The sequence below is a fragment of the Oryctolagus cuniculus genome, chromosome 17, assembly GCF_964237555.1.
Source record: "Oryctolagus cuniculus chromosome 17, mOryCun1.1, whole genome shotgun sequence".
Lineage (NCBI taxonomy): Eukaryota > Metazoa > Chordata > Mammalia > Lagomorpha > Leporidae > Oryctolagus > Oryctolagus cuniculus.
The window spans coordinates 23,522,740-23,762,632 of record NC_091448.1 but is presented as its reverse complement, the minus strand read 5'-3'; the positions used below and the strand labels follow the sequence as shown (position 1 = coordinate 23,762,632).

Here is a 239,893-nt window from a genome sequence, read left to right as displayed (position 1 = left end):
CCTCCTGGTCTCCCATGTGGGTGCAGGGCCCAAGCACTTGGGCCATCCTCCACTGCCCTCCCGGGCCACAGCAGAGAGCTGGACTGGAAGAGGAGCAACCGGGACAGAATCCGGCACCCCAACCAGGACTAGAACCCAGGCTGCTGGCGCCACAGGCGGAGGATTAGCCTAGTGAGCCGAAGCGCTGGCCTTCTTGGTGTCATTTGTTACCATTACTCGAAGGTCAACAAAACACAGTGGGTAAAGACTTAACTCATTTTTTTTCTTAGAAAGCTTTGTATTTTTATTATTTTTAAAAAAATTTACTTTTTTTATTTGAAAGGCAGAGTGACAGAGAGAAACAGTGGGGCAGAGAGAGAGAAAATTTTCCATCCACTGGTTGATCCCCCAAGTGCCCACAATAGTTGGGGCTGAGCCAGACTGAGGCCTGGAGCCAAGAACCCCATCCAGATTGCCCACACGGATGTGTGGGCCATTTTCCAGGCACATTAGGAAGGAGCTGGATGGGAAGTGGAGCAGCTGGGTCTCCAAAAATCTTTTTATAATAAAAACGCATGTGTGTATAGTGCCTTAGGATTTTCAAGCACCCATACCTATCACTTTCCACTTAGTCCCAATAGCCCTGTGTGTGTGCGCATTCTTCCAGACCCCATTTTACAGATGAAACACAGGTTCAGAGATGTTTAGTTACATGGGCGTGGCTATGTGTCCACAAAGTGGCATGATCATGACTCAAACTAGACCAGCAGAAAAGTCCAGATTAGACACCATCTTTGTCTCAGTCCTCACTGCGTCCCCAAAGCCTGCCCTGCTGCTGACTAAAGGGACCTCAGAACTTCATCTCTAAGTTGTTCTTCATAAGCCTTTTTGACGCAGAGGAAAATATATGTGTAGACATGAAATCAAGTTAACACACAAATCCAAGTCATTCAAACACAAAGACACACTACCTTTGCTTGGAGCTCAACATTCAAAATTTTTTCCAGGACTGGGATACAGATCTGGGCAATGAAGGAAGTGGACGAAGGCAGCATCCCTAGCCCTGTCTTGTATGTGTGTGCCCGTGTACCTCTGAGTGCTTGGGGCAAGTGGGAGACACTGGACTGCCGCCTCGCCGGGCTCGTCTGGGGCCAAGAAAGTAGCTGGACGGCAGAGGGCGCTGCTGAGCCACAGATGGCGCTCAGCAGGGCGAGCCAGGAATCGTTGTGGGCTTGGTAGGCCGGTGAGGGGGAGGCGATTCTAGGATCTCAGAGTTCACCCCTTTACTCCAGAAACCTGAGTAGTCAGGGAAAGGGGGATAGAGAGTAAAACCCTTGGAGTAAGGCACAGCTGACTCTTATTCCACTGCATCTTTTGGAACCAAGTAACCTTAGCCAAATAACCCACAGGGCTTCAGTTTGTTTCTTCCTGTGCGAAGAAGGGAACCAGGTCTGTTGTACACAGTTAGAGAGGAACTCACGCCAGCAGACTCTTACACAGCCTGGCGTGGAACATCCGTTGCACAACTATGCGTGAAGCCAGGTTCGGTCCTCGGCCCTGGGCGGTCCAGGAAGGGACATTCCCGTCTCTCAGAGAGCTTACCGTTTAGTAGGTGGATGGATCTTAATGAAATCATCCCACAGACAGATGGAAATTACCCCTGTGCTTGGGGCTCAGAGGCGGCGAAATGAATCCAATGTGGGGGACGTGCAGGAGTTTACTAAGAGAGGGGAGAGGTTTCCAAGAAAAGGGGATGGCTTGTGCTGCGTCCATATGTGTGGACCTGACACAGTGCTAGGGGGCCGGCACGGGACGGGGACAAGGTGGAGATGGAAAGAGATGAGCCTGGAGAGAGGCGGAGGTCAGATCACTCGGCCCACTGGCCTGTGTGTCAGCCTGGGAATGGTTACTATCACAGCCTGAGACTACAATTTCACTTTGGAAAGACCCCTCTGAGGTCCCTCTGGTGCAGGACTCTCAGAAGGCCCCGACCCCCTTCCTCTCAATGCACTCACTACCTTTTCTTTATTTTCATTTGACTTATTATTTTATTTATTTGAAAGGTGGTGTTGGTAGGGGGGAGATCTTCCATCTGCAATGGTCGGGGAGCTGGATCGGAAGTGGAGGAGCCCTTGTGGGATGTCGGTGTCGCAGGCGGTGGCTTTACTCGCTGCGCCAGCACTGGCCCCTCAACGCACTTTCAAGTCCTGACGTTGCCAAGTTCTGCAGGCTGACCCTGCCTCTGATTCCTTGCATCCTTCGACATCTCCCACGGGGACAACAGCCCTGGGTGCTACCCAGACTCCTTGCCTCCAGTCCCACCTCCTCCACACAACAAGCTTCATTTTACTTGGTCCTGATAGCAGGCAAGTAAGCAAAGCTTCTATCCTTATCTCTGTTTCACAAATGAGAAAAGTAGAGTCTAGCGGTGCTATGCGCTGGCTCATACCAGCTTGGGAAAATCACTCGATAACATTTCTGGAATTCTGCAAGTCAACTGCTAAACACTGACACGAGTAAAATGAAATTATACAGACTTTTAATTAAACTACTTTAAAAACAAAGGTAATGGGGCCGGTGCTGTGGCACAGTGGGTTAAGCCGCCGTCTACAGTGCTGGCATCCTGTAGGGGCACCAGTTTGAGTCCTGGCTGCTCTACTTCCGATCCAGCTCCCTGCAAATGCGCCTGGGAAAGCAGCTGCGGAAGATGGTCCAAGTGCGTGGGCCCCCGCCACCCTCATGGTAGATCCAGAAGAAGCTCCTGACTGCATCCTAGCCTGGCCTGGCCCAGCCTGGGCTGTTTGCTGCCATTTGGGGAGTAAATCAGAGGATGGAAGATCTCTCTCTCTCTAACTCTGCTTTCAAATAAATCAAATCTTTTTTAAAAGGTAATAAATTCCCCAATCTCATGGCTTTTTAATGTTACTAAGCCTTTAAGAGTATTTGTGTCTGTAGTATCTGCATGATTAATCTACTGCCTAATGGTACATTACAGCTCATCTCTTCCTAACTGCATCCAGTAAACCCACATTGATAGATTGAAACTAGCTATGGTGGGGCTGGCCTTGTGGTATAGCTGGTAAGCTGCCACTGCGAAGCTGGCATCCCATATGGACGCCGGTTTGAGTTCCAGCTTCTCTACTTCTAACCCAGCTTCCTGTAATAGTGTGGGAAGAGCAGTGGAAGATGATTTAAATGCTTGGGGCCCTGCAGCCATGCAGGAGACCTGGAAGAAGCAACTGGCTCGTGGCTTCGGCCCAGCCCAGCCCTGCCTGTTGCAGCTATCTGGGAAGTGAACCAGCAGGTGAAAGATTCTCTCTCCCCCCCCCCCCCCCCCGGTCTCTCTGTAACTCTGTCAAATAAATAAATCTTTAAAAAACAAAACAAAACTAGCCGTGGGTGGGGGTATTTACATCATGGAGCTGGGCAAATGCTATGAATCAGGGCGTGATGTGCTGTGGTGTTGGTTACCTAGACTTAAGAAAGTGATGGAGCCGGCGCCGCGGCTCACTAGGCTAATCCTCCGCCTAGCGGCGCCGGCACACCAGGTTCTAGTCCCGGTCGGGGCGCCGGATTCTGTCCCGGTTGCCCCTCTTCCAGGCCAGCTCTCTGCTGTGGCCCGGGAGTGCAGTGGAGGATGGCCCAGGTGCTTGGGCCCTGCACCCCATGGGAGACCAGGAAAAGCACCTGGCTCCTGGCTCCTGCCATCGGATCAGCGCGGTGCGCCGGCCGCAGCGCGCCGGCTGTGGCGGCCATTGGAGGGTGAACCAACGGCAAAGGAAGACCTTTCTCTCTGTCTCTCTCTCTCTCACTGTCCACTCTGCCCGTCAAAAAAAAAAAAAAAAAAAAAAAAAAAAAAAAAACAAAAAGAAAGTGATGGAGAAAATGTTAATTCAATTTTAAATTTAATGTAATGCCTGTAGCCATTACATTATGAATAACACAAAAGTTGGGAAAATATTCTTCCTGTATTGTGAGCCTGTGTCTTTTTTTTTTTTTTTTTTTTGACGGGCAGAGTGGACAGTGAGAGAGAGAGACAGAGAGAAAGGTCTTCCTTTTTGCCGTTAGTTCACCCTCCAATGGTCGCCGCGGCCGGCGCAATGCGGCGCACTGTGCTGATCCGATGGCAGGAGCCAGGTGCTTCTCCTGGTCTCCCATGGGGTGCAGGGCCCAAGCACTTGGGCCGTCCTCCACTGCACTCCCTGGCCACAGCAGAGAGCTGGCCTGGAAGAGGGGCAACTGGGACAGAATCCGGTGCCCCAACCGGGACTAGAACCCGGTGTGCCGGCGCTGCAAGGCGGAGGATTAGCCTAGTGAGCCGCGGCACTGGCCTGAGCCTGTGTTTTCGATTCAGCAAAGGAGTCACTCCCATCACTGACCATCTAGTTAAGTTGTTTGTTTGTTTCCTGACTTTTCTCTTGTGTTAACAGAGGAAAACATCAACTTACATTCTTGTTGCAATTACTCTCCTTGGCCAACTGCAACCAGTCTGGCTACCCACAGAAACAGGCCGGCAAAGATCAGTGGAAGCATTCCGTGAATCAGCTGTATATACGGAATCTGCTATACTATTGTGTGGTGCTCTTTCTTTGTAGCAGCAAAATTTATGACAAATGTATGTGCCTACACTACCAGAAGTGCAGATCTATGTCACCACTACCAGAACACACACACACTCTTTGTTCCCCCAGAGAGCCGGCTGTTCAGCCCGCACCAGCACACCCCTGGGTCTAGAGCAGTGCTCAGGCAGTCAATCGACAATTCCCTGGACGTCAGATGGACGATGAAATGACTCGGCCAAGGTCACACAGGTGGGCCAAGACCCGCAGGGAGTCCCAAAGCCAGCGGCTCTCTGCCAGGACACCAGCATCTATTCCAGCCACAGGCATGGTCTGGGCCTGACCGCCCAGGAAGTGAAAAAGCTGGGGTCTTGAGGGAGACCCACGCCAGAAGAGAACGAGCTCACAGCCAATAGCGGCGCGGGGCGCGCTCAACGTCACACGCGCCGTGGAGACCGAGGCGAGCACGCCCGGGGAAGGGGCGTGGCCAAGCCCCCCGGAAGTGACGCCACTCCAGGGGGGCGGTCTTCGGCGGCGGCGGCGGCGGCGGCGGCGCGCGGCCTGGGCTCGCGCTGGGCTCCGCGCGCCCCCCGCCCCCCTCTATGAGGCAGAGGCCGCGGCGGCCGTTAGCGCTGTCGCTCCGGGGGCCGCGGCGGGCGGGGCTCCGGCGGGGCCCGGCCTAGTCCCCACCCCAGCCCGGCTCCCAGCCGCCCGCCCTCCCTCCCTCTCCCCGATGCAGGGGGCCGAGCTCCGGGATGGCGAGGCGGCGGCGGCGGCCGCTTCCTACCGCGTCCTGAGCCGCCTCCTCGGTTATGGAGAGGCGGCCCCCGAGCCAGGCCCGCCGCCGCCGCCGCCGCCCCCAGGCCATGGCCCTCCGCCGCCACCCTTCCTCACGCGGCCCGGCCCGCGGGGCTCTCGGCCGCCGCAGCTGATGGTGTTCCGCAACGTGGGTCGGCCGCCTGAGGAGCAGGACGCGGAGGCGGCTCCGGAGCCGAGACCCTCGGAACTGCTGTGCCCCCGGCACCGCTGTGCCCTGGACCCCAAGGCCCTGCCGCCGGGACTGGCGCTCGAGCGGACCTGGGGTCCGGTGGCTGGACTCGAGGCGCAGCTGGCGGCTCTGGGGCTCCGGCAGCCGGCGGCGCCGGGGGTCAAGACAGTCGGTGGGGGTTGCTGCCCGTGCCCGTGCCCGTGCCCCCCGCAGGCGCCCCCTCCACAGCCTCAGCCGCCTGCTGCCACCCCGCAGGCCGGGGAGGACCCCACGGAAACGAGCGACGCACTGCTGGTCCTGGAGGCCTTGGAATCGGAGGCCGAGAGCCTGGAGACTAACAGCTGCTCGGAAGAGGAGCTCAGCAGCCCGGGCCGCGGAGGAGGAGGCGGCGGCGGCGGCGGCACCCGGCTCCTGCTGCAGCCCCCGGGCCCCGAATTGCCCCCGGCGCCCTTCCCGCTGCAAGACTTGGTCCCTCCGGGGCGCCTGAGTAGAGGGGAGCAGCAGCAGCACCCTCCTCCGCCCCCGCCGCCGCCTGGGCCCCTCCGGCCGCTGGCGGGCCCTTCTCGGAAGGGCTCCTTCAAAATCCGCCTCAGTCGTCTCTTTCGCACGAAGAGCTGCACCGGTGGCTCGGGCGCTGGTGACGGGGCCGGCAAGAGGCATTCTGGAGAGCTGGCTGCTTCCGCCGCGAGCCTGACGGACATGGGAGGCTCTGCGGGCCGGGAGCTGGACGCGGGGAGGTGAGATCGCCCGGGGGCCGGGGGTGGGGGGGTGCCCCACACTTCCTTCTCGGATGTCATTTCTGCGGCTGCCTGCGATCTGGGCAGTTGTTAAGGTGCAGTTCTCACGAGGGGGCAGAGATTTGGGGCGAAATGGGGTGCCAGCTCTTGCATTAGATCAGAGCTAATTGTGGCAACAGCTTTCAACTCTTTAAGAGTTAGCATCTCTGTTGTTGGGGGATGATTTGAGACCCCCATCCCAGCCAATCCCCGGGACCTTGGGACCTCAGGGGTTTCCAGGGTGCCTGTCTAGCATTACCCCTGGGAGAGAGTTTGCTGGAGATGCTTGGCCTTTGGGGTGAAAACCTGGTGCTGCCCCTTGACCACTTTGCTCATTCTCTCTGGGTACCAGAACCCTGCCTCCTGTCACCTTCATGCATACAAATGATGTGAGGAAGTGGTGCACTTGTAGGCCTGCCATCAGGGTGTCAGCATTCAGAATTTAATGTTTTTCTGGTCATTCCCTTGGTGTCCCAAGCCTGTGTGCTGAGCACTGTGAGAACAGAAAGTAGCTTTGCTTTCTGTAGCGCCCTTGAGAATTCTGAGTGAGGTGTAGAAGGTGGGACAGCTGTCTAGGCCAGCTGATGAAAATGCCACACTCAGACATTGCAGTTTTTGCCTGCCTTTCTGAAAGATGGACTGACCTCTGACATTCAGGGTTGGAGCTGTATTGTCTGTGTAGAAAGTCATCAACTTCGGTGGCCATGAAATGAGATTTCCTTTGTGGTAATTGCCATAGTGGGTTGTACATCTGAAGGGTTCTTAGAAAGATTGAAGTTGGTCTTGGTTCTGCTTGGATGATGGATTCTTGATACCTACTGGCAGCCACAAATGAAGGCTGAGGGACAGGTAGACTTAAATTGATAACTTACCGAGCCCTAGCCTCACTTGGGGAGCTTTTTGAGAAGATCAGTATGTCTGGGGCCCAAGAGTTTGAATTGGAAATAAAAAAGTCCTGGGCTAGGAACCCCTCGTACATGGACTTCTCTCTTCAAGGGAAATTTGGTCAGTACTCCAGGAGGACAGTGAGATCAGCTTGGCTTTGTTGCCCTTTCTGCACTGCTAGGTGCGCCATGGACTCCTCTTGGGGGTCAGGCCAAACCCAGACTCCCTAAAGAAATCAGTGTGTTACCTCTTTTGGTGGGCCCGTGTTTTGGCATCTGCCTCCCAGTGCGCTCATGTGGGAGCTCAGCCTGAGGAGTGTCGGGCTGCTGAAACAGCGTTTCTGTGGTAGGCTCTGCATTCGGTGCTCCACTTAGCCATCCAGATGAAATTCTCATCAGAGGGGAGGGGTGGGATAGAAGCTGTGGTTGGGGACATCCGATGCGTTGCTAATTTTCTTGTGGTTTGTCTTGCCTTTATTTTATACTGACCAGGACTTGGCCCAAGATTCCAGAGACGCCAAATATGAGGTGTGGCGTGAAATTAGCTGCTGTGTCTAATAGATTAGGAAGAGGAAAAGGCATGTAACATTATACTTTTTTGCCTTTGGAAGCAGAATTTAATACTCATTGGCTTCTCTGTCACCAACCCTCTCACTAAGCACAATACAGATTTCTACTGCAGAGCAAACTGGGCCGTAGCTCTGCAAAGAAGCTTAGTTCAGAGCACTGGAGAATTACATTTTTTGGTCCAAGGGCTTTTTCTGATGAATTGGAGAAGAACTAGGTGTGTGTGTAAACGTTGGGCGACTGCTGTTTGGAGGCGGCGTGTGCGTGTTATGCAGTGAATGTGGAAGTCTGCATTCCTGCATGTAGACCTCCAACATCAGCCCTGGGATGGAGGCCACGTCTGTCTGCTGTTCTCATGGGAGAGTGATGACTGGCTTGTTCTTATCCTGATGGGAATAGAGTGAAGACGGGAGAAATCTGGATGGAATATTTTGTGTTTTCTGGAAAAGAAAAAAAATGAACCGATGATTTTTTTCTCTGCTTAGAATTGGGTGCTGCTTGCGAGCTTCTCCGCAGCTCACTGTGTGCCAGTCTTGCTGGCAGCCTTGCAGCTGTGAGAAACTTGGTGAGTCTCGCCAGGGTAGTGGTGATGCCTGTGGATCTGCACCTCCTGAGAAGCCTGTCCTACTGGGAGGAGGACGAGTTTGGGTTTCTTACCTTGTTCTCTTGTTTTGATTAGGGGATCTGGAAGCATTGAGAAATTTCAGTCTTTTGCCTAAGGGTATGTGCCTTTCCCTGCGTTGTTGGTTGGAGTTAATTATGGGCCTCTGCAGTCTTGCTGTGTAATTTGAGGCATTTGCAGTAACCTCTGGGCATGACTGTCTTTGCCCTGTCTCAGCGTTTACCTTTTCACAGCTATTGACTAGAAAGTACTTCCTGTTATCAGCTTATAAATCTAAACAGTTGTCATATTTTAACACCAAGCAAAACTTTGCTTCCTTTCGGATGCATTGGAGTCTGCCATGTGCACTTGACCTGGTTATCCGGAGTTTAAAGTGTAGTACAAATGAGCTCAGAGGACTTTGCTGTAAGTGAAATAAGAGGCCCACCAACTAATCAGGTTTCTGTTCTGGGGGAATGGGTGAGGCCTTAAAAACACATATGTTGAGATTCAGAGAGCTGGGCTTGATGCCTGTGGGCCACGGTTAGTATAGGAAGAACTTGACTATTTCAGGAAAACCAGTGGAGTTCCCTTTTCTGTTTCACATATGTTGACTGATTGTCTTCCTGTGAATTTAGTGCGAAATAGCATTTGAGCTGACCTTTTTGAATCCCCATATGATACATCTCTCGGTTGGAAATGGGTATCTTTGTTCACTTTTCAAGATTTGCTTTTACTGAGTTAAAAGTTGAGGCTATTACTGGCAGTGAGATAGAGAAATGGAGAACAGTTCTCTGTAGCAGTTTTCCTATCTATTTGGGGAAAAAGATACAATTCTGGGAAGAGAGGCAGGCTGCCTTGGCACCAGTTTGGGGCCCTGCTGTTGTGGACAGACCTGGCAGACATGAGAAACCTTTTTCCTTGATTCCTTGGATCTTCAGGTCTGAAGGAGTCCTTTTGAGTCATAGTGTGACTTGCTGAGAGCAAAATGATTTGATGGTGTGGTGAGCAAATTCTGATTTTATGTGTGGGTTTTAGGTCCACACTTACTGATCTTTTTAGTTATTTTTCATGAAATGTTTATGGTTGGCGACTATTCTTTTAGAATGAGCTCTTGGCTTTAGACATCTCTGTCCGTTTGAGTCTTGTACCATTCACTCCTTAACACTCTTCCTGCCAGCATCATTTCTGAGATTTTAGGTCATGGACTATGCCTATTGGCTTTTCCCTGGGAGCTCCCTCCATAGGTTCTGCACTTGGTTTATGGGGGATTTTGGATCTGACCTTGCTGCACAGATGTCTGTGTATTGGAACTAAAAATGAACACATGGTTTTTGTGCCTGTAGCACATGAACAGAGACTGGCTGATGACGTGTTGGAAATGGCACAGGCTGGCTGACTTGGCACTGCATGCGTTAGTAGGGGTAGAGGTACATTAGGGCTGCAAAACCTGATGTTTGGACATCCTAGTTTGGAAGATACTTTAGAAAAAGACATTTGTAAAGTCCTAAGCATCCGTAGAGGGGATATGTAGATAAGAGAGAAAAGGCATTATTTCATTCTATTTTAGAGTTCAAGGAATTTGAAACTGGCCAGTGGTTATATTTACATGTCACCATCCTGTCTAATGCTTTCCAGCTCCTTGTATCTCATAAATCTGCTGTCGTAGAACTGGATGGAGGCATTCCGTCTCTGTTACCTACAATGACATTGAAGACACAAAGGATTGCTAGCCTTAAAGAAGACCTTTGCATAAAGCCTTTTGCCCCTGTCTTGTTCTGTCACCTGAGGCGCAGCCTACCAAATACTGCCCGACTCCACCTTGTCCCTCACATGTCTCTGCTGCTAGGGTGCACTGGCGGAGTTAGAGTGGCAGGACTGTAACCCTGATTCTTGTCTAGGTGATCCAGGGAGGGGTCTGCTGTGGCAATGTGGGGTAGAGGTTGAAATGTTGTCTGGAGCCACATCATTTTTGTTGCTCTCCAAAAAGTAGCATGGCAGTTTATAATGGGCCTTTATCATTCTAATGTTTCATATATCCAAAAGAGGGTAAGGACAGAGTATGTACTTGAGTAATAATGAGACGCATGCCTAGATACCCATCAACAAGCTTAGCAGATATGGAGAATGCTATTGATACCTTTGCTGCTCCCTGATAACATCTTCTGCCCTTCCACCAGGTGACCACTGTCCTCACTTTTATTTTAATCATTCCCTTGCTGCTTGTTCTGCTTTGTCTTCTGTATCTGTCATTTCATGAATGACTCACTGGAATGCTCTCAGGGCCCTTGAGGAGAGGCTGCTTTGGGTTTTTAGTTAGGCGCTGTCTCCTGAAGAGAGAGGAAAGTGTACATGTTGAACGTTGGCTTTTCAGGCGCTTAGACCTTTCACCTGTCTTAGCTCCAAGCCACGAGGCCCCTTTATTGCCAGGAAAAACCATCCTGGCCCTCTAAAATGGCTCTGCCTGGGTTGAGATTCAGATGTGTTTTTCTTTTTCTACATCCTAGAAATTATGATTTTCTTCTTCAGAATGCCGGGGGTGGGGGATAAGATGAGCTGAAGTGAGAAGGCCTCCGCAAGATGTGTGCATGTGGGTACTGCCGTTCTTCAGCGCTTGGCGCTGAGCGGCTCGTCCCCAGCATGGGCAGATGGCAGCGTAATGCAGCTTCCTTTGAAAAGAGGCAAACGGCCAAATGGCTGAGGTGTGAACCTTCTGAAAGGCCAGTGCTTTAGGTTTCTACTTGCTGAGTTTAGTGTTTTACCCACAGATTATCAAATGAAAGTCAGCTTGGAAGCTCATCAACAGTCCTAAGTTCATGTCCAGTTGGATTAACGTTCTGTTCCTGCCCCCTGGGTTACTGGAACCAAGCTGCAGACAGTCATGAGCAACGTCTATAAACAGAGATGCCGTGTGAGTGTGTCTGCTGTTGGGCGGCCCTGGCTCTGGCTCTGTGCTTTGGGTGTGGCATTCAGAGTCTCCGCCTGCAGGTAGTTGCAGAGGGAGTTCGAAAGATGGGTCAGGAGAAGGGAGTGATGGATGCTTCAGCTCTCTGAGTAAAGTGTTCCTGGTGTGGTCCTGGAGTTTTATTTGGAGTGATTCTGAGTTGCTTAGCTGCATTAAGACATAAACATTGGAAGTCAAATAATCTTAAATAGGATTTCATTTTAGATTTTATTTTTGCCTTCCTTTATTGGGTAGTTGGTAGTTAAAAAGAGTTCTAAGTTCTGTTTAGTCCTTTGGATGAGAGTATTTTTGGAAGGTGAGCTAGCTACAATGCCTGGAGTAGGCACTATAATTATAGGTATAATTCCTGGATTCTGTCCATTCTGGGTGGGATTTTTTAAAAGTCTGGTTTATTGAGGTGCAATTTATGTGCCACAAAATTTACCTTTGTTAGGTGTCGTGTCCAATTCTATTAATTTTGACAAACTAATTTACTCAGCATAATCTCCACTACAGCATATAGCATGTTTCCATCACTTCAACAAGTTCTCTCTCTCTCTTTTTATTATTATTATTTTTTTTAACAGGCAGAGTGGACAGTGAGAGAGAGACAGAGAGAAAGGTCTTCCTTTTGCTGTTGGTTCACCCTCCAGTGGCCGCCGTGGCCGGAGGGCTGCGGCTGGCACGCTGCACTGATCCAAAGCCAGGAGCCAGGTGCTTCTCTTGGTCTCCCATGGGGTGCAGGGCCCAAGCACTTGGGCCATCCTCCACTGCACTTCCCTGGGCCACAGCAGAGAGCTGGCCTGGAAGAGGGGCAACTGGGACAGAATCCGGCACCCTGACTGGGACTAGAACCCGGTGTGCCGGCACCACAGGCGGAGGATTAGCCTAGTGAGCCGCAGCGCCGGCCAACAACAAGTTCTCTCTCTTGTAGTCAATTTGGTCATTCTGGAGTGAGTTTTTTGGGTTTAGTGCATTTCTCGCCAGCAAGTCTTTTCTGGAGTCTTTGGGATTTCTTTCAATTCTTGCTGAAAAGCCTGTTAAGATTAGTACAAAATGAAGTTACCTTTGGTGTGTGATCAAAAGGAGATCTGGGTTTTCAGGCTGTGTCTGGAGCAGCATCAAGGGAGAGTCGCAGAGAGAGAGCTGTAAGACTGGTAGCTCAGAGACAGGTGGAAGAGATCCATGATTGGAGGAGGCCATTGGTTAGCTGATGGCTTTGATTGATGCTTTGGGGCAGTTGTTGAGAAATGAGAGGTCTTCCTGGCTGAAGATTGCCTGTGCATCCTGTAGTACTGTTCTCAGGTCCTAATCTCTTCTGTGATGCACTTTGGGACCTTCTGCATGCAGGCCCTGCACTGGCTCCTTTTCAGGTCTGGAGGCTTTTTCTTGGCTCCCCGATGGAAAGCAACTCTGCATCTGACTTCCTTTTAAAATGGTCTTGCTAATTACGAATTACCACTCAAGGTGCTTTACTTTATAATGTGCTAGGTGTGGAGAGATCCAAAGGGATTTCTTATTGCTTTGTAGGCTGATGAATTCTGTAGCCAAATCTATTTAAGGAATTGCCTTAATTATTTTATTCTACCTCCAAATTTTAAGCTTTATTACGGGAGTATTGTTGACAGTGACTAACGAGGATTTGTTTTGTTTCACAGTACATCTGCAATTGAGTGTTGTAGTAATTTAAATGCATGTGTGTTCATTTCTCCCCTTCATTCTCTGTGTGCTTTCTGCCCCCTAGGAAACCCAGGTTGACAAGAACTCAAAGTGCCTTTTCTCCGGTCTCCTTCAGCCCCCTATTTACAGGTAAGGGTGGTATCTTTTACTGTCTTCTGACGTCTGAGAGCCAGAGGACCGGTTGGGCAACACACTTGCAGATTATGTGGCAGAGGCAGCTTGAGGCGTGTCTGTGGTACTTTCCTTTATTCAGCGTCCACTGGGCTTGGGGTGAGGCTGTTTTTATGGTCTGGGATGTGCCTTGACTTTGGATGCATTAGAGTTGGGGGTAAAAGTTGCTTGTTGATAATTGGGTGACGGTAGCAGTTATAGTTCAGGGTCAGCACACATACATTAAAAGTAGGAATTACAAATTTATAGGCTCACAGTGCATAAAAGACTCTCCAGAAGTCATGCAGTTCCTATCCTTGCTTCCAAGGGAGTTTGTGGATTGGCTGATAAAAGTGATCCATGATTATCTGGTCTATTTTTAAAGACTTTGGGCAGAGAGATTACGTGAACTCTTATCTTACCCATTTAGAGGCTAGCAGTGCCTGCAGCTGTTAGAGTTCTTTATTGCATCTCATTTCAGTCTCTGCTCTTGCAGCAGGGAACACAGTTGCTAAAGTAAGAAGGCTGTTGAGTTTACTCAGGGTAGTGGGTAACTGCCTTCTCTCTTTAAGAAGAACCTAATCAGAGGGAGACTTTCTGTTATGTCCGTCAGATGTGGAACTGGGGCTTGAATGAGCTATAGAAAAGAGTCCGTCCCACACTTCCTTAGTCACAGAAACTGAGTACTTCCTGTTGGCTGTGACTGAGAAGCCTTTACAAAAATCTCCAGTCTTGGGGCCGGTGTTGTGACACAGCAGGTTAAGCTGCTGCTTGGAACACTGAAACTCCATCTTGGAGTGCCATTTCAAGTCCTGGCTGCTCCCCTTTCCATCCAGCTTCCTACTAATGCACCTGGGAAGGCAGCAGAAGATAGCCCAACTGCTTAGGTCCCTGCCACCGTGTGGCACACCAGGATGGAGTTCTGGCTTCGGCCTGCTGCCATTTGGAAAGGGAACCAAGGGATGGAGGGTCTGTCTTTCTCTCTCTTCTGTGTGACTCTGTCTTTCAAATAAATAAATCTTCACCAAAAAATTTCAGTGTTAAATTCCTTTGGCTATTGTGACCCTCAAAAAGGTGATTGGAAGAATGATGATTTGGTAACAGGCATTTCCAGGAGGATGTTAAGCAGGCCAGTGGGACCTGCCAGGTGGATAGACTGTTGTGAACTGTCCAAACAAATGATGATACCTGTGTAGACGTCTAGTGGAGAAGGTGTCGGGAGGAGGGTGCAGTGGTGTCTGTTTTTACCCTAGGCCCATACCTGAGTCTTACCCTGTAGGCAGCATGTCTTTTTAATCCTAGTAATCAAGACCTTTGTAAAACAAACTGTGTATTTAGATTCTGAAAACCCAGTTCCTGGACTTTTAGTGATACTGGTCACCTCATTTTCTTAACTGGAAATATATATTTTAAAGATTTTGTTTATTTGATGGGTAGAATTACAGAGAGGGAGAGACAGAGAAAGGTCTTCCATCTGCTGGTTCACTTCCCAAATGGCCACAATGGCCGGAGCTGGGCCAATCTGAAGCCAGGAGCCAGGAGCTACTTCTGGGTATCCCATGTGGGTGCAGGGGCCCAAGCACTTGGGCCATTTTCCACTGCTTTCCCAGGCCATAGAAGGAGTTGGATCTAAAGAAGAGCAGCAGGGACGTGAACCAGTGCCTATATGGGATGCTGGCGCCGAGAGTGGAGGCTTAACCTACTATACCACAATGTTGGCCCCACTGGGAAATATTAAAATACTAGCTGAGGGACTAGTTCAGCCCTGAATAAGGAAAGGGTGTTAGAAATTACACCTTGTGCGTTAAATTAGAGAGATCCTGGGTCCTGACCTTCACCAAGCAAACTTATTTGTGGCTGTCAACCTATGTTAATGAAATACACTTCAGGAGTTGGCATTGTGGCGCAGCTGGTTGGGCTGCTGCCTGCAGTGCCGGCATCCCATATGGGCACAAGTTCAAGTCTTAGGTGCTTAACTTGTGATTCAGCTTGCTGCTAATGTGCCTGTTAAGGAAGCACAGGATGGCCCGAGTGCTCGGGTCCTTTCTGCCCACTTGCGAGACCTGGATGGAGCTCCTGGCTTTGGCCCAACCATTTGAGGAGTGATCCAGTGAACAGAAGATGGTGCTCTGTGTTTCTCCCTCTGTAACTCTGCCTTTCAAATAATTAAAATCTTAAAAAGAAGAAGAAATGCACTCCTTCCTGAAGTGACTGGGGTGGAGAGGGATTGAATGCAAGGAGTAATATATATGCAGAGAAAGGGCTGGATGACATACTGCAAAGTGGGAGAAATCATGTGCTGCCCCTGCCCAGTTCTTACTGGAAAACTAGCTTACCTGGCTTTTGGCTAACTGGGAGTAGTTACTTTTTGGGATTGTAAATAGATCTTCAGCCTTAGTAGTAGCCTTAGGTATTAGGAGCTAACTGATCTCTTACTTAAATAGTAGATTCTCTGATGGGTGAGTACTCTGGAAAATCTAGATGTGGAAAGCCATCTAGGAGGAATTAAGGCTAGCATTGGGGCCTGTATCTGCACTCAGCTTACCGTGCAGTTCTTAAAATTTTGAGGTTCTTGATTTTTCCATGTCTGTTTGGCATAACTTGCCCTACTCCCTAAGGCAGAAATTGATATACAAGTTTTTAAAGTGTTTCATTCTTTACAAATATTTTCATTTGATAAAGAAGATTATGTTCTATGTCAGTGAAGAACTAGCATTAACTAGATGGCTTTTCCACTGTCATGTTATTGTCCTAAAGAACACTTGACCCTTAGCAGGGCAGAGGAATGATAGAATTCTAAACTGACTGGCCTTGAGGGTGATTTCAGCCCTGGGGAGCATTTGGTTTTGCACTTGTTGAGACCTGCGGACCTCTAGCTTCCCTTGCTTGCCCTTTGCTTCCCTTTGCTTCTGGCTCCAGCTTGGGGCAAGGTGCCTCTGTAACCTGCTTGCTCCGTGAATCCCTCAGGTGAAACAGTGTCGCTTGTGGACGTGGACATTTCTCAGCAGGGCCTGACCTCTCCACACCCTCCAACTCCCCCTCCTCCTCCGAGAAGAAGCCTCAGCCTCCTAGGTATAGTCCCGTCCTCTGTGTGCCTTTTTGCCCTAGAGGGAGGGTGAGCTCTAGAGACTTGTTTTTTGCCAAGGGTCAAGCAAGTTTATTGGTTTTAATGATGACCCTATGATTTCCTGTCACTTTCTCAGCACCCCTGTCATCTCCCTAGATAGTTAAACCGGGCTGTTATCTGCACGTTGTAATATTTACTGCCCGTATGTTAGATTGACATTTACCTGCCCTCAATCTGCTGCTATTATTGGCATGCTTTAGGAATATTCTTCCTCTTCTGCTTTCTAAGCAAAGCCAACCAGAGTAAGATGATGGTTGCCCTCTTGCAAAAAGGTGGGATTAAAGGCAGGCCCCAGACACAGCCTTACAGTCCTCCTCCCTCTCCTGCCTCCACCTCGCTCATTCTGTGCTCGTGTTTCTGAACCTCTTGCTTTTTTCTCTCTTCTAGATGATATCAGTGGGACGCTGCCTACATCTGTCCTTGTGGCTCCGATGGGGTCTTCCTTGCAGTCTTTCCCCCTTCCTCCGCCTCCTCCACCCCATGCCCCAGGTTAGCTTAGTTCAGCGGCAAGACTTGTGAGAGTTGAAGGATGGGAGAAATTTGTTTATGGAAAGAACAACTTAGGAGAAAGCTTAAATGTTTCCCCTTGGCTGGACCAGAACTTCTTGGAAATAGGCTGAGAACTGGAGTTTCTGAGTCCCCTTGCCCCTCTTTTTTTTTTTTAATGGATGTGAATCTGAGTTTTATTGGGGACAAAATACTTGAATTTTTCATTTCTTTGCTGCTGAAACTTTGCACTCCTTGGGTAGATGCCACTTAAGAAATAATCTTAATTTCAGGATAGTGAAGATTTAATATGTTGCTGATTTTCAAAGTTCTGTGGTTTTTTTAAGCTCTGGTATTTACTGCAGCCTTGTAAATAAGTACCAAGCATTTAGTAGCCCACACCTGCTTTGCCAGCCTGCTGTACCCAAGGAATGAAATGAATGAAATCGACATTCTTTTCTACTTGCCTGGCAAAATCGTTACTCTTCCTGGGCAAGTAAGAGAGTCACTATTTCCAAGGCTGCTTTGTCGGCACTTCACTTCGAGGTGGGAGAAGTTGGAATCGCTCTAGGCTGGTGAAGCCTCTGAAGTAGTCACCTTAGTCAGGTTAGTGAGCAGCTCCCCACCCCTTTCCTGGGGTTCAGTGCCCCCACCCATCCTTCACAGCTTACACAAGCCCACACAGCTTTTTGTTCCAGCCCATCCAGCTCTTCCCCACTGCTTTGGCTTCCACCCTTTCCAGCTTAGCTTCTAATGCTTTGTCCCTCTTCAGTTAGCATTTTTTTGGGGGGGTGGGAGGGTCTGTTGTGGTTGGGTGTCGCACAGGTAAACAGTGACCACCACTCTGTTGCTCTGCAGATGCATTTCCCCGGGTTGCTCCCATTCGAGCAGCTGAATCCCTGCACAGCCAGCCCCCCCAGCACCTCCAGTGTCCCCTCTACCGGCCTGACTCGAGCAGCTTTGCAGCCAGTCTTCGAGAGCTAGAGAAGGTAGGTGGTGCTGAAGACTGACAGCACACTCCCTCCCACATCCCCACTGCCCTACCCAGGCTCTCAAGAGGAAGAGGAGTTTTCTTGCCACCCTGTTGATAGTGACAAAAATAATATACTGTTACTACATAAAAGAAGTAACAAAATTGAATTGGGGGAAAGATTCGAACATGAAAAAGGGAGAATGTGGAGAAGTGTTTACATAGCCTAACCTGGTTTTGATAGATTAACTGACCCAGTTCCCTCTCCTCTCCTTTGTTGGGTCCTTGGTAGTAGAATTGTAAATTACTCTCCTGGTACTTTGGGGGACTAGAAGCTTGATGAGCCTGATGTTCACTCTTAATGGTTTACACATGAATAGCGGCTTTCACCTATTGAAATACTTTGGAGAATGGGGGTGAGAGCTACTTCCTTGATAAGATAGATTGCTGACAACTATGTCATTTTTCTGTTAACTACTTGACTGCTTCTTGCCTTTGATAGTGTGGTTGGTATTGGGGGCCAATGAACTGGGAAGATGCCGAGATGAAGCTGAAAGGAAAGCCAGATGGTTCTTTCTTGGTACGAGACAGTTCTGACCCTCGCTACATCCTGAGCCTCAGTTTCCGATCACAGGGTATCACCCACCACACTAGGATGGAGCACTACAGAGGTAAGAGTGTGGGTTTTTTTTTTTTTAAATATTTATTTATTTATTTATTGGAAAGTTAGAGTTACACAGAGAGAAGAGACAGAGAGATCTTCCATCCATTGGTTCACTCCCCAAGAGGCCGCAATGAGCAGGAGTGGGCCTGGCCAAAGCCAGGAGCCAAGAGCTTCTTCCAGGTCTCCCACGTGGGTGCAAGGACCCAAGCACTTGGGCCATCCTCCGTTGCTTTCCCAGGCACATTAGCAGGAAACTGGATCAACAGTGGAGAGCCGGGTCTTGAACCAGTGTCCATACGGGTCCCAGAATGCGGGGGCTTTAAGAGAGCCTGCTTCCCTTTTTGTTTTCCCTGCCTTTGCTGTCTGACTCCTTCATGAGGAGTCATGGGGATGAGACTATAAATAGTGAGAAAGCTCTCACAGACTCAATTCAGTGTTGTTCTGGGCCCTGGTTTCCGTCACCAGAAAGAATGTTGGAGGGGATAGGGAAGGGAGAAGATCCATTTAAAAGTTCTTTCAGCAACTTTTTTTTTGTTCCTCCAGATAGGAGGAACAAAACCATTAGATTTCCAAGAACAGAGCCAGTTTCTTTGAACGGTAGAGAGAAACAGGTGGAGGGAGGGAGTGCTGGTTCTTTCCCCAAATATCTGCAACATCCAGGGCTGAGTCAGGCTGAAACCAGGCACCCAGAGCTTAATCCAGGTTTCCAACATGTGGACAGCAGGGACCCAGACATTTGCGTGAACTCTCATCTGTTCATCTGTTACTTCCTAGGATACATATTAGCGGAGTACAGGACTCCAGCCAGGCATTCTTATATTGGATGAGGGCATCCCAAGTGGTGACTTAACCGCTGTACCAAATGCTAGCTCCCAGGGAAACTTTTGGTAAAAGGAAGATATTAGTCTCCTGAGCATTTTTCGTAATTAACCTTATCATTTAGGGACTTTCTGTTAAGTTGCATATACAAGGAGACTCCAGTGTTGATTCTGTGGCTGTTCTGTCCTGATTACCTTGCCTGATAGTCACATCTTTACCTTGTAGTTACTTCCTGTCAGGCGCATGGTGGTGATCGCTTCTTCTTATGGTCAGGTTTGTAGTCTCTTAGGAAATATTTATTGGAACGCTTAGAGGTTTTTTTTTGTTTTGTTTTTTAAGATTTTATTTATTTGAGGTGTAGAATTACAGAGAGAGGGAGAGACAAGAGAAAGGTCTTCCATCGGCTCATTCACTCCCCAGATAGCTGAAATGGCTGGAGCTGGGCCGATCTGAAGCTGGGCCAATCCAAAGCCAGGAGCCAAGAGCTTCTTCTGGGTCTCCCACATGGGTGCAGGGGCCCAAGCATTTGGGCTATCTTCCGCTGCTTTCCAGGCCATAGCAGAGAGCTGGATCGGAAGTGTAGCAGCCAGGACTCGAACCGGTGCCCATATAGGATGCCGATGCCACGGGTGGAGGCCTAGCCCACTACTCCACAGCGCTGGCCCTGAAAGCTAGAATTTGAGAGATCAATGTGCCATAGACTATCTGCCATTCTACCGGTGGCACCTTTTGCTTTGCAGTCAGGTGGTGCTTCATGTTCCAGTCATGTCTAGAAGCTGACTTTTGAAACTTAGCTCTCTTGGGGCCAGTGCTATGGCGTAGTGGGTAAAGCTGCTGCCTCCAGTGCCAGTATCCCATATGGGCACCGGTTCGAATCCCGGCTGCTCCACTTCTGATTCAGCTCTCTGCTTTGGCCTGGGAATGCAGTGGAAGATGGCCTAAGTCCTTGGACCACTGCATCCAAGTGGGAGACCTGGAAGAATCTCCTGGCTCCTGGCTTCAGATAGGTGCAGCTCCGGCTGTTGCAACCAACTGGGGAGTGAACCAATGGATGGAAGACCTCTCTCTCTCTCTCTCTCTCTCTCTCTCTCTCTGCCTTTCCTTCTCTCTCTGTGTAACTCTGACTTTCAAAAATAAATAAATAAATCTTAAAAAAAAGAAAGAAAGAAGAGAAACTCAGCTCTCTGGATTGACTGTATATGGGCATTCTGTGTCTGACTTTGACCAGAAACTTGTGATTGCCATTAGTGGTGAGAGGAAGAGAGAGAGAAACACAAAGATGGACTAAGATAGATAGAGCTTGTGTCTGTTCATTCCTTCAAATACCTGAAATGGCTGGGGCTGGGCCAGAGCCGAAACTGGGACTTCAGTCCTGGTCTCCCAGGTTTGTGGGTAGCAGGAACTCAATCGAGCCATCACCACGGCCTCCCAGGGTCTGCATTAGCAGGAAGCTGGAACCAGAATTCAACCCAAGGCCTCTGATGTGGGATGTGGGTGTTTTAACTGCCAGGCCAAATGCTGGCTCCTGATAATACATTCTTTGTCAAAATATCTGTGTACAGGGCCAGCGCCGTGGCGTAGTAGGTAAAGCTGCTGCCTGCAGTGCTGGCATCCCATATGGTGCCGGTTCGAGTCCTAGCTGCTCTACTTTGATCCAGCTCTCTGTTGTGGCCTGGGAGAGCAGTAGAGATTAGCCCAAGTGCTTGGGCCCCTGCATCTATGTGGGAGACCCAGAAGAAGCTCCTGGCTCCTGATTTTGGATTGGTTTACCTTCGGCCATTGCAGCCATCTGGGGAATAAACCAGCTGATGGAAGACCTCTTTCTGCCTCTGCCTCCTGTAACTCTGCCTTTCAAATAAACAAATAAATCCTTAAAAAAATCTGTGTATGCTACAGGTGAAAAGTATAGACAGTTTGGGGGGAGTTTCAAAGTTCTCCTCCTAATTCTCAGTCTTCCTACATGACCAACCTTAAATGAGCGTCTACTGGACATTCAAGTAAGAGCTTATATCATGCTCCTTTAAGGCACGCTGGTGTCGTCTCCACTCTTACCCTTGTTCTGTTGGATTTATTTGTATCTGTTTCTCTTGTGAGGCAGGAAGTAGTGTTTAGCTCAGCATAGCATGGTTTCCTCTGTCCCCACCTCTACCTTGGATATGCATGAAGAGAAAGAAACTTCAAGGACCTGAAAATGGATTAGGTAACTGTGGGAGAGACTGCTGTCTATTTTCCTGATGTTCCTAAAAAACAGACAAAAACAAAACCCATCATAATTTAAATAAAACATTTCAGAGTACAGCGCTTTGTTAAACCTATTAAAATGAAGCATGACTAGGCCAAGGGGGTGATGAGTAAATGCCTGACCTTTGGGTTCCTGACAAGTGAGATGCCAGGAATGAGAGCTCTTGCAGACTGTTCTCCAATTTCTTTTGGTGCAAAGGAACTTCTCTTCCTTGAATAAATGGAATTCATAACAGAAGCCTTGCGGGTCTTTCAGTTCCCAGTTTGCGATGGAACATTTGTCTTCATCTTTTTAAGTGCAACTGTAAGAGTAACTAGATAGACCCAGATCTGCACTTTTCCTGAGTGTAGATTAGTAGCCCTTTGCTGAGTCCATTTTATGGGTGATTCCTTTGGATCCTAGGACTTTAGTTTTTAGAATTTGTTGTTGTTTTTTAACTCATGGAAGTTCAAGTTCCTTTTTTGCCTTTGGAACATGTTGGATCGTGGGATTTTAGAAGTTAGAGGACAGACTCAGATCTTGATCTTCTCTGGCTAACACAAATACGAATAAATGAGACTCACAAAACTGCTGTTTCTGTCGTTCCTGGACTGTTCCCTTAGATCTTCTTAAGGGAATGTCATTAAACTTGCTATGCTTTTTATAGGAAGTATATACACAGGGGCCAGCGCTATGGCGTAGCAGGTAAAGCTGCCGCCCGTAGTGCTGGCATCCCATATGGGTGCCGGTTTGAGTCTTGGCTGCTCTACTTCCCATCCAGCTCTTTGCTGTGGCCTAGGAGGGTAGTGGAGGATGGCCCAGGTCCTTGGGCCCCTGCACCCAAGTGGGAGACCTGGAAGAAGCTCCTGGCTCCTGCCTTCGGACTGGTGCAGTTTCAGCCATTGTGGCCATCTCAGGAGTGGGCCAGTGGATGGAAGACCTGTCTCTCTCCCTCTCCCTCTCTCTTTCTCTCTTCCTCCCTCTTCCTCTTTTCTTCTTTCTCCCTCTGCCTCTCTGTAACTCTGCCTTTCAAATAAATAAATCTTAAAAAAAAAAAGTACATACACACACATACATGAGAGACCTTCAGTAAGTTCATAGAGGGGCCAGCATGGTGGTGTAGCAGGTTAAACCTCTGCCTGCACATGGATACCTGTTTAAGTCCCTGCTGCTCCACTTCCAAACCAGCTCCCTGCTAATGGCCTGGGAAAGCAGTGGAAGATGGCCCAAGTGCTTGGGTCCCTGCCACCTACGTGAGAGACCCAGATGAAGTGCCTGGCTGCTGGCTTCAGATCTGCTCAGCCCTGCCCATTGCATCCATTTGAGTAGTGAACCAACAGATGGAAGATCTCTTTCTCTGTCTCTCCTCCTCTCTTTCAAATTAAAAAAAAAAAAAAAAAGAAAAAAAGAAAGTGTGAATTATGAGAAAACTATGCATGATTTTCAGAATTGTTGTACCACAATAACCTTATCTTTTAATTCCATTTTTCATGACCTCTTTGAAGTGTGTGTGTGAAAACTGATTTAAGAATTAGTGTTAACACTTAGAAAGTCTTTTTATATCCTTTTTTTCTGATGTGAATTTATTTAACAAAACCTCATAAGACCTAACATATCTTAGAAAAAGGAACATTTTCTCATTAATTGTAGTTTTAAGCAGGAACAGGTGGCTTTAGGGACCGTTGACCTAGCTTGCTCACAGACTAATCCCCTGAAAGAGAGAATCATTGTTAAAATGTTCAAGCCAGTATTAAGGATCTTTCTGAAGTTTTAAACTTTTTGCTTCTCCTTAATTTTCCATGGCAGGAACCTTCAGCCTGTGGTGTCATCCCAAGTTTGAGGATCGCTGTCAGTCCGTGGTAGAGTTCATTAAAAGAGCCATTATGCACTCCAAGAATGGGAAGTTCCTCTATTTCTTGAGATCCAGAGTTCCAGGTAAGGCTGTAGTTGCACTAATTTTTCTTTTGCCTAATTTTTTAAAGAAAGCTTTTATTTAATGAATACAAATTTTATAGATACAGCTTTAGGAATATAGTGGTTCTTCCCCCCCATACCCGCCCTCATACCCCTACTCCCGTCCTACCTCCTATTCCCTGTCCCATCCCATTCTTCATTAAGATTTGTTTTAAATTAACTTTACATACAGAAGACCAACTCTATACTAAGTAAAGTTTTCAACAGGTTGCGCCCGCACATGCAAAGTATAAAGTACTGTTTGAAAACAAGTTCTACAGTTAATTCTCATAGTACAACTCATTAAGGACAGAAGTCCTACATGGGGAGTAAGTGCACAGTGACTCCTGTTGTTGATTTAAAAGTTAACACTCTTTATTTATAATGTCAGTGATCACCCCAGGCTCTTTCTTTTTTATTTTATTTTATTTATTTATTTATTTATTTTTATTTTTATTTTTTTTTGACAGGCAGAGTGGACAGTGAGAGAGAGAGACAGAGAGAGAAAGGTCTTCCTTTGCCGTTGGTTCACCCTCCAATGGCCGCCGCTGCAGCCGGCGCACCGCGCTGATCCGATGGCAGGAGCCAGGATTCAGGTGCTTTTCCTGGTCTCCCATGGGGTGCAGGGCCCAAGCACCTGGGCCATCCTCCACTGTACTCCCTGGCCACAGCAGAGGGCTGGCCTGGAAGAGGGGCAACCGGGACAGAATCCGGCGCCCCGACCGGGACTAGAACCCGGTGTGCCGGCGCCGCAAGGTGGAGGATTAGCCTATTGAGCCACGGCGCCGGCCCTTATTTATTTATTTTTTGACAGGCAGAGTGGACAGTGAGAGAGAGAGACAGAGAGAAAGGTCTTCCTTTGCCGTTGGTTCACCCTCCAATGGCCGCCGTGGCTGGCGCGCTGCGGCCGGCGCACCGCGCTGATCCGATGGCAGGAGCCAGGAGCCAGGTGCTTTTCCTGGTCTCCCATGGGGTGCAGGGCCCAAGCACCTGGGCCATCCTCCACTGCACTCCCTGGCCACAGCAGAGGGCTGGCCTGGAAGAGGGGCAACCGGGACAGAATCCGGCGCCCCAAGCGGGACTAGAACCCGGTGTGCCGGCACCGCAAGACGGAGGATTAGCCTAGTGAGCCGCAGCGCCGGCCCACCCCAGGCTCTTGACATGAGCTACCAAGGCTATGGAAGCCTTTTGAGTCCACAGAATCTGTATTTAGATAGGGCCATAAGCAAAGTGGAAGTCTGCTCCTCCCTTCAGAGAAAAGTACATCCTTCTTTGATGGCCCCGCCCTTCCACTGGGGTCTCACTCACAGAGGTACTTCATGTAAAACATTTTTTGCCACAGTGTCTTGGCTTTCCATGCCTGAAATGCTCTCATGGGCTTTCTAGCCAGATCCCCAGATTCAGATGTCTTAAGGGCTGATTCTGAGGTCAGATGCACTAATTATTTAACTTGTGTGACCCAGTATAATAGCAAAGTCTGCTCCCCCAGAGGCCATGCATGAAGCTTTTATTCCTGGCTGTTAAAGCAATTGTTCTTCCTACAATTTGATGATAGTCCCTTAACATGTTAAGAAGGAATCTTTGCTTCCCAGGTTATGAATGCGAATACTGCTCCCATTTTTGATGGTATGAAGTGAACATTTGACATACAGAGGTATCCCTGAAATGCCTCTGATTCAGACAGAACATTTGTATGTGAAACAGAGAGATGAGAGCTCTCAGAGGTCATTTCCTTGGGAACAGGAAAGATAAGAGAATGTTCACCAGAAAGGCAGTAGTGATTGTCAGGTAGACTGAATTCAATTGCAAGTCTGTTAGGAAGTATCTGCTGTGGGTTTTCCCATGTTGTACTAAACTTCCTGTCAAAGAATACATAGTTTTTTTTTTAATGATTCGTTTTTTAAAGATTTGTTTTTTTGAAAGACAGAGTTACAGACAGACAGAGAGAGGTCTTCCATCCTCTGGTTCACTCCCCAAATGGCCGCAAAAGCCGGAACTGGGCCAATCAGAAGCCAGGAGCTTCATCTGGGTCTCCCATGAGCATGCAAGGGCCCAAGGCCCCTAGGCCATAGCAGAGAGCTGGATTGGAAGAGGAGCAGCCAGGACTAGAACTGGTGCCCATATGGAATGCCAGCGCCACAGGCGGAGGCTTAGCCCACTACACCACAGGGCCAGCCCCAGTAAATAGTTTTTGTTGTATTTTGTCATCCTTACCATTGTTGAGTATAAAGCTCCATTAGGAGCTCTGGACTTTGCTATTCTTGCTGCTGCTGTTACACAGTCTTCCTGACCACTCAGGGAAGGTCTATATAACCTCTGTGGGGCAGGGAGATGAGAAGTTTGAAGGATTCTGCTTTTATACCATTGGGTAAAGGAAAATGACAATTATATCAACATAAGGAATTTGTGGTTTTTTTTTTTTTTTTTTTTTTTTTTTGACAGGCAGAGTGGATAGTGAGAGAGACAGAGAGAAAGGTCTTCCTTTTTGCCGTTGGTTCACCCTCCAATGGCCGCCACAGCTGGCGCGCTGTGGCCGGCACAACGCGCTGATCCGATGGCAGGAGCCAGGTGTTTCTCCTGGTCTCCCCTGGGGTGCAGGGCCCAAGCACTTGGGCCATCCTCCACTGCACTCCCTGGCCACAGCAGTGAGCTGGCCTGGAAGAGGGGCAACCGGGACAGAATCTGGCGCCCTGAACGGGACTAGAACCCGGTGTGCCGGCGCCGCTAGGTGGAGGATTAGCCTATTGAGCCGCGGCGCCGGCCAACATAAGGAATTTGTAAGAAATAAAACAGAACTTAAGGCCAGCGCTGCGGCTCACTTGGTTAATCCTCCGCCTGCGGCGCCAGCACCCTGGGTTCTAGTCCCGGTCGGGGCGCCAGTTCTGTCCCAGTTGCTCCTTTTCCAGTCCAGCTCTCTGCTGTGGCCCGGGAGTGCAGTGGAGGATGGCCCAAGTGCTTGGGCTTTGCACCTGCATGGGAAACCAGGAGGAGGAGCCTGGCTCCTGGCTTCGGATCAGCGCAGCGCCCGTGGCAGCACGCCGGCCATCGTAGCCATTGGAGGGTGAACCAACGGCAAAGGAAGACCTTTCTCTCTGTCTCTCTCTCTCTGTCTAACTCTGCCTGTCAAACACACACACACACACACACACACACACAAAAAAAAACCCAAAAAATCAGAACTTAAAATGAGAACTTCATGCTTTTCTATTGATTCAAAAATTAAGGTTCTTAAGCAGGGTGCCAAGAAATCGCTCTGAGAAGTATCGGTTGCAGAGCAGCCTCCGGCAGAACATCAGGAACAGGATTGAGCCAGGTGACAGGAATGTTTTTTATAATCGTAGTGATTTAAATAAGGCACGACAGGGTGTGAACTGTATTAATTCTCACTTCGTTTAGTGTTTGCCTCAGTGCTGTCAACACGGTCGAGTCTCATGTAGTCAATTTGGTTAAAGGGAAAAGCTAGAATCCTTCCTTATAGGAATCAACTCTGCTAGCAGTTTTTCCACTTTGTGGCTTTTGTTCATTGTCTTTAATTTGAAGGACAGTTAGAAGACAGACAGAGATCTTCCATCTGCTAGTTCATTCCCCAAATGCCTGCAGTAGCCAGGGCTGAGCCAGGCTAAAGTCAGCGCCCCAGAACTCAATCTGTGCTTCTCACATGAGTGACAAGAACCCAACCACTTGAGCCATCACCTGCTGCCTCCCAGGGAGCACATTAGCAGGAAGCTGGAATCAGAAGCAGGGCCATGACTTGAACCCTGACACTCCAATAGGGAATACAAACATCCCAAGTAGTGTCTTAACTGCTGTGCTAAAGGCCCACCCCTGGGGAGTGGGGGAGGGCATTTTTGTTGAACAAATATTTATCTTTTTAACTCAGTGTCAAAAATGAGCTACATCACCAACTCCAAAGAGCATAAAACCTCAAAGAGGGGACAGATTGGAAGATGAAAGCAAGGGTACATACACGGTGAATGCAGTACAAACCACAGCAGTAATCAACAAGGGCAGGGCCTTCAGCTCTGCTTATGGGCAGACTAGGGAATTCTCCAAATTCTCTACTTGTAGAACCATAAGGGGCTGTGCAGGTACAGCTCATTTTGTTCCACAAATATACCCTGTCTGCAAAAATTTTAAGATTCTAAACATTGTATTAAGAACTAGAGCTTGTAATATTTTTTACTGTTTACTAAGTGGTTGTCATGTGCCAGGAACTTGGTTAGTTTTTTTTTTTTTTTTTTTAAGATTTATTTATTTATTTGAAAGAGTGACAAAGAGAAAGAGATCTTCTTTCTGCTGGTTTACTCTTCAAATGTCTGTGACAGTCAGGGCTGGGCCAGACTGAAACCAGGAGTCAGGAACTCCATCTGGGTGATGGGCCGAAGTACTTGAGCCATCTGCTGCCTTCCCAGGTACATTAGCAAGGAGTTGGATCTGAAGCAGAGCACTCTGCACTCTGATTTGAGATGCTGGCATTGAGAGTGGTGGCATAACCCACTGCACCACAATGCCAGCAGATTCTTTTCTCTTTTTCTTTTTTAAATTATTTAATTAGAGAGGCAGAGAGAGAAAAAACTCCTGTTTGTCCACTGGTTCACTCTCCAAATGCCTGCAATGGCCTTGGGTTATAGAGGTGGGGGGTGAGGGGCAAAAACTGGGAGCTGGAACTCAGTCCAGGTCTCCCATGTAGGTGTCAGGAATCCAATTACCTGAGCTTTCACCACTGCCTTCATGGGTCTGCATTAGCAGTAAGCTGGAGTCAGGAATTGGAACTGGGTACTTAACCAGTGGAAGATGATCTAAGTACTTGGGCCCATGACACCTGTGGGAAGACCCAGATGGAGTTCCTGGCTCATGGCTTCAGTATGACCCAGCCCCAGCTGGGTTGTTGGAGCCATTTGTGGAGTGAATCAGTGGATGTAAGATCTCTTTCTTTCTGTTTCTGTCTATCTGCCTTTCAAATAATCTATTAAGGGGCCACAGTGCCCGCCCCTTAATAGATTCTAAAAGGAGTCTGTTTGTTTATTTGAAAGGCAGAGTTACACAGAGAGAGAGGAGGCAGAGAGAGAAGTCTTCCATCCGATGATTGGCCGCAACAGCTGGAGCTGAGCCGATCCCAAGCCAGGAGTCAGGAGCTTCCTCCGGGTCTTCCAAGTGGGTGTAGGGACCCAAGGACTTGGGCCATCTTCTACTGCCTTCCCAGGCCATAGCAGAGAGCTGGATTGGAAGTGGAGCAGCAAGTCTCGAACCAGTGTCCATATGGGATGCCGGTGCTTCAGGCCAGGGCGTTAACCCACCGCTCCACAGCGCAGGCCCCTAAAATAAATCTTAAAAGGCCGTTTTCATTTTATCAGTGGGAGAACTGCAGCTCAAAAGCTGTTACTTAGCCTAAAGGTAACAGCTGATTCATGCTAAAGCCAGGATTTAAACCTGGGTTCAAATAACTCAAATCTTTTGCTTTGTTTGTCACCACTACTTTATGAGAAAAGGAAGCAGTAATCGAATTGACAATTCATTTGCTGGTCTTTGTGGAAACTACATAGAAAAGGTAGACTCACATTTATTAGTGGGAAGTATCTTTCTAAAACTTACGAGGAATGCCACAAGTAGGATATGTGTATTTACACTTAAAATTATAATCAAGTTGAGAAGACAAAGCAGATTTAGTATTTATTAGTGTTTGCCCGGGACTGACGCTGTCGCGTAGTGGGTAAAGCTGCTGTCTGCAGCACCAGCATCTAATGTGGGTGCTGGATCAAGTCCCAGCTGCTCCACTTGATCCAGCTTCCTGCTAATGTGCCTGGGAAAGCAGTGGAGGATGTTTGGGACTCTGCACCCACATGGGAGACCTGGATGAAGCTCCTGGCTCCTGGCTTTGGCCTAGCCCAGTCCTTACTGATGCAGCCATTTGGGGACTGAACCAGTCAGTGGTTGGAAGATTCTCTCTCTCTCTCTCTCTCTGCCTGCCTCTGCCTCTTCTCTGTAACTCTTTCAAATAAATAAATCTTTATTAGTATTTGCCTGTCTTTGAAAGATTGGAACAAAGAAGGCAAAGCCATTGTTCGGTGCCCTCTTTGCTTATCACAAAAGTCTAGGTATTATATGAGCTTGACTTTATTAGGAGAGGATTGGAGTGAGGAAGAGGTAGACATTTGCCCTGTCTGCATCAGGGATTCTAACTTAATTCTTTTTTTTTTTTTTTTTTTTTTTAAGATTTATTTATTTATTTGGAAGCGTTACACAGAGAAAGAGAGGCAGCAGGGGTTGGGGGAGAGGGGGAGGGAGAGAGGTTTTCTATCCATTGGTTCACTCCCTAGTTGGCCACAATGGCCAGAGCTGCACCGATCTGAAGCCAAGAGCCAGGAGCTTCCTCCGGGTCTCCCACGTGTATGCAGGGGCCCAAGGATTTGGGCCATCTTCCACTGCTCTCCCAGGCCATAGCAGAGAGCTGGACTGGAAGTGGAGCAGCCGGAACTTGAACGGCGCCGATATGGGATGCCAGCACTGCAGCTGGTGGCTTTACCCTCTAGGCCACAGTGCCAGCCCCTTAATAGATTTTAAAAGGAGTCTGTTTATTCTGACTTTGGAATGATGATAACTGAATGCCTACAAGTGGCCAGATGTTATTTTATTCTTACAAAACTGTTTGATGGAATAGTACAGTCCCCTCCCCCTTATTAACACATTAAGAAGCAGGTACAGTAAGTTGTAGAGCTGAGATGCAAACTCAGGTGTTCCCTCAACTCCCAGAGCTGGATGCAGAAGGAAGGCATTAAGACTGACGTCAGGAGCCAGCACTGTGGCAGAGCAGGTGGAGCTGCTGCCTGCAGTGCCAGCATCCCATATGGGCGCCGGTTGGAGTCCTGGCTGCCCCACTTCTAATCTAGCTCTCTGCTATGGCCTTGGAAAGCGGTAGAAGATGGGAAACCTGGAAGATACTCCTGGCTCCTGGCTTCAAATAGGCCCAGCTTTGGCCATTGTGACTATTTGGGGAGTGAACCAGTGAATGGAAGGTCTCTCTCTCTCTCTGCCTCTGCCTCTCTACAACTCTGCTTTCCAAATAAATAAATAAATCTTTTTTTTTTTTTTTTTTTTTTTTTTAAAGACTATGTCAAAGGAATGCCAGAATCACAGGAACTGGAAAGCTAAGCCCAATGGGATGATGGCAAATGAGGAGAAGGAAATTAATTAGAATAAACTGAGTAGTAAGGAAGGACCCTTGGTAAAAATGATGGTGCCTAAGCATGGTTCCCCTTTATACCTTCTCATCACGATATTGGTGCACAGTGTCAGCAGATCAGAGGTCATTGATTGCATCTCAGTATGGCCCCTTCATTTCATTTATAAACTAACTCCCAACACCAGCAGTCTCAGAAAAAGAAAAAGTGACTGGGTTAGCACAAAACCCACGATGCTACGAGAGCAGACTCAAAGTGAACATGTCCTTCTCAGCTGGGGGAATCCTCCTCATCTGTCAAGTGCATGAAGGAAAAAAAAATAACCTTTAAAAGATTCACACTTCGACGTGGAAAACTCTTTAAAGAAGTCATGACTTCCTCTTTTATAACTATCATTAAGCTTACAGTTACTTGTTCAGTAACGTGTCTTCACTGTATTCCAACAGTTTCTCAACTCAGCAGTATTGACAATTCTTTGTCGCAAGGCATTGTTGTGTGCATTAGAGGAAGTTTAGCAGCATCCCTAGTTCCTACCCACTAGTTACCCATTGTACTCTTCTCCATACCCCATTAAGGTGTGACAGTCACCTTCTGTCTCCATAAGTCCCCAGGAGCCCCAAGTTATCCCCTTTGGGAAATACTTCTGTTTGCCTTAGAGGTTAAAAGGTGTTAATTCCGAATCCAGAACACTGAATGCACCCTCACCATGCTCATTACTTGCTGTAGAATCTTGGGCGTGTTACTGAACTTTGTCTCAGTTTCCTTTTCAGTAAAATGGAAATGATACTAGTACCTATCTTACAGAATTTTTTTGAGAAGTGTGAGAATTTGTGGGATGGGCATTTGGCCTAGCAGTTAAGACACTCACATCCCATATTGGAATGCCTGGGTTTGATACTCACCTCTGGCTCCTGATTCCAGCTTTCTGGTGGCTCAAGTAGTTGGGTTCCTGCCACCCATGGCTGAGACCTGGATTGGGTTCCTGGCTCCTGATTTCAGCCTTGGCCCAGCCTCGACTGTTATGGTTATTTGAGGAGTGAACCAGTGGATGGGAACTCTCATTCTTTCTGTCTCCCTGCTTATCAAATAAATAAACATTTTTAAAAATATTTTAAATATTTAATTATTTAAATAGATTTTAATATAACTATTTAAAAAGAAATAATTCACATAAAAATCTTAATGCCTGGTACAGAGTAAGCAGTCAGGAGATGTTACTGTCCTCGTGGTCTCCAAGATGTGAGAACATGGCAAGTGTTTAAATGTTGCCACTAGTGGTCTCCTAGCCCTGTAAAGGAGGCAATCAGATGTGTTTCTGCAGCGACACTCGGAGTGGCCCTTTGACAGTATTTTCTCTTCCCTCTCTGATTGCTGGGTTTTTCCTTTGTATTATTCTGCATGTTAAAGCATTCAAATGTTTGTGGTTTTTTATTTTTATTTTGGAAGACTGAGATCTTTCATACACTAATTCACTCCCAAATGCCCACAACAGCTGGGGCTGGCCCAGGAAGGCCAGGAGTCTGAAACTCAATCTTGGTCTTCCTCGTAGGTGGCAGGGACTCAAGTACTCACGCCATCACCTTCTGCCTACGGGAAGCTGGAGTCGGGAGCAGAGCTGGGACTCAAGCTCGGGCACCCAAGTGGTGTCCTTGTTGTTCATAACTGACGCTTTGATGGTGTTGAGAATCAGAGCGTAGACATCTAAGTTTGTACACAGCACACATACTGAACATCTAAGAAGCCATGAATTGTCGTTCTTTTTAAAAGTTGTTCCAGTGACTTTCCAGCTTCAAGTTTGGAAGCAAGTCTTCCTTAAGAGGCTATCAAATACCAATATCTTCAAATGTTGCTGTTACATAAATTCCACCCATTCACAATTGAATATCAGATGCGTGCATACTCAAATTTTCAGTCTTTCATAGCACATTAACAAAATTTTTAGGAAAACTGGACTCCCACAACCAAAGGTGTTACAGAGCACACATGGTTCTGACAGAACAGGGGTGGTTTTCCATAGGAAATGATTCTACTAAACAACATGGGAGAAGTAATGGAAGACATTCAAGACAGATTAAATGAGACTCCATATTGCCATTTAGTATGCCTTGTAGGATATAAAAACCACCCCCACCTATGGAATGTTAAGCTAATCCCAAGACAGTCAAAGCCTCCCATAATTCAGTAGCCCACCATTTTCTAGTGGTACCAAAAAATAAACAACCAGCAAGTGATTTCACCTCTTAAAAAAAAATTACACTTAAAAAAAAAAATGTTTCTAGAGCTACTTAAAAATTACGTTTACAAAATAGCTGATAAAAATATTCCTCTGGATTGTGCAAGAAGGGAGGCAGGGACCACTGACGAGATATGGTGTATGTATTAATCAGACTTGGCTTCTTTGTGTTCTGATTCATCGGAGGCTGGACTCCTTCCTCACTTTTAGTTTCTCCGTTTTCTGCAAGCCAATCTTTGGTCTCTTTTAGCCACTTGGCCTGTTTTCCCTTTGCTCCTCTCTAACCCTTGGCTTCCATTTTTTTCTCTGATGACTTTATCTTTTCCAGCTGCCTTCTTGGGCTTTGTTTCTACCTTTGCAGGAGCAGGTTTAGCCAAACAACTCGCCCATCTCCTCTTGGGCTCTTCCCTTACCTCCGACAGAGCTGACCTTGGCGATGGGGAGGGTGCGGTGTGTGCTGGGTGCCTGCGGGCTGTGGTGTGCTGAGCTGCCTGGCCTGCTCCTCCCACCACCAGAGCTGCTGGGACCATGGCGGGGGCCATGGGAGAACTGGATGGAACCCCCAAATGGCATCTTAACCACTGCACCAAACACCCCTCAAATATTTGCTGATGAGATATTAGACATACTTAGAAGGTACTATTTCTTGGTGTTTGTGAAAAATGCCAGTACACCTGTCTTGGTTATTTGTGTCCAGAGTCTCTGGGGTTCTTCCTAGTAAGTGGTTTGTCTTTGTTATATGGGCACAGAGTTGTGCCATTGATTGGGCTCCCCTCCTCGCTCTGGCCTCATGGCCCCCTCTAACAACTCTGTAATACTCCTTTGTGTGTTTGTAATATAGACAGTACTCCAGGCTTACCTTCTTTTTTATGTTAATTTGTTTAAGATGCAGACTAGTGCAATAATTCCCATGTAGTGCTCAGCCAGCCCCCAATAGCCATCAGCTCATGGCCACTATGACTCTTTCCACATATCTGTCCACTCCTCCTTTGTATTCTTGTATTTTATGGTGAAGTATGCTATATTGAAATGTAAGATACATTAAAACGTACATATCAGTTTTTATGTACAGCCTTTATAACTTTGGAGCAAATCCCAGATAGCATATCTTCTATAAATATTTCAGTATGTTTCTCTGAAAGATAATTACTTTTAAAGAAAGACTTATTTTAGAATATATTTAAGATTTATAGAAAAATTACAGGGATAGTACAGAGAGTCCCCATACACCCCCGTGCTCAGTCTCCCTGTTTTTAACATCTTACATTAGTGTGGTACATTGGTCACAATTAATGAACTGTTCAAAAACAAGTTTCTTTTTCAGTTTAAAAAATTTATTTGAGATACAGACATATAGATCTCCATCTGCTGCTTCATTCCCCAAACGCTTGGAATTCCCAGGGCTAGGCCAAGCCTGGAGTCAGGAACTCAACACAGATCTCCCAGATATGGATGGCAGGGAACCAATTACTTGAGCCATCCCATTGTCTCCCAGGGTCTGCCTTAGTGAAAGCCAGAGGCAGGAGTGAGAGCCAGTTATTGAACCTAGGTACGGTGTTGGGCTCAGGTATTGTAATTGCTAGGCCAAACGCCTAACCTAGTGAACCATTATTAATACATGATGTTTAGAACCATTAATAATACATTCTTAACTGATGTTCAGACTTTATTCAGATTTTCTTTTTACCTATTGTCTATTTTCTGTTTCAGAATACCATCCAGGCCGCCGCATTATTTAGTGATCAAGTCTCCTTAGGCTCCTCTTGGCTATGATAATAGCTTTTTTAAAAAAGTAGATAATAGCTTTTTAAAAAAAGTATATTAATGATATCATTTCTTACCTTAAAAAATTAAAAGTGATTATTTAATATCAAATACCTGGTCAACTTTTTTAAAAAAGATTTTATTTATTTATTTAAAAGGTAGTTACAGAGAGAAGGAGAGACAGAGAGTTAAGTCTTCCATCTACTGATTTACTGCCCAAATGGCTGCAATGGCCAGAAGTAGGCCAGTCCAAAGCCAGGAGCCAGGAGCTTCCTGGGTCTCCCACTTGGATGCAAGGGGCCCAAGCACTTGGGCCATTCTCCACTGCCTTCCCATGCCATAGCAGAGAGCTGAATGTGAAGAGGAACAGCTGGCATGCAAACTGGTACCCATATGGGATGCCAGTGCTGCAGGTAGAGGCTTAGCCCACTAAGCACTGGCGTGCTACCCCCCACCTCGTCAACTTGTTTTTGTTTTTGTTTTTGTTTTTTTTTAAATACTTTTTATTTATTTGGAAGACAGAGTGGCAGGGAGAGACACAGAGAAAGAGAGATATTCTAGTCATTGGTTCACTCCCTAAATGGCCACAGTGGCCAAGGCTGTCCCAGCCTGAAGCCAGGAGCTTGGAACTCCCATCTGTGTCTGGGGCCCAAGTACTTGGGCCATCTTCTGCTTCCCCAGGCGCATTATCAGCGAGCTGGATCTGAAGCAGAGCAACCAGGACTCGAACCAGCACTCCTACCAGGATGCTGGCATTGCAAGCAGCAGCTTAACCCACTGCACCACAACTTTGGCCCCTGGACAAATTTTTTTTTTAAGATGTATTTATTTATTTGAAAGGCAGATTACAAAATTACAGAGGCAGAGAGAGAGAGAGAGAGAGGTCTTCTATCTGCTGGCCCACTCCCCAGAGTGGTTTCCCACTTGGGTGCAGCCCAAGGACCTGGGCCATTCTCCACTGTCCTCCCAGGCCACAGCAGAGGAGAGCTGCATTGAAAGTGGAGCAGCCGTGGCCGGCGCCGCGGCTCAATAGGCTAATCCTCCACCTAGTGGCGCCGGCACACTGGGTTCTAGTCCTGGTCGGGGCGCCGGATTCTGTCCCGGTTGCCCCTCTTCCAGACCAGCTCTCTGCTGTGGCCCGGGAAGGCAGTGGAGGATGGCCCAAGTGCTTGGGCCCTGCATCCCATGGGAGACCAGGAGAAGCACCTGGCTCCTGCCTTCGGATCGGCGCGGTGCGCCGGCCGCAGCGCGCCGGCCGTGGCGGCCATTGGAGGGTGAACCAACGGCAAAAGGAAGACCTTTCTCTCTATCTCTCTCTCTCACTATCCACTCTGCCTGTCAAAAAAAAAAAAAAAAAAGAAAGTGGAGCAGCCGCGACTTGAACCGACACCCATATGGGATGTTGGCACTGCAGGTGGAGGCTTTACCCGCTGTGCCACAGCACCAGCCCCTCTTTGGCTTTTTTCAGTAAGTTCATTACTGGTAATCCATATTTTTGTCAAAATATCTGTGTACAGGGCCGGTGCTGCGGCATAGCAGGTAAAGCCGCCACCTGCAGTGCAGGAGTAATGGGCACTGGTTTGAGATATCTCTGTTTGTCTCTCTGCTTCTGCCTCTCTCTAACTCTGCCTTTCCAATAAATAAATTTTTTAAAAATTTTAAAAAATGTGAATACCTATGAGGGAAAAGACAAATCCAAAGAAGCAAAGAAGCATTGGAACAACCCAAAAGCTTTTTCTTTTTCTTTTTTTTTTTTTTTTTTGACAGAGTGGAGAGAGAGAGACAGAGAGAAAGGTCTTCCTTTGCCGTTGGTTCACCCTCCAATGGCCGCCGCGGCCGGCGCACTGCGGCCGGCGCGCTGCGGCCAGCGCACCGCGCTGATCAGATAGCAGGAGCCAGGAGCCAGGTGCTTTTCCTGGTCTCCCATGGGGTGCAGGGCCCAAGCACCTGGGCCATCCTCCACTGCACTCCCTGGCCACAGCAGAGGGCTGGCCTGGAAGAGGGGCAACCGGGACAGAATCCGGCGCCCCGACCGGGACTAGAACCCGGTGTGCCGGCGCCGCAAGGCAGAGGATTAGCCTAGTGAGCCGCGGCGCCGGCAAAATCATTTTTTAAAACCATTGAGTTCAGGGCCGGCGCCGGCAAAATCATTTTTTAAAACCATTGAGTTCAGGGCCGGCGCCGCGAAATCATTTTTTAAAACCATTGAGTTCAGGGCCGGCGCCGCGGCTCAATAGGCTAATCCTCCGCCTTGCGGCGCCGGCACACCGGGTTCTAGTCCCGGTCAGGGCGCCGGATTCTGTCCCGGTTGCCCCTCTTCCAGGCCAGCCCTCTGCTGTGGCCAGGGAGTGCAGTGGAGGATGGCCCAGGTGCTTGGGCCCTGCACCCCATGGGAGACCAGGAAAAGCACCTGGCTCCTGGCTCCTGCCATCGGATCAGCGCGGTGCGCCGGCCACAGCGTGCCAGCCGCGGCGGCCATTGGAGGGTGAACCAACGGCAAAAAGGAAGACCTTTCTCTCTGTCTCTCTCTCTCTCTCACTGTCCACTCTGCCTGTCAAAAAAAAAAAAAAAAAAAAAAAAAAAAACCATTGAGTTCAGTATATTCAAGAGAGAAATTCATGTGTGAATTTTTTCTTTCTTTTAAATGGAGAGGACCATCCACGTGGGTGGAGTAGGGTTATAGTTCTTCAAAATATGAGCCTTAGGCTTGCAGTGGAGGAAGAGAGAGAGAGAAGGGGGACTGAGAAAGGCTGGTCTTGAATAAGGTGCTATGGCTGTGTGGGCAGCCTCTCTGTCAAAGGGGCAGGCAGTCTGGGGACACTCCTGAGGGTTTCCCTGGCCTGTGGCGGAGCCACAGATAACTCTTCTGTAGCATCTTCTGTAGATACTCAAAGCAGGTGGGCTTTATTGGTTCAGTGCCATGAGCAAGTTCTCCAAGCTCAGTGGGCTTCAGCTTCTTCATATGTGAAATGGGAATGGTGGTATCTATGTCAAAGTATAGTTCTGTGGGGTTTTTTTTTTTAAAGGTGGAGTTAGAGAGGGGAAATAATACACAGAGAGAGAGAATTAGCAAGGTAGCAGGGAGCTCTATCAGAAGTGGAGCAGGCTGCAACTTTACCCCTGCTCTTTAATTTACATTTGAAAGTTAAAGAGATCTTCCATGTGCAGATTTACTCCCCAAGTGCCCCCAACTGCCAGGGATGTGCCTGGCTGAAACCAGGAACTTGGAACTCAGTCTTGGTCTCCCACATGGGTGGCTGAGACTCAGGTACCTGAGCCATCATCTCCTACCTCCTAAGGTGCACATAAACTGGATGGAAGCAGAGCTGGTTCTTGAACCCAGGCATTCCATGTGCATTTTAACAGGTGCCAAACACCCACCCTTCATATATAGTTTTAAGACTAAATGAATTAAATGTTTTAAGAAAAGTTTACTTGTTTAGTAATGGTATAATTTGTAGTTGTTTTTGTTACGATTTTAAGTCACTTGTCAGTGACCATGAAAAGGCTTTGGGAGGCAATCTGTAAGCTTTTTTTCCTCTTCAAACAAAATTTTAAAACTACTTGAAATTAAACCCCAATAATAGGATATATTTTATTTTCCAACCAGTTATATCTACAGAATTTCTTTTAAGATTTATTTTTTATTTATTTGAAAGGCAGAGTTACAGAAAGGAAGAGAGACAGAGGGAGAGAACTCTCATTTGTTTAGTCCCCAGATGGCTGCAATAGCTGGAGAGGGGCTGATCTGAAGTAGGAGCCCAGAGCTTCTTCCAGGTCTTCCACGTGGGTGCAGGGGCCCAAGCCCTTGGGCCATTTTCCACTGCTTCTCCCAGGTGCATTACCAGCACCCAAGTGGGATGCTAGCACCACAAGTGGTAGCTTTACCCACTACGCCTCAATGCCATGCCAGGCCCCCTTTTCAAGATTTTCAAAGCTCAGATTCTTCTCAAAGTAGTTTGTTTACCTTCCATAGCCCTCCCCTGCTTCTTTCCTTTCCTTTCCTTCCCTTTCCCTTTCCCTTTCCCTTTTCTTTCCTTTCCTTTTTTAGATTTATTTATTTATTTGAAAGAGTTGCAGAGAGAGAAGAAATGACAAAGATCTTCCACTGCTGATTCACTCCCCAAATGGCTGCAACCACTAGAGCTGACCCAGGCTGAAGCCAGAAACCAGGAACTTCATCTGGGTCTTCCGCATGAGTGGCAGGAGCCCAAGGGCTTGGGCCATCTTCCACTGCTTTCTCAGGCCATTAGCAGGGGGTCAGATCCAAAGTAGAGCAGCTGGGACATGAACCAGCGCCTGTATGAGATGCCAGCATTGTAGGCAGTGGCTTTGTCTGCTGTGTCACAAGGCCACCCTCCCTCCTCCTTTGTTTTTTGAAGCCAGGATATTCCTAGTTTCCTTGAATGTGGTTCAGTGTCCTTGCTATTCTCCGTGTCTCCATTCTATTACCTTTGCCCTTCAAGGGTGAAGATCTGGAGCACAGAGCCTGCCAATGCACGAGGGTGTGGTGCTTTCACACTGAGTGCACTAATCCCAGTTTGCCCAGGCTATTTTAGCTTTCTTTTAAAAGCATCATCTTTTTCTTTTTTTTTTCCTCCCCTGCTTCTATAACCTGGCCTGAAATTTCAGAAGCAGGAAGATGGGGGAGAGGGGAGGATAAGAGGCTATAAAACCTGTTCTGGCGGGAAATAGTGGCGAGTATAGATAGGCTTCTCATCGTTAATCTCAGGTGTTGCCTTCTACTTAACAGTTGGAATTTCGTGGAGATCCCTTGGAACAGCCTTACTGAGGCCTCACCTTGAGGGTACTGCTAGAAATGCTAGACAAGTATCTCCCATTCCCAACCGATGCTTTTGATTCTTGTCCTCCCCTGAGAGCCTCAGGCCTGGGATTGACCACTTGGCTCCAAGCAAAGTCTCTCGTGTGACATCAGTCATTGAACTGTTCTGAGGGGCGAGCCTCCGTGCTAGAGTGATGCTAGGCAGCCCTCCACAGCACAGAAGAGCTTGCCTTGAGTTTGATACATGGTAGTGATGCCTTTAAAAGAAAAAATTTATTAAATTTATTTGATGGCAGATTGACTTTACTAATATGCTCCCTCCAAAAAAAATTTTTTTTATTTGAAAGACAGAGTGACAGAGAAGGGAAGAGAGAGAGAGTTCCCAGGTTCACTCCCCAAATGGCTACAATGTCCAAGGCTGGGCCAGGCTGAAGCCAGGAGCCAAGAACTCCATTCAGGTTCAGGTCTCCCACGTGGGTGACAGAGGCCCAAGTACTTTCCTAGGCACATTAGCAGGGAGCTGGATTTGAAACAGATCAGCTGAGACACTAACCAGTGCCCATATGGGATGCCATGGTGTTGTAGGCTGCTGCTTAACCCACTGCACCACACCACCAGCTCCAGTAGTGGTGCTTTTCGAATCAACAGCTCTTTGTGGAAGGGCTTTTGCACAGAGTGTGTATATGGGCTATATATATGTACGCGAGCACCTTTTCTTCCCCCTGAATTATCTTCATTAAGGTAGTTGTATTTAGCTGCATTGTTCCCTCTGAATGTTTCCCTTTGTTTTCATTCTTGAAGGACTGCCACCAACTCCAGTCCAGCTGCTCTATCCAGTGTCCCGATTCAGCAACGTCAAATCCCTCCAGCACCTTTGCAGATTCCGGATCCGACAGCTTGTCCGGATAGATCACATCCCGGATCTCCCACTGCCTAAGTACAAAGGGATCGCTGTGGTTGGGGCTGGGAGGGGAGTTAGTTCCAAATGTCAGTGAGACCTGCAAGCTGCTTCCACAGGCAGAGCCTGGCATACAATCTTCACAGGCCTCCTCCTTCCACTTCTCCTGTGTCTTAGCACCTCACTCTGGCGCTGTTACATTGCAGCCAGAAGGGAGGAAGGTGTGTATATTGGCCTCCCTTCTGTAATCTCTACGAAGATTGGAGAGGAAGTGGTAAGAGGGAGGGAGACAGAACTAGAACAAGTGAGAAAATGGGAATTTGGTTAGTTCAGCAGCCTTTGCTACAGTCTCAGCCATATGGGGAAAAAAGGAGGGGTTGAATGAAGAGGTTATTTCCTCTGCTCGGTATAAATAACACTCTGTATTTTCCTTGTTTGTCTTCTGCAGACCTCTGATCTCTTATATCCGGAAGTTCTACTACTATGATCCTCAGGAAGAGGTGTACTTGTCTCTAAAGGAAGCGCAGCTCATTTCCAAACAGAAACAAGAGGTGGAACCCTCCACGTAGCGAGGGGCCCCCTGCTGGTTACCACTGAGGGTATGTGCCCTGCTCACTTTCTCCAACACACACACACCTCTGGATACCCCTAATCCAGGCATCTGCCCATAGAGTTACCAGATCTGATAATGGGGTCCCCCAGGAGCACATGCCCTATCTGTTAGAAAAGCAGACAGACCTGAAAGCTTTAAAGAATATTTGCCAAGCAATTGTGCAAGCTAATCACTGACTGTAAATAAGGAGGAGGACACACACATGTAGCCAAGTGTGCAGCCTTCTCTCGTACTTATTTTGGATGATTTCCCTGGTATTGCACAAATGAAATAGCGAGCAGGAAACCAAAGGTGAAGAAAATCTCATCAAAAGGAATGTAAACCTGCCTCTGAGTGCAGTAGGCACGCACTTCAGTGCCAGCTGCACCATGAGAACTGGGAACTCAAGGATGAGGAAAAACAGCCTTTTTTCTGTTTGGGCCACTGCAAAGTAAATTGTTCAAGAGAAAATTGAGTTAACTAAGGAATTCATTTATTTAAGAATCTGTTCTCCCATTGCTACACTAAGTTCTACTCATTTGTTTTTTCATAAAAACAAATCTTTTCAAAAACAAGCAGAGAATTTGATAGTCTTTTCAGTTGCATTACAGTGACCAGTTGAAAGGTCAAGGCAAGTAGGAAACACAGTTCCAGGAGCTGTGATTTGGGTGGTGCTGGCTACGTATGAGTGAGAGCTGGTATTCTGGGAGCTACAACCCATGTTCAGTGGCCCCCTCTCTCCTGCTAGTATGGAGTCGTTTCTAAGCAATGAATGCTGCTTCTCCTCTAACCCCTCCTCCTCAGTCCTCTCGCCACACAAAACAAGTTAAGAGAAAACTCACAGAAACTGTGGCCTTACAGTGACAAGCATTCTGTAATCCCTTCAGCCTTTCTGCTGCCTTTCCGGTGGGAGAGAGTGACAACTGGTGTTTATGTCCCATGGGTTTTCTTTAGCCGTGGCTAAGGTGAACCTAGCTGAATGTCTCTTCTTGGCTCTGGAAGTCTCTGCTCTGTGCTTTTATGGGAAACTATGTGAGCCAGGCTAGTAAAGATTAACAAAGGGGGAAGGAATGAGGAAGAGAGATTATAAAGTGGTAACTCTGGGAAGCTGCAGAATTTTAGTTTTAACTTGAAGGATTTTGGACTGGGTGTCTGGGCTCTTGTCACATCTTCAACTATATGTAAATCATAGGCCTTAAAGTGACTCCTTAAACATCTAGATTCTGTCCTGTCTAGGAAGCGTTCTCTGTGTAGCAGCTTTGCAGCTGAGATGAGAGCGGGAAGATAGAGGAGAACTAGGGATGTCCATCTTCCTGCTGACTCTTGCGGGGTAATTAGGACCCTTCAGGAACGGCAGTTCTGTGCTCGCTGCGCTTGAGGTGACATCCGCACAAATAGCACATTCTGAGAAAAGCCTCGGGGTGGTGCATAAATGAAGGGACCAGAGGTAGAGTTAACCTGGAGCAGGGAAGTGGTGGGGTGTCGGTTTTTTCTCAGGACAGTGATTAAGCTTACTCTGCATGGTTTCAGGGAGCGGAACAAGGACCAAAACCAAAATGAATGTAAAGCTGCCAGCAGTTAAACTTTCAGTCTAGGGGTGCTAGCACTGTGACATAATGGCACCAGCATCCCACATGGGCACCGGTTCAGTTCCCGGCTGCTCCTCTTCCAACCCAGCTCTCTGCTGTGGCCTGGGAAAGCAGAAGAAGATGGCCCAAGTGCTTGGGCCCCTGCATCCACTTGGGAGACCTGGAAAAAGCTCCAGGCTCCTGGCTTTGGATTGGCCCAGCTCCAACCATTGTGGCCATTTGGGGAGTGAACTAGCGATGGAAGACCTCTCTCTCTCTCCCTCTCTTCTTCTGTTACTGTAACTCTCAAATAAATAAATAAAATCTTTAAAAAATGTTTTCAGTCCAACTCTAGAGGAACCTTTTTTTTTTTTTAAAGATATGTATAGATTCATTTTATTTGAAAGAGACAAAGCAAGAGAAATTTTCCGTCTGCTGGTTCACTCCTCAAATGCTCCCATGTGGGTGGCAGGGACCCAGACTTGACCCATTGTCTTCCAGGATGCACATTCGCAGGAGGCTAGAATTGGAAATGGAGCTGGAACTCAAACCCAGGCACTCTCATAATGGGTTGTGGGTGTTCCAAGTGGGATCCTAACTGCTTCACTATATGCCCACCCCTAGAAGAACCTTTTATTTGTTTATTTTTTATTATTTATTTGAAAGAGTTACAGAAAGGAAGAGACAGAGTGAGAGAGAGGTCTTCCATCTGCTGGTTGACTCCTTAGATGGCTGGAATGACTGCACTAGTGGCAGGGTGCTGCTTAGGGAAGGCCTTGAGGAGGTGACACTTCAGCTGAAATCTGAACATCAAGAAGACAGCCAAAGAAGGATATTGGGGCAGAGCTTTCTGGGAAAGGAGACCTATTCATGTAAGACCCTGCCTGAGACTGGAAGGAGCATGATATGGTCAGATACAGGGTCACCATCTGTCATGATTACTGGGGGCAATCATTTATTGGCAAAGATTTTAACAGAACTTACAAAGTGTCCCTTTTTGCTGTGATATTAAGATTGTTGCCTATGGCAAAGAATAAGCATAATACTATACTTGCTCCAGGTTGAGACCTTGGAGCCCACCCCTCCTTTTATATATATATATATACATAATATATATATATATTTTTTTAAAGATTTATTTTATTTATTTGAAAGAGTTACACAGAGAAGGAGATGCAGGGGCCAGCGCTGTGGTGCAACGGATTAATGCCCTGGCCTGAAGCGCCGGCATCCCATATGGGCGCTGGTTTGAGTCCCAGCTGCTCCACTTCCGATCTAGCTCTCTGTTAAGGCCTGGGAAAGCAATAGAAGATGATCCAAGTGCTTGGGCCCCTGCACCTTCATGGGAGACCCGGAAGAAGCTCCTGGCTCCTGGCTTTGGATTGGCCCTGCTGTAGCCATTGAGGCCATTTGGGGAGTGGATCATTGGATGGAAGACCTCTCTCTCTCTCTGTCTCTCCTCTCTCTGTGTGACTCTGACTTTCAAACAAATAAATAAATCTTAAAAAAAAAAAAAAAAAAAAAAAAAAAAAAAAAGGAGAGGCAGGGAGAGAGAGGTCTTCTGTCTTCTGCAACAGCCAGAGCCGTGCTGATCCAGAGCCAGGAGCTTCTTCTGGGTCTCCCACATGGGTGCAGGGGCCCAAGGATTTGGGCCATCTTCTACTACTTTCCTAGAGAGCTGAATTGGAAGTGGAGCAGCCGGGACTCAAACCGGTGCCCATATGGGATGACAGCACTGCAAGCAGCAGCTTTACCCACTATGCCATAGTGCTGGCCTCTCCACCCCTCTTTAAAAAAAAAAAAATTTTATTTATTTATTTATTTTTTTATTTGGAAGGCAGAGTTACAGAGAGAGGGAGAGACAGAGATCTTCCATCTGCTGCTTTACTCCACAAATGGCTGCAACAGCCAGAGCTGGGCTAGGCCAAGCTGAATCCAGCAGCTTCTTCCAGGTTTCCAGTGTGGGTACAGGGGCCCAAGGACTTGGGCCATCTTCCACTGCTTTCCCAGGTGCATTAGCAGGGAACTGGATCAGAAGTAGAGCAGCTGGGACTCAACCTGGCACCCATATGGGATGCTGGCTTTGCAGGTGGTGGCTTAACCTGTTATGCTGCAGCAGTGGCCCCTCTTGAGCCCCTTAAGAAGAGAGAAATCATACTTCCCAAGGGAAAGGCTCTTACGACTTCTTATTGATCAGGCCGGCGTAATTTGGGAGTTCATGACCTTGTTGGTCTGTGCATGCCATCGCCTGGAGCTTTCCTGCCATAGCGCCTGGGGTCAGGGCAGAGGAGCAGAGCAGTGCCTGTCTCAGGTGAGAGGAGGGCAGCTGCTCTGGTCGTTGTGATTCTGTGTCAGTCCTCCTCAGTGTTCAAAGGAAGCTGCAGACACCTCGGGCTGGGTTCACAGAGGTTACTCCAGGGATCACTTCCCTTTCTAGTCCCTAGAGTAGGTGCGCCTTGTGGGGGTGGGGGGCAGGGGAAGTGGGTGGGAAGTTAAGAGGTCAGGGTAAGGGAAAGTGAATGGAAGACAGTGCCGTAGGATTTATTTATTTCAGGACCTTGGTTTGGCCTCCAAGTCATAGACTGGCCAGACCTCCCTGACAGGGGCTATTGCTCCATCCTAGGCGGCACAGTGGGTGTATTTGGCCATACAGGCTCTAGTTTCCTTCTGAGCCAGGTTTCACCAGCTCTAGCAACTAGCTGTTCTTTTGCTTCATTTTGGTTCTATACTGTTGAACTATGCTAATTCTTTTTTCTTTTTTACCTAGGCATTTGGTTGCCAAGCTCTGATTTTGAAGAACCAGATGAAGTTACCATGAAGAGAATGAGGAAGAGCAAGATGGAATAGGAAGGGCTGGGATTCTCTGCGCAGAGAGCTGGGTTTCCCTCCAGTCCTGGGGCTTGGAGCAAGCACACAGCCGTCACTTGGGAATGGGAGCTCCGCCGTCACATCCACCCCTGTGGTGTCCTGGGACTGAATGAGCTCCTTGCAAAACTGGAAGAAGTCTCAACACTGTTTTTTTTTCCCCCCAGAAGTTTTGTTTTTAATATTTTTATTTCTCAGTATGTGAAACTCACTTTGAAGGCAGTTGGGGGTTTGTGTCCGTTAAATTGGAGGTGGTGCAAAGGGTGAGCAGGTCCAAAGAAGGGGCGGGAGGAGAAGATGCAGCCATTCAGCTGATGCCAGAGGCAGACTTGAGCCTTCACCAGGGACCTCAAAGATGGGGGAGGATCCAGAGGAGTTCAAAGCAGGATGGGAGGTTTCTGAAGGAAGGGACTCTGCTCCTCTGCCATAGGTGGCTTCAGGAGGAGCAGGAGAGAAAGGAGGGTCTTGAAGAAAAGGTTATTAGACAAAACTGACAAATGGCCTTTGCTGGGGGAAGTGGTGACTCCTCGTGTCCTTTCCTTACAAGCTTTAGGAACCTGATTTCAAAGTCCCCTCTTGTGGCCGCTGTATTAGTTGTGTTTACTTCGTTCCTTAAGCTCTGTTAACCCTGTTGTTCCTTCATCTTCAGCCTGTACCTCATGGTAACGTCGGTCCTGTTGCCACTGCTGTGAGGCACTGTTTCTCGTCGCCTGAGTGGTGCAGAGCTCCAGTTGTGGGCTGCCGAGGTTGGTGGTGTGTGCATCCAGATTCCCGATGGCAAAGTGCACCCACAGCTCGAGAGTCAGTGTCACCTCTCTCTCCACCACGAGAGGGAATATGGAGGTAGGGGAGAAGCAAAGCTGTTGTAGTTGAGCTCATCCTAGAGAAGTCTCGGTGGGATCTCAGGCTTCACGAAGGACTTGCGCAGGAAGAGAGTGCTACATCTCGTGTTTTAAGCTAGTCGCTGCTGTCCTCCTCTGGAAGGAGAGGTAGCAGGGGCTTCTTTTGTCCAAGCTAGCAACCCAGCTGCTTCCTGTGTCAATCCTGTTTGTTCTCCATTTATTAGGAAGTTCTCAGATACTGAAGTAAGAGCTGCTGCTCTTTCAGGTGGACATGGGGTGGGGGAGCCCAGTTCCAGGGCTTCCCAGCAATTATTTGTTCCTACAGCTGCCCCTTGCCAGATCATAACAGGGTTAGGAGTTTGCGGTCCTACAGAGCTGCTCTGGGGAGAGCTTTGCTGCTGAGTCGTGATGGTTGAGCAGTTGGGTCTTTGTTACTCTTTGCCAGTAAGTTTTCTATGAGACTGTTTCTCTTGGGTTCCCTCTGTTCACCCCTGCCTTATCTCATGAGATGGATACTATTGTTAGGTTTGCGGTTTCCTGATGGCTCCAGGCTTGGAGGCCCCAGTTTCTTGGTCCTTTATAGAACTGCGTCACCTGAAGGCGTTGGCCTCTGCCTGCTGTCTTTAGCGGAATGGTTGGTCTCCATCCTTCAGCTGAGTGGGGAGGACCCTGTGTCATTACCAGGCTGTAAGAGGTGGCCGCCTGTTTCATGGTATGGTACCTTTTCTCTCCTTGGCTTCTGCGGCAGTTTTACTAGCTAGCTAAGGCTGTGATTCCACAGGTTGGCTTAATCCCACAAGTCCTGCCTCTGGGGGTTACAGAGCAGAGCCTAAAGCCTAAAATCCGTTGAAATCCTCAAGTGGCTGATATGCAACAGCCTGGAATTTCAGTGATCCATAAAGTTAAAATTGTGTTTTAGTGTGTGCATACCTGGCTATGGGCCAGATACTGTGGAAAATGTGAGGCAGAAGACACGTTCCTGGCCTAAGGGAGCTTTTTGGGACTGCCACACATGAAGCAGTTGGAGGACAACTCACTGTGGCGCAGAATCAAGGACCTCTCTTCAAAGATGCTGAGGGTGGGTGAGGTCGGGGTAGACCAGATGGTCCAAGAAAGCTCTCAGTTGATGAGGGCAGGACAATGAGATGAGAGAGACACAAAGTCTGCATGGGATGGATTGCACAGCGCACAGCCCTGTTAGAGCAATAGCACTAAAGAATCCTTTCTCGGGGCAGTGGTCTAGACTGAAACTTCCCAGTTGTCAGGCAGGTCTGCAAGCAAAGGGTATGTGGTAGTGAGGTGGAGCCTGAAGCCCGGCTCCCGCTCATCACCAAAGATGTCACTTTCGTGAGCTCAGCATGTGGGGAGGCGGAGCTCTGCACCTTGAGGTACTGGGTTCCCACTGTGCAACTCATACACCCGGTCAAAACCAAACCAGCTGAGAAGATGTGAGCTGGGCTCAGCACCTGCCTTCTCGCTCCTCTGGGGGCAGAAGTGTTTAGCTGTGTCCATGGCCCAGACTAGCCAGACTGTTCCGTGTGCGCTGCAGAACAGGCCCGTGTGAAAGGAAGCAGGCTGTGTGGGATGTGACGTGGGCAGCCTCGTGTGGAACAAGTCAGACCAGGCTGAAGGAAGGGCAGCTGTCAGGTGCAGTGGGCAGAGGGTCAGCAGAACACAAGGAGGGGGCAGGCACGGGGCCAGTGGCAGCACACGGCCTTCACCCCTCTTCCACAGTGCTGTGAGCGGCAGAGGAGCGCACGCCTTTCTGCTTGCTGACTTTAAAGTCACAGCCTAGAAGAGGCCTTCCCTTCCCGGGGCCTGTGGGTGAGTCCTGAGTTGTGGATGATGGTGTCGGCGCCCTTGGCCTTGGCCTGTGATGTATAACCCTCGTGGTGTGTTCATAACCTTCCTCAGGGCAGGTGTGAACCAGTGTGAGCCAGTGACCCTGCTGCTACAAGATGCTCTTCCTGCAAGTGCTGGGGCTGTGCTGGAGGCACGGGAGGGCGGGGCTTTGGTGAAGGGAACTGGATAAGTGGGCGCAGCTGGCTCTTAGGAATGGGCTGTGACTGTCAGCCTGGTTGCCTGCCTGTGCCTAGATAAAGTGAATGTAACACTCCGAAACGAGAGCTGTGGATGGCTACAGCAGCCTCCTGAGAAGAAAGACTTGGCAGGAAGCCTGACTCCATGGCTCCTACTCCTTCCATCTTTCCTCCTTCCCACTTGGGCACCTTGTTGAGGTTGGGTATGACGTGCAGTTTGCTGTATGTGCCCCTCCAGGGCTCGTCCTGGAAGAACTGGGGACCTAGGGGATGGTGGTCAGAGTTCCCAGAGCCAGATGTGAGAGATTGCATAGGGCTAAGGGTGCCCTGGGGTACCAGCCTTTTCTGCCCTCACCCTGGGCTCCCAGAAGAGCATACCTGACTGCAGTCCTCTTATCCCAGCAGGATGTGGGTCAGGGAGACTCCATAGGGTTAGATCCTTCCCTTCCCTGCTGCCTCTCCCGTAGCTTTTGCACCCTGAAGTTGAGAGGACCAGGCACTGGGGAATAGCTCTGCGGCTGCTGGGCGGAGGTCTGAAAGTGGGTGTGGGTGTCTCTGTGTCTGTAGGTGTGTGTGCGGCTTTGTGTCTTCATTTGCAGAAGTCTTGCCACCAGTTGGAGTGTTGAGAGCACCTCCACTGGGGGGAGACCTGGCATTTGTTTTCTACTTTTTAAGAGAATGCCACGCCCCCTGTGCGTAAGGGTGGAGCTTTTGAGTTAGACATTTTCCCTATGGGAATCCTCTTGGTTTGCTTTGTGGAGGGGGGATGGGTAAGTGATTTTATCTGACCGTCGACAGCTGTTCTCACACTGAATTTGTGCTATTGCATACATGTAGCCATCTTTCCTTTCACTGCAGCAGTGTTTATCAGTAGTTCAGAATGATTTATTTGCTCCTGGGGAGTAAAAACTTTTTTTATTAAAAAACAAAAAGAAAAAAAAAAGTGTGCGCCCCCCCCCCCCCACTATGACAGCTATAGGGTTATTAGACCACAAAGTTCAAGGCTGCAGGTCCCCATGAAATACCCTGTTTTCACTGGAGCTTTCATCACAACACAGAAACAGAGAGCCAAGTCTTGGGAGGAGTGAGACAGGGGCTGGATCATAGAGACAGGCACTGGGGACTCAGGTACTGCAGTTGAAGAATAATGAGTTGTATTTAAAATGTGATTCTCTAATCTGCCAGAGAAAGCCCTTTATGTGCAGATTTCATGTTGTCTTTGTTCTTTTCATTGCTTCTCAGCCCTCCTGGCAGGTGTCGCCCAGTTTCTTCCTGTCCCCCATCCTCTCTACCCTTCTTGTGCCCCTTCCGCCCCTGTCTACCTCCCGGGAAGCCAGTCCTGCATGCTGAGTGTGTCACATGCCTTCGCTCCCATTCCATCTTCAGAAGGTTGAGGAGGGTACCTGGGACCGCTCCCCTCTCCTCCCTGTCCCCCTCCTCCACAGGCCAGGAGGTTAGGGGTGTGCACCACGCAGTTGGCTGGGGCGGGAAGGCACGAGGGTCTGGTTGCAGCTGGACTGCGATCGAAGTTGCTCCTGGAGGTGGAGGAAGACTTGGGGTGCCTTCCACCAGGAGCCACATAGCTCTGCACACAGCTGCATCCTTAGCTCCTGCCGGCTCTGTGGGAGTGGACACCCCACCTCTGGTGTTCCCTTGACAGCATCCTGCCCCTCACCCTTGGGCTCAGAACCTTGTCCTAGGGACCAGCAGGATCCAGGCACCGCTCTGTGGGTAGCCAGTTGCTGGATGCCCGAATTGGTGCTGCCCGTGGCATAGCCACTGCTGTACATTTTTTGGTTGTCTTGAAGAAACTTAAGTGAACAGGAGTGTGCTTATGGGCTCAGGGTGGTTGTGGATTCTTCACCAGTGGGGAGCCACACCCCTGCAGCCACCTCTGTCCTCTTTAGCCGCCCTGCCCTCCAAGCCAAAGCGTGGCCTGGCTCTTGTCTTCCCATTTAGTTTTCCTCCTCCACTCCCTTTTTGTGCTTAATTTATTAAAATAGTTGCTGTATAATTTATTTTCATAAACTATAAAAAATTACTAAATGGTTAAAATAGACTTGCAGGCCAATCTTAAATGGGGTGGGAGGGTCGGAGGGTGGGGTGGGGAAAGGGAAAGATGTTTTGATATAAACAAAACAAATGCACTTTGGGTGTGTTTTGGTATTTTTCTGGGGTCGCGGGGGTGGGTGCTAGGAAGTCCCTGTAGATTAGCTCTAGAACGGGGCACCTGTACATACTGTGTTAATAGGCATGTTTGACCCTCGACGAGGGACGTTAGTAGCTGCTGCAGGTTCTGTTTGGAAGCCTCGTGTACAATTCCCAGGTTTTTTGTAAGTGTCAGTGCGGGAGACATTTGACTCTTGTGTTTGTATCTCCTTTTTATGATTGCTGTACTGACCCATGTCTTTTTGGGGAGGGGTGAAAAGAGATTTGAAATAAAAATGTTTAGAAATTATTTCATGTTACTTGTGTTTGTTAAGCCGGCGCCGCGGCTCACTTGGCTAATCCTCCGCCTTGCGGCGCTGGCACACCCGGTTCTAGTCCCGATCGGGGCACCGGATTCTGTCCCGGTTGCCCCTCTTCCAGGCCAGCTCTCTGCTGTGGCCAGGGAGTGCAGTGGAGGATGGCCCAAGTGCTTGGGCCCTGCACCCCATGGGAGACCGGGATAAGTACCTGGCTCCTGCCATCGGATCAGCGCAGTGCGCTGGCCGCGGCGGCCATTGGAGGGTGAACCAACGGCAAAGGAAGACCTTTCTCTCTGTCTCTCTCTCTCACTGTCCACTCTGACTGTCAAAAAAAAAAAAAGACACCAAAAGCAGTTACTTGTGTTTGTTGATCCCTCTCCCATCTTTTCTGGTTCCTCATTGCCCTCCTGGGGTCAGATGACCACCCCTCGGGTCGGGAGACCCCCGTAGCATCAGCCAGGCCAAGTTGTCCCAACTCAGCACTGAGCTTATCAGAATTAAGAGATGGGACTAGCACTGCTCGAGCTGCCTTCCCCGCAGGAAGTGCAGAGTCCAGAGAGCTCTCAGGGGCCCAGTGCCTGCAGCCCTCCGCCCTGGTGAGCAGTGGTTTGGGGCACTACCTAGTGGCAGTTCCTGTTTTTATCATGGTTGTTCCTAGGGGTGGCCTAGGCTGGCAGGCAGGGTTTTTTCATAAATCTAATCTGCCTCTTCCTGCTGCCTTTTTTAGCCCATTCCCTCTTGAGTTGTTCTCAGGGGAGAAAGGACTGGGCACGTTCCTCTATTTGATAACAGTGTGTCCTTGAAGCCACTCAAAGCCCCCGCTTAGAGGGCCCCTGTACCACCTTGACTCACGTTGAGCAATTGTCTTCACCGTCCTGGGCCCAGAAGGCAGCGTGAGTCTCAGGAGCCGCATTGTCCTAAGAGTGACCGGAAGGAAGAGTCTGGCCATGCTGCCAACCCCAGTCAGTTCATTCACCAGTCATCTGTGATTCGTCTGTGCCCAGACGAATTCTGATGGCCTGGCTAAAGCATCCCTCCCTCCTGGAAGACAAGGTGCTCCAGGAAAGGAAATGGGAGGATCAGGACAGTGCCTACCTCAGAATCGGCTCTAGAAATGGCCATCATGTGGCCAGTGTGTCCATCAGAAGGGGGCTTTGCTATTAGCACCTGGGCCTAGCAGATACTGGCAGTCGAGGGTGTGTGTGGTTGGTTTTTTGGTTTGTTTGTTTTTAGATTTCTTTATTTGAAAGATGGAGAGACAGATCTTCATCTGCTGATTCCCCAAATGGCCACAATGGCCCAATGGCCAGAGCTGGGCCAGGCTGATGCCAGGAGCCTGGGACTCCACCTCCCAATGGGCCCAAGCACTGTCTTCCCGGGTGCGATAGTGGGGAGTTGGATCAGAAGTGGAACGACTAGGACTTGAACCTGTACTATGACGTGGGATGCTGGCATCATACATGGCAGCTTAGCTCACTGTGCTACAACACCAGCCCCAGCGTGCACTGGTTTTAAAAGAGGCCCTAGTTATCATTTCACATTGACATTCTAATTGGTGAGGATGTGCCGGGCTTCCCGGGAGAACGAGGTGCCAGCCGCCTTGACTTGGGTGATTCAGCACCTGGCTTGTTCCTAGCAGGGAAGCACACTTTTGGAAACAGAGGTCCCAAAATAAAATTACCCGCTCTCACCCTCTCTGCCCCCAAAACCTGCAGCTACTTCATTTCTTGCGTTCTCTGCCTCCGTTTTCATTTTTCTCTGAAGGCTGCTTCCCCTCACCTCTGCAGTCTCAACAGGCCCGTGCTCACTTGAATTCAGTTAAAGAGACATGGGAAATAATGGTACGGGAGATTGCTGCCCCATGCCGGGGTGTGTGCGCACATGCAAGGAGTTTTCCGTCTTGTCGGTTCCCTCCAGCCTCCTGGTGGGAGCAGCTTGTGCACAATGATCCTGACACGTACCTGTGCCCCGTGGAGTGAGCACACCAGCCATCGTCCTCTGGGTCTCAGCGCTGACCGAGCACTCCCACATTCACGAGGGATTTTGTGACTTTGTCCTCTGCACTGATGCCCGCTGGAGCTGTGACTGCGTCACCACCCTGCTGTGTTGCCAAGCACCCCGCTTGCTTCACTTGGACAATTCCAGCAATTCCTCACCGGGGCTGCCTGCGGGCTCTTTCCCCTCACCCGCCCTGCTGAAGTGAAGAGGCGCTCAGGCCACTTGCTTAGCTGAGAATCTTCCCTTCAACCCGCAGAAGCAGGTCTCAATTGCCACCTGCCATTCGGGCTTTTTCCTTCTGTGCCATGTCAGCGGCGCCCTGGTTACCGAGTGAGGCCCGGAGGTCCTCTCCCCATCCACCTTCCCTGAGAGGACCCTGTCCTGTCACCCTCCCCACCTGCCAGACTCTTCCTCATCCTTCAAGGCCTCGCTCCACGGGCACTCTATGGAACTTGCGCTAGCCGCTTCTAGCCAAACATGGCTCTTGGCCCTGTTAAGACGTTCGTTCATGTCTGCCAGCGTGCTTGACCGTGACTGCTGTGAGGGACACAGGCTCTGTCCCATTCACTGCTGTCCCTACCCCCAGGGCCTGGCACAGGTGAGGCGCCAGCGTCAGCCCCTTCCTGGAATGTTGCTCATTCGCCTCAGCCTCCACTCAGCCAGCCTTTCAACCCAGATCTTGACCTTCCCCACAGGACCACTTGATGTGTGGCCATGAGGCTCTGGGGTCTCTAAGGGCCCCTCTTCTACAGGAGTTTCTCTAAGGGTTGAACTTTTAGTGGCTGGGGAAGGGATGTGAAGGATATGACAGAGCTGCAGTGACTCAAGATATTCTAGGGATGGGAAGTGGCCCTGGGGTTCAGATGGCAGAGCTGCCTCTGCCCTTTGGATGCAAGATGGTGCCCACCCAGGGTCAGCGGGCTCTGTCCAGTGACCAGGAATTGCACCAAGCCACCCGCTGTCCCCTGCCGACTTCTCAACAAAACCCTGCATTTACAGAGAGCTCAGCCCGGACTCCTTCGCACCTGGGCTTCTGTGTCGTCTCACGCGAAGGGGTGTGGAGGCCTGGCCTTGCTGAGGCCTCCCTTCTGAGAAGGTCTGCTCTGTAGGCGGAGGGGTGCGTGGGGGGCCGGGAGAAGAGACCAGGCCAGCGAGGTGCGCGTGGCGAGGGTGATGGCCGAGCCGGGCACAGTTCAGGGGTTTGCAGTGGGGCAGGAGGGTTCCTGGCAGCAGCCGCCCGGAGTGCGAGGCTGACGGAGCTCAAGTCGGGAGCGTCCCCGCAAGTCAGGTGTGGTCTCCGCTGTCCTGCCTGCTTCGGTGCTGAAGTCACAGGAGAGGGGCACAGAGTGTTTCCTCCTGGGTATGGGCCCAGGATTTTTTTAAATGGGACATCGTCTGCAGAAGTGACATTGGCCTGGCTTGGGACACATTGAACTGCCATTGCATGTGGGGCAGGGTGGGGCGGGGGAGTGGGGATGCTTCCTGGTCTTTTTTTTTTTTTTTTTTTTTTTTTTTGACAGGCAGAGTGGACAGTGAGAGAGAGAGACAGAGAGAAAGGTCTTCCTTTGCCGTTGGTTCACCCTCCAATGGCCACCACGGCTGGAGCGCTGCGGCCGGTGCACTGCGCTGATCCGAAGGCAGGAGCCAGGTGCCTCTCCTGGTCTCTCATGGGGTGCAGGGCCCAAGCACTTGGGCCACCCTCCACTGCCTTCCCGGGCCACAGCAGAGAGCTGGCCTGGAAGAGGGGCAACTGGGACAGAATCCGGCGCCCCGACCGGGACTAGAACCCGGTGTGCCGGCACCGCTAGGTGGAGGATTAGCCTATTAAGCCGCGGTGCCGGCCTTGGTCTTGCTCATCTTCCTCAAGGCCCCCGCCCCCATAGCACTGTGCCCAGCACACTGACAGATGCCCCCCTGAGAGTGCCAAGAAGTCACAGAGCCAGGGCAGGTGGCGGTGGCGGAAGGTCCTCGGCGGGAATCACCTTTGTGCCCAAACGGGGGCAGCAGTCTGGGACCAGGAGTTTCCAGGTAGACACGGCCTTGTGGCGGTGCAGAGCTGCCCAGCCACGGCCGGTGCTCCGTGAGCTCACTTCCTCGGGCGAGCTCTCCATAGCTTGCACCGGGTACCCTCCTAGGACCTCAGGGGCCGGTGGGGACAGGGGGTAAGCAGACTAGATGAGACTTCTCAGGTGCGTCCAGGCCCTCTCCCTCTGCCCCTTTCCCAGGCAAGTGAAGGGACTCGATGCCGGCCCCCCTCTTCCCAGCTCTTTCAGGGAGGGAGAATATTACCCCCCCCTCCCGTGTGAGTGAGATCGCGCCAGAGCACTCTGTCGGCTGCCGTCATTATCACTAGAAGTATTTTTAAGAGAAGGACTGAGGGCTTTTTGTCTCCCCAAAGGAGAAAGAGGGGGAATAAAAGTCCCAGAGCCCCTTCACGGACAAGGATGGGCTGGGAGGGGCAAGGCAGGGAAGAGGCCCAGCTGCTTCCAGGTAGGGCGGGGCGCTGGGCCTGAGAAGGGAATGGGTGGAGCCCCTGTGAGTCCTTGGGTTTCTCCTGCCCTCTAGTGGCTGCTCTGGGCTAGGCATGCAGCTGGCCCCTCAGGTGTGTGCGCTGCAGTGGGAGGTTAGCTTACCTGTTCTTAAACACAGGACCCCCCACTCCTAACTTTTGTGGCCCCTGTTTGATGCCCCATCCCCTGGGACACTATAGCCCAGGACACGTCCTCCACCTGGTCCTGTTCCTCCAGGTGGAAGGAGAGCAGGAGCCTTTGTTCTCTGGGCTCCCTGCGGAGTGGGGAGCTGAGGCAGACCCCCACACACACCCAGGGGCCAGCAGGGTGGTCCCCTCCTGCCCTGCCCCACCTCTGGCTTGATGACTTCCCTTGGGAGTAGCAGGAGGCCCCAGGTCAGCTCGGTGACTGCCTCGGGTTCTGTGTAATCCTGTAAACACGTCCTATTCTGTGCAGGCTCCGGGTTGCGTTCTCTTGAGCCTGCCCAGCCCATCTCCTCCTGAGGCTTTCGGCCTTTTGTCTCCAGAAGAGCCGGGGAGGGACAGAGACCCTGTGGGGGCCTCTGGGTCTCTGTTCACAGCCCTCCCCCCAGGAGGCCACGATGAAGTCCTGGTTGCGTCATCTCTGACTCCTGCTTGTCCGGTGTCTGTGGCTGTTTGGGGAGGTCTGGCTCTGGGTGAGGGGCTTTGGGAGGAGGGCGGGGAATGCAGGGCCAGGTGTCCACAGGCCCCTGGTGTCTGCCACGCTGCCCTCCCTGCCCCCGACACCCACTTTTTCCCTCTCTTGGGGTCTGGCAGCCTCAGCTGCACCAGGCCAGGATTGCATCATGCTTGGCTTTGTTCTCAGGGCAGCAGGTGCAGGAGCGGGGCTGCCGCCCCCCTTCCCTCTCATCCCCTTCCACTCCCTCCTGGCTAATCCTCCACTCTCCTCCCTTCCTGGGTGCGTGGCACCTAGGATCATTCTGCCTTCCCCGGGGCTCACAGCTCCCTTTCCGCTTTCTCTTTCCTCCCAAGCGAAGGGAAGGAGGCAGGGGGGCAGGGATGCACACCAGCCTGGAAACCATCCCTCATCATCTCTGTTCCCCACCTGGCTGACAGGAGCACCTGCTTGTAGCCAGGGTGTGGACCCCCAGAATTTGGGGAAAAGGTCAGAAATTGTCACTTGCTGAATGAAAGCTACTAATAATCAACATCAGATAAAGAATTGGATCCTTTGTAGAAGGTGCTTGGCTTGTGATTATTTATGTCTAGGCCCTGGGCCAGGCTTTTATGCTCATTCTCATCATATCTTTCAACAGCGCTGTGAGGGGTTCCATTGTCATTCCTGGTTTGCAGATGAGGACGCTGCAGCTCAGAGAGGTGAGAATACTTGCCCAAGGCTGTGTGGCTACTAAATTGTAGGCCTAGGTTTTTGTTTTTTTGTTTTTTTTTTTTTTTTTTTAATTCTTTAAAAAAGGATTTATTGGGGCCAGCACTGCGGCATACTGGGTAAAGCCGCTGCCTGCAGCCCAGCATCCAATATGGGCACCAGCTCAAGTCCCGGCTGCTCCACTTCCAATCCAGCTCCCTGCAAATGTACCTGGGAAAGCAGCAGAAGATGGTCCAAGTGCTTGGACCCCTGAACCCATGTGAGAGACCTGGAAGAAGCTCCTGGTTCCTCCCTTCAGATTGGCCCAGCTCTACCCATTTCGGCCATTTGGGGGCGAACCAGCGGATGGAAGATATTTCTCTCTCTCTCTCTCTCTCTCTCTATATATATATATATATATATATCTCCCCCTTTCAAATAAAATAAACAAATCTTTATTTTAAAAAAGGATTTATCTATTTACTTATTTAAAGGCTGAGTGAGAGAGAGAGAGAGACATCTTCTGTCTGCTGGTTCACTCCCCAAATGGCCACAATGACTAGGGCTGGACCAGACCACAACTAGGAGACTGGAACTCCACGCAGCTCTCCCTCATGGGTGCAGGGGCCCAAGCGCTGGGGCCATTCTCCACTGCTTCCCCAGCTGCATCAGCAGAGAGCTGGATTGGAAGTGGAGCAGCTGGGACTTGAAACAGTACTCATAACGGATGCCAGCACCACAGGCGGCAACCTAACCTGCAAGGCAGAGTGACGGGGGGAGGAGAGAGAAAGAGAGAGAGACAGAGAGAGATCGATTTTCCATCTGGTGGTTCACTCCCCAAATGGCTGCAATGGCCAGGGCCAAAGCCAGGAGCTCAGAACTCCATCCAGGTCTCCCACATGGGTTTCAGGGGCCCAAGCACTTGGGTCACCTTCCACTGCTTTCCCAGGGACATTATCAGGAAGCTGGACTGGAGGCTGAGGAGCCAGGACTCAAACTGGCGCTCTGATATGAGAGTCCAGCATCACAGGCAGCACTTAACCAGTTGCGCCACGCCGGCCACTCCTTTTTGTTTTGTTTGTTTTGAGAGGCAGAGAGATGGAGAGGATGCCTTGTGGTTCACTCCCCAAATGCTCAGAGTGGCTGGGGCTTACATGAGGTCAAAGCTGGTAGTTAGAGACTCAATCCAGGTCTCCTAGGTGGGTGTCAGGGGCCCAAGTACTTGAGCCATCAGCACGGCTTTCCTGGTCCCCAGTCGGAAGCCAGAACTGAGCTGGGATGGAGCATGGAACCCAGGCACTGGGATGTGGAACATGGGTGTCTTACCCACTGCACAAACCATCTCCCCCAGACAGGGTTGTTTTTTTTTTTTTTTTTTTAATGATTTTATTTATTTGTAGGGCAGAGTTAGAGAGAAGGAGATATTTCTTCCATTCTGCTAGTTCACTCCCCAAGTGGCTGCAATGGCCAGAGCTGGGCTGATACAAAGCCAGGAGCCAGGGTTTCTGGGTCTCCCATGTGGGTACAGGGGCCCAAGCACTTGGGCCATCCTCTACTGCTTTCCCAGGTGCATTAGCAGGGAGCTGGATCGAAGTGGAGAAGCCAGGACTTGAACCAGCGCCCACATGGGATGCCGGCGCTGCAGACAATAGCTTTACCTGCTCTGCCACAGCGCTGGCCCCTGGATACTTGTTTTTATCTTAAAAGAAGATTTTTTTTTTTTGACAGGCAGAGTGGACAGTGAGAGAGAGAGACAGAGAGAAAGGTCTTCCTTTTGCCGTTGGTTCACCCTCCAATGGCCGCTGCAGCCGGTGTGCTGTGGCCGGCGCACCGCGCTGATCCGATGGCAGGAGCCAGGTACTTCTCCTGGTCTCCCATGGGGTGCAGGGCCCAAGCACTTGGGCCATCCTCCACTGCACTCCCTGGCCACAGCAGAGAGCTGGCCTGGAAGAGGGGGAACGGGACAGAATCCAGCACCCCAACCGGGACTAGAACCCGGTGTGCTGGCGCCGCTAGGCGGAGGATTAGCCTAGTGAGCCGCGGCGCCTGCCAAAAGAAGCTTTTTGCCTAAAAAAGTTATCAAGCAACAGAGGTGTTTTAATTTTATCAGACGTAAAATAAGACACATCACACCGCCTGGCTGGGTCTGTCTCCACTCCCCACTGCCATGCCTCTGAGGCAAGGCTGGGGCTGAAGGCCCTGGCCCATGTCGGGGTGGGGGAGCAGAATGTATGGGTGGCCCCGCCCACTGGGGGCTGCATGTGGGGACCCACAGACTGGGGCAGACAGCGCCACCTCTTCCCTTGCTGGGGGCTCTGCTGGTGAAGCTCCCTGTGGCTCAGGATGTGTTGATAAAATAGCACTGGGGTTTAGCAATCCAGCCACTGTGATACTGGCTAGTAGGGGTCCACCCCTCAGGGCCAGATCAGCGTCTTTGGGCACAGACAAAGCCCAAAGGCAGAGCTTAGGCCTGGCCAAGCAGCAGCTGTTTCAGAGGCTGGCCTGGGTCGTGGTGGCTGCCACCTCCTCCTCCTTGCTGTACTTCTTGAAAGAGAACCAGGTGGAAACCAACTGGAAAGTATGGCACTTGCCTTGGGCGGCCAGGCCCCTGTTCCACCACGGCCTGGGAGAGGCGGCCCAGGGCCAGGCGGCCGCACTTGCTGGCTGGCACTCTCCTCTGTCTCCTGCCCCTGTAAGCCAGGACAGACTTCGTCTGCAGGGACAAAGGGCCCCATTGACCCCATAGCCTTGTGACCCCAGCCAAGGCTGTCCCTCTCCTCCCCAGGCAGTCGGCGGGGCCTTTGGGTAGCAGACAGAGGCTGTAAGGCCGCCACGGGGGCACAGCAGAGAAGCCGAGGAAGGCTGCAGCAGGCTTGGAGGGGGGGAGTGCGTGGACAGTGCCTACCGGATGCCCACCAGGGGCAGCCAGGGCTGAGGGGCTCCGGGAACTCTTGGCTTGGTCCCAGGAGGTAAGAGCAAACATCTTGCAGGGCTGAAGCGTGGGAGGGCCGGGGGAGCCAGCTGCAGCCCCCAGATGAGCTGCCCAGGAGCTTGGGGCCTCCCAGCCTGCATTCCTGCCTCCCTGCCCCCAGCATGCCCCCCACACCCGGCTATAAAGCCCCCTTTGTCTGACCCGCTGAGAACCTTAACTCTCCCCGTCTCGGCTTCCTGCCCCCTTCTCCCTCACCCTCTGCTGCATAAGAGGCCGGGGCTCAGGAGGAAGTGGTGACACCACCTCCGTGCTGGCCTGGGCACTGATCTGGGGAGAAAGAGCAGCAGCCCCCTGCCCGCCTGCCCGCCTTAGGGCAGGTTAATCCCCACCCTTGCCCACTGGGGGATCCCCCTCCCAAACCTGGGCCACAGACCTGCCTCTCACATGTGCACGTAGTGCCTCTCCAGTCGGGACAGAAGGGCGATGGGCAGGCGGGGGCTCCCCCCCTTGATGGCGGGCACAGCTGGGGAAAGGGGGCTTTTTGCCACCTCCTTCCTTGGTCTTCACACCAGTGGGTGGTCCCACTGCCACTGAGTCATGATCCTGAGTCGCGTCTGGGTTCCAGATGTCCCTTCTCTGCTAGTGGGGAAACAGGTCAGCCCCCTCTTCCTGCTTCGCACGTGCCTGGAGCATGGCCCAGGGGGTGACCCTCAAGAACCTGCATTTCCAGTCAAGAGCCTCAGAACACCTGGGAGGAGACTGGACCCTGCCCGCCAGCTGCCTTTTCTCACAGTGGTCACCTGGAGGGGGGTGGCATGAAGTCTGCCGGGCCCCAGGCTCTGCAGGTGTCTCTGGCTGGCTCTCAGGGCCTTGATGGGGGTCCTCAGCTGGGGAGGGGGCAGTTGGCCAGGGCCATGGAGTCCGCTCCATCACCAAGCTACTGAATGACCTTGGACAAGCCCATCCCTGACTCTTATAACAGGAGGGGTGGGGCGTTCTGTCTGTGAAAACCCTTAGGAAGGAAGAGGAGGCTTGCCTTGGAGGTCTGCTCTCCACTGACGGTGCCCTCCAGGACAGGCAGAACAGGGGGCGGGGCAGGGATGAGCCCCTGGGTGTGGGATCGTGCATGCATTGTGCGTGTGCGCACCGAGAGTGAGGACGCGTAGCTGCGCCAGGGAGAGTGGGTGCTGCGCTCGCCTGTGCGCGGTGCCCCCACCAGCCGGGCCGGGCGGGGCACGCGCGCGGGAGGGGGCGCGGCGGAGGGGCGGGGCCGGCGGGCGGGGCGGGGCTGCGCGGCCGACTCCAGGCTCTCGCGGCGCTCCGCGGTGGCCGGTGCAGCTGCCCCGACTGGGCGCATGGAGGGGCCGCCGCCCCCTGAGCCCCCCTGGGTTGGCGCGGCGAGGACGGCATAGCGGGCGCAGCATGGAGCAGGTCAGTGGGCGCTGGGCCTGGGTGCGCTTCTGAGAGCCGAGGGCTGGGGTCGTTAGCACCGGGTGAGGATGGGCGCCCCGAGAGGCTCCGCCAACGCGGGAGGGGTGGGGGCCCGAGCTGGGGAAGCCAGGGCCCTGGGGGCGGATGGGGCTGATGTGAAACAGAGCTGGTGTCCACGCGCGGACACACACAACATCCGGGCGCCCTCCCCATCACTGGTACCCAGACAGGCGCAGCAGAGGTGCACTTGGCTGCTTCTCCCCACCCCTTCTCCAGAAGGAGGGCGCCCGGGTTCAGAAGACCCCACCCACCTCGATCAGCAGGGTCCCAGTCCCTGCTCTCTAGCCTAGGCCGTAGGGGGCTGCAGGCTTTTGCAGAATGAAGGGGTGACGCGAAAGGGTGCTCCCAGGTCTCTAACTACCGTTGACTCTCAGGCCCCCCTGCGGGGACCTCACGATACCGTGCCCCCACCCCCAAGGGGCTTCCCCCAGCCAGGCTGTCTCCTCTGCCAGTCGCAGCAGCTGCAGCAGCTGCTGCCACCATTTCGTGGCAGTGAAAAGATGGGGTGGGCTGGGAGACTCCCTTCCAGTGCACCCCAGATGTAAAACTGCATGCAGCCCCAGCTTGGGGGCGGGGGGCGGTGTGCTGCTCTTCTTCACACAGGCCCATCAGGATGCACCCAGGGCAGGCAGGGGTGAAGCCCCAGTCCCTGTGGCAGTCAGAGCTAGGGTCCCTTGCAAAGGAGCTCAGCCAATCTGGGACAGGCGGCCTGTTCCTCTCAGTGGCCTCAGGGGCTCTAGCCTGGCTTCCAGCCCCCTACTCTAGGGGAGACAGCAGCAGCAAGGGGCTGTTCCTGAGGCTCCGGGGTTGCCTTGCTCCCTGCCCACCTGCCTCTTGGGGTGCGGTTCCAGGTGGGAGGCGGGGCCTGGAGGGGGGAGGCGGGATTTTCTGTTGCTGGGTGGGGCCTTAAATGATGCGCAGGTCCATACCCCCTCCTTTCCTTCCCTGCACCTAGCTCTGCCTAAACTGGACTCTGAGACCCCTCCCCTCCCGACCGACCTCAGGCCCCTGAACTGGAGCCCAGGGGCCCCAGGAGTTACCTGCGGTGGGAGTGGTCAGAGGGAGGTAGAGTCGGATGAGGTCATCCTAAACTCTGGGGCTTGGAGCGGGGCCTGTGGAGGCCTGAGGGGCTCTGGGCATCTTCCTGGGCTGGCCGTGACGTTTAGGGTGAGGTTGTGGGCTGGGCTGGGCTCCAGGCCTGTTTGGCATCTTGGTCATTAATTTAAATGGCCAGTGGCAGCTCCCGGGAGCATCGGCAGGGGAAGGGGACTCGGCTCCTCATCATCTGCTGCTGTTATTACTGACCCGAGCAGACAAAAAGCAAGGGCTGGGCGAGTACTTAAATGCCACCAAATTGCTCGTTGGGAAACCATTTTTGTGTGTGTGTGAATTTCACTTCCATAAAAAAAAAAAAAAAAAAAAAAAAAAAAAGGCACGAGTGCTGGCTGCCTGGAGAGCCCGTACTCGCCTCCCTGGCCTGCGGCCCGGCTGTCTGCCCCACTCCCCGCCTTCCTCGGCTTCTGCACCTGTTCTGGGGCACAGCCACTTCTGCCTTCCCAGACAACAGAGCAGGCTGCTCCGTATCCCCTGGCCCGGGAGGATACAGCGTGGGGAGTCGGGGCCCTGGGGTCCTACCCTGGCTCCGTCAGCATCCCGCTCTGCCGGGCGCTGGCTTTCCAGGGCCCTTCTAGGTGTCCAAGGGCCCAAGCACAGCTGCTCCACCGTGCCCTGCACCGTGAGGGACCCGCCCCATCATGGGGTTGTCCTGAGGCCTCCTGGTGCCCCCAGCTTTTGGGAGGTGCCAGAAAGATGGTGCATATGGGGGGGGGGGTGTCTGAAACCAGAGCTCCATTTCATGGGACCAGGGGAAGCTCCTATCTTAAGTTTCCTGTGTGCTAAGTCCCCTCGTAAAGCAAAGAATCCTTTTACAGTGCAGGGCCCGCCGTGTCGTGTGCAGTTGGTGCGGGTGGATTTTGCCAAGTGGGGCTTCCTCGAAGGAGAGCACGCCTGGAATCTCACCGGGGCTGCAACTGTGGGGCAGGCTGGGCACCAGGACCGAGGGCCTCGTCCTCCTAGGGCCTGCCCCTCCCTCCCTTCTCCCTGACTCCCCTCATTCCGCCCTGCCCCAGGGATGGCTCAGGGCCAGACAGCAGAGGAGAGCAGCTGCTGGGGATTTCCAGAGCCCCTGGGGGAGGCGGGAGCCACCTCTCCCGCCCACCCTCCCCCTCCCCTCCCCTTCTCACAGGAGAGTGGACTAGGCCCACTGTGTGCTGGGATGTGTGGGGCTGGGGAGGGGCAAGCAGGAAGGATGTAGGAGTCTTCTGAGAACCGGAGAATTCAGCATCCCGGCGCTGGAAGAGAGCACCTGGCCTGACCGCCCCCGCCCCACCCAGGGGTGATCATGCTGTTACAGAGAAAGCGTCAGACTTGGGATTGAATCCTGAGTCACGGGGGAGTCCTGGGATAAGTTACTTAGCCTGAGTCTGTCTCCTCATTTACATAGTGGAGCTAACGATATCCCCCCCCCCCCCCCCCCGCTGCAGTGTTGTCATGGGGATTAAGAGAAATAATGTTAAAGAGCTTAACACATAGGAGCTGCTCAAGGCTTTTTCATCCCTTCCCTCTCCAGGCTCCTGCTGGGTGATGTCTGGGTCCTCCCAAGTCATCCTTTAGCTTCCCACACGCACTCACACACACAGTCCACACCACCAGGGCTTCCAGGGCTGAGACCCCGCCCCCGACCTCCCCTCTGCCCACACCATGACGTAAGGAACCCCAGACATGCCGTTCAGAGTAGCAGGGGCTCTCTTCCCTACTCCTGCCTGTACACGGGGCCTAGCTGGATGTGGCTTGCCTGCCCTGCAGCCCGAGTACGGAAGCCCCAGCCTCTCCCTCCCACCCCAGCCAGCTGTTCAGAAGTTGCTGGGCTGAGGGCCCAGCTGTTGGGCAGGTTTCCAGGGATCTTTGGCCTCTGTCCCCGAGTCAGCGTATGGACTCCTCAGGGACCCGGCGGCAGGGATCAGGATGGACCCCTGCCCGGCCCCGCACCGTTCATGATACTCATGGTGTCTGCTCTGGGGGTCCCATCCCCTTCCTGTCTCTGCCCAAGGTCTAGGCCAAAAGTCGCCTGCCTCCCAGCCACACCCCCACCCCTGTTGCTCCTGGAGGCTCCCTCTCGCTCAGGGCTGGCCCCTGCGCTCGCAGAGGACAGACTCATCACCTGGTTCACTGACACACAGACTCATCACCCCTCCCCACATGGCAGTTTGCACGTAGTAGGTGCTCAGGCTTTTGACTTCATTGAACTGGACTTTGCCTGCTTTGGAGATGCAAACTGGGGAGGGCGGTGTTGCCTTAGGGACAGGCTGGGGGACCAGAGGAAAGGTGCAGGAACAGCTCCTCCCTGGTCTTGACCTCCTCTCCACATCCACCAGGGGGTGCTCTTTCTCCTTTGGTGGAAAGGCCTGTGCTGTGGCCGAGTTTCTGGCTCCTGTTCCCTGTAATTCCCCCCTTTCACACACTACCTATGGTCTCCGATTTATGATGGTTCAACTTACAATGACTTAAAAAAAGATTGACTGATCTGAAAGGTGCAGTAGGTTGAACCTCCGCTTGTGGCACAGGCGTCCCGTATGTGTGCCAGTTCGAGTCCTGGCTGCTCCACTTCCAATCCAGCTCCCTGCTAATTGGCCTAGAAAAGCAGTAGACCTTGCACCCACATGGGAGACCAAGAAGCAGCTCTGGCCATTGTGGCCATTAGAGGAGTGAACCAGCGGACGGAAGACCTCTCACTCTGTCTCTCCCTTTCTCTGTATATAACTCCACCTCTCAAATAAATAAATCTTTTTTAAAAAGTAGAAAAGTTTTAAGCTACATTAATACTTAAAAAAAAGTCAGAGAGACAGAAAGATTTCCATCTACTGGTTTATACCTCAAATGGCTGCAACAGCCAGGGCTGGCCAGGCCGAAGCCCCGAGCCAGGAGCACCATCTGGCTCTCCCACATAGGTGGTAGGACCGAAGCACTTGAGCCATCGTCCGCTGCCTTCCCAGGCGCAGTATCAGGAAGCTGGACTGGCTGGAGCAGCCAGGACTCGAACGCCCACGTAGGATGCAGGCGATACAAGCAGTGGCTTAACCTGCTGTGTCACGCTGCAGCCCCCTCGACTTACGATTCCCACTTTGCAATGGTGCAAAAGGGATGACCCATTAATAGAAACCGCGCTTTGAGTTCTGAATTTGGACCTTTTCCCGCCCTGTCTTTTGTTGCTGGGCAGTGGGTGCAAGTGTGACTCCGTCAGCCCCGGCATCCCGAGGGGAAGCCACCGGGGCTCCATGGTGTGCAGTGTTACCAGTGCTTTCTGTAAACAGGTGTTCAGCACCTGTGTCAGGTGAGGCTTCAGGTGGGCACACTGGAGGGCCGTGGCCAGGTCGGAGGCGCTAAGCGCACTTTGTTGGCAGGAGATGGGGTCGTTGGGACACGGCCCCATCGTAAGTGCCGGGCACCTGTGTTGTCACGTTTCCTTCTCAGCTCCGAGTGCTGTGCACTCGTCATTGAATGGGAGCCTCGCATGGGAGGCAGGCGGGGAAGGGTGCCTCTTACCAAGGCTCAGAGAGTGTGGCTGTCCTCAACGTCACCCAGCTGCGGGGGCAGGAGGTGGGGGGCAGGGTGGAACCTGAGCCCCAGCTCCCCCTTCCGCCTTCCGTGCCTCTGGGCCAGGCCTGCCGTGCCCCTGGGCGGCTCTGGCCTGGGGACCTGGAGATCTCCCTCCAAGGTCACACCAGACCTCTCTCCAGCCTGGTGAGGGCGGGGTCTTCCTGTGGCACCCCACTCGCTTCCGCTCACCACTGCTTCTGAGGCTCCCTCCCTCCCTCCATGCAGCCCTTAAGCAAACTGCCTGCTCCAGTCTCCCGCGCGAATGGGAACCTGTGCTGTGGTCGGTGTGAAGGCTCTCAGTAGCCGGGTTCCCACCTCCCCCTGTGGCTGCCCCCACGGCCGTGCATGGCCCTCGCCGCCTCCTGCTCTGCCTGGCCCCTCCAGGCACTGCCACGCGTGGTCCCCCTCACCCTTTACTCTCCTGGACTGATGCACCCCTCAGCTCGGGGACACCAGGCTTCCCAAGCCCAGTGTCAGCTGACACCTGGCTGTGGCGAGGGACCTGGGGTGTGAGGGGCCGGCGCTGCCCCATCAGCACTCAGCCTGTGTGGGAGGCGTGTGGACTCTGGAGCTGAGGTGCCTGGGTTCGAGTCCTGTGTGGCCTTGGGCGCGATGCCTGAGTTCTTAATTTCTTTATTCCTAAAATGAGAGCTCTAACAGCTATGGCATGAGGCCTCCAAGGCTTGGGTGGAATAATACACACAAAAGACTTAGCCCAGGGCATGGCCTCTGCCCTCGCCCCGTGAGCACCCTAGACAACTGGTCTACCTGATGGTCTGCGCCTTGGATTTGCTCTAGATTCTTCTATGCCTCTCCTACATCCAGTAGGTTGCCGAGTCCCAGAAGCCTCTGCTGTTGGTTGCCACGGCGTCTTGCCCTGGTACCTCCCCAGCCCCATTCTGCCCTCCTTCTCTTCCCCACCATGTGGGCAGTGGTCACCTATCTAAGCCAGGCTGCAGCCTCGCGGCCAGGCAGGCCGCTTACTCCACAGCTATATCCGCACGGGTGTTTCCGTCTCATCCCTCCACGCTTCCGGCCCGCGTACCCTGCATGCTCTCCCACCTCCCTGCCTGCCTGCGTGCGTCCGGGCCGGGCTTTCTCCTTGGAGGGCCTTTCCCCCACTCGCTGCAGCCCACAGCCCTGAGGAGCTCAGGGGGCCGCCTGCTGGAAGCCTCCCGCTGCCCCTCTTCTGGACCCCACTGTAGAGTGGCCACTGCGGGAGGCCAGGTCCCCCATTGCGAGGGCCTGGGCCTTGTCACCGTGTCCCCAGGAGCAGCCTCCCCGCTCCCCCCAGTTGTACCCTCTGGGATGGGGAGGGCGGGGCTGCACGGAGAGGTTGCAGGTCAGGTGCAGGAAGAGGTGGGAGGGCGGCGGGGTGGGGAGCGCTCCCTTTCTGGGAAGTGGGAGCGGGTGGGGGAGGTGTGTGCTGCCCGCCTCCGAGGGCTGCCGCTGCCGGTCAGCCTGAGCTCATTTCCTCTCTTGCCGCCTCCTGTGGAGTCCGAGGGCCTCAGGCCCTGGAAAAAGTGAGCCAGGGCCACCCCAGCGGCACCACCCTCCTCGCTTGCCCGCTGTCCTTCTCCCAGAGACCACCCTCGGCTCTGGCAGGACCCCCGGGCCAGAGCGGCCTCGATCGGGGCCACTGGAGCCGCGGGGCAGAAAGGCAAGCACAGGGAGCAGGAGCGGGAAGACCTGGGCAGAGGGCGGGTGACCGCTGGGTAGCAGGAAGGGCCCTACAGCAGGGGGCTAGTCCAGCTCCACTTGACCTTGATGAAAAGGGGTGCGGAAGGAAGAGGGGTCATTAGCGCCCCACCAGCGTTCTCAAAGAGTCTTTCTGTTGACTGCAGGGCTGGGGCGGGGCAGAAATAAAGCAGCGAGCCAGGGTCTCCTTCCTCAGCTCTGCTGGGGTCTGGGTCCTGCCACCCCTTCTGGGGCCCGAGCTCCTGACTGGCATCGAGGTGACGGGTGGGAGGCCTGGCTGGTGGTGAAGCAGAGGCCCGGGCCGGGCGACTCCAGCAGGCATCTGGCCTCCGTCTTCCTCCCTAATTTGGTGCCGTTGCTGTCTGCAGCCTCTGCCTGCCTTTTGTTCTTGTTTTCAGAGTCCAGGGAGAATACAGGAATCTAGAAAACAGCGGGAAGGCATGAGAGAGGGGTCAAGGATGTTAGCAAGAGAGCAGGCCTTAGCCGAGCAGTCAGGACGCCCCTACACATCACAGCGCCTGCGTTCCCGCCCCAGCCCCAGCCCCTGCTCCCTCTTCCTGCTAAGGCAGCGACGCTGGCTCAGGAAATTGGGTTCCTGCCACGGATTGGGTGCCTGGCTCCTGGCTTCAGTTTGGCCCAGTCCTGGCTGTTGTGGGGATTTGGAGAGTGAACCAGTGTTGGGAGTTCTCTCTTAAATTAAAAAAAAAAAAATTAAAGGTTTATTTATTTATTTGAAAGGCAGAATTACAGAGAGAGAGAGCGAGCGAGTGAGAGAGAGAGAGAGATATCTTCCATCCACTGGTTCACTCCCTAGATGGCTGAAATGGCCAGGGCTGGGCCAAGTTGAAGCCAGGAGCTTTTTCCAGGTCTCCCACAGAGGTGGCAGGGGCCCAAGCACTTGGGCCATCTTCTGCTGCTTTCCCCAGGCCATAGCAGAGAGCTGGATCGGAACTAGAGTGGCCAGGACTTGAACCAATGCCCATAAGAGATGTTGACATCCCAGACGGCAGTTTTAACCACTATGCCACAGTGTCGACCCCTCTCAAAAAAATTTTAATAGAAGAAATAAGAAGTAGGAATAATGAGAGTTAGATAGCAGCAGGAACTTCGCAGCAGGACTGTCCCCCCTGGTTTGTTAGGGGATGGGCTGGAGGGGTGCTATGCCAGCCCAGCACTCAGGTGTCTCTTTGGTCCCCACCCAGAGTGAAGCCAGGAGGGGTGCTGTGGGAAGTTTGTGAGTAGGGGTGCCCCAGCCAGCTACACCTTGCAGAGCAGGTCTACTCACGGCCTGACAGGGCGCTGGGGCACCTGCCAACTCTCGCTCAGCCTGGATCCCCTGTCTTGGGGGAGCCTGCCCAGGAGGGGGCTTGCCACCCAGGCTGGGGACCACTCCAGGCAACACGCCCCCACCTGCCCCGGGGTGTCCCCTTGAGTCTCGGAGGGATGGGGCCAGAGCCTTTCTCTCTTTCCCTCTCCTGCGCGCTGGGGTCCACCCCTGGCTCTGCCTCTCTCTCTGTCCCCCTCTCGCTTTCTTCGTCTCCCGGTGTCTGCTTCTACCCAGCTGTGTCTGGCTGTGTCTCTGCTTCCTTCTACCTTCCTCTCTTTCCCCTCCCTCTTCCTGTGCGAGTTTTGGGTGCAGTGGTCCTGTCCTCTTTCCCGGACCTGCCCAAGAGGCTCCCCGAGCCCGTGGCTCCCCCCAGGCTCTGCTCTGACCTCCAGCTCTGCTGCGAACGCAAACCCGCATCAGTCTTCAGCCCTCGGAAGATGCCACCCGTGCGCCCTGTCGGAAGCGCGCGGGAACGTGGGGGTGGGGGTGGAGCTAAGGGGCGGGGGGGGGCACTTCACCCTCGGCCCCGCCCAGGCCCCGCCCCTCCCGGGTCCCTGCCGGCGCCCCCAGCAGTGCCCTGGCCGCAGATCCGCCGCTGCCACTGCCGCCCGATGAATGGAGTCGCTTTCTGCCTGGTCGGGATCCCGCCCCGCCCGGAGCCCCGGCCCCCTCAGGTGAGGGCCCTGGGCCAGGGAGGGGGCGGGGCCCGATGCTACCTGGGAGCCGGCGACCGGGCCGGGGTCGCTGCGCCCTGGCTCGACGGGCACGGCCTGGGGCGCACGGCGCGGGCACCGCTGGCACCGCTGCGGGGAACTTCGGCTGGTGGCGGGCCGAGGCCGGGCCCCAGCGGGAGCTACCGTGGGCAGGGGGGTGGGACGGGCACGGGGCCGCTCGGGCAGGGGGCACCGAGCCGGGTGGCGGTGCCAGGCCCCCCGGCGGCTGCGCAGCGGGGGCGGAGGCCCGCGTCTTTTGTCCGGGATTTTCAGGCGGGGCGCCTACCGCCGTTTCCTCTGCCCGAGTTTTCGTTTTCCGTTGGCGAGGCCCCGGCACAGCTGGAGGGAGAGCGGTGGGGGAGGGGGCTCCCGGAGCTGGACGTCCTTGGCCGGGCGGGCGACTGGACGCCCCTTCCCCGCGCCGCGCCCGCCTCCTGCCAGGTTGGGGCGCTCCACCGCCCCCCAGGCTCGGGCCCACAGGCCCCAGGTCCTGGGGCAGAGACCCAGGCCCGGGACCCCCCGGCCCTGCAGGCGTGGCTGCCCTCACCAGTGCCGCCTGGGGCTGGCTGTGGGTGGGTCTGGGCGCGAGGTGCCAGGGCCATTACTCAGCGCTGGGCTGCTTTGCTTGGGTTCTTTCATCTGCCAGCTGCTGAGGCCAGGGAGGGCCTCCTGCCCCCCCCCAAGGAGCCTGGGGGCCGGTCCTGTGGTCAGGCCCCAGCACACGCAGCTGGCCACTGGAGTTGGAGGGGTGAGCGCCCTCAGCCCGACACTTTTGTGAGTTTGTTCGAGATGTCCCCTGGGGTCCCGGCTGGGTCCAAGCCCAGGCTGTGGCCTCTTCCTCCTCTCTGGCTGAAGCCCCCAAGGCGAGCCCCTCCTCCCCAGCCTTCCCCTGTGCGTGAGCTGGGGTCCCGGACTTCGCAAGCTTTCCAGGAGCCAGATGTGCCCAGTCCTCCCTCCTCCTGCATCGCTGCCCTCTCCCTTCAGCCCAAGTGTGTTTCCCAATTATAAACTTGAAATTCAGGACGGACAGGGGGTGGGGGCGGAGGTCATTAAGCCGGAGTCCCTCAGATGCAGCCCCCATCAACAGCACACAGCCTTCATCCCTCCCCTCACTGTCTCCACCCTGACCCTCGCCCTAGCTGGGGGTGGATGGCTTTTGATCCCACCCTCTGCCAGGGCAGCCGCCCCTTTCTCCAAAGTGACCAGCTCAGGGGAGCTGTGCTCATCAGCATGCGATTTGAATCTCCATTATGTAACCAGTCATTTCCCCTCCAAACACAGCCGGGCCCCAGCCCAGCTGCTGCTCCCACTCGCCCACGGAGGGCCTGGGTCAGCCCCAAGGTGGCTGGGAACCCTGACGTCTTGTGTGGGAGGCCCTGCCTTCCTCCTGGGAGTGAAGAAGAGTGAATCCCGTGTGCAGTGCTGGATTCGAGGACTCAAGCCCCACGAGTGCCCAGGGCAGGTGTTTGCGTCCCACTTTACAGAGAGGGTCTGAGCGTGGCAGTGAGTGCCCAGGCAGAACCTGCGCCTCCTGATTGTAGTCAAGGCAGGAGAGGACGTTTGGGAGGGAAAATTGTTAGAAAGGTGGGTTGGTGACACCCTGGGTGACAGGCACAGCAGAGGGAGTGGACCTGGGGAATAGCCTTGTGTGTGGGCAGCCTGCATGGGGACTGTTCTGTGTCCCCTTCTTAGGCCCACCCTGAGCTCACCAGGGAGGGGTGCAGCATTCTTGGTCCAGTGGGGATTGGGGCCAGGCGGTGCAGGAGTGGCTGACGGCTTGCTTCCTCCTGCGCTGTAGGGATTCTAGGACCTGTTAACACGCGAGGCTAAGAGAGACTGCGAAGCAGGGGCATGAGAGAAGCCAGAGTGTGAGGCAGTGCAGTCAGATGTCGGGGGGGGGGGGACTCCCCAGGACAGGTCCCTGAGCTGCGGCTTCACGGCTGGCCTGCAGCACCGGGCAGGGGCCTTTGCAGGAAGGAGATCATCACCTTTGCTGTTGTGCCTGCAAAGGCAGTGGAAAGTGGCCTAAGTGCTTGGGCCGCTGTCACCCATGTGGGAGACCCACTGGAGTTCCTGGCTTCGACCTGGCCCAGAGCCCTGGCTGTTGTGGCCATTTGGGGAGTGAACTGGAAGTTTCTCTCTCCTTCTCTCTCTCTCTCCCTCTGTCCCTGTTGCTCTGCTTTTTAAATAACAAAATAAAGAAATCTTGAAAACATAGTAGAGCTGATAGTTAAGATCTAGGTAGCAATTACGCTAAACCAGGACTTCTATAAGTGACATCATTTAACCCTTACAGCAGCACCACAAGGTGGGAGGCACTGCTGTCCCATCGCACGGCTGAGGACACAGAGGCCCAGGCTGGCAGCTGGCGGAGCAGAGTAGGAGCCGCAGCCTGGGTCAGGTCATGCTCGCACCCCATCAGCGAGCGCTCACCCTCTTGCTGGACTGCAGTTTGGTTGCTTGTGTTTCTGCGGGGACAGGGGTGGGAGCAGAGCCGACCAGGAGTGGAGTGGGGGTGGGGTCAGCTCGCTGCCTCGTCCAGCCTCCTGCAACGCTTGTGCCTGCCCACAGCCCTTGGGCCGCGCTCACTTTACTGGTGCTTCCTGTCCAAGTGCGCATCAGCCCTGCTCTGTGGCTGCAGGGGTTCAAAGGTGAGAGATTGGCTTGGTCAGGGATTTGGACAAAGCCGGGTTTGAATGATCCTGCTCTGTCACTCTCCCAGAGAGAGCGGCGAGTGAATAGGCCTGCGGGAGCTGGCGCTGCCTTTCCCTAGCATCTCCCGGCCCTGCTCCCTTCAAACAACCTGCCCTTAGATCCAGAGCCCCCGTGCCCTGTGACGGCGTGCCAGCTGGTCAGCAGGGCAGTGCCAGTGTGTACCAGGTGCCGTGCCCGCCCCCGCTGCCTCAGTGGGCATGAGGCTGGGATGACGCTGGGCGGGGCTTAGTGGGGAGCTTAAAGCCCTGTGGGGTGGCATGAGTTCATCACCTGTCAGAGCCCACAGGGTCATCTTGTGCAACGCCCCCTGCTGCACTGGCAGCCTGATGTGAGAGGGGGACAAGAACCCGCGTCTTTGGGGCCCCTGGACTCCCAGGCCATCCCTTGTCTGTGTGGTGCTATCCTCGCAGGCCCCTCTGTGCAGGGTTCTGGGCCCACAGGGGGGCTGGCAGGGAGGAACAGGGACAGTGGACAATGCGTCCTGTTCATCCCCATGTCCCCAGCGACCAGCTTGGTGCCTGGCACTGACAGCTCGCCATGAATGTCTGCGAGGTATGAGGCAGGGAGGGGCCCCTCCCCAGCCTCCCCGGGGTGCCCAGTGCCTGGCTCCGTCCCTGGCACCATGGTGGCCAGTCGACATGTCAGGTGAGCGAGAGAAAATGCTAAGTGCAGGTGGGTTCTTCACCATCGTCCCATTTGACAGATGAAACTGGCCCAAAGCGAGTGCGTGGCTTCCTGTGGACACACAGCTGAGGAGCTGACCACTGCTCTCGGCCCCGTCCCAAGCAGCCTTACAGGTGTCATGTCTGTTTTGATGCTTATAGGGCCCGGCACGCAGCCAGTATTCAGGGCGTTTGTTGATTGGCTGAAGGATGGGACTGTATATGGCAAACCCACAGGACCCCGCCGTCTCGGGCTGCTTCCCAGGCGCACTGTCAGGGAGCTGGGGGGGGGGGGGAGGCAGAGCAGCCGGGACTCCAGTGAGCACTGTTGTGCGGGATGCAGTGCCACAACGTTGGCCCCAATTTTGTCCTTTTCAACCTGGGGGGTGGGCAGGAACTGGTCTGGGGCAGAGCCTGTCAAAGACCCCTTTTCCATTTCTCGTGAGAAGGGAGCTGGGTTTCCCGCCAGCGCGAGTCCTGACCCTGAGGCCCAGGGGACGGGACAGCTCCTCCAACCTCATCAACCCCCGGGGCCCCGGGCGGGTGACCTGGTCGCCTCTCACCCCTCTGCTCCCCATTTCTTGGTGTGAATTAGCATCAGTCAGCCGTGTCCCCAGGCCACCGCCCATGTGCTGGGACAGGCTGGATGGGGGCTGGCTAGGGGAGGAGGACTCTGTCGGAGACGTGGTCCACCCTCTAATGTAGATGAGCTGGTTATGGACGCACAAGTCTGGGGCCTGGCAGGACCCACTCAGTCCCTGGAAGGCAGGAGCGCCCCTGCCCCCAACCTCCATCATCTTTAGCTTGCTGAGGCTGGATTTGGGCCGGACTGGACGAGTTACTTCACTGCACCTCTAGTGCCCCGAGCCGTGCTGGGGGGCGCAGGCGAGGTCCCCCAGGGGAGGAGGCTGGGGCTCGGGAGCTTAGCTATTGCTAAACAAACGCCAACTGCTGGCTCCAAAGGGGGACTTCGGGCTTCCATGCAAAGAACCCTGACCATCCCAGAGAGGAAAGGAGCTGCCCCTGGCGGGGGGGCAGGGGGCGGCCGTCGCTGGAGCTGCTAGGCCCAGGTGGGACAGTGAAGGGGACTGGAGAAAAGGGAGGCCCTGGCTGAGGGGCTGGCGCGGGTCAGTGCTCTGTGGCTGGAATCGCAGGGGCTGGGCGGAGGACACAGGAGCTCAGCCTCCTGGGAACATCTGGGGCACCTGCTCTGGTCTGGGCTGGGAGTCTCCCTTGAGGAGGAGAGGTAGTCTCGAGGGCTGCCTGGAGGAGGTGTGGAAGGATGGGTGTGCTTCCTATGCTGGGGGCCTTTGCAAGCTGGGATGGGCTTGGTGGCTGAAGGACAGAGAGGATCTGAAGCTGGCCCCAAGGCTGCCTCGTCATCTGGAGTTCCCAAGGGGTTCGAGTATGTGGGAGCAGAGGGGAGGGAAACTAGACCCGTCCCCCTACCCCTCAGTGTCTCCTGGAGGAGGAGTCAGGGCTACTCCCCGTGGCAGGGAGCCCGGGCCTGGACCGAGCGGAACTGGGGAAAGAAAGACTTCTTATGCCAGTGCATTTGGGGGCGTCCGGGGGTCGGGGAACAGTGGGGCCTTTGTCCCCAGCTGCCAGGAATCTGGCCCAGGAGCCGGCCCTGGGCCTGGCCGGGCCCTCGAGGGTGAGTCCGCTTTGAAGTGACCCTTTCAGAGCTCAGCATGAACCCCTGGGAGGAGACAGCCAGGCGGGGCTGGGGATGACTCGGACCCACAAGCCAGGGCCCCAGGGCTGGACGCACACCCGCAGCCTCGTGGGCTGGGTCCAGGAATGTGGCGGGCCCGGACCACGTGTGAGCTGGGTGGGAGGGCGGCCGTGAGGTGTCCTGGGGCCCAGTGGGCTCGCTGCAGGGGAGGCAGCGTTCGTCCGCAGAAGGCCCCCGGGCCAAGCGCCCAGGGGAGCAGGGTGGTGTGCCGGTGTGGCCATCCGGGGCCTTTCCAGTCCCCAAAAGGCTGCGAGGTGGGGGCCGAGAGGAACCCCCCGCCCCTCTGGTTGTCGGTGTACAGAAACTCTGGATCCTTCTGCAGGAGAGGGAGGGGGAGAGGGTACTAGAGATCATTCCCGCCCCTGTCTCCCACGTGACTCCTGCGGGAGCTGAGGCCCAGAGAAAGGCCAGGCTGAGGGGATGGAGCGGGACGGGAGGGGGGCAGGCTGGGGGGGGGGGGAGAGCAGCAGGGCGAGGCCCCTCCAGCTCTGACCCGCTGTGAGTCCAGGAGAGGGAGAGCAAGGAGTGGGTTTCTGATGGTGGCTTCCCAAGACCCAAGTGGGCAGGGGGCTGGGGGGCGGGGCTGGACGAAAGCCTTTGGCAGCCCAGGTGACAGCCCTGCCCACGCTGGTCTCGACTGGGCAACCTGACCTGCTCCGCACTTGGGAAAAATCAGTCTCCCTCTCCTTCTCCCGGACGTGTGGCCCTGGGGTCATCCCCTACATGGGGGTGCGGGGAGCCGAAGCCCCGAAGCTGTGAAGGGGGCTGCGGGCGACTCGGGTCCTCCCCCGTATCTTGCCCTGGCATCTGCAGAGCTGAGCTCTCATTAGCTCTAATGAAGCCTTGGCACGATGCCCCCTCCACCCTGTAGCACCTGGTGGGGGTGGGGCACAGCTGAGGGTGGGCCCAGAGCCCGGGAGAAGGGGAGTGTCTGTAAGAGGGGAGGGTGGGCGGCAGGAAATGGGGGCTGTGCAAGGCTGGGGCTGCTGAGGGGAGACCAACAGCCCCCTTGCTTTCCCACGGGGCCTCCCCTCCTCCAGTGGCTCCCCAGTGCTGAGGGACAGCCTTATCGGAGCGCCCAGGTATGGCCTGGGGGCACTGGGGATGTTCCCAGGCCTGGCTGGCATGCAGCCTCCCCCTTCTGGCTCCCTAATGTCAGCCCGTGGCAGCACAGGCGGCTCTGTGCTTGGGAAAATTGGGCCGTGGCCAGATCTGAATGCAAAGTGGCCCTGTTCCGTGGGCGATGGTTTCTTGCGCTCTCTGTGGCTCTTGCTCTCTGGATGACGAGACACAGCGCTCAACCCCTCAAGGGGTTCCTCGTCTGCTTCTCCCCCTGCCAAAGCCAGACAGGTCTCCACCGAGACCTGATACACGTGGTTCCTGAGGCTCGCATTGGCGCTTCTGGCCAGTGCGGCTCATTCCTGGGCAAGGATATCAACATACAAACGGCTGTCACTTTCATTTATTTTATCTTTATGTCTTTGCAAGGCAAGGAGGGCGAGCGAGCACTAGCTCTCATCTGTTGGTTCACGTGAGGTCCACAATGGCCAGGGTAGGACTGGGGCCAAGACCAGGAGCCGGGCACGCAATCCAGGTCTCGCAGGTGGTGGCAGGAACCCAATCAGTTACTGCGGCCGTCACCACTGCCTCCTAGGGTCTGCATTAGCAGGGTCAGGAGCCAGAGCCAGGCTTCGAACCCAGGTCCTCTGAGGCGGGATGCTACGCTAAATGCCCACTCTGGGTTGAGGATTCTTTTGCACAATGGTTTTTGTTTGTTTTTGGAGCAATGTGCAAGGGCTGTCGTGAGGTAGGTGTGTCCCTACAGAAGCGAGACTGTGACTATGAGAGGGTGACCTCCCCCACCGTCACCCAGCGTCCCAATCCAAAGCTGGCTTTTCCGAATCCTGAGCCTGTCCTCGTGGTCACCGCAATATTCCCTGACCCGATTCCCCCGCCCCAACTTGGGGAAGGGCTGCGCCGTGGAGGAAGGTGAGGGCAGGCACGGCTGGTGGCGGACGTAGAGTTCCGGTTCTGCTCCTCTGTGCCTTGGCTCGGGCCCCAGCTCTGCGGGGCAGAAGGCTTTGTGAGGAGGCGAGGCTGGCCGAGGCTTGGGACGGGGGAGAAAGGAGAGAAGGGTGCTCCAGGAGGGGGGACGCGCAGGGGTGTGGGCAAAGTGGGGTGGGACCGCCTGGCCGCCCCTGGGGTCTGTGACGGCTGGACTGAGAGCAGATGGACAGAGCAGAGCAGGCACGTGGTGCAGCAGTCCATCCTCATATCGGAGGGCCCGGGTTCGAGTCCTGCCTCTGCTTCCGATCCCAGCTGCCTACTGACGTGTACCCCGGGAGGCAGTGGTGGTGGCTCTGTTACTTGGGTTCCTGCTGCCCGTGTGGGGGCCTGGATGGAGTTCAGATGCTTCAGCCTGTCGCTGCTGCGGGCATGTGAGGAGTGAACCAGTGGATGGGAGATCTCTGCTTGTCTCTCTGTATCTCTGCCTTTCAAATTTATATGTATGTGTATACACACACACACACACACACGTATATATGTATACACACACACACACACACACATATAGAGAGCTGATTTAAAAATAGAGGGAGAGGGCCAGTGCCACGGCTCACTAGGCTAATCCTCCGCCTGCGGCGCCAGCACACCAGGTTCTAGTCCCGGTTGGGGTGCCAGATTCTGTCCCGGTTGCCCCTCTTCCAGGCCAGCTCTCTGCTGTGGCCAGGGAGTGCAGTGGAGGATGGCCCAAGTGCTTGGGTCCTGCACCCCATGGGAGACCAGGAGAAGCACCTGGCTCCTGCCATCGGATCAGCGCAGTGCGCTGGTCGCAGCGCGCTGGCCATGGCGGCCATTGGAGGCAAAGGAAGGTCTTTCTCTCTGTCTCTCTCTCTCACTGTCCACTCTGCCTGTCAAAAAAATAAAATAATAATAAAAAACAACAGAGGGAGAGGAGGTTGCCCCGTGGTGCAGCCCAGTGCTCGGCCATGGCAGGACCCGACATGCTGCCTTCCTTGCCGTGGAGCCATGGCCTGTGCCAAGCTGTGGAGGCGGTGAGGGAGGAAGCTGGAGATGAAGAGGCCAGGGTGGGCCTGGAACATGCACCCTCTTCCTCTTTCTGGAAGGGTCCTGTCATCTCTCCCCCTTGTCCGGAAAGACCTTCCTTGCCTTGTCCATCCCTGAAACTCCTATTTGTCATTCAGTGCCCTGATCAAACCTCCTCCACGAAGCCTCCATCCACCAAACTTCCTAATGTGTGGGGACTGCCTCCTCCAGGCCCGGGGGACAGGACTTTGTTCTCTGCCCTGGCTCCAGCTGTAGGCCGGGTCCTGTTCGCTGATGAACGAATGCTCCCGTGGTACTGGGCACTGCGTCGCGAGGACCACAGTGAGCACAAGGCTGCTGGTCGCTGCTCGCGTTCCTGAGCCCGGCAGTGCCAGATGCCCTGTGCTTTCTCTGTAATCTGCAAGACAACTCCATGAGCAATGGGTCATATCTATTTTTTTGTGTTTATGTTATTTGTCTGGAAGGCAGGGAGACAGACAGAAATCTCCCATCCGCTGGTTCACTGCCCAGAGGCCTGCAGCAGCCAGGACGGGTCCAGGCCGTAACCAGTAGCCAGGAACTCAGTCCAGGTTTCCCGCGTGTGTGGTGAGGACGTGTGCTTCCGCCCAGAATGCACATTAGCAGGAATGACATGGGATGTGGGCATCCCGAGCAGCATGTTTTTTTAAAAAAGGTTTATTTATTTGAAAGGCAGAGTTACAGAAAGGGAGAAGGAGAGAGAGAGAGAGAGAGAGAGAGAGAGAGAGAGAGAGAGGTCTTTCATATGTTGGTTCACTCTCCAGATGGCCACAACGGCCAGAACTGGGCTGATCCGAAGCCAGGAGCCAGGAGCTTCTTCTGGGTCTCCCACACAGGTGCAGGGGCCCACGGACTGGGGCCATCTTCTACTGTGTTCCCAGGCCACAGCAAAGAGCAGGATGGGAAGAGGAGCAGCCGGGACTCGAACCGGCACCCATATGGATGCTGGGCTGCAGGCGGAGGCTCAGTCTACTACGGCACAGCGCCGGCCCCCACAAGCAGCATCTTAACCACTGTGCTAAATGCCTATGCCCATCTTTATTTTGTGAATGCGGAAACAGAAGCCCAGAGAGGTTAGTAACCAACTGGTCGGAAGTAGGACCAGGCTGGGATTCAAACCAGGTCCCTCTGGATCTTGTTTGGGAACTTTTACTCACTATGCTCTACAGCTCCTTTATTTGTTGCATGTCCGCATATTTGATCCTTATAAAATCAGGGATTGCTTTTATTAATTTTTTTTATTTTTAATAAATATTTCTTTATTTGAGAGGCAGAGTTAGAGAGAGAGAGAGAAACAGAGAGAGTTTCCACCTGCTGGTTCACTCCCCAGATGGCTGCAACAGCCAGAGCTGGGCCAATCTGAAGCCAAGATCCAGGAGCTTCCTCTGGGTCTCCCATGTGGGTGCAGAGCCCCAAGCACTTGGGCCATCTTCTACTACTTTCCCAGGCCATCAGCAAAGAGCGTGATCGGAAGCAGAGCAGCCAGGACTTGAACCGGCACCCACATGGGATGCCGGTGCTGCAGGCAGTGGCTTTACCCTCTATGCCACAGCGCTGGCCCTGCTTTTATTAATTTTAAAAAATCCTTGTGGCCTGGCCTGCTGGACTCGAGAGTTTCTGAACAGCTCCTGTGTGCCATTTGCTCAGCTCCCCTTCTACAGCCAAGGAGACCGAGGCTTGGGGGACAGGGTGTGACCAGGGCTGCGCGGCCGGGGCTGGATTCCTGGCCCCTTGGACTCCTCTCTGCTTGGTGTCACTGCCCTCAGCCCAGTATGCGTCCTGTTGTGGTCACTGGTGAGGGTGTGGAGGCAGGGACTGGGCTGTTGTGATTTCCCAGGCGCCCAGCTGCCTGTCGGACCAAGGAGGCCTGGTGACTTGGCAGTGGGGTGATGGGGACAGGGTGTATGGGACACAGAGCGTCACCAGGCCTTGGCAGCATGTCATGGCCATGGGATGCCCAGGAGGGACCTTCAGGCTTGGGACAGGCGGTGGCCGGAGGTGGACGTGTTGGGAGGCAGGCGCTGTGCGCACTGGCTGAGCGCTCATTTTGCCCAAGTTCCCAGACCCAGACCGGCAGGGATCCACCAATCACAGTGACCCCCTGCTCTTTATTTGCATCTCATTTGCCTGACAATACCCCTTCATTTCTGCTGCTCAACCTCTGCCCCAAAAGTGTGCCCTCTTGGCCCAGACCTGCTCCGGGCTCCCCCCTCCCCGCCCTGGGCGGAGCTGGCATGGGAGGGGCGGGAGGGGCTGGGACCTGGGCTGCCAGGCGGGCCGCACTATTCATAGCTCAGGGGCTGGCGTACTTCACATACTTGGCGTTTCTCACGTCTGGCGGCCCCTCCACGGTCTCCCACCCCCTCTCCTGTCTCCTCTTTCCCCCTCCCCTCCTCCCCATCTTCGTCCTCGACCAATCTCTCTGGAATCCACAGATGTCCCAGCTGCCTGCTCTAGGCCGAGCCCCCTGGAGGGAACTGAGACCCCAGAGAGGGGGAGGGGGCAGTAGGGAGGTGCTCGGTGGGGTGGGGGGTGCTCAGAGCCGGAGCGATGCAGGCGGACGGGCAGCCCCACCTGGCCTTGACCCCGGAGCTGAAGGCGGCAGTGGGACCCTGGCCTCAGCGTGTGAGTTCGGGAAGCTTCTGGCCACTAAGGGACCAGTCAAGGGAAGATGGGGGTGGGGAGAGGCGACTGGTGGAGTTGGTGGGGAAGCCGAGTAGAACCCCGAGGAGGGCTGGTGTGGGAGCCTGGCCCGCTGGGACGAGAGCCGGACTGAGGCAGTGCCCTTTCTGTCGCTCGTGCCAGCGCTCCCACTCTCTGGATTGGGTTCCCACCGAGGACAAAGATCTGAAGTGGCCCTGCCCCAAGTGGGACCCCCCTCCCCCCACCTCTCAGGAGGGGCTCATTCCTTCTCAGCCCTCAGGATCCATGTGCTAGGCTCACACCCTGTGCCGGGTGCCGTGTGGGGAGCCAGGCACTGCAGCTGCCTGTGAAGCAGACGCCGTCCTGGCCTCCCGGGACTTGGGCAAGGCCACAGAGGTCGGGCGCAGTAGCCTCGTAAAGCTGTGGACACGGACCAGAGGACGCACAGGAACCGGATCTAGTCTGGGGCCACAGGAGCCAGGTCTGGGGAGCTGACATTTTGGCTGGGAGCCACAGAGTGCGGGGGAGTTAATTAGGGTGTGGGTTGGTGAGGCAGGAGGGAGCCGGGCAAGAGAGAACAACATTCCAGAAACAGCATGTGCAAAGGACCGGAGGCTGGAGGGGTGCCTGGTCCTCACGGGGGCTGGGGGCTGGAAGGAGGCCAGGGCGGCCGGAGCACAGAGGAGGAGGGTGTACCGGGTGTGGAGGCCAGGGGCATGTCCCACAGGGCTCCAAAGTCATTATATTAAAACAATCCATCAGGACTGGCAGGGGCCAGAGCGGTGACCGCAGCTGGGAGCGACGCGGTGGGTGTGATGAAGAGGGTTAGGAAGCAGATGGCGGGATGCAGGGCTGGGGCGGGCAGCATCTTCTGCGGATCGGTTCCCAGAACCCATTCTCAACGACTTAGTCAGGCTCTGTCTTTGTCTTCGTTTTGTAGCTGAAGGAAGAAGAAAATCTGTATGACCATGAGGGTCACGTGGCCAGAAATGGACCAGGGCCAAGGGGGGCTTTTTCCCATAGCAACTGTCTTTGAAGAAGTTTTCGAAACTTAATTCATTAATTAAAATGTATCTGAAAATCAGAGAGACAGAGGGCCGGCGCTGCGGCTCACTAGGCTAATCCTCCGCCTTGCGGTGCCGGCACACCGGGTTCTAGTCCCGGTCAGGGCACCGGATTCTGCCCTGGTTGTCCCTCTTCCAGGCCAGCTCTCTGCTATGGCCCGGGAGTGCAGTGGAGGATGGCCCAAGTGCTTGGGCCCTGCACCCCATGGGAGACCAGGAAAAGCACCTGGCTCCTGGCTCCTGCCATCGGATCAGCGCGGTGCGCCGGCCGCAGTGCGCCGGCTGTGGCGGCCATTGGAGGGTGAACCAACGGCAAAAGGAAGATTTTTCTCTCTGTCTCTCTCTCTCACTGTCCACTCTGCCTGTCAAAAAAAAAAAAAAAAAAAATCAGAGAGACAGAGCTCGCCCACCTGCTGGTTCACTCCCCGAACCCAGGCTGGAGCCAGGACCTCGATGCGGGTCTCCCACACGCCTGGCCTGGATTCAAGTGCTTGAGCTCGCTGCTGCCTCCCGCGGTGTGCGGTAGCAGGAAGCTGGAAGCAGAAGCAGAAGCAGCAACTCAAACCCAGGCGTTGCAGTACGGGAGCAGGCGCCCCGGCTGTGTCTTGGCCGCGCACCCAAGGCCGGCCTCGCAGATGCGGAGGAGGTGTTCGCTGTCTCACCAGCCTCCCGTCCCCGCCCTGGGCCTGAGCCCGGCGTTCCCCACCTCGCCGGGCCCCTCTATTTCCAGGGCTGCTCTGCGGCTGGACGAGGAGACAGTGCTGGGGAAGCATTCATTTCTGTCTGGCTCTTGTGCCCCCGGGTGTGGGGTCCAAGGTGACACGTCTGTCCTCTCTGACCACAGAGCCCAGCCCTGAAACCGTCCCAGCTCCCTCAGGGCCAGGAGCCCGGGGGACGCTCTTTGTCCCTGCAGAGCCACCAGCCTGTCTGGGGCATCACAGGCCGGGTCAGGGAGGGGTTCAGTTCACAGGCAGGGCCGCTAGTGAGGGGGAAGGCAGGGGTAACCTGGGCAGGTTGAGCAGGGCTGGGGTGAGGGGGTGGTGGTTTCAGGGGTGGGGCTGAGCGTCCCTCCCTCCCTGCAGGAAGTCCCGAGTGCCCTGGGGGAGACTTTCGGAGTCTGCTGAGACCTGCCCGGGGAGGGGGTGTGGCCTCCGCTTCTCAGCTTTCTGTCCCCAGAAAGCAGCCAGTGGGTGCACCTGCTGTCTCTGCCTGGGTGGTCAGACAACAGGAAGGACTTACGGAGGAAGGGACCATGGGTGATGGACCCCCAACTTTTCCCCAGTTTCCTCTGAAATGACCTGTCCCAGATGGGCGTGGAACTTGGGACAGGAGTCACTGCAGGTGGGCTTGGCCTCCAGAGTGACTGCCCCGTGGCCTGGTCTCAAAGGGGCTGGCCTCCCTCCGGTACTCCTTGACACAAAGGGGACTCCCAGGCACCTTGCTGGCTTGTCCTTCTGCAGGGGACCCCTCTCTTCCGTAGTGGATGACAAGGGGGCCTGGACATCACAATGAGGGGACAGTGTTGAGGGACTGAGGACCGCCGGCCCCTGTGGGCCGTAAGGGAGCTAAGGCATGCCAAGCTGGGCCAGCAGGGGGCTCTGCTGCCTGCGAGACACTGCGCCCCTGAGTGTGCAGGCACAGGGATCTCTGTGTGCACACCCTTGAGTGTGTAAGCTACAGCGGGTGTGTAATCATGGCGGGGGGGGGGGTTGGAACAGATGTGTGTGTTCCAGAGGGTTGAGTCGTGGGGCAGGAACCCCACGCTGAGTCAGGCTTCCGCCAGGAAAGCTCTTCCAAGGCTGTGCCACCTTGGCGTGTGGCAGGACCCTGGCATGTGGCGGGACCCTGGCGTGCGGCGGGACCCTGGCGTGTGGTGGGACCCTGGCGTGCGGCGGGACCCTGGCGTGTGGCGGGACCCTGGTGTGTGGTGGGACCCTGGCGTGTGGCGGGACCCTGGTGTGTGGCGGGACCCTGGAGTGTGGCAGGGTCTTGGGAGCATTTGCATGCGCACTGGCCCAGCCCCTGAAGGCAGGGACCTCCTAGCACACGGTTCCTCCTCTTTGGCAGCCTTGTACTCCCGCCGTGTGGTGTGCAGTGGGGAGTCCTCGGGCAGAGCCTGCTCCCGGCTGCCAGGGGAAGACCCATTCTGTGGCTCCATCTTCTACATTTTTATTTTTTTATTATTTTTTTTGATAGGCAGAGTGGATAGTGAGAGAGAGAGAGACAGAGAGAAAGGTCTTCCTTTTGCCGTTGGTTCACACTCCAATGGCCGCCACGGCTGGCGCACTGTGGCCGGCGCACCGCACTGATCCGAAGGCAGGAGCCAGGTGCTTCTCCTGGTCTCCCATGGGGTGCAGGGCCCAAGGACTTGGGCCATCCTCCACTGCACTCCCGGGCCACAGCAGAGAGCTGGCCTGGAAGAGGGGCAACCGGGACAGAATCTGGCACCCCAAGCGGGACTAGAACCCGGTGTGCCGGCGCCGCTAGGTGGAGGATTAGCCTAGTGAGCCGCGGTGCCAGCCTACATTTTTATTTGTTTATTCATCTGAATGTGAGAGAGAGAGAGAGAGAGAGAGAGAGAGAGACCTCGAGACCTCTTCATTTGCTGGTTCATCTCTCAAATGCTCACAGGAGCCAGAGCTGGGCCAGGCCAAAGCCGGGAGCCTGGAACTCCCTCTGTTGTCCCAGGGGTGGCAGGGGCCCAAGTCCTTGAGCCATCACCTGCTGCCCCCCTGGGTGTCCCTCAGCAGGAAGCTGGAGGCGGGACTTGACCCGAGGCGCTCTGATCCGTGCGGGGGGCGGGCGGCCCAGCATCCTACCTCTGCCCCAGAGCCTGCTCCCTCGGCAGTTTTCTCTTTGGCAAGAATTCTGACTTTTTCCTGTTTTTTTGTTTCTTTTGATAAAAAATATATAGTATAATATTTACCATTTTACAACCGTTCAGTGGCATTGAGTGTATTCTCACTGGTGCGGAAACATCACCACAATCTATCTCTACGACTTTTTCATTGTTCCAAACTACAATTCTGTAGCCTTTAAATAATAGCTTCTGGGGCCGGCGCTGTGGCACAGCAGGCTAAGCCGCCACTTGGGACACAGGCATGCCATGTCAGAGTGCTGGTTCAAGTCCTGGCTGCTCCACTTCCCACCTGGGAAGGCAGCGACGATGGCCCAAGTACTTGGAGCCCTGCCACCCTTGTGGGAGACCCGGATGGAGTTCCTGGCTCCTGGCTTCAGCCTGGCCCAGCCCCGGCTGTTGTGGCCACTGAGGGAGTGAATCAGAGGCTAGATCTCTCTGTTTCTCCCTCTCTCTATGTCTGCCTTTCAAATAAATAAATAAATCTTAAGAGGAAAAAAAAAAAAGAGAGACTCCTTTTAGACCTTTTAGAAAGTCAAATCTGTTTAAAATAATAATAGGTTCCCAGTCCCCCCTTGCCCCAGTCCCTAGCAGTCACCATTCTACCTTCTGTCTGTGAATCTAGGTGCCCCGTGTGAATGTCCCTTTGTGTCTCTGGCTTATTTTACTCGGCACAATGTCTTCAGAATCCATCCGTGCAGAATTCCATCCCTTGGCAGGGCCAAATAGTCCTACCATCCAGGTAATGCTGCCCCTCTGGCGTGTGTACATGCCGCGTTTTGTTCGGCTGTAACCTGGGGACGGACGCTTGGGTGGTGTCCACCTCTTGGCCCTTTTGAATGACGTTGCTGTGAGCATCCGTGCACCAGTGTCTGTGCAGGTCCCTGCTCCCTGTCCTGAGTGGACTCCGTATCCCACGTGGGTCTGAGTGCAAGCTTGTGGAGGAGCCGTCACACTGTCACTGTCTCCCACAGCCGCACCGTTTATTCCCCTTTATCTGCATCCTTGCCCTCTACCCATAATTTTTTTTAAAGGTTCATTTACATATTTTGAAGGGCAGAGCGAGAGCGAGAGATCTTTCATCTGCTGGTTCACTCTCCAAATGCCCACAACAGCCAGGGCTGGGCCAGGCTGAAGCCAGGAACCAGAAGCTCCATCCAGGCCTCCCAAGTGGGTGGCAGAGGCCCAGGTACTCAGGCCAACATCCGCTACTGCCTTCTCAGGTGCACCAGCTGGGAGCTGGGTGGGAAGCGGGGCTGCCCGGACTTGAACCACACGATGCTGGTCCCCACACAGATAAATTTTTGAGAGCCTGCGGTGATCAAAGCGAATCCATTTGTGAATATTCAACAGATGTTGTCCTTCGGGGGAGACTCAAGCTGTATCTTGGAGCAGTCTCCAATCTGGCCAATCCGGGGAAAGACACAGGCCATGCCTGCATGGGGCTCAAAGCCGTGGCTCACAGCGGGCTCCCAGTCTGATGGAGGAGGCACAGGCATTTCCCACCGGGGAGTTCTCAGACGGGTCCAGAGAGCAGAATGGATCCTGCAGGGCCTGCATCGAGACAGGCCAGGGGCTGCTGGGTGGAGCAGGCCAGGGCTGGAGGGGGTCTGTGCCGGCCCCGCGCCGCGCCAGCCCGTGGTTGCCTGGGCCCCTGGCCCTGGTGTTTACTTTGTGGCCGCTGCAGACTCACCCTTTTCCGCAAGTGCTCATTCCCAGCAGGAGGAGAGACAATCTTCTCCCTCTCTCGGGGGCCCCGTGGAGGGCACTGGCTGTCCCGCTGGGCAGACACCCTGCCAGCCTGGCACCTTTGCCACGCTGCTTGTCTGCTAGAAGCAGGCCTCATCCGGGGGTCTCTTGTTGCCCACCCTCCCCCACTCCCACAGGTCCCATGAGCCCCTGTTCTGGGCTTGCCACCGTTCTGCTCTGGAAGGGACAGCTCCTGACCACTGGGCGCCCGCAGCACCCTGGGCTGGTGCGGAGAGGCGGGGGGATGCCCGTGGGAATGAGCTTGCCGGGGTCTGTGCTTGCGTGTTGCTGCATGACTGTGTGTGAGTGTCACTATCCACAAGGCAATCGAAGCGGTCTGCGCTTCTTAAACCCCTACCATGTGCGCTGGGCCTGTGCTAAGACCGACTGAATCCTCCCAAGACAGAAGGCAGTGTCATTCCCAGTTCCGTGGTGGGGAACCCAGGCTCAAGCAGGTTGAGTAACTTGCTCGAGGCCTCGCAGCTGGAAAACGAGAAAGACTGGACTCGAACCCAGGAGACCTGACTCCAGACCACCGCAGACCTCAGGTCTCGGCCCCTGGGCTGTACTGCCCCTGGGAGACGCCGGGGGCCCTGTGCTGTTTGGGACCGTGTGTGCCCCTCCGCAGATGGCAGGGTGGCGTCCGGCTTGGCACGCGCTTCCTCCATCCTGTCTTCCCTGGTTCCAGCCTACTTGAGAGAGAAGGACCTGAGTGTCAGCACCCTCCCAACCCAGCGCAGGAGCGGACCTGGAGGGGGAGTGCACGGGGTCCAGGGAGAACTTCTGAATCACCGCCTGCCATCAGGCCAGGCCAGACCAGACTGGGTGCAAGGTCCTAGGTCACCAGTGACGCGGGCTGTGTACGCGCCGAGGGTTCTGGGAGCCACGGCTTGCCTGGCCGGCTCATCAACCTGGCCTGCTGGGGCATGTCAGGTGGCTCTCTCGCACCAGCAGCGCTGGGAACCAGGCATCCGAATGGGGCCAAGGGGTGGGGGCGGCCGACGGGACAGGAGCCCTTGAGCGAGGAGACTGGGGCAGGGGTCAGAGGGTGGGAGGCAGGGGCGGGCGTTGGGTACGCATTGCCCTCATGCCCAGGGTGGAAGGCATGGGCCGTGGGATTTGCCCTGTCTGTGTGTGAGGTTGTGGGATAGCGATGGGTTGGTGTTTGGTTGAGGGTGTGGGGGACCAGGAGGAATTTCATAAATGCTAGATGATTTTCTTGGGGTGGGGGCTTTGCCACCTTGTGGTTCGGGGCCTGCAGCTGAGCAAGCCAGAGGAAGGAAAGGCAGGCAGCATCGACCCTGAGCCCCTGTCTCTCCCTTCCTGAGCCGCACGCCCTGCAGAGCTGTGGTTTCCCTCTTTCTCCTACCCCTGACCTTGGGCCCCAGGATGCTCCCCTCCCTTCCCCAGTCCCTGGCTGTGGCCGCTGCAGACTGACACTCCAGAGAGAAGGAGTCAGGGCTCCCTGCTAGGAGGGGGTCTCCCCTGAGGGAGGTGCAGGCAGCCTGGTCTGAAGCTGGGGACCCCCGCGGGCCGAGGAGCTGGGACCTGCAAGCACCCCAAGGATCGGGTCTGCGCTGACCTTGTTCTCCCAGGTGTCCCAGCTCCTGGGCCGCAGCAAGTCCTCAGGATGTGGCTGCTGATGGTGTAAACAAGAGGGTCACCGAACCCTGGGCCGTACAGGGTCCCCGCTTGGTGAAAGTGAAGCCTTGAACCTGTCACTGTCCTCGCTGAGGCTGTTTCTGCAACATGAAAAACAGTCCCTGGGTATCCAGGTCCCAGGGCGAGGGTGCTGTCAGGCAGAGAAGGGTGACGGGGAGGCCTGGATGTCCTGGGGTGGGGGAGGTGTGTGCAGCTGCCCAGTCCCTCCCCAGGGAAGTGCTCAAGCTAGAGGGGGTGGGAGGGGCTGCTCAGTGGGGTAATTCCTGACACGGGGAGGAAGCGGGGCAGGGTGTAGGGGGAGGACTCACACTGGGCAGGAAGGCTTGGAATAGAATCTCAGCAACGCCTGGTATTTCCCAGCCCTGGGCCCCCTCCCCCACGGCCTTCTGGGGCCCACCCCACATTCCTTTCCCAGAGGAAATGAGAAGGGAGACGGGAGACTCCCCAGGCCCCCCAGGCTCAGATGACCATTTGTTCACACCATGTACAGCCTCTGAGGCCCTACTGTGTGCACCTAGCTCCTGAAGTCCCAGGAGAGGCGGCTGGGGTGAAGGTAGAGGGTGGGGAAGGTATGAGTTTGCTCAGGAGGTGGCTGTGGCCTCTGGGGGTGGCAGAGGTGGGGTGGGGGTGGTGTCCTTTGCTGCCCAGCCTGGTTAAAGGGCAGGACATGGACAGCATATGTGACTGATCCCTTTCCAAGGTTCCTGCGACCCTGGAAACCGAGACCCCAGGCTGCCTCTCCACCTCTGCTCTGCCTGCAGCCCCCAGGACCCTGGGCACTTTCCAGCGCTGTGGACTCCTGAGCAGGCCCCCGGGCAGCACCTGTTGGCCACGAGAGCTCCACGGGGCAGGCAGGAGAGGGGAGAGTGGCTCCCTTCCCTCGGATCCAGGAAATGGGCTTGCAGGCAGCCGGAAGGACTCGCCCGCGAGCAGAGCAGGTCAGACGTGGAGCCTGTGGCTTGGGCCTGGGGCCGCAGGCACTGACGTGGCTGAGGCTGGCTGCATGCTTCCAGCTGATTGTGACACTCTGGCCTCTGGCGAGCCCGCACTGGGAGGCACAGGGCCCGCGAGGGCAGGAGGGGTCCCACCCGGACCCTTAGATTTCTGCTCTGTAGGGTTTGCCCAGCAGACAGCCGTGCCCTACCCCTGACCACGGTCCCCTGGCTCCGGCCCTGGGCCCTTTCCCGCACTCGGCCTGCGCCCTCCTGACTCAGCGCGGGAGGCAGCCTTGCTCTTCCCATCCGGCTTCCGCCAGGGAGGGGGCGGGGGTCCAGCTCCTGCACAGGGGGCCCAGCAAGCTGCAAACAGGAAACGGGAGAACAAAACCACTCCCTGGCTGACCAGGGGCCGCCCCGCACCTCGCCCTCACCCTTCCTCCTCTCTCCCTTCTCCTCTCCATCCTGGCCACCTCCGGGGTCCTCTCTCCCCGTCCACCTCTGTGCCCCCAGTCTCCTATCCCTTTGCTCCCCCACCCCTCCTTCATCTTCTCCCTTCCCTCCTAGTCCCCTAGGCCCCTCAGCTCCTCTCTGAGACCAAGCACCTCCCCCGGCGGTCAGTGGTAGCGACAAGTAGGGGAACGGGATGGGGGAGAAAAGCAAGTGGGAGCTGACCCTTCTGCTGGTTCTCCCTGCTGGTCACTGCTCGGAAGAGGCCCAGATCTCAGGACTCTAGATCTGGAGCAGGGTTGGATGGGAGCTGCCCGCTGCGTTGCTGGCTGGGGTTTGGGGACATGGCCTGAGGTTGGGAGGAGGGGCCGCGGGGGTTGGAGTCCCGGTGCTGGTGCTGCCCTAGCAAGCTGGTGCTCTCTGCCTCAGTTTCCTTCTCTGTAGTCACCTCTCCCCCCGCCCGGGGGAGGGGGGCCCACAGTGGGAAGGGGGCAGGGTCCAGCACCAACAGGGGGTTTCCTGCTTGCTCCTATGCTGCAGGGGGCTAGGGGCCTGCCTGGAGATGCCCCCTCTGGGTCGAGCTAACAGCAGGTGTCCTGGGAAGGAGGGTCAGCCATGCTTCCCCATGGGAGTGGTGGGGGGCGTGAGGTTCCCAGTGGGGAGGGCTGCTGAGTGTCCCTGTGCTGTGTGCTGGGCAGCCTGGGGCTGCTGGGCGGGGTCTGTGTGTGTGTGTGTGTGTGTGTGTAGCACCGGGAAGGCCGTGGGCAACAGTGTGCCTCTGCGGGGTTGGCTGTGTGTGTGGGCTGACAGAGTAGGGTGCGCCTCGTGTGCGCTTGGATGTGCGGGACCTGTGGCGCCCGCGCGCGCGTCCTTGGGTTGCCCTGGGTTGTGAGCAGCAGGCGGGGGAGGGGCACAGGTGTGCGGCAGGTAGGGTGTGTGAGTGTTTCGGGGAGCACGAGCTCACAACTGTGCGCTGTGCGCTTGTGCGGGGGCCGGACAGTGCCCCTAGCGTGTGTGGGGTGAGTGTGTGGGATGTGGGCGGCCTTGGACAGGGGCCGCCCCGGAGGGGGAGGCGTCTGCCCTGCGCGACTCGCCTGCGAGTCTGACTCCGGCGCCTTCAGCCGGGAGGCGCGGCAGGCGCGAGCCGCTCCAGCCGTCCTGCCGTCGTCCGCACGGGCCGTCCGTCCCCTCGGGGCCTCTGGGGCCGCGGCCCGCGGCCCCGGGGGGCGGGCGGGGACCGCCGGGGACCGCCTGCCTCCTGGGGGGCTCAGGACGCCGCCCACCGGGCGCCGAGCAGCTGCTACGGGCCCCCGCGCGGCGCGCCCCGCTCCGGAAGCCAGGCCCGGTGCGCACTGGAGCCGGGGCGGTGGCCGGACCCCGGGGCCGCCGCTGGCCGCGGCGCTCGTGGGCAGCGCCGTGTGGCGCGTGGAGCGCGCGGGGGCCGAGGGCTGGCGCTGGGAGCGCGCCGTCGGCGTGGACTGCAGCGCCCCGGAGCCCCGCTGCCTCTGGCTGCCCTACCTCAGCCACCGGGACCGCCGCACACCGGGGCCGCGCCCGGCCAGGGTGAGCGCCGGGGGTGAGGGTGGGGGCTGTGGGCCTGTGGAGCTGTGTGAACCTTGCATTCCGGAACTGCTGTCCTTGGAGTGGAAACTGAGTTGGGACAGGAGAGACCAGAGCGAGGGTGAGGGTGCAGGATTTGTGGCTCGGAGCTTATCCAGGGGTCCTGGGTGGCGCCCCCGCTGGATTCGTGGCTTCCAGTGGGCACAGGCCCCTCAGTCACAGGCAGTGGAAGGATGGATGAGACCAGAGCGTTTGGAGACAGGGGGCACCTAAGAATCCCTAGAGCCTGGATTGGAAGAGGTACCGGGTGAGAGCCAGGCAGGCGAGAGCAAAATGGAGGGCTGGGTGTCTTCCACCTGCTCCTGGGCACAAGCTGGACACCTCTCTTAGTGGGCAAAGAGGCTGAGGTGGCAGAATGCGCCCCAGCAGGTAGTGGGGGGCCTCGGGGTGAGGACCCACAGCCCCGCCATGGGGTCAGGCAGTGTTTCTGATGTGCGGGTCTACAGGCTGGCAGTGGGAGCCATGCCCGGCCTGAGTGCTGTGCTGCCCGCGCTGACCTCTGCATGCCCCCTGGGGGAGGAGCAGGCCTTTTGGGTTCCAGTTCCTGGTGCGGCCAGTCCCCCATCCACGTGTGCACGGTGCCTCCCGCGTGGCCCCAGGGCTGTGTGCCCTTCTCCCACCCTCGGCTGGCATTTCTCGATGTCACTTCCTTCCCCGAGGGGCGGAGGGAGTAGTTGTGGGCCAGGAGAGTTTAATCAGCAGCGTCAGCAATGTCCCTGTGCCCCCGACCTCGTCCCAGGCCCTGCCCTCGTGTCTGTGCCCCCATCACAGAGGCAGAGCGGGTGTGTGTGCGTGCTGGAGTTGGACTCTCCTCGGTGTCATCACCTTTCTGGTCCCCATCACTGACTGTCTCTGCACCTGTCAGTTCCTCCTCCCCCATGAAGACAGCAAGACCTTGTGTTGTCCTGAGTGAGAGGGTGGGAGAGGAAAGATGGGGCCTATGAAAGCATGAAGGATTAGGGTTAAACTTCAGGGAGGACTTCCTGCAAGAGGGTTGGCTGCTGTGGCTGTAGATGGGACTGTGGTATCTCCTCTTCAACCAGGGTTGCAGCAGCTGGGGGGGGGGGTGGTTACTGACACTCCCAGGAGCCTGGTTAAGAGGGGTGGGGGAGGGGGCTGCGAGGAAGGAACAGAGGAAAGGGAGAGGCAGAGATAAGGCTGCTGGGCTCTGGTGGGGAGGGGACCTGGGGGAGGAAGGCCTGCCCACTGCCCCCTGGGATTCCAGGCGGGACCTGCAGGAATGGTGCCCCCAGGCAGCTGGCAGCTCCAGGCAGGATGTGTGCAGGGGGAGAGGTGAGGGGCATGCGGGGACCTGTCCCAGCCACTTCTCATCACTGGGGCAGCTGGTGGCTTAAACCTTAATCCAGGACAGCAGCAAAACAATGGGCCCTGCAAACAGCCTCGGCTTTGAGCCCGGGGCGCGGATGGGCAGGGGGGTGTGGGGTGTGGGGCATGCGGGGGGGGGGGGGGGGCACACAGCACACAGCAGGGGCTTCTGGTAGGGGAGGGCGGTGGGGGTCCCCCAGGCCCTCTTGTCCCCCTGATCAGTTCCTTGCCAGGTCAGCAGTGATAGGAAATCCAGGGGGATTTCTGTCCTCAGCAGAATTCCAGGAGAATTCTCTCCTGTGGGCTCCCCAGAGCCCTGTGGGCCAGCAGCGGCTCTGCAGAAGAGGCCGGGCTGTGGCTCTAAGCGGAATGAGCAGGGGGTCTGGGGTGGGCACTGATCTCCTGCCTGCTGAGCCCCAGCCTGGGGATAGCCAGTTGTAGCTGGACCCTTCCAGGAATGGGGAACTCACAGCCTGACTGTGTGATTGCAACAGACTCCCTAGCCTGGAGCTTCTCCGCCCGTCTCCCACCTGGCCCTGGGAGCTGCAGGAAGCCAGCTGAGTGCCTCTGTCACATTTTTGTTGAATCTTCTGGGTCCTCCCCCAAGCCTGCGCACTGCAGCCCGCCTCCCAGCCCGGGGCCGGGTCCCTAGCACGGGGCCGGGCACGCGTGCGGCTCCCCCTCCTCCACATGTGCGAGCGGGAGGCTGGCCACACAGGCTGAATGGCAAATGTGGTCGAACTGTCTCCAGCCGTTAGAGGGGGGAGAGGGGACTTAACTGTGGAGTGGGAGCTCCTCACCCCACAACTGGGGCCCAGCCCCTCAGCTGAAGCCCCTGCCTGGTGCCAGGGAGCAGTGGAGGGTGCCCAGGGCCGTGCAGGCGCAGGTGACGGGCCTGGCTTAGGGCAGCAGATTGATTAGGCTGTGGATGCTGCGGGTTGGAGTCCCTGAGTTTGCAGTCTCCCCGATGCCTTTTTGTCACCCACTTCCCTTGGAGTCCGAGAAGGAGACCCGAAGTCACCCACTTCTACCTCCTGCCTGTGCCCCGCCCCCTCCAGCCTTGGTCTTCAGACACCCTCTGCCATGTCATCTTGGGGAATCCCAAGTATCTGGGCAGGTCGGACAGAGGCCAGAGAGTCCCCCCACCCTTTCCGGTGAACCAGCAGGGCCTCTGAGCTGCGCTCCGGAGCCGCAGGAAGTCTCTTAGGTTGTCTGATGTCGCTTGGTTCCCCGTGTGTTCCCGCAGCTGCTGCTGGGGCGTGTGCGTGTGGACTGGTGTGTCTGTGCACATCTGGGTGTCCCTGTGTGCCGTGTGTGTGCAGGGCTGTGAAGATGTGCTGCGCGGGTCTCCGTCGGTGTGTGTGCTCACAATTTGCACTTGTACTTGGCTGTGTGTTGGTGGAGTGTTCTGTCTGCACACTCTGTGCACCCTTGTGGGTGTGCGAGCTTCCGTGTGTTTGCGTGAGTGTGTGAATGTGAACTTCCTGGGTGGAACGGCTGTGTGCCCGGGGCTCTGCACACAGTAGGTGCTCAGCGAACATTTGCTGCCCTGAATTCACTGTTGACAATTTGTTTCCCAGGAGGCAAAGGCGTCACTGAGGGAGAAGGAAAGAAGGAAGAAGCCATTGGGATGATGGGGGTGGGAGCGGAAGGGAGGGGCCGGGAGGAGGTCTGGGCAGGCCAGGGGGCCGTGGAACGCAAGACAGTCCTTCCAGGTCCTTGGCTGCAGGAGGCCCAGCACAGAGCCCGCATACCAGCCGCGGGGGCTCCGTCAACCCTGTCTCCCTGTGCCCCACAGCTGCCCCTGGGCCCACGAGATGGGTGCTCGCCTGGGCGCCCCCCGCCCTGGCAGGGGCCGAGGACGCTGCTGCTACGCAAGAGTCTGCAGGATGGCTTCGGCTTCACCCTGCGCCACTTCATCGTGTACCCGCCCGAGTCGGCCGTGCACTGCAGCCTGAAGGTACGCCCGCCTGGCCTGCCCCGCCCGGGGCCCGGCCCGGCCCCTCCTGCCCGGGCCTGATGCTGCAGGAGGGCAGGCCAGCCCTGGCTGGGCCGCTTGCCCTGTGCGACTGTGGACAAACCCCCCTGGCCACTCTGGACTGGGTCTTTCAGGAGAAGGGCTTGTGGCCGGTTCAGGACAAGGGGACCTCTGGGCTGTGGAAGGTGGACATCACCTTGGAAAAGATGGCGCTCTTGGGACTTCCTGTCCACTGGCTGCCGTCCCCTCCCCAGCCTGAGCCCTCAGGGAGCCCAGGCTAACACACCTCCGAGGCCCCTGGTCACAGCACTGGCAAGAAGGGGCTCTGGGTCCTGGTCCTGCTCCCTGTGTTTGGGGCCAGGTCACCACTGTCTGGGCTCCGCTTGTCCAGCTGTCACCCGAGGCTGTTCGGTGACTTGCTCTCCAGCCCGCTGTAAAAGTCCACTCCTCTGGCAGGGGAGGAGCCAGACTTACCGTACAGTCAATGAGCCCCTCTCCCCTTCACCGAGGCTGGGACCAGCCCGCACAGCTGTTGGGGGACTCCCCCCTGGGGACGGGGCACTGTCTGTGTGCTTGCACGTCTGTGTGCACACATGCGTGCACATCCCCTGGGCACAGACATGCACGTCTTGGTGCTCTGTGTGCATCTGCTAGCTTGTGAACACGTCGCGTGGACCTCACCGTGCAGCTCTCCCGCGCATGTCTGGTCCTGAGGCTGCTTGCATAACTGTTCTCATTGGCTGCAGCTATGCTGAGGAACCTGTGAGGGCTGATGGTGTGTGGGAGGGGCCGCTGCCCCCCGGACGCCCATGGACACCAGTGCCCTCCTTCCTTCCCGCCCCAGAGTGCCTCTGCCACCGTCTCTCAGGGGACCCTGCTGAGGGGTGACCCCAGCAGAAGCGGTGTGCAGCGTAGACCACGCTGGCTGGGGAGCCCTGGCTCCCTCGGGGCACTGGGTGACCCTGTGGCAGGGCAGGCCCCACCCTCTTTCCAGAACCTGCCCTGGGTGGGAGGGGTGGTTGGCGTGGAGGCTGGAAGAAGACTGTGTTCTCCCCGCCTGCCTGCTGCTGTGTGTCCCAGTGTGTGTCTGCCTCTGGCACCCGCGTTCTGTGCTGTCAGCTTGCATCAGCGGGCACACAGTCGTGTGGAGGTGAGGGTGGGGGCCCGCTCTCCTGCAGTGCCCCGCAGCCTTGCTGTAGCCCACCCTGTCCAGGCCGGAGTGCCAGTCAGTCCCAGGTTCTTTGAGTCTCTGAGTGGCCTTGGACAGTCACGCCCTGACATCTGTACAGTGGGCGGATCTGTGGAGAGAATCAGAGGAGGTGATGCCAAAAGCCCAGGCTCACTGGAAAATGCCCCATCCTCCTGGCTCGTGCTGTCTGCCCCACCTCCTGGATCCTGCCCAAATCCAGGAACACTCCCCCGACTCCCCAGGGTGGTCCTTGGGCCCGCACCTGGCTACCGCAATACTCCCCTGCCTGGCCTTCGCACTGCACCCTCCCACGGAGGGGTCTTCGCTGGCTCCCGCGTCCCCTGTCCTCGAGCCTGGGAGCTGCAGGCTGACTTCCGTCCCTCAGCCTCTCCTTTCTCCCTGTGGGTCCAGGCCCCGCGTGCTGGCTTATTGCTGGCGCCGAGTGTCTGCACCGTCCACCCCCTCCCGCCCTCCCCCAGATGGCTTTCCCCTGCTGCCCTCAAGCTTCCCCCAGAGTCCCCACCCCGAGGGACACTAATCAGGCCTTGCCTCCCATTCTCTGGGGGCCGATAGCTGCTCTTTGCTCACGTCAGGCCCCCTTATCTGTGTCTGCCGGGGTCTTCTGTGTGTGTGAGCTCCATCGAGCCACGGGAGCGCCCCAGAGAAGGGGATGTGGGTGCCCCTTACACTGGGGTTGCCAGATAGCTGGGGGCTAGGTGGTGCAATTGGCAGGTACGAGAGAGGGTTGCACCTGTTACTAGGGGACTTGGTGGGGCTCAACACCCCAGCTGACAGCCCTCCCAGCCCCACTGCTGGCCACTGCTGCTGGCTAACTGGAAGGAGATAAGGGTGGCGGGAGCCTGCAGGACTCGCCCAGGAGGGGCTGGGCCTCCCTGCCAGGGCTCCCGCCCTGTGCTGCCTGGGCTGCAGGCAGGGCCCACACCCAGCTCTCTGTTCCCTGCAGGAGGAAGAGAATGGAGGCCGAGGAGGAGGTAAGGAGTAGGGGGGGCTGCGCTGGGACTCGCCCTCCAGCTCCTGCTTCTCTCTCATCCCCCCCCCCCCGCACCTCTGCCCAGCTGCACTGCTGTCTCTGTTTCCGCTGTAGCCCGCTCTGTGCACCTCCTCACTCTCTCCTCCCCTCCCTGTGTCCTCTGCACCTCTGTCTCCCTTGGGGCCTGTGCACCTGCAGATGCCTGTCCATCATGGCAGCCCATGAGTGGTGCTCTGTGTTCATGGGAATGTGGGACACGGCCCCAGCAGGAGCTGTGCGGCCTGGGGGCTGGTGCTGCGGTGTCCTGAGCAAGGGGGGCCTGGTGGGAGTGGGGGACCCTGTGGTTCTTTCCACTGCAGGGGGCCTAATGCCCCTTGCCATTGCCCGTACTGTTGCTGTACTTCCTGGGCATTCAAGGGAGAGCTCATTGAACAGGCAGCCATCCTGCTCTGCCACTCGGCTTCTGCTAGGCGCCCGTGGGAATGTCTTTCTGTGTCCCCATCCCAGAGGCCGTGGGGGCGGGGAGCTGGCTAGCAGGAACAGGGACAGTTGGCCGCAGAGGAGTGTTGTGGGGTGAAATATGATTCGTGCCCATCCTGGGGGTCCCAGGGTTCCGCTTGGAGCCCCCAAGCCTAGGGCATGGAGTAGGTGGGAGATGCGGGGTCAGAGAGAGAGAATCTGTCCTCCATGGGACAGGGAGTTCTGGAGAGGTCTGTCCATCCTTGTCCATCTGGTGTCCGGCACCTGCAGGAACACACAGGCAGTAGGGAGCGACTCGGTGCCATCTCCCAGCTGTACGCGCTCCTCTCTGGTTGTGTGTGTCCCCTGGACGTGTGGGTCCATGTGTGTGTGTGTGTGTGTGTGCACGCGTGCGATCCTTCTCTGAGTGTGCCCCTCTGGAGCTGTGACGGCCGTGACCGTCAGCAGTCACCCCCAGCTGACCTGACTGATGCCTACCAGGGCCCTCCCCGCGGCACCGGCTGGAGCCCATGGACACCATCTTTGTGAAGAATGTGAAGGAGGATGGGCCCGCCCACAGGGCGGGGCTCCGCACAGGTGAGCTGTCCCGGTTACCTGGCCCTACCTTCCAGTTAGGATGGGATTCTTGGACACAGGCGTTGGGGAGGCCCCGTCACTTATTGTCACCTGTGCCTGGGGGTCTCAGTGGGGCATTGGCACCCCTCGGCTCCTCACACGCGGCCCTGCCCCTTGTCCCCAGGAGACCGGCTGGTGAAGGTGAACGGGGAAAGCGTCATTGGGAAGACCTACTCCCAGGTGATCGCTCTGATCCAGAATAGGTGAGTGAGCTCCGCCCCCGCCGCCCTCGGCAGCTCCCAGCCGGCTCATGCCTGGGCCCTGGGGTGCCTGTGACCGGCATCCCCTTCCTCCCGAGCCTGCGCCCCCGCCTGGACTGACCCTCTGCCCGTCTCCGCAGCGACGATGTCTTGGAGCTGGCCATCATGCCCAAGGACGAGGACATCCTGCAGCTGGTGAGTTCTGCCCTGGTTTTTGCTCCAGAGGAGGAAGTGTTGGGGGCATCGCAGCCTGGCATTGCCCGGTCGGGGCTGCCAGGCCCATCCTGGGCTGGGGCTGGTGGTTGCTTCATTTGGGCCGCTCTGCCGCGGCAGACGGGAGGCGCTGATCCTGGCGGGCAGGGATTCCTGCCAGGGTACCTGAAAGGCGGGCGGCCCAGCACGCCCTGCTGGGCTGGCACATTCTCCCGCTCCCTGCACCTCTGCCCAGCTGCAGGTGAGCACACACACACACACACGCCACACATACTACCCCATCGTCACGCACACCACCACACACATGAGGGACGTTCCAGACGCAGCCATACCACGCCTGCTCACGGTCACTCTCCGCCGTGCCACACACAGGCACTGCTTCCGAACACTGCGACCTCACCACACTCACTCCCCACAGCACCGCGCGGGGCCCATGCCTGCCTTCCCGTTGCCCTGCGCAAGCGTCACAGTGTCCAAAGCGGATGTGATGTGGCCGGGCCCCCTGAGCCTCCTCGGCCGCCTACTGAGGAGCCTGCCCCACAGACACCGGCCAGACACACCCTGACGTCACGCATGCACCAGCACTGGAGGTGTGTACACACACACTCGCACCTGCAGTGCCTGGCTTCCTGGCCATGTGGGTCCCAGCCAGAGGCCAGCTTGCTTGCCTCATCTGAGGTCACTGCCCCCTCAGGGGACGGCTGAGGGCCAAGTCCTGGAGGCCCTGGAGCCACCGCGCCACCTTCTGCCTTCTGCCTTGGTCACACTCCATAATCACTGTAATCACAGCTTGGCACGGTGCCCCCTGGGAGCCTCCGCCCCCTGGCCTCAATTGTCCCCCTGCTCCAACTTGGCTCACCCCACGTCTCAAGGCCCTGCCCCAGCGCTTTCCCCCCAGGCTGAGGCGTGGCCAGGGCAGGACCCAGGGTATCCCCACTGTGCGCAGCGGCTGGGGCTAAGGGCAGGCCAGGGCCGCAGCTGTGAGCTCAGCTACCAGGCTCTGGTGGGCTGGCGGCCCCAGATGTCAGCATCTGGGCGCCTCCGCCGGCCCCCCCATCTGCAGCCGGCCCGAGGGTGGGGCCCAGGCATTCCTGTGGTTGGGAGCCAAGGCTGGAGGCCAATCGGGCCGCGGCAGCTGCTGACGCCACCACCGACGCGGCGAGGCCCCTCCACACCCATCCTCCCTCCCTGCTCCTCCCGCCAGCCAGTCTGAGAGCCGGCGGGGCTGAGAGGGAGCCGCGGGCAGGGCAGACTGAGGGGCACCCGGGCCCTGGCCGGGCCAGCTGCAGCAGTCAGCGTTGAGGGGGTCGGCAGAGGCGCGGAGGGCCGAGCGGGAGGGATGCGGGGAGCCCGGCGAGCCGGCAGGATGGCAGGAGGGCGCGGTAAGTGAGTCCCCGGCCCCGTGTGCGCCGGCCTGGAGGGGCCAGTGTGCGGGGGTGTGGTTAGCCCGGCTTGGTCACGTGATGTTTGTGCCTGGGATAGCGAGGGGGGCTGTCCCTCTGTATGTCTCATTGTGCTCCGCTGTGTGTGAGTGTCTAGGGTGAGTGTCTCCCTGTGTCTCTTTGTGGTGTGTGGGGGGCGGTTCGCCCTCCCCTGCCTGGATCCTGCGCCCTGAGATCAGTGCCCACTGCGGCTCATCTGTCCGGGGTCCGGGGCCTGGCTGGGCTGGGGCCACCAGGCCACCGTCCTTGGGGGCCGCCTCCTTTTTTGGCCGGCCCTGGGAGCTGGCCCTGTCACTCCTCAGCAATGCAGCCTCGGCCTCAGCTCGCAGCGCCAGATTCCAGGCCTGCTAGTGGCAGGAGGTGGCCCAAGGCCCCTGGGCCGGACCGGCCCCTCCTCCGTCCCGGCCGCGGGGAGCAGGGGGGCAGAGAAGTTCCTCCTCAGGCTGGTGGCTCAGGGGCCAGGCTGCCCAGCTGCCCGGCTTCCGCCCACCCCAGCCCACCCCACCCTGGACACACCCCTTAGCTGCTTTCTTCTCTGTTGTCTGCCACCTTGGCCAGTCTCTGTTGGGGTTTCCCAGCCCCCCTGCCAAGGGGTTGTGGACATGATTGGGCGAAAGGGAGCTGGGAGAGCACCCCTGAAAACAGATGGGAGATTACGTGTGGCTGGAGGCGGCTCCCATCCACAGTCTTCCAGCATCCCGGAGTTTGTATCTCTCGAAGGCCCCTGGCCTGTGTCCTCCCTCACCCTGCGCCCTGGCCCGCCCTCCACCTGGGCCTGCCCCGCTCCAGCTCCAACCTCTGCCTTTGCTGCTCTGCTGGGGGGCTTGCCCGCCTGCCCGCCTCCGCTCACCTGCCTGTGTCTCCGGCAGGCCTACTCCCAGGACGCCTACCTGAAGGGGAACCAGCCGTATTCCGGAGAGGCCCGCAGTATCCCAGAGCCGCCCCCCGTCTGCTACCCCCGCAAGAGCTACGCTCCGCCAGCCCGGGTCTCTGCCTGGGCCACTATGGTGCCTGAGCCCGTCTCAGCACTGCCCAACGACCCCCGGAGTCCTGCTGCCTGGAGTGACCAGGGGCCCCGCGTCCCGGCCGCCACCCGTGCCCACCCGGACAACTCCTGCCTGGGGATGAGCCAGCCCCGCCCCAGCCCTGGTGCCTTCCCCAACCTGCCCTCGGAGTCCCGGACGCCGCGTGCCTTCCCGGAGCCTGGCAGCCGGGTGCCCCCCAGCAGGCGGCAGTGCCAGCAGGCCTTGTCACACTGGCTGTCGAACCAGGTACCCCGCAGGGCGGGGGAGAGACGGTGCCCGGCCATGCCGCCCCGGGCTCGCAGCGCCTCGCAGGACCGCTTGGAGGATGTGACTGCCCACCGCCCGTGGCCCTGCTCCACCTCCCAGGATGCCTTGAGCCAGCTGGGCCAGGAGGGCTGGCACCGGGCGCGCTCAGACGACTACTTGGGCAGGGCCACTCGCTCCGCTGAGGCACTGGGGCCAGGGGCCCTGGTGTCGCCCCGTCTTGAGCGCTGTGGCTGGGCTTCCCAGCGCCCAGCTGCCCGCACCTCTGCTTGCCCGTCCCGGGACCTGCCGGGGCCCCAGGCCGCGCCCCTCTCCGGCCTGCAGGGCCTGGACGACGTCGGGTACATCGGGTACCGGAGTTACAGCCCCTCCTTCCAGCGTCGGACTGGCCTCTTGCACGCACTCTCCTTCCGGGACTCGCCCTTTGGGGGGCTGCCCTCCTTCAGCTTGGCCCAGACCCCTGCACCATTTCCGCCAGAGGCCTCTGAACCAGCAGCCAGGGTCGTCAGGCCGGAACCCAGCCCCCGGGCCCTGGAGCCTCCCACTGAGGACCACCGTGACGAGGTGGTCCTGAGGCAGAAGCCCCCGACGGGCCGCAAAGTCCAGCTGACCCCCGCGAGACAGGCGAACCTCGGGATTGGTGACGAGACCCCAGAGCCGGAGCCCAGTGGGCGAGGGCCACGCCTGGGCAGGAAGGTGGCCCCTCTGGCCACCACCGAGGACTCTCTGGCTTCCATCCCCTTCATCGGTGAGTGGTGGCGCCCACTGTCCCCTTCCCCTGTCTGCCAGCTGGGTGCTGATGGGGTCTGGTTCCTCCGCGCATCTGTCCGTCCGCCGTTGATCCATCCTGCCTCCCATCCTTCGTCACCCTTTCTCTCAGGCTACCACCGTCTGCTCACCAGCCTTTCCCCTCTCCTCTCCTCCATTCTTCCTTTGTATCTTTCACTCTTTGTTCCTTCCGTCCACCGCCCATGCCTCCAACAAGCACTTGTGTCTGGCCCGGTGCTGGGCCCCATGCTCTGCTGGGGAGTGGGGGCCACTCAGGGCTGAGCCGGCCACACAGGCAAGGCCCGGGGTTTGAGAAGGGCTCTGTCGCGTGGCCCGGGTTGTGGTGGCCAGAGAGAACCTTGGAGCAAGGACAGCTGGCTGAGGCTCGGAGGAGGACAAGTCTGGGGAAATGATTGGGGGGGGGGGCTGGAACAGCAGAGAGCCTGAGGTGGGAGCGGGGAGGCCCTCCCGCGGCCCAGGGTCTTAGCTAGGGGTTTGGGATTTATCCCGGGAGCAGAGGGGCCTGGTGAAGGCTTGCCCCAAGAGTAGATGTTGGATGAGGGTGCACGAGGGGCGCTCACCCCATGTTGGGAACGAGGAGGGGCAGGAAGGGCAGGCAGGTCCGGGACGCGGTGATGTGAGGCGCGGGCAGGCAGCTGGCTCTGCTGGGTCTCGGGGCCAAGGAGGAAGACCAGGGTGCAGCCAGATGGCCCTGGGAGGCCGGGCCAGCACCGAGTGTTGTACCTGGAGCCGAGCTCACGCCAGGGCTGCCTGAGGAGTGAGGAGAAGAGGCCCTGGGTGGACGAGGCCGCTGGCTCCCCACCAGCCTTCAGTCAGAGTGGAGCCGCAGTGAGGCTGGCCCCTCTGGGCACTCTGATGGGGGTACAGCCCCTGCTTCAGGGAGCCCCCAACGAAAGCGGGAGACTATTACCCTCCAGGGTTCCCAGTCTGATGGGGGAGACAGTCCCTGTTCTCAGGAGCTCTCAGTCTGATGGAGGAGACACAGTCCCTGCCCTGAAGAACTTCCAGTCTGATGGGGGGGGGGGGTGTCTCACTGTCCCAGCCCTCAGTAGCTCTCAGTCTGATGGAGAAGTCTGATGGAGTAGGCACAGTCCTTGCTCACAGTAGCTCCCAGTGTGATGGAGGAGACACAGTCCCTGTCCTCAGTGGCTTCTAGTCTGATGGGGCTCACAGTAGCTCCCAGTCTGATGGAGGAGACAGTCCCTGTGCCGAGAAGCTCCCGGTCTGATGGAGTGTTGGCTCTAGGCAAGGCGGCTTAGCCCCGCTCCCGGGTGCCCTGGGGGGGTCACGGGAGGCTGTGTCCCTGCTGAGGGGGAGGTTCATGGCCACAGTGTGTGGGGCCGGTCTCCCTTGGCAGTGAGGGTGATGCCAGCATCACCGTGCAGGGGGTCACTGGGCGCAGGCACTGGGGTCAGGCGGATCCGGCTCTGCCCTCTTCACCCCTCCCTCCCTCCACTCCTGCAGACGAGCCCACCAGCCCCAGCATTGACCTCCAAGCCAAGCACGTCCCTGCCTCCGCGGTGGTCTCCAGTGCCATGAACTCTGCCCCCGTCCTGGGCACCAGCCCGTCCTCCCCGACCTTCACCTTTGCCCTCGGCCGCCATTACTCCCAGGACTGCAGTGAGTGCTCCCCACGCCCCGGCCCCTCCCACTGCTTCCTGCCCCCTCTGAGGCCCTAGAGTCACCTGCTTGTCCTCAGGAGGAGAGGGCTCTGGGGAGACCCCGACCCGCTTCCCCACTGACCCTGGGCCCCGCCACGGGTGCCTTTGCAGGCAGCATCAAGGCCGGCCGCCGCTCCTCCTACCTGCTGGCCATCACCACGGAGCGCTCCAAGTCTTGCGACGATGGGCTCAACACCTTCCGCGATGAGGGCCGGGTGCTGCGGTGAGGCCTGCTCCGGACGGGGGTGGTCGGTGGCCACAGCCCTCCGAGCCTGGGCTATGGAGGGGGACCTTGGCGCTGGGGCGCTGTGGCCCCTAGGGCTTGGACGGTGGCAGGCGAGCCCTTGGTGGGTCCCCGCCCCCCTCACCCTCCCGTCTTGCTCCCCAGGCGCCTGCCCAACCGGGTCCCCAGCCTGCGGATGCTGCGGAGTTTCTTCACTGACGGGGTGAGCAGCCCGTGTGCGCCTGCGCGGGCCCCGCCTTGGTGAGGGGCACAGGCCCGGGATACCCGCTGCCCTGGCTGTGTCAGCGTGTGACCCCCACCCGCACGTGGGCGCTGTCCATGTCGGGACCCCGTGGGCCTCCCACCACTTGCCGTCGCCTTCTGGGATGTGCCTTTCTGGGTCCTCCCCGCCATGTGTACCAGGCTCACCTTCCCACTTCCTCCAGGGTTGTTAGGCCACGCCCCTGGCATGGCGACCTCTGCCCCGCCGGCCCCCTCCCTCCCTGCGCCGCGGTGTCCCTGGCCCCCAGCTAGAATAGAAACCCGAGTGCAGGGTTCCACGCATGGAGCTCCCTGCTGGGTCCCGAGCACCAACCATGCCCACACGGGGCCTTGGGGGAGGGAGGTGCGTGGCAGGGGGCACACAGGGCGAACGGACGGAGAGGCTGGAGTTTGCAGCCTCAGACCCAGGAGATGGGGTCAGGTCTGCACCGCCCGGCTCCAGGCTGGAAAAGCCGCCCGCTTCCAGATGCCTGGCTGGAATTGACACCTGGCCGGTGTGGCCACCTGCCTCCTCCTTTATCACTTCCTCTGCTTACTTAACTCTGCCTGACACTTGCCAGGGCCCCCTCGCCCGAGTCCTGTTGACACTGTCACTTCCTCTGACTCCTCGCGGCCAGGCTGCGGCTCCCGCAGCTCAGCCCTTGTTGATGTTCCCGCTTGCGCTGCTTGTTTAACTCCTGGGTGACACAGCCGTTTCCTCCGCTTCCTTAATTCCTCTAACGCTGTAAAGTTAAAAGAGGTTCCAGATTGGCTCTTCCAGCGTGGGGAGGCCAGGGCCTGCTGGCAGCTTTCCGGCTTCTGCTTTGCGCACATCTCGTGATCTCCACACAAGGGGCCAGAGAGGGCAGGTGGCGCCCATGCGGTCACACAGCACAGCGGAGCGCAGCACCGGCGTCAGCCGGGCTCCGGTGGCTGCCAGCGGCCCATGGGGCTCCTGAAGTGCTGGTACTGCAGGAGCCACCCTAAGCTGCCCTCTGCTGTCTCCCTGCAGTCCTTGGACAGCTGGGGCACCTCCGAAGATGCTGAGGCCCCTTCCAAGCGACCTTCAACCTCTGACCTCTCGGATGCCAACTTCAGCGACATCAGGAGAGAGGGCTGGTTGTATTATAAGCAGATCCTCACCAAGAAGGGCAAGGTAAGACGTGCGGAGGCATGGGGCTCCGGCCCAGCTGTCTAGCTGCTCCTACCCGGCCCCCGCGGCTCTGGACCAGAGAGGACAGGCTGCAGCCAGAGGGACAGAGGCTAGCGGCGAGCACCAGCTCCCCAGGGAGAACCCGCAGGCCTCCTACCATGGCGGAGGGCTTTGCCGAGGATGGATCTGATCAAGTCATGCGTCCAGGTCTGACAAAGCCATCCCAGAATGACGATCACCCCAAAAATGGTCACTGGGGCTCAGCAAAAAGGAGGAGCAAGGGCAGGGTGCTCGTCAGAGACACTGAGTCCCAAGGAGGCAGAGGCAGAGGCCGGCTGAGGACTGAGTCTTTATCCTGAGGGCACCAAAGGCCCCGGGCCCCTGGAAGGGTTGCAGCTTTGTCATCCCTGCCTTGGCATCCTGGGGGTGAATTAGAGAGGCCTCGCTGGAGGCGAGATGGCCAGTTAGGAGCCCCCACCGCGATACAGGTGAGAGGCGGAAATGGCATGGACCGTCTGGGGCGGGGCAGGGTTGGACAGGGAGGGTGTCCCCGGGGTAGAGAGCTGCAGCCCCAGGCCGGGCCGTAGGCCAGGGGAGAGGGCAGAGCCCTCCAAGTGGCCCACACTGAGTGGCCGGGCGGCTGTAGCGTCTCGCTCTGCGCGCCTAGCCTCCCTCTGACTCGGCGTCTTTGCCCGCGAAGGGAGCTCGTGATAATCCTGGGAGGGGAGGCCATGATCTCAGCGAAGGCTTTCCCCAGGGCCTGGCGCTTGGCAGCTGCGCTCCTGCCGGCTGCTCTCAGAGGCAGCCCTAGGCACCCACGGCGGGGGGCGGCCCCGGGCCCCCTGCACGTACCCAGACCGGCGGACGCTCAAGTCCCTTGCATAACGTGGCGTGGTGTTTGTCTGTGTCCTGCCCCTCGCCTCCTGTGCACCTTAACTCGTCTCTGGGTGATCGCGGAACCCAGTGCAGCGCAAACGCTGGGTGTTGCCCTCCTGAATAAGGAATGACGAGAAGAAAAAGCCTGTGGATGCTCAGCGCGGGCCCATGCCGCTTTCCCGCGTTTCTCGTCTGCACCTGACAGGATGGCATAGGTCGGGCCCCTAGGGCCTGAGTTGCCCCCGACCCCCCGGGCCCCTGTGGCCTCCGGTTTGGCGAGCCTCACTTTTCTGAGCTGTGAGCTGGGCCCAGAGTTGCCTGCCCCAAGCAGAGGACGGCGAGGCACGTGGCCCGGGCAGCGCTCGTCACCTGTGGTCCGTTCGTCTCTCCTGCGTTCTGGGGAGGTGGTGGTGAGGGAGCCGGCCCAGCCCTGCCCTGCTGGGGTTCGCACACGTGTCACGTGATAGCTCCAAGGGCACAGACTTGGGATGTGCGGGAGTTCAGAGACCTCAGCATGGGTCGTTGGGGTGGGTGGCGGGCTGCAGCAGAGGTGTCCAGAGGCCTGAGACATGAGGGAAGTGCGAATCCACGCACAAGATGGGGTGGGGAGGGGAGGAGTGGTTAGGAGGACACAGTGCCACCACCGCTGGCCAGGTGAGCGAAGGGGGCCTGACCGAGGTGGCCGTGTGGGCCAGGGGCAGGGGGCAATTGAGGAGAGAGATCTCAGGGCACGGCCGGCCTAGGCTTGCTGATGCCTGGGAGGTGCACCGGGAGGTGAGGAAGAGGCAGAGGCAGAGGCAGGAGCAGGCTGCAGGGTTCCTGGTTCCTGGCTTGGGCTGTGGGAAAGGTCATGGGTGGTGAGACCCCCTACCCGCGGTCATGGGCACTCCAGGAGCAGGTCTGGGGAGAAGAAGCGGGGGGGTTGCACTGGGGTCATGTGACATCCAGGGTGCAGGTGTCCTGGGGACAGCAGCTCTGAGGGGCTTGGGGAGGCTCAGGTGGGCAGTGGTGGCCTTGGGTGCAGGAGCACGAGGGAGAAGGCCAGGGACCCAGCTGGGCCTTGAGGAGGAGGTGACGCTGGCCGTGGAGACCACAGGAGAGCCAGTGGGAAGGCAGGGAGCCAGCAGGGTAGGGCCCGCTCTGTGGGCCAGGCCGGGGCCGCGTGCGACTGGATGGTCCTGTGGCAGCTGCGCACGCCTCCTGCCAGGTGGCCTGTCCCCAGCCCTGGGTGGCCCCTTCCTGCTCACTAACCAGGTCTGGAGGACAGGGGCTTCCATCTGCTTGCTGGCTGGCACCCGAGGTCACTTGTGCCCTTGGGAGTGGGGGGCGGGACCGAGTCAGCTCGGACCTGTGGGCGTCTGCTCCAGGGGTCCCAGCCTCCCACCCCTCCGCCCCAGCCCCCAGTCTCTTCTGAGGACCCTGATTACCTGCAGGGGAGGGGTAGCTGTAGGGGGGCGCGTGCCTGTAGCCACAGAGTCCATGTGTGGCCTTGAGGGCCCAGTCAACCAGCAGGGGACACTGGTGTGGGGAGGGGCTTGGCTTGGCCAAGGCTGTCCAGCTGGGTTAGTCCAGGGGCTGCCCTTGACCCCTCCTATTCCTAACACTACGAGCCTCCCTGGAGGTCCCTCCCGTCCCTCATTCTGAGCATCTTTGTCCCTGTCTGGCAGTTCTGTGATGGTGGCCAGGGCGCACAGCACGGGGTCCACGCAGTGGGAGACCACACGTGGCTGTGCTCGCCCTGCCTGCCATCCTGCTTCCGCCTCTGGTTTTCTGTGCAGGCAGAAGCTTGTGCCGGGGGTATAGTGGGTAGGTCTGCAGCAGTGGGAAGGAGCCTGGGGTTGGGTGGGAGGTGGAGCCGCTGGTTCCAGGCCGCTGCGAGGACCATTAATGCATATGTTCAGTAAAGCGGTGAGCATGGCGCTCGGCCCTGGGACGTGCAGGTGAGGGCGGCCCAGCTCCCTGCCCCGCAAACACTGACGAATGAACAAGGAGAGGGTCACCGTCCGGTCTGGAGGGAGGCAGAGCTGCCTTTAGGGGGAAAAAAACACTGATCAGAGGAGGTGACAGGGCAAGACGGTGGTGGAGAGGAGGGGCTCCAGGGGAAGGAATGGCACCTGCAGAGCTGACAGCTCAGGAGGCGTGGCTTGGGCTCGCGAGAAAGGAGGGGGGAGATGAGCCTGAGCCAGACCACTGAGGCTTCAGGTTGGAGTGTAAGGGCAGCAGGGCCCTTAGGGGGTTCCGCGCCGGGGAGCTGACATTGCCCCCCGTCTAAGTGGATGGCGCGAGAGAGTGGGGGCGGGACTGGCTGTGCACTGTGCTGGCTGGAGGTGTTGTGGTGCGGACAAAGAAGTGATGGGAAAAATGCAGACAGGGACGGTGGTTTTTTTTTTTTTTCCCCCACAGGCAAAGTGGACAGTGAGAGAGAGAGACAGAGAGAAAGGTCTTCCTTTGCCATTGGTTCACCCTCCAATGAATGGCCGCCGCAGCCGGCACGCTGCAGCCGGCGCACCGCGCTGATCCGATGGCAGGAGCCAGGTACTTATCCTGGTCTCCCATGGGGTGCAGGGCCCAAGCACTTGGGCCATCCTCCACTGCACTCCCTGGCCACAGCAGAGAGCTGGCCTGGAAGAGGAGCAACCGGGACAGAATCCGGCGCCCCGACCGGGACTAGAACCCGGGGTGCCGGCGCCGCAAGGCGGAGGATTAGCCTAGTGAGCTGCGGCGCCGGCCCAGGGACAGTTTTTTAAATCGCTTATTTGGGAGGCAGAGGGGCAAAGAAGATTCACTGGTCCACCGGTTTACTTCCCGGACACCCACAGTGGCCAGGGCAGGAACCCGGGCATGTGCACCATCTCTGCTGCCTCCCAGGGTCTGCACTAGTAGGAAGCTGGAATCAGGAGCCAGAGCCAGGAACCAAACCCAGGCCCTGCGATATGAGACACGGGCATCTTACCTGCGAGGCCAAATGCCCACCCCAAGAGATGGAATGTTTTTGAAGCAGGACAGTGGTGGTTGATGCATTGGATGTTAAGAGCAACAAAAAAGGAGGAATTAAAGTCCTCGCTCGGGTTTCTGGGCAACTAAATAGATGGACCGAGCTGGGAAAGATGGCGGTGGGGGCAGGGAGCAGATTGGATGGTGAGTGGCACAGTGTCAGTGGCCTGTAAAGCCCCTGAGAGCGGCAGGTGGAGAGGCGGAGCCGACCTGGGAGGGCCAGGGATGTGCACAGCGGCAGAGGGCTGGGTTTAAAGCCAGGGGCCGTGGACTCTGCCCCTGAGGGTGGCTGCAGGGAGAGGAGGGACTGGGGCCAAGCTCAAAAGCTCCTCCCCTCCAACCTGGTGCAACCTCAGCTGTGTTGAACTTCAGGGCTGGGGGATTCTACTGGGGGGGGTGGCTGTGGGGTCTTAGCAGAGCTCCCACTTCTACCTGCGGATGCCATGGCACCTCCACCCCAGGGCTCTAGACAAGTGTCGCTGCAGGCTGTCTCGCCCCGTGGGGGATGGGGTGCAGAGGAGGAGACAAAGAAGGGGCCAGTGCAGTTAGGAGGAGAACCAGGAAAGATGGTTAAGACATGGGCAGAAGGGGCTGGTGCTGTGGCTCAGTGCGTTAAAGCCGTAGCCTACAGCGCTAGCATCCCAAGTGGGCATCAGTTCAAGTCCCGGCTGCTCCACTTCTGATCCAGCTCCCTGCTAATGGCCTGGGGAGACAGTAGAGAATGGCCCAAGTCCCTGGGATCCAGCACCCACATGAAAGACCCAGAGGAAGCTCCTGGCTTCTGGCTTCAGCCTGGCCTAGCCCCAGTCTGTGTAGCCATTTGGGAAGCGAACCAGTGGGTGGAAGACCTCTCTTTTTCTCTGTCTCTTTGTGACTCTGCCTCTCAAATAAATAAATAAACCTTTAAAAAGAAACAGAGGCACTGGCAGAGAGGTGGCTGCTGGATTGGCCACATGGCGGGCCGGGGAGGCCGTGAGAGCCGCCCCTAGGCACAGCGTGCTGATGGGAGTCCAGTGAGAGGCGGCTCCCCAGAGCCGGAGACACCGCTCACCCGAGAGGGCGGCAGCAGCGTGGCTGCTGAGCGTTTGATCTAGGGTGGGTCCTGCTGGGAAGGGAGTCCAGGCCGCCCGGGGTCTCCTGCAGTGCCCTGGGGCATCACTGAGCCCCGAGGGGCGATGATGGCCACTTGGAGGAGATGGGCTGGGGTGCACAGGCAGGTGGGGGCTGCGAGGGAGTCAGACGCAGGTGCAGGTGCAGGTGGAACAGGGGGCCCCTGGCAGGCAGTGGGCTGGGGTCTGTCCTCACTGCTGGCTGCTGCCTGCTGCTTCCCGTGCCTCTGGCTCTGGGCGGGCAGGCAGGCCCAGCTCTCACCACTCCCCGTCTCTCCCCCCCACCCGTGTCTCCCTGCAGAAAGCGGGCAGCGGCCTGCGCCAGTGGAAGCGGGTGTACGCCGCGCTGCGGGCGCGCTCGCTCTCGCTGAGCAAGGAGCGGCGGGAGCCCGGGCCGGCGGCGGCGGGGGCTGCGGCGGCCGGCGCAGGTGAGGACGAGGCGGCGCCCGTCTGCATCGGCTCCTGCCTGGTGGACATCTCCTACAGCGAGACCAAGAGGAGGCACGTGTTCCGGCTGACCACCGCTGACTTCTGTGAATATCTCTTTCAGGCTGAGGACCGGGATGACATGCTGGGCTGGATCAGAGCGATCCGGGAGAACAGCAGGGCCGAGGGCGAGGTGAGGCCCGTGCTCGCCCCAGCCGGGCCCCGAGGGCAGGCCAGGGCTGCCCTGTGGCCACCGTGACCTCGGGCGACCTCTCTGAGCCTCACCCCCCCCAGAAAGTGGAGCGCACAGGAGTGCCCCTTGTACCCGCACTCGTGGGTTTTGATACAGGGAAAACGCACCGAGCGCCTGGCAGTCCCAGGAGTGGCTGCAGTAACGGCAGTAATTGCCACTGCTGTTAGCACTGCCTTGGGTGGGCTCCGGCGCAGCCAGGTCACCTGCAGGCCAGTGCGGCTCCCAGCAGGCGCAGGCCGGGATGTCCCCACTCGCCGTGTTACAGGCCCGGGCGCCCTGCACCAGAACTGCATGAGGCTGGCCCCTCTGCAGGGGGTTGAGCACAATGACCTTGAGGGGAGGCCAAGAGCCTCTTGGCCTCTGGCAGCAGACGGTTAGGGGACGAGCCAAGGGCATTGGCGGGAATTTGGGGAAATTTGTGAAAAACAGCATCCTGTCTTGGACAGCCAGAGCCCCTCCAGGGGCCTGGGCGGGGTTCTCTCCACTCCGACCCCGTGCGCTCCCACACAAAGGTGCCCTGGCACGCCTGCGCCAAATTAGGAGGGGCTTGGGCTTGGGCTTGGGCGCCGGGCCAGATGGGCACCTGCTCTGGCCGTGGGAGCCGGGCGCTTGTGCTCAGCCCCCGGCCACAGCCCGTCCCTCTTGCGGAAGACGTGACCTCTCGCTGACCGTCTGGACAGTGTCTCCTGACTGCAGTCGGGAGTGTGGCGGGGCTGTCCCCGGCAGGGTGTGGTCAGGGAGCCCTGCGCTCCCTTTGTCACAGCAGCCGCTGCTCCTGCGGGGACATGAGTGCCGTGCGCGTGATGAGTGCGCCTCAACCTGCTGGCTCCCCGTGCCTGTTGCTGAGGGGACAGAGGCTCAGAGAGGCTCGATGGCTTACCCACGGTCACACGGGGTCCAGCCCTGGCCTCTCCCGACCCAGGGTCTGTGCCCTGCCCTGGGCAGGCGGAGGAGGGGGCGGTGAGGCCAGGACGAGGCCAGGCGGGCGGTGGGCACTGATGTGGCTGCTGTCTCCTCTCTGCTGCCCAGGACCCCGGCTGTGCCAACCAAGCTCTGATCAGCAAGAAGCTTAATGAGTACCGCAAAGTGAGGTGAGGCCCGGCCCCGGGAGCGGTCCCCTGGCGGTAGCAGAAGTGGCTCCGGTGTCCCTGCACATGGGGGCCGGGTGTGGAGCCTCTGCACTCCCCGGCAGCCCAGGAGGGCTCGGCTTGGGTGGTGGGGTGGTCCCAGGGGGCAGGAGGCCAGGGCGGGGGCCTGCTGTGCCACCCCAGATGACGACCCCTCCTTCCTCCTTTTTCTACGCAGCCATAGTTCTGGGCCCAAAGCTGATTCCTCCCCCAAAGGCTCTCGGGGCCTGGGGGGCCTCAAGTCTGAGTTCCTCAAGCAGAGTGCTGCCCGCGGCCTCAGGACCCAGGAGCTGCCTGCAGCGGGCAAGGGTAGGAAGGCGCCTGGGGACAGGGCTGGGGGCTGCGGGCTCTGCACTGTGGGTCTGCGTGGAGAGGGGAGAGTGTGTTTGTGCGCGGGCGTGCATCCTTGAGGGCCTGTGAGCCAGCACCCTGCCTGGGGGGCTTCTGGTCTCTGCTGGTGTCCCTTTAGGGGCGGAAGGCCCACACCCCCAGAGGCAGCCTTTGACATCTTCACACACTTTTGGCTGTTAGAGATTTCTTTCTTGGGTTGTATCTGAGTCTGTGGCTCCCACTGCATAATTTTAGCAATTTTTAATTTGTTTATTTATTTGAAAGGCAGAGCTCCAGAGAACAGGAGAAACACAGAGAGAGAGAGAGATCGTCCCTCCCCTGGTTTACTCCCCAGATGGCTGCAACAGCTGGGGCTGGTGCACATTGAAGCCAGGAGCCAGGGGCCTCATCCAGATCTCCCATGCAGGTGCAGGGGCCCACCCACTTGGGCCATCCTCCACTGCTTTCCTAGGCACATTAGCAGGGAGCTGGATTGGAAGTGGAGCAGCTGGGACTCCAACCGGTGCCCATATGGGATGCAGGCACCACAGGCAGTGGCTTGACCCACTATGGCATGGTGCCAGCCCCTCTATTTCCTTTTTTCTTTTTAAAGATTTATTTATTTTATTTGAAAGTCAGAGTTACAGGGGCCGGCGCTGTGACACAGTGGGTTAAAGCCTTGACCCAAAACACTGACATCCCATATGGGTGCCGATTCTAGTCCCGGCTGCTCCTCTTCCGATCCAGCTCTCTGCTATGGCCTGGGAAAGCAGTAGAAGATGGCCCAAGTCCTTGGGCCCCTGTACCCACATGGAAGACCCAGAATAAGCTCCTGGCTCTTGGCTTCAAATCGGCTCAGCTCTGGCCGTTGCAGCCGTCTGGGGAGTGAACCAGCGAATGGAAGACCTCTCCCTGTTTCAAATCTTCTGTCCACTGGTTCACTCCCCAGATAGCTGCAAGGGCTAGGGCTGGGCCAGGCCAAAGCCAGGAGCCAGGAGCTTCTTCCAGGTCTCCCCTGTGGGTGCAGGGACTTGGGCCGTCTTCCACTGCTTTCCCAGGCGTGTCAGCAGGGAGCTGGATTGGAAACGGAGCAGCTTGGACTCAACCCAGCGCTCTGATGTGGGATGCGGGCACCCCTGGCGGTGGCCCTGGTAGTTTCAGTTCTCGAGGGCACACGAAAGCCCTTCGGTGGCATTGAGGTCTCCTGCAGGGTGCGCGCCCTCATCCCTCGGCCTTCTGTCCGGAAGTGGTTTCCCGCCACCCTCGCAGGGAGGCCCTGTGTGAGTGACCGTGTGTGCGGTGTCCTGGGTGCCAGCTCTGCCTGACTCTGCTTCCCCCACCCCAGATGACAGTGCCGCTGCCCCCAAGACCCCCTGGGGCATCAACATCATCAAGAAGAACAAGAAGGCAGCCCCGCGGGCGTTTGGGGTCCGGCTGGAGGAGTGCCAGCCGGCCACGGAGAACCAGGTGGGTCCCGGGCAGGCCAGGGGAGCCCAGGGCGCAGGGGCTCAGGGCTGCACAGGCCTTGGCACCAGCTCCCCGCCTGGCGTCGGTGCCTGGGGCTGGGAGCTGAGGTCCCTGCCAGTCCTCGGTGCTGTCGGGAGGCAGCGAGGGACTCCTGTCCTCCCATGGGGTTCCTTGAGCTGCCCCAGCTGGGCCTCTCTGCCTCCCTGACCCCCGGCCCTGCCTGTGTCCCCAGCGCGTGCCCCTGATCGTGGCCGCGTGCTGTCGCATCGTGGAGGCACGAGGGCTGGAGTCTACTGGCATTTACCGGGTGCCCGGCAACAACGCAGTGGTGTCCAGCCTGCAGGAGCAGCTCAACCGCGGGCCCAGCGACATCAACCTGCAGGACGAGGTGGGCGCGCCTGGGGGCCCCGGGGGCGGGGAGCCCTGCGGTCTGTTAGTTCAAGGTCATTGTGCCACATCCTGTCCTGGCCATGTCCCGGGCACGCCGGGCGACAAGGGCTTTTTTCACAGCGGGTCCCTCCCCTTGCCAGGCTGTGATTTAGGAGCTAGGGCTGCAGCAGCGAGAGGCCGGGGCCCTGATTCCGTGGGTGGAATCGTGGCAGGAAGGGGCAAACAGCCGCCACGCAGAGCACCATGCATGGAGCAGCTGTCGGGCCGGGAAGGAGAGCGAAGCAGGACCAGGGCACTGGGTCACCTGGGTGTGTGCGTTTTACTCTTGATGACTGCTTTGAGAAGCAGAGAGAGGGAACGGCCCCACCCGCTGGTTCACTCTCCACACTCGGGCCTTGGCTGGCCCCCCTGAAGCCGCCGGCCTTGAACCAATGGAGGCAGGCAGTCCGCGATGGTCCTGGCGCTGGGGAGGCGTGGGCGAGGCAAGGGTTGGAGCAGGAGCAGCCTGGCTTCTGCCCGACTGCGAGGAACCAGGGAGGCCTTGGCAGGGCCTTGGGAAAGGCCGCGTGCCCTGGAGAAGGATGGAAGGCGAGGCCAGCGTCAAGCCGGGTGCTGGTGGTCTCTGCTCCCACCGCAGACTGGGGCGAGGGCGCTGAAGAGGGGACAGTCCAGCAGCGGACTGTTGGGCTGGGTGCGACGGAGGCCCACCTGCTTGGGGGATGGAGCAGTCCATCCCCGGGCTGAGGGCGGCCTAGAGACAGGCGTGGGGTCGAGCTGGGATGGGAGGTGGGGTGGCCGGGAAAGCAGCTCTTTGGGGGAGAGGGTGAGCTGCAGGAGACCCAGGGCTGGACCTGGAGTGGACAGGAGGAGGGGACGTGGGGCTGGCGGAGGTGGATGGGTCAAGGGCCCCAGGGAGCGACTGGGAGATGAGAGCCCGCCCCTGGGGGTCGGGAAGTGACGGAGTGAGCACTGCGGGCAGTGGATGCTTCAAAGCACATCTGCTTGACCTTAGCCGGGGGAGAGGGACCAGAGCTGAGGGGCTGCTGGTCAGGACCCAGTCCTAGGAGGGGTGCGCCAAGTGCACTGGGCGGCCCCTGTGTCCTAGCACCACCCTGTGGCCTGCGGTGGGGATGATGGACGTTAGCAAGGAGTGTGTGTGTGTGTTGCCAGGCTGTGTCACTGTGGAGGATCTTACATTGCTTTCTGGGCGGTTCCCAGCCAGGTGGCTGTGTCTGGCTTATTGGCCGTGTGGGGTGACAGTGCCACCTAGTGGACAGAAGGAACAATAACTGGCTCAGTTTTCTTTTTACAAATTTTTAAAAAGATTTATTTAAGTATTTAAAAGGCAGAGATACAGAGAGAGACTATAAGAGACAGAGAAATATCTTCCATCCACTGGTTCACTCCCCAAAGGGCTGCAACGGCCAGAGCTGGACCAGGGAGAATCCAGGAACCAGGAGCCTCTTCCGGGTCTTCCACGTGGGTGCAGGGACCCAAGCACTTGGGCCGTCTTCTGCTGCTTTCCCAGGAACATTAGCAGGGAGCTGGATCAGAAGTGGAGCAGCCAGGACTCAAACCGGGGACCATACAGGATGCTAGAACTGCAGGCAGAGGCTTAACCTTTTACACCACAGCACCGGCCCAAAAGAAAAAATATGTACATATACATACACACATAGAGAGACATAGAAAAAGATCTTCCATCCGCTGGTTCACTCCCTGAATGCCGGCAACAGCCAGGGCTGGAGCAGGATGAAGCCAGGAGCCAGGAGCCCTATCCAGGTCTCCCACACGGCTGTCAGGAGCTCAAATACTTGAGCCACCATCTGCTGCCTCCCAGGGTGTGTGCCGGCAGGAGTGTGGGCTCAGAAGCAGAGCCGCCGGGCCCGGAACCAGGCGCTCCCTTATGGGATGCAGGGTCCCAGCCAGCTTCAGCCGCTGCAGCACGCGTGCCTCCAGCAACCACCTTTCAGACCAGGGTTTCTGCACTTCTGCACGGGTGACGTTTTGGGCAGAATAGCTCTTTGCTGTTGGGCGTTGTCTTGCACTGGAGGAAGTATAGCAGCATCCCTGGCCTCTGCCCACTGCATGCGAGTGGCAACCCCCAGCCGTGAAAACCAGAGTAGCTCCAAATATGGCCAGATGTCGTCCCAGGCCGAAACCACCCCAACGTAGCCGGGGATGGGGCTGTGGCACAGTGGGTGAAGGCCCTGCCTGTGACGTTGGCATCCCACCTGAGTGCCAGTGCTGGTTCCGATACAGCTCCCTCCTGATGTAGCGGGGAAAGCAGCAGAGGATGGTCTGGGTGCCTGGGACCCTGCCACTCACGTGGGAGATCCGGATGGAGCTTTTTTTTTTTTTTTTTTTTTTTTTTTTTTTTTTTTTTTTGATAGGCAGAGTGGACAGTGAGAGAGAGAGACAGAGAGAAAGGTCTTCCTTTTTCCGTTGGTTCGCCCCTCAATGGCTGCTACGGCCAGTGCGCTGTGGCCGGCACAACGCGCTGATCCAAAGCCAGGAGCCAGGTGCCTCTCCTGGTCTCCCATGTGGGTGCAGGGCCCAAGCACTTGGGCCATCCTCCACTGCACTCCCTGGCCACAGCAGAGAGCTGGTCTGGAAGAGGGGCAACTGGGACAGAATCCAGCACCCAAACCGGGACTAGAACCCGGGGTGCTGGCACCGCAGGCAGAGGATTAGCCTAGTGAGCTGCAGCGCCAGCCAGATGGAGGTCTAGGCTCCTGCCCCAGTCCTGGCTGTTGCGGCCGTTTGGGCAGTGAGCCATCAGATGGAAGACCTCTCTCTCTCTCTGGGTCTCTTTTTATTTCTCTGTAACTCTGCCTTTGAAATAAATAAATAAATGCTCTCTGCAAATGGCAGGCTGACTGGCCCAGCTGGCTGAGGGGAACTCAGTGGGAATAAGAGAGACGGGGTGTGGACATGAAGAAGGAGACAGAACATAAAACAAAAACAGGCTGGGCTCGGGGCCGCGGAGGTGGAGCTTCAGCTGCGATGGTCAGGCAGGACGTGAAGGAGGGTTCTAGGTGGGGGCCAGCAGGTGCACAGGGCCTGAGTCAGGGAACCCCTGCTGTGCTGGGGGTCCTTAGACTTCCAGGTTAAGGGGAGGGCAGCCAGTGACTCTTTGCTGATTGGGTGCACTAGTGGGCAGGCGCTGAAGTTGGCCCCTGCGGAACCGAATGGCGGACTGTCGGCAGCCCCTGGGGGTGGCCCTTGCTCCCTTCTGTGCCCACAGTGCCTGACCTGAACTTTCTGTGAATCCTGGGGGCTGGTGGGGGCGGGACCTTCACTGAGCACTGGGTTCTGCTGCCGCTGCCCCGAGGAGTGAGGCCCCAGCCCAGAGACCCCTCTGTGGGCAGAGAGGACGCCCCTGGGCCTGACGCCTCTGTCCCGTCCCCAGCGCTGGCAGGACCTCAATGTGATCAGCAGCCTGCTCAAGTCCTTCTTCCGGAAGCTGCCCGAGCCTCTGTTCACCGATGGTGAGTAGGAGGTGGGGGCGGGGCGGGGGTCTCGGCTGCACGCTGCCCACTCCATTTCTTGCGGTGTTGCTTTTGGGTGGTTGGCTTTACCTTTTGATTAAAAATGAAACACAGGGGCGGTTGTTCAGCCTAGTGATTGCGACACCCCCCTCCCAATCCGGGGCCTGGATTTGGTTCCCAGCCCTGGCTCCTGACTCCAGCTTCCTGTGGGTGCAGTCCAGGGAAGTGGCAGTGACGGCTCAGGTCCTCGGGTCCCCACCACCCTGGAGGAGACGTGGATGGTGCGCTCAGCTCCTGGCCTTGGCCTTGGCTCAGCCCTGGCTGTTGCTGGCACTGGGGAATGAACCAACAGATGGACTCTCTCTCTCTCTCTCTCTCTCTGAATCAGCAGATGGAGTCTCTCTCTCTCTCTCTCTCTATGAACCAGCAGATGGACTCTCTCTCTCTCCCTCTCTCTCTCTCTCTCTCTCTGCCTCTCAAGCAAACAGACACCCTGAAGCACGTGCCTGTGTGAATGAAGGAGATGGCGAAGGTGCCTGACCTCCCCCTGCCCCTCCTCCAGGGTGGCCTCTGAGCTTTCTCTGCATTCTCTGTGCCCAGACGGGGAGACCCAGGCTTAGGGTTGGCAGCCACAGAGCCAGGTTCTGCCCACACAGCTCTTGGCCACCTGTTTCCTGGCCCTCCTGTGACCACGGGGAAGACCCCCACTGGCCCCCCTGGGTGTAGATCGCTGCTGGCCGCTTAACATCTGGCAGGGGGGCACAGCCCTGATCGGTGGCATAAGCACTGCCATCATGGCTGATGGTAAGACCCGGCAGAAGGCTTCCGGCACAGAACCGGGCAGAGTGTGCAGTCTGCTCTCGGGAGCCGGCGTGGGCCTTGCTGTCTCCAGAGGCAAGGTTGCCCCTCTGAGGCTCGCGGGGTTCGGCAGAGATCCCGCCACTACGGCTGCCTGTCCCTGGCCTGGAGACTGGGATTTCTGTACTTGCCACGGGGCTGTCACGTGTCAGAGATCACAGGCCCTGCCCCTGCCCGGGGCCTCACCCCTGCCGCGGGCTGGCGGCCTTGGAGGCTGATCTGTTCATTCCGCCACCACATTCAGTGGGCCCACACTCAGGCCTCTTTGTTTTTTATTTGAAAGATTTATTTATTTATTTGAAAGTCAGAGTTAAACAGAGAGAGGAGAGGCAAAGAGAGAGAGAGAGAGAGGTCTTCCATCCAATGGTTCACTCCCCAATTGGCTGCAATGGTCAGAGCTGCGCCAAAGCCAGGAGCCAGGAGCTTCCTCCAGGTCTTCCCATGCGGGTGCAGGGGCCCAAGGACTTGGGCCATCTTCTACTGCTTTCCCAGGCCATAGCAGAGAGCTGGATCAGAAGTAGAGCAGCCAGGACTCGAACTATCGCCCATATGTGATGCTGGCACTGCAGGTGGCGACTTTACCCGCTACACCACAGTGCTGACCCTAGACTGTCTTTTTTTAAATTGGACTTTGAAAATTTATTTGAAAGGCAAGATGACAGAGAAAGAGAGAGACTTCCCAAATGGCTGGGCCAGGCCAAAGCCAGGAGCCCAGAGCTCCTTCTGGATCTCCCACTTGGGTGCAGGGGCCCAAGCACGTAGGCCATCTTCCGCTGCCTTCTCAGGCCATAGCAGAGAGCTGTATCGGAAGTGGAGCAGCTGGGACTTGAACCACTGCTGCGGGATGGGATGCAGGCGCCGCAGGCAGTGGCTTAACCCGCCGTGCCCCACGCCAGCACCCTCCTCTGTGAAAGCTGGCGCCAGGCCGCCATGGGAAGGAGGCCGAGTTCACAGCCACAGCCACAGCCCAGCCTGGAGAGGGCTCGTCTCCTCCCGGCCATGTCAGCTCTGGATGTCGCGGCCACCCAGAGAGGGGACAGCGGCAGGAGATCACGTTTCTGTCCCTGATTTTTATCCATTTTTCTGTTTTCTCTGTAATTGCTTAATCATATTATATACCCATTTTCTTTGGCTTTTTAAATGTATTTTTACTTATTTGAAAGGAAGAGGGGGAGAGAGAGAGAGAGAGAGAGAACGAACCTTCCATCTGTTGGTTCAGTCCCAATATGCCCTCAATAGCCAGGGTGGGCCAAGCTAAAGCCAGGAGCCATGAACTCCATCCAGGTCCTCCCCACGGGTGGCAGGGGCCCAGGTACTTGAGCCATTGCTGCCTCCTGGATTGTGCTTAGCAGGAAGCTGGACTCCAACCCAGGCAATAGATGCAGGTCTCGAACTCTGTGCCCAGCGCCTGCCCCGTGTGCCGGCCTCTTTCTGTGCTGGGCCATTTTCTCTCCTATGAATCTGATGGAGATGAGCTTCTGGGGTGTCGCAGATGTGCACCCCGTGAGCACTGCAGGCTCCTCTGGTCTGCCATGTGTCCTTTCACTTCCCAGTACGACCAGACCTGGGAAAGCAGCAGAAGGTGGTCAGGGTGCCTGGACCCCGCCACTCACGTGGGAGAGCTGGGTGCAGGTCCAGCTTGCTGGACTGTAGCATGGTGTCTTGGTTACCAGGCTGAGGGCAGTTTCTAGGACGTCATCAGGTGGGCCACGTTTCTGGAGTAGACTGTCTGCAGTAGACTCTGTGACTGGAGTAGACTGTCTGCAGTAGACTCTGTGTCTGGAGTTAACTTTGTGTCTGGAGTAGATTCTGATGCTGCAGTAGACTCTCTGGAGTAGATTCTGTCTGGAGTAGACTCTGTGTTGGAGTAGACCCTGTCTCGAGTAGGCTCTGTCTTGAGTAGTCTCTCTCTAGTGTAGATTCTGTTTCTGGAGAGAATCTATTCCTGGAGTAGACTCTGTGTCTGGAATAGACTCTGTGTCTGGAGTAGACTCTGTCTGTGGAGTAGACTCTGTCTGGAGTAGGCCCTGTTTCTGGAGTAGATTCTGTTCTGGAGCTGACTCTGTGTCTGCGGTAGACTCTGTTCCTGGAGTAGACTCTGTGTCTGGAGTAGACTTTTTTTCTGGAGTAGATTCTGTTTCTGCAGTAAACTTTATGTGTGGAGTAGATTCTGTCTTGAGTAGTCTGTCTGGTGTAGATTCTGTGTCTGGAGAAGACTGTCTCTGGAGTAGATTCTGTCTGGAGTAGACTCTGTCTCTGGAGTAGACTCTGGAGTAGATTCTGTCTGGACTAGACTCTGTCTGGAGTAGACCCTCTTTCTGGAGTAGACTCTGCGTCTGGAGTAGACTCTATCTCTAGAGTAGACTCTGGAGTAGACTCTCTTTCTGGAGTAGACTTTGTCTCTGGAGTAGACTCTGGAGTAGATTCTGGACTAGACTCTGTGTCTGGAGTAGACTCTGTAGTAGATTCTGTCTGGAGTAGACCCTCTTTCTGGAGTAGACTCTGTCTCTAGAGTAGACTCTGGAGTAGATTCTGTCTGGAGTAGACTCTGTCTCTAGAGTAGACTCTGGAGTAGACTCTGTCCGAAGTAGACTCTCTTTCTGGAGTAGACTCTGTCTCTGGAGTAGACTCTGGAGTAGATTCTGGACTAGACTCTGTGTCTGGAGTAGACTCTGTGTCTGGAGTAGACTCTGTAGTAGATTCTGTCTGGAGTAGACTCTGTCTGAGTAGACCCTCTTTCTGGAGTAGACTCTGGAGTAGACTCTGTCTCTAGAGTAGACTCTGGAGTAGATTCTGTCTGGAGTAGATTCTGTCTGGAGTAGACCCTCTTTCTGGAGTAGACTCTGGAGTAGACTCTGTCTCTAGAGTAGACTCTGGAGTAGATTCTGTCTGGACTAGACTCTGTCTGGAGTAGACCCTCTTTCTGGAGTAGACTCTGTCTGGAGTAGACCCTCTTTCTGGAGTAGACTCTGTCTGGAGTAGACTCTCTTTCTGGAGTAGACTCTCTTTGGAGTAGACCCTCTTTCTGGAGTAGACTCTCTTTCTGGAGTAGACTCTGTCTGGAGTAGACTCTCTTTCTGGAGTAGACTCTCTTTCTGGAGTAGACCCTCTTTCTGGAGTAGACCCTCTGTCTGGAGTAGACTCTGTCTGGAGTAGACTCTCTTTCTGGAGTAGACTCTTTTTGGAGTAGACCCTCTTTCTGGAGTAGACTGTCTCTGGAGTAGACTCTGGAGTAGATTCTGTCTGGAGTAGACCCTCTTTCTGGAGTAGACTCTGGAGTAGACTCTGTCTCTAGAGTAGACTCTGGAGTAGATTCTGTCTGGACTAGACTCTGTCTGGAGTAGACCCTCTTTCTGGACTAGACTCTGTCTGGAGTAGACTCTCTGTCTGGAGTAGACTCTGTCTCTGGAGTAGACTCTGGAGTAGATTCTGTCTGGAGTAGACTCTGTCTGGAGTAGATTCTGTCTGGAGTAGACCCTCTTTCTGGAGTAGACCCTCTGTCTGGAGTAGACTCTGTCTGGAGTAGACCCTCTGTCTGGAGTAGACTCTGTCTGGAGTAGACTCTCTTTCTGGAGTAGACTCTTTTTGGAGTAGACCTTCTTTCTGGAGTAGACTGTCTCTGGAGTAGACTCTGGAGTAGATTCTTGTCTGGAGTAGACCCTCTGTCTGGAGTAGACTCTGTCTGGAGTAGACCCTTTTCTGGAGTAGACTCTGTCTGGAGTAGACTCTGCGTCTGGAGTAGATTCTGTCTCTAGAGTAGACTCTGGAGTAGATTCTGTCTGGAGTAGACTCTTTCTGGAGTAGACCCTCTTTCTGGAGTAGACTCTGTCTGGAGTAGATTCTGTCTGGAGTAGACTCTCTTTCTGGAGTAGACTCTGCATCTTGTGCTCAGCCTGAGGATTGCACAGATGCTTTCTTATTCACCCAGTGCCTCCCTGGCTCCGTCCAGCAGCTGAGCATGTGCACCAAAGGGACGGCAACAGTGGGGTCCCCCGCCCTCCCCGAGTGACAGCCGCCTGTCCCAGGGCCACTCCCAGGCAGCCCGCCCACGGCAGCGCTGTCCTTGTCCCTGTCCTTGTCCCTGCCCTCACCTGTTCCGCTTCCCCTGTGCACCTGCCGCACTCGCCGCCTTCCGGCAAACCCTGGCCTTCTCAAGGCGTGCTTGGCGACCTCAGCCGCGAACTTGCGAATCGGCTTCTCTTGCAAGGTTCCTCTCTGGAAGCTGCCCCTGGACTTCCCTGAGACTCAGGAGGAGGGGATCCTGAGGTCCCCCCCGGGTCCCCTCCCTCCTGATCTGCTAGACTTGGTGTCCTTGTCCCGGAGCCTGGGGCAGGGACCCCTTACCCGGGAGCCGTGTGCAGCGTAGCTCAGGTCTGACTCTGTCCCATGTGCACAGCCCTGGGTGCCCCGGGGCAGGTGCACACCTGCGTCCAGCCGCAGTGGGTGTGGTCCCACCCAACGCTAGGCCACGGGGCCCCCAGACTGCAGCAGCAGGGGCACAGAGCACTGGGTCTTCAGTGCAGAAGCGGCCCCCGGCCCAGCGCCGGAGGGGCTGCCCGCCGCCTCCCTAAGGACTCTTCCTGCCCTCTAGACAAATACAACGACTTCATCGAGGCCAATCGCATCGAGGACGCCAGGGAGCGGATGAAGACGCTGCGGAAGCTGGTGAGGGAGGGGCCGCTGACTCAAGGGAAGGCTGGGTGGGGGCGGGGTGGAGGGTGACTCCAGCCTCCCGGAGGCTTGGCAGTGGGGCGGGGCCTGGAGAGGCTGCCACAGCCTGGTCCATGCCCCTGCTCTCTGCCCCCCACCCCCAGATCCGGGACCTCCCAGCACACTACTATGAAACGCTCAAGTTCCTCGTGGGCCATCTCAAGACCATCGCTGACCACTCGGAGAAGAACAAGGTGCCTGGGCTTGGGCGTGGGGTCTGGGGGCGGACAGCAGAGAACTCCCCAGGCCTCCCCAGGGTCTCTGAGCGCCCCCCCAAGGCCCTCTGCCCGGCCCAGCCCCTCAGTGCGGTGGGTCAGCCCTCTCCTGAGCCCCTGAGGGCGTCCAGGGACAGAGACCGCCGTCCCGCGACCGAGGGAGCTCTGTTACCTGATCTGGCGCATCCTGCCAGCTCAGACTCCTGTCTTCTGGGTCTGCAGCGGGGAAAACGAGGGGAGCAATAGGTTTTCCTGCTCCTAAAACGGCCTGGAGGCCGGCGCCGCGGCTCACTAGGCTAATCCTCCGCCTTGCGGCGCCGGCACACCGGGTTCTAGTCCCAGTCGGGGGGCCGGATTCTGTCCCGGTTGCCCCTCTTCCAGGCCAGCTCTCTGCTGTGGCCAGGGAGTGCAGTGGAGGATGGCCCAAGTGCTTGGGCCCTGCACCCCATGGGAGACCAGGATAAGTACCTGGCTCCTGCCATCGGATCAGCGCGGTGCGCCAGCCGCAGCGGCCATTGGAGGGTGAACCAACGGCAAAAGGAAGACCTTTCTCTCTGTCTCTCTCTCTCACTGTCCACTCTGCCTGTCAAAAAAAAAAAAAAAAAAAAGTCCTGAGGGCCTCTCACGTGTCTCCCACTCCAGGGTCCCCGCTGCTGGCCCCGGGAGATGGGGACTGCTCGGGGCTGCCCTGTACAGGTGTGCAGGTTGGGCACTGCCCATGGCTGTCGGGCCTGAGGACGAGTAGTGCTGAAACCTGTCCCGTGTGCGAGGGCGCGTCCGGCCCAGCTCGTGCTCAGGGACTAAAGGCCTCTGGGGCCTGCAGCAAGGGAGGACCGGACGTGGAGGAGGTCGGGGCTGAGTTGACCTGGATCTGCTTTGCCTCCTGCCCAGATGGAGCCCCGGAACCTGGCCCTGGTCTTCGGGCCCACGCTGGTGAGGACGTCCGAGGACAACATGACGGACATGGTGACACACATGCCTGACCGCTACAAGATCGTGGAGACGCTGATCCAGCACGTAAGCCGCGCAAGACTGGTGGGCGGGCTCAGGCCGGCTGCTGGGGGCGGGGGCTGCGTTCGAGGCACAACAGCGACTCCTCCCAGGGTCTCTTGTTCTGGGATGCCCAGCGCCTACCGGGAGAACCCGGAGCTTCCAAGCAGTGGTGAGAGTCAGAGGGAGGAGGACGGGCAGGGAGGGCGGAAGTGGTGCATTCAGGAGGCACCCAGGGAGGCGGAAACGCAGGCAGGTGCGTGTCGGGCGCGATGGAGGCGGAGCGCCTCCCGGCATCTGACACTCGCCCTGCCAGCCCCACTGAGAGGCGATGGTGACGCCCAGGAGAAGGGGCAGTGGATGGGGCCGGCACAGAGTGGCCTGAGACTGCAGCCTGCAGTGCCTCGCTGTCTCCTCCCTGCTCGCAGGCTCTGCCTGTTCCTCTTCCACGAGGGCAGGAGAACCCAGAGCGACCAGCAGAGGGCGCAGGAGCCCGTGGTCTTCCGGAGCCAAATCCTGGGCGGCACCGCCCCCTTCTGGGGAGCGCAGGAATTTTTTTTTCCCTAAAGAAAGGATCTATCTATCCGTTCATTTAAGTGGCAGCGTTACAGAGAGGCAGAGAGAGAGGTCTTCCATCCGCTGGTTCACTCCCCAAATGGCCGCAAGGGCCGGACCTGGACCTTTTCCTGCCCTGGGGGCTCAGGGCTCGGGGCCGCAGGCCGGGGCTGTCCCATTAGCGCGCTGGGTGCCCTGGTTGGGGAGAGAGGGTGCCTGGTGCCCGGGGCCCCCGGAGAAGCCGCTGCCAGCGCAAGGCTGTGGTCAGGAACCTTTAGGGAGACAGCAGGGCCACTCGCTGTCCCCCAGAGTCCCCGGGCAGTCCCTCCGCACCGCGTGGGGCAGGGGAGCACACCTGGTATCTTAGCCACGGGCCTGCAGCCTGCCACGCAGGGAGCTCTGTGTTGGCTGAGCGGGCTGGCGGACAAGGTCATGTCCGGCTGCACCTTTCCTGCCTCAGGGAGCACAGAGAGGGGAAGCTGGGGCGTGGAGAGGCACAGCGAGGTGGGGCAGGGCAGGCACAGGCACTGGCCACACGTTCCCCGCGCGCTGACACCACACGAGGCCTCCGTGCTCAGTGGATGCGGCAGCCCAGCCCGGGCCGGCGACCCTGGGGCCAGATCTTCCGCCGCCTGCCCACCCCCTCGCCAGGAGCATGCCCCCAGCTGGGGCCATTGAAAAGTCTGCAGACGTCCCCGACGCAGAGTGGCCCGGGCCTGGCTCTGCCTGGGGCGAGCCTCCTTCCTGTGCCCGCTTGCTTATCTGTGGGACAGAGACGGTAAGAGAAGCCCTCATGGGGTCCTGGCGGGCCCATGACTCTGTCTCTGCACAGCAGTGGAAGGGTGCCTGGGGGTTGGTAGTCGTCGCAAGGCCCCACCCGAGACAGGTGCATGGGGCCGGGGCCTCGGGGAGACAAGGCCGGCCCAGCCGGGGTGCTGCCGGGAGCCACTGTGCCCAGGGAGCTGGGGGCCGGCTGGGCTGTGGGCAGGCGGTGCAGTCGCCTCGTCGGCCTGGAGGAACGTACCAGGCGGGGCCCGGCACGAGCAGGTACCCCAGCCCCCAGGGCCCCGTGAAAGGCCCCGTGGGTCTGCGCCATTCCACAGTCAGCCTCGTGCCCGCTGACGGCGCGGCGGCTCCTGGGCTGTGACAGCACACACCTTCTGCCGCCTCCGAAGCCCCTTTTAGTCTCTGACGGGAGCTCCTCTGTGCTGGGTGCTGATCCCAGCCTCAGGCCGTGACGTCGGCCGTTAGTGGTGGTGACGGTGGTGATGGTGGCGACTGCCCCTTCTGTGTGTTGGTTTGCTCTCGTCAGTCTAGATCCAGACTTTACCTGCGTTTCATGGTGATGAATATTTTGATGTTCTTTGTTACCTTCTGCATAGCTTGAATTTGTGGTCATTAGCTCCTTTTCCTCATGTGTTTTATTTACATCTTTCAAATGTGATTTATCTATGTGTTTACCTGAAAGGCAGGGGGAGGGGGCGCCTCTTCTTCCGGTTCACTCCCCAAACGAACACCACAGCCAGGGGAGGGCCCAGCTGAAGCCGGGAGCCAGGAACTCCACGCAGATCTCTCACGTGAATGGCGGGGACCCAGGGCCTGAGCCGTCCCGCTCGGCCTCACACGTGGTTGGCGGGGCCGGATAGGGGACTCTCACCAGCACTCTGGTGTGGGACACTGGGGTCCGCTTGACCCACTGCCCCACGATGCCCCCCTTTCTTCATTTTCCTTGGTCAGACTTGTCACAGATTTGTCTATCTTATTTTTTTTTTCAAAGCACAAGCAGTTTTAATTTTTAATTAAATTTATTTTCAGTGTTTACTTGTTCATTTATTCATCTGAGGGGGAGCGCCCACCCGCTGGCCGGCTCCCCAGTGCCTGCGATGGCCAGGGCCGGGCCATCCACCTGCTGCCTCCCAGGGTGCCGGGCCTGCAGCGGAGCCCGGATGCAGACCCGGCCACGCTGATATGGACGCAGCTGTCCCCACCGGCACCGACTGCCCGGCCGGACGCCTGCTGCCCGTGTCTAACGCCCCGTGCTGTTTGACTGCCTTTTGCCGTCTTTTACAGGGACTCGGCCTTGTCTTCTCTCTGGCTTTTTAGCTTGATCAGTGGAGTGCTTGGCGCGTCCGTTTTCTGACAGCTTTATCAAAGCGACACGTTTCCCTTAAAGTTCACTGCACCTTTTATCCTGCAGTCTCCTGAAGCCTTACCTTTTTTAGAGCAGATTTGGTTTTATAGCAAAGTTGAGGGTCAGGTGTGAGGTTTCCCATACACCCCCGCCCCCACCTCCCACGATGACACTACCCCTGCCCGAGTGCCACCTGCCCCCACCTGAGTGCCACCTGCCCCCCACTGAGAACCACCTGTCCCTACCTGAGTGCCACCTGTCCCCCACTGAGTGCCACCTGCCCCACCTGAGTACCACCTGCCCCCACCTGCCCCCACCTGAGTACCACCTGCCCCACCTGAGTGCCACCTGCCCCCACCTGAGTACCACCTGTCCCCCACTGAGTACCACCTGCCCCACCTGAGTGCCACCTGCCCCCCACTGACTGCCACCTGCCCCCACCTGAGTGCCAGCTGCCCCACCTGAGTACCACCTGTCCCCCACTGAGTGCCACCTGCCCCCACCTGAGTACCACCTGCCCCCCACCTGAGTACCACCTGCCCCCCACTGACTGCACCTGTCCCCCCCGAGTGCCACCTGGCCCTGCCTCCCCACGGTGGCGCTGACCCTGCCTGAGTGCCACCCGTGTTGCCGCTGAGGAACTGCTGGTGCCTCGTCCTTAACCACCCCCATCAACCCCGCAGCTGACAGGGACTCACTCATGGAGCCGTGGGAGTGTCACGCGGGTTCCCACTGCCCAAACTCCCCTGTGTTCCACCTGCTCGTTCCCTCCCCCCAGACCCTGCACCTACTACCCCTTCTCCTGTGCCCACAGCTCTGCCTCTTACAGACAGTCTCAGGTTCTCAGGGTCCCAGGGTCTCGGGGTCCCAGCGTCCCAGTGTCTCAGAATCTCGGGATCCCAGGGTCTCATGGTCCCAGGGTCCCAGGGTCTCAGAATTTCAGGATCCCAGGGCCTCAGGGTCCCAGGGTCTCAGAGTCTTGGGTTGGAGTCATGCCGCGTGCAGCCATTTGCCCAGGGGTGCGCACGCAGAGGCCCCCTTGTCGCTTCGTGCACTTGGGGGCGCCTGTCTCCCGAGTGCTGTGTGGTAGTCCGTTGTCTGCGTGTCCCGTGGTTGCGGCCGCTGTGGCAGAGCTGCTGTGCTCACCCACGCGCAGGTGCAGTGTGGCCTGGGTTTGCAGCTCCTCTGGGAGCCTGGCTGGGGCACGGTGCCGGGATGAGGAGCTGCCAGAGGGTTCCCCAGAGCGGCTGAGCGGCCTGGGCCTCTCACCAGCAGTGAGTGGGAGCTCCTGAAGCTTGTTCTGGGTTCGGCTGATCTCAGGCGTGCATCGCTGCGTGCTCCACTCGCACGTGCCTGGTCATGAGCACACACACACACGTGCGTGTGGGTAGCATCTCTGCCTGCCTGGGCTTTGTCGTCTGACGTCTTCTTTGGTGAGGTTTCCAAGTCTTTGATCCATTTCTTTTCATTTGAGAGGCAAAGCGACAGAGGCGGGAGAGGTTCCCGTCCACGGGTTCACTCCCCAGATGCCCTCAACAGTGGGGCTGGAAGCCAAGAACCCCATCCAGGTGTCCCGTTTAGGTGTCAGGGACCCATTAGCCTCACTGCTGCCTCCTGGGGTCTGCATTAGCAGGAAGCTGGAGTCAGGAACCGAATGCTGAGTTTTACGAGTTTTTTATGTACTTTGGATAATGGTGCTGCTTTTTTTTTTTTTTTTTAAGATTTATTTATTTGAGAGGCAGAGTTACAGAGAGGCGGAGAAAGAGAGAGAGGTCTTCCATCCACTGGTTCACTCCCCAAATGGCCACAGTGGCCAGAGCTGCACCAATCTGAAGCCAGGAGCCAGGAGCTTCTTCCGGGTCTCCCACATGGGTGCAAGAGCCCAAGGACTCGGACCATCTTCTACTGCTTTTCCAGGCCACAGCAGAGAGCTGGATTGGAAGTGGAGCAGCTGGGACTCAAACTAGCGCCCATATGGGAAGCCGGCACTGCAGGTGGTGGCTTTACCCGCTAAGCCACAGTGCTGGCCCTGGACAACGGTGCTTTAGCAGACGTGTCTTTCTCCCAGCCTGTAGCTTTTCTCTCTATGCGCTTGCCAGGGTCTTCCACAGAGCAGGAATGTTCAGTCTCGCTCACGTCCGGCTCACCAGTTATTTCTGCAGGACTGTGCCTTTGGTGTTGGAGCTAAAGAGGTGCGTCAGGGCGGGCGCTTGGCCCGGCAGTTCCGGCACCTGTGTCCCGCCTCAGAGCAGCCGGCTTCCGCGCCTAGCGCCTGGCTCCTGCTCCGGGCTGGTGTGCGTCCTGCGGGGCAGCAGTGAGTCCTGCCATCCAGACTGACTCCCTGATTCCCGTCCAGTCCTGAGGATTTGGGAAGTGGACCAGCTGATCCTGCGGGCTGGCTCACTCTCCCCCTCTCTCTCCTCTCTCCCCTCCCCTCTCGCCCATGTGTCTGTTCCTCGCCCATTCTCTCTGCTTCTCGAATAAATACATTTTTTAAAGAAAATCTGAAAACATTTTATTCCCAAGGTCGTGAAACGCTTTTCTTGTAGTTGACTTCCTCTGTCGTCCCGGGCTACGCAGCGGTCTTACCGTAGATTCCGGACGGTGAGATTTGGTGTTTTGTTTGCGTTAGCTCTTCTATGGTTTGTGATTTTACTGCACTCTGAGCAGAGAGCGTGGTCTGTGCAGTGCTGACCCCAGGTCTGTTGACAGCGCCTCGCCCTTGGTTGTTGAGTGACTCACCCGTGTCCTAAGAGGGTATTTTCTCGCATGACTGAGCACAAGGTTCTAGGTCTACCCATCAGACCGGCTGTGTCATTCAGAGCGTCTGTATCTTTGCTTGTTTTATTGATTTATTTGAGAGACAGAGACACAGATAGAAACAGACAGACCACCTTCCAATTGCTGGTTTACTTTTTTTTTTTTTTTTTTTTTTTGACAGGCAGAGTTAGACAGTGAGAGAGAGACAGACAGAAAGGTCTTCCTTCCGTTGGTTCACTCCCCAAATGGCCGCCACCTCCAACGTTGTACTGATCTGAAGCCAGGAGCCAGGTGCTTCCTCCTGGTTTCCCATGCAGGTGCAGGGCCCAAGGACTTGGGCCATCCTCCACTGCCTTCCCGGGCCACAGCAGAGAGCTGGCCTGGAAGAGGAGCAACCAGGACAGAATCCGGCGCCCCAACCGGGACTAGAACCCGGTGTGCCGACGCCGCAAGGCGGAGGATTAGCCTAGTGAGCCGCAGCGCCAGCCTTTTTTTTTTTTTTAACCTAGAAACCTTTTATTTAAGGTATACAAACTTCATGTATTTCATGTATACAGATTTAGGAACATAGTGATTCTTCCTACCCACACTCCCACCCCCCTTCGCCTCCCTCTCCCATTTCCATTCTCATTTTTTACTAAGATCTATTTTGAATTAACTTTATACACGTAAGATTAACTCTACATTAAGTAAAGGGTTCAACAAACTGTTCCTCAACAATTGAGACAGGGCTGTTCAAAGTCATTGATCTCAAAGTATCAATTCCACTTCTATAGATTACCTTTTAGGGACTGTGTTATTACCACAGATCAGGGAGTATTTGTCTTTTGGGACTGGCTTTTTTCACTAAATGTTTTCCAGTTGCATCCATTTTGTTGCAAACGACAGGATTTCTTTTTACTGCTGTGTAGTATTCCGTGGTGTACATGTACCATATTCCTCATCTGGTCTTCAGCTGACGGACATCTGGGTTGATTCCATGCCTTAGCTATTGTGAACTGAGCTGCATGCTTCACTTCTCAAATGCCTGCAAGAGTCAGAGCTGGACCCAAATGAAGCCAGGAGCCAAGAGCTTCTTCTGGGTCTCTCATGTGGGTGCAGGGGACCAAGCACTTGGGCCATCCTCCACTGCTTTCTCAGGCCATTAGCAGGGAGTTGGGTTGGAAGTGGAGCAGCCGGGATTCAAACCACGCCCATATGGGGTGCTGGCGCTGCAGGCTGTGGCTTTACCCGCTGCGCCACAGCACCGGCTCCATTAACCTGCATCGTAAGCCCCAGACTGCTCCTGCCTCTTCTGCGTATTTTTTAATCTGCTTGATCAGCTGCAGTGTTTCATTTTCCTGGTTTCCTTGTAGTTCTACCAATTGTTGCTTAAATTTTAAGTATGTTAAATATGTACATGCTATGATTTCTTTCTTTTTTTAATTTGAAAGGCAGAGTAACAGAGAGAAAGAGAAAAAGAAATACCTTTCTTTTGCTGGTTCACTTCCCAGACACCCACCATGGCCAGGGCTGGGCCAGGTCAAAGCCAGGAGCCTGGAACTCCATCCAGGTCTCCCACGTGAGGGGCAGCACTTGGGCCATCCTCCACTGCCTTCCCAGGCACATTAGCGGGGAGCTGGATTGGAAGTGGAGCAGCTGGGATTCAAACCTGTAAGCCGTCTGCTTTGCTGTGCATTCCTATGCTTCTAGAAGAAGACTTCTGGAATTTTATCTCCAGGATTCTTAAACTTCACCAAATATAGTCTGCCCTCCATATCCGTGGATTCCACCTCTGTGGACTCCACCAGTGGTGGCTTAAAAATAGTCAAAGGGACCCGGGTTGAGGCCTAGTGGTTTAAGCTGCCGCCCGTGACACTGGCATCCCATGTGGGTGGCGGTTCAGGTCCTGGATGCTCTGCTTTCAGTCCAGTTCCCTGCTAATGCACCTGGGAAGGCAGCAAAGAACGGCCCAAGTGCTTGGGCTCCTGCACCCATGTGGGTGACCCAGAGGAAGCTCTTGGCTCCTGGCTTCTGCCTGTTCCGGCCCTGGCCATTGTGGCCATTTGGGGAATGACCCAACAGATGGAAGATCTCTATTTCTCCCTCTGTCTGTAATGCTGACTTTCAAGTGAATGAAATAAGTCTTTAAAAATATATATATTTGGCCGGCGCCGTGGCTCAATAGGCTAATCCTCCACCTTGCGGCGCCGGCACACCGGGTTCTAGTCCCGGTTGGGGCGCCGGATTCTGTCCCGGTTGCCCCTCTTCCAGGCCAGCTCTCTGCTATGGCCAGGGAGTGCAGTGGAGGATGGCCCAGGTGCTTGGGCCCTGCACCCCATGGGAGACCAGGAAAAGCACCTGGATCCTGGCTCCTGCCATCGGATCAGCATGGTGCGCCGGCTGCAGCGGCGGCCATTGGAGGGTGAACCAACGGCAAAAGGAAGACCTTTCTCTCTCTGTCTCTCTCTCTCACTGTCCACTCTGCCTGTCAAAATATATATATATATATATATTTGGAGAAAAAATTTGCAGTACTGAACACTTAGACTTTTTTCTTATCATTCTTCCCTGGGCAGTACAGAGGAACTGCTGTTTACATAGCATTTACATTGCATTAGGTATTTTTAAATGTTTGTTTGTTTGAAAGGCAGAGAGAGTGAAGTCGAGAGAGAGAGAGAGAGAGAGAGAGAGAGAGAGAGATCTCCCATCCGCTGGTTCACTCCCCAGATGCCCACAGCAGCCAGGGCTGGCCCAGCTCAGAGACAGGAGCCCAGGGCTCATGGGGGTGGCAGGAAGCCTCCCGGGATGCCCGTTCGCAAGAAGTCGGCAGCAGGAGTGGAGCTGGGCTGGAACCCAGGCAGTCTGATGTGCGATGCGCCTCAACCCTGCAGCAAGTGCCTGCCCCTCCGTCGTCGTGGTGTTTGAAGTAGAGGGGGATGGCAAAGGCTCGTGCAGACACTGTGCCTGCAGTGTAAGGGAGCGGCGCATCCACGGATTCTGGTGTCCTCACGGTGTGTGTGAGAGCGTGGCCTTTCTTTCTGTCCTGTTTGGCTCGCTCATCACACCTCTGTCCAGGCGGTGGCCTTTTCTGGGCCTGGCCAGACAGCGCTGCGCTGGTGTGGGGTCCGCGGTGCCTGGGCGCGGCGTCCTCCCGCTAGGGGGCCTGGCCGGCACTAGAGGGCACTGCTGGCCCCGCGTGTGCCCAGGGCGGCCAGGCAGAAAGAGGGACTCCTCCGCTGCAGGGGGTCCTGGTGTTCTCTCCCCGAGGCTTCCCTGGGCTTGGGGAACCATCGGCCTCCCTCTCAGCCCTCTGCAGCAGCCGGGCATCTTCCCTCTGCCCCTGCCCACGCTGATGTGGCCTCCCTCTGTCTTCCTTCTGTCTCCACAGTCAGACTGGTTCTTCAGCGACGACGAGGACAAGGGAGAGCGAGTAAGTGGGGAGAGCGGGCAGTGAGAGCCAAGTGGGGGAGGTCCCTGCCCCTGGTGACCCCCAGTCTAAAGGAGGCCAGTAGCAGAGGGAGGGAGGTCTTAGGGAGATCCAGTCTGATGGAGGAGGCCCTGGGCCTGTTCTAGCTGAGGAAGCTGCCCGGGCCTCCAGGAGAAGGCACAGAGCAGTCTGCTGGGGGACATGCAGGACCTGCTCTGAGTGCCCGACTGCCGAGGGAGGCAGCCCCTGCCCTGGCGAGCCCCAGCCTGGTGGAGGAGACCTCGCCCAGTATCAGGGACCCCATTGCAAGGCTGTGTGTGCCGCGCTGCTGAACCCTGCTTGCTCTGCAGACCCCCGTGGATGACAAGGAGCCCCAGTCGGTGCCCAACATCGAGTACCTGCTGCCCAACATCGGCAGGACCGTGCCCCCTGGTGACCCAGGCTCAGGTGAGTGCAGGGACTTGGGGACGGGTGGGGGTGCGCTCTGTGTTCCCGAGGGCCCGAGTGCCTGGCCAGATGCCCACCTCTCTGCTGCTGCCCCAGGGGCCCCTGAGAATGGGTCTGTCGCGGTCTGGAGGCCTGGCCCGGCCGCTCCGTCGCTGGTGTATCGGCTGAGCCTCTGATCTGTGGTGGGCTGGCTGTGCGCTTAGGGCTGTTCCTCTTGTTAACTTCTCTTCCTTTTCTCCTCGCACCTGCCCTTGCCTCCGCCTCCCCTGCTCTCCCGCCCCTCTCCTCCCCGCCTCTCTCCTCCTCCCCGCCCTCCTCCAGCGGACCTGTTGGAGCTCTAAAGGGTACAGTGTGGGGTCGCGGCCTGGGTCACTAACAGCGGCGGGCGATTATAAGACGCCAGGGCAGGCAGCAGGTCCCCAGCCCCCTCCCACCCCAAGCCTCTTCTCAGGAGGAAGGCGGCGCTGCCCGGAAGTGTGGGCATCCGTGGCTGCCCCCTGCACCCCCAGGCTCCGGGGCCCTCTGTCTGCGGAGCCTGTCGGCTTCTCCTTTTCTGAGCTGGGATGGGCTTGGCTGGGGACCCAGCTTCTCGGAACACCAGAAGCTTCTCTGCATCTCCAGCCCCTGCTCCCGTGGCCCCACGGGGCCGGCCCTCCCCGCCTCCGCTGGTCACTCAGCCCCTGTCCTGTGTCGGCGGCCTCGAGCCCTCCCACAGCAGAGGAGGGATGGTGTCCAGATGCAGGCGCACACCAGCAGTGGCTTGGCGCCCGTGCGCCCCCCACCCTCCCTGTGGGGCCCCGCCCCTGACCGAGGCCCAGCAGAGCCCTGGTGGCCAGGGGCCAGAGGACGTGGGGGTGGGAAGGCAGAGAGGAGCCCAGTGTCTTCTAGTCGCCTGCTGCCCGGCCCCTGTGTGTCGTGTGTGGTCAGCCCATCTCACCGCGTGCGGGGAAGGGGCTGGGAGGGGTCTCTAACCCGCCTGCCTGCCAGAGAGTGTGGATTAACCGCACCTGACCACGAGCCTATGGGGGCCAGCGCCCCTCTCTGGCCTTGGAGAGGACGCTGCGGGGTCCTATTTCAGGGTCCTTCTCCACCCCAGTGAAATGAAGGGGCGGAGACCGAGCCCCGCCCAGGGGGTGGGCTTCCTGTCCATCATCTCTGTGCTGTGAAGGGGGTCTCGCTGTGAGGTCTCCACAGCCAGCCCCTCCCACCACTCCATCATCCGTGTGGTCTGCCTTCCTCCCGGGGCCTGGCGGTGGGGTGGGGGAGTGAGGCCCCCTGTGTGCACGTGTGCCCACCCCTGAGCATCCGTGGTGCTGTGTCATTGTCGTGGCCTCTGTGGACTGCATCTGTGGTCTCCGGCATTTTCTCTCCAGTGCTTCAGAGCGACAGAGACAGGCGCGGGAGGGGACAGAAGCCACACCCACAGCAAAGCCCCCGTTGCCCTTAACCCTGGGCAAATGAGGGTCCCGTGGCCGTCACCCTGATGTCACTTCCTGTCTCTAAAGGAAGTGGGGACTGACGTCATTTTCTGCCTGTCCTCAGCCCACAGGAAGTGACATCAGAGGTCCAGATCCTTGCTGCTCCTGGGCCTGGGGACAGCTCAGGTTTCTGAACCCCTGCTCTCTGAAGCTTCTGAGAGGGAATTGTGTTTACAAGGTCCAACTTCCGTTTTTCTCTCTGTCTCTCACCAACAGATTCCACCACCTGTAGCTCAGCCAAGTCCAAGGTAAGTGCCAAGGCAGCTCCGAAGGCCTGGTCCACACACAAGCCAGCCCGCCTTGCCTGTCGTCGGGCAGGGCAAGTGGGAGAAAGGCAGATGAGCTGATGGGGGGGGGGGGGGGGTCGGGACGCCACTCGCCTGGTGGGGCTTGGTGAGGCGCCTGGTGCCGCAGAGAGACCTGGCCTGCTGGGGGGGGGGGGGGCAGCAGTGTTGCTCAGTGGCTGGAGGCACAGGGCACTGAGTCAGGCGATCCTGGGTTTGAGTCCTGCCTCTACCACTTCATAGTTTGGGGACATTGGGCAAATTATTTAACCTCTCTCTGATCCTCGGCTTCCTCGTCTGTGAAATATGGGTAACTGTGTCTGATACAGTAAATATTCCTTAAGGTATCTGGCAAGCCCAAAGCAAACAGAAAGAAGGAAATAAGAAAGATAAGAAATGAAATTGAAAACAGTTCAGAAAAAATGCAGGTTCTTTGAAAATGAATAAAAATTGATAAAGCTCTGGCCAGACTGGCGGAATAAAAAGAGACAGCACAGAATGCCGTGCCAGGAGAGAGATGGGGCGTCGCTACAGCACCCCGGGAATGCTCTGAGAAACTCTGCCCATAAACTCGACAACGCAGGTGACGTGGGTCCGTTCCCGGAAAGATCCAACATACCAAAACCCAGAGAAGGGACAGATACCAGGAGTAGTCCAGTTTGTGCTAAAGAAATCAATTTGTCCTTAAAAACCTTCCAATGAAGAAAACCCCAGGGTCAGAGGTTTTTTGCCTGTGAATTCTACCAAATATTTAAATAATTTATTTATTTTTAAAATAAATTAATTATTTTAAATATTTTAAATAATTTATTTTATTTAAATAATTCTAACATTGTTCTAACTTTAAAATAGAATGACTTTACAATACAGACACGCACTGCGTCATGAAGTTTCCCTGGCAGTGGCCCCCGGCTGTGGTGGCCGGTGCATCTCTGGATGTACACTCGGATGCGCTGACAGCAGTGACCTTCCCAGAACACTCCCCTGATACACAGCCCACGACTCTGTTGTATATATTAAAAGTTTTTGAAGATTTTCTCAGAGCATGCCAGCTCTGGGCTACTGGCCCACTCCCCAGGTGCCTGCAGTGGCTGGGAATAGGCAGGCTAGGCTAAAGCTAGGAGCTGGGAACTCCATCCGGGTCTCCCACATGGAGAGACCTAGCAGAACCAACTACTTGAGCCGTCACCTGCTGCCTCCAGGGTGTGCATTACCGGAAGCTGGCGTCAGGAGCCGGAGCCAGGCAGGAAACCAGGCACTCTGATGCCCAGTCCTGACCGAGGCCACGCACCTGCTCCTGGTGTAATAGTTAAGCAGTTATTTCCATGTATGTTCTGACACGTGCTACGACGTGGGTGAGCCTTGAGAACGCTGGCTGAGTGAGAACCAGGCACACAAAGACACTGCATGCGCTTGTGCAGTAGCTAGGGCGGGCAGACTCACAGAAAGCAGGCAAACCATTTAAATACTGATTTTAGAAATGATGCCAGTTCTCCCCAGTCTCTTCCAGACACGGAGGAGCAAGGGCCACTTTCCAGCTCCTTTTATGGGCAAATGAGCGTCCAGTGACAGTCACCCTGATGTCACTTCCTGTCTCTAAAGGAAGTGGGGACTGACATTTTCTGCCTAGCCCTACCCGACAGGAAGTGACATCAGAGGTTAATTCCATCATCCTCCCAGGGTCTAGGGACAGCTCAGATTTTTATGAGGTCAGCGTCACTGTGCTACCAAAACCCAATGATGCCTCTGGAAAAGATAGGGTTAACTCATTTGGCTTAGTGTCCAGCCACTGTTGGTGGCCCCTGAGGACAGTAGTGGGACATGGATGTCGGATGTCGGGGTGGGGGGGTGTCGGAGGCAGAAGCCAGGCGGGCGAGTTGGTGAGGGCACCCAGGCAGAGCACGGGCGTGGGCAGGAGCGGCTGATTGTGGACAGGTGTCCAGCAGGGCACAGGTGGAGGGGAGCTTTTGCTGGGAGACAGACCGGGCTCCAGCAGCGATGATCCAGGGCCCAGAGAGAGGGGGAGAGAGGGCTGGACCCGAGACCCTGGGGCGGCCCTGGGCTGTGCCAGCAAGAGTTAGAGGAGCCGGGGCCGCTGCATATGGGGCTCTCTGCCCAGTGCAGCAGGCGGTGGGGGCCTCGGCTGAGCCTGAGGGAGATAGGGCAGGTTGGAGAAGCAAGGACTTTGCTGAAGGAGTGAGCAGCATGGCCGGGCCCCTTCTCAGGAGCCAGCTCCTAGCTGTGCTGGCTCTGCCCCTCCCCACTGCCAGGGGAGCCCCCACGCAGTCACCCCGGCCTGTCCCCAGGGCACTCAGCACTGAAAACTCCCCCACTCCCCTGCCCAGAGGCCGCCTCCTCCCTGAAGCCTCCGGTCTCCTGGGGCTTGCACAGGTTCTACACCCCACGCCCGCCCCCAGCATTCTCCCCATCAGGAGGTCCTTCTCTCAGTCCCGGGGCCTCCCAGGTAGAACATGCTGCCCAGGAAGATGCCTTGGCCGTATGCTGTCTCGGCTTCACCGAGACCCCGGGCAGTCACTCAGAGTCACCCAAGCGAAGGGGATTCCTGGTCATTGAGCACCTGCTAGGTGCCGGCTGCAGTGTGGGGCTCTAATCCCCAGCGCCTGTCTCCTTGCATCCTGACAGAAGACCCTTGAGTTTTGTACCATCCCCATTTTACAGACAGGCAAGCCAAGGCCCGAGTTGGAGTGACCAGAAGCTTGGCCGGGTGTGTTCTCAGGCATCGAGGGGCAGGGCCCTCAGTAGACGACCTCTCTCCTCGGTGACTGCCCTGGGATCCTTGTTGTGGTCCTCTGCTTTCAGCTCATAGTGGTTCTTGATTTTTCTGGCTCAAGCCTGGGGTCTCTCCCTAGCGTGAGCCTAGACCCACCAGCTGAGTCCCCGAGAGACCGAGGCCCGGACCAGGCTGAAGAAATAGAGGAGTAACTGTCACGGGACAGGGACATGGAGGCTGCGGGTGCTGGGGGGGGGGGGGGGAGACTCCAGGCAGCTGAGCTCCCAAGGGTATGGACAGATCCTGCAGCACGAGCGCCCAGCAGCTTCCCGCGGGCTATGTCCTCGACACCCAGGTGGCAGCGACCCCCTCCGGGGCAGTCCCATCCCGACCCCACCTCCCTCTGAGGGTGGCTTTGGCTGTTCCCGGCCGGGGTGTGGCCGGCCCCCGTGTCAAAGACATGTGGAGCTCGGAAGGCCCCTTATCTTTTTCAAAAGGAGGTGAATCTGGTTTATATATATGTATGTATAATTTATTTATTTTTTTGAGAGAGAGAGAGAGACAGAGAGAGAGACAGAGGTCTTCCATCTGCTGGTTCACTCCCCAGAAGGCCACAGCAGCTGGGGCTATGGATGCTCCATCGCCACATGGGTGGCCCTTGACCCAGGGCTCACTTGGGACGTTGACCTCCCGGTGGCAGCTTAACTGGCTGTTGAGGAAACAGAGGCTCCAGGTCTCCCAGCCTCCACCTACCGCCGTGCTCATCCCTGGAGCACTTACCGAGCGCCCAGTGTATGCCTGGCACCGTGCTGTGACAGAGGCACGCACAGGGAGGCCTGGGCTGCACTCTCTCGGAACTGAGACGAATGTGATGGTGGGAGCAGAGCTGGTGCCCATGCATTTCCCAGGGACAATGGGAACCTAGGGAGGGAGCTCCCAGCCCAGCTACAGGGAGGGCTTGGCAGTCGCTGTGCCCAGGAGGCTGCGCTGAGTGGGCCTTGTAGCTTGTAAAAGGGCAGGCCCCGTCCAAGGAGGGGCGCATGGGGCCCAAGCTCCAGAAAGCCTGGGCTGGGGCAGGGCTGGAGACACTGGGGCCTGGTTGTGAAGGACTCTGGGTACGGAGCCAGCCGGGGCCTGCGTGCTTTATCCATGCCGGGTTGTCCGCGGGCCAGCAAAGCTCCGAGGGGACCGTATACCTGCTTTAGAGTGACTGCTTGTAGGAAGAGAGACTGGGGCGGGGCAGGGATGGAGCAGGGAACCCCTAAAAGGGGCAGAAAGGACAGGCCAGCTCAGGACTTGGCCGTGGGCGGAATCCCCTTAAGGTGGGGAGCATGATGGGGGCAGTTTAGGGTGGGGGGGGGGCTGTAGGGTAATGTGGGTCCAGCTGGGTGAGCTCTAGGTGCCTGTGGACTCCCTGGTAAAAATGGGTTCACAACTGGGTGAAAAGTTGTGGAGTTCAAGAGTGCGGTGTGGGACAGAGGCCCCTGGAACCGTGTTGCTGGGGATGGAGTTTGCCCAACAAAGACCTGAAAGGCTGTGGGAACCCTGACTCTTAAGGGGAAGTGAGGATAAAGAGCAGGTGAAAAGCAGCTTTCCCAGGTGGGTGGGAGTGCACAGGGAGAGGGCAGGAGTCTGCGGTCAGAGCAAGGTCCCTGCCAGGGCTCTGGGGACCACCCCCAGGACAGTGGATTGGAAGGGGTCCCGCACAGCTGAGCCTGTTATTCCCAGAACCCTGGCTGGGAACTGGGACGGCCGAGGGTGGGCGGGGCCCAGGACCCAGAGACCAGCCCCTGCTCCCGCAGAAGGCCCCGCGCCTAGGGCGCTGAGTCCTGAGTCGGCGTGGGGTGGGGGCGCCGAGGTCGTCTCCGGATGGACGGCACAGGGGTGGGGAGGGTCGTGTTAAGTTGCGGCTGTACGTGCCGGGCTCGGTTTGGACCTGGTGCGAGTGGGAGCGCCAGTGCGGGGGGGTGTCGCGGATCGGGACGCCCTCTGCAGCCTGACACGTTTTCCCCGCACAGGGCTCGTGGGCCCCCAAGAAGGAGCCGTACGCCCGGGAGATGCTGGCGATCTCCTTCATTTCGGCCGTCAACCGCAAGCGGAAGAAGCGGCGGGAGGCGCGGGGGCTGGGCAGCAGCACCGACGACGACTCGGAGCAGGAAGCGCACAAGCCCGGCGCCCCGGAGCGGCCGGAGGGACCACCGCCGGCCGCCGAGGCCCCCGGCCGCCTCAGCCCCCCGGCAGCGCCGGATGAGCCGCCGGCCGCCGACGCGCGCTCCATCGTCTCGGGCTACTCCACCCTGTCCACCATGGACCGCAGCGTGTGCTCGGGCGCCGGCGGCCGGCGGGCGGGCGCGGGGGACGAGGCGGACGACGAGCGTAGCGAGCTGAGCCACGTGGAGACGGACACGGAGGCGGGCGCGGGGCCGGCGGGGCGCCTGGCGCGCCGGCCCTCCTTCAGCTCGCACCACCTCATACCCTGCGACACCCTGGCGCGCCGCCGCCTGTCCCGCAGCCGCCCGGACGCCGAGATCGTGGGCACCTGCGCGGGCGCGGGCCGGGGCGGCCCCCGCGCGCCGGAGCCGCCGGGCTCGGCCTCGTCCAGCAGCCAGGAGTCGCTGCGGCCCGCGGCGGCCGCGGTCGCGGCGCTGAGCTCGCGGCCCTCACGCATCGAGGCACTGCGGCTGCGTCTCCGCGGCACGGCCGACGACATGGCCGTGCGGCTGCGGCGGCCGCTGTCGCCCGAGACGCGGCGGCGCCGGAGCAGCTGGCGGCGCCACACGGTGGTGGTGCAGAGCCCGCTCACCGACCTCAACTTCAACGAGTGGAAGGAGCTGGGCGGAGGGGGCGCCCCGGAGCCCGTGGGCCCTCGGACCCACAGCGACAACAAGGACTCCGGCCTCAGCAGCCTGGAGTCCACCAAGGCGCGGGCCTCCTCGTCGCCGGGGGACCCGGGGGCCCTGCAGAGCCAGCCCCCGCGCCGCTCGGCCGTCTCCCGCCTGCAGCAGTGTCTGTGACCTGCCTCGGACCCCACACCTCCCCGGAGTCCCTTGGACACGGGCGTCTGCCCTGGCCTGCGCCCCCTCTTCTGTTACCCTGGGTGCCGCGGGGTGGGGTCCCTGGCTAGGGTGCTGGAATTCACAGGGGCCGGCAGGCGGAACAGAGTGGGAGGGGGGTGCCCGCGGTCAAGGGCAGCGGTGGAGAGGCGTGGGCTGCTGGGATGTGTGTCCTCTGGGAGGCCTCACGCGTCCCTCTGGGCCTTTCCGTGGCTGCACTGAGGGATCCCTGCTGACCACTGGGTGTGGGTAGGGAGCCCCCCGATTTCAGACTTAAGGAAAGATGCTGGCTGAAGCCGGCTCCTGCGTCTCGCCGCTTCCCTGGCCCCACCCCCCAATTAGCTCCTAGTGCCAGGCTATGGGGGGAGGTGTGGGTGGTGCTGTCCGCGGGGCGGGGCTTGTGCGTGCGAGAGTGTGTGTGTTGTTCACTGTCCGAAGGTGTTTTCTGTAGCAACTTCTGCTGTCCCCGCCCCGCCCCCCTGCTCAGGGCTCCCTGCCTTCGGTGCACACAGGATCCTGCCCTCCTGCCCCTGGTCAGAGCCAGAGAAGCAGGTTGGGGCCAATCCACAGAGGCAGGGCTCACGCCATGTGCAGGGTCACCCTCTGGTCCTTTGGGGAATCGATGCGTCACCCCTCCTAAGCCCTCTCACCCTGGGCAGCTGGCTGTTCCCTAGACAGGGTCCCTCCTGCTGGTCCCTCCCTGGCCCCCTCCTTCCACGACTCCGGCACACAGACCCCCACCTTCTGCACCTGGGGCAGGGGCGGCTGGCTCCTCTGTCTCACATGAATGGGATCTGAGCTGGGCTGTTCCTGCAGGACGGGCAGGGGCTGCCCCTTTTCTCCCCACACTTTGTAAATAAGCCTCAGATCACCCCCCACGCACCCCCCACGCACCCTCACTCATTCCAGGGAACCCTCCACCCCATCTGTCAGTCCTCTTGTTTTATGCAATTCGCTGTAAAGTAGATTTGTCTCTCCCGCTCCCCCTGCCTTCTATTGTAAATACTGTCTCTAAATGTGTAACATATTATAAAGAATTTATAAGGGTTTTTAAAGATGTTTTGCTCCTTTAAGAAAGTGTTGTAACAGTGTTGTTTGACGCCCCGCCCCACGTCCGCATGGCTCCTGTCACAGTGTCCCTCTAGGCGGCAACTAAGATTTTCTGCTTCTGAGAATCCTGTCTTTCAAGTACAGTCTATATCTTGGAAATAAACGGCTTTCCTTGAGGCTCGAGTCGGCTATCTCACTTGTTTTGGAGGGAGGAGAGGGGGCAGGTGATGTCCCTGACCTGTGGCAGGAGGGCAGCAGGGGCCAGGCTGGGTGCAGGCAAGCCTCTTCCGGTGGTTTTGTCCGCCTGTCTGGGAGACGGGTCTGAGCAGCGACACAGGTGCACGCTGGCCCAAGCCGCTGTCCTTCCTTCCTGCAGAGCCCAAGCCGCTGGCAGAGTGGCCCCAGAGGCACTGCCTGGCAGACAGCAGACATGGGCCCGTGGCCGCCATAGGTACTCCAGAGGCCCGGATGCTATCACCAGAGGACAGGGTCTCCTGGTGTAAGCTTCCAGGGGGTGGGGCTGAGGCTCTGGGGTGGAGGCCCGCAGCTGGGGAGCACTCCACTGCTCCCTGAATCCCCACCAGCCCCAGACTGAAGAGCGCCTCTTTGGCAGCAGCCCCAAGGCTTGCCACAGGCGCTGGAGGTGGGGCACGGCCCGTTCAGCCACGCTTGGAACCCCCGCATCCAGGATCAGTGCTGGGCTGAGTCCCAGCCATTCTCTTCTCTGCAAGTGCACCCAGGAGACAGTTCCTGCCACCCACATGGGAGACCCAGATGGAGTTCTGGCTTCAACTTGGCCTAGCCCCAGCTCCGTGAAGTCACTTGGGGAGTGAACCAACTGACAGAAGATCCCTGTCACTCTGCCTTTCAAATAAAGACGTAAATAGTCCTTTTAAAAAGTGAAAAGACAACCAGAGAATGGGAAGAAATATTTGTAGCTCATATACCTGACAAAGCGCTCATCCAGAATATACAAGAAGGCTTCAAACTGTTTGTGAAAGGGGCCAGCACTGTGGTGTAGCAGGGAAAACCGCCACCTGTGATGCCAGCATCCCATATGAGTGCTGGGATCGAGTCCTGGCTGCTCCACTTCTGATCCAGCTCCCTGCTAATGTATCTGGGAAAGCAGTGGAAGGTGGCCCAAGTGCTTGGGCCCCTGCACCCACATGGGAGACCCGGAGGAAGCTCTTGGTTCCTGGTGTTAGACTAGCCCAACTCCAGCCGTTGTGGCCATCTGGGGAGTGAACCAGCAGATGGAGACCTCTCTGTGTCTCTCCCTCTCTCTCTCTCAACTCTGCCTTTCAAATAAATAAATCCTTTAAAAGTTCATGAAATAAGTGTATCATGAAAAGACTATATACATGCCTTTCAGATATTTTGCACAAACTAATATCTTAATTCATTTTTCCATTAACTTTAAAAGGTTTTTAAAGTTTATTTGGGGGCCGGTGCCGCGGCTCACTAGGCTAATCCTCCACCTTGTGGCGCCGGCACATCGGGTTCTAGTCCCGGTCGGGGCGCCGGATTCTGTCCCGGTTGCCCCTCTTCCAGGCCAGCTCTCTGCTGTGACCAGAGAATGCAGTGGAGGATGGCCCAAGTCCTTGGGCCCTGCACCCCATGGGAGACCAGGAGAAGCACCTGGCTCCTGCCATTGGATCAGCGCGGTACGCCGGCCGCAGCGCGCTGGCTGTGGCGGCCATTGGAGGGTGAACCAACGGCAAAGGAAGACCTTTCTCTCTGTCTCTCTCTCTCACTGTCCACTCTGCCTGTCAAAAAAATTAAAAACAAAACAAAACAAAACAAAACAAAAAGTTTATTTGGAAGAGCTAAAGCAGAAATTCCTATCCCCTGGTTCGCTCTCCAAAGTGAGGAGCCAGGAACCAGGCACCCACTCCAGGCCTCCCATGTGGACAGCAGGAACCCAACCACTTGAGCAGCTATCAGTGCTGCCTCCCACGGTCTGCACCGGCAGGAAGCTGGAATCGGGAGCCAAGAACAGAACTCAGGCACTCCGATGCGGGCTGTGCCCCCCCCCCTTTTTTAAGATTTACTTTATTTATTTGAAAAGTAGAGTTCAGAGTGAGAGTGAGAGCTAGGGAGACCAAGAGAGATCTTCCATCCACTGGTTCACTTCCCAAATGACTGTAATGGCCAGGACTGGGCCAGGCCAAAGCCAGGAGCCAGGAGCTTCTTTCAGGTCTCCTACATGAGTGCAGGGGTCCAAGCACTTGGGCTGTCTGCTACTGCTTTCCCAGACCATTAGCAGGGACTGGATCAGAAGTGGAGCAGCCAGGACTTGAACCAGGGCCTGTGTGGGATGCCAGTGTTTCAGGTGGTGGCCTTACCCACTACGCCACAGCGCTGGCCCCTGCTGCAAACATCTTAAACCCTAGGCTAAACGCCCACCATGAACCTTATGAAGTACCCTCCTCTTAAAACTCGACAATAAAAAGACAAACAATCCAATGTAAAATAGGCAGAAGATGTGAATATCTCCAAAGAAAATATGTAAATGACCAAAAACTATGCAAAAAGCTGCTCTGCATCGTTAGTCACCAGGGAAATGCAAATCAAAGCTGCAGCAAAATACTGCTTCACGCACACGCGTGTGGCCAAAGTGAAACAAATGTGGACCGGGACCCTCCTGCGTATGTGGCAGGTGGGGATGTAGTGCAGTGCGGCTGGGAAAACAGGGTGGCAGCTCCTCGAAATGTTAAACCCAGCAGTGCTGTTCCTGGGTGTACACCCCAGAGAATGCACACACCTCCACACACCGAAAACAAGGGTACATCGGTGCCCTTGGACTAACCTAAGTATCCATCACCTGGGGAATGGAAAAGTAACATGTGCTAGATTCGTAGCGTGGAAAATCACCCAGCCATCCAAGGAGTGACGCACCGCTGCGTGCTGCAACATCGGGGAACGGGGAGAGCACTGTGCTAGGAAGAAGCCAGTCACGAAAGCTCACACGCTGTGTATTTCCATTCGTGCGGCACATCCAGAACGGGCTGTCTGCATCGGGAGAAAGTAGGTTAGTAACCAGCGAGGGCTGGCAGAGGCAGGCGCAGGAGCAGGGGAAGCCTGCTGACGGGTCAGGGTTTCCGCCGCGTGTGGAAGCGTTCTAGAAGGAGATTGGGGTGGTGCTTGCCAGTATCCGGGCTGTCCGAACATCACGGCACTGCACGGCTTCAGCGCCTGACCTTCATGGCGTGCGAAATCTAGTCCAATAAAGCTGTCAAAAACAAACCACAGACTCTGCATTCTAAGACGCGCTCTGGCTGCCCACTGGGAATACACGTTCCACAGAAAACATTTTTTCAGGAAGACCCAGCTCTATTAGGTCAAAGTTAAAGGAATCGGTCCCCCCCCCCCCCCCCGCCATTCTGGCATTGCTGCATACAGGAGCCGTAATGGTTGCCTGGAGCGCCAGCAGCGAGCCTGGGGGTTTTGAGTGAAGATTTCAGGATGGGCGGCCACCAGGGGTAGGGATGCAGCCTCCTGCCAGGTGTGTCGCTGTGCGTGACTGCAGCCATTCATATCCGGGAGCCACCAGGGAGCTTGTTATTAGCTGGGGGCACGGAGGCCACAGCCCAGGCCCCGACCCTGCGTGTGAGCTCAGTCTATGAGCTCAGGGATCCTTACACCATCAAAGGTCAAAGAGGAAGAAATCACCCCGGCCAGGGCAGATGGCGAGGGGAAGAACCAGGCTTCCCGCATGTGGCTGCTCTCTGTCCGCCAGGATCTCCCATCATTTTCTGTCCATCAGCTCTGAAGCCAGCCTGGATTCTTGCAAACCTATGCTGGGCTCAGCTGTCCACGCCAGTGAGACAGAGGCGGAACTGAGCCCGCCACACGGGGGAGCGATTGGTGATGTAGAACATCACTGACCGGTAAGTCCCGGTTCCAGCCCTGGCCCCATCCCACCACATCTGCGGAGCCTCTGACACTCTGTCTCCTTCCTGCTGCCATTGCGCTGTGAGTCTAGGAAGCTGCCCCTGAACTTGGCATTAAATGATCATGCTGCACTCATTCCTGCTCCTCCTCCCCATCTCTGCTCCACGCTACAGCCAGAGGCAACTTCTTTTTTTCTCTAAGATTTGTTTGAAAGGCAGAGCAACAGGGTGGGGGGGAGGGGAGGGGAGAGGGAGAGGGAGGGGAGGGGAAGGGGAGAGGGAAGAGGGAGGGGAGGGGAAGGGGAGAGGGAAGAGGGAGGGGAGGGGAAGGGGAGAGGGAAGAGGGAAGAAGGGGATCTTCCATGGTTTACTCTCCAAATAGCTGCACTGGCCAGGGAACTCCATCCCAGTCTCCCATATGGGTGGCAGAGACCCAAGGACTTGGGCCATCGTTGGCTGCTTTCCCAGGCACATTATCAAGGAGCTGACTTGGAAATGGAGCATCCAGGACTCGAACGGGTGATCCCATATGGGATGCTGGAATTGCACAGCTTGACCCGCTGTGCCACAATCCTGACCCTAGAGGTAACTTCCAAAATGGTATTTCCAGAGTGGGCATTTGTCCTCGCTGTTGGGAAGCCCTTGGGCCCCATCAGAGTGCCGGGCTTTAGTGCCCAGCTCCATTCCAGACTCCAGCTTCCTGCTACTGCAGACCTCGGAGGTGGTGGTGACGGCTCAAGAGACTGGGTTCCTGCCACTCATGTGGGAAACTTTTTTTTTTTTTTTAATTTGACAGGTAGAGTCAGAGAGAGAGAGAGAGAGAGAAAGAGAAAGGTCTTCCTTCTGTTGGTTCACCCCCCCAAATGGCTGCCATAGCCAGCACTGCGCCAATCCGAAGCCAGGAGCCAGGTGCTTCTCCTGGTCTCCCATGCGGGTGCAGGGCCCAAGCACTTGGGCCATCCTCCACTGCCCTCCCGGGCCACAGCAGAGAGCTTGCCTGGAAGAAGAGCAACCGGGACTAGAACCCAGTGCCCATATTGGGTGCCGGCGCTGCAGGCGGAGGATTAACCTAGTGAGCCACAGCGCTGTGGGAGACTTGGGATGAATTTCTGGCTTCCTGCTTTGGCCCTGGCCTGGAGTTCCCGCAGCCTGTTTGGGGAGTGGACTTGCAGGTGAGAGCTCTCTCTGATTTTTAAGGGGTATGACTTTTTATAAAACAGATTTGTTTATTTGAAGGGCAGAGTTGCAGAGACACTTGTAAGATAGAGATCGAGAGAGATCTTCCATCTGCTGGTTCATTCCCCAAATGGCCACGACCACTGGGGCTGGGCCAGGCCATAGCCAGGAGCCTAGAACACCGCCCGCGTCTCCCAGCACATGGGCCACCTTCCAGTGCCTTCCCAGGGGCATTAGCAGGCTGCTGGGTCAGAAGCCGAGCCGGGGACCTGAAGTGGTGCTTGAAGGCGGGATCTCCGCACCACAGGCGGTGGCTTAACCTGTTGTGCCACGACGCTGGACCCGAGTAAATAATTTCTGAGCTAAATAACATATCAGCTCATGACATCTTCTTACGTAAAACCCTCCAGCTGTTTTCTGTGGCTGAGAAGAAACCCACCGTCCTTAGCCCGGCCTGTGAGACCTCAGAGGATTGGCCCCCGCCTGCTACCACTCCGGCCTCTCCCTTCCTCACCTACCCAGCTGCCGTTCGTTTTCTAGAACCCACAGATTATTCCTGTCCCTGGGCCTTCTGCTTGGGTCCCTCAGCCACCAGCTCCCATAAAGCCAAGCCTCATTCTTATGGTCTGCACTGCCACCTATCACAGGTGTGCCCAGGTAGAGGTGTGGCTAGGTACGTGTGCTCTTGCTTGCTGTCCGGCCGCCCTGCTGGAAACTGCTAGAAACCACAGCCCCAGGCAGGAAGCCGATGAGCACGCTCAGCCGGGACAGACACTCGCGGGGCGGAGGCAGTACCTGGCACAATTCCCAGCATGCCCCTGTCTCACTTGCCCCTTGACCTTGGCTGTCAGCGAATGAGGCTCACTTGGCATGATTTAGGGAGAAGAGGTGGTTTGGGGCTGCTCTCCCAGTTCTGTGGGAAGAGGATGGGAGAGAGACGGCAAGATGTGCCGAGAAAGGAGACGGTGGGCCTCTGGGCAGGATGAGGCCTGGCAGGCTGTGAGAGTGCGGGCTGGGGCCTGTGGCAGGCGGGCGGCTCCCACTGCCAGCATTCCTTCAAAACACTGGGCAGACTCCTAGCCTGTTTCCAAAGATGCAAAGAGGGCTCTGGGGTGACTGGCAGACTGGGGTCCCAGGACACTGCTGCTGCCTCATGGGGTAAAAGTGGTGGTGTTTTGTGCGGGTCGGGGGAGGGAAGACTGGGCGGACCGAGCCAGTAACCTCCCAATCCTCAGCAAAGCAGAACCTGGAAGGGCAGCCCCAAGCCCTTAGAACATGCTGGAGCAGTGGCACTGCCTTCGGGTCAGGAAAACCTGAGAAACCCAAGCAGGGCATCTGGCCCACTTCCAGTGCCTCGTATGTAATAAATGCCGTTTTGTTTCATTACAAGTGTTTGTATATGTGTGTTTACATATCCAAAGCACTGAGATGAAAATACATTTTGTTCTGTGTTACAGGTTATTATTACTATTACTATTTATTATTGAGAATGAGAGAAAGAGACAGGGGGAGGACTCCCACGGGCTGGCTCATTCTCCAAATGCCCACAACGGCCAGGGCTGGGCCAAGTCACAGGCCAGGAACTCAACCAGCTCTCCCACGTGGTGGGGATCCAGGTGCCCGAGTCTCCCTGCTGCCTCCCAGTCTGCATGGGGGGGGGGGAGCGGGGAGCTGCAGTCAGGCGCCAGAGCCGGGGACTGAACCTGGGCACTCAGCCACGGGTCGCAGGCGCCTCACCGCCAGGCTAACTGTCCGCCCATGGTGCTCACTTAAAGGCGGAACGCTGTTGCTCTGGGACGGCTGGGTGGGCACGATGAAGGGTCATTCCAGCCAGAGGGCAGGAGGCTACCTCAGCCCGGGGGCTGCTGGAGGTAAGCAGACCCTCCTTGATTGTGGGGGGAAAACACTGGCTTTGGGGTCAGGCAGAGTCTGGTTGTGTGGCTCTAGGACAGACACCTGACACCTGGGCACTCTTGCTTTGTCACAGGAGGGTGCGGGGTGGCCGGAGCTGTGCGGGTGCTGAGGGTTGGGACCCTCCTTGGACTGCCAAGCTGACATCTGGTCCCCCTTCAGCATCCTGGATGGTGTCAGCCTTACAGGTCTTTGGGGGAAAGCCACCCCCCCGCCCCGCCCCCAGCCCCTACAGCCCCAGGCCCCGCCCCCAGCACCATCCAGGCACTCCAGGGAGGAGAAGAGAAATAATGAGGAGGCACAGAAGGAAGGAGCTCCAGGAGAGGAAAAAGAAACAAGTTTTATTAAAGCCCCAAACACTCGGCTAGAAAAACCGAAAAGGAAGGAGAGCGGGGTGGGGGTGGGGGAGAAAGGACATTAGAAAAGAGAGACAGAGAAAACACAGCAACCCTTTGCATTTAGAAATTGTCAAGTCACACCGACAGAGGTCACAGAACGTCCACAGAAGCCATCACTGTTACACCAGCACGGGCCCTACGGGTGTGGAGCCGGGGCTCGCCTGGGGGCCCGCCTGGGACCCCTCGCAGAGCCTGAGGCCCCTGGGAAACAGCATATTGTGGAAGGGGTGGGAGAGGAACCCCCCATGCGAGTAACACAGCACAGTGGGTGGGGGCTGGGGGACCAAGTACAGGGGCCCCCCGGGGACGTCTCAGTTTTCTCTTGGTCAAGCACACACTGATGGACAGAGCAAGGCGCATGCAGCTAGGGGGGGACTCACGTGCTGCCGGGGGTGGGACTGGGGGAGGGAGCCGGAGCGAGTGGTGCGGGACGACGGATCACACGCACACACACACGCACGCACAGAGCCACTCACACACCTGGGTCTGCACTAGCACTCGTGCACCACCGCACCCGCAGACACGTTGCATGCACCTCCACGTCCACGCCGACAAATGTCTTGCAGTTAGGCAGGTGCGCACACGCCTCCTCCCACACACGCGACAGGCCACGCCTGCGCACCTGCACACAGTCCACACAGGTGCCTCCCAGCCCAGCCCTGTGCAGGAAGCAAAGCGAAAGACACACGTACACCCCACACGCTCCACCTGGGCAGGTGGTGCGGGGCACGTGGCTCCCTCCTTCTGCTCCTTCCAAGACGGACACTTCTCCCATCTGCCCCTCCCCTCGCAGAGACATTCAACTCGGGACGATGACAGCGGGGCACACATCCAGGTCACAGGGCGGGGCTGGGAGGTGAGGCAAGTGGAGAAGCAAGCAGAGGAATGGAGCGCAGGGAAGAGGGGGCACCACTCCCCTCCCCCACCAAGTCAGGGTCTCTGTACAGCCAAATCAAACCGGAACCACTTCACTGGACCACACGAGCCAGGCCGATGAGCCCAGCCCCAACCCCTCCCCCGCCGAAACAGCGGCAGGGAGAGAGTGCTGCGGCTTTTTTTTTCTTTTTTAAATATTTATATATATTTATATTACGTATATTATATATATAATATGTAAATATATTTTTAAAACAATATAAAATGTTAAGACACTTCACTTAAATGTAAAGAGTTGCCTGCAATTAGAAGTAATTGCATCATTTATGAGGTCCTTTTTTTTTTCTATTTTCCGGGTTTTTTTTTTTCCAGGAGGGGATTTTTTTTCCTCTTGTTATTTTTCAAAAAGGTTTGCTTGCCTTGGTACAAAAATGATCCAAAGCTAGAAAATAAGGACGAACCAACAAAAGAGAGGAGAAAGAAAGAAATGAAGAAACACAACCCAGCTTCCCCTCCCCCTCCCTCAGCAGCGCCCCCTGGCGGCCCACCAGCCCCGGGGCCTCGGGGCGCCGCCCCGCCCCGCCGCCGGCTCCTGCTTTCTGTGCTTGCTGCGGGAGCACCCGCGCCCGCGCCCGCTGTGCTTTCTCCGCTTTGTGCTCCACGACAAAACCCTGCTCCCGGGGCCCCACTCCATCCTCGTCCTCCTCAACGCAAAGTCTTCCCGCTGGCCCCTGCTGTGCTCTCTGGGGGGCCGGGACTGGAAGCAAAATTAGCTCGCCCCTGGCTCCTTGCAATCCCGGGCCGGGCACCGCGATGCCAGGGTCGCCGGCTGGCTGGTCACCAGGATCACCAGGTCCCCGTTTGAAAGCCACATCTCACGGCTTCCCTGAAAACTCGGATGGCGACGAAGCCGGAGCAGCGCCGCCCACCCCTCGGCGGGGTCGAGCTGCCCTCACTGCCTCCCCCAGCCCCACCCCTCCCTCCCATTGCCCTCAACCCCCACCCCCCCGCGAGGCCCCTCACACTCCCCCCCCCCACCCCGCGCCCTCAGTAAATAAGTTAATGGCATTGAAAGTGCTAAATTAGGAACTGAAAGTACCAAAGCCCCCTGCCCAGGGCTGCCCTCTCCCAGGGCGGTGCCGCAGCTGGCTAGCCCACACGCCCCAGGGCCGCCCCCAGCCCCTCTGTCCCGCCCCAGGCCCAGCGCGCGGCAGCAGCGGCCACAGTCTTGTCCCAGGGTGGCGGGGAGGGGTCTCCAGGCCCGAGTCTCCCCGTCTGCTGTCCAGCCTGCTGCCGGGGTTGGTCCACGTGGCGCGGTCCTCCAGGAAGGTGCGAGGGAGGGGAGAAGGCGCTGGCGCTTCCCCGTCGCCACGGCTCAGAGTGAGTGGGGAGGATTCGGCTCAGAGTGGGGATTCTTGGGGGGCTGAGGGAAAGCGGGAAGGGCGGTGGAGGCGGGAGCTGGAGCCTGGAAGGGGAGGGAGAGCCGTGAGAGAGAAGAGGGGGAACCCATGAAGGGGGCACCGGGAGCAGAGGGGGGGCAGTGTGTTTGGCCTTCACTTGTACTGCTTTGCTTTTTAAAAAGGAGAATTCAAAGTGAATCATTTAAAAAACCAAAACACCAAGAGGGGATGGGGTGCGGCGAGCTGAGGCCACCCCCGGGGCAGAGCCTTCAGGGGGCACCTGGATCGGGGGTTGGCAATGTAGGGAAGACTAGGGGGAGATGTGGCAAGGAGAGAGGGCGGTGCCCGCAGGGCTTCTAGAAGGAGATGGAAGAATTCCTTGCCCCAAAGGAAGTCAATACAGGGATGGAGGTTCTGGAAGCCGATGGCTTTTCTGAGACTGGGCTGGAGGACTCATTCGACCCGCTCATCTCTTTGGGTGGTTTAGTGGCCTGGAACAGAAACAGGGGTCAGAGGTCAGAGCGAGGAAGGGAGCGCCTGCGTTCCGGCCCCCAGCTGAAGTTTCAAAAAATGGAAAACTCCACCAATGCGGGAGAGAAGTGGCTGCCAAGGCAAGAAATCAGAGGGCGGGGTGGGGGGTGGGCAGCAGCGGGCAGAAAGGAGGGGGAAGGGCAGGGGTCAGGGGCACAGCCAGGGCCCCTCCAGCAACCATGGAAGGCCGGCCCTAAGCAGGCCCGGAGCCTGGCTGTGGTCCCAGAAGCACTCCTGAGTCCCTCCCCGCCCCCTCCCTCCCCCCCAGCAAGTGCCCCACTGAGGACAAGGGCGACCCCCCCGGGAGTCTGGGCTGTGGGCGCACCCCCCATACACACACCTGCAGCAGCCGCCCTCCTCTGTACTGGCCCCAGAGGCTCAGCCTCTGGAGTTTTTGTCTCCATGGTGTGGTCTGGAAGGCGTGGGCCATAGGAGCTGGTAGTTCCAGGGGCCCCCTCCAGAACCCAGCTCCCAGGTGGCCTTGGGGATGTGTGCCTCAGCCAGGTGTTGGGGGCTGCCGCACACAGGCAGGCTCCAGCCCTGAAATCCAGGCACTGTCCCGCCCGGCCTCGCTCAGATCCCACCAGAGCCCTGCCTGAGGGGAGGTCTGGCCAGGCCCGCTCCACTCCCAGGGACCTGAGCTGTCCCCCAGCCGCCAGGCACTTTCCTGGATGCCTTGCCAGGGAGGTGTGTGGGGAGGCGAATGTCCAAAGCCAGCCCTGCCTCCAGCGGCCCGCCCTGCGCCGGCTCACAGGGACCCCTCCACGCTGAGTGGTCACCCTTCTCCCCGCAGGTGCACACAGGGCACAGTCAGCGGCTCGTCTGGCATGCGGCAGCCCACGTCCCCCTTTATGCAAACCAAGGCCAAAGCCCCCCACTTGGGTCTTCTAAGCCCTCTCCTCTTTGCTGGGAGCCTCCCACTCGTTACTCAGAGGTTCCCAGCCCCGGGCTCAGCATCACGCAGTCCACTGCCGCGTGCCACGTGTCGGGCATTGGCTGTGTTCTCACCAGCCTCTGCTCCCTGAGCTGGGAGACAGCCAAAGGCAACCACGCACTCTTGCCATTTTGTCACTCACCTGGGCCCAGTCCCGCCCTCCCTCGCTCTAGCCTTTTCCACTTGAAGTTCTTTTCTCCCAAAGCCCTGCGCCTTCTCCCCGCAGTCTCCTGGCAACTTGCCACGTCCCCGCACACGGTGTCCAGTCTCTCCAGGCTCGCGTTTGTTGTCCACCAACCTTTCAAGTTAAAAGCTCTCTCTGTTCCTTGCCTTTGGTGTTTCTCGAGAGCCTCTGTCTAGTCCAAGCTTTGGTCTCTGGAGCACCTGCCCCCTGCTCGCCTGCACTGCCACCTGAGTCCTGGATTCACCCGCGTGATGAGGCTTCTCTCCCTCCCCGAGCCACGCAGAGCCCTGAGAGCCGGGCGCCACCCCTTCTGCGCTGCTCTTCAGGCATCTGTTCAGCACGGTGCTCGTGGGTCCCCTTCCCCCCCAGGAGACCCCAGCCACAGCAGCACCCGAAACCCGCTCTCCTGAAGGACCCCGTCCTAGGCTGCTGCTCCGCGTTCTCAGTTGACATTGTCCTGTCTTTGACAGTATCTGTCACTTCCTTTTCACCTGTCGGTCCTCCCCTGCTGGTCCCAGTTTTCTCCGGAGAAGAACTTTGGCACCTTTGTGGCAAGGCAGACACCATATAGTTCAGCTGAAATCTGGGGGAGCCATGCAACACCTGGCCAGGCCCCCGAGGGCTACACCCCACACCTCCCTCTTGCTTGGGGCTCAGTCGCCACAGGCCCCAGGCCTGCAGCGAGCCACCATGTCCCAGCACACTCCCAGGTACATGGGTTAGGCAGGTGTAGGACATGTCTTCCCGGGGCTGCTGGCTGCCTCCTCCAGTGACTGCAGCCCTCACCTTTCCCCCCCGGGGGAGGTTCCCAGGTGCCTCCAACATCCCTGATTTGTTCTCTCAACCCTCTGATACGGCAGGTGCTTCACAGATTTCCTGGCCCGGAACTGAAGGGGGCATCCTTGGCTTCACACGGACAGCAAGCCCTTGACCTTGTGCCCCTGGCCATCCGGCCCCCACCCCTGCCTTGGGTCTCGAGCACACATCCAGGGGCTTTTCCTCAGTCACTTCCTGCATCTCGCAGGGTCAGAGGCGGCTCTGAGTGCCAACGTGTCAGAACCACCCCTGCCCAGGCACAGCCTGAGCGCGGCGCTTCCTCCTTGGGGGGCTCCTCCTAGAACCCTGGTTCCTTCCCCATCGCTCACACGAGCTCAGAGACCGAGAAGACAGAGGGCTTCCACCAAGGCCACAGGCGCTGCTGCCGTGTGACGGTGTCCCAGGCCAGCGCTGAGCATGGACGCGGAGGGTCACGGGAGTACCGGCTCATGTGACTGAGTGACCGAGGAGGCTCACCAGGAAGAGCCCTGGCCCGGCCAAGAGGCATCAGGACTGTCACCCTAAAGGGACTGCACAGCACGGGCAGTGTGCGAGAGGGAAATGGGTCTGCGCGTCCCAGGGTCCCCGCCCCAGCCCGCAGCGCTTGGAAAATGGCTTAGAGGTGGGAGAGTCGGGGACACCTAGACGCACAGGGTCCGCCCCCCGGCTTGTGCAGCAGTGACGTGAAATACAGCCACCAGAAACAAGGCTTCCCGGGTCAGAAGGAAGGCAAGCAGTGGCAGCGACAGAGGTGTGGCCGGGCCAGAAAAGACACAGCAGTGAGGGGACGGGGACTCCACATCCAGACAGGCACACGCGTGGAGGCTGGAGCTTAGCCCAAAGAGAGTGTGCTGTGAGCCCTCCAGGCTGAGCGAGCCCGCGGGGAGCACTGGAGGCGCAGGTGGGGCGTCTGGCAGGGGAAGGGGCAGTGGGGGAGGGGGCGGGGAGGCTGCCAGGAGGAGAAGGACTGTCCACGCGGCTTGCGTGCCGCAGTGAGCGACGGGAGGGGACCACCGGCCACCTCACCAGGCTCAAGGTGGGTGGCCCAGGGCAGGGGCTGAGGGGTAAATGGAGGGTAGGGCGTGGGGCTGCGGGGGGAGGGGGGAGCATCAGGACTGGGATGGGGGGAACCCACAACAGCCGAGCTGTGTGGCCCTGGGTAAACCTCAGTATCCCCAGATATCAAATGCAGACACTGAGGATCCACTGCAGGGTGGGAAGTGGGAAATGTGGGGTGCCTGCCCCTCATACATGCACAAAAGAGGGCCCCATGGAGCTGGGCGAGGCGCAAACGCAGAAAGCTGGGCTGGGCCTCCCAGGGAGTGGCTGGGGACCACAGGGAAGGGGGAGTGGTGACAAGCGGCTGGGGGCGGGCCTGCAGGCAGCCAGGGCCCAGTGTGCGCAGGCTGCCAGGTGGTAGGGGGGACTTTGGGACGGGGGTCCCAGGCCTGGCTCCCTGGCTCGGATGCCACACTTCTGTGAGCCTCTGAGAAGACCTTGCCCTGCTGTGTGCTGCTTCCTCGTGGGAAACAGAGCTGGCTGGACACGCCCACCTCTGACCTCTGACCTCCGGCCTCCCAGCCCAGACCCTCGTTCCAGTCACTGCGTCCGGGCGTCTCTCAGCCCCACGAGCACGCAGAATGGGCTTGGTGTGCAGAAGCTGCTGAGAAAGTTCCTGAACCGAGGGAGCGTGCCGGCGGGGACAGGGACTGTCGACACCCACGGGTGAGGCCTGTGCACTCCACACACTGCCCCCAAGCCGACCAGAGAGGCTGGGGCTACACCCCTACCCCACCTGGGGGGCCAAAGGACCCTTCCCTCGTCTCATCCCCCAACAACGGTCAGCAATGGACCCACTGACCCCAGACCCAGGGCCCAAGGCAGATGGGAAGCTGGCTTCTCCCTCAGCTGGAGACGGCCCTGGAGCTGAGAGGAGAGCTGGGGAGCCAGAGAATGGGGGGGCTCAGTCCCTGCTCCCGCACCCCAGGGTAGGCAGGGCCACGGAAGGCGCCCACGCCGGCAATCCGCTGCCTCTCCCCTCCTCTGAGCACTCCTGGGGGGGAGCGCTGGCCGGGAACTCAGGTTCCCAAGCAGATCCAAAGTGTGGGACTGGAGGAAAGGGAGGGAGGGGGCGGTCCGGGGGTCCGCAGGGCAGTCCTGGCAGGGAGGGTCCCTCCAGGCAGCGGGCCGCAGGGTCGCGGCAGGGGAAGCCCAGCCCTCCAGCCCCGCCCTCACCTGTTGCGGGGCCTGGGTCCTCAGGTACTCCGCCCTCTGCCTGCCGTGCTTGCTCTTGTCCGGGCTGCCCGCCTGGGCCTGGGCCGCCTTCAGCCGAGAGGCCCCTGGAGTCACCACCTTCATGGGCGGCACGCCGCCACCGCCACTCTGAGGACAGACAGACAGCGTGAGGTTAGAGTCCCTGCAGAGCCCGAAGCACCTGGAGGCAGGCCAGTCTCTGGGGTGGGCCCTCTAAGACCTGGAGACCCCTCCCTCGCCCAAGAACCCCAGCCCAGCTTTCTGGGGCTCCTTGCCGTGGAGGGGCACAGCCCCAGCTCCTGAGTGAGCCTCTGATGGCTTCCTGGAGCAGCCTGGGGGCAGCTGGTGCCCCCTCCCAGGGAGGCCCTCTGAAGTGAGGTCCCCAGCACCAGGCCCTCTTCCAGCAGGGGGCGCCATCCTGGGCCCGAGGCAGCCAGGACATGACTGGCAGCCCCCCACCCACCCCATCATCCTCTGATCAGGAGGTGGGGGTGACATCCTCCCAGAGGGGCTCAGGGGACCCAGAGGCGCGAGCAGAGAAATGACAGAGACAGAGAGAGTCAGAGACGGGGAGGGGTCACGGGCTGGGGGCAGGGAGAGAACTTTATTTCCTGGTTCACAGAAACAGAGCAGAGGGGAGAGGCTCGGGTCTTGCCAAGGCTGGGAGGGCCACGCCCTGGGTAGGCTGGCTTCCCAGCCTCCCTGGGGTTCTGGCCGCACCCCCTGGCCAGGCACCCGGCTCCCAGGAGGGCGGCAGGAGCTGAGAGAAGGCCAGTGGGAGGAGGGGGCTGGCATGGGGCTCCTGCCATCCCCCACTCCCTCCAGCTCTGCAGACAGACAGCCTGGAGTGTGAAGGCAGCAGGGGGGACAGGGGTGGAGGCAGCCACCTGGGGGCGGGGGGGCAGGGGTGGGGAACTGCCAGGGGGCCCCGCTGCTGGGGCTCCACGCATCTCGCTCAGGGTGGCCTCCAGCTCCCGCAGCGTCTCCTCCAGGCTGTCCACGCGCTGCAGGGCGATGCCCCGCGCTGTGTGCCCCCGGCCAGCCGCCGCATCATGTCCACAGTCCTTGGGGTTTTCCTCTGGGAGAGCCCCAGCGGAGGAAGGCTCCTGAGCCCCCTCGGGGGCGGGTCCCTGGTGACACAGGACCCCGGCTCCTGCACCTGCTGGGCTGCAGCCCCCTCCTGCTGCCCCTTCCTTCTTGGGCATGGAGGTGCTCTCAGGCCGGGAAGCCCCTGCCACTAGCCCTGGCCAGGCCTGTGGGCCAATCCAGCCCTGCCCCCTGCCAGCCAGGGTCCGAGGTCGCGGGGTCGGGGCTGTCCTGGGGTCCAGCTCCTCAGGCCTGGCTTCTGGCGGGGAGGGAGTGCTGGGGGCACACTCCGTCAAGGTGATCCGAGGGACACGGAGGGCCCTGGGTCCTGTGGCAGCCTGGGAGGAGAAGGAAGACGAGGAAGCGTGGGGTCTCCACCCACCACACCCGCGCTGGAGGGGGGTTGGAGACAAGTGAGCCCAGCCCCTTCCTCCCACGGATGGGGACACTGAGGCAGCCCAGGAAGTCCCGGGCAAAGAATCTGGATCTAGAACTGCAGACCTCAGGGTGCCGGGCGTCATGGCGCAGCCGGTTAAGCCACAGCTTGGGACTTGGGACACGGCACCAACATGTCCTACTGGAGCACTGCTTCTAATCCTGGCTATGCTGTTTCTGAGCCAGTTTCCTGCTAATGCACCTGGGAAGGCAGTGAGTGATGGCCCAGGTGCCTGGATCCCTGCCCCCCACGTGGCAGCTTCTGGCTTCAGCCTGGCCCAGCCCCGGCTGTTGCAGGCATCTGGGGAGCGAATCAGTGGATGGAAACATGCTCTCTCACTCGCTCGTCTGTCTCTCCTCCTCTCTCTGTTGTCCTGTGTTTTTAATATTTGGTTATTTGAGAGGTAGAATTATAGAGAGAGAGGGAGGGAGAAACAGAGAGAGAGAGGTCTTCTGGGGCCTGTGCTGTGGCTCAGCGGGTTAACACCCTGGCCTGAAGCACCGGCATCCCACATGGGAGCTGGTTCTAGTCCCAGCTGCTCCACTTCCCATCCAGCTCTCTGCTATGGCCTGTGCTAGCAGTAGAAGATGGCCCAAATCCTTGGTCCCTGCACCCACGTGGGAGACTGGGAAGAGGCTCCAGGCTCCTGGCTTTGGATTGGCACAGCTCCAGCCATTACAGCCACCTGGGGAGTGAACCAGTGTATGAAAGACCTCTCTCTCTCTCTCTCTCTCTCTCTGCCTCTCCTCTCTGTGTAACTCTGACTCAACTTAATAAATAAATCTGTAGGCCGGCGCCATGGCTCACTAGGCTAATCCTCCGCCTGCAGCACTGGCACCCCAGGTTCTAGTCCCAGTCGGGGCGCCGGATTCTGTCCTGGTTGCCCCTCTTCCAGGCCAGCTCTCTGCTGTGGCCCGGGAGGGCAGTGGACGATGGTCCAAGTACTTGGGCCCTGCACCCCATGGGAGACCAGGAGAAGCACCTGGCTCTTGACTTTGGATCAGTGCGGTGCGCCGGCCACAGCACGCGGGCCACGGCAGCCATTGGAGGGTGAACCAACGGCAAAGGAAGACCTTTCTCTCTCTCTCTCTCTCTCTCACTGTCCACTCTGCCTGTCAAAATAAATAAATAAATCTTTAAAAAAGAGAGAGAGAGAGAGGTCTTTAATCCACTGGTTCACTCCCCAAATGACCGCAACAGCCAGAGCTGGGCCGATCCAAAGCCAGGAGCCAGGAACTTCTTCCAGGTCTCCCTCGCGAGCGCAGGGGCCTAAGCACTTGGGCCATCCTCTACTGCTTTCCCAGGGCATAGCAGAGAGCTGGATCGGAAGAGGAGCTATATGGGATGTTGGTACCACAGGTGGAAGCCTAGCTCACTCCACCACAGCGCTGGCCCCCCTGCCTTTCAAATAAACAAATAAATCTTTGCAGTATTTCCTTCCAGGCCTCCTACTTCCCTCAAAAGCACACACAGGCGTTGGTTTCTCATCGCTCACATTAATCAGGGGGCAGGTCTCAGGGCTACCCCTAGATCTGCCCATCTGTGCAGTGGGAGGTCGACAGTGTGGGCTGGTGGAGAGTTAAATGAGCTCACACGGGCAGCTGCTCAATCAGTGCCTGGCACGGTGTGGGTGCCCCGCACACGTCCTGCGTGGGCAGGGCCCAGATGTCGGCCTCTCCGGGTGGGACCGCCACCCCCATCTCAAGCCTAGGATTCCTCGGCCCTGCCCCATCTTTCCAGCTGCCTCCAATGGCTTCACAGCCAGCAGGGGAGGGGCCTGGCCTCCACGGAGCTGCTTGGCTGCACCGTTGCCGGCAGGCAGAGCGCTGTGAGCACCGAGCAGCCCCGCCTCCAGCCCCAGCTCGAGCGAACCCCAGCACTGGCGTACGTCTTTGTCTTTAGCTCTGCTGGAAAGCCACGAATGACCCACTCTCACCGACCTCACCTAACGGGCGAGGGCGCCCAGGGTGGAGGAGGTCAGGGGCTCACCCACAGTCTCTGGCTCCCAGCTAATTAGTGGCAGAGCCAGGATTTGAACCCAGACAGTCAGACTCCAAGTCTAGTGCTCTTGCCACTAAAAAGGAGCCAGGGACAGATGCACGGGGGAGAGCAGGGACCCCAGCCACCCCCTCCCAAGGCAACCTGCCCAGCCTTGCACCTGCTTACCTGGCAGTGGGGGATGCAGACTAGGAGCCCGGGCGGGCGCCCCATGCTCGCCTGGCTCCGTGGCCTGACTGCGCCTCGGGATGCAGAGGGTTGGTCAGGCCCCCAAGTCCAGACGGGGGCCGGCTCCCAGAGCCAGACAGGGCCAGGGACGGGGCGCCCGGCGCATAAGCAGCCCAGGGGGTGCCCCTTCCACGGGGCTCCTCCCCAGAGGGCTCCTCAGACGTCTCTGTGCTGCCCCCTGCCCAGCAGACTGCACTGCACCCCCTACCCCCACCCCACCAGGGCACCACCAGGCCTCCAGCCAGGCCGGAAATCAGGTGGCGGTCAGTGTGCAGCCCCCTGAGGGCCAGGAGAACCGGACACAGCAGGTGAGGGTGTGTGCGCAGGGGTGGGGGGTGCCCTGCTTGGAGCAGAGGCAGAGGCTCTCCTGCCCCATCCCGGCCTCTCCCCAGCCTCCTCCCCAGGACCCAAGCACAGTCCGCAGCGGGGGCAGATAGCAGGCCCACCCCCAAATTCCCAAGGAAAAACCAAGAGGAAATCAGTGCAGCAAGACAGCAGCAAGGAGTGAAGTTAGAGATAAGGAAGAACTTCCCAGTGCTGACAAACAGAACCAGCAGCCAAGGAGAGGCTTGGCTTCTTTATTCCAAGCTCCCTGACCAGGGGGCAAGATGGGTGGGGGAGGCTGCAGATGAGCAGCCCCCATCCTGGGGCGGGGCGTCGTAGTCCCCAGTGCAAGGCGGAGATGCCAGTGGGACGATGGCACCAGAACAAAGTCAGACTTTGAGTTGGACCCCAAGGCAGCTTGTGAGCCAGATCCAAACCTCGACCTTGGCCGACACTCGGGCTTGGGCCAGACCCAAACCAAGGCCGCAGACTAAATCCCAGCCAGACCAGGATTCACATCTGTGGGATAAGGCAGACGCAAGGGGTCGCCAGATGCCCAGGCTGCTGACGCGTCCAGGAAAGCCCACCTGGGAGGCGCCGGGAAGGCGGGCTGTGCCCCAGGTGCAGGAGGGGTGAGTCCGCGTGAGTCCCGCAGGGCAGTGCGGGCCTGGGGCGTGGCTGGTGCCGTGGCGGGTTAGCGTGAGAGGTGAGGTGGCGCAGGCAGAGAGAGAGAGCCGTGAGAGGTGGGCAGCCCCGTTACCTTCCGTGTGGGGCCCGGGGCTGAGCCCCCGGGGGGCCCCAGGTCCTGGGGGGACAGCAGGATGGGGATCGGCTGGCGGCGGGGCGTGGGGGGGAGGGAAGACACTGAGCTTCTCTCAAACACCTGGGGAGCAGAGGTGGGGGCAGGCTTGGAGGAGGGGGCGCCAGGAGGACAAGGGTGCTGGCCGACAGGGGTTGGGGGGTGGCCCTCACCATGGCCACCGGCCGGCTCTGCCCCCAACCTTGTCTCCTGCTCCGGGGGCCCTGGTGTTGCCGGCGCGCACTCTGGGCCGGGTGCTGAGAGGGCTCCCGAGGGGTGGCCCTCTGCGAGGGTCTCCCAGCCCTCGGTCTGCAGAGCGCTCAGGCCAGGGGGTCTCGAGCACTGGCATTCAGTGACTTTGGAATATCTGGGTCCAGGGCTTTCGGGGTCAGGTGGTCTGAGGGGGGCACATGGTAGGGGTCTCGGCCACTGTGCTAAAGAAACCGACCTGCAAGCAGAGCTGTGGGACCCCTGCCCCAGGCAAGCCTGTGCCTCAGGGCCGGCCCTACCTGACCCACCTCCAGCTCCGCGATGATGCGGTCCTCATCGTCCTCATCCTTGATGGCGGACGCCATGATGGGCGGCGTGGAGGCCGGGCGGGCCACCTCCGACACGGCCCGACGCAGCTTCACCTGCGGCTTCTGCACCTCCAGCTCCTCGGACTCCGCCTTCTGCCGGGCAGGACGCCCCCGTCACACCCAGGCTCAGCCCCTCCCACATCCAGGCCCCATGAGATGAGGGCTAGGTCCTCTCCCACTGACCCCGCCTTCTCATGGCCTGCCCCCAGGACGTCCCCAACAGGAAGGAGCAAGGACGCCAAGCCAGGAGCCCAGAGACCCCCGGCCACCCCTGTTGCCCCCATTGCCTCTCTCCCACTCCAGGGAGAGTCCCCTCGGGCTCCCCCCACCCCCGGCGCCAGCCCCGGCAGGACCGTACCTTGATGAAAGCCGAGTCCTTCTTGCTGGTGACCACCACCTCCCCGGTGCGGGTGGTGGTCAGGCCGTGGGAGGAGGGGAAGCTGCGGCGGGGAGGGGGCGGCGGGGGCGACTTGGAGGGCTTCTCAGTGCGGTATCTGGGCACTGTCAGCTCATCTGCAGGCAGCCAAGGGGGCGGGGTCGGGGCCTGCAGCCTGGGAATCAGCCCACTGCACCTGACCTTGAGGCCAACCCCTGCTTCCTCCTCCAGGGAGGACCAGAGGGACACCTAGAAGACAGGACACGCCCCCGCCCCAGCCCTGCCACCCCTCCCTCCTGCAGTCTACCCTCCTGCTGCTCCAAGTGTGGGTGCTTAGAATGCAGCCCAGGCCCCACCCTGCACTGTGAACCCTGAACCCACCCCTGACCAAGTTCAAGTTCGAGACTTCCCTGGCTGCTCCTTCCTGCCCATCTGGCCTGCCTGGCCCCCAACTTCCGCCTTTTCCCAGGGAAAGAGCTAGGCTCTCTCTTCTTCCCATTCCTCTTCCAGCCCCGTTCCCAGGGCAACCTGCAGAAAGGCCAGTCCAACTGTGACACTCTCCTGCCTCTGATCCTCCTGGGATGCCCCATCACCTGGAACCACACCCTCTGTACCTGCCAATCTTTCAGCCTCAGCTCAGCTCGCCACGCCCTGCTCGGGTACCACACACACCTCCTTGGCCATGCATGTGCTGGCCTTGCCCTGGAATGTCCTCTCAATGTCGGGGGACGTCCCTGCTGCTTTTCAAGAAAGCCCCCCCCCAACTCTGGGGAGCCCTCCTGCCTTCCCTTGAGGTCTGCACACTCGAGGGTGCCCTCTACCAGCACCTAGGCAGGCGCTGCATTAGCTCTCTGGCCTGCGACAGGTGACTTAACCATTTTGAGCCTGGGTGTCCTAGCTGTAAAATGGGACAGTTAACATCCCTGTCCCCCAACCAGCTTTGTCGTGAAATGATACAGATGATCACACAGAAGGCATCTGGGACGTGCCTACCCCACAGGAAGTGAGTGAGAATCATAAGGCTCAGCATTACCTCCCCCCCACCCCACCCCCCACACACACTGGGCTGCTTGGAAGTCAGCCCCAACTCACCTCCCCGTCCCCAGCACCTGGCACACAGTAGGTGCTTAGCAAGTATGCACTGCAGGCACATGTGAGTGACGGCCGCCACGGCCTTGAACACAGGGCTCACTGCTTTGAACACAGGGCTCACAGGCACTGCAGGCAGCTCCCGGCGCAGCCTGGCCCTTGGCACGGCCCTGGCTCTGCTCACCCTTCCTGTGTGGCCCTCTCAGTGTCTCTCGGGGACAGCAGGGATACCCTGGATGAGTCCAGCGCACCTGTGCTTCTGGGCCCGGCTCCCATCAGCGCGCCGTGGGCTGGGCTGTGGGAGACCCAGCGCCTCTCTTCTCCGGCAGCCCAGCCACCAGAGTCTCACCCGGTGTTGCCTCCCCTGCCAGCCTGGCAGCTCCTGGGGGTCAGGCTCCCCAACTCTGGGCTCTCCCCTTGCCCCAACAACTCCCCATACCTGAGCCCCTCCTCCCGCTGGGCTCCGCTCGGGGTGCTGCCTTCTGGCCGTGGGGAGCTTTGGGGGGCTTGTGGTCCGGGGTCGGGGCCGGGCTGGGGTGGGCCTTGCTGGCGCAGTCCAGGTCCGGGATGGCCTTGAGCAGCTCGGCCTGCGTCTCCTCCAGCAGCCGGTTGATGTCCTTGGCGCTGTACTGGGTCAGGGCTGCCCGCTTCTCCTCCCAGTCTCTCTCGGCAGCCTGGAGAGGAGGGGCTGACTCAGGACTGAGGACCTGCATGGGGCCCTCGTCCAGGGTCTCCACCCATTCCCCCAGCCACACATCCTGGGCACTGACCCAGCAGCCCCCAGGCCCCTCGGCCTTACCCTTCTTGGGTACTGCACACTACACCCAGGGTCAGGGGGCCACTTTCAGGATACACCAGCTGCCTAATGGCGGCCTGCTTCTGGGTGCTGACCACACAGTCTACGCTTAACTAACGCCACACTGTTTTCCTGATGGTAGCTTTGTAATATGCTTTCTGTGGGGCAGACCTCGCGGCACCCTCATTATACCTCCCAGACTTCCCTTAGGGGCCAGAGCCTCCTCCCATAAGAAGAGAGACCCACACATTTAGCACACCCCAGGAATGCGGGGACCCCGTCCTGCGCCCACCCCAGTCCCGGGCCCAGCACCTCCACAGACACAGCCTTGTCCACGCTCCTCCTGCCAGGGGTCTCCAGGCCCTTGGCGGGGTTGCTCGCCTTGGGGGTGAGGGGAGCGCCCTCGGCCGGTCCGCTCAGCTCGTGCAGGTTCAGCGGGGGACTAGGGGGTGGCATTTCGAAGTCCAAGGCCTTGTTGAAGTCCGTCTCAGCCGTCACCTTCTTGGGAGACTGATTCAGGAGGTTGTTGGGGGGTGGCCACACACCCTCGTCCACTTGCCTGGGGCCGGAGTCAGGAGCAGTGGTGAGGCCAGTAGGCTGCCCCTCGGAGAGAGCCTGCCTGGGGCTGTGTGTATGTGTGTGGAGGGGTGAGCTCTTGCAGGAGAGCCTGGGAAGAAGTGACTACACCCAGCGTCTGGGTCACAGGTCAGGGGTCACAGGTCATGCGAGGGGTCACAGGTCAGGGCTGAGGGACAGAGCCAGCCGGCACAGTGGTGGCTTTCACAAGCACTGTAAGGGTTCAGGGCGCCCTGGGCGGAGCGTGCGCCCCCGTGGGAAGCCAGCGGCCCGGGAGACACTGACCTCCGGATCTGGGCCAGCGTGTCGGTGACCCCGCGGCAGCGCTTGAGGAGCCCGTCCAGGCGCTGGGGCTCCTCCTTCAGGAACTTCACCGCCTCCACCTCCACGCGCAGCACCACCCGCATCTTGCTCTGCAGGCCCGGGAAGTGAGCTGCGGGATGGGGCGGGACGGCAGGGGGTCAGGGCGGGGACTGGGAGCACAGGGTTGGGGGAGGGCAGCAGAGGCTCCCGCCTGGCCCACCGCCCCGCCCCGCCGCTGGCCCGGGCTCACCCTTGAGCTCCGTCAGCGTCTCCCCGAGCTGCTTCAGCACCAGCGCCTTCTCCTCCAGCTCGGGGCCGGGCACCAGCCGGTGGCTGTGGGCCATGTCCCTTTGGATCTTCTCCACCGACTTCTCCAGGTCACTGCAGCCACAGAGAGACCCGCTCAGCCCCTCCGGCCCCGGCCCAGCCCCCTGAGCTTTGGGCAGCTGGAAAGAAGTCAGGCCACCAGTCAGATCAAAATGAAGCCATCCACCAAGCCACGTGCCCAAGTGGAATCCGAGACGCCCGATCTCAGAGACACGGGGCACTCTGAAGAGGGCGCGGTTGGAAGACTCGGTCCTCGGCGTCATCAGCCCCATGCCCCCATGCCGGAGCTTGCGGCCTTTGGTTCTCATTCTGCAAGGGAGCCGCAGAGGCCCTGGCAGCCTTTCAGAGGGCTGGAGCCGGCCGCGGCCGCCCCGGGGGTCTCAGGTCCGGAGACCACCGCCACGCCCCGCTGCCTTCCCTTCCGTGGTCCAGGCTCTCAGATTCTTGGCAGGTTTATGCTGAGCGGCACATCTATCTAAACCATCAATCAGACCAGGGCCCCGCCCACTGTGCTGAGCCCTCACTGGATCCCATTTTAGGGCTAAAATTCCAAACTTAGGGCAGCCAAGGCCAAGAGGGCAGCCTTTGAAAACTCGGCTCTAAGCCAGCTCCGATCCAGCTCTGCCCTCCCCAGCACAGAGATCTTGGGCAAGTTACCCAATATGTCTGGGCCTCAACCTCAAAAAAAAAGGTGGGGGGATGGCAAGAGCTCCTGGCTCCTGGGACCGCAAGGGCGATTCCGTGGTAACGCTGCCGGGAAAGCCGGCGGCAGCGCTCAGCCCGGGAGCCTGCCTGATGTTCCCCCCAGGTGAGGCCCCTACCCCCACCTGGCTTGCATCTGAGGTTCTGGCTGCCAGCCTTCTCTGGCCCTTTACAACCTCAACGGGAAGCTCTCCCTCAGCCCCTCCCCTGGGCTAGGGGTTGGGGTCTACTTCTTGCCTCCCTCAAGTCCCCGGCGATCCCGTCCACTGAGTTGTGCCGAGTTCTGGATCACCAGCTCCAGGCAGGCAAGGATTATGCCTTCCAGATCCATCTCCGAGTCCCAGCACCTGGCATGGGGCCTGGTACGGAGCGGACGCCTGGTGAGTAGTTGTGGAATGAATGAGGGAAAGCAGGCATTATGTCCGGGTAGGTCCTCCCAGCTCTGCACTGGAGTCGGCGCCATCGCTGACCCACGTGCGCGACATACAAACGTTCCCGTCAACTCCCACCTGCCGGGTCTCAGCTCAGCGGTCCCGGCGCAAGCTGCTGTTGGGTCTAGCTCTACCATCGGACAGACGTGCTCCCCTTGAAGCCCCGTGTCGTGAGCAGATCTTATCGCATGCCTTACACAGCGTCATCCAACTAGCGGGAGGACACAGCCCGAGCCGAGCCGGAGCCAGCGGGGTCCCGTGACTCAGCACTTGCAGGGAAATCGCGATCTCGCCCGAGTCCCTGCTGTGCGCCAGAGGCCGCGCCAGCCCTTGCCTTTCAGTCCCTCACCTAAACCTCAAAACAAAACCTGGAGGTGGGAGCCCTGATCACCTCGGGTTTACACGTGCACAGTGTCCCCACTAGACGGCATTTCCCAGCCTCCCTTGCAGCCATCAGCGGCCACCCGACTGAGGTCTACCCGGCAGAATTCGAGTGGAAGGGGTACGTTCCACTTCCATGCCTGGCCCATAAACACCTCCTGGGTGAGCTCCTCTGTCCCCGCTCCCCGTTCTGGGTGCTCAGAAAGGGGGCAACCCTCTGGTGACCTCGAAAGGCATGTGTTAAAGATTGCAGGAGCTGGGGCCAGTAGGTTAATCCTCCAACTGTGGTGCCAGCATCCCATATGGGCGCTGGTTCTAGTCCTGGCTGCTCCTCTCCCAATCTGTCTCTCTGCTATGGCCTGGGAAAGCAGTAGAATATGGCTCACGTACTTGGGCCCCTGCACCCGTGTGGGAGACCAGGAAGAAGCTCCTGGCTCCTGGCTCCTGGCTTGGATTGGCACAGCTCCGGCCATTGCAGCCATTTGGGGAGTGAACCAGCGGATGGAAGACCTTTCTCTCTCTCTCCCTCTCACTGTTTGTGACTCTAGCTCTCAAATAAATTCTTAAAAAAAAAAAAAGATTGCAGACGCTCCATCAGCCTGGGGCCCTGAGCCACTGCATGGAGCCACCTTGCTAGGCCACTCAATGCTGAACCTGGGACTTCTCAGCCACCACACTATTTAAGGGCTTCTTTATTATAACAGCTACTCCAATTAATTAGTTAATTAATTCGCTTTGGCATTTAAAAAAGGGTGTTGGGGGAGTCTCAGAGATCAGCTAGTCCAGGGTCAAACAACTATTCTGTAGCAAAGCGGGCTCTTTCACGCTGGCCTCAGCCACTGGTTCTGCTGCACCTCACGTGTGCACGAGGCACACGGGATTAGCGCCTCCCATGAGCCCCAGCAGCTGTCCCACCCCAGGCCTTGCTCCGCTTGTGTGTGGCACCCGGCTGGCTCAGGCCACGCCCCTTTCGTAAAACAGTGGCTCCAGACACAAATCTGAGGACTCAGGACGGCCTTCAGGAAGACCCAACCCTGCACCTCTCGGTGGGAGGGCGGGGCCCCGGGACTAAATCACAGTCTGCAAGCGTGACCGAGGCCAGCCTCCGTAGACGCCAGTGCAGGAAGTGGCTGGGTGCTCCCCAGACCTCGGTTTGACCCTGGAGTTGCTGCGACAGGAGGGCCAGAACAGAGGCAGTTGGGTCACCAGTGGGGCCCAGGGCAAAACGAAAATTTTGCCTCTTGTTCAGAAACTATGAAGAATTTCAAGGCAGCAACGGTAGGGCGTTAAACCAAGCATGGGGCCTATCTGAAGCGGGTCCTACTGGGCTGACCCTGGGTTAGGCTAAGGCAGGCTCCGGTCAGCAGGGGCTGCCCCTAAGGCCGGTGTCCAGGCAGAGCTCAGGGCTGACAGGTGCGTGGATGCAGCTGTAGGAAACAGCGCAGGCCGCAGCTTCCAGCGAGACTCGAGCAGAGGGGAAGGGGTGGGTCTGCGGGAGGGACACCGGGCTGCAGCCAGAGCGGGGTTAGCGGGATCCAGGATGACCCAGGGAGCTGCAGGAGCTGGTCCAGGGCCTCCATAGGCGGGCCACGGCCACTGCAGGGCAGGGACCACCCATTTAGAAGACCCATTCCAGGACGGAGAATCCTGCCTAAAGCAATGTTTCAGGTCCCCAACGTTCTGAAGTGCACGGTCTGAGTAACGGGTTCCGTAGTGGAGTTTGGGGTGGGGAATCTGTGTGTTCCTGGAGAACCGAAGCCCCCAGGAGGCCAAGGACCAGACACCCTTGACCGCCTATCATCTCTTCACCTCTGTGCTTCCGTATTTCTGTTAATGTCGCAATAAAGGTCCCTTGGGACATCCCGACCCAGCTCCTCCAAGCTGAGTGGGAAAGGACAGGAAGCCACGGGTGAGGGGGGACAGCAGCCACCTGTCTGCCTGCAGACCCGGCTGCATTGGTCCCTAAGCCCCTCACTTCATCTCGGCCGTTCATGCCCTGTGCCTTGCTGGCACCCGTGTGTCCCACCATGAGGAGCAGCCCCTTGCCTGGTGCAGATGTGGCTCCTATGGGCAGCCCTGTCCCCGGCTGCACCGAGGACAGAGCAGGGCTTGTGCTCCAGGCTCCAACAAATCGGGGGAAGCCGCAGTGGGATAGGAGGGTTGCTCCCCACTGGACAGGGACAGGCAGCCTCTCCCTTCAAAGGTGCCAGACAACAACGGGGCTGTGGCCAGATAGCTCTGGGCTAAATTTGGCCCAGAAGCCTGTCTTCTGTTAACCCTTTCCCGGCTGCGCAGCGGACGGCCGTGTGCTGTCTAGTCCTCCCTCCTGCTGAAAACATCAGCCGCAGCTTTCAGCCACTCGAGCACAAGAGGAGGGTGCTCCTAGTCTCAGGCATCAGTGAACGGGAGTGGTGGCAGAGGTGGCTGCCAGCAACCAAGCCGGAACGGCCGCAAAACCCTGATGGCTTCACCTGCACGCTCTACTCCCGAGGGGTCAGTTTGCACTGCACACAGACCACCGGGAAAAGAGCCGGGGGCAGGGGGCAAACCCGCAGCTGGGTGCGTGGGAGTGAGGCTGCAGGCCCCGGGAAGCACAGCCTGCATCACTGGGAGGCAAGACCAGGGCCAGAAAACAAGAAACCAGGAGTCACGCCACCAAAGGTCTGTGGGTCCGAGAACTCCGGCCACAGAGGAGGACGATAAAACAGAACAGGCCGACGTCACCTATGATTCAGAAGGAAGGGAGCTGCGCCTCGCAGGGGAAAGCAGGCTGCGGGCCACCCGGCCACCCCACCCCGCCGCCCGGGCCCAGCCTCACTTGAGCTGCTGGGTAATGAGCTCCTCGTCGTTGAGGTAGCGCAGCCGCTCCTCCTCCACCAGGGTGCGCTGCCGCTGCAGCGGGTCCTCCTGCCGCCGCGCCGCCTCTGACACGCGCATGCTCAGCTCCGCCTCCGTGCGCTTCAGCAGCGCGCGCACCGACTCTTGGTTCTGCAGCTGCGGGACGCGCGGACAAACGAGCGAATGGACCCGAGTGGCCGCGGGGGAGGGGCCAGGAGACGGCGGACACAGGCGGGGCGGGGCTCCCACCGAGGATGCGGCTGCTCGGCTTCGGCCTCCAGCAAGAGCGGACCGGCGGGATTTGGGGGGCAGCGGTGGGGATTTGGGGGTGCAGGGAGGGGTGTTACACGGGGCAGTACCGGAGGTGTGGCTGAGTGGCTCGAAGGCCAGGATGGTGGGGGCGGGGGACAAGGCTAAGTGCTGGGGAAACAGAGGCAGGAGGAGAAGGGATAAGAATATCGGGGGTGGGGTGCAGGAGGTGGTGCTGGGTGGGGCCCTGCTGCCTGGACGGCCGCATGCTGTGGCTCCCCGCAGCTCCGCACCGGGGCTCAAGCTCTGGGGCTGGGTCGGCAAGGGCAGGCTACTGACCCAACCCAGTGCCCTGCCCGAAGGGCGGGGCTGGGCAAGACCTTGCCCACTGCCCAGATGGCAACTCTCTACCCCCTCCCCAGCCTGTCTCTGCTCATTATCCTCACCTGACGGGCCCTGGGCCCCCTCGAGGAGCGGGCACCACGATGCCAGGCTCCTGACAGGTGGGACCATCTGCCAGGCGGGGCAGGGGAGCCTGCCCGGGTGCAGGAAGAGGAAGCTGGGGGGACGCGGGGGAAGGGCTCCAGCCCCACCGAGAGAAAGGGATGCAGGGCCTCGAGGGTGGACTGGGAAGGGGGCTTGGTAAGGGGGACCACGGAGAAGGCGGGGGACTGGCGAGGGAGAGAGAGTCCCAGGGAAGGGAAGGAGAGCAAGGTTCTGGAGAGAGACCAGTAAGCAGCGTGGGGGCGCCGTGGGGGAAGGAGGAGGCGGTAGGGGACAAGGCGGGACTTGGGAAGGGTCTGGGAAAGTAGGTGGAGCTTGGCAGGGAAGGGGCGGTACCTGGAGCATGCGCAACTGCTGAAGCTGGCCGCGCAGGTCGCTGGTGCTACTCTGCAGGCCACGCAGGTGCAGCTGCATCTGCAGGCGGTTGAGGGCCGTGGGCTGCCCTGCAGGGGTGCTGCTGGCCGGCGGCGCGGGAGGGCCGGACACCGGCGTGGCCCCGCTGCTCCGGCTGCCTGACCCGCAGGCTGCAGAGACCACAAGGGTGGGGAGCAAGGGAAGTCAATGAGGAAGCCTGGAGGGGCTGGGGCAGGGTTCTTGCTACGGGCTGCTCCACAGAGCAGCCAGAGAGACCCCGTTCTGACTCCCTGCCCCACGCGATGGCCAGCGGTCAGCCCTCACTGCGGGGAGCACCGCGCCAGTGCGCAGACATCTCGGGCTAAGGTGATCACGCGTTTGTCCACTGAAAACACAGGGACGTGGCTATTGTTTAACCCGCACTTCGCAGGTCAGGAAACAGAGGCCTGCGGGGGCCGAGGGAAGGGTCACTCACGGGCTGAGGGGGTGGCCGCTCCGTTGGAGCCGTCAATCTTCTCACTGTGGCCCGAGGGAAAAGATGGCTGTCAGGGGTACAGAGCCTCAAGGCTGGGTGGGACTCTGGATGCCATCTTGCCCGCCCCACCTCAGGATGGGGTCTCAGAGTGAGGCACGAGCAAAGCTGAGCCCAGGGCTCCCGATGCCCACCTCCCCTGCCTCCTACGCCAACCGCACTGGGAGAGAGGCTTCACCTGGGGGTCTCAGGCTCAGAGCCTCGAAGTAGGGCGCTCTGCACCAGGCCTGTGAGGCTGGCAATCTGCTTCTCCATGGCCTCCATGCGCTCCCTGGGGAGGAAGGCGGGCTGAACTCTGGGGTCGCTCCTGCCCAGTTCCCATCCGACTCCTACCTGGCCAGCCGTGCAGACAATGCCAAGGGCCCCGGTGCTGCAGGATCAACCTCCAGCCCCCGTGCCTCTCCCACCACCGCCAGCCTGCAGGCCCCACCCCTCCCTCCAGTCTCCACCTGCCAGCCCTTCCTCACCTCCTCCTCTCTGAGGTCACCCCCACCATCCCCAGCAGCCTTAAGGACTTTCTCCTCCTGCTCCACCCAGAGGAAGAACAAGGACTTTGTAGACCTGCTAGACCAGGGCAGGTCTGCCCAACTCGGCCCGGGCAGTACCCGGTGCAGCGCCAGGCCCACGAGCTACAGCAGTGCTGCGTGAAGACCAGTGGCTCCCTTCACCTCTCAGCAGCGATGCCTGAGGGCAGAAATGACCTGCCCGGTTACCTCCTCCAGCCTGCAGCTGGCTTAGCCAGCGCAAGGCGCGGGGCTTCCTGCGGGTCTATTTCTTGGCCACACCCCTTTCCCCCGGACTTCAGCTGGCCCTGTGCTGGACAGCTCTCACGGCTGCAAATTCTGAGCCGGGAAGGTGCTACAGAGTTGACCCCTGGACTTTGGGAAAACCCGGCTTGGGTAAGGAAGGCAAACTCGGGTCTCCGAGTCCTCCTCTTCCCCTCCACGAGCCAGGGCACACCCCTGCCGCCAACGCTGCTGCCCCTCTTCCTCCACCCCACCCCCCACCATCCTGAGGCCTCGCGAGGGTCCCGCACCTGGTCTCCGTGTCCTTGGCTGGCACCGGCGGCCCGAACCCAACGAGGGAGCGCTCCCCGGGCCCGGGGAAGAGCTCCGGAGGGGGCGCTCCGGCCGTCGAAGCACTCCCCGCGCTGCGGGTCTTGCCTCCCGGACTCTCGGCGAAGACGGAGGAGCCCGAGTCTTTGCGGAAGGATTGACGCACCGGCGAGCCGCGGCTGGGCGGCCCCGAGTAGGGGCTGTGAGGCGGCGGGGGTCCCCCGGGCGGCGCCGCCACGTCGGCCAGCTTCTGCGGCGACGAGGGCGGCAGTCGGAAGCCGTAGCCGTCGCCGTAGAGCGGGCCGCCGCCGCCCGCCGCCTTGTACAGCGAGTCCTCCAGGTCGGACTGCAGCGCGGCGGCCGAGTAGGTGCTGAGCGAGCGCACCGAGCCGCGCTTGTACAGGCCGCCCGCGCCCGGGTAGGCGAACGGGTCGCCGGCGGCCGCGGCCAGGCTCAGGCGGCCCTCGTGCAGCAGCCCGTAGGGGTCGGCGTAGAGGCCCTCGCCCTTGACCAGCACCATGCCGCCCGCCTTGCCCGCCAGGTCCTCGTCCGGCTTCACGTCCCGCCGCTCCAGGATGGCGCTGGGGCTGGGGCTCACGCCCTGGGCCGCCGAGGCGCCCCCGAGCCGCTCGGCCGCGTGGTGCACCGGGCTGCCGGCGTACGAGGGCGGGCGCCCCCCGGCATACGAGAGGCGCGAGCGCGACGGCGAGCCCGACGGCAGCCCCGACGGCAGCCCGGGCGGCGGCGAGCCGGATGCCAGGTGCGGGGCCGGCGACAGGTTGTTGAGGCGCCGCGTGGGCGACGACTCCCGCGACGCGTAGGCCATCTCTCTCTGCGCAGAAGACAGCCCCGGAACCCCCACAGGGTTGGTCACAAAGGAGACCCCTCCCCCGTGGCTAAAGGGGCCAGCGTCTGCCCCCTGGAGCTAAGGAAGTCCCTTCTGTTCTCTGCCCACCCCCTCTCCCGCTGCACCTAGGGCTCCTTTCCCGTCATGGCTCCCAGCAGGGAGGGAAAAGTGGCAGATGGAGAGGCATCAGAGGGGCGATCCCCAGCCCACGCGACGGTGGCGCGGGGAAGGTGTGGCACCGGAAGGGAGCCTCAGAATAATGCGGGGCCCGCTGAGAAGTCCCCGCGCTTGGCACGGCCTGCGGGGGTAGATGGCCAGGGAGCGGGAGGCGCGCCCGCAGAACCCTATCGTCGGTGGAAGCCTCCGCCCCTGCGTTCCCTTCTTCGAAGCTGGCACACCTGCCGCCTCGTCCAGCCCATCTGCCCAGCCTGCCCCAGCCCTACGTACCCGGAGGTCGCCGTTGGTGAGGTGTGAGCCGGGGAAGGCGGCGTAGAGTGGCTCCTTCCTGTAGATCTTGATAATACTGCGGTCCTGGATGTCCCTGGCAGGCGAGATGTGCGAGGGTCACCAGGCAGTCCCCGGGGGCACAGCGAGGAGGGCGCGGCAGGAGGGACCCGAATCCCCGCCCCCTCCCAAGTCTCTTGCTGCCTGCCGCCAACGCCGTGCAGCCGCGCCCCCCAACCCCCCCAGCCACTAGCCATCCAGCCGCAGTGGATGATTTGGGGGGAGGGGCTGGGCGGCAAAGGGCTGGGTACGGCCCGGGAAGCAGCAGGGGCAGGGCCTGCAGGGTCACGCACAGCTGGGAGGAGGGGAGCCCGCCCCGTGCCCCCGGGCCACGCCCACCGGACGTCCTCCAGCTCGTAGAAGACGTTTCGAGCTTCGTCTTTGATGAGGATGGCGGTGTTGGGCGACTTAAGCATGCCCATGGTGAGCTTCTGCGGGAACATGTGCGCGATGAGGGCGTGCAGCGTGTCCAGGCTGCTGACCTCGTGCGTGATGTGCACGCGCCGAGTCTCCTCCCCAAACTGCAGGAACAGCACCCCTGCGAAGGAGACGCTGCCCTCACGGTCACTGCCGCCACCTCCACGCCGCCCGCCGGGAGCGCGAGGGGGGCCTTCGGGTCCTGCGCGGCTGTCACAGCGGCAGGGCCTGAGGCCGGACGCCTCCCCCGTGTGCAGGTGCACCCAGGCGCCCCTCATGCCGCCGGCTGGGGCTCCAGGCCGGCCCTTGGCCTCTCGCCGCACCCCCTCGAGCTGGGGCCTGGCCAAGAAAATAGGACTGGAGGCAGAAGCGGGGCGATAGGAGCAGAGAGAGAGAGGGAGAGGGAAAGGGAGAGGGAGAGGGAGAGGCGGGAGGGGCCTGAAGGGGTGCGGCTCCAGGGCTGTGGGATGGAGGCGGAGGGCCGGCAAGGGGAGGAGCCTGTGGCGGCGGCAGAGGGCCAGCGGGGGCCGTACCTGGCGAGCGCAGCTTGGTCTGGCTGGCCGAGCGCGAGAGCGGCAGGCTCTGTCGGAAGCGGTTCATCCTGCTGAAACCCAGGGGCAGCTCGGCCTCCGACATGGTCTCCAGCGACTCAGCCGAGGCGTAGGACAGCTTGGCCGCCTGGTCTGCCAGCCCCGGCTGGGCTCCCTGAGTGTGACGTGAGCTGCGGGTCTGTAGGGGCAGGGGCAGGAGGGGAGGGGGGAGGGGAAGCAAGCCTAAGCCCTCCTCTGCTGGGCCAGGGGGCACGCCCACACATTCCCAGCAGGGTCCCCAGGGCTCCAGACTCGCTGTGTGGCCGGAGGGAGAGTCCCCCACCTCTCAGGGGCCCTGGGCTCCCCAGGGACAGCCAGCAGGTGTGCAGTGGGTAAAGGACCAGGGCAGGCACCCTGGGGATCCAGACCAGAAACCATCTGAGCGGGAGCCATGGGCACGCCTGCTATTTTAGGTTTCCAGAGAACAACACTGCAAATTTGTCTCCGAGGTGAGCAGCAGAATCATTGAGCAAATTGAGGCATTAGTTCCAGACATTAATTAAGCGGCGCATTTGTGAGCAGCAATTTAGTCTTCGTGGAGTTCAGAGGGTTTTGTTGGGGGGCAGGAAAGGGCCCGGGGGGGAGAAAGCAAAGAGAACACAGGACCCTGGGCTCCCAGCTTTGGGATATGTGGGCGCTCGCAGAGCTGGGCGCAGAGCCATTCATTTAGAATCACCGGGAAAACTATCCCGAGCCCCTCAAAGCCAGCCGGACCCCAGTGTTGAGCAGACGACCTGCGCAGCACACACAATGCGCATGCTAAGCCCGGTGAGCACGCCGCTCGTGTGCCAGGCCTCACCGCCCCCCACAAGCACATGCTGCCACACAACCCGCCGGCCCAGCTGGCCGCCCCCCAGGCCCGGCCTGACAGTCCCTTCTCTGAAGCTGACGGTGTGGTGCGGCTGGAGTAGGCGGGGATGTCACAGGCTGAGGCCTGGGGCTGTCGCTCAGGATCACAGCCCCTGTCATTCTGCCCGGGTCCCTCCCCGCAAACCTTGTGACTGCACAGAAACTCCTGACGCAATGGCGTATGGTAATTAACCACACCTGCAGCACTCTGTTAGGGCCACGACATACACAGGTTTTCTGTATTACATGTAGTATCAAGGAAAAATCATGTTGCCCAATTATATGTTTCTGTAACACAGTCTCTTTTTAACAAAAACAAATCACTCAAAACCATTAACATCGGTTTTTCTCAGGGTTGAGAGAGCTTTCTTACTTTCTACATTTCTGTACAAAATTGTATGAATTTTGCATAGAATATGTTACTTTTATCATTTAAAAGAGATAGTGATAAAAGTATCTCTTGAAAGGAATTCCTTCAACTCCCTCTTTCCCCAGATCCTAATTAACCCTTCATCTCCATCTTCGTAATAGCGCAGTTTAGTGTTCCAATTGGATTAGCTTTCTCAAAAAACGGAGAGCATCTTCCTGCAATGGCAGTGTACCCCGCGGTCCCCATGGTGACCTTGAGACCCTGGGGAGGCGGAAAGTCTGATCTGGGGGCTCCGCAGGGCTTCCACAATGCCTCGGCCAGGAGGTGAGCATGGCTCCTGGGAGGAGGGGAGCAGCACAGAACTGGATCCGCTGGGCGTGCTCGTGGCCGGACCTTAGAGCCACGGCTCAGCTCTGAGCAGGCCACCAGTGCCAGCCTGTGCCCCCTCTCTGGCCCTCAGCCCCAGCTGAAGGGCGGGGAGCTCCTGGGCAGTGGGGAAAAGGTCTGGTCTGGTGGTCATGGGGTTGCCAGGCAACTGAAAGGTCAGTGTTTCCAGGCTGGTGTGCCAGGATGAGGCAGCAGCAGGGATGCAACGCAGGTGGCGGCCACAGTGCCAGGAAGGGACACAGTGAGGTCGCAGCAAGACGATGGAAGAGGGATCGATGCTATGGTCCCCACAGGCACCTGCCGCCTGCAGTGCCAGCATCCCATATGGGCGCCGGTTCGAGTCCTGGCTGCTTCACTTCCAATCCAGCTCTGCTATGGCCTGGGAAAGCAGTAGAAGATGGTCCAAGTCCTTGGGCCCCTGAACCCGCGTCAGAGACCCGGAAGAAGCTCCTGGCTCCTGGTTTCAGATCAGCCCAGCTCTGGCCATTGCGGCCATTTGGGGAGTGAACCAGCGGATAGAAGTCACCACCACCCCCCATCTCTGTAACTCTGCCTTTCAAATAAATAAATAAATCTTAAAAAAAAGAAGAAGAAGAAGGAGGAGGAGGAGGAGAAGGAGGCGAAGCTGCATGAAGGAGAGCAGGGCTGCGCTGCTGAGGAGGCAGGAGCCAGGTCCCCACGCCCTGCTCTGTCCTGGCCCCACGGCACCTTCCCGTCCCCACAGCTTTTACAGAAACTTCCTGGAGAAGAGGGAAAGTCCATTCGCACCCCTTTCCATCCCCGGACTGGGGGCAGAGGAAAGTCAGACACCTAGAAGACTTCCTGACCGTGAGGGAGACAGCAAGAGAAGAAACCAGAGCCCTGGGGGGGCCGGAGCCCCTGCCGCCAGAGGGGCGACTCCTGCCCAGGAGGTGCAGGCAGAGGAACCGTGGCTGGGGCGCTCACACCTGGCTCTGAAGAACCTCCTGGAGCCCTTGGAAAGTTCTTTCAAAGACCCCGCTTCTGCCAAACCAGGGGGCCAGGGCCTGGGTTTCAAGGTTTTTGACAAGTTCCCGAGGGGCTCTGAGTTTCCAGGTCTGGGACTCGGGCCAGCACCCATGACTGGCAGCTGTGACGTTAGTTACCCTGTGGGGCTCACTCCAAGCCGGACACGGTGCCCAGGGCATGCATCCTATCTCCACAACCACTCCACCACGCATTGTCCACTTCACAGAGCAGAAGCCGCCCGGAGGATGACAGACCTTTCCTGGGACTCCATGCTAGGGGCAGGGGACAGGAATTCACCCCCAGGCAGCCGGGTCTGGGCTCAGGCATGGGACTCCACACCCTCCTGCCTCCTCCGTAGCGGCTACAACTGGTGCCATTGAGTCCCTACTGCGGTGCCCTGCAGAAGGCATGCCAGCAAGACGCTCGGGGCCGTGCCTCCCACCCCCAGGAACGAAGGCCGGGAGAAGAGGGGCTCAAGGGGCTGGAGACGCTGGTGCGAGAGCAGCAGTCTCACTCGGTCGCTCAGCCTTGAGCCTGCACGCCAGGCATGATGAAGGAGATGTGGAGGGAGCTCCCTGGGGTCAGCAGGGCATCATTGGCAGGGTGGGGGGACACAGCTCTGAGCTCTGGACAAGCCCAACTCCAGAGGAAGCAGGGGGGCCCCTCAGAGCTCAGCCCTCCATTTGGACAACAGGTTTGGGGCTGCAGGGCCCTAAATCTCTTTCCTGGCACTGACCAGCTGCCGTCACCTCATGGTGAGGAGTTTAAAGAGGGAGTCACAGGGATTGGTGTGAAGCCACCACTTGGCACACTGGCATCCCATATCGGACTGCTGGTTCAAGTCCCAGCTACTCTACTTCCGATCCCACTTCCTGGTAACGTGTGTGGGAGGCAGCGTGTGATGGCTCAAGTGCTTGGGCCCCTGCCACCATGTGGGGGACCTGGATGGAATTCCTGGCTCCTGGCTTTGGCCTGGCCCAGAGCTGGCTCTGGGGATCATTTGGAGGGTGAATCAGAAAAGGGAAGATCTCTCTCTCTCTCTCTCTCCCTCTCCCTCTCCCTCTCTCTCCCCCCTCTCTCCTTCTCTTTTGTTGCTCTGCCTTTCAAATAATTAAGTCTTTTCAAAAATAAATAAAAAAGGAGTGCCAGGGCCCATCTGGGAGGTGAAACTCGAGTTCAGAGAACAAGGCCCTGAACAGGATCATGAATTCTGGTCCCTGCATCAGAGCCAGCAATGTCCTCAGGCTGGGGGAAAGGTCAGGGAGCCCCTCGAATTCCAGAGAGCCCCTGGTGGGCCGAGAAAGCCTGGGCGTGGAGCATCTCAGCCCACACCTCCAGCAGGGGTGGCCCAGACTCCCACTCTGGATCCACAGGCCCCTGGCAGGTGCACCCCAGCTTCTCCCAAAGCAGCAGCCTCAGGCCCAAGGCCCATGGCCGTACCAGCTGGTGTCCGTGCAGACGCGTGCCCCGGTGCAAAGCATGTGCAAGGGCGGGGCAGGGGCAGAGGAGGGAGCGCACATGCAATGTCACGGCAGCAGAAGCATCACACACTGACCTTGAAACTCCAGTAGTTTGGCTGCTGATGGAAATAAGAGAAGAAATGGTTATGAAGGGGCTTGAGAGGGGAAAGAGGGGCAGGGGTGGGTTAGAGACCCTTGGGTCTCAGTGCTCAGCCCTGGGACATGGGCCCTCTACCCTTCCGGGAACAGGAAGTGATGCCTAGTACCTCTCCTGAGACCTGGAACACCCTGCTGCAGGCTCCAGGCTTGCTGGCGGGGGCAGGAGAGAGCAATCCAGATGTTTGCAGGCCACACATGCTAACTGCAGTAACTGCCCCCAGAGAGTTACAAGTAGGACAAGGCATAGATGACCACGTCTGGGGAACCCCCGAGACACAGTGAAAATGGAGGCGGCGATAAATCAGAGCTGGAGGGGTCAGAGAGACGGCGCTGGCTGTGGCTTGCCAGGGAAGAGTTCCAGGAAGAGGCAGCATTTGAACTGGGTTTCCCGGGAAATGTGCAGCTGGAGCCTGGGAGGAAAGGCGTGCTGAGCACGGGCGCGCACGGGGCAGACAGGCGGGGGCGTGTTGAGCGGTCGCCAGCCCAGGGTGGCCAAGGTGCAGCCTGGGAAGCAGCAGATCAGGCTACAAAGCGGGCTGAAGCCAGACAATGGGTAGCCTTGAATGCAGAGAAAGTATTTAGCCTGAGTTGGGTGGACAGACAGAGCATGTGCGTGGAGCAGCATGGGATCAGAACGGGACCCCAGCAAGCCTGATGTGGCGGGGAGTGGATGAGGGAGGCCGGGGGCCAAGGCGAGGCTGGGGCAAGGAGGCCTGGATCATGCCAGGAACCGCGCAGCCCTGGCCAACGGAGGGGAGCAGCGGGGAGCCCGGGACCCTGCGCATGGCCCCGTGGCCGGATAGGTGATAGAGACGGGTGGGTGGTCCGGTGGCTCCTCATTCACAGTAGCTTGGAGCTGCTCTGCCTTCCCAAGAGACCAGAAGGCCTTTGCAGATGGCTGGGGACAAGGAAGGGACAGCTTTGGCTCTTGGCAAAGCTGAGGGCACCCTGCTGACCGGTGCCAGCCTCCGCGGGAAGACAGAGGCAGCAGATGGCCTGGCCCTGGGGTGCCTGGCACGAGCAGACCAGATTCCCCAGGCCTCAGAGCCACTGGCAAGAGGGGAGGGACATCCAGGGTCCCCAGTGGGGGTAAGGACACCGCGCCAGGGAGTCCTAAGCCACCCGGATGTGTTCACAGCAGGGAGGAGTTGGCTCAGGCTGAGGGGAGGGGCACGGCTGGATGGAGACTTCACCTGAGGTGCCTCTTGGTGTGGGGGGAGAGTCACATGCCTGGACTACCCCCACCCGCGCCTCAGTCCCCAGCTCTGGCTTGGAAAGACAACAGAACAGTCATGAGCGAGGCAGAAGGGGACAGCAACGTGTGTAGCCCAGCCAGCTCCTGGATCATCAAGGCACACAGGCCACCCTGTGGTGCCGGAGGATGCCCACAGGTGCTGAGGGGAGGGAGAGTCTGGGCTAGCAGGCGCTAGCCACAGCTGTCTGTGGCCTTGGAAAGGAGTGGACAAGTGGGGACAGGCGGAGGGCACCACAAGGTTTATGACGGTGATGGACAGCCCCGCAGAGAAGGCCCACTGCCACCACCCTCACACGGGGCACGGGTGGTGTACTGGGCCACCCACAAATCCCCAGGACACACGGCTCCCAGGCGCATCCTCAGCAGAGACATCACAACCCACTCACAGGGCAGCCAAAACACGCCCACCAAGGGGCACGAGCAGAGAGCTCTCTGCAGCCACCAGAAAGCAGAGATGCCCCTGCACAGACCACGCCCACTCACAGGCCCACCCACCCCACCCTCAGAGATCCCAAGCATTCTGGTAGGGGCCACACCCGGCCACAAGCACACCCTCAATCCCACCCACAGAGTCAGTCACACACAGACAGGGACACCGTTCACACGGACACACACAGTGCAGCGCACGCGAGCGGCCCAAACAACCCAGCTCCTACCAGCCAGGTCAGGGGACCCCAGCCACCTTAACCACCATCCCATGCCCGTGATGCCCCAGACATCCTGTGTCAGAGAGGTGACCTCTTAACTCAGAAGAGGCAGAGATGTCCTACCGCCCCCCCCCCCCCAACTTCGCCACCAACGTTAAGTCGAACTCTGGGACCTTGGACTGGGAGGGAGCTGGGGGAGAGGCCTGGCTACAATCCCACCGGCTATGCCCTCTCAATCAGGGCCTGCCCCCGGGGCCCCCAAGGCATGCACTTCCATGGGACAGTCACTAGTGTGGACTCGGTGGCACCAGTGTCATGGGAGAGGCCAGTCAAGCCCCCAGTGCAGGGGGGAGAGGGAGGAGCAGCTGTGCCAGCGGCACTTGGGGCACTGGGATGCACGAGCGAGGCTGCGAGTTCCCAGGGCCCTCTGGCTTGGATCTGTGTGATTGCTGCCCCCTCTGCCCTCCCACCGCCCTCCAGAAAGCAGGAGACCGCTCCTGTCACACGGGCCACCAGGAAGGAGACCCAGGCTCCAGCAACTCCACATGCTTGCAGGGGGATGCCAGAGTGGTAGGAGGTCCACCCCTCCCTGTCTCTCTCTCTCGGGCTATTAAGCCTGTGGGCAGCCCTGGGCAGCTGACAGCACAGGGCTCCTCCCCTGCCTCTAAGGTGCGACCCTCCCAGTCACTGCCCATCCAGCTCCCAGGACCCTTTTCCTGGTCCCCTGGTCCCCTACAGCAGGTAGGGCCTGGTAAACAGCAGGTACATACAGTCCAATAGGACCTGCCCAGGGAGGAGGGAGCGTCTCCAACCGCCCAGCCTTCAGCGCCCTTGCCCTGGCGATTTCCCGGCACCAGCACCCCCTCCCCCAAGGAGGGCAGAGGGCACAAAGGGACCCAGAGAGATCTGGCTCCCCGCCCCGAGCAAAACCCTCCACTCCGGGGCCGCGCTGGCTCTCTCCCCAGCACCCCGACAGCAGCGAGCCCGAGACAGCAGCAAGGGTTAAGCAGCAGAGCCCCTGCCTGGGCAACCACTTGTGGGGAAGCGGCTCACGGGAGTGGGCAGCCGAGAGGGCTGGAAGAGGCCAAGATGGAAGGCGGCCTCCCGGGGGACTGGGCTCTCAGAAACCGGGGAGGAGGAGCTTCTGCCGGGATCCAGGAAGCCGCAGGGAGCCCTCATCTCCCCAGTGGGAAGACGAAGCGGCTTCTCCCCCGCGCGCCGGAGCCGCTAACTCCTTCCCTCTCCCCCTACCCCAGCCCTCCGGGAGCCAGCCGGGGTCTCCCCTCCGCCGGGTAGGCGAGCGCGTAACCCCTCCTTGACCTCGAGCCCCGACGCCGCAGCCTCCTCGGGGAAGCAGAACACCCTGAGCGTCCGCACCCCGGCTCCTGGATCCCCCGGCTCGGCGCGCACCGGCGCACACACCCACCTCCCGGCTCCGGTGAACACGAGTCCGCGTAAACACCCGCCCCCAGGCTGGGGCGACGCAACGCGCCCCCGCGAGCGCCAGCCTCCCGCCTGGACGCACACGCACGGCCCTCCCCAAGGTGTGCGGATCCTCACCCTCACCTCCTAGCCCTACCTTCCTACTGCGGCGCGGGCCGGGGGGAGGGGCTGCTGCGGGCCCCGCGGCGCCGGGGGCGGGGGCGCACCCCAGGAAGGTCATGACTTTCGCCGTTGGGGGAAGGGGCGCCTGCCTGCCGCATTTGGGATGGGGACCCGGCCCTCGTGGAAGGCACCTCATGCGGTGGGGGAGGGGAGGGGGCGTTTCTCAGGGATCGGGAACACGACACGGCCTGCGCGCCCCCCAGCCATGGACTGCCCCTCGGGGCCGCGGAGGGGACCTCCCCACCTCCGTGTCCGCGCCCCCCGCAGAACTCAAAGCGACGACGGCCCCCACAGGCCCTCACATCCGTTCCCCCCTTACCTGCGGCCACAGGTGTACGCGGGGAGAGCCCAGCCCCCGGTCCGCGTCGGGCGGGGGAGGGAAGGCGGCCCCCTACTCCCACCCTCTCGGGCGCTCCCCTCCCCCGGCCGCCTCCGCAGCCGCCGCCGCCGCCGCGGGTGCCCTTTGCTGCAGTGCGAGAGCGGCCGCCGCCGCCGCCGCGCCGGCCCGGGCCCCGGTCGCCCCGGTAACGGCGACTCCACCTGGCGCTGCGCGGCGCGCCGCCGTGCACATCCCCTCTCCCGGGCCCCTCCCCCGGCGCGGCCCCGCCGAGGAGCGGCGGCGGCTGGTGGCTGCGTCGCCGCGGTCACCCGATACGCAGGCCCGCCGCCCGGGACTCGGGTTGCAGTAGGAGGGAGGGAGGTTAGACCGCCTAGTGGAAGGGGGGGCCGGGGAGGAGGGACTATGGTGTGGCTCCAGGCTAACCTCTGGACGCCTCCCAGGGCCCTCTTCACTGCCCCATCCGCAAAGGTCTGGCCTGGCGGGGCATGAGAGAGAGGACGGGTCCTGCCTCCTGCCCTCCACTGCCCCTGTGGAGCCCACAGCCTCTCCTCGCAGCTCTGCCCCTTTAACTCTCTGCAGCCCAGTCTGGGAGGCCTAGGATGCCTCCCTGATGGCTCTGATCCGGCCCTGCTGTGTGACCCTGGCCTTTGCTGGGAGTCTCTGGTCCTTCTCTTTACAAAAAGGAACCTGCCGGGGCTGGCGCTGTAACACAGGAGTAAAACCTCTGCCTGCAGTGCGGGCATCCCATATGGGTGCCAGTTCAAGTCCCAGCTGCTCCACTTCAGATCCAGCTCTCTGCTATGGCCTGGGAAAGCAGCAGAAGATGGCCCAAGGCACCTGCATGGGAGACCCAGAAGAAGCTCCTGGTTCCTGGCTTCGAATTGGCGCAGCTCCAGCCCTTGTGGCATTTGGGGAGTGAACCAGCAGATGGAAGACCTCTCTCTCTCTCTCTCTCTCTGCCTTTCAAATAGATAGATAAATCTTAAAAAAAAAAAAAAAAAAAAAAAAGGAACCTGCCATTCAGCGCTGGGGGCAGGAAGTGAGGTCAGCTCTGAGAGCCAGTGATGAAAGATCCTGTGCACAGTCCCTCTCCCAGCTTGTCACAGAGCCCTGAGGCCGCGGCCCCTCCCGCTGGCCTTCCTCCATCAGAGCGGACTCCAGATGTGGGTAGGCCTGGGCCTCACCACCTCTGGGAAGACTGAGCTCACCAAGTCCATCCTCATTCCCGTCCGGCACCCCAAATCTATCACAGCCCCAAGGTCTCTACCTGGGGAAGAGCTCAGGCCAGCCCCAGGCACCCTGAACCTGCCTGTGTTCACGGCACCTGTCCTCTGCCCCACTGCCTGCCTCGCTCCAGCCCCCCCCCCCCCATGGCCTCCGCCATGCACCTGCTCTGCCCTCTAGCCTGCGGGACAGACTCATCCCAGTTCTGCAAAGTTCAGCCAAGACGGGGCTGGGAGCCGGGAATGGGAACGAGCTGAGTGCCCGCTGAACGATGCCAGTGTGCCAATCTGTTGTTAGACTTGGGTTACACTCGGCTGAGCCCCGTGCTCTGGGGGCCTGTCATTTCTGAGACAATTGCAATTTCCTTTCTCTCGATTCCCCTTGAAGAAGTCAAGTGCTGTCCTCCAGAGGCGCGGGTGCTGGAGAGCCTGGCACTCTTGCTACCGGCTGGCGTCCCAGGCCACTGCCCTGCCCCCGCCTCCTACCAGCCAGACCCCCGCGGGCTGCCCCTGCCCACTGCCACTCTGACTCAGGCTCTCTCCTCCCCGTCGGGGGGCTCAGATGCCTCATTTTTCTCCCACACTGATGCCCAGGTCCAAGCTGGGAGCCCAGCCCCTCGTAGTCTGTCTAAGTGTGCCCCTGCCTCTACTGAGACTTATCTTCCCACGGGGGAAACTGAGGCTTGGTGAGGGAGCAGTCCAGCAAGCCTTTCTCAAAACGGGGAAGCAGGCCTTGAACACAGCAAGAGGGCTGGGAGAGAGACACCACGCCGAACTTCCTGAAGAGAAGCCTTCGGGAGAGCTGGGGGCTACTCAGAGGCGGAGTGGGGTGCAGCCAGGGAATAAGATGGCCTGTGATGAGGACATAAGAGACCCCAAAAACCCACAGAGCACAGCAGGGCTTCTCCTGCTTAAAGGAGAAAGGGGTAACTTTTTTTTTTTCAAATCCTGGGTATCCTTTTCGAACAGTTCCACTCTCAAAGCTAGCCAGGTTTGGGGAGGCAGTGCTAGGGCCTGGACAATCAGGGGACAGAAGTCTAGGGCACAGAGACTTCTGGAATTTCTACATGAAAGAGAAAAGGATGCAAAATAAAAATCCTGACTATCCCCCTTCCAAAAAAAAAAATCCTCCCCACAGCCGAACTCTGCCGTGGGTTTGGGGGTGGGGCGGAGGTGGGTGACTCACCTGGGCCGGCTGGCCAGCCCCGGAGGGGGCGGAGTCGCCATGGAGGTGGGAGCAGAGGGAGCTGAGGAGGCAGACGGGGTCCACGGTCCAGCTGCCAACCTGTGTGTGTGAAGGGGGGACACCCCATTAGGGGGCGCGGGCAGGAGCCGCTGGGGCACGGTGCTGGGGCAGGGAGGGGCACTCCTGGGGCCCTCAGCGCGCAGCAGGTCTCTAACAGGAACCCTGTCTGTCTCTGGCTGTTTGTCTCTGCTGGGAGACCCGGCTCCCCCACCCGCCGCGGTGCCTGGCCCCTGCCCCCAGCACTGGAGCTGCTCCTGCCTCCCCTTTCTGACTCTGCACGCCCTCCTCACTGAGGTGGGCACCCCGGGCCACCACCGCAGCGCCCTGACTCGCTTCTACCCTGGGGGTCCTCCCCCGGCGACTCCAGGGTCTGCCCCCCACCTCCTCTTCACTCGTGCCTTCTTCCCCCAGTTACTGGGCCAGCACCAGGCTTAGGGCAAGGGAACCAGCTGTGGCTTTGCGGGCTTCCACACTGAGCGAGGGGTCGGATGTGTGACAGGAGAACAGTGGTCTGATGGTGAGTGTCTGTCTGTGCTCTGTAGTGGCGGGGAGCCCTCGGACATGCCCCCAGGAAGCTGCCACCCCAGCCGCCTTCATCTTCTGGCCAAATCTCCCCAGATGACAGGCTGTGGCCAGGGCTCCTGATTCCTCGCCCCTCCGCCAGCCCCCATCACTCCTGAAACTGGCCATTATTCTGCCACATCACAGGAAACAGCCTTGGGTCGCTGCTGTTGTGTAGTGGGTTAAGCCCTGGCCTGCAGCGCCAGCATCTCATATGGGTGCCATTCTAGTCCCGGCTGCTCCACTTCTGATCCAGCTCCCTGCTGATGGCCTGGGAAGGCAATGGAAGATGGCCCAAGTGCTTGGGTCCCTGCACCCACGTGGGAGACCCGGAGGAAGCTCCTGGCTTCAGATCAGCCCAGCTCCGGCCATTACGACCATTTGGGGAATGAACCAGCGGATGGAAGATCTCTCTTTCTCTCTCTGTAACTCTGCCTCTCAAATAAACCTTTAAAATAAACAAATCTTTTTTTTTTTTTTTAAAGAGTCTCCTTAGGGGTCGGCGCTGTGGCATAGCTGGTAAGCCACCGTCTGCAATGCGTGCATCCCATATGGGTGCCGGTTTGAGACCTGGCTGCTCCAGTTCCAATCCAGCTCTCTGCTATGGCCTGGGAAAGCAGTAGAAGATGACCCAAGTCCTAGGGCCCCTGCACCTGCATGGGAAACCTGGGAGAAGCTCCTGGCTCCTGGCTTCAGATTGGCACAGCTCCGGCTGTTGTGGCCATTTGGAGAGTGACCCAGTGGATGGAAGACCTCTCTCTCTCTCTCTCTCTCTCTCTCTCCTTCTCTGTAACTCTTCCTTTCAAATAAATAAATAAATAACTCTTAAAAAGAGAAAAACAGCCTCTCAGGACGCCATGCACCTACAGATCCTGCTGGGCCCCTCATCCCTGTAGACTCCGTGCGTGCAGGTCCCCCTCCTGCTGCCCCGACTCCAAGGCCTTTCCTCTCTGCCTCACAGGCTCTCTCAGCTTCTCAGCCCCCTCCGGCCTGCTGTCCACTCTCAGGTCCCAGCTCCCACTTCTCTGACTGTGCTCAGCCCTGAGCTGCATCCCTGGGAAAGCCTCCCCACGCCTCCGGCTCACCTCCCGTGTTCCGCTCCCGCAACCTCCTGGTTCTCTCCAAGGTGCCGACATCTCCCCGTCACCAGGTCCGTCTGGCCTGGCCTCCTGGATGCAGGAGCAGCAGCCCAGCTCAGTCTGCCCTCCACCCCTGTCATCCACTGCTTTCCTGTCCTCCCCTCCCCAACTCTCTCTGCCTCTTCTCCCTTTGCCTCCAGACTCCCTCCCCACTCCTCTGCACCACACAGAAACAGCCGTGGCTCTCCTAGCCACCACCAGCCGGCCCCTGCCTCCCACCCTGAGCCTTCTGCACCTTCTGTGTGGGCCCCAAACCAACTCTCTCTCTCTCTCTCTCTCTCTCTCTCACACACACACACACACACGCACGCACACCCCTCCAGAACATTCTCTTCCTCTGTGCCTGTTCAGACTTCATCCTTCTAAGCTTGGTGTGGGTACCTCCTCCTCCAGGAGGCCTTCCCTGATCAGGCCTGCACACCTGGTCTCCACTCCTCTAAACCCCTTCCTGACCAGACACCTTTCTCCCCAGGAAACTGACAAATGTCCCTGCCCCCTCCCCAAGCCAGAGCACACAGGAGGAACCACAGCCGGGGGAGCCCTGAGGGTGAGGGCCACATTCCATTTGCACCTCTCCCTTATCCTGGTCTGGACCCTGCAGGCAGGAGGATGCTGGGGCTGGAAAAAGGCCAGAGGCAGGCAGAACTGGAGGTGCATCGGGGCCATCGTAGGTACCAGAAATGTGCCAGTGTGTCTACTGAGGGTAGGCTGGGGGCTGCCTCCCGGTCCCTAGCCAACTCAGCAGTGCCTGGAAAAGGGAGACGCAGCCAGGCAGGTGTGGGAGCAGGGGCTGGCTCCCAAGGCTTGACGGACAGGATGCTGATGGGGCGAGCCCACCCCCACCCCCCTCTGCCGGAGGGCGCAATGCCGAGGCCCCCCCAGCCAAACACAGCAGCCACAGAGGCCCTTCCAAGAAAAACAGAACTTGCTCACAGGCGGAGACGCTCGGGCTTGGGTGGGCGATGCGCCCAGGAGCCCCTAGATCTGCGGGGCGGGGTTCAAAGGGGAAGCATCCCACCCTGGACGGCAGACAGCCCCACACCTCTCCAAGCCAAAGTCACCATAGGAGAGAAACCAGCACACAGAGGGGAGGCCTCCAGTTTAAAGTCACACAGCGAGTCTTGGGGAGTGGAGCAGGGAGGAAGAAGGTAAAAGCCCCCCCCCTCTTGGCTCTGTTCCTGCAGGGACAGGGGACCCATCAGAACCGACCTACCGCAGCTCCCAGGACCCAGCTTCTCAAGGCCCAGGTCACACGGGGCCACGCTGGGAGCAGTCAGTGCCCCCAGGCTGCCCTCTCCCTCCTTCCCTCCCTCCCAAGCCTTCCGGCCTTTCTTCTGTCCAAGCAGCCTGAGTTCCAGAGGTTGGGCCCCATGCTTATCACATGCTCCCAGCCCCAGGTAGCAGGCAGAGGCCTGGAGGCTGAGCCCATGCCCACTTCCACCCCAGGCTCCAAAAACGGCCAACTTGGGCCACTGACCGTAAGGGCCAGCCCCCCAGCTCTTCCCTGAACCCTCAGCCTCAGATGCCTCTGAATTCAGGGAGCCTGGGGGCTCTGGGAGCGCGGGCTCAGACTCCCAGCCCTGACCCTCCCCCGCACACCCCCACCGCGGCCGGACCGCACACTCACCTGCTCCCGCATCCTGTCCTGCTGGCCTCGCAGGGCCAGGGCGTGCTGCGGGTATTTGCTCTTCAGGTGGTCCATGAAGGCATCGCGCTTACGGTCCGCGTCTGCCTTCTGCAGCCCGCTGAGCGCCTCCAGGCTCTGGGCGGCGATCACCGTGTGCCGGCGCTCGGACGTGTGCACCAGCCCCACGTTGGAGAAGCGCCGGCCCCCGCCGCCCCCGCCGCCCCCGCCCCCCAGGGTCCGGTACTCCCGCGGGTACTCGGCATCGTCCGCAGACAGCATGGGGGGGCTGCTCCGCTCCGGATCTGCGGGAGGGAAGAGGACCAAGGAAGGGTCATGGCGCGCTCCGCGGGGGGCTGCCCTGCCCGTCCTGAGGCCCTGCGGGGAGGGGCCGGGCGGGCCTAAGGCGGGGCCGTGGGACCTGCAGGATGACGCGGGGCGGGCGGGAGAAGACTGGAGCAGGGAGGGGGTGGGAAGAGGGCCCCAGGCCCCAAAGGAAAGGAGGGGATCAAGGCAGGCTACCACTCCCGCTCCTTGCCATGGGCTGGAAGAGAGAAGGCCACAGTGGGGTCGGAAGGTGGAAGATGGACTCCCTCAGGCCACACCCCCAGCCCCCTTCCCAGAGCTGGAACACAGGAGCCAGCATTGCCTCCCTCTCCGAAGAGGGGCAGGGCCGGTCTCCTCTCTCAGACTAGTCTCCTCCACACTGGGCCTCCTCTCTCAGACTAGCCTCCTCCACACTGGGCCTCCTCTCTCAGACTAGCCTCCTCCACACTGGGCCTCCTCTCTCAGACTAGCCTCCTCCACACTGGGCCTCCTCTCTCAGACTAGCCTCCTCCACACTGGGCCTGGCTGGGAAAGGGGCCAGGGCCGGGAACCATGCGGGCAGTGAGGGCAGAGCTCTTCAGGATCCTGAAGAGAGGGGGCCCGAGGTCGGGCAGAGGGCCCGCTCCCCCTCCCTCCCCGAGACAGACAGGTGAACAGACAGGAGAGCTGGCACAGAGAGGACGGTGAGAGATGGACGGGGACAAACTTAAAGAAGGGAAAAAGCAGACAGAACAGGTCACCCCTTCGGTCCCCCTCAACACACACACACAAGCTCCAGACCCTAAGAGACGCACAGGGAACAAGGACAGTACAGAAGCGAAAAAAGAAGGCCGGGGGTGCAGGCCCCATGCGGAACTCTGGTTCCCATCCCCAGTTCCCCCCAGCCCCGAGCTCCTGGCCTCCCCGGGCCAGCCCTCACCCTCCAGCCCGAGAGTGCCCAGAGGTCCAAGAGGCCACCCACGCCGCCAGAGGGCGGAGGAGCTGGGGGCCTACCCCAGCCCTGTCCCTGTGCATAGAGCTGCCGTCTGCCACGCCGAGCAGTCACCGTCCTTGGGGGATGACAACATCTCCCTTGTACACCCCACCCCCACAACTACCAGCCGCTTGCAAGGCAGCAACACACACACACACACACGCGCGCGCGCGCGCGCGCGCGCAGCCTAGGCCAGAGCAGCAGGGACTGCAGTGGGCCCAGACACTGTCGCGCCCCACCTGCCGGACTCACGGAGGCGCCTCCAAGGGCTGACGGGGGACCAGGCTGGGAGTTCTGGAACCTAGCCGGGATGGCCGGTGCCCCTCCCCACTGCACGTACCCACTGCCCATCAGGCCGACTGCCAAGCCACTGTCAGCCCTGGCCAACCACAGGAGGAAAGAGGAGGTCCAGCCACACTTCAGGAAAAGGCGCCGCCAGCTTCACACGCACACACACGCACACGTGAACACACGCACACGTGAACACACACACACCCCTTCCTGGCCCGTCCATCTGGGGCGCAAGCCTCCCAACACGGCGGTGGGGTGGGAGTCGCTAGGATGGTCATTTCCCACGCGGTTCCTGAGACTCGGGGAGGAACAGGGCAAGCCCACGCCGTGGCTTCTGACCCTGGTATCTGTAGGTTTTGCGCCGCCACACCTCCCTCAACAGAAGACAGCTGCTGGTGAGCAGCCACGGGCAGTGCAAGCACGTCCCAGCTCCCCTGCTGCCCCCCCACCCGGGGCGGCTCCGGGGTCCCTCACCACCGTCATCGTCCTCTCTTGCTGTCCCCAAAGCCGGGTTCAGAGGCAAGCACTGAGTTCCAGGAGAACACTGCTTTGTTTGAGGGTTTAAGGAGTCTCGGGATTAGAACTCCTACCCAGAACGTCAGCACACGGACCTGGGAGATGCTGCTCCTCCGGTGCTAGCCACATAGGCAGCCTTTCAAGTTCACAGTGACTTAGTTAAGGGGGCAGGTGCTGCGTGAACACTGCCAGCAATCCCCTGCTGTGGAGGAACTCCGGGGCCGTCTGATGAGAGCCCAGCCACTGCCCTCGAGGGGCTGTGGCCACCCAAGGTGGCCGGTGAATGTGGCTGGACCCCAGCGGCTGCAGAGAGTGATCCAAATTATATACCCGGGAGAAGGCTGGGAGTGCTGGGAGCTGGAGAGAAGCCCCAAAGGCGAGGGCTGCCCTCGCCCCCTAGCCCCCTCCCCTCATGCCAGCCAGCCAGGCTCCCCACTGCCGAGGGCTTGGGCCACGTGGGTGCTGCTGGGGCAGGCTCCAGTTCTGTCTTCCGGACCCAAGAGGGGTTCCTGACCCTGTCTCCTGCCCCACAGGAGCCCTGGCACAGGCCCCTCCCTTTCTCCTGGGGTCTGCACGTCCCAGCACCCAGGGATCAGCTGGTGCATGGAGGCAGGCGGTTGCAGGGGGTCTGGGGTAGGAGCAGCCCTGTGTGCTTTGTGCTGCTGGCAGGGGAGAGGGAAGCAGGGACTAGCCCTCTCCCCCCTGCCGCTGGCTGCCGCGTGGACTTCAGGTGCCCAGGCACGGGGCAATGGGAGGGCAGGAGGTGAGTGCCGGGGGGTGCAGAGAGAGGAGGAAGCAGGAGAGGCAACGCATCGCCTCTGAGAGTTGTGGCTTCCATCTAGAGAGCTTGGGAATCGGTTTCCACCTTCAGCATCCTTGGTTTCGCTAAGAACAGGCAGCTGAAGCCCAGGAGAGGAGCCAGGGACTGGGTGCACGGGTGCCCCCATTCTCTCTGCAGGGCCATGCGGCCGCCCTCAGGAAACAGAGGCCGCCAGGGCCCTGGCCACTCAGGCACGGCTCAGCCTGCTGCAGGCTCTGGAGAGAACCCCAGGCTGGAGACGCCGGCTTCAGTCAGCTCCGCCCCGAGGGCCCCAGGCTGGCCATTCCCGCAGGCAACAAAGCCCCTTCCTCCTGGGAGCTGCCCAGGACCGGATCTGTAACAAGGGGGCATTGAACTCTAAACCCTTCCCAGGGCACGGAGGCAGAGGCTGGGCTGGGCTGGGCCCCCTCAAGTGCCAGCCACCAGCAAGTTCTGAAGAGGCCTGGACCCTCCCCCGATCGGCAGCCCAGGGACAAGCCCAGAGATCCTCTGGGAGGCTGCAAGAGACAGGAGCCGCATGGCCGCTTCTGCTCATGGCGGGGGAGGGTGGTGAGATCCTGGCTGGGCTTTTCAGCGGGGCCCTAGTGTGGGAGCGGTGTGGGGACTGCAGGGCTCTGAAGGAGAGAGGCAGAGGCAGGGAACTCTGGGAAGCAGAGCTGGGGTACACTCGGGGAGCCAGAGAGATAAGGGAGGGGCTGCGAGGGTTTCTCTCCAAGGACCCACCATGTGCAAGGCTCTCCGTCAGACTCAAAGCTACAGGGAACACACCGGGGGCTGGCGAAATTCAAACACAGAAAGAGGGAAAGAAAGGGTGCAGAAGGGGGCTCTGTCCTGCTGGGCTCAGCCTCGCCCACCTGGGAAACCGAGAAGGTGACTGGGGTGCCGGGAAGAGGCTGGCGCCCCCTGGTGGCCAGCCTGAGATAACGGCGCAGGTGCTTGGAGAGGGACATGATTTGTTCAAGCAACGCTAAATTCCACGTTTATTTATGAGCCCGATTTATTTTTATCCGCACTGCATTCTTTTACTTGATGTCACTGGAACTCTTTATGAAAATTAAGCCCCAAGGGATTGATGACACCATCGCATGAGGCATCCAGCCTGCTCCCACCTGGCGTCTACCCCAGATGTCACCATCGACTCTGTCCTCAGCCTGCCGCCACCACCGGACAACATTCACACATGACATCATCTGCTGGGGGAGAGGGTGGGGAGAAGAGGAGAGGGAGGGGAAGGCAGAAGAGACAAAGAGGAGTAAGTGGAGGGGAAAGTGAAGCCACAAACCTGGGAAAGGCAGAAGACCTTGGGGGGGGGGGCCCTGCTGGCAGCCCTTGGCCAACCCCAAGCTCAGGCCCTGCCTCCCTCCCAGTGGAGATCTGGAAGCCAGGCGAAGTCCCTTCTTTGGGGACCTGAGAGGCTGACACACAGGTGCCCCCTGCTATCAGGCCAGGGCAGAGGTTGGAGCCGGGCTGCAGCCCCAGCAAAGGGAGGGCAGGGAGTGCAGCTATAGGAGCCTGCGGGCCCTGGGACTGGCAGGGCAGGGGAGCTGTGCGTGGGCGTTGTTGGGAGAAGGGTAGAGGGCCTGCCTCAGCCCCAGAATGCCTTGCACGTGCGCACACAGGCAAGCACTTGGCACAAGGTCCCCAGGCCCACTCTGCAGTCACGGCGCGAGGAGCCCGAGTCACCCAGGAGCAGCCCCGAGGCGCTGCCACCAGCAATTGTGCCTGATGACTCCATCCTGCTGGGCACCTGCTGCAGTCCCAAAGAGCACCGTGCTTGGAGGTCAGAGGCCACAGGGCAGAGGTCGACAAGGGGCCAAATATGACTCAGAGGCTCTGCCAAATATGGCAGAGGCTCTGGAAACCTGCAGCCAGGGAAGGACGCAGCATCTGTCTTGGGTGCCCTGGCTCTGTGTTGCCCCATGCCCGTGCCCTGGTCCCCGCTGTCTGTCTGCGGGCCTCGGCGCAGAAGCCCCTCTGTGTCTGTTTTCTAAAGCCATCTTTCCGCCCCATCCCACAGCAACCAAAGTCATTTTCCGGGCAATTGCCTTTCTGTAAACATGCCTGTGTAATATCCCCCCAAATTGCTAATGCCCAGCGCCCTGTTGAGTCTCCCTGTCACTCCAACAAGAGCCTCAGAGGCGGGGGAAGAGGGAGGCAGCTGGGCTAAGGAGCAGGGGCAGGGACTTGCTGTGCGTCCCTGCTGGGGACAGGACCCCATGCACCTGCCCCCCCCCCCCCCCGCAGACTCCCTTGGGAATGCCTGTCTGGGATGAGAGGGAAGAGAGCAGGAAAGGGGAGGCAGCAGATAGGGCAGACGGCCCGGCAGCCAGGGTGACCTCCTGCTGACCTGGGGCAGAGGCACCAAGGAGGTGGGCAGGGTCAGGCAAGCTGTGGTCACTGGGCCCCCAAGCAAGGCCAGCTCCCCTCCCCCAGGTATGGAAGGGAGGACAGAGGAGAAGAATGAGATCAAGTGGAGCCCACCCCCTCCCACCATGTGGGCACCACAGTGGGGGGAAAGGTGACGCTCCCGCCCCCTGGCAGAGAGCCCCACAGCGGGTGGACCCTCAGAGGGCAGCCAGGGAGCAGAGCCAGGCCAGCGTCTCTCTCCTGCCCCGGGACCGAGGCCCATGACCCTGTGCTGGCCTTCGTCTCCCCCTCTACCAGGGTGCCCTTCTGCTGCTCCCCAGTCCCTGCCCCATGGAAGCTGGGAGTCCGGGCCAGGGTGGGGGCCTGGGGGAGGGTGCAGAGCCCGGGAGGGAGCGAGGGCAGAGCAGATAGTAAGGGGGCGGGGTGCACGGTGCTGCCAGTCACAGCTTCACGCAGGCAGAAAAACACAAACCAATTTGTGCAGATTTAAAACCCACCAAAGGCCACTTAGTTGGTAAACGAGTCGGAATCTAATTAAAGGACCTTGTCAGGGCCTGGTGCGAGAGAGCACACCTGCCTGGGAGGAGCAGTCAGGGCGGGGCGGGGCCTTCCGCTGGGAGAGCAGGGTTGAGGGTGGCAGGCTCCCAGGGTGGGGGCATTGCCCCAGCAGCTGCTCCCCAGCTTCCCCCCTGCACCCATGCACGGAGGACTCTGGCTTCTCACTCCGTCCCCTGCTCAGATGGCGCGAGGGCCCTGGACAGAGCTGCGGCTCTGCCTTGGACCTGCATACACTGGACAGACCCCTGTCTCCCCCATCAGACCCCAGAGCCTGGTCTCCTCCCTCAGACTGGGGGCGGTCTCCTGATGCAGAGGAGCCATCCCAGCTAGCTTGGGAGGCGGAGACTCACAAACCACCTCAGGAGTGGGGTGGGGGCTGGGACAGTCAGAGGTGCCAGGGCCGGGCACCGCCTCCACCGCCTGCCCCCGCTGCACACCTGTGGGGTCCTTGCTTCTGCCTGACAGCCCTGCTCTCCCACTCCCAGGGCCCCCGGGGCCACACCTGGCCAGGTCAGCCTCAGGCGGGAGGAGTGATGTCACAGAGTGCTCCTCTGCTTAACCCAGCCTGGGGCAGACAGATACCATTCACAGGCGGGAAACCGAGGCCCAGAAAGCAAGCCGGACCGGGCCCTACAGGAGCTGAAGGCGGAGCCGGGAATGAAGCCCCGGCCGGTGGCAGTGCTCAGGGACAGGATTTTTCCAGCCTGTTTTGCTGCTTCCCAGAAAGCATCTGCCAGGGGAGCCCCTCTCCAGGCCCCGGAGGACACAGCACAGCAACCTCCTGGGGCGGGACCAGCAGCGAGGCAGAAACCCGAGGAGAGCCGGGGTCACAGCCCAGCAGCGCGCAGGTGCCCTGCCCTGCCCAGCCAGTGGGCAGCTCCCCACCCAGGAGTCGGGCTTCCTGCATGCACAGGCCCCCTCCTCCCACCCCGCTCCCTGCCAAGGGGCCGACAAGCCAGACCTGCACACATCCACGCCCCTCCCGGCCCTGCCCTTCCGACACACCGACACACCGCTGCCGCCGTGTCACCACAAACTCCTCAATTAGGGTGAGGACGACCTGCTCAGACCCAGCTCTGTCACTGCCTGCTTTTGTGACCCTAAGCAGGACCAGGGGCCTCCCTGAGTCTCAGTCCTCTCTCTTTTCTTTTTTCTTTGTTTTTAAGCTAAACACAGCCAGGCATGCAGGTTGTGCACTGTACAGGAACAGCCAGCTGCGGCAGCACAGGGGCCAGGACCTTCCTGGTCTACCCCACAGCTCGGCCTCCAGCCGCTCCATTGCCAGGCCTGGGAGGGGCGGGGGGGGGGGGCTCTGATGTTTAGCTGCTGCTGGAGATCAGGCTAGCTGGCTTCCCTGGGGAGGGAGGGGGTGGAGGCGTGGAGAGCTGTCACCCCCCACCCCCAGTCAGGAGCCAAGTGAGCTGGAAAAGCTGGGGACAGCCCTGGTGTGTGCCCACACGGAGCTGTGCGAGCAAGCTAACTCCTGGTGGCATCTCGCCCGTCCGCCCGCCCGCCAGGGGAAGGTGTCCTGTCAGCTCCGTGTCTCCTTGGAGAGGCAGCAGAGAGGAACAGAGGCAGGGAGGGAGGGAAGAACACGCAGGGGTGGGAAGGGAGGGAGGAGGGAGAGAGGGAGGCGAGTGCCTGTCCTCCCAGGAGCACTGCGGCCTGGGCGCAGGTGTGGGCGCTCCTGGTGCAGCCTGGCTGAGGGCATGGCCACAGGGGTGCCTCTTGCTCCAGAGAGAGCACCCCAATGTGTCAGGAATGAGCAGAAGCCCCCAAATCACCCTCTTACCCCGGAAGTCCAGTCTGCACCGAGCATCCGCCCTGGGCCTCAGAAGACGCCGCCCGCCTGGCCCAGACCCCTGAGCGGCTTCTCGGAGACACTGTCCTTGATGGGGTCAGGGCCCGGGAGGCCGCATCCCCACCCCCACAGCCCCAGCATCCTGAGCGCGTGCTCAGCTACAGGGAAGATCGGGGTCCTGTCACCCGCACCTCGCACGTCGCACACACGCCACAGGCTGCTGCTCTGCCGTCATGCAGTGCCCCGCGCCCAGCGCACGCCCAGGTGTCTGGCAGAGTCCGCCTCACCTGCTCCCCCGGGGGCAGTAACCTGCAGCGAGCAAGTCCGGGCCCAGCCAGGACCAGACGTACCGCACAGACGCAGCCCTGATGCCGCGTGGACACACGGCGCTCAGTGCCCACCCCCGCACACACCATGTCCACTGAGGACCCTGGCAGGATGACGGTGTGGGTCAGGGCATCTCCCTCTGCAGGGAAAGGCCGTGGGGGCCCCCACTTGCCCGCCCTGTCCAGCCGGGCCTCCTCCTGGACGCGATCTCCTGGGTGCCCTCTCCTGCTTGGCCAAGTGTGGGGTTTCCTTGCTTAAGCGTTTCCATTCTGTCTTGAAACACAGGTACGACCTCATGGCCACCCCACTCTGACCGAAACCTGATGGGTACCCGAAATTCTCCACTCAGCATGGCCCAGCCCCAGTCCCCGCTCTGCCTGTCCAGGAGCCCGGCGCCTACACCAGGGGCAGGGGTGGCCTCGGCCCCAGCTTCTAGCCCCAGCTCTGCGCTCACTCCTCCACCTGCATACAGCCCAGTGGGCTGTTCCCATTCTCTTCTCTCCCTAGGAAGGCCAAGGTTAGTGAGAGTCTGGGGTGGGGGGTGAGTGGTCCCAAGAAGGCCAGAGGGAACCCAGGAAGCCAGGAAGGCCACCCCATCGGAAGCAGAGGCGTGGCGCAGGGTCCTGCCTGCCGCCTAACCTGAGCCTTCCCAACAGGGTGGAGCAGACTCAGAGAAGGTGGGGCACGGGCTGGAAAGAGGGGGACACACAGGCCTCCCCTGGGATCTGCTGAAGACGCACTCTCAGGGCTCCTCTGACCCTGTCTCCCCGGATCCACGCTCCCATGTCGTGGATGCCATAGGGCGCACAGACCAGCTGTGCAAGGACCCCACCCTCAAGGACCCCCGACAATAGTAGACTTGGGACACTGCAGGTGATCCTGGCCCCACCCCCACCCTGCCCCATCATCCCCAAGGCCTCCCAGGCCCTGAGTCAGAGGTCCTCGCATCCCCCCTACCCGGGCACAGCCCCATTCTCCTGGGGGGATCTGCTCCCCACGGTGGGGGCTAAAGGGATGGGGGTCAGAGGGTGGGAGGATGACCAGGGAGCACAGCAGCCCATGCCAGGGACACCTGCCTCCCACCCCATCCCCCGCTGCCACAGGCTACGCAGGGAGAGTGCAAGTCCCCCCTCTTTCAGGTACTTGGTTGCCTCCAGGAACGGAGAACTCATTCCACTGGCACCAGTGAGCTGACAGGGCTCCACCTTCCTTAAAATGAGCCAGACTCTGTACCCGTGGCCTTCACAGGGGCCTGGGGGGAGGGCAGGGCCCAGGACCTGAACCTTCCCTCTGGAGCCGTTGCAGTGCGGCCCTGCTCCCAGCGCCCTGGCCATCTGCACAGCCCTGCGGTGGGGGAGTCCCCTGGAGTGGCCGCCCCTCCCAGCTGGTGCCTCCTGAGCTGCTCCCCTGCCCCCGGTGAGGTCTGAGCTGTCCACGTGAGCACTCTTGCCTCTGCCCACCCCTTGCCGCCCCTGGGAAACCAGACGCCCTCCCTGCCTCCTGCCCCTACCCGGAGGCCCCCCTCAGCCTCGGACCTGGGGTGCCCAGCGGACTCCTCGGCCTGCTATGGTGGCTCTCATCTTCCACCTGCCTTTGGGTTCCTGGACTCGCTGCTGTGGCTTGAGGGGTCTGCTCCGACCCAGAGCTCCTCCTCGCACCTACGCCCCTCCCAGCTCCAGCTCATCACCAGCGGGGCTGCGCAGGTGTCTGAGCGGCCTGCTCAGCCTGTCATTCTCTGGCTATGGCCTGAGGCCTTGGATACCCAGGCATCTCAGGGGGATGCCCAGCCACCCTGAGGACTGGGAAACCACAAGCCCACACAGTGAGCTCCAACGAATATCAACCACACAGTGCTTCCTCCTTGCTCACCTGCTTGCTCCTCCCCAGTGCTGACCCTGCCCTGCTGCGGGAAGAAAGACTCCCCACCCCCAGCTGCTTCCCTGCGGTGCCCCACGTCCGCATCCCATGCTTGCGCAGTGGCTAATTCTGGCGTCTCATCAGACAGTAATTATGGGGGAATCAGCAGCGCTGTCATCTCAGCAGCTCGGCACCTGTCACCACGCCGCCGCCATCCCCAGGCTGCTGGGACGGGACCGGAAGCTGAGGAGGAGGGGCGTGCAGGGTGAAGGTCGTCCGCCCGCCCCCGGGAGCCGAGCCATGCCACCAGCCACTCAGGTGCTCCCTGTGACCCTGGGGCAGGTACTAGATGCAGGTGTCATGTGTCACCCACGGCCAAAGAGCAGGTGCAAGGACAGAGCGAGCCACGGCTCACATCTCACCTCCGCCACTTCCTGCACGTGTGACCCTGAGTCGGTCACTTCACTTCTCCAGACCTCTGTCCCCAGTGGCACAAGGGGGAAAAACAGCGCCTACCTGGGAAGATCATAGGTTTGTAAAGTGTCTAGCACCGTGCCTGGCAGGTGTGTGTGGCCATAGATTCACTCAACAATTAGTACACACCTCCAAAGCACAAGGCAGTAGGTGCAGGTAGACAGAATAAGCTTGGCCATCACACTGGTGCACAGGCGTTCTGCTTGGTTGGTTGTGTTTGGTCTTGTTTCCTTGAAATTTTTTAAAAGATTTATTTATTTATTTGAAAGTCAGAGCTACACACACAGAGAGAGAAGGAGAGGCAAAGAGAGAGAGAGAGAGGGAGGGAGAGAAAGAGAGAGGTCTTCCATCTATTGGATCACTCCCCAATTGGCAGCAACAGCTGGAGCTGAGCCGATCCAAAGACAGGAGCCAGGAGCTTCTTCTGGGTCTCCCACTTGGGTGCAGGGGCCCAGGACTTGGGCCATCTTCTACTGCTTTCCCAGGCCATAGCAGAGAGCTGGATTGGAAGTGGAGCAGCTGGGACTCGAACTGTTGCCCATGTGGGATGCTGGTACTGCAGGCGGCAGCTTCACTGGCTACACTACAGTGCCAGCCCATTTCCTTGAATTTCAGTGCCTCTAAGGAGCAAGTGTGCCCCTCTCCTCGCCTCAATCCCCACCATTCCCTATTGTCCTCATCCGCTGCTTCCCTCAGTTTCTGCCCCGAAGCACTGAAGTGTGCTGCTTCCGAGAGCAAAGGCTGACGAGCAGACTCCGTTACGAACAGACCCCATGACAGCTCAGGAGCTGGGAGAGACTGCACGGAGCTCTGGGAGCTCAGAGGGCCGGGCCCAGGGGTGCTCGGGGAAGGACCTGGTCACGGAGGAAAGGGGCGGGGGGCAGGTGTTTGGCACAGGGATGACGGTGCGGCTTGGGATGCTCACACGCTGTATCAGAGGGCCTGGGTTTGAGTCTCAGCTCTGCTTCCAATTCCAGCTTCTTGCTAATGCACACGCTGGGAGGCAGCAGGTGATGGACCAAGTACTTGGGTCCCTGCCACCTGCATGGGAGACCCAGGCCAAGTTCTGGGCTCCTGGTTTTCACTTGGCCCAGCCCTGGCTATTGAGGGCACTTGGGGAATGAACCAGGGTGGGGGTGGGGGGAGTCTGTCTCTCTTCATTTCAAATAAAATGGAACTAAGTGAAATGTTTTCAAAGCCAGGGGAGGAGCAGGACTGGGAGGTGAGGGAGGGAGGGTGTGCCCAGGGGAGATGTGCAGAGCAAAGGTCAAGTTCACAGGGTGGCGCCTGGGGGCTCTCACCTGGTCCCTCTGTCTCAGAGGTCAGGGCTGGAGAGGGAGGAGGGAGGAGGGGCCTCAGAGCAATCCCAGTGCTGAGCCACACAGGGCCCTGCTGACACAAAAGGCAAGGGGGACTCCACCCTGCACCCTGTGGGCGCCTGGGCTAGACCCAAGACAGGCTTGGGGTGGGGGAGGCAAACCGGAAGGAGAAGGTGTGGGGCTGAGGCTGAGGTTGGAACCCAGGCATCTGATCTGGGGTGTGCAGGTGCAGGGGCTGGGATTATCTGTGTGGCCGTGGGCACATTACTGACACCCTCAGTTCTCTCTGTCCCCCCCCCCCCCGTAAGAGAGACAGCACAGAGCTGCCAGGACCCTTGAGAGGGTGGGAGGAACTAAGGTGACCAGAGCTCACCCTGGCTCATTACTGTTTCCCTATTACAGGGAGGATGTCTTCCTTCAAAACCCGCAGCGGGGACCGGGCGTTGTGCAGCAGCTTAGGCTGCTGCACCCGACATGGGCGTCCCATATTAGAGCACCAGCTCGAGTCTCGGCCACTCTGCTTTCCATCCAGCTCACAAAAGATGGCCCAAGTCCCCAGGCCTCTGCCACCACATGGAAGACCTGGGTGGAGTTCCACGCTCCTGGCTTCGGCCAGGCCCGGCTGTTGTGGCCATTTGGGAAGTGAACCAGCAGAAGGAAGATTCTCTCTCTCTCCCTCTCCCTCCCTCCCTTTCAAATACATAAATACATCTTTAAAACACCAACAACCAATCAGCCAGGACTGGATGAGCCCCCGCACGCTCTGGCCAGCAGCCTCTGCCCTCAGACAGGGGCGCCCACAGCCCCGCCCACGCTGGGACAATCCTTCACTGCTCTTCCAGGCAGGGGCTGCGCCACCTGCCGACGGATACAGGAAGTTACAGTCAACCGGTTCTGAGGTCCCCGGTGCGGTGCTGGGGGTGTTCCAGAAAGCGGTGGGAGAAAGAAGAGCATTCAGGCCCCTGCTGCAGGCCAGGGTCCTTTCCCGGGTTCCCTGTCCCCAGCCCAGCCCCTCTGTGTCTGTGTGGGAATGGGGGGGGGGCGTGGGAGGGAAGGGCAGCAGCCGGGGGTGGGGGAGGGAGGGAGCAATGCCGCTGCTCTTTTAGGAAAACGGCAGTTTTAATTAAGAGGCAGAGGAGAGCGCGCTGCCGATCGTCTCCGAGCAAAGTTATTAAAAAGCCATCAAGGCAGCGGCGCCTGGGTGGCAAGGAGAGCCGCCTCCCCCAGCTGCCCTCCTGGACTGGGGCGGCACCTCGGCTCAGAGAGCCACGGGCCAGAGTCCTGTGGAGGGGACCCCAGGTCCCGGCAGCGGTGTGGACGGGGAGTCGGCTGCTCCTGCCCCGGCCCAGGGTCTGGACCAGCCTCTGCCTTCCCTTCACTCTGCTCAACGGCTTTGCCTGGGAGGTGCTCTTGCGCTGCTCCACAGGCAAGAACACTGAGGCTCAGAGAGGGCAAGAGCCTTGGCCAAGGCCACACAGCTAGGAACTGTTTTACGTGGAGTCTTGAAGCCAGGTCAGGCTGACCCTGAAGGCCAGTGCTCCAGGCTGCTGGTCCTGGGTGCAGGTCTGGAGACGGGCTCTCCTGCCCATCCACCCTCCCCCAGCCTGGGCTCCGTGTGTTCCTCAGTGGTAGCTCTACAGTGCCGCCCACACCCCCGGGTCACCAGGGACCTGGGGCCCAGGTCACTGCTTGCTTGGGGATGGGTGGACACTCGCCAGGGACATGAAGGACGAGGGAGCTGCAGGCATGAGTGGACATAAAGTCACCCCGGGGCGGGGGACAGGGCCCCTACAGCCGGCTGGCCTGGCCTCAGCCTGAGGGCCCACAGCGGGCAACCTCAGCCAACCCCTAAGCCTCTGTGTGCTCACCACTCAAGCAGAGTGAGGAGCCTCATCCGCCCAGCCCAGCCCAGTAAACCTTTAGGGAATAAGAAGACGAATGGCGAGGCGGCGGTGGAATAAATGGAGTGAGAGCCCAGGCTCACAGCACCTGAGAACGGGACTCAGCGGTGCTGAGGTCCACGCAGCGCCGGGCTGCAGCGCCCCCTCCTGGAAGAGGCTCCCCTTCTGACGAGGGCTCCCAGCCCCGCCCTTCCCCCACCCCAGATTACAAGGCCTTGCAGCCCGCACACGCGTGGACATGCACACACTCACATGCACGCACAGACTCTGCCAGGCAAGGTGCCCTCCCTGCAAAGGCCTGCGCCCAGCAGGGTCGCCCCTCCCCACCTCTGGTCCTGCAGGCTGGGGAGGGGCTCTGACTAGGAGCCGCCCTCCCGCTTACTAACCTGGAGACTTTAAACAGAGGGAACAGAGTCCTGGAGGCTTCCCTCCCGCTGCACGCTGGAGCCCTGGGTGAGGCACAGGAAAGGAGGAAAGCAGTGAATGGCAGGCCCCGGGCCAGGACGAGAGGAAGCGGATGGGAGGGTGCGGGACAGGGCTCCCAGAGCGGGCTGGGGCTGGGGCCACGGCGGGGAGGGACAGGGACAGCGAGGCAGAGCCTCAGCAGCCGTCCCTTGAGGGGTGCGGGACAGGGCTCCCAGATCGGGCTGGGGCTGGGGAGGGACGGGGACGGCAAGGCGGAGCCTCAGCAGCCATCCCTTGAGTGGTCACCCGCAGCTGGGCACGGGCAGGATAGAGGCTGGGTGTTGGGGGAGGAGCAGGGGTGGAGGGGGCAGAGACACCGGTGGGAGACAGACAAGAGGACAGACAGCAGGACAACACGGAAAACGTGGGGTCCCCAGAATGGGGTTCCCAGGACAGACAGCCAAGCTAGGACTAGTCCTCTCTGACACCAGGGCGGTCTCCACTGGGTGCCGCCCACACGAGATCCCAAGTGGTAGCCCCTTCAGGGCCCATCCACTCCCCCACCCAAGGCAGTCCCGGTCTGGAAGGTGGGTGGGTCCCAGGTCAGAGGTACCCGCCATCCTGGCCCTGCTGACCCTCCCCCACCTGCTCCGCCTGCTTGGCCCTCCCCTGCCTGCCTCAGAGGCAGCAGGCATTTCACACCCACAGGCACTCGCTCATTCACCTGCGGGCTGTGCAGGACCCTGGCACCCCTGCCCAGACCTGCATGAAACCCCTCACCTTGCTCCTGCCTCAAACCACCACAGCAGGGGCCCCTGCACCTGTCCAGCATGCAGGGAAGTCCTTTCTAAATCTACCTTATCTCCCTCCTGCTGCAAGACCCATCTACTGCCTCCTCCTCCCCCCACGGTGGGGGGGGGCATGCAGCACTGAGGCCCCTCTTGCTGGCACTCACTGGGGCGCAGCCCTCACCTAGATGGCTCAGACCCATCCACACCCACATCACGTCTGGCTGCAAGCCTTCTTAGAGCCCCCTGCCAGTCTCATGGTTCCAATTTTCCCACCGATTACCCAAGCCGCGGACGTCCCAGGGAGAAACAGCTGTCAGACGCAGATGCTGGGCCACTGACTAGGGGAAGAAATCGAGAATGCTCACTAGCGGATCCAGCCCCAGAAGGCTTCCTGGATGAGGGGGTTGGGAGGTGAGAGGGGCACAGGGTGCCAGGGGTGAGGACAGGAAACCCAGCTTCCATAGAACTCCAGCCCGAAGTGGCAGCTCCAGGGACTCAGCCCCAGATGGGCTCAGGCAAAGTCTACAGAAGTTTCCCACGCTCGCCCCTTCTTCCTTGGCCGGGACTCCCCTCTTCTCTAGGTGGCCGGGAGGAGGAAGACGAAATCAGTTCATTGCACGCTTACAAAGTGCCGACTCTGCCTAAGACACCTCATTCAATCCCAGTACCCACCCTGGGAGGAAGCCAGTGTTAATACCCTCAGTTTACGGATGGGGAACCAGAGGTGGGGCAGCTTGCCCGGCACCGCAGAGCAAAGGAATGTCGGGGCTGGGATGCCAGCTCAGATCTGTCTGCCTTGAGAGCCGGAGCTCTTGACCCACCCGCTGACCTGCTCCTTCTGGGAAGTTCTGCCTAAAGTCTAATCTTTTCCCATTGCGTGCTCCGGCATAAACTCTTTCCTACGGCCAACAACGTGAGTTCTTCTCTGTCTCTTTCTGCCACATCCTGGGGGGTGACAGGAAGTGGTTCTCGCCCTGGGGTGCCAGGCGGCCCAGGGGAGGGGCATGAGCTGTCAGGTGCAGGATTCCCTGAGCTTTGCCCTGGGCTGGCTTCTGAGCCCTTATCCTGCCTCTCAGAACCCCCAGGAAGCCCCTCAAAGGCCCCTTCTTGCCTCGGAAGAAGCAAGGATGCTTCCAAGAGCCACGCTTGCCTTCTCAGGGAGCGGGGTCGTTAATTCTCCCCCAATGAGGCAGATGCCGGTGCCTGGGGTGACGCCAGGGATGCCTGCTGCGTCGGCAATTATCACGCGCCCCAGGGGTGGGGAGAGACAGCAGGACGCACGCCCCTCCCACGCTCTGCCTTTCTGCGGAGGCTCTGGGTCTGGGGCCTCTCTGGAGACTGAGGCTGGGGGCTCCTCTGGGAGCCCCTTGGCTCTTGGGTCTGCAGCACGCTCTGTGGCTGGGATGGACAAGCAGTCAGGGTGCTGCTCTGACAGCAACGGGGGCGGCAGGAACCCAGCTCCTCTCCAGTCCTGGCATGCTCCAGGCCAGGACATGCAGGCAACCAAGCCAGGTGGCTGAGGCTACCGGGCGAAACAGGGTAGGGTTGTGAGAGAGCGGAGCCACCAGCTGGCCGAGCCGTGTGAGGAAAACATGGACTGGATTACAGCCCCTGGGTGGAATGGAGTGTGGGTGGCAGGGACACGGGAGTTCAGGGTTGAGAGCGCAGCTGAAACCCCCAGCTGGGAGGACGGAGTCAGACAAGGTGTGTCTTTGGAACAGGAGGGGTTGCGTGCAAGATGTGTGTGTGTGGGTGGGTGGGGGGGTGTATGCACAGACGTGCGTATGCCCGATAGTCTCCTGGGCCAAATCTCCATTTTCCCTGGTTTAGCTGAGGCTGGAAAATATTCTTCCTCCTCCCGCCCCCCACATAGCAAGGCACAGATCCTCCTAAGGACGAGGAGGTGGGTAGAACCTGGGACAGCTGGAAGGGAGCCAAAAGATCCTCCAGTCCCACCCTTTCCCCTTCTACCAAGGACACTGAAGACAGAGGGGGCGGTAGGGGCGCTGCCCCGCACCTGCTGCCTGGGGGTGCATCAGAACTTGCCTGCCCACTCTCCCCCAGCAGCTCTGGACCCCTCTCCATCACGGCCCCTGTGTCCCTCCAACCGCTATAGCCAGACTCCTCAGGCTGCCCAAAGGTCATCTGAAAGGTCAAGTGGACCAGTCTCCTGCCCCGGGGTTCAACACTGGCCTATCTTGAGGGCAGCCAGCCCTCTCCCTCTGGAAGCAGTGGCCGGCGCACACACGTGGGGAACTGTGCCTCCCCTCTAACCTCCCTCCGCGCATGGGCCTGGTTCCTCTCCAGCTGTCCTGTGCAGAGACGGGGGAGTGGGAGGAGCAGGTTTGCAGCCTCCAGACCCTTCTGTCTGCCATCCCCCCGAGAGGATGAGCGCAGGCTGTCCCAGGGTGGCTGAGCCCCAAGCCCAGCGCCTGCGTGGCGCGTGAAGGGTGGGGCAGCCTGAGTAGGGGAGAAAGGACTCTTCCGGGAACTGTCCTCCAACCCCTCAGCCCCTGCAAAGTCCCGGGGCTTGGGGCTCGGGGGAGGACCCTCTCTGGGTTCAGAGACATCTGTCCCTCCCCCTGCCCTGCAGGGAGGGGTTACAATGGGGCAGGCACTACACTGGGTGTCCCTATCTGTTATTTCATTTCATCTCCACAACAGTGCCATGATCAGAAACTAATCTGCCCCCCAGGACAGTCCTTCCCTACGACCAAGCCTAACCTTGCGCCCTCTTGCTGCACTTCCCCTGGCCCCGTCCTCCTTGTAGGTGGAGGGCGACTTAGCTCCTGTCATCAGAGATTTGCATCTTCACTCAGCCACACTACAGCATTTCCCCCAGGCTATCACCCTTTACTGTAGCCTGCTGGCCTCACATACTGGAATAGGTGTGGGTGGAAGGGACCCCGCTGGGTGGGGGTGGGGGGGCTGGGGTCCAGGACACTGAGCGCATAGCGGGTGGCAGGGGAGGCGGCCCTGGGGAAGTCCCAGTGAGGTGGTCGGGCTGGGTTGACGACCACTGATGAACTGAGGAGGTATGTGATGTGCGCAGGAGCTTGGGGCTCCACCTGCAGCACGAGGCGGGGAAGGACCCGGGCTCTGTTAGTGGCCACCTCTGAGCCCACATTCCAGCCCTCACACACCCAGGGCTCTGTGGCCTGGGCAGGGGCCCAGACAGTAGGACTCGTCGTGGACTGAGGGTAGGAGCTGAAGCCAGAGGAGGGACTCTGGCGCTAGCTGAGCTGCTCCATAGATGGCGGTGCTCAGGCCCTGGAAGACGTGAGGGAGACCCTGCAACCCTGTGCCCACTGTGGGACCGGGCCTTGGTAGGGTTTGCCCTAGCAAAGCTCAGGCCTCTGCACTCACCCTCTGGGAAATCCGAGCACCGAAAGCCTGGGCCAATGGGCAAGGGGAGCCAGGACGGTGGGTGGGACTCTGGGCCGGGCGTGGGCGTCGCCCTCCCCCCCTTCAAGCCGGCACCATTAATATATGCAAAGCATATGCAAATAACCCAGAAGAGAGACACAACGTCGCTGGAATGTCAGAAGAGACCTTGGAGACCATCCAGCCCCCAGCCCGTCATTTCACAGGTGAGGAACGAGGCAGTGCTGGGAAGGGACTTGCTCAAGGTCACACAGGCGTTTGGGCACTGAGGACTCTTAGCCCAGCTCTCTTTCTTCTAGGGGGTGATAGCACAGCCAGGGGGCCCGGGGCCTGCATGGGGCTCCAGGCGGGCCCACCAGAGACCCAATGGGAGACGGACAGCAAAGGCTTCTTGGATCCCTCCCTTCCCACTCTGAGCCTGGAGACAGGTGGGTGGGTGGCAGGGAACCGTGTGCAAAGCCGTGCACATCCAGGGGACAGCAGGGGTGGGGCAGCCAGTGACCCAAGGCCATGGGCAAGGAGGCGGAAGCCAGGGAGCCAGCAGGGTAACAGGGGTGTCTGGGGGGAGGGTGACGGGGAAGGGGAGGAAGAGTCCAAAGGGAAGGCAAGGTGCCGGCTGGGTTGTGGGGACAGGGACGCACCCTCACTACACACACACCCCGCTAAGTGCTCAGCCAGCCCTGTCTGCCTTGACTCGGATCACTGTAGCACCTGACAGACCACAATAGTTAGCCCAGGCCTGGCCTTCCAAGGCTGTGGCTTCGGCTGCCTCTCGACCCCCCACCCACTCGGCTTCTCAACCTTCCGGAGAATTCTAGAAAGCAGGACCAATGCTGGCGAAAGGAAGGCGGACAGACAGATGGGGGGGGGGTCAGAGGGAGAGAGGGGAGGTGGGGGGGAGGCGGAGAGGGGGGGAGGAAGGGCAGAGCGGAGAAATAGAGGGGCAGCGAAAGGAGAGACCAGGGTGAAGAAGGTGGGTGGAGGACGCTGAATGGCAGAGAGGAGAGAGGGGGGCGGTGGGCGCAGTGGCAGGGCAGGGCCGGCCTCACTGGAGCCCAGGTGCTGGGAACCGGAGCCCTGAGCCCAGGGTCTAGGCTGTCTGGCAGGGGTCGAGACTGTGGCCCTGCTGCCATGCCCACCTCCCCAGCAGCTCCCCTGGCTGCCAGGAAATCGGTCCTCCCCTTTCTCTGCCTCCCTCCCTCCCTCCCTCCCTCCCTCCCTCCCTCCCTCCCTCCCTCCCCGGGGGCAGGCAAGCGCTGCTTCCCAGCCAAATCCAAAGCCTGCATCTCTGCTTTTCAGAGGCTGGAATGAAAGAAGGGGAAGCAAGTGCAGCCCTCAAACCCGCTGACGGCCAGATTTTTATTATCTTTGCTCGAATGGGCCCTGGGAAGGCAACGAGTGATTCTTCAAAGAGCGTCTGAGTGCCTCATCGAAGCCTGCACCTGCACAGGCCCACCCACAGCAGGCAGCCAGGGCTCGGGGGGCACAGCCCGTCCCCCCCGCCCAGTCCTACCCCCCAGAGCCTGGGCAGCCAGAGCTCCATCCTCAGCAGCACCTCGCGCCCAGACAGGGGCCACAGGGTCAGGGAGCCAGGTCCAGGGGCCCACTGGGCCTCCAGGGCAGTCTCTGTCCCTCTCTGGGCCTTGAGGACACAAACGAGGAAGAAGACAGATCTCCTTGCCAGGCCGGGAGAAGACAAGTGCCTGAGATTCCTCGAAAGAGAAGCTTTTATGGCAAGCCCTGGATCCCTCCCCGAGCTCCCTTCCTGCCCCGCACCTACAGGTCCCCTCACTTGCTTCTGAACAGCCTCCTGGCAGGACCTCCCCCACCACAGCTGCCTCTTCAGGGGCCGCAGGCCCTCTACTCAGGACGGGAGACACCGTGAGCTGTTCTTCCTCCAACCCCAAGTGCAGCTCCCTTGGTTCAAATCCTCAGCTCTGTTCCCCTTCTTTTCCCAAGACCTAAGCTGCGGTGGGGGTGCAGGGTTAAACAGCAGGTGCATCAAAGAGCCGGGTCCCTGCCTCCAAAGCAGACAGCACCAAGGTTGGCACTGGGGCAGACGGCAGCCGGACCACCCCTGCCCCCCAGCTCCGACCACACTGTTGAAATCAATGCCCGCAGCCAAAGAAGGAATCAATGGTTCTAATTAAACCCTTTCTCCAGGGTGGGTCCCCGGCCAGACTGGGAGCGTATCAGGCGGCCCGAGCCCAGTGGCCGACATGGGACTCTGTACATCAAGAAGCCTGGAGCCCAGCCTGAATCAGGCCGTGAAGACCCCAGGCCCCCTGTGCTAGGCCAGGAGGCAAATAGCTGGGCGGGGGCTCAATCTAGGGGCTTCTGCCCCAGTGGAGTGGCCTTGTCCTGCCAGCACTGAGGACCACAGTGCCTTTCCCAGAGAGATGTCCAGAGCACAGACGGTGCTAGCCAGAAGGGAACCCACCAAGTCTCCATCCCAGCCCTGAGGGTCATCGCAGAGAACCAGCCATCGTGGAAAGGGCGGAAGGAGTGAGGAGGGGCACTGGACAAAGCCCCTCTTGTCCCCATGGCAGGGTGGCAGGGAGCCAGGGCAATGCCTTTGCGCTTGCTGCCAACGGTGCCTGGGTGCCAGGCAGTCTGGGTGGGGAGCAGCGTGGGGGGTGGGGTGGGGGGATCTTATCCTTGGAGCCCCGTCCCATTGTGCCCAGAGCCCTCACTCCCATCCCTTGCCTCTACACCAGGACACCAGCTACGTCTCTGCCCCAACAACTCAGTTCCCTGGACGACTCCTTCCCGTGTGAACGAGTGGCCCCAGGACCAACCAGAAGCAGCGAAACCCCTCAGCACACTCGCACCACGATTGCCCCCCCCCCCAGAGACGCACACACAGCTAGCCGGAGACCGCGCCGTCACGGCCGCCACCAGGGATGGCAGAGCCCTGCGCGCTCCCAGTGACAGTCCACCACACGCATCATCAGCTCTCTAAGATCAGTCACGGAGAAAGGGACGGAAGGAGAGACACTGAGGCACGGACTTTGACAGCCAAGCAGTTGGCTCAAGGTCACCCAGACCAAGCCACTCAGAGTCCGGAAGAAGGTATCCTAAGCTCTCCCCAAAAGTGCTCAAAGCCCACCCAAAGGGCCACTGAGACCCCCCAACCCGGAACTCAGGCCAGCCTCCCCCCATCCTCTCTCTGCTTCCCTTTCCGCCACACACAGTGGCTTCAGCCAGAAACCCCGGAGTGAGGGGAGCGCCATCCGTTAGAGTTGGGGCCGCAGTATTTGAGGAGAGGGGCTGGGCAGCACGATCCTGGACCCCCTTCATGTAACACCCCTCTTCCTGCTCACCTGGCTCCCCGCGGCCCCCAGCGTCCCTCGGTCCAGCCTCCTCCCGGGGAGAGCGGCCTCTGCCCTCGGCGGTCCTCTCCCACCAGGCCAGGGCAAAGCGCCGGAGGCACTGCCAGGGCTGCATGGGGAGGCGTGGGGCGGGGGGCGCTCGCCAGCAGCCGCTCACGCCCCGCCGGGCCCAGCCAGCCGAGCTGCGGAGGCACCCGGCCGGCCCCCTCTGCTTCCACCAGCATCCTGCTGCCCCCGCCGACAGGACTCGGAGCTGGCCCGGGAGCTTCTGACGTAGCAGGGGGGTGCGTGGGAGCGGGGGGGGGGGCGCGTCCCCTCCCCAGCCCCGCCCTCTGCCCCTCAGCCTCCTGCAGCCCGGACCCCCTCACTCACCCCAGACTCCCTCCCCAGCCGGGGGCGCCCTCCCTTGCCCTCTGGCCTCCGCAGGGGGAGGGCTTAAGATCAAATAGTCCCTCCCTCGGCCCCTCCCTCCCGGGGCCCTCCCGGCCGCCAGGCGAGCGGGGCTCAGGTCCCCAGTTTCTACAACTGCTGCCGAGGCTCCGAGGTCTCCAGGGCCAGGGCCTCGCGTGCAGGGGGTGGGGTGTGGAACACAGGCTTGTCTCCCGGCAACGCCGCCGGCCCCAGAACGCACGCCTGCCCTCCTTCCCTGGGGGGCTGGAGAGAGGCCCCCACCAGCCACCCCGGTGCCTCGCTTGCACCCGACTCCGGGAGCTGGAGACGGAGAGGCCTCCGGGGCTCCTCTCACTTCCCATCCCCTGCCCTGCATCCCCCTCTTCCTCCAGCTCGGATGGACCACTCCCCTCCCCCTGCGCTCTCACCGCCCGCCCCCCTTCTTCTTCTCCCACCCCTCCCCCTCCACTCCAAGCCCTTCACATTTTAACCCCTCAGGCCCCCTCCCCCGGGCACCGCGAGGCCCTCCCCGCCCAGGCCCCAGCCTCGCCCATCCCAGCCCCCTTCCTGGTCCCAGCGCTGCCTCCCGCCGGGGTGCTCCGAGGCCCCCTGTCCCCACGCACCTGCGCCCCGAGCATCCCTAGCCCCGCCGGCCGCCGCCTCCCAGGCCCGGCCGCCGCCCCCGCCCCCGGCCGAGGGGAAAACACACAAAGAAAACAGAAATACCTTCCACTTAAGCATGGAGGCACATTAGGGAGGAGAGAGACAGGGACATGCCTTGGGACGGAGCGTTCCCCATCGGGCGGGGGCGCGGGGGGCGGGGGCCCCGGGCCGGCCTGCCTGGCGCTCGCCCTCTCGCCGCCTCGCGGGCTCCTCTCTCGGCCCCAGCCCCGGGACGCGGTGCCAGGCGGGCGGGCCGGGGGCGCGGGCCCCGCCGGGGTGGACCAGCTGGGAGGGCGCCGGCGGCCGGGCGTGTGGGTGCGCGCGCGCGCGGGCGTGTCACCGAGTGTGCGAGAGCGAGTGAGTGAGTCTGTGTGTGAGTGTGTGCGAGCGCGCGCGGGCCGGCGCGGGTGTGTCACTGCGGGCGGGGGCGCGCGCGGCGCGGGCACGCGCGTGTGGCCGGGTGGTACAAAGGGCCGCCTGGGGTGGCGGGGAGCGGGGAGGGGAGGGGGCGCTGCGCCTCCTCGCGCCCTCCGGCAGCAGCGCGGGATCTCGCGGCGCGCGGCCGGGCGGGGCTGCGGGGCGCGCTCACGCTCCCCTACCTACTCCACCTGCTTCCCCCCACCCCAAGCCGTCCTCGCGCCACCCTGAAGACAAATACATTGACGGGGGGTTCCGGCATCGGAGGAGGCACGGGGCAGAGGGGGGCAGCTCGAGGGTGGGGACTCCTGGGTCTCCATGCCCAGGCGGGATGAAGAAGCCCTCGCGGCGGGGGCGGGGCGGGGAGGCTGAGGGCCCCTCTTCAGCCAAGGTGACCTCGGAAAGCTCAGCCTCCTTGTGCGGGGAGAATCTGGGCCCTCTTCTGCCTCAGTCCGCGCGCCCCCCGAGCCGGGTCGCCTTCCCCCTCTCAGATCAGGCTCAGCCTGCACCCGGTTCCCCGGCGCCCCCTGCTGGACGGCGTCTCGGCCCCCTCCTGCAGGTGTCTGCGGGAACTGCAAGGGCGCGTGCCGCGAGCGAGGCGACTCGGCGTTCATCTGTCAACAGGGACCCCAAAGTAGGACGCTCCAGCCACCGCCCCGTCTCACGCCTCGCTGGGCGGCGCCATTGCTGACTCCTCAGCATCCCTGGCCCGCACCTCTTCTGCCCACCTTGGTTGGCTTACCTGTTGGCTCCAGCCCAGAGCCGTGCTGACCCCTCCTCAGGCTCCGGACGCCGCCTCCTTCCCTCCCTCCGGCTCGCAGGCCGGTCCCTTCTTTTCCAAGCCTCTCCGGGGGAAGTAAAAGGTGGGCTGAGCCGGCTGCCCCTTTCATTTACCGCTGGCGTTCCCCAAGTCAGTGCCGGTGAGCAAGGAGGGGCACGGAACATCTCTTCGCGGTAGGCTGGCAAGCAGGGAGCCCAGCAGAGGAGACCCCACCCCAGCAGTCTGAAACACAAACCGGTTTCTCCACTTCCTGATCTACCTGCTTGCAGCCTTAATCTGGGCTCTTCCACCTTCCTGCCTGCCCCAGGCCTGCCCCTGAGCTAGCCACATGCCCAGCTCAGGGGCAAGGTCCCAAATGCCCTTTTGAGATCAACGTCCAGCTGCAGTAACTCGGGTGGCAGGACCAGGGCTGGAGGAGGAGGGGACCCTGCCCGGCTCCAGTGGACAGCTCAGGAGGGCAGCCAAGAGCTGTGCCCCGGACACACTGTCTGGGCACACGACCCCAGCAGTCAGCACCCTGACTTGTCCTCTCCTGGGCCAGCTGCCTCTCTGCCAACTGGATGGTGCCCGTCTTTTGGCCTCTGAGCACACAGTGGGCAGCTGTCCAGCTCCCTGCCTGGCTGTCTGCCCAGGATGGGCATGGACGGCAGCAGGCCCTGTGTAGGGGAGGGGTCAGAGCCAGCAGGGGCAGCTTCCCCTCAGCCAGCCAACACCAGCTCTCAAGCCTCCTGGAGCCCAGGCTCGGGTACACCTGCTCCTCTATTGAGCTCCGCACTCAGCTGCCTTCCTCCAGCTTGGTTTCCTCTTGCCTCTCTCACTTTGTGCCCGCTTGGGAGTGGCAGGGAGTCAGCAGGTGCTTTACCCATAATCCCTCATTTAATCCATTCAACAACCCTACACTGGTAGGCATTTTCAGCTCCTTTTAGCCATAAAACAGGTGAAGCTCAGAAAAGTATAGCCCACTCCAAGAGCAGCAAGGGTGAAATTCAAACCCAGGCCTGCCTGATGCCAAAGCTCCCAGCCTCTCTTTTGTCACCTCCCATCACCCCAGGGGCTGCCACAGGCAGGGACCAGTCCCTGGCACACAAGGTCCCGGGGAGCTGGGACCAGGGATGTGGCTGAGAGTTAAGGCGTGTGGTTACGTGGGCACTAAGGAACGGGGCATTCTCTGCTAGGGGACAGCTGGAGCAATGCTGGTCCGTCACCAGGTTTCTGCCCGGACATTAGAAGCCTGACCAAGAAGCCGCTGCTGGGGGCTGGGTAGGAAAGCACCCCCCCCCCAACAGTTCCAAAGGGCTCAGCAGGACAAAGCATCCACTGTTCTTACCACCCCGTCCACAGTGAGCCCCTTCCACGGTGAGGAGCCTAAGTCAGATTCGGGCACTGTTTTCATTTGTCTTGCTCACTTTTTAATGACAAGTCCTGAACATTCTGGACTCTCTCTTATCTTCAACTCTCCAAAGATACCTCATCCTGTCCCCCCCCCCCCCCCCAGCTGCTCCCATGAGTCCCACGGACAGGAGGTGAGAAGGGACAGGAACAGGCCCCCTAGTGGTCCAGGGGGCAGCTGTCCTGGCACCGTCAGCCCCTCCTGGTGCTGCCTGCCCCTCTGCTCTGCCCCTGCCCAGGGAGGTAGGTGCCTCTTCCCTTCCCCTCAGATCCTCAGAGGAGGCCTCCTGGGCTGGGGGAGGCCGGGCTGCCCTCTCCTGCTCCGAGCAGCACAGGTATGACTGCTCCAGCCGAGAACGAGAATTGCTCTTGCAAGCTGGCATGGTGCCCGGGCACAACCAGTGTGCCAGCTGCCTCCACCTGAGATGCCTCAGGTGCCAGCCCGCCCCCACTCTCATTCCTCAACAGGTATCTTCCCTCTGGCCTCCTCCCCCGTGAGGGGGCGGCAGGCAGATCCTAACCCTCCTCCTTGTGCTTCTCCAGCCCAGGGCCTGGGGCCTGCAGGAGGGTGGCTCCGGGAGAGCTCCCTGGAGGTGAGAATTCTCAGCCCTGCCTCTCTCTCTCCAAGATGCAGTCGGAAGAGGAGCTGCACCTGGGCGAACACCTGGGCAGGAAGAGGGAGCTGGAGCTTGGGGGGGCCCAGAGAGGAGTGTGGGAGCCTCTTGGGGCGTTGGCGGGGTGAAGGGAGGCACAGGGTAAAGAATGAGGTGGGAATTCTGTCTGGGACACCCCAAATGGTGCATTCTGCTGTCTGGGAGCTCCCCCACTTCCCAAGGCTTCAAGAAAGCCCCTTGCTAGCAGGGCCTCTGTCTGCTAGGACACTCCCTGGGCCCCCGCACTCCACCAAGGATGCATGGCAAGCCACGGGCAGCCGGGGACCTGGTCCTGCTCCTGGGAGGGGCCAGCGCAGTGATTGGCGTCTGGGGTAGAAGCAGGGCTGGGTGGGGGAGGACGGAGAGGAGGAGCGGGAGGAGGGGCGTGCTTCCCTGGGGCCCCGGGCCTGCATCTGGGCTCTGACCACAGCCTCCTCTCCTGGGGCCCCTAAACCTCTCCCCTCACATTCTTCCCTCTCCCATTCCCCATTCTACTCCACAGGGGATGAGTGAGTGGCAGGACATTTCAAAAGACCCTCCAGTCCCTGTGGCCCCTCCCCCACTTGTTATTGTAATGAATGCTAATGGCGCTCAATAATTGATGTCCTCATTAGCACATCAAACCCTGCCTCTGAAGAATGGGGAAAGTGGAGGGGGGTTCTCAGGGCTCTGAACCATAGCCAGCCCCCTCCCCAGGACCTCATGCTGGTGTTTTCCGTAGGGAGGGACCCCGTGGAGGGGCTCGCGGTGAGAAGCCCGTGTGTCCCCTGCTCAGGGGCGTTTTCAGAGCCAGAGCCGCCGACCTCCCGGTCAGATAGGGAAGGTCAGACCTTGCGCGCCTCCCTCGCTGAGCGAGGGCGCCCCCTGGTGGCAGGGCCGTGGCTGTGAAACCGAAAGGAAAAGCAGAGCTCCCAGGGGGGCTTGGAACGGGACTGCTCCCCCGCTGCCCCCAAGCTTCTGGCAATACATTGAGGGAGGTCCTGAGAGTCTGGGTTTGCAGGAAGTTCCTAAGTGATGCCGCTGCCCGGTGAAGCACACAGGTGTGGGGGCCGTCTCCTCACTTTGCCAGCTTGGGGCATCGCTGGCAGGGGTGGCAGGGCCCGGCACATGGCTGTGCCCGTGAAGACTTCCCGAACGAAGGCGGCTCTCCCCTCCTCCCCTCAGCCCCCTCCGGGCTCCAGGCTGATTCCTGCCGCAGACTGGAGCTCCCGGGCCTCTGCCGGGTGCCAGGTCCTCTTCAGGGAGGAGGAGGAGGGAGCGGCGGCGGCCAGGGCCCTAAGCTGAGAGAGGGGCTCGCCCGGGAATCCGGCAGCCCGCGCGCGCAGCTCCAGCGGCTGGGACCGAACGGGGAAGCGAATGGCAGCCTTGGAGGAGGGTGTGGATGCGGGAATGAGAAGGTGGAAGGAGAGGGGAGAGGAGGGCACAGGGGTGGAATAAGGAGGTGAGAGGAGAAACAGGAGTGAAGGTTGGGGGGGGGGTGGCGGGACAGAAAGGAGAGGAGAGGGGCCAGGGCAGAGGGGAGAAGGAAGGCAGCCAGCATCCACCCCCCCAAGTGGACGTAGAGGCTCCCGGGGCCCTGGTGGGCCACAATCCCAGCCCCTGTGCCACACCCAGCTCGGCTGAGTCCCTAGTTCCATCATCCGCTCCGATGTCATGGTGACAAGGGAAGACGCTTCCTCCTGGCCCAGCTAGCTGCCTTCCCAGCCTGCTAAGCTGTGGTGAAGCAGGGGCCACGTGGGGCAGGCCTCACTGATCTGTTTTATACCTGCTAAGTAGCTGTCTGTGTAATGATGGGAGGAGCTGGGACTGCAGGTCAGCTCAGCACCCATGGGAAACAGCCCGGCAGGTCCCGCAACAGAAAACGACCACCCCGCCCCCCCCCCCCAGCCCAATGTCCCTAGGCAGGTGAGCATCTGAGCGATGGAATACTATGCAGCCGTGAAAAGGAATGGGCACTGGCCCGTGCTCCACAGCATCAACTGTGAAAGCAACTGGTGGCAGGGCCACATACTGTGTGCTTCCTGCCGATGTGCGCCCTGGGAGGCAGTAGGGGCTGGCTCAAGTGGTTGAGTCCCTGCCTTCCACTTGGGAGATCAAGGTCATTGTGGGCATTTGGGAGAGCGACCCAGCTGGTGGGAGCCTTTTCTGTCTTTCTCACAAGGAAAACACAGAATTGTTTTAAAGCTAGAAGAAGGGATTGTGACTGTTTTCACCATTTACAAAAATGAGAGGATTGATTTGTTTGCTCTGGTTTGAACATGACTCAATGTATATATGCCTGGAGTCTTTGCACAGAACCCCATAAGGACGTCCAATTTTGACGGCTCAGTTAACATTCAAAACAAATACAGATGAAAGTCATAATGGAAGCAGGAGTTTGCGGGGAGGGGCGGTTCTGGAGTTGGCCCCTCTGGAAATTCCAGGCCACCGTCTCCGGAATCGGAAGCCTGTGCCTATACGTGTCTCAGCCTTGCCCCGAGCCCCGGGGTACCCGCTCTGAAGCCCGGGCAAATGCTTGCCGCCGCCTCCTCCCCTGCACGGGCGGGCGCCTGCCTTCCAGGTTCCTGCCTCCTGAGCAGGTGGCAGACGTGCGATCGGCTCAGGAGCTCAGCTTCCGTTCTTCACCTACCATCCTGCCATCTGCCCAGCGGCAGCCGCCCCTCCCTGAGTGTCTTGCATCACACTCAGCTTCGGAAAGCCCTCTAGTTGTTTTTATTCCCCATCCCCTAAGTGGACCTGCTGCTGCTGCTTTTTGGAATCTCACAGTGCAGCCAGCCTGTCCCCCTGTGCCCGGGGCCGGGGCTGGCTGCTCAGGGTGCAGGATGCACCAGGCACACTCACTGCCTCTTCTGCAGCTCTGAAACTCCTGAGAGACTCCTGCACTCCACGACCTCCTGTAGCTCCCTGCTCCCTGCGTTAGGAGATTGTAGACTCTGAGCTCGCTGAGGTCCTGGGGAGAGATTTGCTCTGTCCGCCTAGGTGGGTGAACACACGTGCCATCCACCAGAAACACGTGGGCCCCCGATGTCTGCAGTCCATTCGAGGACCCGAAGCACAGAGCTTTGCAAGGCGTGGTTTCTGGGACAGACAGCCACTAGTCACAGCAGGAGTACACCAGGCAGGCATTTGGCCTAGTGGTTAAGGTTCCTGTTGGAATGCGTGCCTGGGTTCAAGTCCCAGCTCCAGTTCCTGACTCCAGCTTCGTGCTAATGCAGACCTGGGGAGACCACAGTGATGACTCAAGTGTTTGGGCTCCTTCCACCCATGTGGGAGACCTGGATTGAGTTTCTGGCTCCCAGCTTCAGTTCAGCTCAGCTCCAGCTGTTGTGAGCATTTGAGGAGTGAACCTGCTTTTTTTTTTTTTTTTTTTTTTTTTAATAGGCAGAGTGGACAGTGAGAGAGAGAGAAAGAGAAAGGTCTTCCTTTCTCCGTTGGTTCACCCCCTAGTGGCCGCTGTGGCCGGTGCGCTGCGGCCAGCACACTGCGCTGATCCGAAGCCAGGAGCCAGGTGCCTCTCCTGGTCTCCCATGCAGGTGCAGGGCCCAAGCACTTGGGCCATCCTCCACTGCACTCCCTGGCCACAGCAGAGAGCTGGCCTGGAAAAGGGGCAACCGGGACAGAATCCGGCGCCCCAGCTGGGACTAGAACCCGGTGTGCCGGTGCCGCAGGCGGGGGATTAGCCTAGTGAGCCACGGCATGGCCCATCCTGCCTTTCAAATACAAAAACAAGCCGGTGCCGCGGCTCACTAGGCTAATCCTCCGCCTTGCAGCGCCGGCACACCAGGTTCTAGTCCCGGTCGGGGTGCCGGATTCTGTCCCGGTTGCCCCTCTTCCAGGCCAGCTCTCTGCTGTGGCCAGGGAGTGCAGTGGAGGATGGCCCAGGTGCTTGGGCCCTGCACCCCATGGGAGACCAGGAAAAGCACCTGGCTCCTGGCTCCTGCCATCGGATCAGCGCGGTGCGCCGGCCGCAGCGCGCCGGCCGCGGCGGCCATTGGAGGGTGAACCAACGGCAAAGGAAGATCTTTCTCTCTGTCTCTCTCTCTCACTGTCCACTCTGCCTGTCAAAAAAAAAAAAAATACAAAAACAAAAGAAAAAAGTAAAATAAGCAAGAGTACAGAAATGCAGTATGCGCAAGAAACTTCCATGGTGACTTGACGTTGCCACCACGTCTCAACACAAGGCCATTTTTACCTCATTTTACAAAACTCTGGGTGCACTGACAATTGGAAAAATGTCTAAATGGTTGGGGTGGGCATTTGACTTACTGGTTAGGATGCTGGCCCACTCTGGAGCGCCTGGGTTTGAGTCCTGATTCCAGCTTCCTGCCAGCGTAGACCCTGGGAGGCAGCGGGTGATAGTTTGAGTGATTGAGTCCCGGCCACACACGTGGGAGACCTGGCCACAGCACCTGCCTCCGTCACGGACAGTTTGAGAAGCATCACCCCATTCACCTCAGGAGAGAGGCCTGACCTCTGTAAACCGTCCAGGCCGACCGTGGCCCTGCCCCCAAGCCTCCCAGCCTTGTCTCTAGCCACCTCCTGCACCCACATGCAGGTGCGCATGCGCACACGTGCACGTATCTCCCTCCTTGCCCTGTGGGCCGTTGCCGGCAGTGTTCCCCGCAGTGGGACTGTCCTTTCTTGCCGCTGCACCTGCCGACACCCAGTCCCCACTTCGAGGCCCAGCTCAGATTCCTCAGCAAAGCCCTCCCAACCTCCACCGCTGCCCTCCCCCCACTCCCAGCTGCTCTGCCTCAGATTCCCTCTCGCCTGGGCTTTCATAACGCCCACTCAGCTTTCCTTATGGCCGGCTCTCTCCTCCTGGGTGGGTAGAGAGGGCAAGCAGCCAGCCCTGAGCTGCATGGGTTCTGGGCCATCTACTGTCCTGATGTGGCCCTCCATGTCCACCTCAGCAAGGCCTGCATACCCCCTGCCCCACCCCTCAAGTCACCCTCCTTTCTAGGGGTCTTTCTCAGCAGTCATGGCTGGCACAGGACTAGGGCCAAAATTAGCGACATACAACATATTAAGGACTTTTTTTTTTTTTTGACAGGTAAAGTTAGACAGTGGGAGAGAGAGACAGAGAAAAAGGTCTTCCTTCCGTTGGTTCACCCCCCAAGTGGCCGCCACAGCCGGCGCGTTGCGGCCAGCGCACCACGCTGATCCGAAGACAGGAGCCAGGTGCTTCTCCTGGTCTCCCATGCGGGTGCAGGGCCCAAGCACTTGGGCCATCCTCCACTGCACTCCCGGGCCACAGCAGAGAGCTGGCCTGGAAGAGGGGCAACTGGGACAGAATCCAGTGCCCCGACCGGGACAAACCGGGGGTGCCGGCATTGCAGGCAGAGGATTAGCCTAGTGAGCCACAGCGCTGGCCAGGACTTTTTTTTTTTTTTCCAACAGAAAATCCTATTCGTATGTGATGTGTGATACAAAATTCAAAAGGCACAAAAGGAGATATAGTGGAGAGGTCTTCCACCCACTGGTTCACTCCCCAAATGGCCACAACAGCTGACGCTGGGCCAGGCTGAAGCCAGGAGCCCAGAACTCCATCTGGGTCTCCTATATGGGTGGCAGGGACCCAAGGACTTGAGCCATCACCTGGCTGCCTTAGAACGCACGTTAGCAGGGAGCTGGACTGGACACAGAGCAGGCACTCCAGTACAGATGTGGGCGGCTTGGACCAGCACCCCCTCCCCCCCTTCCCGGCATTTTCTGTGCATCGTCGTATCCATGCACAGCCGCATCCGGCACACACTCACCAGGAGAGGCTGGGGCTTGTTCTGCCACATGGCAAGGAAAGGAGCCCTGGTGATGGGTAGCGGGGCTGTTCCGGTCAGGGGGTGGCCTGGTGGCTGCTTTACTTCATTCACACAGCGGGGTGTTCCGGTGGAATCAGTTCCTGAAGCTGCTTCAAGCCTGAGAGGTGCTGGGCTCATGGGTCACTACCTCTTCTTCTGCTCGGATTCCTCGACCCATAGCAGGCGACTTTCCCAGCCACTGCCCCTATTCTAGCTGTGTGTCGGTTGGGGAAACTGAGGCAGAGAAAGGCCTCCGGGAACCTGCAGGTGGACAAGGGGCCTGAAAGAAAGAAGGCACAGAGGGGAGGAGGGCATGAGTTTCGCCTGGAGCAGGAGAGGCGAGCACAGCAATGCCCTGTCGTGTGAAGATGGGGACGAGCTGGGAGCACCCAAGGGGGGCCCCTGGGCGTGCAGAGGGGGTGGGGAAGCCTGGCACCAGGGGACGCTTCTGGGTGACTCCCGACTCAGAGCCCACCAAGCAGGACGGAGGGTGGAGGCCCAGCCAGGGCTGCAGGCAGGCAGGGGCCGGAGCAGGTGAGCCGGTGAGCCGCCCTGCGAGGGCAGAAGGCTGAGCCGCACCAGGGAGGCGGGGCCAAGCCTTCCAGTCCTCAGCCACCCTGTGACCACCCGTCGGAGGCGGGCAGGAAAGGATTGTGACTTTACTGCTGAGGAAACTGCAGCCCACAGAAGTTCAGAAACTTGTTGGGCGCGGGCGCTGCGGCACAGCAGGTAAAGCCGCCGCCTGCAGCGCCAGCATCCCGTATGGGCACCGGTTCAAGTCCCGGCTGCTCCACTTCCGATCCAGCTCCCTGCTAATGTGCCTGCGAAAGCAATGGAGGATGGCTTAGATGCAGGGGCCCCTGCACCCCCGTGGGAGACCTGGGTGGAGTTCCAGGTTCCTGGCTTCAGCCTGGACCAACCCTGGCCATTGTGGCTATCTGGGGAGCGAAGAACCAGCAGATGGAAGGTCTCTCTCTGTCTGTCTCTTCCTCTCTCTCTCTCCTCCCTCCTATTCAAATAAATAGATCTTAAGAAAAAGAAAAGACAAGAAATTTGTTGGAGTCCTTCCCCAGGACCTGAGCCCGGGCCTCTGTCACTGCACCCAGAGAGGTGACTCCTGGGCTGGAAGCTTCCTCATGGGGGCCCAGGCCCCCACCACACTGCCGCAGGACAGGGCGGGGCCTGTGGGGAAGACTGCCAGTCGCTCTGGTGTCTAGCAAGTGAGCTGGGGAGGAAGGCGGTGGGAGCAGGTTCCAAACTCCCCTCTCACTTGTCCTCGCCCATCTCTGTCTCAGGCTCCTGTGGCAGGAAAGTAGGCCAGTTTGGAATATGTCACGGATATTTTCAACATCCCCATCTGCATGCGAGCTGCGCACACACAGACAAGCAGGGTGGAGCCCGAGCCTGCCTGCTGGCTGAGACACACACCTGCTACCTCTGGGGCTGCGGATGGGCGTGGGGACCCCGGAGGGCACTGGGCAAGCGCCCAGCAGCCTGGACTGCGCCGCCCAGCACAGCAGCCTGTTTTCCCAGAGGAGCCGGAGGGGGACCACTGGGGGCTGCGCCCACCACCCCCTACCTCAGGACAGGCTCACCCGGGCTGGGGGCAGCACCAAGGAAGGCGCTGGGGAAGCGGGCTGTGAGCTCTACGGGAGAGGCAGCTGAGGTTCGATTTGAGGCTTCAAGGGGGAGTGGGGTTTTGCTGCGTGAAGAAGAGAAGGAGGCTGCTCCTGGCTGAGGGAAGCCGTTGCATAGGCCAGGGCCAGCTCGGGCTGTGTTGGCGCTGGTGAGGCCTCGGAGGTGGGAAGGGGTTGGAGGACTGACCGAGCCACAGTGGCAGAAGAGGTTGGGTGGGCTGGGCCAGGGCTGGGCACACCGTGGACACAGAGTACCAGCTCAGATGCTTGGGGCACACAGCAGGTGCCCACAGCAGGTGACCTGGTTAAGATCCAGCCTGTGGTTGAGGGCAGGAAGGGGGAGGGGTGCAGTGGGGGAGGGTTCTCCTCCAGACCGCAGGCTTCCTGACCTGTCCTCTGCTTGGCTGGCAGGGAGACCTCTCCTGGTTAGGAGGGCACCACTGTGAGAAGTAAAGTCCCCATGGGTGTCTCAGTGCCCAACCCACTTGAAGAGCCCAAGGTCAAGGTGAGGGTTGCATTTCAAGAGATTCTCCTGGGGCTAGTGCTGTGGTGCAGTGGGTTAACACCCTGGCCTGAAGCGCTGGCATCCCATATGGGCACCGGTTCAAGACTCCGCTGCTCCACTTCCCATTCAGCTCTCTGCTGTGGCCTGGGAGGGCAGTGGAGGATGGCCCAAGTCCCTGGGCCCCTGCACCCATGTGGGAGACCCGAAGGAGGCTCCTGGCTCCTGGCTTCGGATCAGCACAGCTCCTGCTGTTGAAGCCAATTGGGGAGTGAACCAGCGGATGGAAGACCTCTCTTTCTCTGTATCTCCTTCTCTTTGTGTGTAACTCTGACTTTCAAATAAATAAATAAATATTTAAAAAAGAGAGAGAGAGATTCTCCTGGGAGCCAGGTCTGTGGCCCCAGTTATGGGCTAAGCTGTCACTTGGGCAATGAATGCCAGCATCCCATACCGGGGTGCTGGCTGGAGTCTTGGGTACTCTGCTTCCAATCCAGCTCTCTGCTAATGCATCTGAAAAAAAAAAAAAAAAGTGGGAGATGGACCGAGTACTTGAGCCCCTGCCTCCGTGTAGAATACTGGGGAGGAGTTCCAGGCCCTGGTTTCAGCCTGGGCCAGCCCCAGCCATTGTGCCCATTTAGGGATGAACCAGCAGATGGAAGATCACTCTCGCTCACTTTCTCCCATTGCTCTGCCTTTCAAATAAAAAATTTAAAAAAAAGTTTCTGCCCTCTTAGGAGGGTAGAATTTGGGACTTTGAGGTTCAGACATCTGCATGTTTCTGCAGCCACATCACAGCGTGGAGGAAGCAGGAGCCAGACCCAGATGCCTTCTCACGCCTGGGCACACCGCCTCCTGCCTCCCCAGGCTCTGGGCCCCTTTGCTCCCAGTTTCCTCACCTGTGAACAGACCTGGGAGGATTAGCACAAGTGCACTCACTAATCACCAGTCACTTAGAGAAGTGCCTGATGCTGCCTCAGCTCAGCCAATGCTTGCTGAGCAGCCGCTGGGGGCCCGAGCGCCTTCTGGGTGTGGCGCTGTAACCAGGAAGAAAACCGAGGGCCCCCCCACCCCAGAACAGGGTGAGGACGGAGAGGAGGGAGCCCTCAGCCGGCGCCGCCTCCTGGCTGTGGGGCTTCCCACACGCAGGCGCCGGCACCGTCCGCCCCGCTCTGGTCCCCGTGAGACCTGCAGAGAGCTCTCAGCTCCCTATCTTTTTTTTTTTTTTTAACAGTTCTTCTTTTTTTTTTTTTTTTTTAAGATTTATTTATTTATTTGATAGAGTTACACACAAAGAGAAGGAGATACAGAGAGAGAGAGAGGTCTTCCATCTGCTGGTTCACTCTCCAGTTGACTGCAATGGTCAGAGCTGGGCTGATCTGAAGCCAGGGGCTAGGAGCTTCCTCCAGGTCTCCCACATGGGTGCAGGAGCCCAAGGACTTGGGCCATCTTCCACCACTCTCCCAGGCCATAGCAGAGAGCTGGATCGGAAGTGGAGCAGCCGGGACTTGAACCGGCACCCACATGTGATGCTGACACTGCAGGCAGTGGCTTTACCCAGCTTTACCCGCTGCACCACAGCGCTGGCCCCAGCTCCCGGGCCATGTCTGGGCCAGGTGGCACCAGTGGCTTTGGACTGGGTGATGAAGGTGCACACTGCACTTCACGTTCCCTCTCTTCCCAGGACCCACAGCCTCTGTCCCTTGTCCCATTGCAGACTAACAGCTGTGTGGCCAACCATCCAGGTCCAGCCCTGAATCTGATGCTACTCTTTTAGTTTTGTTTTGTTTTGTTTTGACAGGCAGACAGACTGTGAGAAAGAGAGAAATTCCACCTGCTGGTTCAGTCCCCAAATGCCCACAATAGCTGGAATTGAACCAGGTCAAAGCGGGGAGCCTCGAACTCAGTCCAGGTCTCTCTGTGGGTATCAGAAACCCAAGCACTGGAGCCATCACCTGTTGCCTTCCAGGGTGCGCATGAGCAGGATGCTGCATTTGGAAGCAGAGCCGGGACTTGAACCCACACCTCCAAATACGGGCTGTGGACGTCCCAAGCAGCATTTTATTCATCTTAATGGAGGTGGAAAAGCTGGGGCTCAGGGGACACCACTGAGACCCTCACGCTGCCCTGAGTGGGGGGGCCTCCAACTGCTCACCTTTAAGGGGTGGGGCAGACTCAGCCTGGATCAGCGAAGGCGTTGGGGTGAGCTTCTGGACTAAGCCAAGGGGCTCCTCATAGAAAGACAGGAAATCAGAGGGGGCCATTTTTTTTTAAGATTTGTTTATTTACTTGAGAGGCAGAATTGCAGACAGAGAGAGGTAGAGATAGACAGAGAGGTCTTCCATCTGTTGGTTCACTCCCCAGAAGGCCACAAAGGTTGCAGCTGGGCCTATCCAAGGCCAGGAGCCAGGAGCTTCTTCCATGTCTCTTTATTTATTTGACAGTCAGAGTTATACACACAGAGAGAGAAGGAGAGGCAGAGAGAGAGAGAGAGAGAGAGAGAGAGAGGGAGAGAAAGAGAGAGGTCTTCCATCCGTTGGATCACTCCTCAATTGGCAGCAACAGCCGGAGCTGGGCTGATCCAAAGCCAGGAGCCAGGAGCTTCTTCTAGGTCTCCCACACAGGTGCAGGAGCCCAAGGACTTGGGCCATCTCCTGCTGCTTTCCCAGGCCATAGCAGAGAGCTGGATCGAAAGTGGAGCAGTCAGGACTTGAACCGGCGCCCATGTGGGATGGCGGTACTGCAGGCGGTGACTTTACCCTCTACGCCACACCACTGGCAGAGGGGCCATTCTTAAGCACTTAGGATTTATTTATTTATAAGCATTTATTATTATTTATAGTTACTTATTCACTTGGGCTATTTACTATTATAACTAATAACTAATTTTATTATTGTTTATAATCATTTATTTATAATCCATGTATATAAAATCCCATTTCAGAGCTGAGAAAACCAAGGCACAGAAAAGTGGAGTCACCCAAGAAATCCCAAGACCCTGCTCATCTCCACCTTGGTCTTGTGGGTCCTTGCCTGCGTTCAACTTCCAGACCGCGCTGGGCTCCAGGCCCCACGTGTCACTAGGTGGGGGCGGGAGCTGGGGCCATAACCTGGGCAGGAAGAATCTCACCCCTCCCCAAGGTTGTGGTCGTGGTCATTACTGCCTCTGTCATTGTCAGGGCTTCTGGGGCAACAGCCCCATCTCTCTCAGCCCAGACCTCAGAGTCCTGACACGGGGCCGGAGCTGGGAGGTAGGGGCCGGCCTCTCTTAGCTGCATCCAGAGCAACCTCCTATTGCCTCCTCTGTCCACCTGGGCCACCCTCTGGCCCCTCATCCATGTTGCCCCTCACCAGCCAGCATTACCTCTCCTTTGACATCCTAGTTCCTAGTGCATTCTGGGAAACTCCCGCGTCCCAGCCTCTTGGTCCTGCAACCTTCGCAAGCAACGCCCCATCCGGACGTGCCCACGTTTTCCTCCCTGACTGCTGCTTCTGCTCCCTTTGTCCGGCAAATCCTCACACAAGTGTCCTCAGTTGCCCGTCACCTCGCCCTTCTGCTCTCTCCCGTCTTCACTTCCTCCCCTGCTCTGCCCAGAGTCCCTGACTTACAGGATCCTCTTTGCTCCCCACCCTCGGTCTTACGTGCTTGCACTGCCTGGCCTTGAACTCCTGACTGAAGATGGCTACCTAGGCTTCCTGAGAACCCTTTGAAACGACAGAGAAGAGGCCCGTAGGAGTTCCAAAGCACGGAAGATTATGCGGATGGCGGATCCTAGCAGAGAAGAGGAGATGGCGACTCCACAGAGGGCTCCACTGAAAGTAAGAATTTCCCCTAAGGGACCTTAGGTTTCCTGACAAGCACAGAACCAGGCAGAGGTGTCCACCCTCGCGGTCCCTTTTCAGTACCGTCCTGGAGGCTGTAGCCAGGGCGACAAAGCAAAGGGAAAAAAGCAAAGATTTGAAAAAGCTTTGAAAGGAGGAAACCGTTCACAGACAGCGTGAACTTCCAGGTGGGCGATGTGAGGAAATCTAAAGATGACTACAAGAACCGGTCCGTGAGTTTAGCAAGACTACAGGGTATAAGGTCAGTGCACAGCAATCAGTTCTGTTTCTACATACTGGCAAATGAACTGAAATGGAAACCTTAAAAAATAACTTATACAATAACATCAAACATATGAAATACTTAGGATTAAGTCTGACAGAGGCTATACCAGCCCTGTAACAGGAAATGACAAAGCACCGTTCAAAGACGTTAAAGAGACCCAACAAATGGGGAAATACACTGGTCTCACAGATAGGAAGACTCCATACTGTTAAGAAGTCAATAGACCCAGTTCAATACAACCCCAAATTCCCGGTGGACTTCTTTGGTAGAAACTAACAAACTGACCCTGAAATCCATACGCAAGTGCAATGCACTTGGAATTGTCAAAACAGCTTTGAGAAGGAGGAGAGGGCGTCTGGTGCAGTGGGTAAGACACCACTGGGGGGCCGGCGCTGTGGCATAACGGGGGAAGCTGCTAACTGCAGGCCAGCATCCCATATGGGTGCCTGTTCGGGTCCCGGCTGCTCCACTTCTGATCCAACTCCCTGCTAATGCGTCTGGGAAAGCAGCAGAGGATGGCCCAAGTGGGAATGGACCCCTGCGCACACGTGGGAGATCTGGAAGAAGCTCCTGGCTCCTGGCTTCAGATCAGCCCAACTCCAACCATTGCAGCCATTTGGGGAGTGAACCAGCAGATGGAAGACCTCTCTCTCTCTCTCTCTCTCTGTAACTCTGCCTTTCAAATAAATAAATTAATAATAATAATAAAAAAAAGTCACCACTTGGGATGCCCACACCTTGTACCAGAGTACCTGGGTTGCAGCCCCAGCTCCAGGTGCAGTTCCAGCTTCCTTCTAATGGACACTGTGGGAGGCAGCAGGTGATGGCTCCAGTACCTGGGTCGCTGCCACCGATGAGGGAGACCCAGATGAAGTGCGGGGCTCCTGACTCCAGCCTGGCCCGGCCCTAGCAAAGGTGGGTATTTGGGGAGGGAACCAGCGACTGGGAGATCTCTGTGGGTTTGTCTCTGTGTATGATTGTGTCTCTGCCTTCCAAATAAATAAATAAAAAAAAATTTTTTAAAGTTTAAAGATTGTAAAAAAGAACAAAAAGGGAGAAAAATTGGAGGACTGATATTACTTAACTTAAAGATTATTATAGAGCTATACCAATCAAGACAGTGGTATTTTGTCATCAAGACAGGCAAATAGATCAAGAGAACAAGAATAGAAAAATCATAAATAGACCTACACAATATAGCCAATTTATTTTCTTTTTTTAAAAGGAAAAGATCTTTCTTTTTTAAACTTTCTTTTCTTAAAAAGATATTTATTTATTTATTTATATACTTTTTTTTTTTTTTTTTGACAGGCAGAGTGGACAGTGAGAGAGAGAGACAGAGAGAAAGGTCTTCCTTTTCCCTTGGTTCACCCCACAGTTTCTACCAGGCTGCCGCACAGCGCTGATCCGAAGCCAGGAGCCAGGTGCTTCTCCTGGTCTCCCATGCTGGTGCAAGGCCCAAGGACTTGGGCCATCCTCCACTGCACTGCTGGGCCACAGCAGAGAGCTGGACTGAAAGAGGAGCGACCGGGACAGAAACCGGCACCCCAACCGGGATTAGAACCCAGGGTGCCGGTGCCGCAGGTGGAGGATTAGCCTATTGAGCTGTGGCGCCAGCCTATTTATTTACTTTGAAAGATTTATTTATTTGGAAGTCAGAGTTACACAGAGTGAGAAGGAGAGGCAGAGAGAGAGAGAGGTCTTTCATACACTGGTTCACTCCCCAGTTGGCTGCAACGGCCAGAGCTGTGCCCATCCGAAGCCAGGAGCCAGGAGCTGCATCCGAGTCTCCCATGTGGGTGCAGGGGCCCAAGGACTTGGGCCATCTTCTACTGCTTTCCCAGGCCACAGCAGAGAGCTGGATAGGAAGAGGAGCAGCTGGGACTCGAATCGGCGCCCATATGGGATGCCGGCGCTTCAGGCCAGGGCGTTAACCCACTGTGCCACAGCGCCGGCCCCAAGATCTTTCTTTTTTAAAAAATTATTTAATTTTTTAAAAAACAGAGAGAAATAGTGACACAGGGAGATCTTCCATCTGCTGCATTTTCCCCCAAATGCCTGCATCAGCCAGGACTGGGCCAGGCTGAAGCCAGGAGCCAGAAACTCCATCCAGATGTCCCACTCGAGTGGCAGCAACACAGCTACGGGGCCATCACCTGCTGCTTTCCAGGGTGCACCTACGCAGGGAGCTGGAATCACAGTCAGAGCCGGGCTGGGACTTGAACTAGGCACTCAGTGTGGGATGTGGGTGTCCCAAAGGGCATCGGCACCAGCGTACCAGATCCCCGCCCCTCAGCTGACCTCCTGCAGATGGAAGGCTGTCTGGAGGCTGGTGCTCGGGCGACTCTAACGGGTGCTACTTCAGAGCCACCTCCCTGCTATGGCCAGGAAAAGCAGCTGAGGATGGCCCACATCCTCGGGCCGCTGCTACCCCTGGGGAGACCCTGGTGGAGTTCCAGACTCCTGGATTTGGCCTGGCCTGGCCCAGCCCTGACCATTGCAGTCATCTGGGGAGTGAACTAGCAGATGAAAGACTTTCTCTCTCTCTCCCTCTCTCTGTTATTCTGCCTTTCAAGGAAATAAAAGAAACCTTAAAAAAAAAAAAAAAAGACAACCTAGTAGACGAAGGATAGGCTTTTCAACAAATGGGTTCTGGAAACATGGGTATCTATATATAAAATCAAATCAAATACTTCCTATCACATATAAAAATTAACTCAGAGTGAATCACAGATCTATATATACAGCCAACAAATTTTAAAATTCTAGAATAAAATATAGGAGAAAATCTTTGTGACTTTGGGTTAGGCAGAGATTTCTTAGATGAAAGAAAATATTGAAAAATTAGACTTCATCAAATTTAATGACTTCTGCTGTTTGAAAGACACCATGAACAGAATGAGCACAAAAGCCACAGGTTAGAGAGGAGTCTTTGCAAAGCATCCGGGTGGTAAAGGACACTTAACCAGAATATACCAAGAACCACCAAAAATCACTAATAAAACAAACAATGCGGCCGGCACCGCGGCTCACTAGGCTAATCCTCCGCCTGTGGCGCTGGCACCCTGGGTTCTGGTCCCAATCGGGGCGCCGGTTCTGTCCCGGTTGCTCCTCTTCCAGGCCAGCTCTCTGATATGGCCCGGGAAGGCAGTGGAGGATGGCCCAAGTGCCTAGGCCCTGCACCAGCATGGGAGACCAGGAGGAAGCACCTGGCTCCTGGCTTCGGATCGGCGCAGCGGCCATTGAGGGGTGAACCAAGGGAAAAGGAAGACCTTTCTCTCTGTCTCTCTCTCTCACTGTCCACTCTGCCTGTCAAATAAATAAATAAATAAATAAATAAATAAAACAATGCAATTTCCAACATGGGTGCAAGGGGCAGGCACTGAGGCCCAGCAGGTTAAGCCACCCACTTGGGATGCCCACATCCCCCATGCGGAGCGCCTGGGGTCCAGCTGCACCTGTGCTTCCCACCCAGCCCCCTGCTAATGTACCCAGGAGGCAGCAGATGCTGTCCAAGGACTTGGGTTCCTGTCACCCATGTGGGACACCTGGGTGGGGTCCCAGGTTTCTTTCTTTCTTTTTTTTTTTTTTTTTTTTGACAGGCAGAGTGGACAGTGAGAGAGAGAGACAGAGAGAGAAAGGTCTTCCTTTTGCCGTTGGTTCACCCTCCAATGGCCGCCGCTGCAGCCGGCGCACCGTGCTGATCCGATGGCAGGAGCCAGGAGCCAGGTGCTTTTCCTGGTCTCCCATGGGGTGCAGGGCCCAAGCACCTGGGCCATCCTCCACTGCACTCCCTGGCCATAGCAGAGAGCTGGCCTGGAAGAGGGGCAACCGGGACAGAATCCGGCGCCCCGACCGGGACTAGAACCCGGTGTGCCGGCGCCGCAAGGTGGAGGATTAGCCTATTGAGCCACGGCGCCGGCTTGGGGTCCCAGGTTTCTGGCTTCAGTGTGGCCTAGCTCTAGCTGTTGTGAACATTTGGGGAAGGAACCAGTGGATAGACGAACTTTCTTCCTTTCTATCGCTCTCTCTCTGCCCGAGCTGACATTTAGCCCAGTGGTTATGATGCCTGTGTAAAAAAAAAAAAAAAAAAAAAACAACAACAACAACAACAAACTGTTAGACCCTCTGAGTGAGGATGCTAACACGTCAAGAGGCACACCCCAAAGACTCAGAGTCCAGACCAGCTGATGCAAAAGCAAGAGGATTTATTTGGCGTCTGCACAGACGGGCCTCCTGAACTCGGGAGTCCAGAGAGCGCCCCCAGTACAAAGCCACACGGTTTATATACCCGCAGCGACCTATCAAAAGCATATAGAGTCCATGCACACAGCAGTCTAATCCATGAGCTGATCATGTGAAAGGCATGTGTCTTCTATCCAGTCAGCTACGGGATCACATGGGAGGCATGCACCTTGTCGCCATTTTGTTGTTTACTTCTTTAGTAGTTCCTTTCCCTGTCAGCGCCATCTTGTTCACCCTGAGGGGGGATGACATCTCGCTCCCTTCATTCCCCTGGAGGGAGAGCAGCGTCCTACTTCCCACACCGTTATTTGAGTATTAGGAGGCATACAAACTGGGTTAGGTCTTAGCACAGCCAGGCACAAGTGTCGCAGCTAGCTAAGCATAGGGTCCCTTATTTTATAGCTGCACCTAATTTTAGCTCTGGGGGAAAAAGTTTAGGGCTGTAATTTTAAACTTTAATTTTTATTTGGGGCAAAGGTGACTTCTTGTTTTTAATGGTATTGGCTTAGGTCACTCCATCTTGGTTTGATTTTTAAGGTTCTTCAAAAACCAAAACCAAAACCAAAAACAAAAAAACAAGCCACCCCACCTACATCCTACTACATCCTAAGCTCGGACTCCAGGCTCCAGCTTCCAGTCACTGGAGGCAGCAAGAATGGCTGAAGCAATGAAGCTCCCGCCACCCACGTGAGAGAGGAGACTTGGACCGACCTCCTTGCTCTGGCTTTTGCCTGACCTTGTCCCTGCCATTGTAGGCATTCAAGAGTGAACCAGTGATGGGAGCTCTCGTCATCTCTCTCTTAACTAATAAATGTAAAAACTTTAAAAAGGCATGTGCTATATGAAAGATACTGCTGTTACTCTTTCTGGACTACTTGCTGTATTGCTCTGTTTGTTTACTTGGTTATTCCACACATGTTTGCAAAATACCTACCCTGTGTGAAGGTAAAGCCTCTTCTTACTGTAATTCCAAATGTTTTCTGCTATAGTTGTAACGAAAGTAATTCCCCTCTGGTTCATTGTTTTATTTTAAAAAACTTGTTTTCTTTTTTTCAAAGAGATGCAGAGTCACAGAAACAGAGGGAGAGACAGAAAGAGAGAAAGAGAGGTCTACCATCCACTGGTTCACTCCTCACATGGCCACAATGGCCAGAGCTGTGCCAATCCAAAGCCAGGAGCCAGGAGCTTCTTCCAGTTCTCCCATGCAGGTGCAGGGGCCCAAGCCCACCCATATGGGATGCAGGCACCACAGGCAGAGGCTTAACCTGCTATGCTACAGCGCTGGCCCCTAAAAAGCTTGTTTTCTGCTCTTGGTATCCATTTACTCTTCCAGATGAGCTTCAGAATTATCTTTCCTAGCTTCAGTGAAAGGCTTCCACTGGAGTTTTGATGTGTGATTGTGCGGAATCTGTAGAGCAGTTTGGAGCAACCTGACAGATTTATCACAGGAAGTTTCTTCATTTGGGAAAATGGCATACAGCTCTCCACTTATTCAGATCTTTTTTTTTTTTTTTAAATAAAGATTTATTTATTTGAAAGTCAGAGTTACAGAGAGGCAGAGAGAGAGAGGTCTTCCATCCACTGGTTCATTCCCAAATGTCCACAACGGCTAGGGCTGTGCCCATCCGAAGCCAGGAGCCAGGAGCTTCTTCCGGGTCTCCCACGTGGGTGCAGGGGCCCAAGGACTTGGGCCATCTTCCACTGCTTTCCCAGGCCATAGCAGAGAGCTGCAGATCTTTTTTAAAAAAAGATTTATTTATTTATTTATTTGAAAGGCAGAGTTATATGTAGAGAAAAGGAGATACAGAAAGAGGCAGAGACAAAGATCTTCCATCTGTTTACTTGGTTATTCCAACCCCAAACAATTGCAATGGCCGAAGCTGGGCCAGGCTGAAGCCAGGAGCCAGGATCTTCTTCTGGGTCTCTCACATGGGTAGAGGGGCCCAGGGACTTGGGCCATCTTCACTGCTTTCCCAGGCCATAGCAGAGAGCTGGATTGGAAATGGAGCAGCCTGGACTCAAAGTGGCACCCATATGGGATGCCGGCACTGTAGGCGGTGGCTTTACCTACTATGCCACAGTGTCAGGCCCTTAGGTCTCCTTCTCCTTCTCCTTCTCCTTCTCCTTCTCCTTCTCCTTCTCCTTCTTCTTAAGATTTATTTATTTATTTGAAGGCAGAGTTACAGAGAAACAAAGGCACAGAGAGAGAGAGAGAGAGAGAGAGAGAGGTCTTCCATCTGCTGGTTCATTCCCTAGATGGCCATAACAGGCGGAGCTTTGCCGAGCAGGAGCGGGGAGCTTCTTTACTTCTTCACTTCCAGGTCTCCCCCATGGGTGCAGGGCCCCACGCACTTGGGCCTTCTTCCACTGCTTTCCCAGGCCACAGCAGAGAGCTGGATCAGAAGTGGAGCAGCTGGCGCCGCGGCTCACTAGGCTAATCCTCCGCCTTGCGGTGCCGGCACACCAGGTTCTAGTCCCGGTCGGGGTGCCGGATTCTGTCCCGGTTGCCCCTCTTCCAGGCCAGCTCTCTGCTGTGGCCCGGGAGTGCAGTGGAGGATGGCCCAGGTGCTTGGGCCCTGCACCCGCATGGGAGACCAGGATAAGTACCTGGCTCCTGCCTTCAGATCAGCGCGGTGCGCTAGCTGCAGCTCGCCAGCTGCGGCGGCCATTGGAGGGTGAACCAATAGCAAAAAGGAAGACCTTTTTCTCCGTCTCTCTCTCACTGTCCACTCTGCCTGTCAAAAAAAAAAAAAAAAAAAAAAAAAAAAAAAAAAAAAGTGGAGCAGCCGGGACTAGAACCGGCACCCATACGGGATGCCAGCACCACAGGTAGGGGCTTTATGTGCTGTGCCACGGCGCCAGCCCCCTTCAGATCTTGTGTGTCCTCGATAAAGTTTGTTCCTGTGTATTTTGTTATGAATTAAATCACTTTTTTCTAGCATTTTGTCGTTTTCTATCTCCTTGAAAGGCAGAGACAGGGACAGAAAGAGAGAGAGGACGAGCAATCACTAGAACTCTCACCGCTGGCTCACTGCTCAAATGCCCACAATGACGGGGCCAGAGTCAGAGCCAGGAGCTGGGAACTCTGTCCACCGAGCCCAGGTCAGGGGCAGGAATCCAGTTACCTGAGCCCTTCGCGCTGCCTCCTAGGGTTTGCGTGGGCGGGAAACTGGAATCAGGAGCCCGAGCCAGGAACTGAAAGCAGGCACTCCAACGTGGAACAAGGGTGTCTTGGCTGCTAGGCCAAACGCCCACTCCTCTAATATGAAAACAAAATAATAATGAAAAAGAAAACTATTGATTTTGTGTGGCTTTTTAAAAAAAAGATCTATTTATTTATTTGAAAGGCAGTTACAGAGGGAGAGAGACAGACAGAGAGACAGAGAGACAAAGAGAGACCGTCCATCTGTTGGCTCACTCTCCAAATGGCAGCAACAGCTGGACTGGGCTGATTTGAAGCCGGGAGCCAGGAGCTTCATCAGTGCCCACATTGGATGCTGGCACCATGGGTGGCGGATTAACCCGCTGTGCCACAACACCAGCCCCCAGCAACTGATTTTGAATATTTGTTTTATTTAACTCCCACTTATAGAAAGTCTTCAGTTGTATCTGTAACTTTTCTTAAAAAAAAAAAAAAGAAAATATTGGAGCCAGCGCTGTGGCACAGTGGGTTAATGCTCTGGCCTGAAGCGCCGGCATCCCATACGGGCGCCGATTCAAGACCCGGCTGCTCCACTTCCGATCCAGCTCTCTGCTATGGTCTGGGAAAGCAGTAGAAGATGGTCCAAGTCCTTGGGCCCCTGCACCTACGTGGGAGACCCAGAAGAAGCTCCTGGCTCCTGGCTTCGGATGGGCACAGCTCCGGCCGTGGCAGCCAATTGGGGAGTGAACCAATGGATGAAAGACCTCTCTCTGCCTCTCCTCTCTCTGTGTAACTCCCTGACTTTCAAATAAATAAATAAATCTTTTTTTTAAAAAAAAAAGAAAGCAATAAAATCATCTACATATAGTGGTGGTTTTGCTTTTTCCCCCAATATTTACTTCTCCTTTTAAAAATTAATTGATTGATTTAAAATGTAAAATTATTTTCAATTTTGTTTGAATGATGGAGAAAGGGTTCTTTTCTTTTTCACTGCTGGTTCACTCCCTAAATGCCCACACAGCCAGGACCAGGCCAGGCGGAGACCAGGAGCCGGGAACTCAGCCTGGGCCTCCCACTGCTGTTCCCAGGGCCCCGTTAGCAGGCAGCTGCACCCAAGAGGAGGAGCCCAGACTTGAAGCAGGCGCCCGGACATGGGGTGCAGATGTCCCCTCAGTGCCTCGCTTCTTTTTTTTTAACATTAGCCCCTTTGTTTTGATCATTGCTTCTTTTTATTTATCTTTTATAGCTTTATTGAGTTCATTGACAATGAACTCAATATGACTAAACTGCGTATATCTAGAAGGTACAGTTAGAGGTCTTCACGTGTGCAAACACCCTGGAAGCCAGCATTATGAGCTGGAACACGTTCATCGCTGCCCGGAGCCCTGTGCCTTCTCTTACCTCCACCCCTTCCCTCCGCTGCCTTCACTCCAGGAACCACTGCTCTGTGTTTGCCTTTTCTAGAGTCTGTCTATGTATGTGGAATCATAGAGTATATACTTTCGTGAAATTTTTATTTGTTTAACATTTTATTTTCAAGGCATAGAGAAAAGGACAGGGAGAGAGACAGACAGTACGATAGATCCCCCCTCTCCTGGTTCACTCCCCAGATGCCTGCAACAGCCAGGTGTAGGCCAGGCCAAAACCAGGAGCAGAGAACTCAGCCCAGGTCTCCCACACGGATAGCAGGAGCCCTATGACAAAAGCCATCACTGTGGCCTCCCAGAGTCTGCATCAGTCAGGAGCCAGAGCTGGATAGGAAACCCAGGCACTCTGCCTGACATCATGACCGGTGTCTTGAAGCTAGGCCAAATGCTTGTCCCTGAATATTTTAATATAAAGCTTACCATGCATTTATTTTTTTAACCAGAGTTATTTAGTTATTTATTTGAAAGGCAGAGTTGCAGAGAGAGGGGGAGAGACTGGGAAAGAGAAAGAGATGTTCCGGCCGGCGCCGCGGCTCACTTGGCTAATCTTCCGCCTTGCGGCGCCGGCACACCGGGTTCTAGTCCCGGTTGGGGCGCCGGATTCTGTCCCAGTTGCTCCTCTTCCAGTCCAGCTCTCTGCTGTGGCCAGGGAGTGCAGTGGAGGATGCACCAGCATGGGAGACCAGGAGAAGCACCTGGCTCCTGGCTTTGGATCAGCACAGTGCGCTGGCCATGGCGGCCATTGAGGGGTGAACCAACGGAAAAGGAAGACCTTTCTCTCTGTCTCTGTCTCTCTGTCTCTCTGTCTCTCTCTCTCTCTCACTGTCTAACTCTGCCTGTCAAAAGAAAAAAGAGAAGAAGGAGATGTTCCATCTGCTCCTCACTCCCCAGATGTCTACAACGGCAGGGCAGGGCTGAGTCAGGATCCTGGAACTCTATCCAAGTCTCCCGGATGGGTGCAGGGACCCAAGGACTTGGGCCATCCTCCACTGCTTTCCCAGGCACATTAGTAGGGAGCTGGATCTGAAATGGAGCTGCCAGGACTCAAACTGGTGCCCAGATGGGATGTCAACATGGCAGGCAGCAGCTTAACCCGCTGCACCACAACACTGGCCTCTATAAGGTATTTCTATTAAACATTGCAATCTCAATGTGCCCCAAATGGACTCAATGCCCTGTCTCACCTCCCAGCCTCCCCTCCCCCGCTCTTGCCCCTCTTCGTGCTTCAGGCACCACAGACAGGAAAAGTGGTCACTTCCCATCCCTTCCACTGCCCACCTGCCCACGCTGCCCACGCATTCTCCCATTCAGCTTTCCAGTCTAAGATCTCTCTCAATCTCCACCTCCCACAGCATGGGAATTTAGCACATGATAAAAACAGCATTCTAAACCAGCAAAGAAAGGAAACAGCCCCGAAACAAGGCTCTCTCCATCTATGAAAAATAAATATGTCGTATCCATACATAAGAATGAAGCCCAGATGGACTAAATATCTAAGTATAAAGAGTATAAAAACTCCAGAAAGAAATAGAGCAGGATTTTTAAAAATATAATTTGGGGATATAATTTGGAGAGAACTTTTCTAAGACCTGGCAATTCATAAGCCATTAAAAAAAAAAAAAACACTCAGAAAGATTTGATTATAGTGAAAGGCACCAGGAAGTTAAAATTTGAATGCTAAACTGGAAGGTTAGAGTACTTAAGGTGTAGATGGGGTTAATTACCATCCCTAATCTACAAAGAGCTCCTACAAAACTGTAGGAAAAAAGTGAGAAACACCCAGTGGCAAGGAGAAGACCAAGTATAGAACGAATGCAAAAAGCTAATAAACGTACAAAAATTCTCTGACACCAGGGTCAGAGAAATGCAAATTAAAATAAAAAGGAGTTACCATTTTTGTCTGTTCCATTGGCAAAAATTTAATACAGCTGATAATGTTCTGCTTTCACGTAAATGTGGGTAAAAGGGACACAGTGAGATGCAAAAGGCCTCTTGGAGGCAGCTTGTCAGCCTGCATCAAAGTGCTGAACAGGTCCTTTGAGCAGCTCTCCACGGAAACCTGCAGCTTTAGTCTTCAGGCAGCCGTTGGCCCTCCTCCGGCCACGCTCCCCAGCTCCCGGGCCTGCCGCCCGCCCGTCTGGGAGGCAGTGATGGTGGGTACCAGCCACCCAGGAGGGAGACAGGGCTGAGTTCCTGGCTCCTGGTTTCCTCTAGGGAATTTGGGGGTGAACCAACAGATGGCAGTGCGCTCTCTTGCTCTCTCTCTGCCTCTCAGTGAATTATTTTTAAAAATCGGGAACTGGCATTGTGGTGTAGCAGGTAAAGCTGCCACCTGTGATGCCAGCATCCCATATGGGTGCTGGCTCAAGGCCTGGCCTAGCCCAGGGGAGTAAACCAGTGGACAGAAGATCTCACCCTGTCTCTCTCTGTCTCTGTCTCTCTCTCTCCCTGTCTCTCTGTAACCCTGTCCAAATAAATAAATAAATAATCTTTTAAGAAAATTAGCACAGCTGTTGTTGAGGACAAAAAACGATCCATAAGACTGTAGAGGTTGATTCTATTTTGAGTTGTAAAGTCTCTGCCTCTGAGCAGAAAATGTGCCCTTAGGAGTGGCAAGGGGAGCCCAGGGGATCCACACAGCTCCAGGGTCTGAATGTTTCCAAAGAGCTGCAGCAGCCAGTCGACAAATATTGACACAGCACCTGTCCTGATACACCCCTGCTGTAGGCTGGGGCACAGAATCTGACCAGACAGACAGAATGCCTGCTCTCCCGGTGGGCAGAGACAACAGTACTTTAAGAAACAATAATATTAATGAAAGAAATAGCAAAAAAAAAAAAAAAAAAAAGACAGACAGACAGACAAAATAAAATAATACTATCTAGAAAGAATGATGACTCCAGCTGCCGCATTCGCTGCGCCGGCCCCCAGGCAGCCCAGGCAGTTAGCGTCACTAGAGAAAAGCAGTGCGCAGAAGACGCGGGGGTCCCCAGGGTTGCGGGGGTCCCCAGGGTTGCGCGCAGCCCGGGCTCGGCTCGCACATCCTCCTGTGGTTCTGCAGTCCTCTCCCTCTCCTGCTCTCCAGAATGGCAGCTTCCTCACCTCCCAACCTCCTTCCTTAAACCGCTTAGCAGAGTGACGGCAGCAGCTGTCAGGACCCTGTCATTCCCCACGCCCGGTGACCGTGAGGGTGGATGTGGCCACGCCCTTGTTTTGGCCAAAGAAAGGTGCACAGGAGTGATGGGTGTTGCCTCCATGTGGACACTTTTTTTTTTTTTTTTTTAAGATTTATTTATTTATTTGAGAGTCAGAGTTACACAGAGACAGGAGAGGCAGAGAGAGGGAGGTCTTCCATCCACTGGTTCACTCCCCAATTGGCCGCAGCGGCCGGAACTGCGCCGATCCAAAGCCAGGAGCTTCTTCTGGGTCTCCCACGGGGGTGCAGGGGCCCAAGGACTTGGACCATCTTCTACTGCTATCCCAGGCCATAGCAGAGAGCTGGATCGGAAGTGGAGTGGCCGGGGCTAGAACCGGCGCCTATATGGGATGCCGGCGCTTCAGGCCAGGACGTTAACCCACTGTGCCACAGCGCCAGCCCCTCCATGTGGACACTTTTAAGAACTCTTTTTTCTTAAGATTTATTTTATTTATTTCAAAGGCAGAGTGACAGAGAGAGAGAGAGAGAGAGAGAGAATGAATCTTCAATGGGCTGGTTCCTTCCCAAAATGACCACAGTGGTGGAGGCTGAGGTTGAAGCCAGGAGGCAGGAGCCAGGTGCTTGAGCCGTCACGTGCCGCCTCCCAGGATTTACGTTGGCCGGAAGCCACAATTCAGAGTGACGTCAGGGGGCCCAGCACTGTAGCAGGCTGACCCTCCGCCTGTGGAGCTGACATCCCCTATGAGCACTGGTTCAAATCCCAGCTGCTCTTCTTCGATCCAGCTCTCTGCTAATGGGCCCCTGCACCCTTGTGGGAGACCTGGATCAAGTTCCTGACTCCTGGCTTCAGATCAATCCAGCTTCAGCCATTCTGACCATCTGGGGAGTGAACCAGGAGATGGAAGACCTCTCTCTCTCTCTCTCTCTCTCTCTCTCTCTCTGCATCTGTAATCCTACCTTTCAAATAAAAATATAAATCTTTTAAAAAAATCGAAATTCAAGTTTAAAGTATTTGCAGGGATGTGGATGGGGAGGACGGGCATGTGGCACAGCAGTCAGGATGCCTGTATCCTGGGGCTGGTGTTGTGGTATAGAGGGTTAAGCCACTGCCTGCAACTCTGGCATTTTATGGGCGCCAGTTCAGATCTCAGCAGCTCCACTTTCGATCCAGCTGTCTGAAGATGGCCTGAGTGTTTGGACCCCTGCCACCCACACGGGGGATCTGGATGCAGTTCCTGGCTCCTGGCTTCAGCCTGGCCCAGTCCTGGCCCTTGCAGCTATCTGGGGAGCGAACCAGTGGATGGAAGACCTCTCTCTCTCTCTCTCTCTCTCTCTCTCTCTCTCTCTGTGTGTAACTCTTTCAAATAATAATATTTTTAAAAATAGTTTTATCCACACAATGAGATTTTACTCCATTTCACAACCAGCTTCCTGCTAATGCCCATCTTAGGAGGAATCAAGTGACTTGGGTCCCTGCCACCCACATGGGAGACTGATTGAGTTCTGGGCTCTTCGCTTTGGCCCAGCCTATCTCTGGTTGTTGTGGGCATTTGGGGAGTGAACCAGGGGACAGAAGATTTCTGTCTCTCATGTACTCTGCCTTTCAAATAAATGAGTACACGGGCCAGCGTGGTGGTCCAGGGTTAAGCCATCACTTGTGTCGCTGGCCTCCTATATCAGAGCACTGGTTTGAGCCTAGGCTGCTCCGCTTCCAAGCCAGCTCTCTGCTAATGTGCCCGGGAAAACAGCGGATGATGAGCCAAGTGCTTGGCCCCATTACCCATATGGGAGACCCGGATGGAGTTCCAGGCTCCTGGCTTTGGCTTGGCCCAGCTCTGGCTGTTGTGGTCATCTGGGAAGTGAACCAGCGGATGGCATCTCTCTTTCTCTCTCTGTCTCTGTCCCTTCCTCTCTTTGTCACTCTGCTTTTCAAATAAATAAATAAATATTTTTTTAAAGATATATTACTAAAAATAAAATGAGACATCTCACGATGATAAAGTCCAGAAGACATAAGTTATACATTTAAAGATTCATTTATTTATTTGAAAGGCAGAGAGAGAGAGAGAGAGAGATCTTCCATCTGCTGATTCACTCCACAAATGGCCACAACAGCCGGAGCTGGGCTGATCTGGAGCCAGGAGCCAGGAACCAGGAGCTTCTTCCGCATCTCCCAGGTGGGTACAGGGGCCCAAGGACTTGTG

General features: G+C 58.3%; 3 protein-coding genes and 1 long non-coding RNA gene across 35 annotated transcripts; 2 read left to right on the top strand and 2 right to left on the bottom strand.

Moving 5' to 3' along the window:
* The first annotated feature begins 5,067 nt into the window (after nucleotides 1–5,067).
* Nucleotides 5,068–50,588, top strand: SOCS7 (suppressor of cytokine signaling 7). Of its 4 annotated transcripts, XM_051825624.2 has the most exons (10): nucleotides 5,071–6,263; nucleotides 13,043–13,107; nucleotides 16,096–16,200; nucleotides 16,643–16,744; nucleotides 17,600–17,730; nucleotides 18,214–18,382; nucleotides 23,222–23,350; nucleotides 40,128–40,263; nucleotides 40,673–40,823; nucleotides 45,152–50,588. In XM_051825624.2, exons 1-9 carry the CDS (start codon nucleotides 5,272–5,274, stop codon nucleotides 40,791–40,793), a joined length of 1,950 nt encoding a protein of 649 aa, XP_051681584.2. In that variant the 5' UTR covers nucleotides 5,071–5,271; the 3' UTR covers nucleotides 40,794–40,823; nucleotides 45,152–50,588. The 4 variants fall into 4 exon arrangements, 3 of the variants coding, with proteins under 3 accessions (XP_051681586.1, XP_051681584.2, XP_051681585.2); XR_007911516.2 differs by lacking the exons at nucleotides 40,673–40,823; nucleotides 45,152–50,588 and adding an exon at nucleotides 26,593–26,681 and having other exon boundaries at nucleotides 5,068–6,263; XM_051825625.2 differs by lacking the exon at nucleotides 16,643–16,744.
* A 10,092-nt stretch (nucleotides 50,589–60,680) lies between these two features.
* On the top strand, nucleotides 60,681–141,569 carry ARHGAP23 (Rho GTPase activating protein 23). 5 transcript variants are annotated; one of them, XM_070060766.1, is made up of 24 exons: nucleotides 60,681–60,816; nucleotides 93,574–93,735; nucleotides 95,907–95,934; nucleotides 96,894–96,989; nucleotides 97,153–97,231; nucleotides 97,369–97,423; nucleotides 99,753–100,920; nucleotides 102,426–102,581; nucleotides 102,734–102,845; nucleotides 103,011–103,068; nucleotides 104,119–104,262; nucleotides 109,540–109,857; nucleotides 110,947–111,008; nucleotides 111,223–111,353; nucleotides 112,720–112,841; nucleotides 113,074–113,229; nucleotides 116,644–116,722; nucleotides 122,172–122,245; nucleotides 122,395–122,484; nucleotides 123,397–123,522; nucleotides 132,312–132,353; nucleotides 132,701–132,797; nucleotides 134,492–134,523; nucleotides 139,309–141,569. In XM_070060766.1, exons 1-24 carry the CDS (start codon nucleotides 60,808–60,810, stop codon nucleotides 140,302–140,304), a joined length of 4,392 nt encoding a protein of 1,463 aa, XP_069916867.1. In that variant the 5' UTR covers nucleotides 60,681–60,807; the 3' UTR covers nucleotides 140,305–141,569. The 5 variants fall into 5 exon arrangements, with proteins under 5 accessions (XP_069916867.1, XP_069916866.1, XP_051681588.2 ...); XM_070060765.1 differs by lacking the exon at nucleotides 60,681–60,816 and adding an exon at nucleotides 69,075–69,231 and having other exon boundaries at nucleotides 109,789–109,857; XM_051825628.2 differs by lacking the exon at nucleotides 60,681–60,816 and adding an exon at nucleotides 69,075–69,231.
* On the bottom strand, nucleotides 67,064–69,835 carry LOC138846106 (uncharacterized). The gene is made up of 2 exons (XR_011383495.1): nucleotides 69,557–69,835; nucleotides 67,064–67,650 (listed from the first exon to the last, which is right to left on the bottom strand). It is a non-coding gene; the product is annotated as an uncharacterized lncRNA (long non-coding RNA).
* A 7,119-nt stretch (nucleotides 141,570–148,688) lies between the features above and the next one.
* Nucleotides 148,689–211,962, bottom strand: SRCIN1 (SRC kinase signaling inhibitor 1). 25 transcript variants are annotated; one of them, XM_070060774.1, is made up of 24 exons: nucleotides 209,372–209,687; nucleotides 201,855–201,917; nucleotides 187,941–188,242; nucleotides 184,554–184,652; nucleotides 178,234–178,257; nucleotides 174,029–174,224; nucleotides 173,418–173,616; nucleotides 173,022–173,115; nucleotides 171,709–172,559; nucleotides 170,851–170,943; nucleotides 170,616–170,659; nucleotides 170,123–170,310; nucleotides 169,014–169,189; nucleotides 164,605–164,735; nucleotides 164,337–164,484; nucleotides 163,857–164,034; nucleotides 163,119–163,353; nucleotides 161,573–161,727; nucleotides 161,155–161,307; nucleotides 160,598–160,720; nucleotides 156,653–157,189; nucleotides 155,748–155,894; nucleotides 151,431–151,538; nucleotides 148,689–151,112 (listed from the first exon to the last, which is right to left on the bottom strand). In XM_070060774.1, the coding sequence occupies exons 1-24, from the start codon at nucleotides 209,493–209,495 to the stop codon at nucleotides 151,023–151,025; spliced, it is 4,458 nt and encodes a 1,485-aa protein (XP_069916875.1). In that variant the 5' UTR covers nucleotides 209,496–209,687; the 3' UTR covers nucleotides 148,689–151,022. The 25 variants fall into 25 exon arrangements, 23 of the variants coding, with proteins under 23 accessions (XP_069916875.1, XP_069916871.1, XP_069916869.1 ...); XM_070060770.1 differs by having other exon boundaries at nucleotides 163,788–164,034; nucleotides 178,234–178,254; nucleotides 209,372–209,680; XM_070060768.1 differs by having other exon boundaries at nucleotides 161,155–161,304; nucleotides 163,788–164,034; nucleotides 209,372–209,679.
* Nucleotides 211,963–239,893: the final 27,931 nt, after the last annotated feature.

Excerpts from the sequence above, each read along its gene's own strand:
- ARHGAP23 (XM_070060764.1), top strand. The coding sequence starts at position 89,862 with ATGTGGGCGGCCTTGGACAGGGGCCGCCCCGGAGGGGGAGGCGTCTGC. Across the intron at positions 103,069-104,118 it reads GGAGTTTCTTCACTGACGGG|TCCTTGGACAGCTGGGGCAC; the intron begins GTGAGCAGCCCG and ends GTCTCCCTGCAG. Across the intron at positions 123,523-132,311 it reads TGGAGACGCTGATCCAGCAC|TCAGACTGGTTCTTCAGCGA; the intron begins GTAAGCCGCGCA and ends CTGTCTCCACAG.
- SOCS7 (XM_051825624.2), top strand. The coding sequence starts at position 5,272 with ATGCAGGGGGCCGAGCTCCGGGATGGCGAGGCGGCGGCGGCGGCCGCT. Across the intron at positions 18,383-23,221 it reads TAGGATGGAGCACTACAGAG|GAACCTTCAGCCTGTGGTGT; the intron begins GTAAGAGTGTGG and ends TTTCCATGGCAG. Across the intron at positions 40,264-40,672 it reads CCGGATCTCCCACTGCCTAA|ACCTCTGATCTCTTATATCC; the intron begins GTACAAAGGGAT and ends TGTCTTCTGCAG.
- SRCIN1 (XM_070060780.1), bottom strand. The coding sequence starts at position 209,495 with ATGCAGCCCTGGCAGTGCCTCCGGCGCTTTGCCCTGGCCTGGTGGGAG. Across the intron at positions 201,918-209,371 it reads TGGGGGCCGCGGGGAGCCAG|GGCTCCAGCGTGCAGCGGGA; the intron begins GTGAGCAGGAAG and ends TGCCTCACCCAG. Across the intron at positions 170,944-171,708 it reads GCCAAGGACACGGAGACCAG|GGAGCGCATGGAGGCCATGG; the intron begins GTGCGGGACCCT and ends CTTCCTCCCCAG.